This window comes from Scyliorhinus canicula, chromosome 23 (genome assembly GCF_902713615.1).
Source record: "Scyliorhinus canicula chromosome 23, sScyCan1.1, whole genome shotgun sequence".
NCBI classification, from domain to species: domain Eukaryota; kingdom Metazoa; phylum Chordata; class Chondrichthyes; order Carcharhiniformes; family Scyliorhinidae; genus Scyliorhinus; species Scyliorhinus canicula.
The window spans coordinates 10,841,327-11,087,940 of NC_052168.1; the positions used below are offsets into that span (position 1 = coordinate 10,841,327).

A 246,614-nucleotide genomic window follows, 5' to 3' on the forward strand; every position below is an offset into this window, starting at 1 on the left:
TGGCAAAAAGGAGGGAGGGAGAGAGGGAGGGAAGAATAAAGGAAAAAATAAGATTTGGAGATGGAGGGAGGCGGATGGTAAGTGGAGAGGAAAGCAGTAGTTTCCACACGGTAATAGTTTGTGTGGGGCGGGGCAGTGAGTAGCTGTGGGGGTTAAAGTTCCTGTGCTATTAGATATGATCAGGATTATTAATAGCTGCGGAGGATTAGTGTTGGGGTGTTGAGTAGCCAATGCTGATCTGAATCCTCTCGAGAACACAGAAAGTTGCAGCCACCGGCATTCAGACTTAAAATAGACTCGAGAACCCCCACCACCCCCCCCCCACCACCCCCCCCCCCCCCCCCCCCCCCGCGCCCCCCCCCCCCCCCCACACACACACACACCCCCCCCCCCCCACCCCCCGCCCCCTCAGGAAGATCACTCCGGTCCCCTAATGACCATCCCTCTGCTCTGTGGCTCAGCGATGGGGGTGGGACAGAGAGTAATGAAGCTGACCGTCTCCACGCCTCATCCCTACTTTTACACAGACAAACACACACACACACACAGACAGACACACACTCTCACAGACAGACTCACACACACACAGACATACAGACACACACACACACACACACTCTCACAGACAGACTCACACACACACAGACATACAGCCACACACAGACAGACAGACACACAGACACACACAGACACACACACTCACAGACAGACACACACACACAGACATACAGACACACACAGACATAGAGACACACAGACAGACACACACACACAGACACACACACACAGACACACACACACAGACACACACACAGGCACACACACACAGACACACACACACAGACAGACACAAACAGACACACACACAGACACACACACACACAGACTCACACACACACACACAGACTCACACACACACACACAGACACACACACACACACAGACACACACACACACACAGACTCACACACACACACACAGACTCACACACACACACACAGACTCACACACACACACACAGACACACACACACACACAGACACACACACACACACAGACTCACACACACACAGACACACACACAGACAAACAGACTCACAGACAGACAGACACACACACACACAGACTCACACACACACACACAGACTCACACACACACACAGACACACACACACACACAGACACACACACACACACAGACTCACACACACACAGACACACACACAGACAAACAGACTCACAGACAGACAGACACGCACACACAGACACACACACACACACACAGACAGACACACAGAAACAGGCACACACACGCAGACACACACTCACAGAGACACACACACAGACACACACACACAGACACACACACAGACACACACACAGACAGTCACACACACACACACACACAGACAGACAGTCACACACACAGACACACACACACAGACACACACACACACAGACAGACAGTCACACACACAGACACACACACACAGACACACACACACACACAGACAGACACACAGACACACACACACACACACAGACTCACACACACACAGACAGACAGACTCACACACACACAGACACACACACACAGACAGACACACATACACACACACAGACACACACACAGCCACACACAGACACACACACAGACAGACAGACACACCGACTCACACACACAGACAAACACACAGACAAACACACAGACAGACACACACACATACAGACAGACAGACACACACAGACACACACACGCAGACGCAGAGACACACACACACAGGCACACACAGACAGACACACACAGACACACGAGACAGACACACAGGCAGACAGACAGACACACACACAGACACACACAAACAGACACACACAGGCACAGACACACACACAGACAGACACACGCACAGACACACACAGACACACAGAGACAGACACACAGGCAGACAGACACACACACAGACACACACACAGACAGACACACACACACACAGACACAGACACACACACAGACACAGACACACACACAGACACACACACACACAGACAGACACACACACACACAGACACAGACACACACACAGACACACACACACAGACAGACACACACACACACACACTGCCAGCTCCACATCCTCCACATACGTACAGCCGGCTATCATTCATTGGTGGGACGTGGGCTTCGCAGGCTGTGCCAGCATTTATTGCCCATCTCAAATTGCCCTTGAGGGGGAGGTTAAGAGTCGACCCCGTTGCTGTGGGTCTGGAGTCACGTGTAGGTCAGACCGGGTAAGGACGGCAGATTCCCTTCTCGAGCGGCCATTACTGAACCAGGTGGGTTTTTACGACAATTGGCAAATGGTTTCATGGTTGTTATTTCGGGCAGCATTCTCTGGTCCTCCGGTCACGTGTTCTCTGGATTATTTAAATATGGATATTGGGATCTCGCCCAGCACGGGTGAGGTCCAGATCGTGACGCTTCGTGTGATCCATCGACCTCGTAACGCCAGCCAGATCTGAGGCAACCAAGCCGGTAAATCGTGCCTGTGTTTCACCACATGTGCTGCGAGAGCCCAAAAACCTCTCTCTTTCTCACTCAGCCCATCTAATTTTATCTCTCTGTCTCGATGTCTCTCTCTCCTTCTCTCCTCTCTGTGCCTCGTCCTCTGTTTCTCTCACTGTGTGTGTCTCTCTCCCCCCCCCCCCCCCCCTCGGTGTCTATCCCTCTGTCACTCTTTCCCCAGTCTCTCTCTGTCTCTCCCTCTCTTTGTCTCTGTGTCACTCCCTTTGTGTGTCCCTCTGTCTCTTTCTCTTCCTCTGTGTCTCTCTCCCTCTCTCTCCCTCTGTCTCTCTCTTCCTCTGCCCCTCTCACTCCCTCAGAGTCTCTCTCTGTATCTCTCCCTCTGTCTCGCTCTCTCTCCCTCTGTGACCCTCTCTCTCTTCATGTGTGTCTCTTCCACTGTGTGTGTCTCTCTTTCTCTCCCTCTGTCTTCTCTCTCTCCCCCTTTGTACCCCCCTCTCTCCCTGCCTCTCTCTACCTCTCCTCTCTTTCTTTTTCTTTATAAATTTAAAGCACTCAATTATTATTTTATTCCAATTAAGGGGCAATTTAGTGTGGTCAAACCACCTAGCCTGCACATCTTTGGGTTGTGGGGGTGAGACCCACGCAGACACGGGGAGAATTCCCTCCTCTCTTTCTCCCTGTTTCTCTCTCTCCCTCTGTTTCCCTCTCTCTCTCTCTCTCTTCCTGCGTCTCTCCCTCCGTGTCTCACCCTCTCTCTCATCCTGCTCCCCCCGGCTCAGATCCTCGCTCTCTGTCTTTCCCCCTGCCTCTCAATAGGTGCCCTGATCCCATCAGCGCTGCTCCATCTCGAGCCAGGAGGGGGCGGTGTTGTGCCACAGGCCCATGGTGGCTACACACCGATCAGCGAGGAAGTTCCTCAGAGTCGCAGGATACACTCGGAGAGTTCCTGAATGAAGGCAATAGTCTTTTTTTTAATTGGGGCACAAAGGTTTGATGGCCTTCCATAGCCATTGAGTCATTTAGATCACAGAAGGAGGCCACTCGACCCATCGAATCAATGCTGGCTCCCCGCCAGACAATCCAGGAAGTCATACTCCTCTACTTGATCTCTGTAACACTGGGTGGCTGCCCCTCGGAGTCTCCAGGACACTGAGACCCTGGAGAAAAACCAACGGGACTTAAAGAGATCGTTTTTTTTTAATGCCATCTTCACTTCAATATAAAAATATTGAAAACAGGGAGGGCGAAACGGCTGATAGACTGACAGTCAAGTATCATCCGATTGGATAATGCTTCCCAATTTGTGTGGGGACGCTGAGCATCACAAGACATGTTGGCCGACTAATCGGGCGGGGAAGGGGAGGGGAAGGTCATGTGACGAAACCTCCAGGTTTGTCAATTTAAACACAAATAATGTTTTATTACTGTATTAACACTAACTGCGGTGATGTGCATCACTGTAAATACACAAGGGGTTAATGTAAATACATGTAGACTAGCTGGACACTAGACGGAGCACCAGAGACATGACACACAGACAATCAACCAATAGACCAGTTAGATAGGACACAACCAATGGGCATTCACGATACACACAGAGGTGACACGACCACAGGAGGGCATTACACCAACCCATATAGAAAGGACGCCACACACATGATCTGCCTCTTTCCAGTGGAGACAGTCAGTGAGTACAGACACAGGGTTGATTCAATATCACTCCCACCACGTAGATTGTAGCAGACTGGTTAGTCAGTCTGAGTAGCTATAGAATAGGAGAAGTGTAAATAGTTTAATAAACGTGTTGACGTTATCTCCACGTCTGAACCTTCCTTTATCAAGTGCACCACAAGAGCATAACAAGACACTAACTATAATTAAAATAGGTAACAAATACAACTGGCTAACTGTTATTTAATCTCCAATCATCCCCCCTCTTTACCACGCCCCACCCTCTACACACACACAGAAAAACAAACACAGAGGGGGAAGAGAGGAGGGTAAAAAAAATGATGAAAGAAGGATAAACGTCTTTGTTCCAGATGCATCTCCTCCGGTGAGTCTCTCAACTCTAAGCTTTCAAGGGCAGCACGGTGGCCTAGTGGTTAGCACAACCGCCTCACGGCGCTGAGGTCCCAGGTTCGATCCCGGCTCTGGGTCACTGTCCGTGTGGAGTTTGCACATTCTCCCCGTGTCTGCGTGGGTTTCGCCCCCACAACCCAAAAAAATGTGCAGAGTAGGTGGATTGGCCACGCTAAATTGCCCCTTAATTGGAAAAAATAATTGGGTAATCTAAATTTATAAAAAAAAAAACTCTAAGCTTTCAAGTGGATGTTATCTTCCAGCTTGTAATGGTTTCCACTGTCGACTCACAGAAGTAGCAGACAGCCAGCATTCGAGAGAGAGAATGAGCTGCTTCCACCTTGAGGGCTAGTGGCTTCTTCCGGGTTCTCTCCGAAAAACCCCACCTGACAGGAACTAATTGCTGTCAGTTGCCAGGCAGAACACTGTCCCTGGACAATCCATTGGCCACCAGCCAACCAATCAAATACGGACCCCTCCAATCTCTTGGATGCCTTAAACTCTGCCCAAAGTATAATAATAATATTCTTTATTGGTGTCACAAGTCGGCTTACATTGATACTGCAATGAAGTTACTGTGAAAAGCCCCTAATCGCCTCACTCCGGCGCCTGTTCGGGTATACGGAGGGAGAATTCAGAACGTCCAATTCACCCAACAAGCACATCGTTTGGGACTTTGTGGGAGGAAACCGGAGCACCCGGGGGAAACCCACGCAGACACAGGGAGAACGTGCAGACTCCGCACAGACAGTGGCCCAAGCCGGGAATCGAACAAAACTTTATAACACAGTGAACCATTTTGGCAGTTTGAGTTCCTTACTTCTCCTGCTCGGCTGAAAGGTGTGTCTCCATTAACGTTCCCACAGACCAAAAACGCGGATAAAGACAACTAAGAGAATTACCGAGAAGGACCCCTGACAATCTCAGAAAGAGGGGTTTTGGCCACCCCCTCGGGGAAGGTGTAGGGGGTCAGGGTGGGGATAGGACTGGCCGCAGCCTGCAAGCGTGCACTGGACAACGCTCTGAGTCACAGGGTCGCCAGTTCAAATCCCACTCCCCTGCCTCAAGGCTGGCACACTGAGGGAGCGCCGTACGGTTGGAGCTGCCACCTTTCCAAGGTGTCACTGCTGAACCCTCTCAGGTGGGTGTAAAAGACCCCCCACCCGGGGGCTCCATCTCAAAGAAGAGCAGGGGACGGCTTTATCCCGGTCGCTCAGTCAACAACCCTGGAGGCAGATGAGCTAGTATGGCAACGCTGCCCGTGGGATCTTGCTGTGCCCAAAATGGCTGCCGTGTTTCCTCCATGTTTTCGGGTCGAAGGGTGGAGAGAGGGAGAGAAAGGGAGAGGGAGAGAGATGGAGCGAGTGGAAGAGGGAGAGAAAGAGAGGGGGTGGATAGAGAGGGAGAGAGAGATAATTAAAGAGAGAGGGAGAGGACAAGAGAGGGGGGGAGAGAGTGAGCGAGGGAGAGACAGAGGGAGAAGAGGAGAGAGAGGGAGATGGAGAAATGAAAGAAAGAGAGTGATGAGCCATCAATTGCATGAGAGACGAGTTGCTGTACAAAAGTTAGGCTTTAATAAGCTAGAACTTAACCCTGCGGTTGACCACAATAAAATGGACGACCGCCGGGCGTTCCGACTATACCTCAGTACGGAGGTGTGGTTAACTCAGCCTCTCGACCAATCGGAGAGCCGTCACATGACTGGTCTCAACCAATCGGTCGAGAGTCACATGACCGACCAGGGCCAATGGTAAGCCGGTGTTCTGCACCAATGGCAGACAGCTAGGCAAATCATATCACCACAGAGAGGGAAAGAGAGAGGCAGAGAAAGGGAGAGGGCGAGAGATGGTGCGAGTGGAAGAGGGAGCGAAAGAGAGGAAGGGGGATAGAGAGGGAGAGAGAGATAATTAATGAGACAGGGAGAGGACAAGAGAGGGGGAGAGAGAGTGAGCGAGAGAGAGACAGAGGGAGAAGGGGAGAGAGAGGGAGATGGAGAGGAAGAGAGTGAAAGAGAGAGGGAGAGAAAGGGTTAGATGGGGAGAGAGAGGCGGAGTGGGAGAGAGGGAGAGAGTGGGGAAGGAAGAAGGAGAGAGAGAGAGAAAGGAGAGAGAGAGGGGCGAGAAAGAGAGAGAGAAAGAGAGAACTGGAGAGGGAGGGAGAGAAAGAGGGAGGGGAGAAGGCGAGAGAGGTTTAAAAAGGGATTCTGGAGGGAAACTCAGAAGCCAGGGGTGAGGGTGATGAGGATAATTGAAGTCAGTTTATCTGAATGCACGGAACAGGCTCGATGGGCTGAATGGTCGCCTCACAGAATCTTTACGGTGCTGATCGAGGCCGTTCAGCCCATCGAGTCTCCTGCTCCTCTTATGTTCGAAGCCAGATTTGGATTAATGGATCAGAAAACTGGATCAGAAAAACCTACTTGAAGAACGATTTCAAAAGTCAGTGCAGTTGAATTGAGCCCTTGGAAAGCAGAAACGTGTGATTTTCAGATGTACCTGTCGCCATTCAGAACAAGAGGTGGGTGTAATGGTGCAAAGCGACCACACGAGGGTGACAGAGACAACAAAATGGCTCATGGTGCGAAACCCCAACCAGCGACAGTACCCCCGGCTGATTGGCTGGGAAAACCTGCCCGAGGAGAAATATCTGAGGCGGCGGTGAATTCCCGGCCCCAGAGCGCCGTGGCGGCGGCGTCAAATAATATTTTTTGCGACCTATTTCAATTGATTCCTGATTGACAAAGGAGTCAAAGGTTATCGGGGGGGGGGGGGTAGGTGGGAATGGCCACGATCAGATCGGTCATGATCTTAGCGAATAGCGGAGCAGGTTCGAGGGGCCGAATGGCCTCCTGCTGGATCTAAACTCTTTCAATCTGTCCCCTCTGGTGGTGGAAATAATTTCTTCATATTCCTCCTTCTCTGCACAAAACGTGGATTTCCTGCTCCTGCCTGAAGTCAACAGACCCTTTGTTGGTCCGTCAGGTTTTCCCCGGCCTGTCCGTAGGGATTCCTGCAGCCGGGCGGGATCGGGAAATCCCGTTTTAGGCATATTGGTCCCTTTCGAAATAACATAAGGAAACGGTTTGGATGTTTTTATACGTTAAGGTGCTCAACAAACAGGTGGACAGCCCGGTTTGGCACATCTTCCAAAAGCTGGTGCCTCTGACATTGCTGCACCCCCTCAGTGCCTCTGACATTGCTGCACCCCCTCAGTGCCTCTGACATTGCTGCACCCCCTCAGTGCCTCTGACATTGCTGCACCCCCTCAGTGCCTCTGACATTGCTGCACCCCCTCAGTGCCTCTGACAATGCTGCACCCCCTCAGTGCCTCTGACATTGCTGCACCCCTTCAGTGCCGCTGACGGTGCTGCACCCCCTCAGTGCCTCTGACATTGCTGCACCCCCTCAGTGCCTCTGACAATGCTGCACCCCCTCAGTGCCTCTGACAATGCTGCACCCCCTCAGTGCCTCTGACATTGCTGCACCCCCTCAGTGCCTCTGACATTGCTGCACCCCCTCAGTGCCTCTGACATTGCTGCACCCCCTCAGTGCCTCTGACATTGCTGCACCCCCTCAGTGCCACACTGCCAGGTGTCGGCCTGGTCCTCCGGCTCCAGTCGCTGCAATGGGATTCGAAGTCGCAACCTTCTGGCAGTCGGGAGGTCACCGTTGGCAGGAAGTGAGGGTCCAGTGCACTGAATCTTCACTCCAGTCCAGAGGGTTATGGGTACTCCACCTTTGAGGATATTTAGATAGAAATTACATAGAATAGTACAGCACAGAACAGGCCCTTCGGCCCTCGATGTTGTGCCGAGCAATGATCACCCTACTCAAACCCACGTATCCACCCGTAACCCAACAACCCCCCCCCTCCACCTTACTTTTTTTAGGACACTACGGGCAATTTAGCATGGCCAATCCACCTAACCCGCACATCTTTGGACTGTGGGAGGAAACCGGAGCACCCGGAGGAAACCCACGCACACACGGGGAGGACGTGCAGACTCCGCACAGGCAGTGAGCCAGCCGGGAATCGAACCTGGGACCCTGGAGCTGTGAAGCATTTATGCTAACCACCATGCTACCGTGCTGCCCCTATTTAAGGCTGGAATATACGGATTTGGGTCTTTCGGAGGAATGGAGGGATACTGGGGCATCTGGGGCATCCCCAGATCAGGCATGGTCATATTGAATGGCGCTGCAGGCTTGATGGGCCGAATGGTCCTCTCCCTACTCCTATTTGTAAACTGGACGTTCGTAGGAAGGTGCTGAGGCCAATTCCCGCCCCGTCCACCGCTTCCCTCCCTCCCCCCCCTTCCCTAATCCCCGTTGAGATCGACGGATCCTCTGTGACATCCGGCATCTTCCCCAAGCTGCAGTTCCCAGACCAGGCTGAGGGGGGTGCCTTTGTTGGAGTTCTGAGACAAGCCTAAGCTGGCCAGTGGGTCAGAGGTTGTTTTCTGGGCTGTGTGGGGGGTGAGAGGGGGAATGGGTGGTGAACTTTCAAATCCCCTTGTGCTTTTTCAGTTTACAAATAGGAACAGAGAGCGGACCATTCGGCCCATCAAGCCTGCAGCACCATTCAATAGGACCGTGCCTGATCTGCTGATTCCCCAGTATCCCTCCATTCTCCCCAAAGACCCAAATGCCCTCGTGTCCCCCCCCCCCCCCCCCACACACACACACACACACACACCCCCCCCCCCCCCCCCCCCCCCACCCCAGCGCTACCAAGAAGCGGTGCTGGGCCAGTGAAGGGGTTAGTGGACCCACCAACAAATATCACCCAGGTGCTGCACGGCGACGCAGTGGGTTAGCACTGCTGCCTCACGGCGCCGAGGTCCCAGGTTCGCACCCGGCTCTGGGTCACTGTCCGTGTGGAGTTTGCACATTCTCCCCGTGTCTGCGTGGGTTTCGCCCCCACAACCCAAAGATGTGCAGGCTAGGTGGATTGGCCACGCTAAATTGCCCCCTTAATTGGAAAAAAATGAATTGGGTACTCTAAATTTATTTTATTTTAAAAACAAATACCAACCAACGGTCGCTCAGTCTAGTCACGATCCTCTGCCAACCGTCTCTCTCTGTCTGGGTAATCCATCTGCCAAAAGACCGGCTTAAAACCACAAACATCCAGGCAATATTGTAATATTGGAATCTCTGCAGTGCAGAAGATGGCCACTCGGCCCATCGAGTCTGCACTGACCCTCTGAAAGAGCACCATACGTGGACCCACTCCCCCATCCTATCCCTGTAACCCCACCTCACCCGCACATCTTTGGACTGTGGGAGGAAACCGGAGCACCCGGAGGAAACCCACGCATACACGGGGAGGATGTGCAGACTCCGCACAGACAGTGACCCAAGCCAGGAATCGAACCTGGGACCCTGGGGCTGTGAAGCAACAGTGGTAACCACTGTGTTGCCCGGTAGTGAGTGAGTGTGTGTGTGTGTGTGTGTGATTACGCTGATTTGGAAGGGCATCGCGAATTGGCGTCAAACCGGTGTTTAGCACAGTTGCTTCACAGCTCCAGAATCCCAGGTTCGATTCCAGCATCGGAAGCCATTCTCCGCCCGATCGCCGATCCCGATTTCGGGGTCGGGCTGAGGAGAATCCCACCCAATGCCTCCCTCCTTGTCTCCGTTTCTGACCCTGTTCCTGTGAAGCCCGTGGAGAAGTTTTGCGACCGTAAGGGAGAGAGGGAGGAAATAGAGGGCACACTTGCATTTGTGTAGCACCTTGCACATCCTCAGGCCGCAGTCCTGTTGAGATGCGCCCGGGTTGGGAATCACAGAACTGTTACAGGGCGGAAGGAGGCCATTCGGCCCATGGTGTCTGCGCCGGCTCTCTCTCCGCAATGTGCCCAGTGCTGTTCTCCGTTTTCCCCGACGTAACCCCGCGCACTCCACAGTCGAATTCCTTTTCGGGAGATTGGAACCTGCCTCCACCAGACAGCTCAGACGGAACATTCCGGACCTTAACCACTCGCTGTGCGAAAACGTTTATCCCCGTATTGCTTTCGCTTCTTCTGCCAATTACTTTCGATCTCCCCCTCCTCCCCCCTCTCATTCTCAGTCCTTTCCCGAGCGGGGACACTTGCTGCCTATCTACCCCCGTCCAGGTCCCTCAGGACGTTGACCATCTCGATCAAATCGCCTCTCAGACTTCTCCTGCCCACGGGGAGCAGCCCCGGCTTCTACAATCTATTTTCACAGCTGAAGTTCCTCATTCCTGGAACCATTCTCGTCAATCTTCTCCCCACTCTCTCCAAAGTCTTCACATCCGTCCCGGAATGCGGCTCCCAGAACTGGACGCGATGCTCCGGAGTAAGGCCGCACGAGCTACTTATACACGTTCAACATGACCCCCGTGCTCTTCTACTCTACCCACCCGCTAATAAAGAGCAGGATACCGTGGGCAAGATTGTCCAGGCAACCCACCGTGGGAGGCAGTGCCCCCCATTGGCCAGAGACGGGATCTTCTGGTTCCAACTTTGGTCAGCACGGCAGCACAGTGGTTAGCACCGTTGCTTCACAGCGTCAGGGTCCCAGGTTCGATTCCCGGCTTGGGTCACTGTCTGTGCGGAGTCTGCCCCGTGTCTGCGTGTGTTTCCTCCGGGTGTTCCGGTTTCCTCCAGCAAGCCCCGAAAGACGTGCTTGTCGGGTGAATTGGACATTCAGAATTCTCCCTCCGTGTACCCGAACAGGTGCCGGAGTGTGGCGACTAGGGGCTTTTCACAGTAACTTCATTGCAGTGTTAAAGTAAGCCTGCTTGTGACAATAATAACGATGATTATTATTATTTTATTAATAGCTCTCTCAACCTTCGATGGCTTGCGTACCCAGGTTTCAGAGAGTCCTTCTGTGAAAACTGTCTGTGGAAGGGAGCATGCGCATAATTGAAAGCTCTAAGCTGTTGTCATTGAGCGCCCTCAATGTCTCTGCTCAGGATTTGATAAGCATTAGCACACAATGGGATCCCGGGCTGGTGGAATGATTCAGTGTAAATTCTGCTGGAACTGAGGTGTCGTCACTGACACGTCTGCATCGTCTGCGTCTCCTTGACCCGTCGGGTCTGGCTGTTCCAAAGGGTCTTTCGCATCCCAATTCCGTGCAACCACTCCCCCCGCCACCTCAGACAGGAGTCGGGCCTAGTTGGACAACGTGAGGTAAATCTCGCAGAATTTTTTTTTTTTCAATTTAGAGTACCCAATTATTTTTTCCAATTAAGGGGCAATTTAGAATGGCCAATCCACCTATACTGCACATCTTTTGGGTTGTGGGGGCGAAACCCACGCAGACACGGGGAGAATGTGCAAACTCCACACGGACAGTGACCCAGGGCCGGGATTCGAACCCGGGTCCTCAGCACCGTGAGGCAGCAATGCTAACCACTGTGCCATCGTGCTGCCCTAATCTCGCAGAATTTTAATCATCGGCACCATATCCATGGAGATCTTCCCGGACGGTCCTTCGGGATCGAGGGTGATTTGTTTCCACCCCGGATCGATGGCTTCACGGATGGCCGATAAATCCAACGAGCGATCTCCAGGTTCTGCCACCCGTGGGGCAGGTGGTGCTGGGAGAGGTCGGGTGGGTGGGTTTCGGGGTTCATGCGCCCCCCCCCCCCGCCCTTCGACGCCCTCACCTTCGCCTGTGCACGTTCCTAACAATGTCTCTCCCTGTGTTCCGTGCGTCATCCCGGATAAACCTTCTCCGTTTTGGTCGGTCACAATACCAGGGAATCCCATGAGGCAGTGGGAGATCTTTGACCTCGTCAAGGGGTGCCCGCCGAGGAATCTCCTGCCACAACCGAGCTCCGAGTGGAGCAGTTGCTTCGCGGGTCTGGTGTCAGGCATTCGGGACGACATGTCTGGCCCGGCGGAGCTGCGTGTGACGGGTTAGCGCCTCGATGCTGGGCCAGTCGGCCTGGGGACGTTGTCATTGGACCATCTTTCTTGCCACCGGGTTTGGAGGACATTGCAAAGGCCCCGCTGGCGGTACTCCCCCAGTGCAGAAAGAGCTATTAGAATAATAATATTAATCTTTATTGTCACAAGGAGGCTTACATTGATACGGCAATGAAGTTACTGTGAAAATCCCCTAGTCGCCACATTCCGGCGCCTGTTCAGGTACACAGAGGGAGAATTCAGAATGTCCAATTCACCCAACGTCTTTCGGGACTTGTGGGAGGAAACCGGAGCACCCGGAGGAAACCCTACACAGACACGGGGAGAACGCGCAGACTCCGCATACAGTGACCCGAGGCCGGGAATCGCACCCGGGTCCCTGGCGCTGTGAAACAACAGATCGGTTTTGATCGTCCGGGTCTCCAAAGGTTATAGGAGCGTGGGTGTGACTGCTCCCTGATAAACCGTGACCGTGGGGATATCGCCAGCCTGGCTTCCACTCCTTACTGTACGCCACCCCTCCTCACCAGTCTCCAATCTCCCACAACCCGCCAACTTCAAGCCTCTCTTGGCCATAATCCCAAATCACGACAAGGCCCGTTCGCCCGGCATTCCCCATGTGCTGACCGACCACCTCCTCATCCGCCCCCTCCATTTTAGAATTTCTCATTCTGGTTTTCAAATCCTCCCATGGCCTCGCCCTCTCCCTATCCCTGTCATCTCCTCCAGCCTCACAGTGGTGTCACCCATGAACAGAAGGACCAGGAGCAGGAGTAGGCCATTCAGCCCCTCGAGGTCTTTCCGCCATTCAACACCATCATGGCCGATCTCATCTCGGCCTCACCTTCCTGCCCGCTCCCAATAACCCTTCATCCCGTTGCTAATTCAAAACCTATCCATCTCCTCCATAAGTTGTTCTGGCGCACCATGCCCTCTGGGTAGAGAATTCCACAGATTCACCGCCCTTTGCAGAAGGTAATTCCTCCTCATTTGTTTTTTGGTTTTCCATCCGCCACCCCTTAGTTCAGCCGGTGTCGCCCTTCCCTCTCAATCCAGGTCCTGGGTTCGACCCCTCCGGGTCTTCGGGCAAAGAAACCGAGGCTGCCGTTCCGAGGCGGTGCTGAGGGGGGCGCTGTGCTGTCGACGGCCCTGACTGTTGGGGCGAGGTGTTAAACTGGGTCCCTGCTTGCCCGCCCGGGAGGGAGTAAATGATCCTATTTTGAAGATGGGGGGGGGGGAGGAAGGGGGGGGGGGTGCAGATCTCTTGGCTAAGCTTCATCCAGCAATCAATATCACCGAAAAGGGTCAGTATCACACAGCTGCTTGTGGGATCTCACTGTGCGCGAATTGGCGCCTACATTCCAACAGCGACTACACTTCATAAAGTAATTCATTGGACCCATTCTGGGCTGTCTGGTCGCTGTGAGGGGCATTAAATACAATTTTAAGTCGTTCTTTTATCCTCCAAGATATTCTAGAGTCCTCCGATTCTCATTGAGTCATTTTTACAGCAGAGAAAGAGGCCATTCGGCACATCGTGTCCGCACCGGTCATCGAGCACCTGTCCCAATCCCATTTTCCTGCACTTTGTCCGTTACCTTGTATGCATTTCAAGGCTAGACGCTTCTTAAATGTCCTGAGGGTTCCCGCCTCGCCCACCCTTTCAAGTAGTGAGTTCCAGATTCCCATCACCCTTTGGGTGAAAATGTTTTTCCTCACGTTCCCTTACCTTAAATCTATGCCCCCTGGTTATTGACCCTTCTACTGAGGGGGAAAGTTCCTTTCTATCTACCCCATCTGTGTCCCTCAGTATTATGTGCACCCCATTCAGGCCCCCCCTCAGCCTCCCCTGCTCCAAGGAAAACAACCCCGCCCTACCCAGCCTCTCTCTGTAGCTGAAACGTTCCAATTCTGGCCTCTCATTCATCCCAAATTTTTATTGCTCCACCATCGGATCTTCCTAGGTTCTGATCCCCGGGACCTCCACTCTAAAACCTCTTCTCTCTCTCTCTCTCTCTCTCATACTCTCTCCACTCCTTTTAAAGGCCCCTCAAGACCTACCTCACCTATAGGACGACACGGTAGCACAGTGGGTAGCACTGTTGTTTCACAGTGCCAGGGACCTGGGTGCGATTCTCGGCTTGGGTCACTGTCTGTGCGGAGTCGGCACGTTCTCCCCGTGTCCGCGTGGGTTTCCTCCGGGTGCTCCGGTTTCCTCCTACAAGTCCCGAAAGACGTGCTTGTTAGGTGAATTGGACATTCTGAATTCTCCCTCCGTGTACCCGAACAGGCGCCGGAATGTGGCGACTAGGGGCTTTTCACAGTAACGTCATTGCAGTATCAATGTAAGCCTACTTGTGACAATAAAGATTAATATTATTATGCTATTAGCTCTTCCTGTAGTTCTGTGTCCAGCTTCACCTAGTGACGAGTCTATGTGGCAGCTCACAGTGTTACAGGCATTAAATGAGCTCACCTCGCCACTCTGCGCCTACTCAACGAGCTGTCGGGATCTGCTACACGTCAGGCTGTAGGACCCAAGCACTACGCTGTGGTCGTCGACTCTGGTTGGATGGATTCCTGGAGATTTCGTCACATGCCCCCCCTTGCCCCTGATTGCACCGCCCCAACGCCCTCCCATCATTGGTTGGCCCACCTGTCCATCAACGCGGAGGCCGACCTTAGCCAATTGGAGAGCAAAAACATCTTCCCGCCATTGGATGGTTCTTGGCCACCAATGGGCCTCGCCCGCAACCCCCCCCCCCCCCCCCCCCCCCCCCACGCCACCCCCCCTCCTCATCAACCCCAATAGAGTTATGATGAATGAACATGATATCTCCACCCCGGGCGTTGTTTGGAGATTATTGCGTCGCTGGGGAAACAATTCCCAAGTGAACTCTTGGCATCAAGCAGAGATGATGGGCCGAATGGCCAGCTGAGCCTCGGCAGAAGAGCACTGGGTGACAGACTGCCAGGCCCTAACCTGAATCTCCAGGGCTTGGCTTCCAGAGTTAGGCCAGGGGGGGTTGGGGGGAGCCTTGTTTCATGATCAAACCGCGTCTTAACCAACACGGAGCAGCCTATTTTGTACCCGAGTGGTTACACATTGTGTGTGCGGGGGGGTTGGGGGGGTGGGAGGGGGGGGGGGGGGGTTTGAGGGGGAGGGGAATGTAGGAATGTCCACAGACATCAGCTCTTTCTCCCTCTCATTTTTCGTCTGGCTGCAAAAACAAGTTTGTTAACTTTAAGGGCCGGTATGTTGCTTCAAGCTGTTTGGGCCGTTGCCAATGTGCTCTCGGAATGTACTGTTCTGCAAAAATAAGAACATTCGTTCTCTCCGCCTGCCAACCATTCCCTCCCCCATTCCACTCCCCCCCCCCCTCCAACCAACCTCTCTCTCGCAACCCCCCCCCCCCCCAACAAGTCACCCTCCCCTCCCCCACCCCAACCAAACTAATCCTCAATCCCAAGCACAGCCCGTCGCACGGAAACGTATGCTCGATTTTGATAGTTAACCCAATCCTGGATCAGTCGGGGAACCACTCTCGTCACCTGGGATGTGAGGCTGTGTAAGGCTCTGGTCAGACCCCGTTTGGAGTATTGCGAGCAGTTCTGGGCCCCGTATCTAAGGAAGGATGTGCTGGGGCCTTGGAAAGGGTCCAGAGGAGGTTCACAAGAATGAACCCTGGAGGTGGAGAGGGCCTCGAGCAAACTTTAAACCCTTTAATTTCCACGCAGACATAAGACCATAAGACATAGGAGCTGAATTAGGCCACTCGGCCCATCGAGTCTGCTCCGCCATTCAATCATGGCTGATATTTTTCTCATTCCCATTCTCCCCATATCCCCTGATCCTCTTATTAATCAAGAACCTATCTATCTCTGTCTTTTTTGTTTAATTTAGAGTACCCAATTCATTTTTTCCAATTAAGTGGCAATTTAGCATGGCCAATCCACCTGCCCTGCACATCTTTGGGTTGTTGGGGCGAAACCCACGCAAACAGGGGGAGAATGTGCAAACTCCACACAGACAGGGACCCAGAGCCGGGATCAAACCTGGGACCTCAGCTCCGTGAGACTGCAGTGCTAACCACTGTGCCACCAGTGCTGCCCCTATCTCTGTCTTAAAGATACTCAATGATTTGGCCTCCACAGCCTTCTGCGGCAAAGAGTTCCACAGATTCACCACCCCCTGGTTGAAGAAATTCCTCTGGGCTGGTTTAGCACACTGGGCTAAATCGCTGGCTTTGAAAGCAGACCAACGTAGGCCAGCAACACGGTTCAATTCCTGTACCAGCCTCCCCGAACAGGTGCCGGGATGTGGCGACTAGGGGCTTTTCACAGTAACTTGATTGAAGCCTACTCGTGACAATAAGCGATTTTCATTTCATTTCATCTCTGTATTAAAGGCTTCAGTGTGAGATGGTGTCCTCTGGTTCTAGCTTTTGCGACAAGTGGAAACATCCTCTCCACGTCCACTCCAGGCCTAAGTTTCAATTAGATCCCCCCTCATCCTTCTAAACTCCAACGAGTACAGACCCAGAGTCCTCAAATGGTCCTCATACGACAAGTTCTGCATTCCAAGGGTGAAAATGAAATGAAATGAAAATCGCTTATTGTCACGAGTAGGCTTCAAATGAAGTTACTGTGAAAAGCCCCTAGTCGCCACATTCCGGCGTCTATTCGGGGAGGCTGTTACGGGAATCGAACCGTGCTGCTGGCCTGCTTGGTCTGCTTTCACAGCCAGCGATTTAGCCCTGTGCTAAACAGCCCCTGTATCATTCTTGGTGAACCTCCTCTGGACCCTTTCCAAGGCCCTAGCACCTCCTTCCTTAGATACGGGGCCCAAAACTGCTCACAATACTCCAAATGGGGTCTGACCAGAGCCTTACACAGCCTCAGAAGTCTATTCTAGCCCTCTCGACATGAATGCTAACATTGCATTTGCCTACCTGACTGCCAACTGAACCTGCACGTTAACCGTAAGAGAATCTGAGGTGAGGGATTTGACGTTCGACCTTATCCACTAATGAGATGACAGTGCCAGAACCCACACTGCTAGCCTGGAAAAGAGCAAGGCACCAAGAAACACAATCGTCAGTAGAATTCAGTGGCCTCGGTTTGAAGAGTCAAAGGGCTCAAGAGATCTTGTGCGTGTTGGTGTGTGTGGGTATGTGTGTGTGTTTGAGGCTCTGTGTGCGTGTTGGCGTGTGTGGGTATGTGTGTGTGTTTGAGGCTCTGTGTGCGTGTTGGTGTGCCTGTGTGTATCTTTGTATATGTGTGTGGGTGCATCCACGTTTGTGTGTGAACATGTGTGTGTGTGGGAGTGGTGGGGTAAAGCGGGGGGAACAGCCAGCATCCCTAACCACTGGAAACATGCTGCGGGGTTAACATTGCCGGGCCAGGATGGGGTCAGGCTAAGCTGTGATGCCCCCCAAGGGCGAATAGGTGGCTAATTCCCGCTGCTGTGAAGAATGAGCCAATGGATGTGGTAGTGGGTGACAACCGGCATCTGCACCATTGTGCTGTCTGGACGGCGGAGAGAAGATCAAGAAAGAAAGAAATTGAAAGAGTGTATTGCCCCTGACTCCCCGATTAACTCCAGCACCATCTGACCCGTACTCCTATTGTTAGCAGAACGTACCCGACCCTTAACACAAAACTGCTGTGAGGAGAGGGACTTCTTTGACAGGCAAGCCATGGAGTATGACAATCAAGCCACTATGGACCGGCTTGCTTCGCCCGTCCCTGCCTATCGTTGTGGGCACCTCTTATGGTCACTTTTTGCAGCAGAACGTCTTGGTGTACGTAACCCGGCCACAGAGGAGCCCCTTCTGTGACATACAAAGGCGAAGAGAATGGGCCAGAGGTGTTGAGGCCTAGCGATGAATAAGCCCAATGCTGCTCCTTTCTGTTGTCACCACGGTTACCAGGCTTCCCAACCCGCTCAACCCCCCTCATGGTAAGTGCCTCTAATGGATGGGTGTTTGATTGACGCGCTCGGTGTCATGCACCAGATGGTTGTGTGGTGCATTGAGAGATTTACATTTGGTTTCATTGACATCACCCCCCACCCCACTCCCCCCCCCCCCCCCCCCCCCCACAGCACCACCCCCTCCACCTACATACATAATACTTCGTCCGAACCCTTTCAACAAGGCAATCATCGATGATTCCACTTAGGGGGTAGATTCTGGAAGCATAAAACAGTTCTTCCCCCCCCCAAAAAGTGAACATTGTTTTCTACCGATGAGAATGGGACAGTTTGCAACTCAAGCCACCAGCCGATACTTTAATTCCTTTTCTGCAGAGCCCAGATTGTAGCTTCAGCCGGAGGCAATTCACCTTTCGAAGTAGAAGCCAATTTACCCGACACTTATTTTTTTTGAAAGTATTTTTATTGAAGGTGTTAATTTGTAAAAAAACAAATAAAATATATCAAAATGCACAATAGCAACATGGAGAACAAAACAGGTCAAGCACGGCGGAGTCCTGGCACCGTTGGTGCCACCTGGGTACCCTGGCAGTGCCACCATGGCGCCTTGGCAGTGCGCGCGATCGGGTTGCCCAGCGTGGGTGTTGGGGCAGGTGGCACCAACAGTGTCAGGACCCCGCCCTGCCTAAAGGTCATGCAGTTCGTGGGGCCTCTGATCCCCACGAGTGCCGTTCCATCTGGTCCATGTTTCCGTGAGAACGCGTCCATTATCTCGAATGCCGTGCTTGACCCGTTTTGATAATCCCCCTGTATCTGGGAGTGACAATAATCCCCCTGTATCTGGGAGTGATGATAATCCCCCTGTATCTGGGAGTGACGATAATCCCCCTGTATCTGGGAGTGACAATAATCCCCCTGTATCTGGGAGTGACGATAATCCCCCTGTATCTGGGAGTGACGATAATCCCCCTGTATCTGGGAGTGACAATAATCCCCCTGTATCTGGGAGTGACGATAATCCCCCTGTATCTGGGAGTGACGATAATCCCCCTGTATCTGGGAGTGACGATAATCCCCCTGTATCTAGGAGTGACGATAATCCCCCTGTATCTGGGAGTGACGATAATACCCCTGTATCTGGGAGTGATTGATAATCCCCCTGTATCTGGGAGAGACGCTAATCCCCCTGTATCTGGGAGTGACGATAATCCCCCTGTATCTGGGAGTGACGATAATCCCCTGTATCTGGGAGTGATGATAATCCCCTTGTATCTGGGAGTGATTGATAATCCCCCTGTATCTGGGAGTGACGATAATCCCCCTGTATCTGAGAGTGACAATAATCCCCCTGTATCTGGGAGTGACGATAATCCCCCTGTATCTAAGAGTGACGATAATCCCCCTGTTTCTGGGAGTGACGATAATACCCCTGTATTTGGGAGTGACGATAATACCACTGTATCTGGGAGTGACGATAATCCCCCTGTATCCGGGAGTGACGATAATCCCCCTGTATCTGGGAGTGATGATAATCCCCCTGTATCTGAGAGTGACGATAATCCCCCTGTATCCGGGAGTGACGATAATCCCCCTGTATCTGGGAGTGACGATAATCCCCCTGTATCTGAGAGTGACAATAATCCCCCTGTATCTGGGAGTGACGATAATCCCCCTGTATCTGGGAGTGATTGATAATCCCCTTGTATCTGGGAGTGACGATAATCCCCCTGTATCTGGGAGTGATGATAATCCCCTTGTATCTGAGAGTGACGATAATCCCCCTGTATCTGGGAGTGACGATAATCCCCCTGTATCTGGGAGTGACGATAATCCCCCTGTATCTGAGAGTGACAATAATCCCCCTGTATCCGGGAGTGACGATAATCCCCCTGTATCTGGGAGTGACGATAATACCCTGTATCTGGGAGTGACGATAATCCCCCTGTATCTGAGAGTGACAATAATACCCCTGTATCTGGGAGTGATATGAGGTTTGAGTTGGACACAAGCATTGGGAATTATAGACACCATTAAACTCTCTCCAGATTTCGGAAATACTTGAATATCCCACTTGATAGGCACCCTATCCGCCACCTTCAACATCCACCCGCTCCCATCTGCAGCCGTGTGTACCATCGACAAGATGCATTGTAGTAACTCACTTCGACAGCACCTTCCAAACCCGCTACCTCTACCACCATAAGGACAAGGGCAGCAGATACAGGGGAACCCCACCTGGGAGTTCCACTCCAGGGCGCACGCCACCCGTACTTGGAAAGAATTGTAGGAAGTCTCACAACACCAGGTTAAACTGCTCCGTCAGCAGCAGCTTGCGATTACAAATAAACCTGTTGGGGTTTAACCTGGTGTTGTGAGACTTCCTTCTGTGCTCACCCCAGTCCAGCGCCGGCATCTCCGCATCATGGAAATATATCGGCCATTCAAGGAAAATAGGGAAATAAGGATACCGGTCCGGACTGTTTGTCCGTCCAGGGCTTCAAGTCGCTTGGTCAAAATCCTGGAACTCCCTCCCTAACAGCACTGTGGGTGTACCTACACCTGAAGGACTGCCGCGGTTCAAGAAGGCGGCTCACCACCACCTTCTCAAGGAGCAATTAGGGGAAGGGCAATAAGCACTGACAAAGCTAGCGACATCCTGCGAAAGATTCTTTTTTAAAAAGGTTCGATTAGCTCCTTGAATGTGTCAACGATAATCGTCCCAAGTCAAACCCATACTATTGGGTCTGATTGGGCCTAGCGATCGGCAGCAGATGCCCCGTGGAATTCTTTCAATCACGGCCCATCTGCTCGCTTAAATTAGATTGAGGGAAGGTGGGGCTGGGGCGGGGGGCAGGCCGGGAGCATCCAGCGAGGCTTCTTGCCTGTGGCCTGGTATTGACTGAGGCCTGATTGGAATTGGCGGGGCAGTAACTCGACTCCCGCCACTGTGTACACATTCAGCCGAGGCCCCCATGGAACAATTCCGAATGTGCACATGCATTTTAATGAGGGGACTGGGAGAATGCAGTGGTCCCTTCCTTTGTGCCTGACATTGTGAGGTGGCTGAGGTCTCGAATTTACATTTAAAACCTTTATTTCTCCACCACTCGCTCTCTCTCTCTCTCTCTCTCTCCATTGAGATTGCCTCAGTCCTCCACTCCCAGGATCTCAGGTAACAGCTTGTGGCCATTCCCCTCCCCCGGCGGTCCGACTTGTCCGGAGGGGGAAAGGAAGATCCGGTTGTACTTCGCAGCCTTGAGACGTTCCCCCCCCCCCCCCCCCCCCCCCCCCCGTGTTTACTAGCCAGTGAGGTACTTCTGAAGTGTAGTAACACAGGGAACGTGGCAACCAAAGCCATGAGTCAGCGCCTCAAGCTCAAAACCTAGGCCGACATTCCAACGCCACCCCGAGCGAGTGCTGCCCCTTCCCTGAACCGAGGCCCACCTGCCCTCTGAGGTGTACGGACAGGATTCTATGGCATGACACTTTGAAGAGGAGTGGGCATCCTGGCCAACACGAATTCCTCAGTTGGCATCACTAAAACATTATCGCATTGCCGTTTGTGGGATCTTGCTGTGCCCAGATTGGCTGCCACGTTTCCGACGTTACAACGGCGGCTACACTGCGAAGCAAAGTCCTGCGGTTGGGGAATGCACTCTATCAATGGCAGCCTTCTTTTAATTGTCCAGACCATAATCCGATTGGCAATATTAATTTTGAACAGTCGGGCAGCGCAGTGGCGCAGTGGTTAGCCCTGCTGCCTCACGGCGCCGAGGTCCCAGGTTCGATCCCGGCTCTGGGTCACTGTCCGTGTGGAGTTTGCACATTCTCCCCGTGTTTGCGTGGGTTTCGCCCCCACAACCCAAAGATGTGCAGGGTAGGTCGAATGGCCACGCTAAATTTGCCCCTTAATTGGAAAAAATTAATTGGGCACTCTAAATGTAATAAATAAATAAATATTGAACAGTCAGTATTAATACTGTCAGCTCACCCGCCCACTGAGTGGATGGGGAGGAACCGTTCCCGCTCGTTAAAAAAGGACAGGAAACGAGAGGGGGCGGGCTTAAAGAGATTGGCAAAAGAAGCAAATGTGATGTGAGGTAAAAGCTTTTTCACCCAGCAAGCGGCAGGGGTCCGGAATGCACGGCCTGGAGGTGTGGGAGGGGCAGGTTCAATCGAGGCCTTCAGGAGGGCTTTGATTTGATTTATTGTCACATGTACCGAAGTACAGTGAAAAGTATTTTTCTGTGGCCGAGGGAACGTACACAGTACGTACATAGCAGACAAAAAGAATAATCAATAGAGAACATTGACAAATGGTACTTCGACAAACAGTGATTGGTTACAGTGCGGAACAAGGGGCCAAACAAAGCAAATACATGAGCAAGAGCAGCATAGGGCGTCATGAATAGTGTTCTTACAGGGAACAGATCAGCTGAGGGGGAGTCGTTGAGGAGTCTTGTAGCCGTAGGGAAGAAGCTGTTCCTATGTCTGGATGTGCGAGTCTTCAGACTTCTGTACCTTCTGCCTGATGGAAGGGTCTGCAAGACCTGGGTGGGAGGGGGTCTCTGATAATGCTGCCTGCCTTCCTGAGGCAGCGGGAGGTGTAGACAGAATCAATGTGGGGGTGGCGGGCTTGTGTGATGCGTTGGGCTGAGATCACCACACTCTGCAGTTTCTTGCGATCTTGGGCCGAGCAGTTACCATACCAGGCTGTGATGCAGCCGGATAGGATGCTCCCTAAGGCACATCTGTAGAAGGAAAGTATTCAAATAATCATTGGGTGATTATTTTAATAGAAACAATGTGTAGGGGGTACGGGGAACAGGCAGGGGAATGGCACTAAGCCACGATGCTCGCTTGGCAAGCAGGTGCAGACGCGATGGGCGGAAAGGCCTCCTTCTACACCGTGACGATTCTGTGCTTCTGGGATGCACCACACTGCGGAGTAGCGAGCCAACAACAAATTGCTCACATTTAACTCATTTAACAAAGCCAAACAGACTTTACAGCAATGTTATCGAATCCACGTGACACAAAGCTACCAATAGGACTTTTGGGTGAGGTAGATTGTAAAGATTAACCTAAAGGAGGAGATAGAGTTAGAGAGGCAGAGAGATTCAGAGAGGGTTTTCCAGAGCTTAGGGCCCACCTCACTGGGGCAACCAACACCCGGACAAATGTTTATGGCAGTGGTGGGTGGGCAACCCGGGGACCACATGTGGCCCACCTGGGTTCCGAGTGCGGCCCCACGAGATGTGTTGTTGACCGTTGCCCGCGTGCGGGGTCGCCACATTCCGCTGATTTACGTCCGTGTCGTTTTTTTTCGCCTGCCGGTATGGCTGAAGCGATTCGCACGTAAAGCGAGGGCGAGTGAAGCGAGGAGCGAGCTGATTGCTCACAACAAGGGGCAGCACAGTGGCACAGTGGTTAGCATTGCTGCCTACGGCGCTGAGGACCCGGGTTCGAATCCCGGCTCTGGGTCACTGTCCGTGTGGAGTTCGCACGTTCTCCCCGTGTCTGCGTGGGTTTCACCCCCACAACCCAAAGATGTGCAGGGTAGGTGGATTGGCCGCGCTAAATTGCCCCTTAATTGGAAAAAATGAATTGGGTACTCTAAATTTAAAAAAGTAAAATAAAATTTCTCACAACATATTCTGTGAGAGCCGTGCTGTGTCCAAAGTGTCAATATTTATTTTGTTTTTACCGTCTGAAGTTGCTGACAAATCTATTAATTTATAAATGATGAAGCATTTTCTATAACTCGTTATCAAATATTTGGCGTGTATTAAATGTGTTTAGTCTTATTCATGGGGGCCAGGGTTAGTGAGCGAGCCCCGATTTCAAACCTGCGGCCCCCTGAGATGAAGGAGGGCCCATCTTGCGGCTCACTCACCAGCCTCCGGATGCCCATCGCTGGCTTAAGGGGCACTTTGGCATCAGCCTGAGCCTGTAAGTGTGGGGTGGAGGGGGGGTGTGGGGGGGAAGGGGGGGGGGGTGTACCAGTCGCTCGTGCCTCTCTGAGAATGGGGCAGAAAATCACTGGGACGAGATTGTGTGGAGGTGCGCCCTGCACAACATTCACTGATGCAGGCTAAACAGTAACCTCCCCCTCCCCACCCCCCAGCCCCGCGCACTGCTGGAGGCACGGCCAACAATGGCAGAGCAATGCCGACCAAAACCCAAGACCACTACCATCTAGGACAAGGGCAGCAGGCACATGGGAACACCACCGCCTGGAGTCACGTGGGAACGCCACCACCCCTTCATGTCACTCATCACCCCGATTTTGAAAGATGTGGCCGTTCCTTCACTGTCGCTGGGTCAAAATCCTGGAACTACCTCTAACAGCACAGTGGGTGCACCTACACCTCATGGACTGCAGCGGCTCAAGAAGGCAGCTCACCACCACCTCTTAATTTTAATAATCTTTATTGTCACAAGTAGGCTTACATTAACACTGCAATGAAGTTACTGTGAAAAGCCCCCAGTCGCCACATTCCGGCGCCTGTTTGGGTACACAGAGGGAGAATTCAGAATGTCCAATTCACCGAAGCACGTCTTTCGGGCCTTGTGGGAGGAAACCGGAGCACCCGGAGGAAACCCACGCAGACACGGGGAGAACGTGCAGACTCGGCACAGGCAGGGACCCCCAAGCCTGGAATCGAACCTGGGACCCTGATGCTGTGAAGCAACAGTGCTAACCACTGTGCTACCGTGCCGTCCTTCTCAAAGGCAACACGGGATGGGCAACAAATGGTGGCCTGGCCGGCGAGGCCCACGATCTCTCAATTAATAAAATCGGGGACGTGTCAGAGGAGTGCCGAGACCGCAGAGGGTTATGGGGTCAGAGGAAGTGACAGAGATCAGTGCACACGCGATGGGGTGAATGGCCTCCTTCTGCACTGTCGGAGTTCTATGGCGTCAGAGAAGGTGGGTAGTGCGAGACCTTGAAAGGAGGTTTGAAAACAAGGATCGGTTTTAAAACTTTTTTTCCCCGTAAAGTTAGTGTACCCAATTCATTTTTGTTCCAATTAAGGGGGCAATTTAACGTGGCCAATCCTGCTAGCCTGCACAAGTTTGGGTTGTGGGGGGGGGGGCGAAACCCACGCAAACACGGGGCGAAGGTGGAAACTCCACACGGACAGTGACCCAGAGCCGGGATCGAACCCGGGACCTCGGCGCCGTGAGGGAGCAGGGAGAGTTTTAAAACTTGAGGTGTTTTCCAGGCAAATTAGTGAGGACAGCGGGCAGCGGGTGAACATGACCAGGGTGCGAGTCAGTGTCCGGAAGCATGAGTTCTGGGTGCCGGTAGGGCTGGAAGTCAGTCCCCTCAGAAACAAAGCAGAGGATGAATGTTGGAGGGAAACATGTTTTTTTTTGCGAGTAGCAGAAAGACAGGGAAAATGTGCGAGGTTACCTAGTCATCTGTGCAACAAAGAGCGAATGCTAACACGCAGCGCTGAACATCTTTTGGTGTCTAAAGGAATGACAGTGGAAATGTTTGAAGGGAGGAGAACGTGGCACTTTGTTCGTCCCAGTCCCCTTCTGCTTGAGCAGAGCCCATTCTGTGACCCCCATTGTCGATCTTGTGCGCTTGGCCACTCGAAGGAATCCGTGCGAAATAGATACAGCTCCGAAATCATTATTGCTGAACCGTGTGCCTTTGTCCTGAGTGAGTTTGCCGTGCTGTATAAATTGTCTCCGTCTCCCTTTCTTCATCTCGGCTCCGAGGGCAGGCTTTCAAGTGATTGACGGACACTTTCCTGAGGGACAGGTCTGTCTGGGTGGGGTGAGTGACAACGGTGCTGTTTGGCAGACAGATTGCTTCGGAGTATTCTGGTCACCTGGAAATGTACGTGAGCAGGCGGCGTTGTGCGTTGTGTCCCTCTTCCCCTTTATTTGGATGCTGGCCCCCAGAAGGAAAAAGGCGTTTAAAATGTTCAGATCCCATGAAAGAGATCGGCAATGCCGACACCAGTAACACTGGAGTTATATTTTATGGTTATACAGGACAATCTTACTATCATTCTTCCTACAATCCCTACAAAGCAGAAGGAGGCCATTCGGCCCATCGCGTCTGTCACGACCCTCCGAAAGAGCACCCTGCCTAGGCCCACTCCCCCCGCCCTAGCCCCGTAACCTAACCTGTACGTCCCTGGACACGAAGGGGCAATTTTTATCACGGCCAATCCACCTAACATCCTGCACAACTTTGGACTGCCAGAGGAAACCCACGCAGACACGGGGAGACATGGCGCAAACTCCACACAGGCAGTCACCCATATCAGCCTCCCCGAACAGGCGCCGGAATGTGGCGACTAGGGGCTTTTCACAGTAACTTCATTTGAAGCCTACTCGCGGCAATAAGCGATTTTCATTTCATTTCATTTCACCCGAGGCCGGAATCGAACCCGGGTCCCAAGCGCTGTGAGGCAGCAGTGCTAACCACTGTGCCACCCAAAGCCCAGTCCAAAGATGTGCGGGTTAGGGTGGATTGGCCATGATAAAATTGCCCTTAGTGTCCAAAATTGCCCTTAGTGTTGGGTGTGGTTACTGAGTTATGGGGATAGGGTGGAGGTGTTGACCTTGGGTAGGGGGTCGGGTGCTCTTTCCAAAAGCCGGTGCAGACTCGATGGGCCGAATGGCCTCCTTCTGCACTGTAAATTCTATGATTCTATGATACCCACGTTCTTCCAGGTTTTACTGGTTCATGTTTATTTGCAACACGGAAAAGCAAGTGATTCCCCTCCGTCATCTCTTTGATATATTTTTTAAAACCGGCAGGCACCCCTACATTTCTTTCTCACACTTGTTCCTGTTCATGTTCTTTTCCTGCTTTTCTTTTCGCCCTCTCTTGCTTTCACTGCCTCCCTCACTCTATGCCCTAGGAGGCGATGTGTTGGGTAAGCTGGGTCTGCGAGGACTGCGTGTACTGCAGCGGTGAGAGAGACAGGCTTCCAACACTTGGAGAAATGCAACTCGATTTTATTGATCTCTTAACTATCGTAGATGCTTTAACTGTGGGTTGACACTATGCTGACTTGACTGGAGACCTGAGACTAACCTGCCCAGATTAACTGATCACCACATGGTGCTTGTCCTAGCTGCTGGTCACAATCTCTGACTGTCTCAGAGGCTGGATCCCGAGAGGGCGGGAAAACTAGTGCCCACTGGCTTTATAGTGGCCGTGTCCTGTCTGGTGATTGGCTGCTGTGTTCTGTGTGCTTACTGGTCATCCTGTGTGTCAATCACTGCCTGTCTGTGCACCATCATATACTTGCATGTATATTATGACAAGGGACAGCACAGTAGCATTGTGGTGAGCACAATTGCTTCACAGCTCCAGGGTCCCAGGTTCGATTCCCGGCTTGGGTCACTGTCTGTGCGGAGTCTGCACGTCCTCCCCGCGTCTGCGTGGGTTTCCTCCGGGTGCTCCGGTTTCCTCCCACAGTCCAAAGATGTGCAGGTTAGGTGGATTGGCCATGATAAATTGCCCTTAGTGTCCAAAATTGCCCTTAGTGTTGGGTGGGGTTATTGGGTTATGGGGATAGGGTGGAAGTGTGGACCTTGAGTAAGGTGCTCTTTCCAAGAGCTGGTGCAGACTCAATGGGCCGAATGGCCTCCTTCTGCACTGTAAATTCTATGATTCTCCCATATCCACTGTTCTCTCGTTCACGCTATCTTTTCTCTCTCTCCCTTTTGCTTCCTGTTTTTTCCTGTCACACTTATTCTCCCTTCTTTTTGCCCTGCGTTTTTCTCTCTATCCTTTTCCTTGCTCCTTCCTCGTGTCTTTTCGTTCTGTTTGCTTATATTTGCTCTGGCTCTCAAACTTTCCCTCTCTTTTTCTCATTCTCTCTCTCGCTCTCTGAGATTTTAGGGGCTGACTTAGCTCACTGGGCTAAATCACTGGCTTTTAAAGCAGACCAAGCAGGCCAGCAGCACGGTTCGATTCCTGTATCAGCCTCCCTGGACAGGTGCCGGAATGTGGTGACTAGGGGCTTTTCACAGTAACTTCATTGAAGCCTACTCGTGACAATAAGCGATTTTCATTTGCTTTCTGTCTCTCTCTCTCTCTCTCTCTCTCACTCTCTCCTGCTGAGCCCTTGGTGGGGGGTGGGGCAGGGGGGAGGGTGTCATGTCTGATTGATCACCATCTCAAGTGGAACACTCCTGAATCTCTTTGCCTTTCTTTCGGGATATCTGGCAAAGACAGGCTGGGAGTTGCTTTGTGATGGGGCCTTTCCGACTGACCGAGTTGGTCAGAGAGACATGAAAACACACAAAGAGGATGCGGGAGGTGAGGCAGCATCTGTCCCAACCACACGCACAAGGTAGACTGCCTCGTGTCAAAGAGCATCACTCCAATGGAACACGCTCCGTCAGGATTTTCAGTTGATAGAGGAAACTAAATTAAGGATAGTTCAGAAAGGGAGTCAAAAGTTTACTGAGCAGAAAGATTCACAAATCGTCATCCAGGGAAGGTATCTAATAATAATAATCTTTATTCTCACATGTAGGCTTATCTAATAATAATAATCGCTTATTGTCACAAGTAGGCTTCAATGAAGTTACAGTGAAAAGCCCCTAGTCGCCACATTCCGGCACCTGTTCGGGGAGGCCGGTACGGGAATTGAACCCGCGCTGCTGGCATTGTTCTGCATTACAAGCCAGCTGTTTAGCCCATTGTGCTAAACCAGCCCCTGGTTTAACACTGCAATGAAGTTACTGTGAAAAGCCCCTAGTCGCCACATTCTGGCGCCTGTTCGGGTACACTGAGGGAGAATTCAGAATGTCCAATTCACCTAACAAGCACGTCTTTTGGGACTTGTGGGAGGAAACCGGAGCGCCCGGAGGAAACCCACGCAGACACAGGGAGAACGTGCAGACTCCGCACAGACAGTGACCCAAGCCGGGAATCGAACCTGGGACCCTGGCGCTGTGAAGCCACAGTGCTATCCACTTGTGCTACTGTGCCGCCCTAGGGCAGTAAGGGTTGAGAGTTAGTCATCACTGGACTATTTAGTGAAGCCACAGTGCTAACCACTGTGCTACCGTGCCACCCCATCTATCCTCCTATCTGACAGGAGGGATAGAGATTAACAGGGAGGGAATGAAGTGTGGAGGAAGGTAGGGAGGACAATTGACATAGAGAGAGAGACAGACAGACAGGCAGGCAGAGGGACTGACAGAGAGATAGATAGACGGACAGACAGATAGAAGGATGGGGCAGCATGGTAGTGCAGTGGTTAGCACTGCTGCCTCGCGGTGCCGAGGACTCGGGTTCGATCCTGGCCCCGGGTCACTGTCCGTGTGGAGTTTGCACATTCTCCCCGTGTCTGCTTGGGTCTCACCCCCACAACCCAAAGATGTGCCGGGTAGGTGCATTGGCCATGCTAAATTGCCCCTTAATTGGGGAAAAATTGGGTGCTTTAATTTCTTTTAAAAATTCCACCAAAAAAGAGAGGAGGGTTGATAGACAGACAGACAATATGATCAGATGGATAAACCGACAGAGAGATGGAGATTAATGTCTAGATATTTAGCTGATTATTGATAAAGGCTTTTGGATAATGGAAGATTTAAAAAAAAGATTGATTCAAACTTCCAGAAAAAAATTGCGATTTAGGGATTGTGATGATATATAAATAAACGAATCCATAGTGATTAGAGCATCAGTGGCAAATGATTGCTTCTCTCGTTCTCCCATCCCCGACAAGCAGTGAGTCGACCATTATCCTTTGCTTCCTTTATTGCCCTTCTCTCCTCTCCTGTTGCTTTGTGTTCTCTCGAACCCTCCCCCCCCCCCCCCCCCCGACCACCCCCTCCCCCTCCCCTCCCCTCATTTCCAAATGAAAGGAGCCGGCACACTCTCTGCCACTAACCCTCGCTCGGCCCATTGTCCCGCCTGAAAAGAATGAGTCCGCCTCAGAAAGGGAAACCTCTCCAGCCAGCTGCGGCCTCTCGGAATTGCTAAACCCCCCCCCCCCCCCTCCTCTCTCCGGGACGCCCCCCCCCCCCCCCCCCCCCCCCCCACCTCCAGGACAGCCAGATTCCCGCTCTTTTTTTCTGGGAGCAGCAGGTGGAGGGAGATTGTCCCTACCCCCCCCCCCCCCCCCCCCCTCACTCCCCAATTCACCTCCCACATCAACAATTTCTTCACGGTGGTTAATGGGATGGAAATAAAGCATCCAGCTGTGCGCATTCTTCAGACACACTTCTCCTTTTCACTCGTATTCTGAAGCGGTAAAAAAGGGGCTGGAATCCGAATCATCTTTCAGCTGGCTTCAGGCGTCTGAAGGGGCGACATGCCTTTCGAAACCGTCGTTGCAATTGTCTCCTCTCTTCAGGCCTCGGGCACGGATTCTGGGCCGGCACATGGGGCGCGTACCGAGGGAGGAAAGGTGACCGTGAAGTCACCTTAGCCTTGGGTGACCATAGGCTGTTTTCCCCTTTATGTCGGCGGGGAGGGGTGGGGGGGGGGGGGGGGGGGGGGGGGGTGACTGGTGGTGATTAAATCCGAGCATCACCGCACACCTCGGGCGAGAGGCGAGGTTGAGAAGGCGGGGCCTTCGTGAATAACCATCAGCCGGTGCGGGGATCGAACCCGTGCTGCTGGCCTTGCTCTGCATCACGAACCAGTCGTCCGGCCAATTGAGTTAAACCGGCCCCCATGTGCTGCACAGTCAGAGATACTGAATCAGAGAGTGATTCCATATGACGGTCTAGAACAAGGACGGGGTTGGGGGGGGCAGCACGGTGGCATAGTGGTTAGCACTGCTGCCTCACGCCGCCGAGGTCCCAGGTTCGATCCCGGCTCTGGGTAACTGTCCGTGTGGAGTTTGCACATTCTCCCCGTGTTTGCCGGCTAGGTGGATTGGCCACGCTAAATTGCCCCTTAATTGGAAAAAATGAATTGGGTGCTCTAAATTTATTTTTTTAAAGGACAAGGGAGGGGGGTTTGCAATTCTGCCCCAGCTCCCAGTTGACTCTGAAAATGCCCTCTGAACTGTTCCCAGCAAGTTGCACTTAGGAATGAACAATCCGGTGTTCCTATAAGGATTGTGTGTCCGTGGCATTCCCTCTCCAGAATAGTAGTGTCTGGGTGAGTGAATATATTTAAGGCAGGGTTAGGCAGAGTTTTTCCCAATTAAGGGGCTATTTAGCGCGGCCAATCCACCTGACCTGCATATCTTTGGGTTGTGGGGGCGAAACCCACGCAGACACGGGGTGAATGTGCAAACTCCACATGGACGGTGACCCAGAGCCGGGATCGAACCCGGGACCTCAGCGCCGTGAGGCAGCAGTGCTAACCACCGTTCTGGGGTTAGGCAGAGATTTGATCGACAAGGGAGTCGAGGGCTATGAGGGGGCAGGCCTGAAAGTGGGGTTGAGACCACACCCGGGATCAGCCATGATCTTATTGGATGGTGTGGCAGGCTTGAAGGGTCGAATGGTCTATTCCTGTCCTGGTGGACAAATCCACCCCGAAGGTTTAACATCGGGGGCGGGATTCCCGGGGCCCCTCCGGGCGTGTTTCCCGGCGGCGCGCCATTCGACTGTGTGTGTGTGTGTGTTACTCAGTCACTGCTCGGGAGGATGCAGGAGGAGGGGGAGGTGAATAACATGGGAAGCGAGCTTAGGTGCAGGAAGATTCATGGACGTGTAAACGGACAAAACCCCCGAAAGCAGCAGCTTGCTTTTTGAGCCCCGCGCTGACCTCACGTATTGAATGTTTGTCAACAAGTATTTCATGCTTGCAAGCAGACTAATATCCGACAACACAAGAGGTATTAAAGGTATTATGCATTGGGTGCCCCCCCCCCGCTCTTTCAGGCGTGGAGCTGGAGTAGCACAATCACGGCTGACTCTAAGCCATCTGTCCATTTGCTTTTCTAAATTAGCTCTATAGATTGAGGCACACTTGAGCGATCCCTTTCTCAGTCTAAAAGGTTTCTATGCCATTCAGGAGATGACAAGCCGGCAACAGTTGATAATGAAAGACTTTACCCATCTGCCCTGGCTTCCCGGGGTTGGCGAGGGGGTTGGGGGTGGGGGAAGGGGGGTAATGAAGGTCAGGGTGGTGTGGGGGAGGGGGGGGGGGGTGGTGGAGCAGGAGCGCAGCCGTCACCTGACTTGGCTTTTCTCAAATTTGTATAGCCGTTGAAACCCACTGCCCCCACCATGCCCCGTTGCCAGGGTTACCGTGAATCCTGGGTCGGAGTGAGCACTCAAAGGCCTTCGGAGACCCTTAAATTTCGAAAACAGGCCAGCTGCGAATCTTCCAAGATGGGGCTTTTTTTTGCAGAGCCCCCGTTGCATGTTTCAGGCACCTCAAAGTGCACCGCGAGCAGTGTGGAGTGGGGCCGAGTGAGTGCCCTTATGTGGGGCAAGGGGGCAGCACGGCGGCGCAGTGGTTAGCACTGCTGCCTCACGGCGCCGAGGTCCCGGGTTCGATCCCGGCTCTGGGTCACTGTCCGTGTGGAGTTTGCACATTCTCCCCGTGTCTGCGTTGGTTTCGCCCCCACAACCCAAAGATGTGCTGGCCAGGTGGATTGGCCACGCTAAATTGCCCCTTAATTGGAAAAAAAATGAATTGGGTACTCTAAATTGAAAAGAAATGTGGGGAAAGAAGGCAAACATTTTGAGCACAGCAAGCTCCTGCTTGCAGCAACACTCTTGTCCGTATTTGTGCTCAACCATGATAACCTCATCAGTTACCCTCCCTCCGTTATTAGGTCAGAGTGGGGAATGTTAATTGCAGAGTGTTCAGCACCATTCACAACGCTTCAGACACTGAATGAATCTCTGTCTGCAAAACACGGACAACATTCAGTTGATAAGTGGCAAGTAACATTCACATCATACAAGCACCAGGCAATGACCGTCTCCAACAAGGTTGACCTTCAATGGTATTGCCATTCTGGATTCCCCTCCCCACCATCAAAACCCTAGCTGGATAAATACTGTGGCTACAACAGCAGGTCAGAGGCAGCGAGAGACTTGCCTCCTGACTCCCCTAAGCATGTACGTCATCTACAAGGCACAAGTCAGGAGTGTAATGGAATATTCCCCACTTGCCTGGATGAGTGCGGCTCCACTGACATTCAAGCTCGCCGCCATCCAAGGCATTACACCAACTTAAACATCCACTCCCTCCACCACCGACGCACAGTGGCAGCCGTGTGCACCATCTACAAGATGCACTACAGCAACTAAAGGGCAGCACGGTAGCATTGTGGATAGCACAATCGCTTCGCAGCTCCAGGGTCCCGGGTTCGATTCCAGCTTGGGTCTGTGTGGACTCTGCACATCCTCCCCGTGTGTGCGTGGGTTTCCTCCGGGTGCTCCGGTTTCCTCCCACAGTCCAAAGATGTGCAGGTTAGGTGGATTGGCCATGATAAATTGCCCTTAGTGTCCAAAATTGCCCTTAGTGTTGGGTGGGGTTACTGGGTAATGGGGATAGGGTGGAGGTGTTAACCTTGGGTAGGGTGCTCTTTCCAGGAGCCGGTGCAGACTCGATGGGCCGAATGGCCTCCTTCCGCACTGTAAATTCTATAACTCACCATGACTCCTTACACAGCATCTTCCAAACCCACAACCTCTATCATCTAGAAGGACAAGAGCAGCAGATACACGTGAACACCACCGGCTCGAAGTTCCTCTCCAATTCATGCACATCCTGATTTGGAAATATATCGGCCCTTGCTTCATCATCACTGGGTCAAAATCCAGTAACTTGGGCAGCACGGTGGCACAGTGGTTAGCACTGCTGCCTCATGGCGCCGAGGACCTGGGTTCGATCCCGGCCCCTGTCCGTGTGGAGTTTGCACATTCTCTCCATGTCTGCGTGGGTCTCACCCTCACAACCCAAAGCTGTGCAGGGTAGGTGGATTGGCCACGCTAAATTGCCCCTTAATTGGGAAACAAATAATTGGGAGCTCGAAGAATGCACTAGCACAGCAGAGGGCGTGCCGGACTGTTGCCGATGGTTTTCAGATGAGGCATTGAAACAAGGCCCCGTTTTCCCTCTAAGCTGGACATGAAAGATCCCATGAAGGAAAGCAGCAGAGTTTGTCCTGGTCAATATTCATCCCTCAGCCACCCAAATCAACTTGGTCATGTACTTTTTTAAAAATAAATTTAAAGTGCCCAATTTTCCCCCCCTCCCATTAAGTGTCTTAATGCCCCGTGGGCTATATAGTGGTCGTATCCTGTCTGGTGATTGGTTGTTCTGTGTCGTGTGTGTTCATTGGTTATCCTGTGTGTCAATCACTGCCTGTCTGCATCTCATGATATACATGAGTGGATATTATGAGAGTGACAATTTTGTATGTCTCAATAAGATCACTCTCGTTCTTGAAAGCTACAGACCCTGACTCCCCAGTCTGTCCACAGGACAATCCCGCCACCCCAGGAATGGCTTCTTCACCTATGCTGAGCTGGACTCGATATTAAGCAAAGTACCTCCCAGTCTGGTCCTTGACTGATCTCTGGGGTGATTAGGGATGGGAAACAAATGCTTTTCTTGTCTGTGACAGTCACATCTCATGAAAGGAAAACATTAAAATACACCACCCAGTGTGGTTCTGCGTCATGCAGGCCAAGACGCCCAGTTCGATCCAGAGTGGAAACCAGGAGATGGGACGGTGGTTAGCACTGCTGCCTCACAGCACCAGGGACCGGGTTCAATTCCAGCCTTGGGCGACTGTGTGGAGTCTGCACGTTCTCCCAGTATCTGCTTGGATTTCCTCCGGGTGCTCCCGTTGCCTCCCGCAGTCCAAAGATGTGCTTGTTAGGTGGATTGGCCGCGCCAAATTGCCCCTTAGTGTCCAGGGATGTGCAGGTTGGGTTAATAAACTTTATCAGTGTCACATGTAGGCTTATATCAACACTGCAGTGAAGTTACTGTGAAAATCTCCCAGTCGCCACATTCCAGCGCCGACATGGAGAATTCAGAATGTCCAATTCACCCAACAAGCACGTCTTTCGGGGCTTGTGGGAGGAAACCGGAGCACCCGGAGGAAACCCACGCAGACACGGGGAGAATGTGCAGACTCTGCACAGACAGTGACCCAAGCCGGGAGTTGAACCCGGGCCCTGGCGTTGTGAAGAAACAGTGCTAACCACTGTGCTACCGTGGTTTCTCCATAATCAATGTGTGGTTTTATGGATAGAGTGCTCTTTCGGAGGGTTGGTGCAGACCAGATTAGGACGAATGGCCTCTTTCTGCTCTGTAGGGATTCTTTCAATATCAACCATTGTGGCCTACTTGGTGCAGAGCCACTGAGCTGAGGAAGGATTGGGTGAATAGGCGGATAACAGAAATAGACAGCGGAATACTCAACTCAGCCAGACCGCCCGGCTTCGTACCCACGCCCGCGGGTTTCCCGACTGCACGGGGGTGGCCACGATGGTAAACCCAATTGCCCGGCTGCTGGGACAGAGATTCCCGCTGCCAGTGGGGGCGCACCACGCCGGAAAATGCAGCTGGTGGAACGGGGAATCCCGCCCAGAGACTTTCTGTAAAAAAGGGAATATGCTGTTTCTCTGCAGTTCACTGAGTTCTCCATCTTTTTTAAAAAATAAATTCAGAGTGCCCAATTCATTTTTCCAATTAAGGGGCAATTTAGAGTGGCCAATCCACCTACTCTGCACATCTTTGGGTTGTGGGGGCGAAACCCACGCAGACACAGGGAGAATGTGCAAATTCCACACGGACTGTGACCCAGAGCCGGGATCGAACCTGGGACCTCAGCGCCGTGAGGCAGCAGGGCTAACCCACTGCGCCACCCGTGCTGCCCGAGTTCTCCAACTTTGCCCCATCAAATGTTTTCCCACCAGATAATCATCCCATTCCCTTTTAAAAGCCACAATTGAATCTCACCGCACACGGGCAGAGTGGTCCCAACTCTTAACAACTCGTGAGGCAGGACGATTTCTCCTCATGTCGTCGTCGATCCTTAATGCCATTCATTTTAAACCGCCGCCCTCTGGTTCTCAAACCTTCCATCATTGAGCCGATCTCCCCATCTAACGGTTCAGAGCACCTCAGCTAAACAGCCTCTCAACCTTTTCCTCTTCAAGGACAACAGCCTTATTTTCTCCAGCCTATCCACCTAATCCTATCCCTGGAACCAATCTTCTCTCCAATGTCTACGGAATTTATTATTGCAGGAAAATTGGACAGGAGGGGTAGATTTTACAGAATGAAGAGGGTTACAGTCACAGACATCTTGCACCAAGTTTTAAAAAAAAAGAATTTGTTTTATTTATTTATTTATTTTTAAATTTAGTGTACCCAATTATTTTTTTCCAATTAAGGGGCAATTTAGCGTGGCCATTTAGCGTGGCCAATCCACCTACCCTGCACATCTTTGGGTTGTGGGGGTGAAACCCACGCAAACACGGGGAGAACGTGCAAACTCCACACAGACAGTGACCCAGGGCCGGGATTTGAACCCAGGTCCTCAGCGCCATAGGCAGCAATGCTAACCACTGTGCCACCGTGCTGCCCCAGAATTTGTTTTATTCAATTGCAATCCCAGAGATAACTGCTGAAACGATGGCGCACAGTGATCAGTGTTATCCTATAAACTCACATGCAAACAAAAAATAATCTAAATCACACACAACCTCATCAAGCATTCGGCATCTTCAGGCACAATAATTTTTTTAATGAAACGAATGCAACTTTACACACAATAATAACTTATAACATTTATATCCCTATTTTACAGAGGTTTGTACAAAGATCCCTGTCGCAGGAGTTGCCTTTTGTTCAATTCTGGCAACCTGGGGGGCTCCCGAAGGGTCCTTCGGGAATGAGCGGGTTGTCTTATGAGGAAAGGTTGGACAGGTTGGGTTGTATCTGCTGGATGAGGCGATTTGATTGAACCGTATAAGACCCTGAGGGGTATTGACAGGGTGGATGTGGAGAGGATGTTTCCTCTTGTCGGAGAATCTAGTCACTTTTTAAAAATAAAGGGTCGCTCATTGAGCTGAGGAGAATTTTTTCTCTCGGCGAGGTCTGGATAGAGTGGAAGTGGAGAGGATGTTTCCACTTGCAGTAAAAACTAGAACCAGAGGACACCATCTCAGACTAAAGGGACGATCCTTTAAAACAGAGATGAGGAAGAATTTCTTCGGCCAGAGGGTGGTGAATCTGTGGAACTGTTTGCCGCAGAAGGCTGTGGAGGCCAAATCACTGAGTGTCTTGAAGATAGAGATAGATAGGTTCTTGATTAATAAGGGGATTAGGGGTTATGAGGAGAAGGCAGGAGAATGGGGATGAGAAAATATCAGCCATGATTGAATGGCGGAGCAGGCTCAAGGGGCCTGCCTCCTGTTGCGGCTACTTCATATGTTCATATGCCATAGGGTTTATTATTTTTGGACACACACAGTTTACAAGATCGTTTTCCCTGGTTATTTACAAGCCATGCCCCGCGTGGAACCTTAATTTTTTTTTTTTTATTTTAAATTTAGAGTACCCAATTATTTTTTCCAATTAAGGGGCAATTTAACGTGGCCAATCAACCTAACCTGCACATCTTTGGGATGTGGGGCTGAAACCCACGCAGACACGGGGAGAATGTGCAAACTCCACACGGACAGTGACCCAGGGCCGGGATTCGAACCGAGGCGTGGAACCTTAATGGGCTTTTTTTTTAAACATTGGTTTCAGTCCGCGAGGTACTCCGCCTGATTCTGGGACCCACTAAAATCTTAGGACTGTCCCAACGTTGGACCTCAAAACTTTATTCTGTTGGTGAATCTTCACACCAAGATGGCGGCCGCCAGTGCCCATATCGGGCACCCAGTTACCAAAGGCTCAAAGGCTGATGAGATGTAGCTTTTACTCGAGTGTGGAGGACCAATTTGTTTAACCAATGTTGTCAGACAGTTTGGAAGGTCGAATTTGAATGCTGAATACAGGGTTAAAGGCAGGATACTTGGAAGTGTGGAGGTACAGAGGGATCTTGGGGTCCACGTACATAGATCTCTCAAAGTTGCCACCCAGGTTGATAGGGTTGTTAAGGCGGCGTATGGTGTGTTGGATTTCATTAACAGGGGGATTGAGTTTAAGAGCCGTGAGGTTTTGCCGCAGCTTTATCAAACTCTAGTTAGACCACACTTGGAATATTGTGTCCAGTTCTGGTCGCCTCATTATAGGAAGGATGTGGAGGCTTTGGAGAGGGTACAGAGGAGATTTACCAGGATGCTGCCTGGACTGGAGGGCATGTCTTATGATGAAAGGTTGAGGGAGCTAGGGCTTTTCTCACTGGAGCGAAGAAGGCAGAGAGGTGACTTGATAGAGGTGTACAAGGTGATGAGAGGCATGGATAGAGTGGATAGCCAGAGACTTTTCCCTAGGGCGGAAATGGCTGTCACAAGGGGACATAATTTTAAGGTGATTGGAGGAAGGTATAGGGGAGATGTCAGAGGTCGGTTCTTTACACAGAGAGTGGTGGGTGTGTGGAATGCACTGCCAGCAGAGGTGGTGCAGTCAGAGTCATTAGGGACATTTAAGCGACTCTTAGACAGGCACATGGACAGCAGTAAATTGAAGGGGTGTAGGTTAGGTTGATCTTAGATTAGGATAAATGGTCGGCACAACATTGTGGGCTGAAGGGCCTGTACTGTTCTATATCGGAGTGGACTAAGGGGTTGTTGAGCAAGGAATGCTAGACAACTCCTCATCGTCCCCCCCCCCCCCCCCCCCCCCCCCCAGCACTTGAAGCTCATCATAGCTGCAGTATAACTCCAGCCCGATAAAAGGCTTCACCTCTCATGTACTCCCAGTGAGTATTTATCCACTGTGCCATAGATCCTCTCTAAAGCTCAGTTACAGCCTGGAGAGTGGTTAGAGTGTTTGAGAGGATGTGCCCATCCACAGTGTTGCAATTGCACACTCAGGTTGGCCGGCCTGCTGATACATAGCGTGAAGATCACAAACTGCTGTACAACCTCAGCTCAGGACTCCCAGGTCAGGTCCAGCACCAGGTTAGATACAGAGTGGTGCTGCCTCGATGATAGCTCTGTGGGGTGTATACCGTGCTCTGGTACCTGCCCCCCCCTCCCCACAACCCTGGCCCCAAGACATCAGCCACCTCGGGGCATAAATATTCACGATAGTGTCGCCCTGACTCAAGAACCAACCCATTTCCTTAAATTCCCGAATGAGTCAGTCGCAAAGACAGCAGATTCAGTCATCAATGGCCCAGAGAGTGTTCACTGAGAGTGGGGTGAGGGGGGTCTCTCTTGTGCCCACTCCTCTAGAATGCCCAGAGTATGTTCTGGAAGGTCCTGCATACGTGGAAGGTACAGACGGAATGACAGTGCTTCAGCGTTCCAGAATCCAGGAGCCATATCGACTCCCGAGGCCCCGTGCGCGGGTTCGAAGCTTCCCGTTGCTCTTGGGAGACTCCATTCGTGCTTCAGAACGTTCAGGATCTGATTAACTTTGATCTGGGTAGAAAAAGTGACTCAAGGCCTCGAGTTTGCTGCAATGCTGAATGTGCAAAGCACCTGAAATAGAGAAAATGGAGCAACGTTATTTACGAACCTGAGCATCGAATGTCCTCGGGTCTAGTGAGCTACGGGAAAATCGTGTGAGCCAACGTTCTGACGTTCTGGGAGAGACTTCTTATGTGAATGTTCATCCTCATATTCGAACCTCAATTCACCCGTGACCTCCTCCAGGCCTGACAACCCTCTGACACCACTTTGCTCCACTACTTCTGATCACCAGCTCATCTCCAATTCCACCCTCCACCGCTCCCCCTCAGTAACGACACCGGCAGCCTTCTCGGCCCTGGGATTCCCTCCCTAAACCTTTCCCCCGCCTCCTTTAAGACGCTGATTAAAACCCGGCTCTTTGACCACCGTTTTCAGTCACCTGCCCTATTGTTTCCTTCACTGGTGTCGCTGGGGCTGGATGACATTCCCATGAAGCGCCTTGAGATAGTTTATTACTGAAGTATCACCCGGAATGGATCTCGCAGCCGCCAGTGCTCTGCAACCAGAGGTTACACAGCCCTCTCCCAGCATGGCCCACCTTCAGAGGGACACGGCGTAATTACAATGTTGGGCCTAGAGCAAATATTCGCACAAGCTGCCACGCGCGCCATCTCCTGGTTAGCACCAGAGGCGGCAACGGAATAAAAAACAAAAATTCATGTCGCTATCTTCAAGTTGCAGTTTGGAGGCCCTCGGCCCAAATCTTCTATACCCTGGGAGGAGATCTGGTCGCTCGACCATGGTCAGTTCTGGAGGTGTATGGGAGGCCTTACTACAGAACGTCAATGTTTTGTTTAAAATTTAGAGGACCCAATTATTTTTTTCCAATTAAGGGACAATTTAGCGTGGCTAATCCATCGCACCTGCATATCTTTGGGTTGTGGGGGTGAAACCCACGCAAACACGGGGAGAACGCAAACTCCACACAGACAGTGAGCTGGGGCCGGGATCAAACCCAGGTCCTCAGCAACGTAGGCAACCACTGTGCCACCGTGTTGCCTGTCAATATTATCCCCTCCAGAACAGAGAGTTGCTGATCACAATTGCATTAGTGACTGGTCACAATTAGTGACTGATCACAATTAGTGACTGCCTCACCAATGAGCAGGAGGGTAACAAACAATGATCTGGGCAGAAAACAGTGAGGGACATACATATTATATATATATGTTATACACACCCCTGCAAAATCAATTCTTCCTCACCAATATCTGCTTTGAATTTAAGAAGCTCGGTTTATCGCCAATTTCTAGACGAAGGGGAGACAGCAGTGCCATTAAAAGATGCTCTTTTATTTTACAGCTGTTTTTGTAAATGTACCCCCTCCCCCCCCTTGCTTTTGTGCAGACCCCACCCCCCCCCCCACCTTTGCCTCACTCCAGCAGGGGTGCGGTGCGTATGCTTTGAGGGTTGATGGCTGACACGCTATTTAACCACAGGGGGTAGAACATTGCCACTTTGATCATCTCTCCAAAGAGTTGGGATGTCCCGCCGGGTTAAATCAGGGAACGAGTACGGGATACGGAGTAGTGTGTGGGGGAGGTGGGGCGGGGTGCGAATCACACCCCACTTTAAAAGTATACAGGCGTCTGTGGAAAAATTCTATTCTCGTTTCCCCTCGGCGCGAGTGGTTTACAGGGGGAGATGGAGGGGGTCGGGATTGGCTGATGGGGGGCCCCACTGGATTGGAGCAGGAACGTCAGCTGATTCCGACTGATGGTGGCCCACCCTCCCTCGCGCCAGGAACTATTGGCGGATCGATCGCAGCAATCGAAAGGTTCGCTCCCAGACACCCGGGAGTCCTCACGGAAACCTCTCGACTCAAGAACAGCTCTTGGGGCGCTTTTGAACAAATTTGCCGAGGCAAGATTGAGTTACCAATCACTTTAAAACAGGCAGACGAGAGCCAATAGGAAATATTGGACCCCCACCCTGAAGGAGCTATAAAATTCCACCCATTGTATTTGACAAATCTTTACTCCATAATGGGACGTGACAAAACCAACACTTGTTATCCATCCCTAATTGCCCTTTAAGGTTAGCACTGCTGCCTCAAGATTCCGAGTTTGGTCCCGGCCTGTGTGGCGTTTGCACATTCTCCCTGTGTCTGTGTGGGTCTCACCCCCACAACCCAACCCCCCCTCCCCCCAATACATAAATTAGTGCACGATAGCACAGTGGTTAGCACTGCTGCCTCACAGCGCCAGGGACCCGGGTTCAAATCGAGCCTCGGGTCACTGTCTGTGCGGAGTCTGCACGTTCTCCCCGTGTGTGCGTGGGTTCCCTCCGGGTGCTCCGGTTTCCTCCCACAGGCCAAAGATGTGCAGGTTAGGTGGGGTTACGGGGATAGGGTGGGGGCGTGGGCCGAGTTAGGCTGCTCTTTCAAAGTGTTGGTACAGACTCGATGGGCCGAATGGCCTCCTTCTGCACTGTAGGGGTTCTATTAAACAGCCGGAAATTAACCTAACTGCAGAGGGAGAAGAAATAATTTACAACACAGGCCAAAAAACACACTTAACAGAAAGAGACATTTCTGGCGAGACAGGAAGAATTTAGTGAGTTACTCTTATCCAGGAAACGATCTGTGCTGTAAAATTATTATTCATGGAGATAACTGAACTTTGCAAAAAGTGCTTATTTTAGTGAATAAAGTCAAATTAAAACAGTTTACCCCCTGAGGAATTGTATGTTGTAAGAAAAAGGGACGTAAGATTGAGTAATTTACTGCAGAACTTTCGTCTGAAATATTTCACTGCTAACGGTGGCCTGTGCAACCTGATCATTAATCGACAGGGTTCAGCTCACATACCCCAATCCAAACCCGTTTTGCATTTCCAGATTTTTGTTTTTAAATTTCAGACCAACCTCTTCTCTCCCTCTCCTCACTTCCCAGCTCATCCCTTGGTTTTTTTCACCGAATCCTTTTCCTCGGGGTCCTCATCCTGGGAATCAAAGGCTTAGAATCGACTGTCCTCTTGCGCTTTGGGAAGAAATCTGCAGCAGAGAACAGGGAGAGAGATTAAAGACATGTCTGTGAGCCCCCATGTACACCGCCAGACACACACACACCCCAACCCCACACACACACACCCTCCCCCTACACACACACCCTCCCCTACACGCACACACCCCACATACACGCACACACCCCACATACACGCACACCCCTACACACACCCTCCCCACCCCCCACATACACGCACACCCCACATACACGCACACCCCACCCCTACACACACACACCCCCCACACACACACACCCCCACACACACACACCCCCCCACACACACACACCCCCCCACACACACACACACCCCCCACACACACACCCCCCACACATACACACCCCCCCCACACACACACACCCCCCACACACACACACACCCCCACACACACACCCCCCACACATACACACACCCCCCCACACACACACACCCCCCCACACACACACACCCCCCCACACACACACACACACCCCCCCACACACACACACACCCCCCCACACACACACACCCCCCCACACACACACACACCCCCCACACACACACACACCCCCACCACACACACCCCCCACACACACACACCCCCTACACACACACACACCCCACCCACACACACACCCCACCCACACACACACCCCACCCACACACATGTGCACCCCACACACGCACCCTACACCCCCCACACACACACCCCACCCTCCCCCACACACAAACACCCCATACAAGCAGTCCCAAACACACACCCACAAACGCCCCCCCACACACATACTTACATACACCCCCCCACACACACACAAACAGCCCCCCCACACACACAAACAGCTCCCCCCACACACACACAAACAGCTCCCCCCCACACACACAAACAGCTCCCCCCCCACACACACAGCCCCCCCACACACACACAAACAGCCCCCACACACAAACAACCCCCCCAACACACACACACAAACAGCCCCCCCCACACACAATTATCCCCCCCTACACGAACAAACAGCCCCCCACACATACAGACCCCAAACACACATACAGACCCCAAACACACTGTCCCCTACACAAACATCCCCCCCCCCTCCCACAGACTCCCATGCACTCACCCCCCCACATACATACCCACACAAACCCCGCCCTCAAACACTCACACCCCACACAAAACAACCCCACTTGGCCATACAGACACACACCAACCAACCAACCCACCCACATGCCCCCCCCCCCCCCCCAATAGCAGCAGTTGTCAGTTTTAAGGGGAGTTTGGGGGGTAAATCTTTAAGGAGCAGAACGAGGAGGTGTTTGTTTGGAAGTTGAGATTTGAAAGGCAGCGTCAGCCCAGCCCAGCGGCAGGAGCCCCACCCACAGCCCAGACACCAAAACAAAACTCCTGCCTCTTACAAATCTTGGCGCAAAAACAGAACTTTCGAACACTTTACAGCCCCGGGGGGGGGGGGGGGGGGGGAAAGAGAGCAAAAACACAACAAAAATGAGAAAAAGTTTCCCCACAACCTCCACATCCATTGGACCAAATAAAAAAAAGTTAAAAATGAAAGTTTGAAAAGCAAAACAAAACTTTGCTGAGAGCACCCCCCCCCCCTCAAACTAACCAGGACAACAAACACTTTTAGAGACCCAAACTAATTTGAGAGTGTTTTGGAAACTTTTTTAAAATTGTAATCAAACTCCAGTCCTGTTGAATAAACTTCTGCATTTAAACAACAAATAATAAAGAGGATTTCACAATCTACCTGTTATGGGGGTTGGGATTTCTCGCTTCCTGCTTCCTTGGGCTCCCTTTTTCCTGCTCTTTTTGCTTTTCCCCTCTGGCTTGCTCTCCCTGGGTGCCTCCTGGCTGCACCTGGTGTCGGTGGCTGGGAGGGGGGCAGAGGGGTCCCTGTAGAAACTAGGGACGTCCCGAGTGTCGAAGGCTTCCCAGATGTAGTTGCCAGCCAGGGGGCTGTGGTTCTGGAAGTCGAAGTTCCACCTCAGGCAGTGGGAGCTCTTCATCTCCTTGAGCTGGTCTTTGAGATCCCTCCTGAGCTCCTCGTGATCCACTGTCCCAAACAGGCTCCTGCACACCGCCTTGCTCAGGTACCTGGGCTGCATTCTGCATGCACACCCTTCCCCAGGCAAACTGGGCAAGTGAGACATTGCAACAGGGACCAGCAAAGACCACAGCACCAAAGATAAACAAATTCCACCCCTTTCCCCCCCAAAAAAGAAAAAATCTTCCCCCAATATTAGCCAAAACAAGAGTGGAAACTAATCCCACACAGACTCCAGAGGATTGGAAATTCCTTCACTCTCCCATTGCAGGAATCTGTCCCGCATCTGACACAGCCCGGAGTTAAAGGAGTCACTCTCTCACTCTCCCCCCCCCCCTACCCTGTGCACTTGTGCAAATTGAGCGCTGTCTTATTTATTCAGCAGTCAGTGAAAAACACAGCGGGGTTCCAGTCACACAGAACAGACTGACGTTAGCACTGACGAGTGAGGGCTGTGTTTGTGTGTGAATGCTGCAGGGCGGGAGAGCCAGAGAGACACACAGGGAGAGAGAAAGAGAGAGAGACACAGAGGGAGAGAGAAAGAGGGAGACACACAGATTGAGAGAGAGGGAGAGAGAAAGAGGGAGAGATAGAGAGAGACACAGAGGGAGAGACAGAGAGAGACACAGAGGGAGAGAGAAAGAGGGAGAGACAGAGAGAGACACAGAGGGAGAGAGGGAGAGAGAGACACAGAGGGAGAGAGAAAGAAAGAGGGAGAGACAGAGAGAGAGACAGAGGGAGAGAGGAAGAGGGAGACACACAGATTGAGAGAGGGGGAGAGAGAAAGAGGGAGACACACAGATTGAGAGAGAGGGAGAGAGAAAGAGGGAGACACACAGATTGAGAGAGAGGGAGAGAGAAAGAGGGAGAGATAGAGAGAGACACAGAGGGAGAGACAGAGAGAGACACAGAGGGAGAGAGAAAGAGGGAGAGACAGAGAGAGACACAGAGGGAGAGAGGGAGAGAGAGACACAGAGGGAGAGAGAAAGAGGGAGAGACAGAGAGAGAGACACACACAGAGACAGAAAGAGGGAGACACACAGATTGAGAGAGGGGGAGAGAGAAAGAGGGAGACACACAGATTGAGAGAGGGGGAGAGAGAAAGAGGGAGACACACAGATTGAGAGAGGGGGAGAGAGAAAGAGGGAGACACACAGATTGAGAAAGAGGGAGATAGAAAGAGGAAGAGAGACAGAGAGAGAGAAAGAGGGAGACAGAGAGAGTCACAGAGGGAGAGAAACACAGACAGGGAGAAAGATAGAGAGACAAAGAGAGACGGAGGGAAAGGGAGAGACAGAGACGGAGTGACACAGGAAGAGAGGGAGAGAGACAGAGACACACAGAGGGAGAGACAGACAGAGGGAGAGACAGAGACACAGAGGGAGACACAGAGAGACGCACAGAGAGAGACATAAAGGAAGAGAAAAACACAAAGGGAGTGATAGAGACACACACAGAGGGAGACAGAAAGAGAGAGAGACACACACAGAGACAGAGGGAGACACACAGAGAATCACACAGACAGACACAGAGGGAGAGATTGAGAGACACAGAGGGAGACACACACTCACAGACAGAGAGACACAGAGGGAGAGACACAGGGACACACAGGTGGAAAGAGACACACAGAGGGAGAGATACAGAGACATGGAGCGGGATTCTCCAATCCCGCGGCAGAGTGTCCACGCCGTTGTAAACGCCGTTGTGTTTTACCATGGTGTGAATGGGCCGCTCCAATATCTAATTCTGGCCCCTACAGGGGGCCAGCACGGCGCTGGAGCGGTTCCAGCCAATGTGGACATGCGCAGTGGCGCCGGTGCTAACGTGCGCATGCGCAGTGGCCTCCTACAACGGGCCGGCCCCGACGCAACATGGCGCAGGGCTACAGGGGCCGGCGCATAGGAAAGGAGGCCCCCAGCCAGAGAGGCCGTCCTGCCAAACGGTGGGACCCCCGCCTGACCCTTACACGCCAAAGTCCCGTCGGCCCAGAGCAGGTTAGGGCGGCGCCGGCTGGACTCCGCTCGGCCCATCCGGGACGGAGAATTGGCGGGCCGGCTGCGTACAGTGGGCCGCGGCCGGCGGCGCGCCAAACACGCCGGCGCCGATTCTCCGCACTGCGGAGAATTTCGTGCTGGCGTCCGGGCGGCGTGGCCCGTTTGCGGGGATTCTCCGGCGCGGGGCTGGGAGAATCCCACCCAGAAAGAGGGCAAGATGCAGAGTGAGAGACACAGACACAGAGGGAGGGACACAGAGCAGGGCCGGCTCAAGGCACCGGCAACTCGGGCAGTCGCCCGGGGCGCCATGTGCTAGGGGGCGCCAGAGACTCGGGTCCCGCTCATGCGCAGTTGGGCAGGTGCCAACCAGCGCATGTGTGGTGGCCGCCCTCCCCCAGGGCGGCCCCCCCCCCTCGGTCCGCCCCCCCCGCTCGGTCCGCTCCCCCCCGCCTCCCCCTCGGTCCGCCCACCCCGCTCGGTCCGCTTCCCCCCCGCCCCCCCCCCCCTCGGTCCGCCCCCCCCCCCTCGGTCCGCCCCCCCCCCCCCCCCCGGGTCCGCCCCCCCCTCGGGTCCGCCTCCCCGTCCCCCCCCCCTCGGGTCCCCCCGCCCCGCCCCCCCCTCTCTCCCCCCCCCCCCCCAAAGGGCGCCGAAGTTCAGCTTGCCCGGGGCGCCAGCAACCCTAGGGCCGGAGCTGACACAGAGACACACAATAGGCATGACGCAGAGGGAGACGCACACACAGAAGGGTGAGACAGAGAGAGAGAGACAAACACACAGAGAGAAACAGAGGGAGAGACGCAGAGAGGCACAGAGAGAGACACAGAGAGAGACACACAGAGGGAGAGAGGGAGACAAACACACAGAGGGAGGGACACAGAGACATACAAAAGGCAAGACGCAGAGGGAGACGCACAAACAGAGAAGGGAGAGACAGAGAGAGACAAACACACAGAGAGAAACAGAGGGAGAGACAGACACACACAGAGAGGGGGTGACAGACATAGTGACGCAGAGAGCGGGAGACCACTGATACAGAGAACAGAGTCACAGAGTATCAAAGAGATGGGGAGACAGACACATTGACACAGAGAAGGGGAGACACACACAGACTGACACAGATAACGGGCGCAGAAAGAGGGAGACGCACACAGTGACGCACATATCGAAGGAGGGACGCACACATACACAGACAGAGACTCCTACAGACACACAGGCAAAGAGAGACACAAAGAGAAACACAGGATCGACAGAGAGATACAGACAGATATAGATGAAGAGAGGGGGACAGAAACAGAGGGAGTGAGACAGTGATAACAGACTAAGGCACAGAGGGTGACACATAGAAACACAGATAGAGAGAGACATAAAGAGAAACACAGAGACTGGAAGAACACACACAAGAAACAGGAGCAGGAGGAGGACTCCCATAAACCTGCCCCGCCATTCAATACGATCTTCGTCTTCAACTCCATTTCCCTGTTCACTCCTCATATCCCTAAATTCCCTGAGAAATCAAAAATCTGTCTTTCCCAGATTGAATATAATCAACGAGGGAGCACCCATAACCCTCTGGGGCTGGGAATTGCAAAGATTCACAACCCTTTGAGTGAAGAAATTTCTCCTCATCTCAGTCCCAAATAATCAGCCTGTGGAGGCTCCTCCCCAAGGAGCAGAAACAAAGTCCCAATGTCCACCCTGCTGAACTCCTTCACAAAGTCGTATGTTGCAATAAAATCACCTCCCATTCTCCCAAACACCAGGCAATATGGGCCCAATTCGCACAGCCTCTCATCATAGTATAATCCCCAATCCCAAAGACTTTTAACCTGAGGATCACCACACCTCAGGCAAGGGGCAAGTTTGAGAAGGTGGGGCCTGCGTGAATAATCTAAGGCGATGCGGGAATTAAACCCACGCTGTGGGCCTCACTCTGCATTCACGGATCAGCCAACTGAGCTAAACCGTCCCCCTTTCCTCATACACACAGTCCAAAACTACACACCGTACTCTAGGTGTGGTCTCACCATAGCCCTGCACAATTACAGCAAGGATTCTTTATTTCTTATAGGGTCCCAAATTCGATTTCGACTTGGGTCACTGTCTGTGCAGAGGCTGCACATCCTCCCCGTGTCTGCGTGGGTTTCCTCCGGGTGCTCCGGTTTCCTCCCACAGTCCAAAGATGTGCAGGTTGGGTGGATTGGCCATGATAAATTGCCCTTAGTGTCCAAAATTCTATGTTTAACATAGGACAAAAGTTCGGCACAACATCGTGGGCCGAAGGGCCTGTTCTGTGCTGTATTTCTCCATATATATATATATCCCCTTCCTTGCATTGCCTTCCTTATTTTTTTAATTTTTAGAGTGCCCAATTCATTTTTTTCCAATTAAGGGGCAATTTAGCGTGGCCAATCTACCTACCCCGCACACCTTTGGGTTGTGGGGGCGAAACGCACGCAGACACAGGGAGAATGTGCAAACTCCACACGGACAGTGACCCAGAGCCGGGATCGAACCTGGGACCCTCGGCGCCGTGAGGCAAGCAGTGCTAATCCACTGCACCACCCGTGCTGCCCTTGCATTGCCTTCCTAACTGCTTGCTGTACCTGCCTGCTGACCTTCTGAACTCCTTGCGTGACCACACACAAGCCTCTGGCAGAGTGACAGAGGGGGAAACAGAGATTGAAAGAGAGAGCCACAGAGACCCACACCCAGCAACAGAGAGGGTACACACACACACAGGGAGAGTGTGAGAGACACACACAGACGGAGAGTGACATTGTGCGGCATATTCTCACCCCCCCCCCCCCCCCCCCCCCCCCCCAACATGCTGTGTTTTGAGATGACGGAGGAGGCCCACAATTGACTGGCAGTGGGATATTCAGGTTCCGCACATTGTTCGCACCCTCCGGGGAACCCCCATTAGCGGGACCAAAATATCTTGTCGGAGGGACCGGAATATCCCGCTGACCCTTCTCCCAAAGGGTCGTGAATCTGTGGAATTCACTACCCAGAGTGCGCTGGATAGTGGAAAAGTGAGTAAATTTCAGGAGGAGTTGGACAAATTTTTAATTGGTAATGAAGGGTTATGGAGGACGGGCAGGACGATGGAGTTTTTTTAATATAAATTTTGAGTACCGAATTCATTTTGTCCAATTCAGGGGCAATTTAGCAAGACCAATATACCTAGCCTGCACATCTTTGGGTTATAGAATTTTTTACAGTGCAGAAGGAGGCCATTCAGCCCATTGAGTCTGCACCGGCTCTTGGAAAGAGCACCCTACCCAAGGTCAACAACTCCACCCTATCCCCATAACCCAGTAACCCCACCCAACACTAAGGGCAATTTTGGACACTAAGGGCAATTTATCATGGCCAATCCACCTAACCCGCACATCTTTGTGACTGTGGGAGGAAACCGGAGCACCCGGAGGAAACCCACGCACACACGGGGAGGATGTGCAGACTCTGCACAGACAGTGACCCAAGCCGGAATCGAACCTGGGACCCTGGAGCTGTGAAGCGATTGTGCTATCCACAATGCTACCATGCTGCCCCTGGGTTGTGGGGGCGAAACCCACGCAAACACGGGGAGAATGTGCAAACACGGACTGTGACCCAGAGCCGGGATCGAACCTGGAACCTCAGCGCCGTGAGGCAACAGGGCTAAGCCATAGAATTAGCCATAGAATTTACAGTGCAGAAAGAGGCCATTCAGCCCATTGTGTCTGCACCGGCTCTTGCAAAGAGCACCCTACCCAAGCCCACACCTCCACCCTATCCCCATAACCCAGTAGCCCCTCCCAACACTAAGGGCAATTTTGGACACAGGGCAATTTTTTTAGCATGGCCAATCCACCTAACCTGCACATTTTTGGACATTAAGGGGCAATTGATCATGGTCAATCCACTTAACTTCCACTACTTTGGACTGTGGAAGCAAACAGGAGCACCTGGAGGAAACGCACGCACACACGGGGAGAACGTGCAGACTCCGCACAGACAGTGACCCAAGCCGGGAATCGAACCTGGGACCCTGGAGCTGTGAAGCAAGTGTGCTAACCACTGTGCTACCGTGCTAACCATTGCACCACCTTGCTGGCCCTATAATTTCTTTCCTTAACCGACTGTGTTGTTACAGCAAGCTCACCATCCGCTTTCCTTCTCTCATTCTGTGCTGATTCTCCTGATCAAATTTATAATCCCTGTGAGTCCCATCCACGCCCTCTCAGTCTTTCAGCCTGGAGCTCAGGTGTTCATACCTGCCCGCTGTGCGTTGTCCATGCTCAGAGTTTTTAAAACAAAAATTCCAATTAAGGGGCAATTTGGCGTGGCCAATCCACCTCCCCTGCACATCTTTGGGTGGTGGGGGGTGTGAGACCCACGCAGACATGGGAAGTCCAGGCTCAGAGTTGTGTGCAAAGGCAGCTCTGGACTGACTACTCTTAACTCCTCGCCAGGCTATTGAACCATGGGATGATTCACTGAAGTAACTTCCATTTGACTTCCAGACAAATTAGCTTTCACATTTCAGCACGAGTCTGGATTAGATAAGGTTAACCGAAACAGTGGTTATCTAATCAAGCATTGACACAATTCTGCTTCCTCTCCTGGGCTGGTGTCAGCTCAGAATAACGATTCCACTGGTTTGTTTGTTGAGAAAGAAAACTTCAGCAGTTTCCAATAAAACAAAGTTGACAGCACGGACCTGATCCTCTACCCATTCCATTTATACTATTATATGATTATAAATACACTCGGCATATTGTTAAATTAGATATGACACACACACATAGACACATACACATACACAAACGCATACGCACACACACAGAGAGACACACACACAGGCACACACACATACACACAAACAGACACAGCCCCACACACACAGGTTTGTTCATTTTCCAAATGCCACCAAATATTCCCCCCCCCACACACACACATAGACACACACACAGACACAGACGCATATGCACACACACAAAGAGAGACACAGAGGGAGATGCACACACACACAGGCACACACACATACACACAGGCACACAAACAGACACAGCCCCACACACACACAGGTTTGTTCATTTTCCAAATGCCACCAAATATCCCCCCCCCCCCCCCCCCCCCCACACACACACACACACACAGACACACATTGACGCACAGACAAATGCAGGCAAATGCACACGTGGACACAAACACATACACACAGCTGACACAGCCACTCGCACACACAGACACATGTACTTAGACATGCACACACACACACACTCGCACACACAGACACATGTACTTAGACATGCACACACACACACACTCGCACACACATACAGATACGCGCACACACACACAGGCACGTGCACACATATAACACACACACAGACCCCCGCACACACAGTTTTGGTTATTTTCCAAATGCCACAGGGGGTGGCACGGCGGCGCAGTGGTTAGCACTGCTGCTTCACGGTGCTGAAGACCCGGGTTCGATCCCGGCCCCGGGTCACTGTCTGTGTGGAGTTTGCTCATTCTCCCCGTGCCTGCGTGGGTCTCACCCCCACAGCCCAAAGATGTGCAGGGTAGGTGGATTGGCCACGCTACATCGCCCCTTAATTGGAAAAAAATGAATTGGGTACTCTAAATTTATTTTTTAAAAGTACATTTAAAGAGAAGAGGTGAGAGATCTAGGGAGGGAATTCTCAAGTTTAGAGCAGGCATCTGAAGGTGCGGCTGTCACCAACAGGGTGATTAAAATCAGGGATTCACAGGAAACCAGAATAGGAGCAGCGCAGTATTTCAGTGGGTTGCGGAGAGGATTACAGAGATAGCGAAGGGCTAGGCCATGGGGAGATTTGAAAATAAAGATGAGAGTTTTAAAATCGAGGCGTTGTTCAACCAGAAGCCAATGGGCTGGTTTAGCTCACTGGGCTAAATCGCTGGCTTTGAAAGCAGACCAAGGCAGGCCAGCAGCACGGTTCGATTCCCGTACCAGCCTCCCCGGACAGGCGCCGGAATGTGGCGACTAGGGGCTTTTCACAGTAACTTGATTGAAGCCTACTCGTGACAATAAGCGATTTTCATTTTATTTCATGTATTTCAGTGAGCGTAAGAGCAACGGGTGAACGGTAAGCGAGCGATACAGGCAGCAGAGGTTTGGGCGAGCTCAGGTTTACCAGCTTGGAAGATGGGACAACCTGCCAGGAATGCATTGGAATAGCCAAGTCTAGAAGCAACACAGAGAGGACGATGAGGGGAACTAACGTCCTGTGAGACAGGAGGCTGCCACCAGAGGTAACAAAGTCATGGACCATCTCTAAGTACAAGGGCAGCAAATACATGGGGAACGTCACCAACTGCAAGTTCCCCATCAAGGATGGCACGGTAGCACAGTGGTTAGCACTGTTGCTCCACAGCTCCAGGGTCCCAGGTTCGATTCCCTGCTGGGTCATTGTCTGCGTGGAGTTTGCACGTTCTCCCCGTGTCTGCGTGGGTTTCCTCCGGGTGCTCCGGTTTCCTCCCACAATCCAAAGTAGTGCAAGTTAAATGGGTTGACCATGATCAATTGCCCCTTAATGTCCAAAAAGGTTAGGTGGGGTTACTGGGTTACGGGGATAGGATGGAGGTGTGGGCTTAAGTAGGGTGCTCTTTCCAAGGGTCGGTGCAGACTTGATGGGCCAAATGGCCTCTTTCTGCTCTGTAAATTCTGTAAGTCGCTCATCATCCTGACCCGAGTATATCGGCCATTTATAGACATAGAATTTACAGTGCAGAAGGAGGCCATTCGGCCCATCGAGTCTCCTTCACTGTCGCTGGGTCAAAGTCCTGGAATTCCCTCCCTAACAGCACAGTGGGTGTACGTACGCCACACGGACTGCAGTGGTTCAAGAAGGCAGCTGACCACCACTTTCTGAAGCGCAATTATGGATGGGCAACAAATGCTGACCCAACCCAAGCGAAGCTGAAATCCCCCGAAAAGAAGAGGGTTTCAGCAACAGGTGGGCAGAGGCAGGGGCAGAGTTGGTGTTGTGAATGTAACATGATAATTCACACTATATCTTTGTAAGCACAGTAGCATTATCCAACCACTAGGGGGAGTAGCTCTGGGAATGCTCAGGAGCTTGTACAGGGCTCCACCCTTGGCTCCGCCCATGACTCCTCCCTCTAGTGCTGCTGTATAAATACCCTTGTCCAGAGTCAGCCTGCAGTTCACTGAGAGTTCATCAACGGGTAACAGGCTGGCTCTGTAGTAAGTAGATTAAAGCCTAAATTCATATTGGAAACACGTGTCTGGTGAATTGATGGATCCATCAGTTGGGTGATGCCATAGTGGAAATAGGGGGTCTGAGTGATGGCACAGGTGTGTGGTTGGAAGCCGAGGTTGCAAGCAGCCTGGTCCTGCCTCAGACAGTGACCAGGGAGAGGGATGGATGCGTTACTCTGTTAAAGGCACTATATAAATATCAAGTTATTGTTGTTAGAATATTACAGGGATAAGGGGACCTGAGGCCACAGAGAAAGATTTGAACAAAAGGCTGAGAATTTTAAAATGAAACCGTGACCAAAGTGGGAGTCAATGTCGGCCAGGGGATGAGAGGTGAATTTTAATGTCCATTAGAGTATGAAAGAGGGGCAGGCACAGTGGAACAGTGAGTTAGCACTGCTGCCTCACGGCGTTCGAACCTGGCTCTGGGTCACTGTCCGTGTGGAGTTTGCACATTCATAGAACATAGAACAGTACAGCACAGAACAGGCCCTTCGGCCCTCAATGTTGTGCCGAGCCATGATCACCCTACTCAAACCCACGTATCCACCCTGTACCCGTAACCCAACAACCCCCCCCCCCTTAACCTTACTTTTATTAGGACACTAAGGGCAATTTAGCATGGCCAATCCACCTAACCCGCACATCTTTGGACTGTGGGAGGAAACCGGAGCACCCGGAGGAAACCCACGCACACAGGGGGAGGACGTGCAGTCCACACAGACAGTGACCCAGCCGGGAATCGAACCTGGGACCCTGGAGCTGTGAAGCATTTATGCTAACCACCATGCCACCCTGCTGCCCCATGTTTCTTCCCGTGTTTGCGTGGATTTCACCCCCACAACCCAAAGATGTGCAGGGTGGGTGGATTGGCCACGCTAAATTGTCCCTTAATTAGAAAAAATGAATGGGGTACTTCTAAATTTATTAAAAAACAGAGTAGAAAAGAGGTTTGGGTGAGTTGAAATTTGTGTGAAGCAGGTCAGGAAAGCACTGGAATAGTCAAGTTGCTGAGGTAAGGATGCCTGTGGGTGTTTTCAGCAGTAGAAGAGTGTGGAAGGGCAATGTTATGGGGCTGGAAGTGGGTGGTCTTGGCGATGAGGAGGATGTATGGTTGGGAGCTCACCTCAAAATCAAACAGGGCACCAATGGCACGCGCGTAGTCTGGTTCAGCAATCGGACAACAATCATACCACAATTAGGCTACATTTAAATTCAGCTCAACCAGCAATTATGTCTATTATGCCGCATTTTATTAAGAGTGGCACTGCTGCCTCACAGCGTCAGGGGACTGGGTTTGATTCCGACCTCGGGTCACTGTCTGTGCGGAGTCTGCACGTTCTCCCCGTGCCTGTGTGGGTTTCCTCCGGTGCTCCGGTTTCCTCAACAGTCCAAAGATGCGCAGGTTAATAATAACAATACTAATAATAATCTTTATTGTCACAAGTAGGCTTCCATCAACACTGCAATGAAGCTACTGTAAAAAGCCCCTAGTCGCCACATTCCGGCACCTGTTCGGGAACACGGAGGGAGAATTCAGAATGTCCAATTCACCCAACAAGCACGTCTTTCGGGTCTTGTGGGAGGAAACCGGAGCACCCGGAGGAAACCCACGCAGACACGGGGAGAACGTGCAGACTCCGCACGGACAGTGACCCAAGCCGGGAATCGAACCCGTGGCGCTGTGAAGCAACAGTGCTAACCACTGTGGTAGAATTGGCCATGATAAAAGTGGCCCTTAGCGCCCAGGGATGGGCAGGTTAGGTGGATTGGCCATGATCAATGTGTGGGGTTGAGGGGCGAGGGAGTGGGCCTAGGCAGGATGCTGTTTTGGAGGGTCAGTGCAGACCCGATGGGATGAATGGCCTCCTTCTGTACTGTAGGGATTTTATGGATATTGTTAGCACGTGGGGATTTGGAACTGGGTCCTCTGATTTATGCAGAGTTATCCGATGATCTGGTAGGAAAGAGTCCTGGTGTAAACAATCACAAATGCTCCACACAAAGGGGATCTTTGGTCTCTCAAAATGAATCATGCGTCTGCGACCCAGCTTTCTCACCGATTTGCCCGAGCAATCGTTAACCTGGTTTCAGCTGTGAAACCCTGACATGGACAAAGAACACCTGTAACAATAGAAGGACCCTGTATTGTGTGGGACAGACAGGTGCTACTCAACACAAAGCTCTCCGTCACAAGCTCTCACCTTGTGTTATCAAACCAGTGGGGTGTCCCTGACTTGTCCCTTTGACTAAATACCTTTACAGACACTGCCTCAGGCAGCAGTCTGTGGACGGTGGTGTTGTTTTGGTAGCTGCTCAGAGTTTAGAACGTGGGCAGCGAACGAGGCAAAAAGGCAACGGCAATGTTCGTCAGGAGGACTAAATTAGAAGAAGCTAAGTGGTGGAGTCTGAAGTGGACGACGTCCACCGTCTGTGTGGAGTTTGCGCGTTCTCCCCGTGTCTGCGTGGGTTTCCTCCGGGTGCTCCGGTTTCCTCCCACAATCCAAAGACGTGCAGGTTAGGTGGATTGGCCGTGATAATTTTGCCCCTTAGTGTCCACAGATGTGGGACTGGGGCGGGGGTGGGGGTGGGTTTAAGCCTGGGTTGGATGGTCTTTCCAAGGGTCGGTGTAGACTTAATGGGCCGAATGGCCTCCTTCTGCACTGTAGTGATTCAATGATTCTGTGTCAAGCTGGAATAAGTAGATAGGTTTGTGTATTTAGGACGAATGAGAACAGAAAGGGGCAGATGTGATGCCCAAGTTGGATAGAGACAGCCAGATGTAATTTTGGTGAGGATGAAGGAGTTCACCACTAGGAAACTCAAGCTTGCCACCAGGGAAAACATCTTATAAGATTCTCCATTCCATCCACTATGCAGAATCGCAGAACTGTCATGGTGCAGGAAGAGGCCATTTGGCCCATCGAGTCCGCACCAACTCTCCGATTGGAACTCGCCTCGTTCCATTTCCTCGCCTCCCTCCCATCACCCTGCTCACTCTTCATCTTGAAATGAAATGAAATGAAAATCGCTTATTGTCACGAGTAGGCTTCAATGAAGTTACTGTGAAAAGCCCCTAGTCGCCACATTCCGGCGCCTGTCCGGGGAGGCTGGTATGGGAATCGAACCGTGCTGCTGGCCTGCTTGGTCTGCTTTAAAAGCCAGCGATTTAGCCTTAGAACATAGAACAGTACAGCACAGAACAGGCCCTTCGGCCCTCAATGTTGTGCCGAGCCATGATCACCCTACTCAAACCCACTTATCCACCCTATACCCATAACCCAACAACCCCCCCCCCCCTTAACCTTACTTTTATTAGGACACTACGGGCAATTTAGCACGGCCAATCCACCTAACCTGCACATCTTTGGACTGTGGGAGGAAACCGGAGCACCCGGAGGAAACCCACGCACACACGGGGAGGACGTGCAGACTCCACACAGACAGTGACCCAGCCGGGAATCGAACCTGGGACCCTGGAGCTGTGAAGCATTTATGCTAACCACCATGCTACCTTGTGAGCTAAACCAGCCCCTTTGGGTAACACAAACACTTCCTGCCTGCCTCAGAACCCTGGACAATAAATAAAGATCTGTGGAAGGGAATAGAGGCCTTGGTGATGTGTAATTTGTAAAAGAAAAAAAAAAAAATCACATTGCCAGGTCAGAAGACAAATGAAGAGGTGCCCGAAATTGCAAAAGGCAAAGTCATCTCCGAAGAGGGGCATCCAGAAAAGGAAATGTCAGTGTTTCGGCCCTTGGTCAGAGCAGAAAAGCTCCGGAGATCTCTCCTGGAGGGCCAAGTGGAGTGCACCAGAACGAGGGGCCGACCTAGGTGTAGTTGGAGGATGGAGGGGAGGGGTGGGGGTGGGGGTGGGGGGGGGGGGGGGGGGGTGGGGGGTTGCAAACGAGCTACAAGTGGGTGTGTGAGAATGGCGCAAGGTCGCTACGTGTGACGCACCATCACAGCAGATCTCCTAACTCCCTCCCTAACAGCACAGCGGGTGTATCTACACCTCAAGGACTGCAGCGGTTCAGGAAAGCAGCTCACCACCGTCATCTGAAGGGCATCTCGGGATGGGCAATAAATGCGGGCCGAACCAGCGACGCCCCACATCCCATGAATGAATCAACAAAAAAAATCCTCTAGACCCTCAAACCAGGGAAAAGAGCCTTTTGGCATCTAACCAGTCAAGCTAAGACTTTTATATCATTCAATGCAGCACGGTAGCATAGCAGTTAGCACAGTTGCTTCACAGCTCCAGGGTCCCAGGTTCGATTCCCGGCTTGGGTCACTGTCTGTGCGGAGCCTGCACGTTCTCCCCGTGTCTGCGTGGGTTTCCTCCGGGTGCTCCAGTTTCCTCCCACAGTCCAAAGATGTGCAGGTTAGTTGGATTGGCCGCGCTAAATTAGTTGGATTGGATTGGCCGCGCTAAATTGCCCTTCGTGTTCAACAAGGTTAGAACATAGAACATAGAACAGTACAGCACAGAACAGGCCCTCGATGTTGTGCCGAGCAATGATCACCCTACTGAACCCAACCCAACGTATCCACCCTACACCCGTAACCCAACAACCCCCCCCACCCCCTTAACTTTTCTTTTAAGGACACTACGGGCAATTTAGCACGGCCAATCCACCTAACCCGCACATCTTTGGACTGTGGGAGGAAACCGGAGCACCCGGAGGAAACCCACGCACACAGGGGGAGGACGTGTAAACTCCACACAGACAGTGACCCAGCCGGGAATCGAACCTGGGACCCTGGAGCTGTGAAGCATTTATGCTAACCACCATGCTACCGTGGGGTGACTGGGATAAAGGGGATAGGGTGGAAGCATGGGGCTTAAGTAGGGTGCTCTTTCCAAGGGCCGGTGCAGCCTTGATGGGCTGAATGGCCTCCTTCCGCACTGTAAGTTCTATGATTCTACAATGTTAGATCACCTCTAAACCACAGAGAGTAGATAGGCCCATACTCTTAGGGTGTCCCAATGTTCTGTGCAGCCAATGTCGCAGGCCCAGACCCCAATTCGGGCACAGGAAGCTCCCACAAACAGCAAACACGCTCGTGGGCAGATCATCTTTTTAGTGACAAAAGCAAATCACGGCGGATGCTGGAATCTGAAACAAGCTCAGAAAATGCTGGACAATCTCAGCGGGTCTGACAACCTTTACGGACAGAGAGAGAGAGAGAGAGAGAGCGGAGCTAACGTTTCGAGGCTGGATGACTCTTTGTCATCCAGTCTCGAAACGTGAGCTCCCTTCTCTCTCCCCAGCAGCTCTTGAGTGCCGTTTGCTGAGAAATTAAATTAAATATTGGTCCCAGGACGCTGGAGACAAATCCCTGCTCGCCTTCAAACATGACGTCATTTTGGATGTGTACTGGAACATTCTTCTGCACCCTCATGACAGGAGCAAGAGGGCACGTGAACCCGGTTCGGTGCCTTCAATTTGATACTGAACACAACAGCAATTGATAATCCAGCCTTGGGAAATGTACATTAAAAGGCATCTGGCAGCAGGGTAGCATGGTGGTTAGCATAAATGCTTCACAGCTCCAGGGTCCCAGGTTCGATTCCCGGCTGGGTCACTGTCTGTGTGGAGTCTGAACGTCCTCCCCGTGTGTGCGTGGGTTTCCTCCGGGTGCTCCGGTTTCCTCCCACAGTCCAAAGATGTGCGGGTTAGGTGGATTGGCCATGCTAAATTGCCCGTAGTGTCCTAATGAAAGTAAGGTTAAGGGGGGGGGGTTGTTGTGTTACGGGTATAGGGTGGATACGTGGGTTTGAGTAGGGTGATCATGGCTCGGCACAACATCGAGGGCCGAAGTACTGTGCTGTGCTGTACTGTTCTATGTTCTATGTTCTAGATAAATCATAGAGAGTCACAGCGTTTTACATGGAAAGATACCCTTTGGCCCATCCTGTCCATGCCGAACATCAAGCACTTAACTACTCCAATCCCATTTTCCAGGACTTGGTCCGCACCCTGGGACGCTGTGACATTACAATTGCGGATCTGAATATTTCTCGGAAGTTATGAGGGTTCCTGCCTCGGTCATCCTTTTAGGCAGCGAATTCCAGATTCCCACCACCCTCTGGGTGGAAAGATTGTTCCTCGCATCCCCTCAAGACCTCCTGCCCCTTGCCTTAAACTTATGTCCTCTGGTTAATGACCCCTCTACTAAGGGGAACAGTACCTTCCTGTCCACCCTATCTATGTCTCTCATATACACCTCAATCAGGTCCCCTCTCAGCCTTCTCTGCTCCATGAGAAACAGCCCCAGCCTATCCAGCCGCTCTCCATAGCTGAACCGCTCCAGCCCAGGCAACATCCCGGTGAATCTCCCCTGCACCCTCTCTAGTGTGTAAGGCCATTTAGCTACAGTACAACCGGGGGCTGCATGGAAGCCATATAAAACTCTTTGGGCTGTCTGTACTGGAGAGTGTTTGATATGAAATGTTAAAGTATATTTGTTTGAAAATTTTTTTAGAGTACTCAATCACTTTTTCTCCAATTAAGGGCAGCACGGTAGCATTGTGGATAGCACAATTGCTTCTCAGCTCCAGGGTCCCAGGTTCGATTCCGGCTTGGGTCACTGTCTGTGCGGAGTCTGCACATCCTCCCCGTGTGTGCGTGGGTTTCCTCCAGGTGCTCCGGTTTCCTCCCACAGTCCAAAGATGTGCAGGTTAGGTGGATTGGCCATGCTAAATTACCCTTAGTGTCCAAAATTGTCCTTAGTGTTGGGTGGGGTTACTGGGTTATGGGGATAGGGTGGAGGTGTTGACCTTGGGTAGGGTGCTCTTTCCAGGAGTCGGTGCAGACTCGATGGGCCGAATGGCTTCCTTCTGCACTGTAAATTCTATGATAAGGGGCAATTGAGCGTGGTCAATCCACCTAACCTGCACATCTTTGGATTGTGGGGATGAAACCCACGCAGACACGGGGAGAATGTGCAAACTCCACACGGACAGTGACCCAGAGCCGGGATCGAACCTGGGATCTCAGCGCCGCAGTCCCAGTGCTAACCACTGCACCAAACGCCGCTCTGTGTAGTTGTTTTTTTAGCGTATCTTCACACACACACACATATATTATTAAAAATAAATTTAGAGTATCCAATTATTTTTTTCCAATTAAGGGGCAATTTAACATGACCAATCCACCTAACCTGTACATCTTTGGGTTGTGGGGGCCAGACCCACGCAGACACGGGGAGAATGTGCAAACTCCACACGGACAGTGACCCAGAGCTGGGATTCAAACCCGGGTCCTCAGCGCCGCAGTCCCAGTGCTAACCACTGGGCCACATGCTGCCCCCCACACACAAGCACAGACACACACACACACACACACACACACACGTACACTTATTAGCCTTTGGGGAATAGTGGGGGGAGATGGTGGCAGAATTCTCGAGTTGATTGTCAGCCAGTTAAGCCGGTTATGAACAACCCCCCTTCCGTGACGAACAAGTCCTGGCGTGGACTCGAACCTGGACCTTCTGATGCAGTGGGAGGGGTACTACCCAATGAGCCACAAGGTCTCCTATAGCGTATACTGTAAATGCAAACTATAACTGGTTAGCACTGTTGCTTCACAGCGCCCCGGTTCGATTCCCGGCTTGGGTCACTGTCTGTGCGGAGTCTGCACGTCCTCCCCGTGTCTGCGTGGGTTTCCTCCGGGTGCTCCGGTTTCCTCCCACAAGTCCTGAAAGACGTGCTGTTAGGTGAATTGGACATTCAGAATTCTCCCTCCGTGTACCCAAACAGGCGCCGGAGTGTGGCGACTGGGGGTTTTTCACAGTAACTTCATTGCAGTGTTAATGAAATGAAATGAAAATGGCTTATTGTCACGAGTAGGCTTCAATGAAGTTACTGTGAAAAGCCCCTAGTCGCCACATTCCAGCACCTGTTCGGGGAGGCTGTTACGGGAATCAAACCGTGCTGCTGGCCTGCTTGGTCTGCTTTCAAAGCCAGCGATTTAGCCCTGTGCTAAACAGCCCCTAATGTAAGCCTACTTGTGACAATGAAGATTATTATTATTACTAAATGCAGTGAAAGGCCTCAGGATGCAGGGTACTGCGTTGAAGATACTAAACTTTATGTGACGTCAAAATTGAACTGCTTTGGAACGCACTTTGAGAAATCTTTTGAATAAAGTTTTCCGTGTGACAGGGAAGTGGAACCAGTTATTGAGAGGGCCGCACACCTGCTCCCTGACGCACTGCTTTAATATAAAAGCACATTTAATTGGGGTCTCTGTGTTGCAAGGCAATTTGTTTGCAATTAATGTTTGGAGGGCGATTAGTGTCTTTGAAAATGCACCAAACTCTTTTCTGAAGAGGAGCCAACAGTGATGGGATGGTGCCCTCTTCTGGTGAAGGGAGATTGCAACGCTGCGCCGTGCTGTAAGGGCGACACCTTCTGGCTGACCAGAGAGTTGCAGCAGGAGAGTTGCGAAAAGGGTTAAAAGAGCTCACAGGTTCGGCTTGAGTCTCACCCAGTCAAATAAATAAAGGCCCTTCCTGGATAAGTGAGAAATGGTTTGCAAGGATTTGCCTCAGAAATCCTAAGTCATGGAAAAATCGGCTGATGCTTTTAACTGTTGTCCAGAAATCCCTCCCAGTAATTCCCTGCATGTGGACAATGGACAGGGACAAATTCAGCATCGACCCTCTGAAAGAGCACGCTGTCTAGGCCCACTCGCCTGCCCTATCTCCGTAACTCCACCTAAGCTGCATATCTTTGGAGTGTGGGAGGAAACCGGAACACTCGGATGAAACCCTCACAGATACGGGGAAAATGTGCAAGCTCCACGCAAACAGTCACCAGAGGTGGGAATTGAACCCTCTCTCCTAAGGTGCTCCTTTTGGTGGTTGCCATGACAGTTCCCACCCCTCCAGGGCGGTGTTCCCCCTTCCCTGCTGGGATCCGATGGTATCTTTCTTAACCTAGGGCCTACTGGTTATTTTGGTGTTCCCCCGAGAGGAGGTGTCGTCGCCCAATAGTCCTGCGGCCTGTTCTTTACTTGGACCTCGGTCCCGGTGGATGGGGTTCAGGTAGCTCGCATCTTGGCTCCTCACTCTTTGCTCTCCTCCTAATCATCTGCGGGAGGCCCTGGCGTACAGGCCCGAGGCCTGAGATTTCCATGGATTTGTGGTACCCGGTCTCTCCTTGCAGCCCTGTAGTTACAGGATGGTTGTCTGCTCTGTCCTTGGCCTGGAGGGGAGTTTGATTACGCTGTGGACTTCCCCTTAAGTCTGGGATTTTCCAGATGTATTTTTATTCCTTAGTCATTTTTCTTTGAAGTTCTGGGTGTAGCTCTCTGCTGTTGGCTGCCTACTGCTTTGTTGAGGACGGACCTTGTATCCTTGGAGGGTACACGTTGGGGATATTGTCCATCTGGTCTTATTTGTTCCCTGTTTGCAATCACGTCTGTTATGGGCTGTATCTGTTTTGCATTGATACCTATAGCTCTTTCCTTTTTTTTCTTTTGTTTTACATAGAAGATACATAGAATTTACAGTGCAGAAGGAGGCCATTCGGCCCATCGAGTCTGCACCGGCACTTGGAAAGAGAACCCTACCCAAGTTCAACCCCCCCACCCTATCCCCATAACCCAGTAACCCCACCCAACACTAAGGGCAATTTTGGACACTAAGGGCAATTTATCATGGCCAATCCACCTATCCTGCACATCTTTGGACTGTGGGAGGAAACCGGAGCACCCGGAGGAAACCCACGAACACACGGGGAGGACGTGCAGACTCCGCACAGACAGTGACCCAAGCCGGAATCGAACCTGGGACCCTGGAGCTGTGAAGCGATTGTACTATCCACAATGCTACCGTGCTGCCCTTTGATGTGATAATTGTAAAAGAAACTTGAAAGCTTCAATAAAAATACATTTTTTTTACAAACCCATTTTTCATTTAAGGAACACTTGGATATTCACGAGAGGGGCCATGATCCACAGTGTCGGGGATCACACGCTGGAAAGTTGGATTCGGCTCGAAGATCTTTTCCAGCCAGCACAGAAAATTGGGCCGAATGGCCTCCGGTACCATAGATGTTGTAAGTTTCAGCAACATACCTAAATGACTGGGCTCCATTGGCTGTTTAACCATGTTTGGGATGGGGGTGCAGTGGTTAGCGCTGCTGCCTCACTGCACCGAGGACCCGGGTTCGATCCCGGCCCCGGGTCACTGTCCGTGTGGAATTTGTACTTTCTCCCCGTGTCTGCGTGGGTCTCACCCCCACAACCCAGGTGCGATACCGGCCTCGGGTGACTGTGTGAGGTTTGCGTGGCCAATCCACCTACATCCGTGAGTTCGGGGGTGAGACCCACGCAGACACGGGGAGAATATGCAAATTCCACACGGACAGTGACCCGGGCGGGTTTTGAACCCGGGGCCTCAGAGCAGTGAGGCAGCAGTGCTAACCAATGCGCCACCGTGCCGCCCTCCTTACTTTTCTTTTTAAAGAACTGTTTAACTGTCAACTGAAAAGCTGTTTTTGACCTTGACTGTTAATGGGGTTAATCCTGTGTTAACAATGAATAATTACAAAAAAAACCCCAGTTGTCAGTGGAATCGTTCCTGGGGGTGAAGTATTCTTTCATCACAGTTTACAAATTGAAACAGTGTTGGGGTTTTTCGTCTGGTTTCCTGATATAAACTGGGATCTGGTTTGGCACCCTAATGGGGCTTAGTGTAGTGTTGGACAGAGCTGTGTGTAGAAGCAAGCATGGAGCCAGCTACTAGCTTGGACCTTTACTGGACCTATGAACATAGAACATAGAACAGTACAGCACAGAACAGGCCCTTCAGCCCTCAATGTTGTGCCGAGCAATGATCACCCTACTCAAACCCACGTATCCACCCTATACCCGTAACCCAACAACCCCTCTTAACCTTACTTTATAGGACACTAACGGGCAATTTATCATGGCCAATCCACCTAACCCGCACATCTTTGGACTGTGGGAGGAAACCCACGCACACACGGGGAGGATGTGCAGACTCCGCACAGACAGTGACCCAGCCGGGAACCGAACCTGGGACCCTGGAGCTGTGAAGCATTTATGCTAACCACCATGCTACCGTGCTGCCCATGTATATAGCTTCTTCTTTAAAAATAAATTTAGAGTACCCAATTAATTTTTTTTTTCAATTAAGGGTTAATTCAGCATGGCCAGTCCACCTAGCCAGCACATCTTTGGGTTGTGTGTGTGTGTGTGAGTGTGTGTGTGTTTGGGGGGGGGGGGGGGGGGGGGGGGGGGGGGGCGGGTGGGGGGGGGGGGGGGGGGGGGGGGGGGGGGGGGGGGGGGGGGGGTTGAAACCCACGCAAACACGGGAAGAATGTACAAATTCCACACGGACAGTGACCCAGGGCTGGGATTGAACCTGGGAAGTCTGTGCCGTGAGGCTGTAGGGCAAACCCACTGCGCCACCGTGCTGCCCTTGTACATAGTTTCTAGTGGTTAATTAATACTTAGGTTGAGGGCAGCACGGTGGCGCAGTGGGTTAGCCCTGCAGCCTCACGGCGCCGAGGTCCCAGGTTCGATCCCGGCTCTGGGTCACTGTCCGTGTGGAGTTTGCACATTCTCCCCGTGTTTGCGTGGGATTCGCCCCCACGACCCAAAGATGTGCAGGGTAGGTGGATTAGCCATGTTAAATTGCCCCTTAATTGAGAAAAAATGAATCAGGTACTCTAAATTTAAATTTGAAATATCAATACTTATGAGGAAAGGCTGAGGGACTTGAGGCTGTTTTCGTTAGAGAGAAGAAGGTTAAGAGGTGACTTAATTGAGGCATACAAGATGATCAGAGGATTAGATAGGGTGGACAGTGAGAGCCTTTTTCCTCGGATGGTGATGTCCAGCACGAGGGGACATAGCTTCCGCCAATAGCACATTCCTGCTGCAGGTGGGATGGATCAGAGGGTAATCCCATTGGCAGCGGTGGGGCCAGTAGATCCGGCTAATGGTGGGCCACCTCTTGCCACCCAGAAACACACCCCGGGGAGGCCAGAGAATCTTGTCCTTACTGTTGAACTACCTAAGACTACCAATAATAAGACTTTCCGAGCTACACCCAATATGTTACAACAGTTTTCACAGATACGCTGATGACAGTAGGTTACCACGCCATCACCTGGCTCAACTGCTCCACTATTGCTAAATAATCCGACAGCCAGTACTGGATGAGCAGACGTTTCTTCCAAAGAAATATTGGGAAGACTGAAGTCATAATAACTTTGGTGTTTCTCCAACTCCACTCCCCCCCCCCTCTGGGGCTGAACAAATCTGTTTGCAACCTTGGTGTCGATCCAACCCTGAGATCAACTCCTGACCACAGCATACTCAACGTCACAAAGTCTGCCTTTACTTCTACCTCTGTAACAATGTCTGACTCCACCCCCCCCCCCCCCCCCCCCCCCCCCCCGCCTCACTGGAACCCTCACTCACGGCTTTGTGACCTCAAGGCTTGAGTGTTAAAACGTACTCCTGGCTGAAGTCCTACCCGCCGTAATCTGGAGATCATGCAAAGCTCTGTGTTCTTGCCCTGGTCCCAGAGGGAAAGTCTTGTTTCCCCGTCAGCCCTGTGCTCGCTGACCTACATTGACAGCAGTTTAAGCAATGCCTCGATTTGAAAATTCTCCACACTTATTTTCAAATTCTTCCCTGGCATCATCTCTCCTCATCGTTGTAAGTCCGTCTTTTGACTTTCCTCAATTGCTCCATCATCGGTGGCCATGTCTTCAGCTGCCGAGACCCTAAACTCTGGAACTCCCTCTCTACCTCTCTACTGCGCCTTAAAGGCCAGAATGGCCAGTTAAAGGTCAGGCAGCACGGTAGCACAGTGGTTAGCACTGTTGCTTCACAGCGCCAGGGTCCCAGGTTCCCGGCTTGGGTCACTGTCTGTGCGGAGTCTGCACGTTCTCCCCGTGTCTGTGTGGTTTTCCTCCGGGTGCTCCGGTTTCCTCCCACAGTCCAAAGATGTGCTGTGAGGTAATTTGGACATTTTGAATTCTCCCACGCGAACAGGCGCCGGGATTTGGCGACTAGGGGCACTTCACAGTAACTTCATTGGAGTGTTGATGTAAGCCTACTTGTGACAATAAAGATTATTATTATAATTTAAGATTTTGCTGCTAACCTACTTCTTTGACCAAGCTGTTGATCGTCTGCCCTTATATTGCTTCAGGTGGCTTGGTATTCAACTACGTTCTGTAAAGGGCAGCACGGTGGTGCAGTGGGTTCGCACTGCGGCCTCAAGGCGCCGAGGTCCCAGGTTCGATCCCGGCTCTGGGTCACTGTCCGTGTGGAGTTCGCACATTCTCCCCGTGTTTGCGTGGGTTTCGCCCCCACAACCCAAAGATGTGCAGGGTAGGTGGTTTTGGCCACGCTAAATTGCCCCTTAATTCGGAAAAAATGAATTGGGTACTCTAAATATAGATATAGATTTTAAAAATGTTGTTCTATAAAACTCCTGTGAAGCATCTTTCATCGTTAAGTACAAATGCAAGTTTTTGTTGTTGAATCAGAAGCCAGAGTCTGACCAGCTGAGGCCAAACTGGGATTAAGGTTAAGGAAAGATATTATGAAGCTCCTGCAGGTCGCGGAGTTGGAAGCTGAATCCCGGATCAGGAAAATGGAGGCCCGGGAATCTGCCGCTCGGAGAAGGCAGACAGATTGGAGCCGTGGATGGCAATCTGTCGGAAGCAAAGCTGAAGGAGTTTTAGTGTAAAGGCAGCGATTATAATAGGTCAATTGTCTCCCTCATCCAACACGACACAAAGACAACAGCACAGTCGGAAACTCTGGTGCAGCGATGGGCAACCCAGGCTGGTGAGTGGGCCGCATGAGGGGCCCTCCTTCATCACAGGGGGCCGCCAGATTGAAATCGGGTCTCGTTCACTAACCGTGACCCCGTGAATAAAATTAAACATTTTTAAAATTTAGAGTACCCAATTAATTTTTTCCAATTAAGGGGCAATTTAGCCTGGCCAATCCATCAACTTTGCACATCTTTGGGTTGTGGGGGCGAAACCCACGCAAACACGGGGAGAATGTGCAAACTCCACACGGACAGTGACCCAGAGCCGGGATCGAATCTCGCGCCGTGAGGCAGCAGTGCTAACCACTGCACCACCGTGCCACCCCAAATTAAATAGATTTAATGCACGCTGAAGATTTCATAACGAGTTCTAGAAAATGCTTAATAATTTATCAATATCGGGCAGCACGGTGGCCAAGTGGTTAGCATAACCGCCTCACGGCGCTGAGGTCCCAGGTTCGATCCCGGCTCTGGGTCACTGCCCGTGTGGAGTTTGCACATTCTCCCCGTGTCTGCGTAGGTTTCGCCCCCACAACCCAAAGATGTGCAGGGTAGGTGGATTGGCCACGCTAAATTGCCCCTTAATTGGAAAAAATAATTGGGTAATCTAAATTTATTTAAAAAAAATAATAATTTATCAATATCATTGGAACTGTCACCAACTTCAAATGGTAAAAACAAAATAAATATTTACACTTTGGACACCGAGGGAGCGCACGGCTCTCACGGTCAATGTTGTGAGCAATCAGCAGGCTCCTCGCTTCACTCGCCCTCGCTTTACGCGCGAATCACTTCAGCCATACCGGCAGGAAAAAAAACTACGACTGAAATCACCGGAATGTGTAACGGTCAACAAAATGTCTCGTGGGCTGTACTTAGGACCCTGATGGGCCGCATGTGGCCCCCGTAGGTGGGTCAATAATCCAATGTCATAAAATTACTGACAGGGCGGTACAGTGGTTAGCACCGCTGCCTCACAGCACCAAGGACCCCGGGTTCGATTCTGATCTTAACCATAGAATTTAACCATAGAATTTACAGTGCAGAAGGAGGCCATTTGGCCCATCGTCTGCACCAGCTCCTGGAAAGAGCACCCTACCCAAGGTTAACACCTCCACCCTATCCCCGTAACCCCACCCAACACTAAGGGCAATTTTGGACACTAAGGGCAATTTATCATGGCCAATCCACCTAACCTGCACATCTTTGGAATGTGGGAGGAAACCGGATCACCCGGAGGAAACCCACGCACACACGGGGAGGATGTGCAGACTCCACACAGGCAGTGACCCAAGCCGGAATCGAACCTGGGACCCTGGAGCTGTGAAGCGATTGTGCTACCCACAATGCTACCGTGCTGCCCTCTTGGATGACTCTCTGTGCGGAGCCTGCACGTTCTCCCCGTGTCTGCGTGGGTTTCCTCCGGGTGCTCTGGTTTCCTCCCACAGTCCAAGGATGTGCAGGCTGGGTGGATTGGCCATGCTAAAGTGTCCAAATGTTGGGTGGGGATACAGGGGTTGGGCCAGTGGGGCTAGGTGAAAAAAAAACATTGACAAAGGACCTTGAGGAGAAATGCTTTTCATTTAAAAGAGTTGGCGGAATCAGGGACATTCTACCCGAAAAGGTAATCATCTTAAAGAATTTTAATGGCATGTTGGCGGGTACTTAATTGGAGAACGAGGAATTTTTAGACTTACACTTGGAAAGCTGAAATGTGGAACTAAGCATCACGACTCTGTCAAAGGAACAGCATGGGCAGAATACTTCAATACTGTGTGTTTCTGTGATTCCAACCGGAAACTTCAAAATTGAACATGGGGAATGCTTTCTGAATGCTGTGTCAAAGACAGGACAATATGAACACAAGGACTGAGCAGGATATTAGCAAACAATCAGCTCGATAGTGGCATGGATGAAACATTAAACACGGTAAATAAATCTTAGGGGAAAATTAGACTTGAACGTGTTATAAAAACACTATTGACTCAACCATACCCTTGAGAGCTTTGAAAGTACCCAGGTTACCTGCTGCCCATTCAAATTGGTAATAAGATATTATTGATCATTTATTACACGTACAGAGTTTATGGACCCATTCAAAAACAAATTCAAAACATTGCAGATATTGCTTCCAGTTCTGTCAAAAGGTCATTGACCTGAAATGTTAACTCTGGTCCATGGATGCTGGCTTACCTACTCAGTATTTCAGGAATTTTGGCTTTTTATTCCGGGTAAGTTGACCTGGACTAACCGCCATGTTGAACTCACCTCCGGACACAAGGCACAAGTCAGGAGTGTGATGAAATACTGTCCTTTTGCCTGGGCAGGTGCAGCTCCAATAACACTCATGCACAGTGGTTAGCACTGCTGCCTCACAGCGCCAGGGACCCGGGTTCAATTCCGACCTTCGGTGACTGTCTGCGTGGAGTTTGCACTTTCACCCCCGTGTCTGCGTGGGTTTCCTCCGGGTGCTCCGGTTTCCCCCTACGGTCCAAAGACGTGCAGGTTAGGTGGATTGACCATGCCCCTTAGTATCCAATAGGTTAGGTGGGGTTTCAGGGATAGGGCGGGTGTTTGGACCAAGGTAGGGTGCTCTTTCGAAGGTTCTGGTAAACTCAACGGGCCAAATGGCCTCCTTCTGCACAGTCGGGATTTTTATGACTCTTCTATGACTCCATGACCACCTTGAACAAAGCAACCCGCTTGACTGATCCCTTCTACATTCACTCCCTCTACCACCGGCACACAGTGGCTGCTATGTGTACTATCTATAAGGTACACTGCAGCAATGTGCCAAAGCTCCTTCAACAGCACCTTCCAAACCTTGACCTCCATCACCTAAGAGGACAAGGGCAGCAGATATTTGGGAACACCACCATCTGGAGGTTCCCCTCCAAGCCTCACTCAATATCCTGACTTGATTTGATTTGATTTATTGTCACATGTACCGAAGTACAGTGAAAAGTATTTTTCTGCGGCCGAGGGAATGTACACAGTACGTGTACATAGTAGACAAAAAGAATAATCGACAGAGAACATTGACAAATGGTACATCGACAAACAGTGATTGGTTATAGTGCGGGACAAGGGGCCAAACAAAGCAAATACATGAGCAACAGCAGCATAGGGGGTCGTGAATAGTGTTCTTACAGGGAACAGATCAGTCCGAGGGGGAGTCGTTGAGGAGTCTAGGAGCTGTGGGGAAGAAGCTGTTCCTATGTCTGGATGTGCGAGTCTTCAGACTTCTGTACCTTCTGCCTGATGGAAGGGTCTGGAAGAGGGCAATGCCTGGGTGGGAGGGGTCTCTGATAATGCTGCCTGCCTTCCTGAGGCAGCAGGAGGTGTAGACAGAATCAATGGGAGGGTGGCAAGCTTGTGTGATGTGTTGGGCTGAGTTCACCACACTCTGCAGTTTCTTGCGGTCTTGGGCCACTTGGAAATGTATCGGCCGTTCCTTCACTGTCGCTGGGTCAAAACCTTGGCGCTCCCTCCCTAACAGCACCTTGGGTGTACCGACACAAAATGGACTGCAGCGGTTCAAGAAGGCGGCTCACCACCACCTTCTCAAGGGAAATTAGGGGTGGGCAATAAATACTTTAAAAAATTTTTTTAGATTACCCAATTATTTTTTCCAATTAAGGAGCAATTTAGTGTGGCCAATCCACCTACTCTGCACATTTTTGGATTGTGGGGGCGAAACCCACGCAGACACGGGGAGAACGTGCAAACTCCACACGGACAGTGACCCAGAGCCGGGATCGAACCTGGGACCTCAGCGCCGTGAGGCAGCTGCGCTAACCACTAGGCCACCGTGCTGCCCTGGGCAATAAATACTGACCCAGCCAGCGACGCCCACTTCCCACGAAAATAAATCCACCTAACCCGCACATCTTTGGACTGTGGGAGGAAACCGGAGCACCCGGAGGAAACCCATGCACACACGGGGAGGATGTGCAGACTCCACACAGACAGTGACCCAAGCCGGGAATCGAACCTGGGACCGTGGAGCTGTGAAGCATTTATGCTAACCACCATGCTACCGTGCTGCCTGACCTTTAACTGGCCATTCTGGCCTTTAACTAGGGTTTCCTCCACTCTCAAGAAGCTCACTGTGGAATTTCCTTCCAAACGATGCTCCCACTTGGGTATCTTCAACATGGATCCACCTCCAGGGTTTCGATCTCTCCTTCCGATGTTCCTGTGCCCTGGATCACCACGTGAATCCAAGCATCGCCTACCGCTCTCTCTCAGATACTCAGCCTTGCCAGCAGAACACCACTACTTCACAGGCTTGGAGCAAGCAGTCACTAACCTTTGGCTGTCTCCACGGATCTTAAACGGTTAGACCATAAGACTTGGGAGCAGAAGTAGGTAATTTGGCCCATCGAGTCTGCTCCACCAGTCAATGAGACTGTGACTGATCTGATGTGATAATCTCCAACTCAACTTTCCCATCTTACCCCCCCCCCCCCCCCCCATAATCCTTTATTCCCTTACTGATTAGAAATCTGTCTATCACAGTGCTATGTTCTTTGCTGCAGCTACAAAGAAGAAGAATCAAAGGTGGCACACAGCGAGTTAGAATCATAGAATTTACAGTGCAGAAGGAGGCCATTCGGCCCATCGAGTCTGCACCAGCCCTTACAAAGAGCACCCTACTGAAACCCACGTGTCTACCCTATCCCCGTAACCCGGTAACCCCCACTTAACATTTTTTTTCGACTCTAAGGGCAATTTAGCACGGCCAATCCACCTAACCTGCACATCTTTGGACTGTGGGAGGAAACCGGAGCACCCGGAGGAAACCCACGCAGACATGGGGAGAACGTGCCAACTCCACACAGACCCCTTCTTGACCGTGGGCCTTGTAATATGTGAGAAGTAAAAGAATGACCAGGGTGAGGTTAGGGCCGGTCAAGGACAGTAGTGGGAACTTGTGCATGGAGTCAGAAGAGATAGGAGAGGCGCTGAATGAATACTTTTCTTCAGTGTTCACCAAGGAGAGGGGCCATGTTTTTGAGGATGAGAGTGTGATACAGGCGGGTAGGCTGGAGGAGGTAGATGTTCTGAGGGAAGATGTATCAGCAATTTTGAAAAACCTGAGGGTCGACAAGTCCCCTGGGTCAGATGGGATATATCCAAGGATTCTTTGGGAGGCAAGGGATGAGATTGCAGAGCCTTTGGCTTTGATCTTTGGGTCCTCACTGTCCACGGGGATAGTGCCAGAGAACTGAGTGTGGCGAATGTTGTTTCTCTGTTCAAGAAAGGGAATAGGAATGACCCTGGTAATTATAGGCCGGTAAGTCTTACTTCTGTAGTCAAAGCATTGGAAAGGGTGCAAAGGAGATTTACCAGGATGCTGCCTGGATTGGAGTGTAGGATTAATGACCATTTGGAAACATGCCGCTTAATCCGGGATAGTCAACACAGATTCATGAAGGGTAAGTCTTTCCTCACAAATTTGATTGAATTCTTTGAGGAGGTAACTAAGTGTGTAGATGAAGGTAGAGCAGTTGATGTCGTATACATGGATTTTAGTAAGGCATTTGATAAGGTTCCCCATGGTCGGCTCATGAAGAAAGTAAGGAGCTGTGGGAGAGAGGGAAATTTGGCCAATTGGATAAGTAACTGGCTATCACATAGAAGACAGGGTGGTAGTGGATGGAAAATGTTCAGACTGGAGACCAGTTACCAGCGGTGTACCACAGGGATCAGTGCTGGGTCCTCTGCTATTTGTGATTTTTATAAATGACTTGGAGGAGGGGGCTGAAGGGTGGGTCAGTAAATTTGCTGATGCCACCAAGATTGGTGGAGTAGTGGATGAGGTGGAGGGCTGTTGTAGGCTGCAAAGAGATATTGATAGGATGCAGAGCTGGGACGAAAAATGGAGGTGGAGTTCAACCCTGATAAGTGCGAGGTGATTCATTTTGGTAGGACAAATTTGAAATGCGGATTACAGGGTCAACGGCAGGGTTCTGAGGAATGTGGAGGAACAGAGAGATCTTGGGATTCAAGTCCACAGATCTCTGAAGGTTGCCACTCAAGTGGATAGAGCCGTGAAGAAGGCCTATAGTGTGTTAGCGTTTATGAACAGGGGGCTTGAGTTTAAGAGCTGTGGAGTTATGCTGCAACTGTACAGGACCCTGGTGAAACCATATTTGGAGTATTGTGTGCAGTTCTGGTCACCTCATTATAGCAAGGATGTGGAAGCATTGGAAAGGGTGCAAAGGAGATTTACCAGGATGCTGCCTGGATTGGAGTGTAGGTCTTATGAGGAAAGGTTGAGGGAGCTAGGGCTTTTCTCATTGGAGCGAAGGAGGATGAGAAACCACTAAATAGAGGTTTATAAGATGATGAGGGGGATAGATAGAGTGGATATTTAGAGATTACTTCCTCGGGTGGATGTAGCTGTTACAAGGGGGCATAACTATAAAGATTCAGGGTGGGAGATGTAGGAGGGATGTCCGAGGTAGGTTCTTTACTCGGAGAGCGGTTAGGGTGTGGAATGGACTGCCTGCTGTGATAGTGGAGTCGGACACTTTAGGAACTTTCAAGCGGTTATTGGATAGGCACATGGAGCACACCAGAATGATGGAGTGGGACAGCTTGATCTTGGTATCGGACAAAGCTCGGCACAACATTGAGGGCCGAAGGGCCTGTTCTGTGCCCTTCTGTTCTATGTTCTAATATCCTGTTGTCTTCTTTAGGGACACATCACTGCTGATGACCTGGTGATCTGCTCCTTTAATCTGGGGTCCAGTGGAAGGGGGTTTGGTAGCAGGGGTCTTTGTTCTTTGCTCCTTGTTCTTCTTTGTTTTTTCTATGGCAGACTCTGGGATTGAGGTTTAAGGTCTGAGATGTTCTTGGACTTGTGACGCCCGGTCCCCTCCTTGTCGTCTCGCAGTTATGTAACAGCTGTCTGCTCTGCCTTGGCTCTGCGGGGCAGATTGCATTGTGGGTATCAGTATATGTCCCCCTTTAGCTCAGGGGGGTCTCGGGATGTTTATCGTCCCGCTATTATTTTTTAATGAAGCGATGGGCATGATGTGGGTCTGTGCTGCTGCCTGTATCCTGTTTTGGTACAAACGGGGCTTGTCCCTGAATCATTCACGGTAGCACAATGGTTATCACTGTTGCTTCACAACGCCAGGGTCCCAGGTTCGATTCCCGGCATGGGTCACTGTCTGAGAGGAGTCTGCACGTTCTCCCCGTGTCAGCGTGGGTTTCCTCCGGGTGCTCCCGTTTCCTCCCACATTCCCGAAAGGCGTGCTTGTTAGGCAAATTGGACATTCTGAATTCTTTTTCAGTGTACCCGAACAGGCGCCGGAGTGTGGCGACTGAGGGTGTTTCACAGTAACTTCATTGCAGTGTTAATGTGAGCCTACTTGTCTGGCAGCACGGTGGCGCAGTGATTATCCACGGTGCCGAAGGTCCCATGTTCAATCCCGGCTCTGGGTCACTGTCCGTGTGGAGTTTGCACATTCTCCCCGTGTTTGCGTGGGTTTCACCCCCACAACCCAAAGATGTGCAGGGTAGGTGGATTGGCCACGCTAAATTGCCCCTTAATTGGAAAAAATGAATTGGGTACTCTAAATTTAAAAAAAGCCTACTTGTGACAATAAAGATTATTATATTATTATTATTCGATCTTATCTGTTCCTAGTTTCCAATGATTTTGGTTTTGTGCTGCAGCTGTTAGGATTATTTTTTGCTTTGATGTGATATTTGTAAAAACTTGAACATATCAATAAAAATACATTAAGAAAAATAAATTCAGAGTACCCAATTCATTGTTGTCCAATTAAGCGGCAATTTAGTGTGGCCAATTGATCTACCCTGTGCATCTTTGGGTTGTTGGGGTCGAAACCCAAGCAGACTCAGGGACAATGTGCAAACTCCACACAGACAGTGGGCAGAATTCTCCACAACGGCCGATGCCGTTGTGAAACTCGGAGTGTTTCACGACGGCGTCGGAGGCCGCTCCTCGCCCCCTTATCTCCCCCCGGGGGGCTAGAAGCAGCGCTCCGTAAATCTCGGCCACCGGGATTGACGTGGCCGGCGCGCCTAATGACGTCAGCCGCGCATGCGCGGTTGCCGTCTTCCCCTCCGCCGCCCCGCAAGACGTGGCAGCTTGATCTTGCGGGGCGGCGGAGGGGAAAGAGTGCGTCCCTTGGAGAGCTGGCCCGACAATCGGTGGGCACCGATTGCGGGCCAGTCCCCTACCAAGCACGCCCGTGGTGCTCACTCCCCTCTCTGCCCCCCACAAGCCACAAACGAACCTTTGGCGCCGTGTTCATGCCGGCAGTGACCAGGTGTGGTTGCCACCGGCGTGAACAGGTCGGGAACGGCAGGCCGCTCGGCCCATCCGGGCCGGAGAATCGTGGGTCGCCGTGAAAAACGGCGAGCGGCGATTCTCCGAGCAGTGTGTCGTAAGACGCGACATGCTACTTTGGGGAGGGGTGGGAGAATCGCGGGGGTTGCCAGAGCGGCCCTCCCGTGATTCTCCCACCCGGCGTGGGAGCGGAGAATCGCACCCGATCCAGAGTCGGGATTGAACCTAGTACCGTGGCGCCGTGAGGCAGCAGGGCTAACCCACTACGCCACAATACATTTTTAAAATTACAGGTAGACATACGGCGCCATATTTTCTGTCTCCACCCAAAAATGAAACTAGACCCAGCTTTCACCTTTTCAACCCACAAATAGACATTAAGAATTCAACCTGAAGTTGAATCTTGTTCCTGACAAGCACAAGCTATCGCTATTTCCTAATAATACGGAGACCAGAATTGAGCAGCTGTTTTCCTGCTCCCTGCACAGCCGTTTCCCAATCCTTGCACGGCCTGTCATTCCTAATCCCCGCATTATCCCACCCATTCAGTTGTTGCAGCTTTACCATCCCAGCTGAGTGTCATGTAGCCGATCCTGCTGGTAGAGAGTCCACATATGCCCGGGATTATAATCTGCCTCGTGTAAACAGCCTGAGGGATCTGACATCATCCTACAGAATATTACTTGTGAAAGCAGACTGTTGATTGTGAGCTTGGCAATTTAGTCAATGACCTAGTTTTTTTTTTCTGTTTTCTTGACAACACCGCATGAGATAGGACCTCGGGGATATGACATACGCCAAGCATTACCAGGATACTTTTCATAGTAAATTACACAACAGCAACCAGAGGAATCACTCCCTAAACGCTGCCTTGAATGTTCACTGGGTAAAGGCACCATTCCCTGGCGTTAAATCATCCGGTCTATGGGCAGCGATTTCAAATTCCTGCCAGGCAGGAGTCCCATCGGATCAGACTCAATCCCAGTTTTACAGTAAAACAACAATAGAGAAATGCTGGAAAAATCCAGCAAGTCAAGCAGCGTCGGAGGAGAAAGAAACAGAGTTGGGGATCGAGTGGCCTCTCCTCAGAAAAACTGCAAAGTTAACTCTGTTTCTCTCTCAGGGCAGCACAGCGGCGCAGTGGGTTAGCACTGCTGCCTCACGGCTCCGAGGTCCCGGGTTCGAATCCCGGCCCTGGGTCACTGTCCGTGTGGAGTTTGCAGCTTCTCCCCGTGTCTGCGTGGGTCTCACCCCCACAACCCAAAGATGTGCAGGGTAGGTGGATTGGCCCTTAATTGGAAATCCTTTTAAAAAAGATTTGGTTATTGCTTCTTGGCCTTTTGGCTCAGATCTGATATGTCTCTTGTGGGGACCATGAATTGAATTTGAATTTGAATTGGGTTTTTTTGGAGCAGGCAAGGAGCTGGATTAGGGGTTCGCCCCTGACCACACTCTGAGCCCTGGCTTTGTAACTCAGAAAAAGTCATTTAAAAAAAGGTTTGGTTAAAATGGACCCCCCCCCCCCCCCCTCCCCCTCCCCTGACCGCCCTCTGCAATTCTCAACCTTGAGGTTCTCAGCCTTGTGCAGTTCCAATGGATTTGATCCTGGACGTCAGTCGGGGTGTGTCGGCATGTGGGAGGAAACCGGAGCACCCGGAAAAAAAAGGGGCTGGTTTAGCTCACTGGGCTAAATCGCTGGCTTTTCAAGCAAGCCAGCAGCACGGTTCGATTCCCATACCAGCCTCCTCGGACAGGCGCCGGAATGTGGCGACTAGGGGCTTTTCACAGTAACTTCATTGAAGCCGACTCGTGACAATGAGCGATTTTCATTTCCAAAAACCCCACACAGACACAGGGAGAACGTGCACACTCCGCACAGACAAAGGGTTGGTGCAGGCTCGATGGGTCGAATGGCCTCCTCGTGCACTGTAAGGATCCTATGATTCTCAACCTGCCCATCTTTGGACGGTGGGAGGAAACCGGAGCACCCGGAGGAAACCCACGCAGGCACGGGGCCGGGGGGGGGGGGGGGGGGGGGGGGGGCGTGCAGACTCCACACAGTCACCCGAGGTCGGAATCGAAACCGGGTCCCTGGTGCTGCAAGGCAACAGTGCCAAGCATCGAGCCACCGTGCCTCCCTGCTAAAGGATACTGAGGGGGGGGGGGGGGGGGGGGGACGCCTCGCAGATAGAGACAATGAGAGAGGCTGGGAGCAATGTTTTATCATCCACGGAAGCCTATGAAACAATAGAGCAGCCAGCAATGCAACCAGCCAGCTGATTAATGTGGGATAAATTGGGGCAGGGAAATGTGTGCAAGCTCTTCATTATTTTTTTAAATGCAAAAATTTTTTGGGTCTGACTGTCAGCTTGGTGGATTAAGCTTTAATAAAACCTCTTGTGCATGTCCCAGAGAGAGAGAGAGAGAAAGAGGGCTCGACATATATAAAAACCCCTGACATCAGTTAAGAAAAAAAAAACAACACAAGGGGAAAGGCTGCTATTGGTCAGAGATGACATATTTGCTGTACCTGAACTATTTTTAACCGCATTACCTCATCGTGTTCAGGGAAGGAGGGGAATTGAGGCAATTTCACTGGGTTACAGAGAGAGACACACAGTGTGTGTGTGTGCATCCTGCATATGCGAGAGGGGAAGGGACTCGCTTTACACCTGGTATCACCATCAAAGCAGCTGCCGCCGACAACGAGAATTTAAAAGAAAGATATATAATCCTGCAACAGCAAAAAGGGGGTTTCTTTTGCAAAAAAAATAAAGGTGAGTTGCTATTTGCAAGAGGAATTAAATGCCTCACCATTGTAATGACAGGTGTGAAAATGCATCAAAAACAAAATCCCGAGGAAGATTATTTTAATCTGCATGGTGACATTAACCTAATAATTAATTGTAGGCTTGCATTGATATGTGAAATAACCCTAATATTGAGATGGGGGCATGTTTGTTGGACTGTGTCTGCATCTGCTGATTTTTAAAACAAACAATATTATCTGTCATCATTGCAACTTTTCTTTTCCAAAAGTCAGCAATCTTCAAACTTATTCGTTCTGCTTTATTTCTGTGTGATCAGTTCTGCAGTCCGGTTTCCATGTTGCTAAACGTTCAATCGATTTTGGTGCAATTTACCTGGGGGCGAGAGGTGAGGGTGGGATTTTGCTTGCTGGGAGGTGTCGCCCCTTCACTGGTGTGGATGAAGGTTGCGGCTGCAGGCAGTAGCTTGAAAGAGCGAATGAGCAGCAAATGCTGGACAATATCAGCAGGTCTGTCAGCGTCTGTGGGGAAGAGAAAGGGAGTGTGGGTGACTGGCAAAGCTGAAGAGATCTGGAAATGGGATCAGTTTTGGTCGAGGGGGGGTTAATACATTTCCCTCCACCTGTCATTCAAAAGATGCAATGCAAATGGGGTGGATACAGCTTAGTTATGGGGTGGCATCGGATACAAAAGCAGAGGAGATGATGGTGAATCTGTACAAGATATTTGATGAGACCATTGTTGCGTTGCTGCTGGTAGGATTGAGGACCCCAACTGTCTTCAAGGATGAGCACGAGCTAAATGGCAGATTGTCGGAAACTATGCCAGAAGGTTGTTTTGCGATGCCAGATTTCAAATACAGGGGCTGTATACTCTTTTTTTATAATTTTTTAAATGAATTTAGAGTACCCAATTCATTTTTTTTGCAATTAAGGGGCCATTTAGCGTGGCCAATCCACCTAGCCTGCTCATCTTTGGGTTGTGGGGGGGGCGAAACCCACGCAGACACGGGGAGAATGTGCAAACTCCACACGGACAGTGACCCAGGGCCGGGATCGAACCTGGGCCCTCAGCACCGTGAGGCAGCAGTGCTAACCACGGTGCCACCGTGCTGCCCCGCAGGGGCTGTGTACTCACTGGAGATGGGGAGGGGGGGGGGGGGGGGAATTCGACAGCGCTGCTCGACAAAAAAAAAATCAGGTTTGAGAAGGGACGAATGAGCAAAGGGGCACATTCCATTTAGGAGATTAGGATTGCTCTTTTTGCAAGGATTATTGCCTGACTCGAGCATGTAATCCAGGCTGACACTTCAGCGCGGTTCAGCGTGGTGCTGAAGGAGGTAACTTACCTTTGGGTGAGATGTTAAGCTGAGATAGGGGCAGCACGGTGGCACAGTGGTTAGCATTGCTGCCCACGGCGCTGAGGACCCAGGTTCGAATCCCGGCCCTGGGTCACTGTCCGTGTGGAGTTTGCACATTCTCCCCGTGTCTGCGTGGGTTTCACCCCCACAACCCAAAGATGTGCAGGTTAGGTGAATTGGCCATGCTAAATTGCCCCTTAATTGGAAAAAATAATTGGGTACTCTAAATTTATTTTTAAAAAAATTTAAAAAAATGTTAAGCTGAGATCCAAATGGTGAACGTAAATGAATGCCTGGCCACCATTTTGAAGAAGAGCATGGTGGGGGTACGGTGGGGTGGAGGTATGGTGGGGGGGGGGGGGGGGGGGGGGGAGAAGGGGGGGTGGGGGAGATCCCTCCAGTGTCCTGGCCAATAGTTTTCCTTCAAGATGTCACTAATACAGATCATCTGGGCATTATGACAGTGCTGCTTCGTGGGAGCTTGCTGTGCACAGATTGCTTGCCAAGTTTCCTTCAGAAGCACTTCCACCGGGATGCCTTTGGCTGTGAACAAAGAAAAAAGACGAGTACAGCACAGGAACAGGCCCTTCGGCCCTCCAAGCCTGTTGAACGCTGTTGAATAGATGATTTCTGTTTGTAAATATAGAACAGGTGACCACAAGGGGCTGGTGAAGTCATTGATCATACAACATTTTTGGGGGGGGGGGGGGGGGGGGAGAAAAGAAAGAAACATTTGGTGAGGAAAGATGTTAGGGGTGCGAGGAAAAGGAAAGGGAACAAGATTAAGTAGCCTCGATGGAGTTGCACAGATCTGGTGGGGCAAATCCTGCGATTAATTTTCAGATGTATCAAAATCCAAGCCTGTCTCCCTGAAGGTTTTTTTTTTGACGAATCCAGTGATTTTGAGTCATAGAGGTTTACGGCGCCGAGGAGGACATTCAGCCCATCGTGAGGCATGCTAGCCCATTTTCAGCCAGCACAGGCACGATTCACTCTATGATTCAAAATCACTAGATTCATGAAAAAAACATTTTGTTTATTTAGAATGTCTGTTTTGGGCCGAGCTAAGCGACAGGAGAATCGTGACCTCTGAGGAGATTCTCGTGGAGAAAAATGGGAGGCGGACAACAGAGAGAGGGAGACATGGAAGCCTCTGGAGTATAACACACTTCAACCCAGGCATAATCATTCCGCTCAGAATAATACACAGCGACGAGTATAATGTATACATATTTTTAAAAATAATAAATCTAGAGAACCCAATTCATTTTTTCCAATTAAGGGGCAATTTAGCCTGGCCAATCCACCTACCCTGCACATCGTTGGGTTGTGGGGGCGAAGCCCACGCAAACACGGGCAGCACAGTAGCACAATGGTTAGCATTGTTGCCTCACAGCTGCAGGGTCCCAGGTTTGATTCCCGGCTTGGGTCACTGCCTGTGCGGAGTCTGCACGTTCTCCCCGTGTCTGCGTGGGTTTTTTCCGGGTGCTCCGGTTTCCTCCCGCCGTCCTAAGATGCGTAGGTTGGGTGGCCAATGCTAAATTGCCCTTCGTGTCCAAAAAAGGTTGGGTGGGGTTACTGGGTTACAAGGGATAGGTTGGAAGTGTGGGGCTTAAATGGGGTGCTCTTTCCAAGGGCCGGTGCAGACTCGATGGGCCGAATGGCCTCCTTCTGCACTGTAAATTCTATGATTCTATGAATGTGCAAACTCCACACGGTCAGTGACCCAGAGCCGGGATTGAACCCGAGACCTCGGTGTCGTGAGGCAGCAGTGCTAACCACTATGCCACCGTGCTGCCCCTATTGTGTACATATTGACGTCATAACAGCCCCTGCACACTGGATGGTTTGTTCAACAGACACGGGGGGGGAGAATCCTCCAACTCGCCTCCGAAATAGTGTCTTGGGATCTTTTACTCCCACCTGAGAGGGCGCTGTGATTTAACATCTCATCTGTAAAGATGGCACCTCCAACAGGGCAGTGCTCCCTCAGCACCGCACTGGGGGCCCCCTCAGCTCACGACAGAGCGGGTCGTGAGCACGCGAGCTTGTGACTCACAAGAGCTGAGAGGGTTGCCCATTGAGTGCAAGTTCAGGAAAGCCGTGGGAGATTGGAAAAAAGCAATCTTTGCCATTGCTGGAGTGTTGAGCTCGTCTCTCTCTCCGTCTTTGTTTTAGCTTTCGCTTAACCTTCCGTCAAACGCCGCAGACAACGGCGACATTAGCTGTCCACCTGGAGTGACGGAGCCTGCGCTCTCGCGGTTGCCCAGTGTTGTCGGCACTCCTGATTCTCAAGGGGGGGGGTTCCGATATAAAACAAGGGATTCCCCTGGGAGTGCTTCCCATCGCTCCACTTTGACATCACCTTGCGATTTCCACAGGGGAGTTCTTGTGGTGGATCTCCCTGTGTCGGTGTCCCAGGGCGCCTGCCAATCAAAGGCTGGCGGTGTTCCCATGTCGGCTGGGAGCGTTCCCCAGCCAGCGGCGTCAAACCCTGACTGAGGGTTTGCTCAGCATGGTCGCAGAACCTTCAACAGCAACAAAACCCTGCATTTAGATAGCACCTTTGATGCGGTGAGCCATCCCGCGGCGCTTCATGGGGGTGAAATTCGATACCGAGCCAAATAGGGAGATATTGGGTCAGATGATCATGGGTTTCGTCAAAGGGGGAATCCCCCCCCCTCCGGAACCCCACCTCATAAGGCTAGTGCACCCCCTGGGCCTGATGCCAGGCTGGCAGTGCCAAGGTGGCATCAGCAGTGCCAGGGTGCCATCTTGTGGAAGCCAATGCTAATTTAGAACGTGGCTGGGGTCTCCTTGGCGAGGCTGGTAGATCCTGGTCAGCTCTGGTGGAGGCATATTGAAGTGTGCCCAACTGCACACTTAAATATGCAAATTTAGCTCGCCCGTTGTGGGCGGGATCCCGATCGCGGCGCCCCGCGAGGTTCCGTCAGACCTCGCGAGGGGTGGCGAGCCAAATGAATCTCGCGACGCGGCCGTTAGATCTCGGCCGAGGTAGAGAGACGGCGAGGTCGAGGGAGCGACACCCAGAGCTGAAGGCAGTTAGCGGCGCGAAGATTAAGGAGGCTGGAGTGCTCCGAGGGGCCTGGGCTGAGGGGAATTTACTTCAAATTCAAAGGAATGATTAATTTGTCCACTGACACCCCACCCCAAAATGAGACAGGACACAGGAGGCGACCGCACATGCACTGCCCCACCCACTTAGCTGCAGCAGACGTGTATGCAGGGGTCGGGGTCGGGGGTCACCGGCTGATGTTGGCAGGCTGGACTCCGGCTCCATCATCCTGCAGCAGAGCGGACCGGACAGTGATGCCCCTCGCAGTCAAATAGCCTACCAATGGCATGGGGGCCTAGACACACATGTGACAAATAGAGTGGTAGCCCAGGATGGATCAAGGTCTTCAGGAGAGGTTGAGGGAACTATTGGGCGGGGTGGGGGGGGGGGGGGGGGGGGGGAAGAGCGGGAGTGTTGTGGGAGATTAAATAATGAATAAAACAGCGATTTAAAACAAAAACAAAAATCATTCTTCTCCAGAATCCAATGGCAGGAGACAAGAAGCCAGTGAGAGCCATCAGGGCCAATCGGCTGGCAGCCATGTTGCAGAGCCAGAGGGAGAAGACGTTGGTGGTTGACTGTCGTCCTGTTGCTGACTATCATGTTCTCCACGTGCTAAACGCAGTTAACATCTGCGCCTCAAAGATCACAACTGAGAGAGAGTCATTCGCCGAAATCCTGCAGTCCAGTCCAGCAATAATGGTTTGTTCTGGTCAATTTCCTCCCTTTCTTCTTTTTCTCTCGATTGTTTCCATTTTTCTTCTCTATCCGTTTTCCTGGTGCATGGAGCTGGGTGTTCACATTTGTTGGGTATTCACAGTTAGGGTTATCAATCCTGCAGCATTACCAGGAGTCAGAGATTAATCTCCTTCAGCAACCCCGGAGAGACAGTCCCAAAGCGCAATAGAGAAATGGGGCGGAATTCTCCGACCCCCCCCGCAGGGTCGGGGAATCGCCTGGGGCCAGCGTAAACCCCGCCCCCGCCGTGGCTGGAATTCTCCGCTACCCGGGAATCGGCGGGAGCGGGAATCGTGCCCCGCCGATCGGCGGGCCCCCCCACGGCGATTCTCCGGCCCGCGATGGGCCGAAGTCCCGCCGCTGTCAGGCCTCTCCCGCCGACATGGTTTAAACCACCTCTGTTCCGGCGGGATTGGCGGTGCAAGCGGGCTCCTGGGGGGGGGGGGGGCGCGGGGCGATCTGACCCTGGGGGGTGCCCCCACGGTGGCCTGGCCCGCGATCGGGGCCCACCGATCGGCGGGTGGGGCAGTGCCGTGGGGGCACTCCTTTTCTTCCGCCGCCGCCATGGCCTCCATCGTGGCGGAGGAGGAAGAGACGCCCTCCACCGCGCATGCGCCGGTGGTGACGTCAGCGGCCGCTGACGCTCCGGCGCATGCGCGGACTCACACCGACCGGCGAAGTCCTTTCGGCCAGCCCCGCGCTGATCGGACTGGCGTTGGCGCCAGTCGGCGGAGCGGGAGCCACTCCGGCACGGGCCTAGCCCCTAAAGGTGCAGAGAATTCCGCACCTTTGGGGAGGTGCGATACCGGAGTGGTTGGCGCCACTCCGCTATGCTGGGACCCCCCGCCCCGCCGGTTCATTGCCCATGATTCTTTTTCACGCTGAACACTTTCATCTGTCAGTTGTGAAAGGTAATGCACGTGGGGCAGGGGAAGAGGGAGAAACAGACTTTGACAAATCCTCAAAGTGTGCAGTGACAGAATGGTCACAGCATAGAGGGAGGCCATTGTGTCTGTCGAGACCATGCTGGCTCTCTGTAAGAGCAGCCTAGCTCGTCACACTCCCCCGCCACTTACCTGCAAACGTTTTCTCCTCAGCTACTTGCCTCATTCCATTCTGAAAGCTACGATTGACTCTGTGTACACCGTGCACGCTCGGGCATTCCAGATTCTGACCACTTGCTGGTGTACAAAAATAGATTGTTCCTCACGCCACTGCCGTTCCTTTTGCCAATCACCTTAAATTGTCCTGGGCTTGATCCATTCCGCCAATGGGAACGGCTTCCCCCTATCACCTCTGCCCAGACCCCCCTGGTTGCCTGGAGTCCATTTGCTTTTTGATTGGCTGTGGGAAGGCTCGACAATGTGATGCCGAATGTACTAAGTGACTGGTGGTGGGGTGTGGGGGGCAGGGTGGTGGGCGGCAAGAGGTCCATAGAACCGTGGAATCCCCACAATGCAGAAGGAGGCCATTTGGCCCGTCAGGTCTGCAGTGACCCTCCGAGAGAAGATTCCGCCCAGGCCCCCTCCCCCCGCCGTCATCAAGTAACCTAACATTCACATCTTTTGACGCCAAGGGGCAATCTTTAGCACGGCCAATCCACCTCACCCGCACATCTTTGGACTGTGGGAGGAAACCGGAGCACCGGGAGGAAACCCACGCAGACACGGGGAGGATGTGCAAAGTGCACACTGACAGTTGTCCAAGATCGGAGTCACTGTGCCCCCCTGCCACCCAAACCATGCGATGATACCGTCAGGAATATGTCTGAGGAATCTTAATGGGAGCGGGCTGGAGCTGGGGAGGAGGGAATCAGGGTACGTTAACAGAGGGAGGAAACAAAAACGCTAATCTTCAGCTTGAGCCCTATTGTCTCTCGCACCTCCTCAGATAAAGGACCTGGAAGCAAAGGAGCTGGTGCTGTACGACCAAGAAACAGAAGAGGCAAAGGGTCCTCCGGCCAGTGACATCATTGCCATCCTCCTGCGAAAACTGGAGAAACAGTTCAACAATGTATATTTTCTTAAAGGTACAGCGGATGATTTAAATGTCTCAATGTTAGTATCTGCCAAGTGGGTCTGGTACCAATGTGGTTATTATGGTGATATACATCACTGTAAATACACAAGAGGTTAATGCAAATAAGTAAACACTAGAGGGAGCACCAGAGACTTCATGACATGCAGACAGACAGCTAATGAACACATAGAATAGGACATGGCCAATGGGCAGTCAAGACACCCAGAGGTGACACTACCACAAGGGGGCATTACACAACCTATATATAAGGACAGGACACACATGCTCTGTCTCTTTCCACAGACGACATTTAGTGAGTAGGACAGGGGCAGATCAGAAGCATCACACCTACCACGTGGCTTAGAGCAGACTGGTTAGTTAGACTGAGTTATTATAGCAAGATTAGCAGGAGAGTCTAATTCATAGAGAACTGAGCTAATGGTTCAATAAATCTTTTCGTCAAAGTGGCATCGAGTTGCAGCCTGTGTTATCCCAGAGTACATAACACAACAGTTATGTTGCTGTGTTAGTCACCCAGAGAGGTCAATTAACCATCCAGAGTTCGAATCTCACCACGGCTGGTGGGGAATTTAAATTCAGTTGTTTGAATAGACCTGGATGAAAAGTTAGTGTCAGTAATTTCTTTATTTTTTAGCATATCTTCACACACACTCCCCGCCCCGCCCCCACCCCACCCCCGTGCGGAGCTGGTGGGAAGGTTTCCAGCCTACGTGAAGTCGCCATAGTCTCACATGACCATTGGCTACTTTCCCCTTTGAGGGGAGAGAGCTGACTGGTGGGGCTGGTCTAGCACAGGGCTAAATAGCTGGCATTTAAAGCAGACCAAGGCAGGCCAGCAGCGGGGGTTCAATTCCCGTCCCAGCCTCCCCGAACAGGCGCTGGAATGTGGCGACTAAGGGCTTTTCACAGTAACTTCATTTGAAGCCTACTTGCGACAGTAAGCGATTTTCATTTCATTAAAAAAAAATTTAGAGTACTCAATTATTTTTTTTCCAATTAAGGGGCAATTTAGCCTGGCCAATTCACCTACCCTGCACATCTTTGGGTTGTGGGGCTGAGACCCACGCAGACACGGGGAGAATGTGCAAACTCCACACGGACAGTGAATGAATAAAAAAAATATGTATAAAACAATCTTGAGGACTATTTCCCCCCCCCCCCCCAACCTCTTCTGTTGTTCTCTTTTCCCCTCCCTGTCCGAATGTGGAAGGTATGTCCACAATATCTTAGCTATTCTCCGAGTGTGAGCTCAGGCAGTGAGGAGGGGCAAACTGCTTTAGCGTGGAGCGCCTCACAGCCAGGTAGCCATATTCACCCAACATCCAAATTCACATGTTCTCCAGCAGGTTCACCTGGAATGGTGATCAGGAGATTAAATTCCCCTTCACTAAATAGTCCAGTGATGACTAACTCTCAACCCTTACTGCCCTAGGGCGGCACAGTAGCACAAGTGGATAGCACTGTGGCTTCACAGCGCCAGGGTCCCAGGTTCGATTCCCGGCTTGGGTCACTGTCTGTGCGGAGTCTGCACGTTCTCCCCGTGTGTGTGTGTGGGTTTCCTCCGGGTGCTCCGGTTTCCTCCCACAGTCCAAAGACGTGCAGGTTAGGTGGATTGGCCATGATAAATTGCCCTTAGTGACCAAAAAGTTTAGGAGGGGTTATTGGGTTACGGGGATAGTGAGGGCTTAAGTGGGTCGGTGCAGACTCGATGGGCCAAATAGCCTCCTTCTGCACTGTATATTCTATGCCAACCCAGCCTGATACCAATATTAACACTTTTTTTTATTTTTTTTTATAAATTTAGATTACCCAATTATTTTTTCCAATTAAGGGGCGATTTAGCGTGGCCAATCCACCTACTCTGCACATTTTTGGGTTGTGGGGGCGAAACCCACGCAGACACGGGGAGAATGTGAAAACTCCACACGGACAGTGACCCAGAGCCGGGATCGAACCTGGGACCTCAGCGCCGTGAGGCGGTTGTGCTAACCACTAGGCCACCGTGCTGCCCTAATATTAACACTTATAATAAGATTCTCTCACTGATCTTGGGTGAGGGAAGAACATCCTCTCTCCTGACCTTTGTCCCGTGATGGAGATTGCTTGTGCATGGACACCAACGACAGGGTGGGGTCCAGCTGTGATGCCTGCAATGGTGGAATAGCTTTGCCATCTCGGCTCAAAAAAGAATGACCATCTTTTAGGGAATGTGGCCAGAGAGCTTAGCCCCCATTGAACTGTACCCTGGGAAGGAGCCAATATTTCCGGTGACAAATTTGGGATGATAATTGTAAAATAACAGGAAGGTGGTGGCGGAGTGGTAATGTCACTCAGGGTATTAACCCAGAGGTCCAAGGTCCTGCTCTGGGGACATGGGTTCAAAACCCACCTCGGCAACACATGGAATTTAAATTCAAACTATGAGTGCTATGACAACGATTGTTGCAAAAACCCATCTGGTTCACTAATGACTCCTTTAGGGAAGGAAATCTGCCGTCCTTGCTTGGTCTGGCCTACATGTCACATGTAGTCACAGTAAAGTGGTCAACTCTTAACCGTTCCCCGAAATGGCCGAGCGAGATAGTTCAGGGGCAATTAGGAATGGGCAACAAATGCTGGACACATAGAATAGATAGAACAGTACAGCACAGAACAGGCCCTTCGGCCCTCGATGTTGTGCCGAGCCATGATCACCATACTCAAACCCACGTATCCACCCTATACCCGTAACCCAACAACCCCCCCCCCTTAACCTTACTTTTTAGGACACTATGGGCAATTTAGCATGGCCAATCCACCTAAACCGCACATCTTTGGACTGTGGGAGGAAACCGGAGCACCCGGAGGAAACCCACGCACACACGGGGAGGACGTGTAGGCTCCGCACAGACAGTGACCCAGCCGGGAATCGAACCTGGGACCCTGGAGCTGTGAAGCATTTATGCTAACCACCATGCTAACCACCATGCTACCGTGCTGCCCAGAAAAGAATAGACAATGAAATTGGGGGCATAGTGAGGCAGCAGGGCACCCACTGATCTATACCCCAGCAGGAGGCCACTATCTTCAGCGTTGAATTTGGGAAGGTAATTGTAATACTTTGCTCCGGGGTGGAAGGTTATGAAGGAGTCTTGGTTGTAAGTTTAGGGGGCATTGAGTTATTCGGGAGAGAGCTTTGGGAATGGAAAATGTCCTTTCCCTACTCTCCGCCTTACTTTCCCTCTAACCCGATGATCCTCTTCTCTTTCCAGGGGGCTTTGTGGAATTTTCCTCTTGCTTTCCCAGCTTGTGTGAGGGGAGGTCAAGTGGCTCCCTGCCCAGCAGCCTCTCCCAGCCGTGTCTCTCCGTGTGCGACGTGGGACCCACTCAGATCCTCCCTTATTTCTACTTGGGCTCCCAGAATGATGTTCTGAATAAGGTTAGTGTGGCGGAAAGTTAGGGGAAAGTTCCAACGGTCAGCCTCGCGTGAAACCAGAAACCCCCATTTTCAAAACCACAAAATCTGGCAATGGAACCTCCGTGGGTATGGGGGGGGGGGGGGGGGGGGCGGGGGGGGGGGGGGGGGGGGGGGGGCGGGGGGCGGCGTTACCCCGAGAACTGCTTCAGATGATTGGTGGAACTCGCGGAGAAACGGCGAAACAAAATCTCTCGGGATTCTCCCAATTGTCTGCTGCCGGGCCTCGAATGGAGATCACCATTCGGGAATGGGATTGAAGCTGGATTATGGAGTTTTGCTTAATCGCTTCCGGGGATTATTAGAGGAGCAGTTGCCGTGAATCTTACCCGAGGAGAGTAAGCTGCTGCAATAGAGTCCACGTTAGGTTCGATGGTGCAGGGTCTGTGGGAGGGATCAGATTTTGAGGGGGGCTTTGAAAGATGGGGGCGGTGGAGAGAGTGGCAGGGAAGATTGCAAAGGCATCTTTGGTTGTGACCGTGAGACTGGAGGACATCCATGTTTGTCACGTCTCATTCATTATTACAACGGAGCCACTGACCCGGGAGTGGGATTTCCTTCAAAGTTATTGGGTTTTAAGAAAGGGATGATATGATTATCTGCCAATCAATGGGGCCGAAAATTATAAAGGTAGACATAGGCAGACTGAGTGAATAACTCACGGCGCACTTACTGTACATTATCCAGTGAATGTTGTTAAGATCCCGGGACCAGACCCCAACATTTGCTAGCATACCAGACAAGAACCTCAAACCCTTGTATGACTGTGAGGCAAGGATACTTTGCTCCATGAGTGATTCCACTGTCAAATAGGGATATGTTACATTAAAATAAAGTTTATTATTAACAAAGGAATAAACTACTTTGACATCACAGAAAACAGCTTACAATTAACAATTGAACAATTCTTAACAATAAAAGAAAATACTTTAATTTCTAATTGATACCATCTCTATCTCCAATCAAGCAAAACCCATCACAGGTCAAAAGCCATTGTTATGGGCCAGGGTTTAGAGAACCCCAGAGTGTATCATGGAGTTCACCTGACCCACAACTTTTAATAGATTGTGGTATGGGGAGCACACGACCCACTCTACAGGTGTGGTACAGCAGAAATCGAAAAGTATTTTTTAAAGCAAAACAATATTTATTCTATGAACTCAAGTTAATCTTTTTAACACATACAGTGAACATCTTGCAACCATCAATTCAAATACAACCCCCAAAGAATACAACACTAAGTAATCCTTAATAACTTCCCAAACAATATCTAGAAGACAAAAGAAACACCTTTTAACAGAAGCACATTAGGTTTACATTTACTACTGAGAACATTTATAATTCTGAATTCACCAAATGATCAAGAGATAGTCTTTTCATGGCAGAGAGAACAGCAGTACACCTGCTTTGTCTGGCTTTAGCCCCAACACTGAAAACGATACTAAAACACACCCTGCAGCAAACAGCCTAAAACGAAAGTAAAAAGCTGATAGACAGCCCAGCTCCACCCGCACTGACATCACTGATAAACACCTATTTCTTAAAGGTACATTTCTTAAACACCCATTTCTTAAAGGTATTTTCACATGACACCATTTCTAAATTAAGTTAGCAAACAAGGGCTACTTGCTCTCCTCCAGGTAGAGATTTCTTGGAAAAGACTGCTTGGAAAGAGAGAGAGAGAAAACCCCTTTCAGACATCAGCTGTGAGTCCTTCTGCATTTTGGGAGACAACTGCAAAGTAACCTGACAGCCTTTGGCAAAAGCCCCTGCTCAGCTTTAAGTCCCTAGCAAAACTAAAATTAAACTGCCTGCCACAGACCTGGCTCCTCCCTTCACCTTCATCCAAGTCTGATCCCCTGACCTGCTCACCTAAGTCTGAAATCATAATAACATTCCATTAGGCCATATATAGGCAAACACACATTTGGTTGGAAGGAATGATGGTCACACTTTTACAACCTCTTAATTGCAACTTTTGCAGCCACAAAGTTTGGATGCATGTTAACCTAGATTCTTAAATAATATTACTGCAACAGATATATACCTCAACTCACGTTTTTAAAAACATTAATGCAACAGATATAATATATAAAAATTTCTTAAATTATCCACAATTGCAAGACTCGGTGATGGGAAATTATTGGTTTAAGTTTGGTTTAAATTGCTTCCCCTGGAATATTTCAATTGACCAGTGCACTGGGACTCTGAAAGAAATGAGCTCAAAGGACTGGAAGATAAGTTTGAGGGAGTGGGGTAGTTGCGCAGATCGGAGCGCTCGGATAGAATGTGTTTGAGCAGGAGACAAATCTTCATTTCAACACGGTGATAGGAGGAAGAAGGCAACACAGAGTGGTGACTGGCCTTTGATTGCTTGTGCGACTTTCTCTCGCAGGAACTAATGGTTCAGAATGGGATCACGCACATCTTGAACGTGAGCAGTAACTGCCCAAAGCCTGCCTTCATCGCCGACAGCCATTTCCTGCGAATCCCGGTCAACGACAGCTACTGTGAGAGTCTCTTACCTTGGCTGAACAAGTCTGTGGAATTCATAGGTACGGTGCTGATATGTGAAACATAGACTAAGACACAGAGGACAATCATACAGTTAGTAATCTACCCTGGGATCACTTGACTATCAGAAAGCAGTTTCCTCCTCTCACTGGCACAAGTTTAGTCCACCCATTACCCCTAGTGAACGTTGGCCCACATTGGCTCTTGTCCTAGCACGTGGCTCAAACTTAATGATCCACCAAAAGACATAATTTTGGTGTCCCGGGAAATCAATCATTTTTACAACAATGGAAGATGTCCTCCCCCTCCCTTAATAGCGATGTGGCCAATACTAGCACCCTCAAGGAATTGTCTGTCTGCAGCGAGTCTTTCTAACCAACGGGATCAGCAGAAGAACCACAAACACCCTGAGAGTCAACGTTTTTAAAAAAGTATATTTTTATTAAAGGCATTTTACGTATATACTTGAAAATATCAGAAGATCAAACAACAGCATCAACAGAAACCACGGACCCCCAAATCCCCGAACCCCCCAACACCCCAAACCCCTCCCGCTCCCAATGCCCCAAACCCCCCCTGCCACCAACACCCCAAACCCACCCCGCCTCCCAACACCCCAAACTCAGCCCAACGCCCCCAACACCCCAAACCCCCTGCCCCAGCGCCCCAAACCCCCCCCCGCCACCAATGCCCCAAACCCCCCTGCCCCAGCGCCCCAAACCCCCCCCCGCCACCAATGCCCCAAACCCCCCTGCCCCAGCGCCCCAAACCCCCCCGCCCCAGCGCCCCAAACCCAACCCAACACCCCAAACCCCCACAACACCCCCAATCCCCCCAAACCCACCCCAACACCCCAAATCCACCCCAGCGCCCCAAACCAACCCAACACCCCAAACCCACCCCACCCCAATGCCCCAAACCCACCCCCAACACCCCAACCCCACCCCAATGCCCCAAACCCACGCCAATGTCCCAAACCTGCCCCAAACTCACCCCACCCCCAACGCCCCAAACCCACCCCAATCCCACCCCAAACCCACCCCAACGCCCCAAACCCACCCCAACGCCCCAAACCCACCCCAACGCCCCAAACCCACCCCACACCCAACACCCCAACCCCACCCCAACGCCCCAAACCCACCCCAACGCCCCAAACCCACCCCAACACCCAAAATCCACCCCACCCCCAACACCCCAAACCCACCCCACCCACAACACCCCAATCCCACCCCAATGCCCCAAACCCACGCCAACGTCCCAAACCCGCCCCAAACTCACCCCACCCCCAACGCCCCAAACACACCCCACCCCCAACGCCCCAAACACACCCCAATCCCACCCCAAATCCACCCCAACGCCCCAAATCCACCCCACCCCCAAACCCACCCCACCCCAACACCCGAACCCCACCCCAATGCCCCAAACCCACCCCACCCCAACACCCGAACCCCACCCCAATGCCCCAAACCCATGCCAACGTCCCAAACCCGCCCCAAACTCACCCCACCCCCAATACCCCAAACTCACCCCACCCCCAACACCCCAACCCCACCCCAATGCCCCAAACCCACGCCAACGTCCCAAACCCGCCCCAAACTCACCCCACCCCCAACGCTCCAAACCCACTCCAACGCTCCAAACCCACTCCAACGCTCCAAACCCACTCCAACGCTCCAAACCCACTCCAACGCTCCAAACCCACTCCAACGCTCCAAACCCACTCCAACGCTCCAAACCCACCCCATGCCCCAACACCAATGCCCCAAACCCACCCCAACACCCCAAACCTGCCCCCAACACCCCAAACCTACCCTAACATCCCAGACCCCCCACCCCAAACCCACCCCGCCTCCCAATGCCCCAAACCCACCCCAATGGCTCAAACCCACCCCGCCTCCCAACGCCCCAAACCCACCCCGCCTCCCAACGCCCCAAACCCACCCCGCCTCCCAACACCCTAAACCCACCCCGCCTCCCAACGCCCCAAACCCACCCCGCCTCCCAACGCCACAAACCCACCCCGCCTCCCAACACCCCAAACCCACCCCAACGCCCCAAACCCACCCCGCCTTAGAGACAAAGGTTTTACAGGTCCACCCAGTGGTTTGAAGAATAGGGAAGATCCCACAGCATTTTCCAAAGATGAGTAGAGAAGTACACCCAATGTGCCAACCAACCTGGCTCCCTCTTGACCAACAGTACTAAAAAAGGTTGTTGTATCTGTGCAAGTTGGTGCTCCTTCAATTATAGTCTTGTTACTTTCTGTTTCACACAGACACGGTGAGGTCAATGAAGTCCAGGGTTTTGGTTCATTGCCTGGCTGGGATCTCACGATCTGCGGCGATCGCTATAGCTTACGTCATGAGGACGATGGATTTCTCTTTGGACGATGCATACAGGTACAGGAACACACTCTGGGGGATTTGATATGGAGAGGCATCAGATAAAGGTGTGGGCTCTGAGAGACAAGGACAAGGTTTTGGGATCGGGAGTGTGTGAAGCTAATCCAGTCTGCATCAGATCTGGGACAAAATTCTCCGATCCCCAGCAGGGTCGGAGAATCGCCTGGGGCCATCGAAAATCCCGCCCCCGCCGTGGCAGAGATTCTCCGCCACCCGGGAAGTGGCGGCGGCGGGAATCTCGCCACTCCGATCGGCGAGGCCCCTGCGGTGATTCTCCGGCCCGGATGGGCCGAAGTCCCGCCGCTGGGAGGCCTCTCCCGCCACCGAGGTTTGAACCACCTTTGGAACAGCGGGAGCAGCGGCGCAAGCGGGTCCTGGGGGGGCGGGGGGCGATCGAACCCCGGGGGGTGCCCCCATCGGGGCCCCCCGCTCAGACTCCGGGCCAGTGCCCTGGGTGCACTATTTCTCTTCCGCGGCCGCCACGGCCTCCGCCATGGCGGAAGCGGAAGAGAAACCCACATCGCGCATGCGCCGGCGGTGAGGTCAGCGGCAGCTGGCCGCTGACGTCACCACCGGCGCATGCGCCGACCGGCAAAAGCCTTTCGGCCAGCCCCGCTGCCGGGGGCACCGGTTTTTTGCGCCAGTCTTCTGGTGCCAACCGCTCTGGCGCGGGGCTGGCCCCCAAAGGTAGGGAGAATTCCCCACCTTTGGGGAGGCCCGACCCCTGAGTGGTTGGCGCCACTCCCCTACGCCGGGACCCTCCGTCACGCCGGGTAGGGGAGAGTCCCGCCCCTGATTTCCAAAAGTTAACTGAAAATCACTTGAAAGGCAACGCGGCACGCTAGCACAGTGGTTAGCAGTGGTCCCGGGTTCGATTCCCGGCTTGGGTCACTGTCTGTGCGGAGTCTGCACGTTCTCCCCATGTCTGCGTGGGTTTCCTCCGGGTACTCCGGTTTCCTCCCACAAGTCCCGAAAGACGCGTTTGTTAGGTGAATTGGACGTTCTGAATTCTCCCTCCGTGTACCCGAACAGGCGCCGGAATGTGGCGAATAGGGGATTCTCACAGTAACTTCATTGCAATGTTACTGTAAGCCTACGTGTGACATGAATAAAGATTATTATTATTATTTCAGAGGGGAGGAGATGGAGAGAGAGGGAGAGTGGCCAATAGAGAAGGAGAGAGAGAAGTGTAAGGGCAAGAAAGAGAGAGCGAGAGAGACAGGAACACAATTTTTTAAAAAGAAATTCCAATTAAGGTGCAGTTTAGTGTACATCTACGCTGCTCATCTTTGGGTTGTGGGGGGTGAGACCCACACAGACACGGGGAGAATGTGCAAACTCCACACAGACAGTAACCCGGGGCCGGGATCGAACCTGGATCCTCAGCGCCGTGAGGCAGCAGTGCTAACCACTGGGCTGCCGAGGGACATAGATTTGACAGGAAAATAAAATAGAGAAAAGGAACACTGGTGAAATGGAGAGCAACAGAGAGGCACAGAGTGTAAGGAATGAGAGATAGAGGGAAAATAGTTGAGAGACATGGGAGAACTTTCATGACTGAATTTGTCTTGTTAAGTAGGGGTATCAATGGTTGAATAAAAATTGAACGTTGGGACAGTCTGAACAGCATTCCCTTGTTTTTACTGTTCCTAAGGAGCAGGCTTGATGGGCTGAATGGCATCTCTCCAAACTGTACCTGGTCCCCAATCCCCCACCCTCAGACATTCAGCAGTCTGTCCTCGATTGTAGTCATTTCCTCACCCATGTAGCAATGAGGAGGCTCCAGCTGATTGATAGGGAAGGGTGTCAGAACCAAGCGGATTGCTGTGCCAGCTGGCGGGGTCCCTGTTAAAGATCAAGAGTGGGTGGGGGCCCTGGCTGCCTTTGGGCCTCGCCTCCCAGTTTTCAAGGCCTGAATGCTGAAGGCAATTGCTTGTGTGTTTTTTTTTTAAATGCTTTTTGTTTGTAGCTGTCTTACGTGGAATAATATAGTTTTTTGCCTCTACCAGGTTTGTAAAAGATAGAAGACCGTCGATATCTCCGAACTTCAACTTTCTGGGTCAGTTAGTGGAATATGAAAAGAGCATCCAACATATCCAGGCTTCGGCCTACTCAAAGCAAAGCCTCCTTCACCCCGAGAACAACTCAATTCAAGTGGAAAACTCCCAACCGGAGGTTTTTGAAGAGTCTGATGAAGAGGTAGAAACATTTTCCCCTCATTTTTCCACCAAGGTCAAGGCGGGGCAACATCTGGATCCTCTGGATAAAGAAACTGGCAATGACGCGAGCAGCAATCCCGGAGATTTTGAGAAGGCAGGGATGGCAGACTTGCAGCACGGGTTTACCGACCTCCGCCTCTCAGCGGAGCGAACATCGCGCACCAGCCACTTGAAACGCTCTTTCTCACTGGACGTGAAGTCCGCCTACTCTTCCGCCCCGCGGTTCGGCTGCTACCCGGCCGCACAGCCAGCGGAGACAGGCCCCGTCCCAAAGCTGCTGGGCTTCCAGAGCAAGTTAGTCGCCAGCACCTTCAACCCGTTCGCCCCTCTTGTTCGGGAATGCCAGGAAAGGCCGCGGGAACGACGGAACCGCGTCCTGTGGGGCCACGTGGACGCCGAAACCCCAGCAGAAGTGCAGCTGCCTTGACACTGCTTCCCCTCTCCGCGGTCCAGTGACTCACCAGAAAGACGGTGTTCCGGGCAAGCCCACCACCGGGCTGACGCTGAGCCTGCCCATTCCCAGGCAGTCGTCATCGCCGCTGCTCGATTACAGCGCCTGCCTCATAACGGTGCACGGAAAGAGGACAGAATTGTCTTTGTTTGAACACCCTTACGGTGGCCCCGCAGATTGCAAGTCCATCAAACCCAGTCACATCACGAGGAACGTGGGCCTCTACACTGACAACGTGGTGAAATCGTAATTCCCGTGGGGAAAATGAACACCCCACAATCTGCTCAAATTGGATTGGCTGCTTTCAAGAGGAAAGGTGGACAGGCCAAAGAACTGCCCTTTGAACTTTTAACCTTTCATGAGGCGCAGACAGGCCACTTATCGTTGCAGTTGACGCCAGACCATTCTTTAAACTATGAAACCGTGCTAATACCAGAGCACAGTTACACTCTGTGAAAATAGTGCACTCACGAACAAAGCGAACGTGTGTTTAAGAATTCAGAAACGAATCTCACCGACTGGATTTACTTTTGTTCCTAATATTAAAAACGTCAAAGTTGGGAGCAAAAGAGTGGACTGGAATTAAGACTGAATTTCTTAGAAAAACTTTTCAAATTTGAGATTATTTTTAGGACCGAGTTGACTCCCGACTAATGTATGTTGTGCTGAGGATCGTTGTGCCAGGGGCTTATTAACAATGAAGGTTTTGCAGTCGCTTAGGGGAATGTGTGTGGATGAAAATGATATTAAATGAAATATAATGCTTTCTTTGCTGCTAAGGTCATGTGTTCAACTGAAAATGGCCATAAGGGAACATTGGAAATGGATGGGTTGTTCCTGTAAGATTTATATGATTGTATATATGTGTGTGTGTTCATTTTTGTGGAGGGGGAGATTGAAAAGAAAGCTTCACAGCATGTTCCCTCCTGATATAAGTAAAGTGATTGGTGTCCGCAGTAGGTTAGATTGTACGTGTTCCTTGGACGGGACCGGCTTGATGGGCCGCATGGTTTTTTTTCTTTCACGCTCCCTTACGTTTTTACATGAGGTGGGGTTGGGGATGGGGTGGGGGTGGATTATCTAGCTGGTATGTCCACGAATGAAGGAGCCAGGGAGAATGAGTGTGAGTTCCGAGTGGCTGAATGAATTGTATTAGGTTAGGTTTGAGACTCCAGTCTGACTAATTTCTCCTGCAGTAGTTGCTCTGACTTTGTGAATCGCGGCTGAAGAGGAAAATTGACCTGGACTAACTTCCCGACCAGGAGACAACAGGTGAGGGTTGACCGGCCAGATTCTAGCACTGCACCTCTGAAAGAGTGGAGGCAGAGAAAGAACTACCCCAATACAATGAAGCCCAGAACTCATTGGGGGAATTCTTGACAGACTAATTATGATGATCTACTCGGTCTAAGTATGAACTATTCATTTAGGTGGTGTGTTTAAAAATGGCCTCCCCATACAGTCTTTAATGCAGACGTGGGACACTGTCTGCATTAGTTTGCTCTAGTTTACAAGACCCAGCCGTTTCAACGGAAAGATATTGGACTCCCAAACAGAGCTCCTGGCTCGCATCAAGCATAATAAGGCCAGATTTTTATAACAAGGAGTTTTTTTTTTATTCATGGTTTAAAGGGGTCGGCCCGTGCAATGTTTCTCAAATGCCAATTGTTTCAGATGATGCACTCTTCGAGACTTACATCGAGTGTTCAGTCCCCAGTCCTAGGTAGCACCATCAGTTGTGTGTTGCAGGCTCTTGCTAAGGGGGAGTCTACCAGCTTCCCATTCAGGGGGACCTCAAAGTAGGAGTGCCAAATTAATTCTTTGAGGTCGGGGTTGACAGCAGGCGGGGGAGGTGGGGAGGCAGTGGGGCGGGGGCGGGGGCGGGGGGGGGGGGGGGGGGACGACATATCTGACACATTTCCTTCTTAGCCCACAGCATTTTGTGTTACTTGCCCACCCCGACTTAATATAAACATTACCTGACAGAACTAATGGGGTCAAACAGCTCATCTCAAAACTGGCACCTCTGACAGCGTAGCACTCCCTCAGTGCGGTACTGGAGGCTCAACCAAGATTTTGTGCTCAAGTCTCTGGAGTGGGATTTGAACCCACAAACATCTGACTCAAGGGGCAAGCAGCTACCAGCCGAGCCACAGCTGATACCATGGCTATCGTGGTGTCTCACAAAGTACTTGAGCTGTAACATCACATGAGACCATGGCACCAGACCATGCCCTGATCCAGACACATCGGAAACAGGAACGTCAATACTGTTGGCATTTAAATTAAGTCTGGTTATTGTCCGTAATTGCTTGGAAACCTCTACTGTCATTTCTCGAATCTGGAGTTAAATCCAACTTGGACCAAACGGCAGGAAGATCTCTTACTGACTGGAACGAGAGTAGTAGTTGTCGGAGGTAAAAATGCCCTCAAGTAAATACAGTCCAGCTTGCTCAGGAAACTAAGGCGGCCTAGAAAGGAAGTGGAAAGGTCACCTGAATGTACTTTATCGGGACAGTGCAGCGGAATCTTTATTCTGCATCTAACCCTCGCAGTCCTGGCCTGAGAATGCTTGATGGCCCAGTGTAGATTGAGCTTTACCCTGTCTTTAAACAATGGCAGGATGTTTTGGTGCTGCATGTTAGCAGGCCTGTACGTTTTGCTTTTTGCATGAAAATTGTCAAGGTTTCTTACCTCAGTGTTGATGGAAGATATCCTTGTTTCGTATTAATATGTTCCCTTTGAGTTTTAGATTTACATGTTGATGAATGGGGAATCAGAAGGGTGAATCTCCTCCCTCTTTAAAACGTGTAGCTGTTTCCTTGATATGTTTTCTCCACCTTCACAGATATTGTCGCTGACGTCTTCATCGCCAACCATTCTCCTCTTAACATTTCCTCCTTCTTCGTAGTCTCCAAAGCTCATTTGCCCTTCCTTCTTCCCTCCTCCTCCTTCAAATCTAAGACTCCTCCGGCACGGCTGCTGTTCCAACTTAACCCTTTCCCAAAACCCCGAATCTGTGGAAATTTTCACCTCTACAAACTTCTTCCCCTTGCGTCTATGGTTTTTTTTTCAAAAAACCTCATGTCACCCAACTGTTATTTCTTCAAATTTGCCATTTTGACTCCAGGTTGTTTTGTAGCTGGCTGGGGACTTGATGCCATAGACAGAGAAGGAGGCCATTTTAGCCCATTGCAGCCACCATTTTGTTTCTTACTTATAAAGAGCTGGTTCATGGCACTAGACGAGTGTATCACATTTAGTGTTTAATTCAAACAGAGTAAAATAACTGTCGGGAATGTGTTTTTTGTTGATAATTTGTGTTTGACATTGAAGGTCTCCAATAACTTTTTTTGACTTATATTTAAGGATTATTCAAATAAAGTGGAATTGTTCAAAATTGTGTTGGTATCTTCATAATACTACCCACTCCAGATGACGCATGGGCCACACGGTGAAATATACCCAATAATGTGGAGAATTATCCAGATCTTTGAAGCCCACAAAAACATTAGCGGGCAAATCCAGTTACTACCCCGATCAGCAGTGAAATGCTGGAATTCATCAATGATTCCACAAAGCGGCGCTCACTCAACGATAACCTGCTCGCTGCTGCTCAATTTGGGTTCCTCCAATTCCATTTGTCTCCAGATGGTGAAGCTGCAGCACCTCTGCTGGCAGGAGAGCGGAGTTACAGTGGGACATTTACACAGGCAGTTTCCATTGTAAGCGTGGCCATGGTGGGAAAAGTTGGCAAGAAGTACGCAAAGAAGCAAGATTTTTAAATATTCAGCCAGGTTACCTCTGCAGTTCAAAATATGCCCAATTGTCGACTGGAGGTTCGCCTTCCTCTCAGTTACCCTGCGCCCGCCCGAAGCTGACCCTCCAATGCAGTATTATTCAGGTACTGTTCAGGTGCACACTCCCAGGTGAGGAATTGAATCTGTGCCCCCTCAGATGTGTGTGAAATATCCTGTGGCACTATTTGAAGAATAGGCTTCATATACTCCCTAAAGAATGTAGCTGTTATGCGCAGCCTGCTTATTCACAGCACGATTAGGCTGTGCAAACTATTTGCGTGATCTTGTACCCGCGCAGCACAGCATGCGCATTGCAAGGCAGCTCTCTCCAGTTTCCTCTTTCATTCTTTTTTTAATTCCGGGGCAATTTAGCGTGGCGAATCCACCTACAGTGCTCATTTAGGTTGTGGGAGTGAGACCCATGCAGACATGGGGAGAATGTACAAACTGCACATGGACAGTAACCCGGGGCTGGGATGGGACCCGGGTCCTCGGCACCATGAGGCAGTAGTGCTAAGCCCCATACCGCCACCCAATATTCATTCCTTAACGCCGGTGGAAAAAAAACAGGTTTTCTGGGTGAGTTTCAAAGTTACCTTGCTGTGTGCAAATTAGCTGCTATATTTCCTACATTTCGCCATTACATGGTGGCACGGTGGCTGTAGGAATCTTATTTTACCTTCTATGAAGAAACGGTAATCCAGGGGCAGCACGCTGGCAGAGTGGTCAGCATTGCTGCCTCCGGCACTGGGGACCCGGGTTCGAATCCTGGCTCTGGGTCACTGTCCGTGAGGAGTTTGCACATTCTCCCCGTGTCTGCATGAGTTTCGCCTCCACAACCCAAAGATATGCAAGGTAGGTGGATTGGCCACGCTAAATTGCCCCTTAATTGGGAAAAGAAATAATTGGGTACTCTAAAAAAAATTTTTTTTTAAAGAATCAGTAATCCGATTGGTGGGAGGTGTCAAAATACGACTTTATTGATAATACTGGTGTACACTTGAATAAGAACTGAATAAAAACTTAGAAACAAAATATCAAACAATATATAAAAAGATCAAGCACATGGCAAAAGTATTAAGGACCAAAATAGAACATAGAACAGTACAGCACAAAACAGGCCCTTCGGCCCTCAATGTTGTGTCGAGCCATGATCACCCTACTCAAACCCACGTATCCACCCTATACCCGTAACCCAACAACCCCCCCCCCCCCAACCTTACTTTTATTAGGACACTACGGGCAATTTAGCATGGCCAATCCACCTAACCCGCACATCTTTGGACTGTGGAAGGAAACCGGAGCACCCGGAGGAAACCCACGCACACAGGGGGAGGACGTGCAGACTCCACACAGACAGTGACCCAGCCAGGAATCGAACCTGGGACCCTGGAGCTGTGAAGCATTGATGCTAACCACCATGCTACCCTGCTGCCCCAAAAATAAATCACTTTCAACTCAAACAAACAGATAGATGATTCAAGAATTCAGGAACAAAGACCTCGACTATGAGGTCTTAATTTTTAAGGGAATTTTTATGTCTGGTTTAACCCCTCATTTACGTTCACTGGCTTCCAATTCCCAGCTGAGACCTTCTGGTTTGTTCAAATGAATGTCTGTTACTTAAGAGGATGATTTGTTCATCAAACATTGGACATTACTTAAGATTGACTGGTGTCTATCAAAACTAGTCTGCATTGCAGTCTTAGGAAAAGTACTGTATATGTTTTCCCACATTTTGCTATGTCTCATAGCTTGGCAGAGACCTTACAAATTGATCTGTTGATTAGACAGAGAACAATACGTTCTCAGTGCTAAATATACTTGAATACAATGGTTAATTCATTATATGAGACACTGACTGGATTCCCACAGTCAAGACACTTTTCATATTTTTGCTTCTTAGTTATATGCATTCAACTAGCCCGAATATGAATACAACTATGAATAAAAATAGACTCTATCAGTCCCCCCCTTTGATTCTTCTAAACCTAATGGAATTAGGTTTAGAAGAATCACAATTAAAGTAAAGCAAAAAGGAAAATAAAACAATTAAAAGCTAAAAGGAACACATTCACAGTTGCCTTTGACGGTCCCTTTGTTTAGGAACAGCCTTCAACACTGGAATGGGAAATCCTTGAAAGAGTTACAAGCACTGGGCTAATAGTTTTTTAAAATAAATTTAGACTACCCAATTCATTTTTTTCCAATTAAGGGGCAATTTGAAGTGGCCAGTCCACCTAGCCTACACATCTTTTGGGTTGTGGGGGCGAAACGCATGCAAACACGGGGAGAATGTGCAAACTCCACACGGGCACTGATCCAGAACCAGGATCAAACCTGGGACCTCGGCGCCATGAGGCAGCAGGGCTAACCCACTGCGCCACCATGCTGCCCCTCTTTGGGATAATAGTAAGAACCACATATACCCTGTGGAGGTATTTAAGTCAATACAGAAGCACTATTTTAGGGGTAATTGACATTCTCTTGCAGATTCCATTGATCATCAGAAACAAAACATACATAGCAAAAATGACTATAAAATCATGACCAAGCCTTGCATCAGTGAGGCTTCCAAGGAGCCTAGCCACCCAGTAGCCCAACCCCAAAGAGTGCTGGACTTGGGTTGCTTGAGTTTGCCAACCTCCTTCTGGATGTGTTTTGCCAAATCAGTGATCTCTTCGGAGCTATCTGGAATGTAAGTGCAAGATTCTGACTCAATCAAGGCACTTGTCCCACCTCTCGCGATGAGACTGTATTCAGGAGCTGTTTGATTTTGCAAGGCTTCAGTACGGATAGCTAGCATTTTGGCGGAAATCTTGAACAGGTCTGCAGAGGTGTCATTAGCTACCTTTTCTATGATGACTGCCATTTTATTAAATTTTTTGGCTACCTTGGCACCACCATAAAAAGGAACAAAGTGAACAACCTGCCATGGGCAGTAATATCACATTTACTTCTTCCCCTGACTACCTTTAATAGTAAGAAGTCTTTGCTAAATTGCCCGTAGTGTAAGGTTAATGGGGGGGATTGTTGGATTACGGGTATACGGGTTACGTGGGTTTAAGTAGGGTGATCATTGCTCGGCACAACATTGAGGGCCGAAGGGCCTGTTCTGTGCTGTACTGTTCTATGTTCTATGTTCTAACACCAGTTAAAGTCCCAACAGGTTTGTTTCAAATCACTAGCTTTCGGAGCACTGCTCCTTTCTCAAGGTGATTCACCTTGAGGAAAGAGCAGTGCTCCGAAAGCTAGTTGGGACTTTAACCTGGTGTTGTAAGACTTCTTACTGTGCTCACCCTAGTCCAACGCCAGCATCTCCTCATCATGGCTACCTTTAATAGAGAAGGGGAATGACAAATAGCGGGTAATTCAATTCCAGATAACATGATCATGACCATAAATGTAGAAGCCAAGTATAGGCTCTTGATGCACTATCAATTACGATGAGACGAGAGTAGAATGTAATCGAGGCTTTATTACACAGAGATGTGTGGCCTCCTACAGCAGCTGGCAAAATGGCTGCTGTTCGGCGAGCACACATATTTATACTCCGCCTACTGGGTGGAGCCAGCAGGCAAGGATCTACCCCCGTACCTGTAGTACAGGGGCCTTACCGTAATGCTAGTATATACAATATAATACAACAGTGGTGACTACCACAGCTCTGTGGTCACAAACAAAATAAGCACCATTATACAAAGTTATGTGAGCAACTTATTCTGGGTACCAGCGGTCTGGGAAATTCCCACCGCTGGTAGAATTGCGCAGACCTGTCAGTGGGGGTGAACTGAGAACGGCCTCTATTAATGTTGGAGTAATGTTGCCCTGCTTACATAAAGTAATAAATGGAATTACTATAATCCCATTTTAGGGTGATGACTTGTTAAACATACGGATCCCTTCTGCATGAAGGTGGTTGGGAGGTTTATCTAGGGAGGGTCCTGGTCCTTGTAGTAGGTGGGGGCTGGTACCACCCTGAAAAGGTAGTCAAAGGGTAACCCACAGACCTCCACAACTGAGCCCTCTCACTCAGGAAGACCCAGGATTTGGTCCCCCTACATGTGACGGCTCCCTCACGAGCTTGGGAAGAACGGGAGGTGCTTTGGAAAATGCTCCATTCTGCTGTTTCGGAAATATTAAAAGGAAAAGACAAAAAGGAACTAGCCTCCTCTGAGGGTGGGAGGAGTAATGCATACCCAACAATTGGAGGCATTGAAATCTTTGGCATACACCTTGGCCATATAAAGGAAAGTGGTATCATTTAACTCCTTGCGAGCCTTTGTGGGTTGCCCATGGTCTGTTGAACTGAAAAGACAACCAAAAATCCAAATGGTGGCAAACATTTTACAGGAATTAGCGTCAATCAAAATGAGCTCCTTTAACACGTGAGGCATGGATCCAGGATTTCTTTCCTTGGACCTTCACAGCATCTGGGGTTGTGAGCAGCACCTGATAGGATCCCTCCCACCTGGACCCCAATGGCTCCTTCTGCAGTTTCTTCACGTAGATTTTAACTCCTGGCACGAGGTTGTGCCTGCCTTCAGGAGGGTCACCCAACATTGCCGAACCCGTAAGGAAGCCGAACTGTCGGCATTTATTAGATTCTGACGATATTTGTCTCATGCATCACTCATCAAATGACAATCAGCTTCTTGTAAGTCAATAGTCCCTGGCAAGGACATGGGCCTGCCAATAATTACTGTTTTCTGTTGCTCTGATGCTGCACCGACCTGGTGGTAATACCTGAGGCCATGGCATTCCCTCTTGGTGATACTTTGATAATTGCTCCATCAGAGTCCGGTTCATACATTCCACTTATCCTGACGATTGTGGGTGATCAGGGCTCCCACTTAGCGTTCAATAGCTTATAAGCCTCTTTGCAAACAGTACCTGTAAAGTGGGTTCCGTTGTCTGAGTCTATGCTGGTTGGTACTCCCGATCTGGGAATATAGGGCGGGGTTCCTCTGATCCTGAGGCTAAGTGTTGACGCCGTCGCGTTTATACGACGGCATCAACAGGCCCCCAGGAACAGCGATCCTGACTCCTACAGGGGGCCAGCACAGCGCTGGAGTGATTCACGCAGCTCCAGCTGCCGACACCGGCGTCAAACGGGCGCCGTGGGTCCGCGCATGCGCGCTGCGACCGTAACCGCGCCGGCCCCGACGCAACATGGCATAGAGCTACAGGGGCCCGGCGCAACATGGCATAGAGCTACAGGGGCCCGGCGCAACATGGCATAGAGCTACACGGGCCCGGCGCAACATGGCATAGAGCTACACGGGCCCGGCGCAACATGGCATAGAGCTACACGGCCCCGACGCAACATGGCATAGAGCTACACGGCCCCGACGCAACATGGCATAGAGCTACACGGCCCCGACGCAACATGGCATAGAGCTACACGGCCCCGACGCAACATGGCATAGAGCTACAGGGGCCCGGCGCGGAGGAACATACTCCCCCTCCAGGAGAAGCCAGCCGCGGGGTCGCGGGGCAGGCCACGGTGGAGGCCCCCCCTCTCACCAGGCCGCCCCCCGCCCCCCCTCCCCCCCCCTCCCACCAGGCCGCCCCCCGCCCCCCCCCCCCCCCCCCCTCCCACCAGGCCACCCCCCGCCCCCCCCCCCGCCCCCCCCCCCCCCCGGCAGGATGGACGCCAAGGTCCCGCTGGGTAAGACCACATGTGAACTGCCCCGGTGGGACTTGAGCTATCTCGCTATCTCGGCGGGCATCGGCCCAGCCCGCATGGTTAATCTCCAGGGGGGGCCGCGCGGCCCCCGACCAGCGCCGCGCTGGCACCAATGGCACCGATTCTCCGGCCTCTACCAGCTTGTCCACTATTACCAGGGCGTCAGTGTACCTTTGACATGGCAGAAGGGTGATGTAATCGAACTGTATATGCTGGAATGGCCCTGCAGGGGCAGGAGCTCTTAATTGAGGCATTGTTCTTCTGACAGGTGACGCAGCGGTCTGCCACCACCTAGGCATGTTTCTTGAATCCTCGACCCCACCAGCTTTTCTGTAACACTCACTTTGCATTTTCCGTAGGTCTTGTTGCAGGCTGCGAGCTTCCAGTCTGTTGATTGGTTTTGATCTCTCTGGAGGATTGCATTGTGAGGCGTCTTCTTTCGCTGCCTTGTCTGCAAGGGCATTTCCTTGCGTCCTCTTTACTGTGGGCCTTACATTTCAGAATGGCCACTTCTTTTGGCAGTTTTAAGGCTTCTAGTAGGTCCTGTACCTCATTCCCATTTGGAATTGGTGTTCCTGCGGTGGTGAGGAATCCTCGTTTCTTCCATAATTGGCTGAAGTCATGAGCTACTCCAAAACCGTACCTTGAGTCGGTATAGATATTAGCTGTCTGGTCTTTTGCCACATGACATGCTTGGGCTAAGGCCCCTAACTCAGCTTGTTGGGCTGATGTTCCTGGGGGCAAACTTCCCTTTGCCATACAGGCTTGTGACTGCCCGTCCTGCTTTCCAAATGCCATTTTTACCAAAGGAGGACCCATCTGTAAATCAAACAAAGTCTGGGTTTTGTAATAGATCCTCTTCTTTAATGGAGGCCATCAGAACGTCATCTTCTTCTATCAGGCGTGCCTCCTCCACTTCCTCTGTGATTTCCTCACAGTCATGCTCTTTTCCTCCCCCCCCCTCCCCCACCCCCCCCCCTCCCCCTCCCCCACCCCCTTGCTCCTCGGGAAGTGGGAGCGTTGATGATGGGTTTACCGGGCTCTGTCCATTGGAAATGGAGGTTAGCGGCTTCCAAAACTGCTCTCTACCTGGCTGTGGTGATTTGTGCGGCTCTATTCATTGAGAGTAACGCATGAACTGTATGAGGGCATTTAATAGTCAGTTGACCTAACCTGCTCCTCTTTGGACTGTGGGAGGAAACCGGAGCACCCGGAGGAAACCCACGCAGACACGGGGAGAACTCCGCACAGACAGCGACCCAAGCCGGGAATCGAACCAGGGTCTCTGGCGCTGTGAAACAACAGTGCTAACCACTGTGCTACCGTGCCGCCCACAACATTGGCGATCATGCAACGACCGGATTGTTGCAAAAACCCATCAGACTCACGAATGTCCTTGAGGGAAGGAAATCTGGCTTCTTTACCGAGTCTGGCCTACAGGCTCACAGCTATCTGGTTAACTCTTAGCTATCCTCTGAGTGAAGCACACATCCCATAAACAAATTCTAAACAAAAACACTGTGTTTATATGAACAACTGAAGGGAAACAGATTGGTCAAATGGGAAGTAAGAAAAAGTGGGAGTCTGGCTGAAGAAAAAAAATAAGGTTGGCGCTAAGGTAGCAAACCGTCCCACTGATAATTCCAACAATGGATCCCCATCACATTCTCTAATTCCATCCCTGTCCTCCATCCCATCCTATTTTAGCAACACCAACTGCTAGACCAGGGGTGGGCAAACTACGGCCCGCGGGCCGCATGCGGCCCGCCAAAGGTATTTCTGCGGCCCACCAAGTCATTAAAAAAAAAAAAAATTTTTTTTAAAACATTTTTTTTAAAAAAATTTTTTTTAAGGTTAATGGGGGGGGGGGGCTGTTGGGTTACTTACTGGTATAGGGTGGATACGTTGACTTGAGTAGGGTGATCATTGCTCGGCACAACGTCGAGGGCCGAAGGGCCTGTTCTGTGCTGTACTGTTCTATGTTCTATATGAGGCGCCCAGAATCATAACCGGGTGAAGTAATTATTTGACTTAATATACTATGCGGCCCTTTGTGAATTGTGAATTTCTGAATGTGGCCCTTGCACGGAAAAGTTTGCCCACTCCTGTGCTAGACAGACAATGGGGACTGTGGTTAAGGTCTCCAGTTGTCCAAGTTAACAGTAAAGCAAGGGGATTTTTCGAGGTTCCGAGCTACAAAAGGAGGTTCTGTTCCTTTGACGTTAAGATAAGCTTCAGTCGAGCAGCATACAAGGCTGAGATCAGGTGGGAATAGGAGAATAAATTGGCATTCGAACATATGAATTAGGAGCGGGGGTAGCCCACTCAGCCCCTTCAGCCTGCTCCACCATTCAATAAGACAAATTTCAGTTTTTAAACTGAAATTTATACAAAGTAATAAATTAATTAACTAATCAGAGATGGCTGGGCAGGTGATGTGCTGTGGCTGTATGATGTGGGAGCTGGCTGTTCCCCTTGTGAATGGCAATGACCACATCTGCAGCAAGTGTTGGTTGCTGGAAGAACTCCGGCTCAGAGTTGATGATCTGGAATCTGAGCTTCAAACACTGCGGCACATCCGGGAGGGGGAGAGTTACCTGGACACTTTGTTTCAGGAGGCAGTCACACCTGGGAGATTAAGTAATTCACATTCAGTAACTGATCAGGGACATCAGAGTGTGACTGTAAGTGAGGCAGGCAGAGGGAACCTGAGTTCAGGAGTGCAGGAGCCTCAGCCCTTGACCTTGTCCAACAGGTATGAGACTCTTGCTCCCTGTATGGATGAGGAAAAGGGCTCTGGACAGGATGAGCCAGCTGACCACGGTACCATGGTGCAGAAGGCCATTCAAGAGGGGGGAGTAAAAAGACAAGTAGTTGTTATAGGGGATTCTATAATTAGGGGGACAGATAGTATCCTATGCAAGCCGGATCGGGAGTCTCGCATGGTGTGTTGCCTGCCCGGTGCCAGGGTGCGGGACATCTCTGACCGGCTTGAAAGGATATTGGAGCGGGAGGGGGAGGATCCAGCTGTTGTGGTCCACGTTGGGACTAACAACATAGGTAAAGCTAGGGTGGAGGACCTGTTCGGGGACTATCAAGCACTAGGAAGAAAATTGAAATACAGGTCCTCAAGGGTCATAATCTCCGGATTACTGCCCGAGCCACGTGCCAATTGGCATAGGGACAAGAAAATTAGGGAATTAAACACGTGGCTAAGGGATTGGTGTGGGAAAGAGGGATTCCACTTCATGGGACATTGGCATCAGTTTTGGAACCGGGGGGATCTGTACCGTTGGGACGGTCTCCACCTGAACCGATCTGGAACCAGTGTTCTAGCGAAGAGGATAAATAGGGTGGTCAGTAGGACTTTAAACTTCTGAGTTGGGGGGAAGGGAAAGTGAAAGCATGGAGTTAAATGGCAAGATACGCAGGAGGATAACATGTAGGCAGGTGGATTTAAGCTTGAGGCAGACTAGGAATTCAACAAAAAGGAAGGATAACTTTGGACATCTTAGGACTTCCGATATCTGTAATGATAAGAAAGTTAGCATTAAGGCACTTTACCTGAATGCTCGTAGCATTTGTAACAAAGTAGACGAACTAATGGCACAGATCATCGTGAATGATTATGATGTGGTAGGCATCACAGAGACATGGCTGCAGGGGGTTCAGGACTGGCAGTTAAACATCCAAGGATATACAACCTATCGAAAAGACAGGGAGGTGGGCCGAGGGGATGGGGTTGCCTTGTTAGTTAAGAACAAAATTAAATCTATGGCACTAAACGACATAGGGTCGGATGATGTGGAGTCTGTGTGGGTAGAATTGAGGAACCACAAAGGCAAAAAAAACCATAATGGGAGTTATGTACAGACCTCCTAACAGTGGTCAGGACCAGGGGCGCAACATGTACCGGGAAATAGAAAAGGCATGTCAGAAAGGGAAGGTCACGGTGATCATGGGGGACTTCAATATGCAGGTGGATTGGGTAAATAACGTAGCCAGTGGATCCAAAGAAAAGGAATTCATGGAATGCTTACAAGATGGCTTTTTGGAACAGCTTGTCATGGAGCCCACAAGGGAGCAGGCTATTCTGGACCTAGTGCTATGTAATGAACCAGACTTTATAAAAGATCTTAAAGTAAGGGAACACTTAGGAAGCAGCGATCATAATATGGTTGAGTTCAGTCTGCAGTTTGAAAGAGAGAAGGCAAAATCGGATGTAATGGTGTTACAGTTAAATAAAGGTAATTACGAGGGCATGAGAGAGGAACTGGCGAAAATCGACTGGAAGCAGACCCTAGTGGGGAAGACAGTAGAGCAAAAATGGCAGGAGTTTGTATGCATAATTGAGGACACTGTACAGAGGTTCATCCCCAAGAAAAGAAAGATTATCCGGGGAGGGATTAGACAGCCATGGCTGACAAAGGAGGTCAGGAAATGTATCAAAGAAAAAGAGAGATCCTATAAAGTGGCCAAAAGCACTGGGAAATCAGAAGATTGGGAAGGCTACAAAAACAAACAGAGGTTAACAAAGAGACAAAACGGGCAGCACGGTGGCCTAGTGGTTAGCACAACCGCCTCACGGCGCTGAGGTCCCAGGTTCGATCCAGGCTCTGGTTCACTGTCCGTGTGGAGTTTGCACATTCTCCCCGTGTCTGCGTGGGTTTCGCCCCCACAACCCAAAAATGTGCAGAGTAGGTGGATTGGCCATGCTAAATTGCCCCTTAATTGGAAAAAATAATTGGGTAATCTAAATTTATTAAAAAAAAAAACCAAAAAAAAAAACAAAGAGACAAATAAGGAAGGAGAGGATCAAATATGAAGGCAGGCTAGCCAGTAATATAAGAAATGATAGTAAAAGTTTCTTTCAATACATAAGAAACAAACGACAGGCCAAAGTAGACATTGGGCCAATTCAAACTGATTCCAGAAGGCTAGTGATGGGAGACGAGGAAATGGCTGGAGAACTTAATAAGTACTTTGCGTCTGTCTTCACAGTGGAAGACATGAGTAATATCCCAAAAATTATAGAGGGTCAGGGGGCTGAGTTCAGTATGGTTGCCATTACAAAAGAGATGGTGCTAAAAAAGCTAAAAGGTCTTAAAATTGACAAATCTCCTGGCCCCGATGGGCTACATCCTAGAGTTCTGAGGGAGGTGGCTGAAGAAATAGCGGAAGCGTTGATTGAGATCTTTCAAAAATCACTGGAGTCAGGGAAAGTCCCGGACGATTGGAAGATCGCTGTTGTAACCCCCTTGTTCAAGAAAGGATCAAGACAAAAGATGGAAATTTATAGGCCAATTAGCCTAACCTCGGTTGTTGGTAAAATTCTAGAATCGATCGTTAAGGATGAGATTTCTAAATTCTTGGAAGAGCAGGGTCGGATTAGAACAAGTCAACATGGATTTAGTAAGGGGAGGTCGTGCCCGACGAACCTGTTAGAATTCTTTGAGGAGGTGACAAGTAGGTTAGACCAGGGAAACCCAGTGGATGTGGTCTATCTGGATTTCCAAAAGGCCTTTGATAAGGTGCCACACAGGAGGCTGCTGAGTAAGGTGAGGACCCATGGTGTTCGAGGTGAACTACTGGCATGGGTTGAGGATTGGCTGTCCGACAGAAGGCAGAGAGTTGGGATAAAAGGTTCTTTTTCGGAATGGCAGCCGGTGACCAGCGGTGTCCCACAGGGTTCAGTGTTGGGGACGCAGCTGTTCACCATATATATTAATGATCTGGATGAAGGGACTGGGGGCATTCTAGCCAAGTTTGCCGATGATACGAAGTTAGGTGGTCAGGCAGGTAGTGCTGAGGAAGTGGGGAGGCTGCAGAAGGATCTAGACAGTTTGGGAGAGTGGTGCAGGAAATGGCTGATGCAATTCAACGTGAGAAAATGTGAGGTCTTGCACTTTGGAAAAAAGAATCCAAGCATAGACTACTTTCTAAACGGTGAGAAAATTCATAATGCCAAAGTACAAAGGGATCTGGGAGTGCTAATCGAGGATTCCCTAAAGGTAAACATGCAGGTTGAATCTGTGATTAAGAAAGCGAATGCAATGTTGTCATTTATCTCAAGAGAGTTGGAATATAAAAGCAGCGATGTGCTACTGAGCCTTTATAAGGCTCTGGTTAGGCCCCATTTGGAGTACTGTGTCCAGTTTTGGTCCCCACATCTCAGGAAGGACATACTGGCACTGGAGCGTGTCCAGCGGAGATTCACACGGATGATCCCTGGAATGGCGGGTCTAACATATGATGAACGGCTGAGGATCCTGGGATTGTATTCATTGGAGTTTAGAAGGTTAAGGGGAGATCTAATAGAAACTTACAAGATAATACATGGCTTAGAAAGGGTGGACGCAAAGAAACTGTTTCCGTTAGGCAAGGAGACGAGGACCCGTGGGCACAGCCTTAGAATTAGAGGGGGTAAATTCAGAACAGAAATGCGGAGACATTTCTTCAGCCAGAGAGTGGTGGGCCTGTGGAATTCATTGCCGCGGAGTGCAGTGGAGGCCGGGACGCTAAATGGCTTCAAGGCAGAGATAGATAAATTCTTGATGTCGCGAGGAATTAAGGGCTACGGGGAGAATGCTGGTAGGTGGAGTTGAAATGCCCATCAGCCATGATTGAATGGCGGAGTGGACTCGATGGGCCGAATGGCCTTACTTCCACTCCTATGTCTTATGGTCTTATGGTCTTAAGACCATGTTTAATCTGAGCTCCACATTCCTGCCTACCCCTGTTGTGTTATGTACTCTGGGATAACACAGGTTGCCACTCGATGCAGCTTTGACCAAAAGATACTCCAGACTTTGAAGTAAGTTCAATGTGATTTATTGAACCATTAGCACAGTTCTCTGTGAGTTCGACTCTCCAGCTAATCTTGCAATAGTAAGATTCAGTCTAACTAACCAGTCTGCTCTAAGCCACGTGGTGGGTGTGATGCTTCTGATCTGCCCCTGTCCTACTCACTAAGTGTCGTCTGTGGAAAGAGACAGACCATGTGTGCCCTGTCCTTATATAAGGGTTGTGTAATGCCCCCTTGTGGTAGTGTCACCTCTGGGTGTCTTGACTGCCCATTGGTTGTGTCCTATTCTATGTGTTCATTAGCTGTATGTCTGCATGTCACAATGTCTCCGGTGCTCCCTCTGGTGTTTACTTAGTCGTAGTGTATTTACATTAACCCCTTGTGCATTTGCAGTTATGCATATCACCACAACCCTGATAACCTTTCACCCCCATGTTACTCAAGAATCTATTTCGTTCTGCCTTAAAAATATTCAAAGATTCTCCCCCCATTACCTTTTAAGGACGAGAGTTCCAGAGACTTCCTACCCTCTGAGAGAAAATAAATTCTCATCTCCGTATCAAATGACTGAAGTCTTATTTTTAAACTGTGACCCCTACTTCTCGACTCTCCCACAAGAGGTATCAACCTTCCACATCCACCTTGTAAATTCCACTTAGGATCGTAAAGTTTTCGATTAATTGTAATGTCCTTTCTGTTTTTTCCTTTGCTCTCATTTCTTTTATTATTTTGGCATAATCGGGATGTGCCTTTATGCAGAAGACTCAAAGTTGAAACAGCCTGCTTGTTAGCACACTGTGTTCCCAGCTTTTGTTTGGAAAGGAGAAGCCAGACTCCTCGGCACCGAGTGGATCTTAGGAACCAGGTTTGGAGGGAATTGTATCGATTGGTTTACTGGCAACCGGTGTGTGGGCCAGGGATGTGTTCTGCCTGACAATAGTCAGTGATTGATTCCTGCGAGGTGCTTTTCTGAAAGAACTTGGCAGAAGTGTTTAGACCTTGGAAGTGAAAGGAACACACACTCTCTCCTGCTTGGTGAAGTGAAAGAACTGCTCTATTGTTCTGAAAGCAGTGAGCGCCTGGCACATCCCTTGCTGTAAACCTGAAATGGTGCTGAGTTTGCAGAGAAAGTAGACAACCTTGGCAGAGAAAACCATCTCAAAAGGAAGAAGTACCAAAACAAAAGCCTGAACATGAGAAAGACATTAACTGGAGGTCAGTCCAGAGCGTCAAAGATCCTTGTATTTTTACTAATATTTTCTTTCCCTTCCCACCACCTTTTCCAACAAGGGAAGGAGATTTTACTATTTTTCACCAGGGAATTCCCAAACGAATCTACAGGGTTTGGCCGTTTGAATGGTCATGAAGTACAAAGTCCATTAAAATTGATTAAAGAGACGTTTTTGAAACAAAAAGATGAATCCTTAACGTTGGATTATGTTTATGGAAAGACTTGTCAGATCGCCCAAAAGCATTTAAAGGTTTCGGGAGAAAGAATGAAAATGTGGGCAGACAAACATGCCTGGTCCAGAATATTCCAAGCTGCAAATGAGGTACTGGCATTGTTGCCTTGGCAGGTGGAACCTCTGAAAGCAAAATTCAGCGGCCCCTATAAGGTAGACAGCGGTGTAAGGTGACTTACCTAATAGAAACTCCAGACCGTAGGAAGAAGGACCAATTTTGCCACATAAACATGTTGAAAATAATATCATTGCAGGGAGGAAGATAGGATGGAACCAAGGCGTCAGGTGGTAGAGTGGTGGATGAGGACAGAGATAGTAAGGGTGAGGTAGGGGAAGAGGTCAACAGTTCAAAGACTGACCCTCCTGTGGTGCGACTAGCATATACGGTAATACTAGAACATTTAGATACTGAGTTTGCAAATTTAGAAGAAGAGAAACAAAAAGATCTCGTAAAGTTACTGTATAAGCATAAGTAGATTTGTAGGGCCATACTGGGTGGGCTACATTAACTGAACATGATGAAGACGTAGGTCACTCCCACCCGAACAGCATCCATTAAAAAAAAAATTAGAATACATAATTCATTTTTTCGAATTGAGGAGCAATTCACCTACCCTGCACATCTTTGGGTTGTGGGGGCGAAACCCACGCAAACACGGGGAGAATGCGCAAACTCCACACGGACAGTGACCCAGAGCCGGGATCGAACCTGGGACCTCGGCGCCATGAGGCAGCAAGGCTAACCCACTGCACCACCATGCTGACCTTAAAACAGCATCCATAATCGACTGATTGGCGGCCCGTAGCACAGTGGTTAGCACCGTTGTTTCACAGCACCAGGGTCCCAGGTTCGATTCCCGGCTTGGGTCACTGTCTTTGGGGAGTCTGCACGTTCTCGCCGTGTCTGCGCGGGTTTCCTCCGGGCGCTCCGGTTTCCTCCCACAAGTCCTGAAAGACGTGCTTGTTAGTTGAATTGGACATTCTGAATTCTCCCTCCGTGTACCCGAACAGGGTCTATAGAGTGTGGCGACTAGGGGATTTTCACAGTAACTTCATTGCAGTGTTAATGTAAGCCCACATGTGACAATAATAAAGATTATTATGATTATTATGAACCCACAGAAAATATTTCAGAAAGAAGTGGAAATCATGGGCAGCACGGTGGCGCAGTGGATTAGCCCTGCTGCCTCACGGTGCTGAGGTCCCAGGTTCGATCCCGACCTTGGGTCACTGTCCGTGTGAAGTTTGCACATTCTCCCCGTGTCTGCGTGGGTTTCACCCCCACAACCCAAAGATGTGCAGGCTAGGTGGATTGGCCACGCTAAATTGCCCCTTAATTGGAAAAAAGTGAATTGGGTACTCTAAATTTTAAAAAAAGAAGTGGAAATCATTGGGGAATCATTGAATTGTGCTGAGTAAGAATAACTGGTGTTCGCCAGTCATGTTCGTACTAAGTAAGATGGGACTACCTGGCTCTTTATTGACTGCTGGAAGGTCGATGCCATCACTAAAACAGATTTGTATCTGAATCCCAGGTTGGAGGACTGTATTGCTGGGATAGGCAGTACCTCGTGCCTTTTGAAAATTGATTTGTTTAAAATTTTTCATAAAAAATAAAATCATACAAAACAACCAACCAGAGTTATACAATAAACACAAAACATCAACAAGAAAACGCACCTATTAACTTAACCGCATAAAACCTAAACTTAATAACTGACGGTAACTCGTTCTTTAAAAAAAGAAATGAATGGCTGTCATCAAAATTGATTTATCGAAGGGTGGCACGATGGTATAGTGGTTAGCACTGCTGCTTTACAGCACCAGACCCGGGTTCAATTCCCGGCTTGGGTCACTGTCTGTGTGGAGTCTGCACCTTCTCCCCGTGTCTGCGTGGGTTTCCTCCGGGTGCTCCGGTTTAGAACTTAGAACATAGAACAGTACAGCACAGTACAGGCACTTCAGCCCACGATGTTGTGCCGACCATTTATCCTAACCTGAGATCAACCTAACCTACACCCCTTCAATTTACTGCTGTCCATGTGCCTGTCTAAGAGTCTCTTAAATGTCCCTAATGATTCTGACTCCACCACCTCTGCTGGCAGGGCATTCCACACACCCACCACTCTCTGTGTAAAGAACCTACCTCTGACATCTCCCCTATACCTTCCTCCAATCACCTTAAAATTATGTCCCCTCGTGACAGCCATTTCCACCCTGGGGAAAAGTCTCTGGCTATCCACTCGATCCATGCCTCTCATCACCTTGTACACCTCTATCAAGTCACCTCTCTGCCTTCTTCGCTCCAGTGAGAAAAGCCCTAGCTCCCTCAACCTTTCATCATAAGACGCCCTCCAGTCCAGGCAGCATCCTGGTAAATCTCCTCTGCACCCTCTCCAAAGCATCCACATCCTTCCTATAATGAGGTGACCAGAACTGGACACAATATTCCAAGTGTGGTTTTATAAAGCTGCAGCAAAACCTCACCGCTCTTAAACTCGATCCCCCTGTTAATGAAAGCCAACACACCATACAACCCTATCAACCTGGGTGGCAACTTTGAGGGATCTATGTACGTGGACCCCAAGATCCCTCTGTTCCTCCAAACTTCCAAGAATCCTGCCTGTCACCCTCTATTCAGCATTCAAATTTGACTTTCCAAAATGAATCACTTCACATTTATCAAGGTTGAACTCCATCTGCCACTTCTCAGCCCAGCTCTGCATCCTGATAGAGCTGTGAAGAAGGCCTATGGTGTGCTAGCGTTCATTAGCAGAGGGGTTGAATTTAAGAGCCGTGAGGTGATGATGCAGCTGTACAAAACCTTGGTCAGGCCACATTTGGAATACTGTGTGCAGTTCTGGTCGCCTCATTTTAGGAAGGATGTGGAAGCTTTGGAAAAGGTGCAAAGGAGATTTACCAGGATGTTGCCTGGAATGGAGAGTAGGTCTTACGAGGAAAGGTTGAGGGTTCTAGGCCTTTTCTCATTAGAACGGAGAAGGATGAGGGGCGACTTGATAGAGGTTTATAAGATGATCAGGGGAATAGATAGAGTAGACAGTCAGAGACTTTTTCCCCGGGTGGAACAAATCATTACAAGGGGACATAAATTTAAGGTGAATGGTGGAAGATATAGGGGGGATGTCAGAGGTAGGTTCTTTACCCAGAGAGTAGTGGGGGCATGGAATGCACTGCCTGTGGAAGTAGTTGAGTCGGAAACATTTGGGACCTTCAAGCGGCTATTGGATAGGTACATGGATTAGGGTAGAATAATGGAGTGTAGATTAATTTCTTCTTAAGGGCAGCACAGTAGCATTGTGGATAGCACAATTGCTTCACAGCTCCAGGGACCCGAGTTCGATTTTGACTTGGGTCACTGTCTGTGTGGAGTCTGCACATCCTCCCTGTGTGTGCGTGGGTTTCCTCCGGGTGCTCCGGTTTCCTCCCACAGTCCAAAGATGTGCGGGTTGGGTGGATTGGTCATGATAAATTGCCCTTAGTGTCCAAAATTCTATGATTAACCTAGGACAGAAGTTCGGCATAACATCGTCGGCCGATGGGCCTGTTCTGTGCTGTATTTCTCTATCTATCTATCTGTCTGTCAATGTCCTGTTGTAACCTGAGACAACCTTCAACACTATCTACAACTCCACCAACCTTTGTGTCATCGGCAAACTTACTCACCCACCCTTCCACTTCCTCATCCAAGTAATTTATAAAAACTACAAAGAGCAGAGGTCCCAGAACAGATCCTTGCGGGACACCACTGGTCACCGACCTCCAGGCGGAATACTTTCCATCCACTACCACTCGGTCTTATTTCGGCAAGCCAATTCTGTATCCAGACAGCCAAATTTCCCTGTATTCCATGTCCCCTAACTTTCTGAATGAGCCTACCATGGGGAACCTTATCAAATGCTTTACTGAAATCCATATACACCACATCCACTGCCTGACCTTCATCAAGGTGTTTCGTCACATCCTCAAAGAATTCAATGAGGCTTGTGAGGCATGACCTGCCCCTCACAAAGCCATGCCGACTATCTTTAATCAAACTATGTTTTTCCAAAAAATCACAAACCTATCTCTTAGAATCCTTTCCAATATTTTGCTCACCACAGACGTAAGACTGATGGGTCTGTAATTCCCCAGGGATTTCCCTATTCCCTTTCTTGAATAGGGGAACAACATTCGCCTCCCTCCAATCATCTTGTACTACTCCAGTGGAGAGTGAGGACGCAAAGATCATTGCAGCAATCTCCTCTCTCGCTTCCCGTAGTAACCTTGGGTATATCTCGTCAGGCCCAGGGTCTTATCTAGCCTGATGCTTTTCAAAATTTCCAGCACATCCCCCTTCTTAATATCAACCTGTTTGAGTCTATTAACCTGGTTCACGCTGTTCTCATGGGCAACAAGGTCCCTCTCTCTAGTGAATTCTAGTGAAGCAAAGTATTAATTTAGGGCCTCCCCCATCTCTTCAGACTCTATGCACAAGTTCCCTCGACTATCCCTCATCGGCCCTAGTCTCACTCTGATCCTCTTATTTCTCACATAAGTGTAGAACGGAGTTTGTATGTTCTCCCCATGTCTGTGTGGATTTCCTCCGGGTGCTCTGATTTCTTCCCACAAGTCCCGAAAGACGTGCTGATAGGTACTTTGGACATTCTGAATTCTTCCTCAGTGTTCCTGAACAGGCGCCGGAATGTAGCGACGAGGGGATTTTCACGATAGCTTCATTGCAGTGTGAATGTAAGTCTACTTGTGACAATAAAGATTATAATTAAAACTTGATGGGTCAAATGAACCCTTTTTGCACTGCAGGATTTCTAATGCTCCGAAACAAACCCAGCCTGTACTGGGCTGGGCCACAGGCAAGATCATGGTGCCCCTCCTCCACACTCTTTCTAGCAGAGTTCCAGAAATCCATATGCTTGAAGCATACGTGGGGCAGCACGGTAGCACAGTGCTTAGCACAGCTGCTTCACAGCTCCAGGGTCCCAGGTTTCAGTCCCAGCTTGGGTCACTGTCTGTGCGGAGTCTGCATGTTCACCCCGTGTCTGCGTGGGTTTCCTCCGGGTGCTCCGGTTTCCTCCCACAGTCCAAAGATGTTCAGGCTAGGTGAATTTTTTTTTTACAGTGCTGAAGGAGGCCATTCGGCCCATTGAGTCTGCACCGGCCCTTGGAAAGAGCACCCTACCCAAGCCTACCTCCACCCTATCCCCATAATCCAGTCATCCCACTTAACCTTTTTGGTCACTAAGGGCAATTAGCATGGCCAATCCACCTAACCTGCACATCTGTGGGAGGATACTGGAGCACCCGGAGAAAACCCACGCAGACACGGGGAGAACGTGCAGACTCGGCACTGATGTGCGGGTTAGGTGGATTGGTCATGCTAAATTGCCCTTAGTGTCCAAAAAGGTAAAGTGGATTACGGGGATAGGGTGGAGGCGTGGGGTTGAGTAGGGTGCTCTTTCCAAGGGCCGGTGCAGACTCGATGGGCCGAATGGCCTCCTTCTGCACTGTAAATTCTATGAAATCTGTCTATTGGGTCACGCCACGGTATTGAACCAAACTTTCCCAAAGGTATGATTTGGTCCATGTTGAATTCCCAGTGTTTGTGCACAAAGAGTGGGTGATGCACATTGATGTGGGAAGTGGGGAGCTGCAGACGGGGAGGGGAGTGGGGTTGGAAGGGACTGTCCCAATGAGCAGCAAGGCATTGAGAGGCAGGAGGCTGAGCCTGGGACGCAAGGTCGGTGTCGGCCGGCGTCATGACGTCACCGCGCGCCACGCACGCCCACACCTATAAAAGCCACGCCCCGTGACGTCAAACGGCAGTGTTTACTTCCGGTCAGTGAGGGCGAAAAAAAAAACTCCGGTTAAATGACAGATTTGAGCCTCCCCCTCGGCCCCGTGATCCGGATCAATTGAAAGAAGTACAGCGGTGACACTTTTGAAACGACTGAGCCGCACTGAAATATCCATCGGAGGCCACGAGGAGGTGCGGCGCCTATGGATTGGTTAATGGGGTAAGTCAAGGGTTTGCTGGCTGATTTGTACCTTGATTGAATTTCGGAAGGAATTCTAAACGCCACAGAATTAGATGTCCGATGAGGGAGGACGTTCTCCTCGATTTTCTGCCCCCCAGTGCGCATGTTTCTGCGCCGCGGCGTGTACTGGGGACTGGAGTTCCCGGACCGCACCGATGGCTGGCAGCCGGAGGAGGAGGAACTACAGCTCCCAGGGTGCAGCGCGGCGGCCCCGTGCGGGAACCGTTAGCAGCCTGGCCAAGCGCGAGGCCTCTGTCCCCGCGCGAGCCCCGCCCCCCTCCCACTGCAGCCCCGCCCCCCTCCCACTGCAGCCCCGCCCCCCTCCCACTGCAGCCCCGCCCCTTCCCACTGCAGCCCCGCCCCCCTCCCACTGCAGCCCCGCCCCCCTCCCACTGCAGCCCCGCCCCCCTCCCACTGCAGCCCCGCCCCCCTCCCACTGCAGCCCCGCCCCCCCCCCACTGCAGCCCCGCCCCTTCCCACTGCAGCCCCGCCCCCCTCCCACTGCAGCCCCGCCCCCCTCCCACTGCAGCCCCGCCCCCCTCCCACTGCAGCCCCTCCCACTGCAGCCCCTCCCACTGCAGCCCCTCCCACTGCAGCCCCTCCCACTGCAGCCCCTCCCACTGCAGCCCCTCCCACTGCAGCCCCTCCCACTGCAGCCCCTCCCACTGCAGCCCCTCCCACTGCAGCCCCGCCCCCTCCCACTGCAACCCCGCCCCCTCCCGCTGCAACCCTGCCCCCTCCCGCTGCAACCCCGCCCCCTCCCGCTGCAACCCCTCCTGCTGCAGCCCCTCCCGCTGCAGCCCCTCCCGCTGCAGCCCCACCTCCTCTCGCTGCACCCCCTCCCGCTGCACCCCCGCCCCCTCCTGCTGCACCCCCGCCCCATCCGCTGCAGCCCCGCCCCCTCCTGCTGCAGCCCCGTCCCCTCCCGCCCCCTCCTGCTGCAGCCCCGTCCCCTCCCGCCCCCTCCCGCTGCAGCCCCGCCCCCTCCCGCTGCAGCCCCGCCCCCTCCCGCTGCAGCCCCGCCCCCTCCCGCTGCAGCCCCCGCCCCCTCCCGCTGCAGCCCCGCCCCCTCCCGCTGCAGCCCCGCCCCCTCCCGCTGCAGCCCCGCCCCCTCTCGCTGCAGCCCCGCCCCCTCCCGCTGCAGCCCCGCCCCCTCCCGCTGCAGCCCCGCCCCCTCCCGCTGCAGCCCCGCCCCCTCCCGCTGCAGCCCCGCCCCCTCCCGCTGCAGCCCCTCCCCCTCCCGCTGCAGCCCCTCCCCCTCCCGCTGCAGCCCCGCCCCCTCCCGCTGCAGCCCCGCCCCCTCCCGCTGCAGCCCCGCCCCCTCCCGCTGCAGCCCCGCCCCCACCCGCTGCAGCCCCGCCCCCTCCCGCTGCAGCCCCGCCCCCTCCCGCTGCAGCCCCGCCCACTCCCGCTTCAGCCCCGCCCCCTCCCGCTTCAGCCCCGCCCCCTCCCGCTTCAGCCCCGCCCCCTCCCGCTTCAGCCCCGCCCCTCCTTCCCCTGCAGCCCCGCCCCTCCTTCCCCTGCAGCCCCGTCCCTCCTACCCCTGCAGCCCCGCCCCTCCTACCCCTGCAGCCCCGCCCCTCCTACCCCTGCAGCCCCGCCCCCTCCTACCCCTGCAGCCCCGCCCCCTCCTTCCCCTGCAGCCCCGCCCCCTCCTTCCCCTGCAGCCCCGCCCCTCCTTCCCCTGCAGCCCCGCCCCCTTTTGCCCCACTCCCTTTCGCCCCTCTTCCCGGCCCTCTCCACGGCCCTGTCGTCCTGCCCCTTTCCCCACCCCTGTCGTCCCGCCCCACTCCCCGCCCCTGTCGTCCCGCCCCTCTCCCCGCCCCTGTCGTCCCGCCCCTCTCCCCACCCCGTCGTCCCGCCCCCTCTCCCCGCCCCTGTCGTCCCGGCCCCTCCCCGCCCCTGTCGTCCCGTCCCTCTCCCCGCCCCTCTCCCCGCCCCTGTCGTCCCTGCCCCTCTCCCCGCCCCTGTCGTCCCGCCCCACTCCCCGCCCCTGTCGTCCCGCCCCTGTCGTCCCGCCCCTGTCGTCCCGCCCCTCTCCCCGCCCCTCTCCCCGCCCCTGTCATCTCACTGTCTCATTCTCTTCCCCGGTCCCCACATTGCCAAATCCTGTCCCATTCTTTCCTTCCCTCTGGCGCCCCCGCTTCGCCTCCCACAACCCCGCCTATGACGCCATGAATAAGATTTAATGCACACCATATACAGTGCTTGTTGCTCACTGCGCTTGTCCTTGCCTTATGTTTGAATCAAACCTGTTGGACTTTAACCTGGTGTTGTAAGACTTCTTACTGTGCTCACCCCAGTCCAACGCCGGCATCTCCACATCTTGCCTTATGTATGCAGCACTTCAGTCATACCGGGAGGAAAAAGTTTCACCAGGGAATGTGGCAATCCTATATGTGAACGATGGTCAACAAATTGTCTTATTGGCTATACATAGAACACAGATGGGCCGCAAGTTGCCCACCACTGGTGCACATACATATTTGAAGAAGGATGTAAATGCGTTGGAAGCAGTTAGGAGGAGGTTTACTAGATTAATACCTGGATAGGGCGGCTTGTCTTATTTAAAAAAAAAAAAAATCGGAGTACCCAATTACTTTTTTCCAATTAAGGGGCAATTTAGCGTGGCCGATCCACCTAACCTGCACATCTTTGGGTTGTGGGGGTGAAACCCACGCAGATGCGGGGAGAATGTGCAAACTCTACACGGACAGTGACCCAAGGTCGGGATCGAACCCGGGACCTCAGTGCCGTGAGGCAGCAGTGCTAACCCACTGCGCCACCGTGCTGCCCATGATTTCCACTTCTTTCTGAAATATTTTCTGTGGGTTCATAATAATCATAATAATCTTTATTATTGTCACATGTGGGCTTACATTAACACTGCAATGAAGTCACTGTGAAAATCCCCTAGTCGCCACACTCCGGCGCCTGTTCGGGTACACAGAGGGAGAATTCAGAATGTCCAATTCAACTAATAAGCATGTCTTTCAGGACTTGTGGGAGGAAACCGGAGCGCCCGGAGGAAACCCACACAGACACGGGGAGGACGTGCAAACTCCTCACAGACAGTGACCCCCGGATCCTCAGCACCGCATTCCCAGTGCTATCCACTGCGCCACATGGGGCGGGTTGTCTTATGAGGAAAGGCTGGGCTTGCATACGTTTAGAAGCGTAAGAGGCGACTTTACTGAAACAAAAGATCCTGAGGGGTTTTGACAGGGTGGATGTGGAGAGGCTGTTTCCTGTTGAGGGAGAATCTAGAACTAGGGTGGGTCACTGTTTGAAATAAGGGATTCCCCATTCAGGACATAGATGAGGAGAAATCTTTTCTGAGGGTTGTGCGTCTCTGGGACTCTCTTCCTCAAAAGGCAGTGGAAGGAGAGTCTTTGATTATTATTAGGGAACAGCAGGATAGATTCTTGATTAACAAGGAGGTGAAAGGTTCTCGGGGGTTAGGCAGAGTGTGGGTTTGAGGTTACAATCAGATCAGCCATGATCTTATTGAATGGTGGAGCAGGCTCGAGGGGCCGAGTGGCCTCCTTCTGCTCCTAATTCGTATGTTTGTGTGTAACCCAGGGGTGGGCAAACTACGGCCCGCGGGCCGCATGCGGCCCGCCAAAGGTATTTCTGCGGCCCACCAAGTCATTACAAAAAAAAAAAAAAAAAATTTTAAAAAAAAATTTTTTTTTTTTTTTTTTTTTTTAAAAGGTTAATGGGTGGGGGGGCTGTTGGGTTACTTACTGGTATAGGGTGGATACGTTGACTTGAGTAGGGTGATCATTGCTTGGCACAACATCGAGGGCCGAAGGGCCTGTTCTGTGCTGTACTGTTCTATGTTCTATATGAGGCGCCCAGAATCATAACCGGGTGAAGTAATTATTTTACTTAATATACTATGCGGCCCTTTGTGAATTGTGAATTTCTGAATGCGGCCCTTGCACGGAAAAGTTTGCCCACCCCTGGTGTAACCCAACCCAACAGCAGATCAACCAAATCAGGGTATGTAGGACAAAGGGGGGATTCCCACTCGAGTTGGATTGGAAATGTCCAAGATGAGGAACCCAAACCCAACTTGTTTGGGAGTTTCAAACCAAACAGGGTAAAGGGCATATCCCAAATCCTATGGAGTTGGACGCAAGAACGGTACTGTTCAAGGCATAAAACTGAGGCGGCAGGGTGGCGCAGGGGTTAGCACTGCTGCCTCCGGTGCCGAGGACCCAGGTTTGATCCCAGCTCCGGGTCACTGTCCGTGTGGAGTTTGTACATTTTCTCCGTGTCTGCATGGGTCTCACCCCACAACCCAAAGATGTGCAGGTAGGTGGATTGGCCATGCTAAATTGTTCCTTAGTTGGGAATTTAAAAAGAAATTAAGGCAGAAAACTGAGCTGGGCATACAATGAAGGATATAACTCAACCCGTTGTTCAGGTTGTTCATTGCTAATAGGGTTTGGAGGGAAATAATTCAGACGTGGTCAATGGAAGTGCCCAGTTCCAGCTTATCACAGGAGAGCTACTCTTAACCCATTCTTCCTTCTGTATGACCTCACTGGCTCATTTCTGTTGCATGTAAATCTTTTCAACCTTGTTGTCCTGCATTTCTGGCCTTGATCTTTCACCTAGGTTTTCAACTTAAGGAATAAAAATGTCAGATCCACGTGCTGTGTAACGGGAGAGGGTCTCGGCAAACATGGGCATGAGGGATTGTGTAAAACGAATTCAGTGAGTGCCTGCGAGGTTTGTCAGAAAGCAAATGTTTGGTGCTGAAATTCAATCAGGCAGAGAATCGTGTAGACTTGGTCATTTGTAAGGCGAGTCAGATAGTTGGAAAGTTGAAGAGTGGAGGTTAGTTGGAAATGTTTGCTTGTATCTTTAAACCATTGACTGCTAAAACTCAGCGTCTGAATCAGGCTTGATATACATAGGTGGATTGATGGAGCTGTCCTAGTTTTTAATAGATATACTTGATAAGGCAGCTTACATGGAACTGTTCTTTTTTTACCTGATCCAAGTTGCTGCATCCACCTTGATTAAAATTAGATTGTGGGTAAGGTTAAGAGACGGTTGCACGAGTGGCTTCACAGCGCCAGGGTCCCGAGTACGACTCCCCGCTGGGTCATTGTCTGTGCGGAGTCTGCACGTTCTCCCCGTGTCTGTGTGGGTTTCCTCCGGGTGCACCGGTTTCCTCCCACAGTCCAAAGATCCAGGTTAGGTGGATTGGCCATGAGAAAGTGCCCTTAGTGACCAAAAAAGGTTAGGAGGGGTTTATTGGGTTATGGGGATAGGGTGGAAGTGAGGGCTTAAGTGGGTCGATGCAGACTTGATGGGCCGAATGGCCTCCTTCTGCACTGTATGTTCTATGTAAGTCAAATCTCACGTGGGAAAATCATCAAGGAGTTTGACAATATGACATGGGTACACGTTCGTATCACCGCAGGCAAGAAACCAAGCCCTGAAGCGGATATGGTCCAAGCCACCAAATGTTCAGCATCTGTGTATCAGACGGATTATAAATAATGTTGGAAGGGTGGCACGATGGTGCAGTGGTTAGCACTGCTGCCTCACGGCGCTGAGGATCCGGCTTGGATCCCAGCTCCGGATCACTGCCTGTGTGGAGTTTGCACATTCTCCCCGTGTCTGATTGGATCTCACCCTCACAGCCCAAAGATGTGTAGGGTAGGTGGATTGGCCATGCCAAATTGCCCTTTAATTGGAAAACAAATTGGGCGCTCTAAATTAATTTTAAAATAATAATGTTGGAAGGCTGACCATGGGGATTTCAAAATGCAATCGGAGTAACAAAGTCACCTGTGCTTGAATGATTCTGAAATAATTGTTTCTGTATTTAAACACTAGAATAGTAGGTGAAGAGTAAAACATTTCCCAAAATTCACCATTTGTGTTATGTGTAATTGTCAGACACTACCATTCTCTGGAACTTTGACTCCTTGTCTGCAGAAGATCCAAGCTTATCTCTCAGCGTCGGTGCCTCCTGCTTGTTACACTCTGTCATGTATTCCAGACTTGACATTTCAAAGGTTTCTCTGTATCGGGAGGGACTTGACAGACTGTTTTCTGTGGAAAGTTTTGTGTTGCTTACCTCCTACCTGCAAGTGGTTCTCATCTGAATTGTTGAGGACTTCATGTGTTTATAGGTGCCAGAATTAAACAAAAATGTACTGGGGATGCATCGTTGGCACCTGATAGGGGAAAAAAAGGGTTAACATTTAGAGACCTTCATCAGAACCTCTTGTGGATTTCCTACTGAACAATATGGGTAGAAAGAAAACTGGATGTTTTTAGGATCATGTCGGAGATGGAAGTTTTTTGTTGCAATTGAACTGTCATGTTTCGAATGGTACTGTACAATCGGCAATTTCTTAGTTACATTTTTGTCCCATAATGCTAATCTTTTATACCCTGCTCTAAGGTCCAGGCTCCCATTGAGATCTTTTCCATGTGCAGTCATCCAGTACATTATAATAATCTTTATTAGTGTCACACATAGGCTCACATTATCACCGCAGTGAAGTTACTGTGAAAATCCTCAAGTCGTCACCCTACGGGTACACTGAGGAAGAATTCAGAATGTCCATTTCACCAGCAACATTCAAACAAACTCAACCAAATCAACTTTGATGGACTGGACACTCTGTCCCGATGCTGAAAAACGAGTTCCCCCACTAGGTCCTGGTTACTCGACTCTCAAATGGCCAGTATTCCAGAGGAGGACAAATAAAGACACTTGGTCATTGTCTGTGAGGAGTCTGCACGTTCTCCCCTTGGAGCGTGGCAAAATTGATAATATCAACTGGGAGGAGCTTTCTGCCAATTGCTCAGAATGGTGACAATTTGTCCATCAAGCTACATCACGTTTTTGAGTCGCAACGTCTTTATGAATAGTCAAAGTCACGCTAGAAAAGAAAGTAAACCCTGCACTCCTGATCCCACTGCCTCCTGGGACATTCTGCTCCATGTGCTCAAAGATCTGTACATTGAGATTCGGCCAGTTTCAGTCACATGAAGACCCTTGACAGAAACTCACGATCCTGATTAGACATCATCCTCTAATCAAGGGACAGGCGACAATATATACGGAATCCTGGTGGCATCAGAAACAATAAGGGCAACAATTTGGTGAATCCAGTTAATAACTAGACTCAAAGAGGAGAAGATTTGAATTGTTCGTGGTTATCATCGAAACATCAATGGAGCTATTTGATGCTGTCAATGAGTATGCTCTTTCTACTGTGGCAGCTTGGAATGAGCTTTACTTTACATCAAACTAATTATGCTGACAACTTAATTGTTCAGTATAGAAATGGTTTGACTTCACACCAAGCCGGTCTTCACTCTTGCCTGCGAGGGCTTGATATTGATATTTATTTCTTGAGGTGGGTGATTATATTTCTTAGCACTGTTCCACAATGAGTACATCACACAATAAAGATAGCCCATGGCAAAACTAAGAAATTGAAAGTTGGATCTTAAGCTGGTATTTTCATTCTCCATACTTGTTGGAAATCTCTTGGCTGATCAATTCAGTATTGTCTACAAGCACTGCCTTTAGAATGGAGACCCTAATTGTCCCCTCTGGCACTATTTCAAGAGGTGCAGGGGACTTCTCCCAGTTTCCTGGCGAATGTTAAATCCCCATAGTAACACAGTGGTTAGCTCAGTTGCTTGACAGCTCCAGGGTCCCAGGTCCGATTCCCGACTTGAGTCACTGTCTGTGCGGAGTCCGCATGTTCTCCCCGTGTCTGTGTGGGTTTCCTCCGGGTGCTCCGGTTTCCTCCCACAGTCCAAAGATGTGCAGGTTAGGTGGATTAGCCGTGCTAAATTGCCCTTAGTGTCCAAAAAAAAGGTTAGATGGGGTTACTTGGTTATGGGGATAGGTTAGAAATGTGGGTTCAAATGGGGTGCTCTTCAAAAGGCTGGTGCAAACTCGATGGGCTGAATGGCCTCCTGCACTGTAAATTCTATGATTCTATTTGAAATGGTTCAGTGCAGCATGTCCATGGAATGAAGTAACTAGCATTTTCATTTTTAAGGTAGCAGTTTAATAACGTTATGTAGCAACTGGAAGAAAACAATTTGTAGGTCAAATCAGCATTGTTTCATGATTTGGCAGAGATTAAAAATGTTCCCAACTCCCCATATTCTTTTGGATCTCCACGTAATGATTTCTGGTTGAGATCTCACAGAAGAGTGCATTATTTCAGTATTTGCCAGTAGTACTGTACTCTGGCTGCTTTTAGTTGTGGCATGTGATTCCAGCGTGACCTTTCATCCCTTTCCTTAATTTCATGCTTCTCATCCCTCCACACTCTGGAATTTATCACATGGGAAATTGTAGGGGCTATCATTACACTGTTCAGTACCCAAGTTTGATCAAAAGTAACACAAGAATAAAAGTGAAGACGAGCACAGTTAGCTATTCCTCCCCCTCCAAAAAAAACCTTGTCTATCCGCTTTATCCTGACTTACAAAGCTGTCTTGCATTGAGCAGTTTAGTCATAAAACCTCCAAACCAAGATGCAAAGCCTGCTGGTAAGCAAATAACGTACACGAGTGTCGGTGTGGCCAAGTGATACAACACTCTAGGTTGGAGATGGAGCGCACTATGGAGACTTGAGGATCTAATTTAGACTATAGAAGTTCCTTTGCTGGAAGATACTGACACTTGGATGCAATGAGGCCTTTACCTGTCTGTTCGGCTGGATGTAAAAGATCCCAAAATGTACTGGTGTAATGGGTAGCGTTTGCCACAGTTCCAGATGACTATAGGCTACTTTCCCATTTGAGGGGGAGAGCAGGCTGGTGATGGTTTACTGAGGGTCACCACACCTCCAGTGAGGGGCAAGGTTGAGAAGGCAGAGTTCGGGTTATCCCTTAATTTACCCCTTAATCAACACCATTGAAAATGGATTAAGCTGGTCACTTATTTCTGTTTTCGGAACCCTGCTGTGCACATGATGGCTGCCAAATGTGCAAAATTACGGTTCCAAGATAATTCATGTTAGTGTTTTGGGATGTCCTGAGGGTGTGAAGGCACAATGTTTTAAAAAAAGAATTACCTGTTTCTGTACACGTTCTATGTAAATACCAACACCAGCCAATGTTCTCACCTTTCTGAATAAGACTGCTAGATTCTTAGAACAGTACAGCACAGATCAGGCCCTTCGGCCCTCGATGTTGTGCCGAGCAATGATCACCCTACTCAAACCCACGTATCCACCCAACAAACCCCCCCCCCCCCCCCCCCCCCCCAACCTTACTTTTTAGGACACTACGGGCAATTTATCATGGCCAATCCACCTAACCCTCACATCTTTGGACTGTGGGAGGAAACCGGAGCACCCGGAGGAAACCCACGCACACACGGGGAGGACGTGCAGACTCCGCACAGACTCTGCTAGCTGTGTGAAATTGCAGAGACAGTTTAGTGCTGTGGGCCCACACCTGTTAGGGGTTGATCAGAGTGGCCAAACTCATTTTCCCCTGGAAAAGACTTGCTCTATATTATATTGATATCTCTTGTAAAAATTCCAAGCTCTTTACAGGTAGCAAGTTACTTTGAGATAGCGTGCACAAAATGCAAGCAGCCACTCTGCACACAGCAAAACGCCATAAACAGCAGTTAAATTAAATGGCCAATTATTTGACAATCAGGAATGTTGGCCAGGACCTGTATAAGGCACTATTAAAGTGGGCTGTGTTCGAATCCTGGTCTCGGATTTGTAAGGGCAGAGTGCTTTGAAAATAAAACTAGTGGTTCAGCTCAGTTGGCTGGACAGCAGGTTTGTGATGCAGAGTGAGGTCAACAGCACGAGTTCAAACTCCTGTACCGCTGGTGTTGGTATTTACATAGAACATGCACAGAAACAGGTAATTCTTTTTTAAAAAACATTGTGCCTTCACACCCTCAGGACATCCCAAAACACTAAACATGAAGGCTCTCTCAACCTTGCCCCTCGTCTGGGGTGTGGTGATCCTCGAGTTAAATCATCATCAGTCAGCTCTCCCTCTCCAAAGGGGAAAGCAGTGTATTATCATCTCGGGTTATGGTGACTTTACTTACCACATATCATGCTGAAACATACCATGCTATTGATTTGGACTGAAGTTATGACCAGTTGTAAGGTGGCTCTGAGCTGTGGTTTTTTACACACCCCTCTTTTTTTTTTTTCTTTTCCCTCTCTTTCAAGTTGCTTCATTTGTAATTGAATCCTAGCCAATTCAAATAAAAACAAAATGCTGAAAGAACTCAGTATGTCTAGCAGCAAGTCCAAAGAAGAGAAATATGTTAAATCCTGTTTCTCGCTCCACAATGCAGCACTTTCTGTTTTTATTTCACATTTCCAGCATCTGCAGTATTTTGCTTTCATCTTCGCCAACTCAAGCTGCGTTTTATCTCGATTACCTTTTCTTTCCTCAAGGTTCAGATGTTGAGCCAATACCGAACTATTTCTGCTTCCATGGAGCCTACTTTTAACATTTCCAACTTTTCTGCCACTGCTTTTAAATTTACCTTTGTTAACTGTCGCAAGGCACACAGAAAAATGCTCTTTTGAGGAAAGCTTTTGAAATAGTTGTTTTTTAATTTTGCAATGAATACAGCAAACTTTACTGTGAAATATTGTTTGTTTAAAGCTTAGCAAATCACAATATACTCGCCTCCCTGTGCTTTTGAAATCTTGCAAAGAACACCTAATTTTGTTACAATCCTCGATTTAAAAAAAAAATATTTTTGATACATATTTTTCCAATTAAGGGGCAATTTAGCGTGGCCAATCCACCTCCCCTGCACGTCTTTGGGTTATGGGGGGTGAGACCCACGCAGGCATGGGGAGAATATGGATCCCCGATAGCTTTCAAAGAAAAATCCGAACTTCCAGTTGATAGCTGAAAGAATGATGTGTCAAGATTTCACTTTTTAAAACATTTACTGTAGTAAGTAATTCACTAAGATATCATTGACAAAACTGTCCTTTCTCTTTGCAGGCAACTACCTCATTTAACTTTTGATATGTTATGGCTTCACGTTACACGGTCCTTTAAGTGGACCCTTCATCATCCAGAAACCAGTCTAAAATTCTCAGCTCCCAACAACTTGCTTTGTTTTTACTTGCTCAGCTGGGTATCTCTAACCCCAGAACTACCTTTCTCTAATTCCAAGCTAGGCAAATCTTCCAGCCTCCTCTAAATCCACACAAACTCGGTCTTCAATCTGAGTGCGAGCCCTCACGTGTGGTCTATGTGATGACCGATAGGGTCAGCACTTTCTTTGCTCAAAAGTGCAGGCTTGGCTGTTTCTATCTCGTGCTTGCTCCCTCTCAAGATGTCTGCAGACTACACAAACCAAAACTGCTGTCTGTGATGGGTTTATAGGGAAGCCTGTAACCTCAACTCAAAAATGGCTTCCTCTACCCTCTCTTCCATGGCAATGTGAACCATTGAATCTAAAAATGCTACCTGGTTATCTTTGATCATAATTCCCTTTCATTATAAAAGATAATGGATTGTTTACAGTACCAATTTTTACATCTCAATAATTATAACACCTTTTTAGAATTTGGGAGCCTCTGGGTCTACTCATGGTATTCCCAGAGGCTGGTCATTGTGTCTCAGTCTCTCACCTTCCTCTCAGTAAAACAATCTGTCTTCTCTTGATCTCTACCAGTCAAAGCACCCAGACTTACTGCCAGGCAGACTGCAGGTTGTATAAAGCCACAGTGCCAGAATATCATTATCTTTCAACTAAAATATACCGTTCTAAAACATAATTATCTTGGAAACCTAAGATTAACAATTGTCACAAAGTTTTGACATTTGGATTAAAAAGAAAGATTTTTCTTCGTGATGAATCCTGGATAACATTTGACACTAGCAGAATTTTAACACGATACATAGCTTGTGCCTTTTGTTGTAAATGCGGATTCTCTGTAGACCTATGAGTTGAATTTGGAATGACCCATAAATTATCTTCCTTTGTATTTTGAATAAAATGGTGGCTTTCTTTGTTAATTCAGCACTGACGGGGTTAATGCCTCGGGATTTTTTGTACATTACAGAGCCTGCTGAGGCTTGTTGCGTTGCAGTTTGAATTAGATCATTTTCCTTTTTAGTTTGCAGCACAGTTTCATCTGCACGTTTCATTGTGTCTCCACCTTTTTTTACCCCTCCTTGCCGACATCGTCCAAAGAATATTCCCATCTTGTTCTTTAAACTGCTGACCTATCTGCCCAGAAATTATTTGAATTGTAGCATCTCAGCTGCCGTGCAGGTTGGCTCAGCTGAAGAAGGCGAGAAGACTGCACCTGATGGAAATGAGTTGCTCTCTTACCATTGGCTGCACTGGAAATAAATATGGCTTTATTGTTCCCATAGCAGCGGTGACCTGGTTTTCTGTGTGTTGCAAACTTTTGTTGGACTGCTGTTTAAAAGCATAACAGTGGAACTAGATCGCTCACTTTTAATGTTAGAAATTGGGAATCTGGGCGGCAGAGTGGCACAGTGGTTAGCACTGCTGCCCCACAGCGCTGCAGTCCTGGGTTCGATCCTAGCCCCGGGTCACCGTCGGTGTGGAGTTTGCACAACCCAAAGATGTGCAGGTTAGGTGGATTGGCCATGCTAATTGTTCCTTAGTGCCAAAAGTTTTAAGTGGGGTTACAGGGATAGGGCGAGGGAATGGGCCGAGATAGGGTGCTCTTTCAGAGGGTTGGTGCAGATGTATAGGCTGAATGGCTTCCCTTTGCACTGTAGGGATTCTATGGATTCTAGAAGTAGCAGTGCAAAACAAATGACAGGTCTCTGACAGGAGTATTGCTCTACCGAAGATCCTTAGCGAACATGAAAGGAACCTTAAAACAGCACAGAACGGAATCAAAGCTGGCACCTTCTGTCCTGTGAGACTCAATGCTACGTGGGGCAGCGTCTTTACCCACTAGGCCTAGGGGAAACTACCAAATCCTCCTATCTTTCTTATAATATGATCTCGTCATGCAGCAATCTCCTTATCGTGTAAGTGTTTGCTTTGACATGCCCTGTCGCAAAAGTGTTCTGTCAAATAAGTGATGCGGAAAAAATAGGATCATAATGATTCTGTTTGTATCCATTTCACAATGTTAGATTGTTTTTTATAATTACAGTTCATTACGTATTCAGCTCTGGTTGTAGATAGATGGATAATTTACAACTTAAGTTGAAATCTGGTTTAAGTATCTACTCTAAACAGCCCTTACCCGGGGATTCATTAAAAAAAAAATTAATTTAGAGTACCCAATTCTTTTTTTTCATTAAAGGGACAGTGTAGCGTGGCCAATCCACCTACCCTGCACATCTTTGGGTTGTGGGGGTGAGACCCATGCAGACACAGGGTGAATGTGCAAACCCCACACAGACCGTGACCCCCCGGACGTGATTGAACCCGGACCCTCAGCACTGCTAACCACTGCGCCACCGTGCCGCTCCCAATCTACCCGGGTATTCAATGGCTGGAATCCAGCGGGGTGGGACATTGATAAAATAAAATTCAGAAATTCTGAACTTCGGGGTGGCACGGTGGCGCAGTGGTTAGCACTCATAAAGAAACCATGCTGCAAATGTACAGTGGTTCTGTCATTGACAGAAGAGATAAAAGGCATGTTTATGTTCCAGGTAGTTTACCTTGTCAGAATGGCATGCGCGCTGAACATAGAACAGTACAGCACAGAACAGGCCCTTCGGCCCTCAATGTTGGGCCGAGCTCTGTCCGAAACCAAGATAAAGCTATCCCACTCCATCATTCTGGTGTGCTCCCTGTGGCTATCCAATAACCGCTTGAAAGTTCCTAAAGTGTCCGACTCCACTATCACAGCAGGCAGTCCATTCCACACTCTAACCACTCTCTGAGTAAAGAACCTACCTCGGACATCCCTCCGATACCTCCCACCCCGAACATTGTAGTTATGCCTCCTTGTAACAGCTACATCCACCCGAGGAAATAGTCTCTAAACGTCCACTCTATCTATCCCCCTCATCATCTTATAAACCTCTATTAAGTCACCACTCATCCTCCTTCGCTCCAATGAGAAAAGCCCGAGCTCCCTCAACCTTTCCTCATAAGACCTACCCTGCAATCCAGGCAGCATCCTGGTAAATCTCCTTTGCACCCTTTCCAATGCTTTCACATCCTTCCTATTGCTGGGAAAGGATCTATGTCAAAAAAGTTAATCTTGCACCTGCTCTGAATTGGTAACAATTCTTTCTTTTGATCATAGAATCACAGAATCCCTACAGAGCAGAAGGAGGCCATTTGGCCCTTCGAGTCTGCACCAACCCTCTGAAAGAACATTACCCAGGTCCACTCCCCATCCTGCCCTATCCCTATAACTTAACCTGCACATCCCTGGGCATGAAGGGCAATTTAGCATGTCCAATCCATCTAACCTCCACACCTTTGGACTGTGGGAGGAAACCGGAGGGAACCCACGCAGACACAGGGAGGACGATGCAGTAGTGCTAACCACTATGCCACCGTCCCGCCCATTTAAATTCCGATTTCCAAATTTCAGACGTTCATTTAAGTCTATTGGACCATTTTTCTTGCACTTGACTCACTTCTTGTTATGCTGTTGCTCTTAATGTTGGCTGTCAACAGCATGATTGACTCTTTTCTGATTAAGCGTTCTTTTATAGCACTGTTCCTATATCTTGTAACCGGCCTGCACCACATCAAACTTTAGAGTTAGATGAGCAATGAGTGGCTTAGGCCTAGTCAGCACTGTGATTTGTTGTCATGACGGCCTAGGTCACATTTGCCTCCATTAGTCATGTAATTATGCATGACATTGCCACCACATTTTGTATATGGCTGTAAAATATAGTCACTCGACAGGCTATACTGCAGGACACATTAGCTGTGTAACCCATTAAGGGACTGTTTTCCGCTAAGATTAACCTGTAGCTTTTGGAAAAGTGTTGAGGCATATTTGATATATATGGCTTCCGTAGGATTGAACACCGTGGTTTGGCTGGGAAACTTTCATGTCATATCTTCTTTTCTCTCTTTAGGTCCGTATCGAGCCACATGTCAGTTTCCAGTTGAGTGGCAAGTAGCCTCTGCCAATCTTTTATGTGGCGAACCATTATGAAATAATGGATGTGGCTCAAAGTCATTCCCCAGCACTGTGGGTATACCTAGACCGCCTGGAGGCAATAGAGGATGAGCAATAAATGCTGGCCTAGTCAGTGACCCCCACATCCCGTGAAATAGTTTTTAAAATCCTGCTTTCCCTTTGCAAAAACCATATCCTGCACTCAATGAGTTTGTGTTGCTGATTGAAACCAGCATCTGCCAGTTCGCCTAGTGACACAGCTGAGGTAATTCACCTGGGAAGATTGGGGAAAGGGTGTGTGCTAATACCAGTCTGAGCTGCACTCTTTCAAGTTCCACCACAATGCCCATAGGAAATGCTTTATGAAGGCTCCAGTGGGTTTCTAGACATAGGAGGAGTTAACTGAGAAGAGCAAGGGCAGCACGGTGGCCTAGTGGTTAGCACAACCGCCTCACGGCGCTGAGGTCCCAGGTTCGATCCCGGCTCTGGGTCACTGTCCGTGTGGAGTTTGCACATTCTCCCCGTGTCTGCGTGGGTTTCGCCCCCACAACCCAAAAATGTGCATAGTAGGTGGATTGGCCACGCTAAATTGCCCCTTAATTGGAAAAAATAATTGGGTAATCTAAATTTAAAAAAACAAAAAAAAAAAAAAACTGAGAAGAGCAAAATTTCATTTGTTGCGAATTTTAGCACATGGATACCAGCATTCGTTATTTTTCACCGCCTTCGTTACCTCCTCCGACCCCTCTCTTATTACCCTTGGTTTCCACTGAAGTTCTGTTCTTCCCTCCCCCTCTGTCAGGCCTCTAGGGAGGTGCGCCGCAGCCTCCTCCTTCACTGTATTCCCATACACCAGCCTACACGCTAGTGTAGCGGTTCCCCTACCAGTCAGATTCCCCTATTTAACCTCCATCTACCCCGCTTTATCCCCCCCCCCTGCTTTTTCCGCACCTTTGCCTGAGTTCACTCCGCCTTTGTCATCATTTTGCAGTCCATGTTCTGGCCATTACCTTCTAACATTGTTTGCCCAGACCATTCTTCTGGACAAAACTGTTGGCTTCCTCCAGGGTGTCAAAGTATTGTTCCTTGACCTAGTATGTCACCCATAGCTTGGCAGGGTAGAGCATGCCAAACCACTCCCCATTTTTGTACAGGGCGGATTTGGCACTATTGAATTCAGCCCGGCGCTTGGCCAGGTCAGCATCAATGTCTTGGTACAAGCGAATGGAATGTCCTTCCCACTTGCACTCTCTTGCGCTCTTCGCCCACCACAGAAGCCTCCCTTTGTTCTGATATCTGTGCAGCATCCCGATTGTCGCCCGGGTTGGCTCCCCCGCCTTGCGCCGCTGCCAAAGCGTCCTATTGGTGCGGTCTGTCACTGGGGGCTTGGCATAGCCCTCCTCGCCGACCAGCTTCCCGAGCATTGCTGCTACGTACTCGGCGTGGTTCGCTCCCCTCCGTTCCTTCCGGCAGCCCAACACTTCTCAGATTCTGCCAACGTGTACTCCAGGTCGTCGACTTAGTCTTTGAGCCCCTTCTGGGTTCTGACCAGGCTCGCCACCTTGACCTTGAGCGCCGTGATCTGGTCCACGCGGTCCATGGCGGCCTTCTCGAGGTCCCTTGTCGTCTTCTCATGGGGGCTGTCGCAGCATCTGCTGCCATTTCAACAGCTGCTAGGAGGTCTCTCCTCACTTCCTCTCTATGTCCCTGGAATTCTGAGGTGATGAAGCCCATCAGCCTGTCCATGAATGCCTGGGTCTGCGCTGGGAGTTCTGCGGGATCGGTTATCCCTGGTTCCGTGCCTCCATATGTGGCTGAGGTTTCACTCCCCTCGTCTCTGCTGGCTTTTCGACATAGTGGTTGACTTTTTCCCATCTTGCTTGGCAGTGTGGTTGATTGGCGGGTTGGGGTGCGGGATTGTGGGTACTTTTAGTGCCCATTTGCTGGGGTTAAAAGGCACCGGAAGTCAGGGTAGCAGAATTCTGTCCGTATCTGAAATGAACCACTCCAGCAAGGGTTGGCACTTTCAGCAGACGAAAGGGTGAAAATGCTGCTAGTGTCGGCTGTTGGTAACTGGAGACATTCCTGAAAGTGCTGAGTTAATTTCTCAGAAACATATTCACAAGAAAGTTGGAATTCAAAAGGTGCAACTTCAACAGGATACTGTTTAAAATGTTGGAAAAATAATGGTGAATTGTAGAATCCTTTAACTTTGTACCTTTCCTTGATATAATTTTTTAAATCACTAATTTCCTCATTGAGGAAATGTTGTTAACAGAATGGGTCAGACATTATAGTTTGATGGAATAGTTTGGTCAGAGCATTGGACCATTGAGTGCTGAAACGTCAGTTCTATGCTTTTTGAGATGTGGATCAAGGAGAACATGAAAATGGGTGATTTGAAAAGCAGGGTCAAGTAAATAAAAATAATATTTATAAAGATTTTCGCTCTCCCCACTGTTGTTCGCGCTGGCTATAGAGCCGTTGGCAACTGCTCTGAGAGCCTCAAGGGGCCAGAGGGGACTTGTCCGGGGGGAGGGGGAGAGGGAGAGGAGAGGCGGGGAGAGCACAGGGTTTTGCTCTATGCGGATGATCTGCTTCTGTATGTTTCGGACCCAGTAGAGGGGATGGAAGAAATCATGAAGATTTTAGGGGAATTTGGCCGGTTTTAGTGGTATAAGCTAAATATGGAAAAGAGTGAGATGTTTGTGGTTCAGGCGAAGGGACAGGAGGGGTGATTGGGAGAGCTGCCCTTTAGGTCAGTAGGGGGTAGTTTCAGTTACCTGGGCATCCAAGTGGAGTGGGAATGGGACCGGCTGTATAAATTGAATCTGGCCTGGCTAGTGGACCAAATGAAGGACGATTTTTGGCGATGGGACACGCTTCCGTTGTCTCTGGCCGGGAGGGTGCAAACGGTGAAAATGACGGTCCTCCCGAGATTCCTATTTGTATTTCAGTGTCTCCCCATCTTTATTCCACAGTCCTTTTTTAAGTGGGTCAACAGAGTGAACACGGGCTTCGTCTGGGCGGGCATGACCCTGCGGGTAAGGAAGGTAATGCTTGAGCGGAGTAGGGGAGAGGGTGGCTGGCACTGCCAAATTTTTAGTAACTATTACTGGGCGGCGAATATAGCCATGATCAGGAAGTGGGTGGTGGGGAGGGGTCGGCATGGGAGCGTATGGAGGCGGCTTCATGCAAGGTTACCAGTCTGGGGGCGTTGGTAACTGCACCTCTGCTGTTCCCGCCGACGTGGTACTCCACCAGCCCCGTGGTGATGGCGGCCCTGAGAGTTTGCGGCCAGTGGAAGCGGCATGTGGTAGCAGTGGGAGCATCGGTTTGGGCCCCAATCTGTGATACTCACCGGTTTGCTCTGGGGAGTATGGATGGAGGGTTCCGGTTATGGCGGAGAGCGGGGATTGAAAGGATGGGGGGATATGTTCATAGAGGGGAGCGTTCCGAGTATGAGGGCGTTGGAGGAAAAGTTTGGGTTGGCGGGGGGAAACGAATACAGGTATCTGCAGGTGCGGGACTTCCTTCGTAAACACGTGTCAACCTTCCCGCTCCTACCGCTAATGGGAATTCAGGACAGGGTAGTTTCCAGAGGGTGGGTGGGAGAGGGGAGGGTCTCGGACATTTATAAGGACCTTATGGGGTCTGAGGAGACGCAGACCGAGGAGCTGAAGCGCAAGTGGGAGGAGGAGCTGGGAGGAGAGATAGAGGATGGTCTATGGGCGGATGCATTGAGTAGAGTCAATGCGTCCCCAACTTTGCCAGGCTCAGCCTGATACAGTTTAAGGTTGTGCATCGGGCTCACATGACAGTGGCCCGGATGAGCAAATTCTTTGGGGTGGAAGACGGGTGCATAAAATGCGCGGGAGGACCAGCGAACCATGTCCACATGTTTTGGACATGTCCAAAGCTTAGGGGATTTTGGCAGGGGTTTGCGGATGTCATGTCCAAGATTTTAAAAACAAGGGTGGCGCTGAGTCTAGAGGTGGCGATATTCGGGGTATCGGAAGACCCGGGAATCCAGGAAGCGAAAGGCAGATGTTCTGGCCTTTGCTTCCCTGGTAGCCTGGAGACAGATACTATTGACGTGGAGGGACTCAAAGCCCCCGAAGTCGGAGGTCTGGCTATCGGACATGGCTAGCTTTCTCTGTTTGGAGAAAATTAAGTTTGCCTTGAGAGGGTCACTGTTAGGGTTCACCCGGAGGTGGCAACCGTTCGTCGACTTCTTTGCGGAAAATTAATCGTCAGCAGATTGGGGGGGTGGGGAGTAGTTTAGATTAGAGTTTAGGGGGTAATAAGGGTTTTGCATTATGTTTATTGTTTCATGTGTAGTGTTTACATTTTGTTTTTGTTACTATACCAAAAATACCTCAATAAAATGTTTATATATAAAAAAAGATTTCAATCACAACCTTGTGCATCTTGTATCCAGCGATTGGAAGGAAGTCAACTTGGATTGTGCCCACCTGCTTGCTCTCTGGTTTCCCTCATCTGATCTCCCCGCACAAGGTGCAGTGAGGTTGCTGTTTGCCGAATCGCCCCAGACCCCATCAACATCAGAAATGTACACTTATCTGGAATACTCTTATAACCAGATGAGAGAAAAGCTGTATGCTGGGGCCAGGGGTGATCTGGGATGAGAATTAATTGAAATTCTTTAACTGTTGGCTTGTATCAGATTTTGAATCACTTTCATGGCAGATTTTATGATTTCTAAATCTGTTTTGTTAAACTTGCTGTCTTGCAAGCAATGGATGCCCTTTAGAAATATGTGAAGCACTTTAGGGCTGCCAATTTTTATTTGGTCTGGTGCATGTTTTTGTGAAGCCTTGACATGCCCAAAGTTTGCGCAATCGTGGTGGAGTTTAAAGTTTTCAGTCTGTAATCGAGGATCTAGTCTCGTGCAAAATTGTTTGTTTTGGCTGGATGTCAAACATTTAACTATCTAATAAAGACCAGGGCATTCTGGTTTTATTTTTTTGCAAAATTCTCAGCTGTTAGCTGGGAAATAGTATGTTAACAGTCTCTTCAAAAAAAAAAGATACTGGTGCAAACAGCTCTGCATTTTCTATTTGAACAGATGGAAGCTGTTTCATTCCTGTGAGTGCCAAAGCAAACTGAATCTACTGTATTGGATTGACGGATGAATCAGTCTGGAACACCAGATAGGTCTCAAGACCTCACAGTTCTGTGGACCTCTTTGCAAGTTTCCTCAGCTGTTTACCTGTTCTAATTTACCTGATCTAATTCTATGATCTATGACTCCTTACATTGAGATTTTGCTGTCTATAATCTCACCATTCTGGCTTTAGCTTCCCATACCGTCTTATCAGTCAAAGAAAATCCATATTTGGCTTATGCTGAAATTAAGCAATGTATACAAAAGACTTGCTGGTTTCTCACCCTCATATTATCTATACGCAGACTATTTTGACATTTTGGAATTTACGGTGCAGAAGGAGGCCTTTCGGCCCTCGAGTCTGCATCAGCCCTTGGAAAGAGCACCCTACCAAAGCCCACGCCTCCACCCTATCCCCATAACCCAGTAACCTGACCTAACCTTTTTTTAGACACTAAGGGGCAATTTAGCACGGCCAATCCATTTAACCTGCACATCTTTGGACTGCGGAAGGAAACAGGAGCACCCGGATGAAACCCACGCAGACACGGGGAGAAAGTGCAAACTCTGCACAAATATTCCACACAGATAGTCGCCCAAGGCTGGAATTGAACCCGGGTCCCTGGCGTTGTGAGGCAGCAGTGCTAACCACTGTTTGACTGTGCCACCTTGTCCTTCCAGTATCCTGTTGCTTAATACATTCCAAAAGGCACTGGCCCCATTTCACACAGAAGTGGTGGATGAATATCAGCCTTGTACACTTCCACATATTGCATTCTGCCTATCTCCTATAGTTGTTCCCACACTTCTAACTGGACCAATGTTTTGTTTCACCTCTTTCTCATATCTACCTTCATCAGTATACAAGCCCAGATTTAGAGACTTATCTGTCACTTCCAGCTCCTAAACATCAATTCTGCTCTTTAGCCATTTATCCTCCCATGAGTAAATTGTTTTAATCACCCTGTTTCCAGATCCTTTCAACTCTTATTCCTTCATTCACATATGCAACCTGATCTTCGATGTTGACAGTTTCAGTATCCATGGGTTACTAAAAATGTTTCTCCTGTCCTATTCTAAATTTCTTGTATTTATTTTTCAACTCCTGGAATTGCTTTGGGCTGGATTCTCCAATCAGCAACACCGAAACCGCTTTGGCCGATCGGCCGGAGAGTCCCTGTTTACGCCAGGGTCGGATCCGTGCGCGGCCGACGGACCCGGCCATTCTCCGGCCATATCCGCAAGTAAAGCTGGGGGCTTTACGCTACGTGGCTGCTAGCCCCTCACTGGACGGGGGATCGATGCGGGGGCGCCGCCGACTTTCTGGTCGTAAGACCAGACGGATCCTGCGGACATAGCCGCAGGATGAGAGAATCCAGCCCTCTGTCTCTATCTACACATTTTTCATTTGAAACACTTATCAAATCATCCATTATTCTAGACATAATAAGCCCCAACATTTCCAGCCGCTCTTTGTATTTGTATTTCTTCATACAGTTGGAAATCCAAGAGAACCTTCAATATCCTTACTGTAAGTGTGGAGTCCAACATTGCATGCAGTACTTTAACTGGGGTCTTGTTAAGGTTTTATGTGAGCTGATCATTACCTTTTGGCTTTTATTTTCTATCCCTCTTGTGATGAAGTCCAGCATTCCATTAGCTTTTATCAGGCTTTGCTGCTTTTACTGTTTTGTAAAGTTGTATCCCCCCCACATCCCTCTGCTCTTCCACATCACCAAGCATAATTACTGCTCTTCTCTTCACAAAATGCATCATCTCACATTTACAGGCATTGAATTCCAGCTGTTTCTTGTTTCGCCCATTTCCCATCTTAGTATTTGATTCCCTTTCCTCTAATCACCTAGTCTAAAGAATTAACTATACCTCTTTATTTTGGCATTCTTTGCAAATTTCAGTTGTAACCTCTCTGGGCTGATATCAAAATCATTGATAAACAGGTTGTGCTCTTTCTCCCTGTCCTTTTCTTCGTAATCAGATGGCCGCAACTAAGGACATAGCAAATGACTAAACAATTACCTGAGTGTTTTATCTCTTTGTGCTGGAGTTACTCACAAGAGCTACAATTAGCAGTGACCTCCTTGAGGTGACTTCAGCAACTCCTCGATATGTACACTGAAGTTTTAACTTTAATATTGTCACAATGAAGCTGTACTTTTCATTTGTTTGTGAATATTTGGAAATCCCTGCCTCTTTCTAGCATTCCTGGTGTCACTAGAGCAGAGTGAATGTAATGAATTGCCAGCATATTTGCAAAGGATGTGCATTTTTTCGCTTGAAGGTGCGTTGAGCACCATCTGGGAAAATATAGACATGGAAACCTTACCGATCCATACAGTTGAGATGCCGACTGCGTGGATCCCCCCCCCCCCCCCCCCCCCCCCCCCCCCCAGAACAATATTATCATCTGGGAGACCGAGGAGAAAAACAGGTTTAAAAACCCCGGCCAATTAGTGGGGGAGAAAGCAGAACAATTCTTTCAACCCCTTTTTAATTAATCTAGTACCCTGGTGCTGATTGACATTACAAGATGGAAATGGTGATCTCTGTTCATATCAGAAGCAGGTCCGGGTTTTTTGCTTGGAAGGAGTTTGGCGAGTCAGCAACCTGTTTGACAGGCACACTCTTCTCTGGGTAAAGAACTTCCCACCTACCATGGTTCTGCCCTTGTGCAACTTGTAAGTGTGGGAATTGGTTACCTCACTTTGGAGAATCAAAGATTTCTTGTTGATTCACAGTAGATCGTTATTTGAGGTATGTAAAATTGGTTTTAAAATCTAGTTTTAGGGGCAGCACGGTGGCGCAGCGGTTAGTACTGGGACTACGGCGCTTGGGACCCGGTTTCGAATCCTGGCCCTGGACCATTGTCCGTGTGGAGTTTGCACATTCTCCCCGTGTCTGTGTGGGTTTCACCTCCACAACCCAAAGATGTGCAGGATAGGTAGATTGGCCACGCTAAATTGCCCCTTAATTGGAAAAAAATATATAATTGGGTACTCTAAATTTATTTTTAAAATCTAGTTGTAGCCTTGTTATTAGAGCTTCAGTAAATCATAGGGCGGCACAGTGGTTAGCACTGTTGCTTCACCTCGTCAGGGACCCGGGTTCGATTCCTAGCTTTGGTCACTGTGTGGAGTTTGCATGCTCTCTCCATTCTGAGGGGGTTTCCTCCGGGTGGTCCGGTTTCCTCCCACAAGTCCCGAAAGATGTACTTGTTAGGTGAATTGGACATTCTGAATTCTCCCTCTGTGTACCCGAACAGGCGCTGGAGTGTGGTGACCAGGGGATTTTCACAGTAACTTCATTGCAGTGTTAATGTAAGCCCACTTGTGACACGAATAAAGACTTATGATGAATAGTTAGCATGTTAGATTTTCCCACAGCCATGGTCTTGGCAACCAACCGTGCAATCGTAGAGTCTGCCCTTTGAATTGTATGGAATGAACTCCTGGGGGGAGAAATCCATTGCCCCTTGCCGCGGTGGCAGAAATTTGAGGAAATTAATTAATAATAGTGTGTGAAGTGCAACATTAAAATATAGTGACTCAGTTGAATTTTTTGTTCTCATCCTGTTTTGGAACCAAATATGTCAAGTGGACAACGCTGTATTTTATAACCAGCGAGAGGAGTGTTTCTGGGACACAATTAATATTGGCTCACTTTCTTTGCATAGAATCCCTAAAGAGACTAGGTCGACTCCTTTGTGTTGGGTTCAATTTAGAGACGCTCCCTAAGGTCTTTGCTTTGTGTTGTCGTGGCAGCAGCCGTAGCCTGCCTTCCGATTGGTCTTCTTAGGAGTCGGTGCTATAAGCACATCAAATGCAGTCAAACTAGTTTGCAGAGTGCTTTGAGCTTGCTGTGTTACAGAGGGGGGACACTTTGCACATGCTATTGTGCCGGGTGGGGGGGGGGGTTGTTTTGTTTGTGTTGGTTTCCTCCAATCTGGCGGTGTAGTGAAATAACAGGGGGGCCCTGGAGCAGTGCAGGATGGTCCTACAGGCTGTAGGGAAGGCACTGGGCTACAAGAAAAGGTAAGAAAGTAAGAGGGAAAGGGAAAAATTGTTTCGGGGAGCGTGCCGCTGAATTGGAGAGTTAGCCCTTGCGAACTTTGAATCAGACCGCAGATCCTTGGGGTCCCAAATGTCTTCCCTACCCGCACTGATCTGAGTAGTGCAGCATTAGCCCAGCCTCTTGATCTGAGATCTTTCAACTGAAGTGTAAAATTGTTTTGTCTTCTCTGCTTTTTTCATTTATTTTAAAGTACCGCAGCGAAAGGGAACAGGTTGAACGAAGTCAGTTTCTGCCCCTCTAACCATAACATGCTCGGCAAAACTTGTAACTTGGGGAGAATCTGTTGACCACGCTGTTTGTTAAATTGTATACTGTTGGACGGCCGGTTAGATGGTCCGCGCTGTGTTTGCTGGTAGGTATTTTGAAACGGGTTACTATCAGAACAGCCCAAACAAGAGGCGCACACATTGTAGAAATGCTGGGTGATGCAGCAGTGCTGACACCAGGTGAGTGCACCGTCTCATGAAGCATTGCACAGTTGTTCAGCCATCTGAGTAGTTTAAAAAACACACACATTTTACCCAGGTGGGAGAAATCGACTGGGGTTCTTGTTCCTGATGAATGCCAAAGATGTATTACAAGGTGGTGTCAGATGAACTAAAAACAGAACATGCTGGGAAAACTGCAAGTCTAGCAGCATCTGTGGAGGGAGTTAATAAGATATGACTTCTTCTGTTTGTATTTCAGATCTCCAGCATTACAGTATTTAGCATTTATTATTATGATAGCTGAATAGTCTTCTGACACTTTCAAAGATCATGCGAATAGAGTGGGCACGGGCAAATATTGAAAGGTAGCAATCATTAGGAGTAGACAGGATGAGGACAAAGAAGTTCAACCTTATAACCTGTCTTGAGGTTTCACACCTTAAGTTAGTGACCGGATTTATGGCCGTTTAAAATTTTTTTTACCAATCCAGTTTCCCTCGTCTCCTGAAAGCAGAAATTCTTGCAAGATTACAGTTCCCATGGGCATCGAGCCTTTCTTAATATCCGAGCCTAGACAGCAAGTGCAGTCATGCTTTTTAACGAGACATGGCGTTACAGACGAGCCTTCTCCGGTCCTACTGCCCAATTACCAGGGCCAAGAATGGAAGCCCCCAGCCAGATGACCTGTTCTTAATCCAGAAATGCTGAGGCCAGCTATAGAATCCACACTGTGACCCTGGCTGGGATGAGCGAGCTCAGCTCAAACTGGCAGTGGAACCTGAGAGCTTCGTGGTTTGTACGGCTCCGGTGCACTCCATTTTTACTTGCTGCGTTGCCAAGACAGTTGGCACTATTAACTGCCACTTTTAGAAGCGTGCCAAATAGTATTTATGGGGTACTTGTATACTGTTTCATATTGTACACAGTGCTTCCTTTCTGCTGCCAGTAGCCCATTGTGTGTTGAGGGATATTCAATATTAGTTTGCAAGGGGAGAGAAGCTGACCAGAATCTGGGTTTCCATAGAATACTATCCTTTGTTTTGTTGCTGTGTTCAAAGACCTGGACTTTTAGTAAAATTACAGGCCTAGATAGTGAATAACTTTAGTAAATCTAATGGTGTGTTGCTATGCGTAAGTCACATTTTAGCAAGATTTTTCTGAAACCATACTTATGAAGTTTATATTTTATTTTAATGCCATATAGCTGAAAGTAATTTGATACATCAAGGCAATATAGACATGTCTCTCAATCTAAAATTGGAGTATTATTATGTTACAAAACCCTCCTCCCCTCTTGGATAACTCAAACTGGCCAAATAGGTTCGTACATATGAAGCCATTGGACCAATTAAGCCCCTCATTTTTTTTTCAGACAATCCCATCTACCTGTCACCTCACCTTATTTAGCAGTCCCTTTTCTCCCCAGACTTACCTAGCTGTCTCTGTTATCTACTGCAATGGCCTCCCCTGGTAACTTATTCAAAAATGTAATTATCCGTTAGGTGAAAATTTCCATGTGATGTCCTTCCTTGTTCTCGTGTGTTGCCTGGTGTTTGCGTCCTTCGCTCTAATTTGCTGGGATCAATTTCCTCATCATTCATTAGTTAAAGCAGCTCAGAAATGCAGACTTTGTTCCTCTTAAGATGATAATGGTAGTGGGAAAGAAAAGTTGGTAATATCAGTTTGACTAGTTGTTCAATGTTTTCAAAGAGGTTGGGGGATTGGGTTTGAGGTTGTGATACATTCACCAGCTTTGCAACAGACTAATCTTCTCAACTATGTTACACCTGTATTTTTTTTAAATAAATTTAGATTACCCTATTATTTTTTCCAAGTAAGGGGCAATTTAGCATGGCCAATCCACCTACTCTGCACATTTTTGGGTTGTGGGGGCGAAACCCACGCAGACACGGGGAGAATGTGCAAACTCCACACAGACAGTGACCCAGAGCCGGGATCGAACCTGGGACCTCAGCGCCGTGAGGCGGTTGCGCTAACCACTAGGCCACCGTGCTGCCCTTGTTACCACTAGGCCACCGTGCTGCCCTTGTTACACCTGTATAATGTATTTCATATGAGCTGTTAACCCAAAGAATGTGGAGGAATGCTGGTTTAGCTCACTGGGCTAAATCGCTGGCTTTTAAAGCAGACCAAGCAGGCCAGCAACACGGTTCGATTCCCGTACCAGCCTCCCCGGACAGGCGCCGGAATGTGGCGACTAGGGGCTTTTCACAGTAACTTCATTGAAGTCTACTCGTGACAATAAGCAATTTTCATTTCATTTTCAATTCAAATTTGGGTGCAGTAATAGCTTTATTTCAAGTTATAGGAACTTGTCCCCTTTGACATCTGCCAAAGGCAAAGAACAAACTTCCAAAACAGCCGATAAAACCACCCTCCATTCCCAAATTGTGATCAGTGTTGCTGAACCTATTTGGCATATAGGAAAAATGCAATATACATTGTGTAGTGTGCTGCTTCTGTGATATTCTCATTTTCAATTGTCCCCACCATCCATAATCACCGGAATGTGACCCTCTCAAGGCGAACTTTATTCGCTCTAGGCTGAGGAACCCAGCCATATCACTAACCCAGGTCTCCACGCTCGGGGTTTCGAGTCCCTCCACATTAACAAGATCCCCGGGCTACCAGGGAGGCAAAGGCCAACAACTCGGCCTCTTTCGCTTCCTGCACTCCTGGATTCTCTGACACCCCAAAGATCGCTATTGTTGGACTCGGCTTCACCTGCGTGTCCAAAATCCTGGATATAGCCCTCGCAAAGCCCTGCCAGAATTCTTTAAGCGCCAGGCATGTCCAAAACATATGGACATGGTCCGTCGGACTCCCTGCACATCTCGTGCACCTGTCCTCCACCCCAAAGAACTTACTCATTCTCGCCGTCGAGGGGCAGCACGGTGGCACAGTGGGTTAGCCCTGCAGCCTCACAGCGCCGAGGTCCCAGGTTCGATCCCGGCTCTGGGTCACTGTCCGTGTGGAGTTTGCACATTCTCCCCGTGTCTGCGTGGGTTTCGCCCCCACAACCCAAAGATGTGCAGGCTAGGTGGATTGGCCACGCTAAATTGCCCCTTAAATGGAAAAAAATAATTGGGTACTCTAAATTTATTTTATTTTTTTAATTCTTGCCGTCGTCATGTGAGCCCGGTGCACCACCTTAAACTGAATTAAACTGAGCATGGCACATGATGCGGACAAATTCAACCTTCCCCGGGCATCAGCCCACAAGCCCTCATCTAGCACCTCGCCCAGCTCCTCCTCCCACTTGCCCTTCAGCTCCTCCACTGAGGCTTCCTCCGCCTCCTGCAGCTCCTGGTATATGTCCGACAACTTCATACAACTCCAACTCCAAGTGCTCTCTACACCCACATTCGGAGTGACAGAATCTATAATTGGTTCCTTTTCCGCCATCTGAGAAGGAATATTGTGAAGATTTCACACACCCACCAAATGTTATCCTTTAATGAAATCCTAGTGACGACAGGCCATAATTTACCTATATTTAACTCAGACAGAATAACCCATGCTGGAATATATAAATATATATATATCCTCTTACATTCCAGATATTTTGAGAAGCTACTTTATACCAGCCTCCCTCCTCCAAAGTTGCCTTGTAAAATGCTCTTGCCTTGCCAAGCTTATGCACCATTTTAGATTGGGTGGATTGGCCACGCTAAATTGCCCCTAAGTGTCCAAAAGGTAAGGTGGCGTTACTGGGTTACAGGGTTACAGGGATAGGGTGGAGGCATGGGCTTGGGTGCGCTTTCCAAGGACCGGTGCAGACTCGATGGGCCGAATGGCCTCCTTTTGCACTGTAAATTCTATGAACTCATTTTTAAAAAAAATGGTTACAAAAAATCATATTCACTTTTTTTGCCAGATTATCTGTGACTTTTAAGCTGGGATCTTTTGATCTGGCTAATTGCGCACCCTGATCACTGGTTTCCCGGCGGCATGGGGTGGATTCAATGGGAAATCCCTTTGACAACGGCGGGACCAGGAGATCCCACTGCCGACCAACGGCATAACCGCCTCCCTCTGCCGAGAAACACGTCACAGGGAGGCCAAAGAATCTCGTCCACTATTTCTCCACCAATTTCCTTTTCCCTGTTTTCCCCTCCTGAAAGATTTAGAAGGTTCAGATGTTTGGAATAGAAAATAACTCCTGTAGCACCACTTTTCAGGCATAAAACAAGTAGAAAGCGAAAGTATCTCTAGGCATTGATTCCGCTGCTGGATTTGTGTGTCCGTTTTTAGCTGCCGACGAATGGTAAATTTTAACTTTAGAAAGAATTAATATAAAAGCATTTTCTATGGAGCCGGAAATCTCAGGCGTGCTTCCCCCATCATCATTTGAATTGAATTAAGTGGATGTATATTCTTTGAAGTATAGATGAATGAGAGGTGATCTCATTGAAGTATATGAAATTCTTTGTCTTTAACAGTTGGGCGTTGAGAGTCTGTTTCCACTGGCTGCAGATCTAGGGGTCATAGAGACAGGATAAGCGGTGAGCCATTTACTGCTGAAATAAGGAAACATTTCTTCACTTTGAGGGTTGTGAATGTTATTGGATACTAAGGGAATCAAGGGGATAGGGCATGAACGTGGAGTTGATCTAGAAGATCGGCCACGATCATATTGAACAGTGAACCAGGCTTGAGGGACCGCATGACCTATTCTGCAGCTATTAGTCCTTGCGATCACCAACTGACCCCAGCTGTTGTTGTGCCAACACCCATTTGGAATATATCTACACAATACTGACGGTCGAGGGCCTAAAATTGAATTTCCCCCTGGTCAAGCTACCTGTAGAGATGTGGCAGCTTGCACTGAACATGTAGATGAGGCCTAAGGGCCAATTCAGCAGTCCTAGACCAAAATAGTGGCCATTATCCTTATGTGGTTCTTGGCAGCACGTGTCCACAAAGTACTTGGGGATGGATGATGGTAGATCATCCTGCCCATAAAGGCACACATATATATGCACAGAGTTACTGGCTAGCAGAGTTACCTTTTCTAGCAGAGAAGCACGGTGGCTAATTGTAATGTTTCTACCATATCCGTAATGAATGAACTCAGTGGAGACTGTAGACTGTGCATGTCTGGCCTGCAAAGCCAGTCTACCCTTCGGGCAAGCTCGATGTTTTGATCCCTAGTTTTTTCAGCTGATCTCACCCGTGTTGTTGGTAGGGATACAATTGGCTGCCTTGATATTCTGAGTTGGAGGAAAATCTTCCAGGTTTCTTACTGCTTATTGCTGATAAGACAAGGGTATTGGCGTGGAGACCACTATTTGGCCGCCACATCGCATCCTGCATCCCCAACCCTCGCCCCCAACCCCAGTTAGCTAGCTTACTGATTCAGACTGTTTAGGTTCATATGAAGAATGGTCACCAGTGTTAAGGAATGGAGACATTCCAATTAAATGTCTCATTTATGTTAAGTATCCAGTAATTGACACTGATATGTAAAGAAACTTCAGGTGGCCTTTGGGGCAGATGATAGAATTTTGTACAGAGTTGTTTTAAAGGAAAATAAAAGTGTTTGTGAGAAGGAGCAGAACTTTTGACTCTTCATACAACAGCAGCTAAACGTCTAACAACCAGATTAGGTACAAGAGGGTGAGCAAAGCTCATGGAACCATAATCCATTGCAAGCCACCACCCTCAAATGAGAAGAGGCAAAGATGGTTGATTAAACGAAAATTTATTTAAAAATCTCTGTTCTGCCCATTTACTTGTTCTAACAAGCTACTGAGAGTGTTTACTGCCCCATCTCTGGAACAGTGCCTGACAAAATGCTTTGAAATGTGAACTTGTAAAAACATAAAAGGATTAATTCCTTTTGTATTAAAACAACCAAATTCCCTCAAGGTGCAGACTTTTGTAAGATGCAAAAGGCAAAGGCAGGCTCTCTAGCCCTTCATGTGATTCCTGCAAAATTCCCGAACCCTCTAGGTAGTTAGTAAATCCTTTTGGCCAAGGCAGTTTTTGGTCCACGAGTTGGGTCTGGCCCAGGTGCTGTCTGGTAACTGACAGTAAGCAAGAAGTGGAGTAGACAAAAGAGGGGCTGAGAGTCAAAAAGCGATGATTAATCGTGGAATGCAGCAAGCCTGAACTCGTATAGCTGCAACAGCCCCGGGGAAATCTGCACACTTGTGTTAGCTAGCTGAAAACAATCTGCTCAAAAATATGTCTCTCTTAATTCACTTTTGATCGTGCTTCCATATATTCACTCTGTTTTCCGTTTATTTTTCTCTTTCAACCTTGTTTAAAATCTCCCCTTGTTTGTTTTCCTCTCTTTTTAACCTTTAATCAATTTAACTATCCTTAAAAAGTCTGTTTTTTTCCCCCCTTGAAATTACATCAGTGTGTTTCTAGAGAAGATGACAATGTAAGAAATAGCAATAGCTAACAATTAAAGAGACTTGTCATTTGGGAGTGGAGAGATAATAGGAATGGCTTTGGACAGTCCAAGTTGTTGAACCTAGTCATCAAATTTTAATTGCTGCCTTGCTTTAAAACAAAATGCCCTTACGATGTTGCTCATGGGGCGTCAGGGAGCATTACAGTTGCATGGCAAATGGAACAAAGGGAACTGAGCAGCCAGATGAGAAGTGTAACAGAGCTAGGAATCGCAAGTGTCAGAGTTGAGATGGAATGGATGGAACAATGCATGAGGCTGGAGTTAAACAAAATTGGTTCCCTGTTTTCTTGGGAACTGAGAGCAATAAGGCAAATAAAGATGCTGGAGGTCAGGCTGAAAGAAAAGATATCAGTTCTGTGTAGCATGATGTCTGTTTCTATTATTATCTATTTCAGGCCATTGTGTAAAGCTAGTTATCAAAGTTTTAAAAAAAAAGAAATGCCAGCATTTATTGCCCATCGCTAGTTTCCCTTGAGAAGATGGTGAATTGCCTTCTCGAACCTTCGCAGTCTGAGTGGCGAAAGCACTCCTGCTGCTGTTAGGTAGGGAACCCAAATGGTCAAATTCAGGCTGATGTGCGACTGGGAGGAAACTCCAGGTTCTGGAATCCCATGCACTTGCAGCCCATGTCCCTCCAGATAGTGGGGGTCTGGGTGGTTCCACTATCAAAACAGCCTTGATCCAAGTACACACTGGAGCCATGGTGCACCTGGTGGTCAATCAAACAATTTGTAGAGCAGGCTTGAGGGGAGAGATGGTCAACTGCTCCTTTTTATTCCTGTTTTTATGCTCTTATGTTCTTTGTCCTGAATGATGTTGATCTTAATTTCAAACGAACAATGTTTCTCTGAGTTTAATTCTGTCAGACTTCCTTTAACTCAGAATTGGCAATGGGGTGAAAGCAGGATTTGCAAACAGCAACTCCCAGTACATTCTGTGATGGTGCAGTACGACTAGATTCGAAAACTTTTTTAGTATGTTCTGCCATATGCCCACCCCATACCTCTGCAGACCTGTACCCTGCCCCAAATTCCACAATGTATTGATGGATAGGAGCAGTCTTGACTGCGCTCTGGAGGTGACGTTCGCTGAGGAGCTTTTTCATTCAAGGTAGCTGGGAACAGATACATTGATACAATAATATTAATTGGGGCAATCTCAAATCGGGTTTGTACCTTAAGGAATTTTAAGAAAACGTGGGGCGGGATTCTCCATTTTGCCGGCAGTCCGGGGGTTTCCCGACGGAGTGGGGTTTCCCATTGTGAGGTAGCCCCACTCCGGCTGGCGTAATGGAGCATCCCACCGGCGGGGTGAAGCAGAAATATGGGGTGGCGAATCCTGCCCATGTTCTTTAAAAAAAAAAGATTTCATTGTTCCGGGTTTTAAAAATTAATTTTTGACAGGATGTGGGCTTTGCTGGCTAGGGCAGTATTTGTTATCCATCCTAATTGCCCTTAAGAAGGTGATGGTGAGCTGCCTTCTTGAACCGTTGCAGTCCATATGGTGTAAGTACACCCACAGTGCTATTGTGGAAGGGTTTCCAAGGTTTTGACCCAGCGACAGTGAAGGAATGGCAATAGATTTCCAAGTCAGGATGGTGAGTGACTTGGAGGGGAACTTGCTCTTGTCCTTCTAGATCAGGGGTGGGCAAACTGCGGGCCGCATGCGGCCCGCCAAAGGTCTTTATGCGGCCCACCAAGATCAAGTCATTAAAAAATTTTTTTTTTTTAATTTTAAGGTTAATGGGGGGGGGGCTGTTGGGTTACTGGTATAGGGTGGATACATTGACTTGAGTAGGGTGATCATTGCTCGGCACAACATGTGTTTCATGTGAAGTTTCTACTTTAAAATATTAATTAATAAAAATTAATTGCTTTTTTTTCTTTAAAAACCTTTATTTTGGCTATTTTAAATATTAATTATTTTACTTAATATACTATGCGGCCCTTTAAAATTACGAATTTCTGAATGTGGCCCTTGCACGGAAAAGTTTGGCCACCCCTGTTCTAGATGGTAGTGGTCATGGGTTTGGAAGGTGTTGTCTAAAGAGCCTTGGTGAGTTGCTGCAGTGCATCTTGTAGATGGTACACTTAGCTGCTACTGTGTGTCGATTGTGGAGGGCGTGAATGCTCGTGGAAAGGGTGGCAATCAAGTGGGGGCTGCCTTGTCCTGAGTGTTGTTGGAGCTGCACCAGGCAAGGGGAGAGTACTCCATCACGCTCCTGACTTGTGCTTTGTAGATGGTGGACAGGCTTTGGGTAGTCGGGAGGTGAATTACTCACCACAGGGTTCCTAGCCTCTGACCTTCTCTTGTAGCCACAGTATTTATATGGCCGGTCCAGTTCAGTTTGTAATCAATGGTTCTCCTTGCTAAATGCTTTATTGCCTTGCATAACTACTTGCCGCGCGTTCATTGATGATATTCCTTCCTGATGACTGTTCTTTGTTACTGTTTTAAGAAAATTGCATTTGGTCCTGTTGGGTGGAAGTGTGTTGGATTCTTTGCCCCTGTGCATTGTGGCATTTTTTGCTGTGTTGAACAAGCACTCCTCACAATAAGATTTTAATTTGATAAAACATTGTTAAGTTTGCTTTGGATTTCCCTTTCTTTCTCCCTACCTCACCATGAACTCGTGTATCACAGGTAAATTTGTTAGTGGTACTGTAGTGGAAAAAACTGCTTACGATGCTGTTGGGGCAACACGGTAGCACATGTGGCGAGCACTGTGGCTTCACTGCGCCAAAGTCCCAGGTTCGATTCCCCGCTGGGTCATTGTCTGTGTGGAGTCAGCACGTTCTCCCCGTGTCTGCGTGGGTTTCCTCCGTGTGCTCCGGTTTCCTTCCAAAGACGCAAGGTTAGGTGGATTGTCCATGCTAAATTGCCCTTAGTGTCCAAAAAGGTTAGGAGGGGTTAGTGGGTTATGGGGATAGGGTGGAAGTGAGAGCTTAAATGGGTCGGTGCAGACTCGATGGGCCGAATGGCCTCCTTCTGCACTGTATTTCTATATGTAGTGTAATGAAGTGAGCAGAACAGCCAGAGTTTGTTTTTCTTTAAATGCATTTTTGTGCTACTGCATGGGGGCACGCTAATGCACTGCACCGCAAAAAAGATTTGGCTCGGATACTGAACTCTCAATTTCAACCACATTGTTTTCAGATGATCCCTCGTTTCTTTTGAAAAACAGTTGCATAATTTTCAAAATGTACTTCTGTGTTTATTTTTTAAGAGTTGGAATGCTGTAACATGTCTGATATGGGTCATTTAGGTTGCTTGGGAAAATTGCTTCTGTTTATGTGTAACCTCTTCACACCAGGGCTGCATTATTGTAAAGGAGAGATGGGCGAGGAGGCACGCACCAATGATGGAGGGAATTGTAAGAATCATCGGGGAAAATGCCTACAAAAATGTGGGAAAATCGCCAACTCTAGTGGTCGTGTACTTGCCGGTATCTTCAGCATTAACATTATAGTTTGTCGTGGTATAAATTGGTAATTAATTGGATCATGTAATCTAACCAGCGAACTCTCATTCTTATGGACACTATCAGTGAGCTCTGTGCTGCTTATGACTAATGACAACCGGGTGGCACAGTGGTTAGCACTGCTGCCTACGGAGCTACGGTCCCAGGTTTGATCCCGGCTCTGGGTCACTGTCCGTGTGGAGTTTGCACATTCTCCCTGTGTCTACGTGGGTTTCACCCCCACAACCCAAAGATGTGCAGGGTAGGTGGATTGGCCACGCTAAATTGCCCCTTAATTGGAAAAAAATAAATGGGTACTTTTTAAAAACTGACTAATGCGGTAGACTGGACTAACAGATAACATCACTGACTTGTACCTAGAACATGTTTTATGATGTAGTGCTGGAAACCTATTTCTGAATTTATTTATAGTTTATCATTTTCTCCCCCAGGAAGACTGCAAAATCAAAGTCAGATGAAAAACTTCCTTCGACTGAAGAGAAAAAGTTGTATCTGGAGGCAGAGTACACCTCGGCCCGAGTGTCTGATGCAGATTTGCCCATGCTCGTGAGCTTGCCCAGAGAAATCGACCAGAATGAATGGTTGGCCAATAACAGTGAGTAAACCTCACAATAAAGGTTCCTAGCCAGGGATTGGTATGGTGACATTGGTCCTTCAGGGCTAGTGTTTGATGGGAATGGAGTTTATTCTCTACCAATTCTCCTTATAGTGATTTCCTAGATATGTTCAGGCAAAGGCTAGCAGCGAGGGGAGATTGAGGTGAAATTGGGTGAGCCAGTCATCTTGTAGATGTTATGGGCCAGGGTTTAGAGAACCCCTAAGTGTATCATGGAGTTAACCTGACCCACAACTTTTACTAGATTGTGGTATGGGGAGCACATGGCCCACTCTACAGGTGTGGTACAGCAGAAATGGAATAGTATTTTTTAAAAAGCAAAACAATGTTTATTCTATGAACTCCAGTTAACCTTTTTAAAACATAGTGAAAATCTTATCGACCATTAATTCAAATACAACCCACAAAGACTACAGCACTAAGTAAACCTTTAAGCCTTCCTTTTTAACATCCATACGACTTAAAAACAAAACCTTTATCAGACAACATCAGGTTAAAGTCACTACTGAAAACATTTATAATTCTGAATTCACCAAATGATCAAGAGATAGTCTTTTGATGGCAGAGAGAACAGCAGTACACCTGCTTGGTCTGGCTTCAGCTCCAACACTGAAAACAAAACTAAAACACACCCTGCAGACTGTTCAAAAACGAAAGTAAAAAGCTGACAGACAGCCCAGCTCCACCCATTCTCTGACATCACTGCAGTAATAAACACCTATTTCTTAAAGGTACTCTCACTAGAGATATTTATATGCACACCCATTTATAAACACCCATTTCTTAAAGGTACTCTCATGTGAATTAGATGCTCTTGCAAATGCTTTTTAAAATAAATTTTGTGCATCCAATCCATTTTCTCCAATTAAGGGGCAATTTAGAGTGGCAAATCCATCTACCCTGCACATCTTTTGGGTTGTGGGGGCGAAACCCACACCAACAAAGGGAGAATGTGCAACTCCACACAGACAGTGACCCAGAGCCCAGAGTGTGGTGAACTCGGCCCAAGGCATTACACAGGCTTGCCACCCCCATATTGATTCTGTATATACCTCCTGCTGCCTCAGGAAGGCAGACAGCATTATCAGAGACCCCTCCCACCCAGGCATTGCCTTCTTCCAGACCCTTCCATCAGTCTGAAGACTTGCACATCCAGACATAGGAACAGCTTCTTCCCCACAGGACCTTGAGACAGCAGTGCTAACCACTGTGCCACCGTGATGCCCCGTTCTTGCAAATGTTCCAGTGACCTTCTAAGGAAGGTATTTGCAAAGGCCTGAGAGAAGATCGGTTGATTCTCTCTCTTTCTTTTGTCCAGGATGTGGTGCTTAGTATAGAAAGCTCAAAAGGAGTGAGTGTAAATAGCTATAGATTAAATGCTGCCTTTAGTACTAGTTTTCCTTAAAAAATATATTTATCATGGGATGCAGATGTCGCTGGCTAAATCAACATTTTACTGCTGATCCCTAATTGCCCTTGGGAAGGTGGTGATAAGGAGCTGCCTTCTTAAACCACTGCAGTCCATGTGGTGTAGGTACTCCTACATTGCTGTTAGGTGGAGCAGTTCCAGGATTTTGACCCAGCAACAGTGAAGGAATGGTCATCTAGTTACAAGTCAGGACAGTGTGTGGTTTTGAGGAGAAATTACAGGTCGTGATGTTCCCATATGTCTGCTGCCCATATCCTTTGAGGTGGAACTACCTTCAGCCCCTCTGTTACTGCCTTCAGCCACTCTGTTAGGAGATCTGCGTTTTCAGCGTCACATTCTCCCGTGATACCTTTTTCTTCCATAAACCACAAGTCTTGACTGTGAGTCACTGGAGGGGGGTCAGTAAAAGTATAACCAGTTTCTTGAGCAGTCTGCTCTAGTAATGCATTCTTTCCTCAATGACCAGTCAAGAAGAACTGGAAACTCTCCGGCTCCTTCCTTCAGGCAGTGAAGCCATTAAAGTGGAGTATTGATTTCCCATTCTTTTACTTTGTACCATTGCGAACACTCCCATTAAAGACTTGTTGTGCTTCATTCTTGACTTCAACATAATTCCAATAGGTTCTAAGACTGCATCCACTGAGTTGTCAGTTACATTGTAAATCGCTCTGCAGCCTCCGAGCACATTTACACAGACCGGAAAAATACTCATGCAGCCCTATTGACCTTGTGCTCATTGGCCGGCTTCTTGGGTATAAATACTCTGCATGGTGTGGTACTGAGCCATTCAGACCATTAGGTGCCAGGACTGATTCTCGGGGTGTGCAAGGTTAGCTGGTGTCCGCCTGGCCAGTAGTAGATCTGTTGTTCTCAAGACCGTTTGCATTAAAAAGAGGAAATTCAGCAAGTCAGTGATCCCTTTTAATAATAATCTTTGTTATTGTCACAATTAAGCTTACATTAACACTGCATTGAAGTTACTGTGAAAAGCCCCTAGTCGACACACTCCAGCGCCTGTTCAGGTAGACGGAGGGAGAATTCAGAATGTCCAATTCGCCTAACAAGCACGTCTTTTGGGATTTGTGGGAGGAAACCGGAGCACCCGGAGGAAACCCACACAGACACTGGGAGAACGTGCAGACTCCGCACAGACAGTGACCCAACCGGGAATTGAACCCGGGACCTGAAGCAACATTGCTAACCACTGTGCTACCGTGCCGCCTGGGAGAGGACGATATCCGGATCTGCTTTGATTCCTTCCACAGCTGAACAGCTTTCTGGTGCTCCAGACTCTTGTGTGGGAGAAGGCAATAAGAAATGCTAGTGCCCAAACCAAAGATGTGCAGGTTGGGTGGATTGGCCAAGCTAAATTGCCCCTTAATCGGAAAAAATAAAGAATTGGGTACTCTAAATTTATAAAAAACGCAGGAAAGGAAAAGAAAAGAAATGCTGGTGCCCATGAAACCATGGTTTTCGGGGGTGGGTGGGGAGCAAGGGCAACAGGGAAACAAAGGTGAGGCATTGATTGCTGGTGTGTCATACGTTGAAAGTTCCTGGACAGAGACATTGGAGAGGATTACCCTCTAACATGGCGTGTGGAGAAATAAAAGAGATATAAAAACCATCAGAATCTCGAGCTCAAGATTCTAGTGTCAGTAATGCCCAGATATCCATTGTTAGTAGTGCTACTTTTTATATATAGGACCAGCCATTGCCAATAAAGCAGGGCATTGTTATTACAATAATTAATTTAGATTGTACCATTGTCTCATATATGTGTTCCTAATTATTTTTGTTTTGATAGCAATGACATTCTTCAATCACATAAATCTGCAGTACAGTGCAATCTCTGAGTTCTGCACAGCAGAGACCTGTCCAGTGATGAATGCATGTAGCATGTAAGTACTTTTTACTTGTTACCGTTATGTACTGCGTATTTTATGTACTTGAGTCTTTTTTAACTAGAAAAAATCCCTACAGTGATCAACTAAAAAAAAATTATCAACTTAAAAAGCAAAAATATGCTATTTCACGGGATATGTGTGTCATCAGCTGGGCCAGAATTTATTGCCCATCATTAATTTCCCTTGAGCAGGTCATGATGAGCTGCCTTCTTGAACTGCTTCAGTCCATGTGGTAGTATAGGCACGCTTACATGCTAGGGTGAGATATCCAGGACTTTGACCTGGTAGCAATGAAGGAACGGCGGTATACTTCCATGGGTGTGGAGGGGAAGTTGCAGGTGGTGGTGTTCCCATGTGCTTGCTGCCCTTGCGCTTCTGGGCGATAGAGGTCGCGGGTTTGGAAGGTGCTGTCGAATGAGAATTGCTGCAGTGCATCTGGTAGATCAGGGTCTTTCAAAGTGCAGGTCCGACCGTGGGCGGGTTTTGGAAAGGTCACTATGCGATCGGTCGCGGCATTCCCACAGTAGCCCTCATCGCGGGAGAAGTGTCTAATCACCTCTGCCGGCACTTTTATTGACAGCAGCCGCCGCTACCACCTTTTAAATTAGAAGAAATTAGACTGTGTGCAGTCTTCCAGGCAGAAGCGGCAGCAGTGAGTGGGTCATGCACCCTGCACACTGGGTGTCAAGCGCCCCCTGTTTATGTGCTTTTAACGCCAAATCATGGGGTTGAGCCTCTTCCATTTTCTAGCTGTTGGAAAGCAAGGCAAGAGGACCGTGAAGATGAATCATTTTTTTTCAAGTAAGGGATGGCGAGAGACACAAATAGGCAGAGTGCCTACTGGACAGGATCTTGCATCTGAATCTGCTGGAGAGAGCTGCTCAGGACAGGACAGAGCAATGCTAGTCTTAGTTCTGTACAGAGCCTCTGGTTAACAGCCTTCAAATTAGAAACTTAACTTAGGAACAAAGCAGTGTAAAGATGATTTCTTGAGGTACGGTTTTGTCAATTGTGTCAATGCAAATAAGGATGCAAAGCCCATGTGTGTTACATGCAGGCAAGTACTGACAAGTAAGAGAAGTTTCAGATTTTGAAAGAGAAGTAGTGGGTGAAAAAATTCCTTTTGAGGTTGAGACCCCAGAGTCAGTTATTAACTTACAGCTGACTCCAAAATAAAAGACTACATTGCTGTACCTGACCTGTGATAGCACATCAAAACACGTCTAAAGCCCATGAAGCTGTCAGCATTCAGGATTAGCTTCTCCCAGGAGTGTCCAGTGCTGATAAAACAAGCATTTTATTCCCATTGTTCGTCATGACAACCTACATATAGGTGGTACAGTGGTTAGCACTGGGACTACGGCGCTGAGGACCGAGGTTCAAATCCCAGCCCTATGATACTGTCTGTGTGGAGTTTGCACATTCTCCCCATGCCTGCGTGGGTTCCACCCCCACAACCCAAAGACGTGCAGGTTGGGTGGATTGGCTAAATGTTATGCTAACTTGCCCCTCAATTGGAAAAAATAATAATTGGGCATTCTTAAAGTTTTTAAAAAAATGACAACCTACATGTGCGAGTTTGGATTTTCCGTCCTCCGAAAGATGAAGACTACACAAAGGAACTGGCTAAACACCTGAACACATTGCCATCTCCTCTTCTCAACCTGATTGGAGTGAGATCGTAAGGACCAAGCAGGCAGCCCTTTTGCATAAAGGTTAAAGTGGTGACGTGTGTTGCGAAGGTCAGCTGGTGTTGTCCGCGAAGGTCATCCAGCGTGGGTCATGAAGGTCAGCTGGTTAGCAAAAATGAATCCCCGGGGGAAAAAAGTTTGAAAAACACTGTAGATGTGTCATGGTGGTGCAGGCGCGATCGTTCAAGGTGGCACAACAAACAGCTGCTTTATCCAGGATGATATTGTCACAGAATTCCCAGCCTCTGGCTTGCTCTTGTAGCCACAGTATTTATAGGGTCAGTGGTAATCCCCAGGATGTTAATAACGGAGAATTTAGTTACGGTAATGCCAATGAATGTCAAAGGTAATTGTCTGGCACTTATGTAGCACAAATTTTATTTCCCATTTATCAACTGAAGCCTGACTGTTGTCCAGGTCTTGCTGTGTGTAGACCTGGATTTCTTTTGTATCTGAGGAGTCATAAACATTCTGCAATCATCAGTGAACATCCCCACTTCCGACCTTATGATGGAGGACAGGTCATTGATAAAGCAGCTGAAGGTGGTTGGGCCTCGGGCCATACCCTCTGGAACTCCTGCAAAGATTTAAAAAAAAATTTTTTTGAGTACCCAATTCATTTTTTTCCAATTAAGGGGCAATTTATCGTGGCCAATCCACCTATCCTGCACATCTTTGGGTGGTGGGGGCGAAACCCACGCAAACATGGAGAGAATGTGCAAAATCCACATGGACAGTGACCCAGAGCCGGGATCGAACCAGGGTCCTCAATGCCGTGAGGCAGCAGTGCTAACCTCTGCCACCATGCTGCCCCACTCCTGCAAAGATGGCCTGGGACTGAGATAATTGACAACCATAACCATATTGTGCTACGTATAGCACTCGGCAGCACAGTGGTTAGCACTGTTGCTTCACAGCTCCAGGGTCCCAGGTTCGATTGCCGACTTGGGTCACTGTCAGTGCGGAGTCTACACGTTCTCCCCGTGTCTGCGCGGGTTTCCTCCGGGTGCCCCGGTTTCCTCCCACAGTCCAAAGACGTGCAGGTTAGGTGGATTGGCCATGATATATTGCCCTTACTGTCCAAAAAATGGTTGGGTGGTGTTACTGGGTTACGGGGATAGAGTGGAGGTGGGCTTAAGCGGGCTGCTCTTTCCAAGGGCCAGTACAGACTCAATGTGCCGAATGGCCTCCTGCACTGTACATTCTATGACTCCAACCTGTGCAAGTGTTTTTTCGCCCTGATTCCCATTGTCTCCAATTTTGTGAGGGCTTCCTGATGCCATACTCGGTCAAATGCTTCCTGGATATCAAGGGCAGTGAGTCTTCTCTCACCCCTTGAGTTTAGCTCTTTCTCCATTTTTGGACAAAGACTGTAATGTTAAGAGCTGAGTGGTACTCATGGAACTCAAACTGAGCAGGTTATTACTGAATAAGTGCCATTGGAGAGGACACACCTTCCGTTATTTTGCTGATGATGGAGAGTAGACTGATGGGGCAGTAATTGGCTAGTTTGGATTTGTCTTGCTTTTCTGCACAGATAGATGCCAATGTTGCACTGGACCAGCTTGGTGAGGGGTGTGGCTAGTTCTGGAACACTAGTTAGTCTTCAGTACTATTGCCAGAATGTAATCAGAGTCTATAACCTTTGCGGTATCCAGTGCCTTCAGCCATTTCTTGATATCACATGAAGTGAATTGAATTGGGTGAAGACTGACATGTGATGCTGTGGACCCCAGGGGAAGGTCATGATGGATCATCCAGTCAGCACTTCTGGCTGAAGATGGCTTCAGTCTTGTCTTTTGTGCTGATGTGCTTGCCTCCCTCATCATTGAGGATGGGGATATTTGTGGAGCTTCCTCTGCCTCCACTTAGTTGTTTAATTGTCCACCACCATTCATGACTGGATGTGGTAGGACTGTAGAGTTTAGGTCTGATCCGGTGGTTGTGGGATTACTTGCTTACGCTGTTTGGCATTCAAATAGCTTTACTAGGTTGACACCTCATTAGCACTATGCCACCACCTCCCTTTGCTAATGTGATGCATTTAACAACTGAAATCGCAGATGAGGCCATTGCCAATGTGCTCAAAGGAAACAACACCGGCTCCATGGAGTACACAAAGAAGAAATGTGGAGGTCAGACATATTCACATACAGCTTATCGAGAGCAAAGCTTAGGGTGGCGCAGTGGCTAGCACTGCTGTCTCACGGCACTGAGGACCTGGGTTCGATCCCGGCCCCCTCACTGTTTGTGTGGAGTTTGTACGTTCTCCCCTTGTCTGCATGGGTCTCGCCCCCACAACCCAAAAGAAGCGAATTGGCCATGCTAAATTGCCCCTTAATTGGGGAAAAAAACGAATTGAGTACTCTAAATTTATTAAAAAAGAGAGGAGACCTTTGTGTCATTGGTCAAAGCTGGATGAAGAGTCAGAAAATGCTCTTAAGACCAGCATCCAGGATTCTGCTGTTGGGGCTGATGCTGCCATTATAGAGCAGCCTGGGGGAACCAATCCAGCTGCCTCTTTTGGCTCATGGCGAAGCAGAGAGAGCCATGGAAGGGGGAGAAAATACCTCCAATCGAATGAGCATCATTTTCAATAACAACATAATAACATTTTGCGACCCCAGTGATGCAGCAAGCGCTCAGTCCCCATCTCGGGCAGCGTTGCTGTGCAACGAGCAAATCAAAGTGGCCCCCAAAATACAATCCCAAAGCTGATTTTTTAAAAATCATTGACGTATGAAAGTATACTCGGAAAATACTTCCAGGGCAGCAACCTATGTTCTGCAGTTATTGCCTGATAACGATGCAGCACCATTGTCATTTGACTGAGCTGAAGTGTTCAAACACTGCTGCAAGTATAAACGAGTATTGTGTTATGTTAGTAATATGGCCGGTGTGTAGCACATGTTGGTGCTTTTACATCTGTTCAATTGTTAATGACAGTTTAAATTTTAATGGCTGCGCCTGTATCCTTGTCACCCCACCTGTCTGATAGAATACCATGTGGAGCTCCCCCTGTGGCTTAGCAACTCCAAGTGCCATGCAACACCAGCCACAATAAGTCCCTTTTGAGGCACGGTCTGTTGATCTTTGCTGTGTAGTGGCTTGGGCACTTCATTTGGTCCCCATACTTTTAAAAGTGATTTGTAAAAGAAGCAAATGCGATGCGAGGAAAAACTTTTCACACGAGTGGTTCAGGTCTAGCATGCACTGCCTAGGAGTGAGGTAGAGGCAGATTCAATCGAGGCACTCGAGAGGGCATTAGATGAGGGTACGAATCGAATGACAGTACAGGCTTGAGGGGCCAAATTTCTCTGTTTTACAAAATGCTTTTTGTTGATGTGAGGATAGCCTTGGAATCACCTTGGAACAGTATACAATGTACTCACTGATCGTGGCCATGCAGATGTGTTGTTGATCTCCATGTTACTCACCCTGTCTCTTATCATTTGTTTCATTGTAACAGTCAGTACTTCTGGACAGATGAGCGAGGGAAGAAAATAAAGTGTACTGCACCTCAGTATATTGACCTAGTGATGACGCATATTCAAAAACTACTGACCGATGAGGAAATTTTCCCCACCAAGTATGGTGAGTTTTTCAAAAATTAATTTAACAAATGTATGTCCATGTGTGTGATGTGCTTCCCACCTGTTACCTGTCCCAAATCAAAAAGAGCATTTGTGTGCAAACAGGAAACTGATCGGCTCGCACTTAACTCTCAATCTAAGAATTTACTGTAAACTTGACTTTTACAGGGCAGCACGGTGGCACAGTGGTTAGCCCTGCAGCCTCACGGCGCTGAGGTCCCAGGTTCAATCCCGGCTCTGGGTCACTGTCCGTGTGGAGTTTGCACATTCTCCCCGTGTTTGCGTGGGTTTCACCCCCACGACCCAAAGATGTGCAGGGTAGGTGGATTGGCCACGCTAAATTGCCCCTGAATTGGAAAAGAAATCAATTGGGTACTCTAAATTTTATTTATTTTTTAAATAAAAAATAAACTTGACTTTTACTCCCTGGTTTTCATTCCCAAAATGATTACATGGCAAACAAATATTGTAGTGATCTGTGTTGTTGAGCCGCGATGGTAACTCTATAATAAGAACTGACATGTCAATCTTGACATCTTTGCCGCCCATAAATCACTTCTCCAACAACACCACAGTGCCACCTGTATCCCCTTTATATTTGGTTCAGTCCAGTAAACAATTGAATCCCCAATTCCAACTTTTTTTTGTTTAAATTTAGAGTACCCAATAATTTTTTCCAATTAAGGGGCAATTTAGCGTGGCCAATTCACCTAACCTGCATTTGGGTTGTGGGGGCGAAACCCACGTAGACACTGGGAGAATGTGCAAACTCCACACGGACAGTGACCCAGGGCTGGGATAATTCCAACTTAAGTACTAGGGAACATTAACCTTTTCCTAACATGGCACAGTGGTTATCACTGCTACCTCCAAGGACCCGGGTTCAATTCTGGCCTTGGGTGACTGTGTGGTGATTGCACTTTCTCCCCGTGTCTGTGTGGGTTGCCTCTAGGTGCTCCAGTTTCCACCCACAGTCCAAAGAGGTGCAGGTTAGGTGGATTGGCCGTGCTAAACATTGCTCCTTGGTGTCCAGGGATGTTCAGGTTAGGTGGGATTAGGGGGTTGTGGAGATAAGGTGGCATATGGGGTCTTGGTAGTGTGTTCTTTCAGAGGGGCAGTGCAGTCCTGATGGTCATAATGGCCTCCTTCGACACTGTCGGGATTCTATGGTTCTCCCCGTGTGTGCGTGGGTTTCCTCCGGGTGCTCCGGTTTCCTCCCACAGTCCAAAGATTTGCAGGTTAGGTGGATTGGCCATGCTAAATTGCCCTTGGTGTCCAAAAGGTTAAGTTGAGTTACGGGGATAGGGTGGAGGTGAGGGCTTCCCGTACCAGCCTCCCCGAACTGGCGCCGGAATGTGGCGACTAGGGGCTTTTCACAGTAACTTAATTGAAGCCTACTTATGACAATAAGCGATTTTCATTTCATTTCATTTTTTCATTTAAGTAGGGTGCGATTCCAAGGAACAGTGCAGAGTCAATGGGCTGAATGGCCTCCTTCTGCACTGTAGGTTCTATGAACTCTATAAGAATCTATATGCATGTCGTGTATTGGTGCCTTTTGTAATGCATCTCACTTAGTACATCACCACTTCATATTGCAGACTGTGGATCAGTGACTGACTGTAAAGTCCAAAATTTACCATGTTAATAAGCTCAAAATGATTACTTTGTGCACGTCTAATAAAAAGAGTATAAATTGTATATTTGTCCTCTTTCACATACAACATCTGGACATGGGACATGATGTACCTGCACCAAATGTGTTTTGTGTCAACTTGTGCATGCTTGACTTTGCTCCTGACTGTCCAAGCGTATGCAGGACCATTGCTCTTGTGAATTAACTGAACTCTCATTTTGCCAACAGGTAAAGACTTCCCGAGTTCCTTTGAATCCCTCGTTCAGAAGATCAGCCGCTACCTCTTCCACGTTCTTGCTCATATCTACTATGCTCACTTCAAGGAAGTCGTGGCCCTTGAACTGTACCCACACCTCAACACAGTGTACACACACTTTCTGATCTTTGTCAGGGAGTTCAATCTCATCGACCCCAAGGAAACGGCCGTGATGAGGGACTTAACGGATGTTCTGCTCTGTGGTGCACCGCTGCCCCAGAACCATGTTAACCACAGATGAGTCGGGTGGCCAGTGCACATTATGGATATTAGAATTATTTTCTTTAGTGGAAAGAATAATAACTTGAGTGATCATGTTGCCCATGGCAATGTTGAAGTAACATGTGACCAACAAATCAGTGATTCCAAGTGGTCCAAAATGGTGACTACGTTGAACCCCCAGTACTACTATCCTTTATGACAGCCTCACTGAGTATCACCTTTTTTGATAGTAAACTGTATATGGTGTCGTTTAGCCCCCTCCCACTTCAGCACCCTAGTGACGGCAAGTAATGTGTTCTTTCACCTATGCAGAAGATTCTCATAACTCGCTTGCTGCCAGTTATGGTTGGATCGGTCGGCGTTCATGAAATAACTGATGTCACTCGCTGTCATGCGCGAATTATCCAGCCGTTCACCAGGTCCTCCAATGCCATTCTCCGGTTTGGCACGGAACGTGGCCTGGATGCCACAAATCTGCAGGCAGAGTAAATGGGAGTAGAAAGATCCTTCGAGACACATTGTATGGCTTGTGGTTTTGAACCAATAAAGGCTTCCGCGGCGTTGACAATTCCTGGGGTATATTTGTAACCAAGGTGGAGATGGTTTTTGCTTTAACGTACATGCTGCTATTCCTGCTGCCTTCTCCTTTCCCCGCCACTCCCCTTTTTCTAGTTGTATTGTTAGTGGATGCCATCAAGTGAACTCTATTGAAGATAGCCTACATCTAACGATCCTAATGGGTCAGACCTACCTTCGTGACCTGCAACTTGTTTTGTATCCTGCATGCAATCTTTGAGTTATGTGTAAGTTTAAGTGCCACTTGTGTCACATAACCTGAAAACACTATATACACATGGCTATGAACCTTCCGTCAAACTGGCATATATCTGAGACTTCTTGACATCAATTGTTGTGCTGATTGGAATGAAAAGAGCCTGTGCTGGGGAACGGAGCACTCTCCGTTGTCAGCTCAGGCACACGATTCCAGCGTGTGTCGGTTGCAGAGTAAAGGTATCCTTTGCTCCATCTCAACAACATGCCTCACACACGACCTTGGGAAGCTGCAGCAGTGTGGCATTTTTCCCACCCTTGCCACTTTTACGTGCGATTACCAGGCGGTGTCGGAGTTAAGGCTGATGTGCGCTGTAGTGCATGTTCGTGGGGCAGTTTTGAGACTGCTGTGAGTTATAGTTCTTTTGTTTTGGCATCGGCGTATTACACTACTGACTTGGAAGTGGTGGGACAGGTCAAAATAGTTCAACTGATGACTTCAAAATTGTGGGTACCAATCTCCTCATTGTGCCAGTGGCTTTCCATCACCTTGCTGTTTAAATGACCTTTACTGCACTTTGTCCCTTTGGAACCAAATTAACTTGTAGCGTTTTGGAATGAAAATAGCATTGCAGGTAAAGTTTCTAGCTATCCCTTCTCCAGGTTAAAACTAGATGGGAGGTGGTGGGAAACAATGGGGTAATTCCGGGAACCATTTAGATTGTGCCTCATGCCCTTTCTTTCTGTTTACTAATATTTAAAATTTGGAATATTGGGATAGGAGCACAAAACACACCCACTGGCTTGCCAGCACTTTCTCCTGTGCTGAGGTAATAGCAGAAATGAGTCACGTGAGGTATCCTCAAGATCCTGACACTTATCTTGAATTTTGCCTCGATTCTGTAGCAGATTTAAACTTCTCATAGTAGAAAGGTTTGCGTGACCCAAGAATGAGACCTCCCTTTTTCTTCTCCGCCTTCCCCCGTCGGAGCTGAAGCTTTAACACACTGCAATTTGTAAATTCCTTTCTCAGTTCTCTGTAACACATTCTGTGTACGAACTGGAGGCTAAACCCACGGTTGCAGAGTTGCAGAGGAGCTGCTGTGACGCCAGAATCGTTAAGAACATCATGGAGTCATTTTGGTTCTCTGTCAAATGCGAATTGGGTAAACTATGGAACACAAAGAGCCAGTAGAACACCGATCTTGTGTGTTAGCAATAACTCGAGCCCAGTAATTCTAAGGTCTGTTCCTGTAAAGTTTTCTTTTTATTGGCTATAATTAGTGTTTGTTCATTTTCCTCTCCAAAATCAGTAGAACCATTTGACAGTAAGAGCCAGACCCTCCAGGAAAGAAAGGTGAGGTTAGAAATTGGCAGCTTTGATCATCGGTAAATCAGTTTTAATTTCAATTATCTCTGTTTGGGGTTGCAAAGCACTCCAACAACTAGACTGTAAAAGGGTAATTTTGCCACTATTTGGAATGAGGGATAGGAGGGGTATAGCCGCCTTGTTAAACTGGTTTGGTCAAAATGGGCAGCCAGAACTGGCTGAGAGTGACATCTGACGTGGACTAGGTTTACGAGGTAACAGATTTATGTTTCCAGGTTTCATTTTTAAAGACCATAACAATGCAATGTACTTCAATACATTTATTAATCTGTAAATTTTATTATACCGTATCCTGATTTGCTCCGTGGTAAGGTCGTATTTGCAAAGGGTATTATAAAATATTTTAAAATGTCAGTGGTGGCTGGAGGACCTGATTTTTTTTTTTGTTCGTTTTTGTTCTGTCAGGTGCAACTACTATTCATTTTGGCAGGTTGTGTTTCTTTGGTGACTGGAGCAGAATACAGGCTGCATCGACACGTTGCTTGGAATGACTGGCTGATGCTAGGAGTGCCTGGTTGCACCATTAAACCTTTCCATACAGTATAAGTGGGTATTATGATGGTTTTAATCCAGGATTTGTGGGTTTAAATTTGGCATGTTTACCCTACAAAAACACAGTTGCCAGTAAATGTGTGGATTTATGGATTTACTCTCTCTGCTTCATTCTACGGTGTAAGCAAACCCAAGTTCCAGGATCTGATAGCATTGCAGGTTCAGGAAGATGTGGGTTTGAAGTTCAGTGAGCAGCGCACACTCGAACCCTTGCCTGATACACGCGACAGCTGTAAGCTCGAAGAAGGAGAAGAGGATCCGCACGCTTTTGTGTCGAAAATGATTTGTAGATAGGGCAGCTATGATGGCAAATGTGGTTTAACTGTTTTTGTGTGGTGGAGGGATTGGGGAATTAGAAAATTTAACAGCCTTGTCATTTGTACCAGTAGCTCCGTGATTGGGAGTGAGGGGTTTCCAAACTAGGGAGGCGGCTCTGGACTGAATTCATGAGAGGTGACTCCACTGAAAAACATTTAAAACAAAAAAATTAACAGCCAGAATGATCACTCCCTGTTGTACCCATTGTACATTGCATTAGCGAGTGCAGGACATCCATTTTACTGTTTTTGATTTTTATTTTGTATCTAGAGCAAAGATTTTAAACGAGTCCATGTAGAAATGACTGTTTGGTGACAGACCACTGGGTACATTGGCCGAGTATCAGGAGCGGTCACATGCATTTATTTAAATGTACATATCAGGGTTGGACTGTGCTGATGCACTTGAGTGGCAATGAAGCCAGTCTCTGTCATTCTGAAGCCATGACCTTTTTGGGTGGCTTGGTGTTTTATTTTGTTTTTTTTTGTTGTTTAAATCAATCTATTAAGCAGATGTATGTGTTCTCTGGGTGGTTCATTCCCAGGCTAGTGGACTGTAACGCAACAGTTTATCTTGGGGTATGAGCTCAGTGACTTAGTGGAATTACAAGGTGGAACTTGGCTCATTCTGCAGAAAGCAGAGTGGGCGATTTAACTCCCAAGAGGATTTTTTTCTCGGATCTCGGTGGCTGGAGGAGTGTTGGCAATGATTTCTGCTTGCATCGTCCCATCTTCGAACTTGAATAATCTTTGATGCTGACTACTTTGAAGCTTGCGATGGAGATGCCTGAAACATTGTCAGGTGCATGGTGTATTGTAATGAGATGCCAAGACAAATTGCACCCCAGTTATCTTTCATATGATTTGATTGCTTGTAGACTTTTGGTTTTATTTCTCCCTCATTAGGAAGCATTAGGCTTAGGGTGAGCGTGAAAGGATAGTGCGGGGTTCTCCGTTGTTCACTGTTAGTGCACTCTATGACTGGCCAACAGGAAGAGACTGCACACTGACCGTACCAGATCAAAAAGGCAATGCTTTGGCTTCAACCCACAACTGCACTGATGGTGCTAGCTTGTTGCTACAATGAGTTGTTAATTTACAGAAAGCCTAAGGTAGTCTATTAATACTGGATGTGAAAAATAAAAAGAATAACTTTAACATTCACCGTGTATGATTGCTGACGTTCTTTTAACTTTCATTTTTCTCAATGTGTTTGTTGCACTTCAGTGTTGCCCTTGTTATTGACTTCATCCTGTGTTTACTGAACAATTTAACATGGTGACCTCATCCGCACCGTAGTGGCAGACGATGTCACATATCTGACTTATGGTTGCAATGTCACAGGAAATCCACTTGTCAATCTTGACTTCTCTCCAGTTTCTTTCCATATGACATTCCACCTCAGCTAGAACTTATTTAGTGGTTGACACCTTGAGCAAACAACGAAAAGTAAAACACTTGCTCAGGTTTCCTTCCCCAATTATGTCCTTGTGTTACAGGTGCCCCAGTCCCGCTCCTCTCCCATTTATTCAGTGAGACTATTTTAAAATTTAAATCTGACAGTGGGAATGGGCTTTGAGCTCTTCCAAAACCAACTCTGTCCTCATTTCGCACAGGCGCGGGTGACTCCAGATCTCTTCTTGAAGCCCATTCCTGCCTCAAGCAGTGCTAATTGCCGCATTGTTGCCCTGGCTGAAACCACTTAGCTTCTACACCAGACTTTTCCACCTTTTCGCTCGGGGTGGGAAGGTTTACAAATTTGCATAATTTTCTTACTCCAGCGGCCGATGAGCAAATTTTGGAAAGATTAAAATTTGGTGCAACAATAAATTGAGTTTTTAAAAACCAGTTTAGATTTTAAGGAAAGACACAAATGCTGAAAATTCATGGCAATAAATTGTTAAGTTTAAAAATTAATAAGTAATCATTTGACCAGAGTGTGTGACAGTGTACGCGGGTGGTGAGTGTGAGTGGGTGTGTGTAGGCGGTGGTGAGATTGGGTGAGAAATCTGAGACTGGGTGCAAGGCAGACACTAATACACACCCCCATACACACATTCAGTCAGTCAGTCTCGCACTCCCATACACATGTAACCATCCCTCTGACTCCTATAACACCCACACAGACACACACTCTTGCACAGACACACTATCACTCCCTCACACAGAGAAGTTTTACAACACCAGTTGAAGTCCCAACAGGTTTATTTGGAATCACTAGTTTTTGGAGCACAGCTCCTTCCATCAGGTGAGTGATGCACATTCACTCTCTCACTCCCACACACATACACCATTTTCTCTCATTCCCACACAGTCACTTCCTTACGCCCACACAAACAGTCGCTCTCACTCACACACACAACTCTGTCACTCCCGCACATACAGTCACTCCGCACGCGCGCACAGTCATTCTCTCGCTCACACACACTCTCGCACCCACAGTCACTCACATAGTCATTCTCCCACCCCCACACACACAGTCGCTCTCACTCGCTCGCTCTCACTCACGCACACACAGTCATTCCCTCATTACCACACACTATCGTTCTCTCACACCCCCACACACAATCACACAGTCAGACTCTCAATCCCACACACTCAGATGCACAGTCACTCTCACGCCCACATGCACATTCACTCTCTTCTACACATTAGTCATCCTTTCATACAGTCGCTCTCTCACTCCCAGGCTCTCGCACAGTCACACACTCTGGCACAGTCACTCTCGCACAATAGCTCTCTCTCGCAGACACTTCCAGACGCACACAGTCACACTCCCACAAACATTCCGTTGCACACAGACGCACACAGTCACTCTCCCACAGACATTCCCTCGCACACAGTCTCTCTCCCACAGACATGCACATTGTTATTCTCTCACTCTGGGGCAGCACGGTTTTGCAGTGGTTCGCACTGCTGCCTCACTGCGCTGAGGACCTGGGTTCGATCCCAGCTCCAGGTCTCTGTCCAGGTGGAGTTTGCACATTCTCCCTATATCTGCATGGGTCTCACTCCCACAACCCAAAGATGTGCAGGGTCGGTGGATTGGCTACGCTAAATTGCCCCTTAATTGTAATAAAATGAATTGGGCACTCCAAATTTTAAAAAAAGTTATTCCCTCACACACACACACAAAGCCATTCTCTCACTCCCACACACAGCCATTCTCTCTGTCACACACACAGCCATTCTCTCACTCCCACACAAAGCCATTCTCTCACTCCCACACAGGCCGGGATTCACCCTTCTGGGGACTAAGTTCCCACGCTGGCGGGAAAACCGGCACCAACGACTCAGGCATCAACGGGCCCACAAGGTGAGGAATTCTTACCTGTCTCGGGGGCTAGGTGGATTTGCACCCCCCCCCCCCCCCCCCCAGGGATTATCTGACTCGGCGGGGGTCGGAGAATCCCACCCACAGCCATTCTCTCTCTCACACACACACACACACACACACAGCCATTCTCTCTCTCACACACACAGCCATTCTCTCACACACACAGCCATTCTCTCACACACACAGCCATTCTCACACACACACAGCCATTCTCTCTCACACACACAGCCATTCTCACGCGCACACACACACACACAGCCATTCTCTCTCTCACACACACAGCCATTCTCACACACACACACACACACAGCCATTCTCTCTCTCACACACAGCCATTCTCACACACACACACAGCCATTCTCACACACACAGCCATTCTCTCTCACACACACACATATATATATATACACACACAGCCATTCTCACACACACACACATATATATATATATATACACACAACCATTCTCTCTCACACAGCCATTCTCTCACACACACAGCCATTCTCACACACACACAGCCATTCTCACACACACACAGCCATTCTCACACACACACAGCCATTCTCACACACACACACAGCCATTCTCACACACACACACAGCCATTCTCACACACACACAGCCATTCTGACACACACACACAGCCATTCTCAGACATAAACCGCCATTCTCTCACACACACACAGCCATTCTCTCACACACACAGCCATTCTCTCACACACACACACACACACACAGCCATTCTCACACATACACAGCCATTCATTCTCACACACATTCACTCCCTCATTCCCATACTTGTCACCCTTTCTCACACAGTTGCTCTCTCACTCCCATGCACAAGCAGTCACCCAGTCACTGTCACTCCCACACAGTCACTCACTCAGACACTCGCACAAACAGTCGCTCTCACTCCCCTGCACAAGCAGTCTCTCACTCCCCCACAGTCGCTCCCACACACTCCCACCCTTTCATACAGTCACTCTCTCCCATGCACAAGCACAGTCCCTCTCTCACTCCCATACACGCAGTCACTCCCTCCCTCACACACATACCCAGTCACTCCCTCTCACATACTGTTCAGTCTCTCGCACACACCGTTCAAGTCTAAACACTGTTCAGTCTCTTTCTCACACACACACTGTTCACAGTCTCACACACACTGTTCAATCTTTAACACACTGTTCAGTCTCGTACACACTGTTCAGTCTCGTACACACTGTTCAGTTTCTCGCACACACTGTTCAGTTTCTCGCACACACTGTTCAGTTTCTCGCACACACTGTTCAGTTTCTCGCACACACTGTTCACAGTCACACTATTCAAGCCTTTCACACACTCTTCACAGTCACTTTCACACACTGTTCACAGTCTCACACACACTTCTCAGTCACACACATACACACACTGAACACAGTCACACATATACACACACTGAACACAGTCACACATATACACACACTGAACACAGTCACACACAGTTCAGTCTCACGCACACACTGTTCACAGTCTCTCGCACACACTGTTCACAGTCTCTCTCGCACACACTGTTCACAGTCTCTCTCGCACACACTGTTCACAGTCTCTCTCGCACACACTGTTCACAGTCTCTCTCGCACACACTGTTCACAGTCTCTCGCACACACTGTTCACAGTCTCTCTCGCACACACTGTTCACAGTCTCTCTCGCACACACTTCACAGTCTCTCTCGCACACACTGTTCACAGTCTCTCTCGCACACACTGTTCACAGTCTCTCTCGCACACACTGTTCACAGTCTCTCTCGCACACACTGTTCACAGTCTCTCTCGCACACACTGTTCACAGTCTCACACACACACTGTTCACAGTCTCTCTCGCACACACTGTTCACAGTCTCTCTCGCACACACTGTTCACAGTCTCTCTCACACACACTGTTCACAGTCTCTCTCGCACACACTGTTCACAGTCTCTCTCGCACACACTGTTCACAGTCTCTCTCGCACACACTGTTCACAGTCTCTCTCGCACACACTGTTCACAGTCTCTCTCTCGCACACACTGTTCACAGTCTCTCTCGCACACACTGTTCACAGTCTCTCTCGCACACACTGTTCACAGTCTCTCTCACACACACTGTTCACAGTCTCTCACACACACACTGTTCACAGTCTCTCTCGCACACACTGTTCACAGTCTCTCTCGCACACACTGTTCACAGTCTCTCGCACACACTGTTCACAGTCTCTCGCACACACTGTTCACAGTCTCTCGCACACACTGTTCACAGTCTCTCGCACACACTGTTCACAGTCTCTCGCACACACTGTTCACAGTCTCTCGCACACACTGTTCACAGTCTCTCTCGCACACACTGTTCACAGTCTCTCTCGCACACACTGTTCACAGTCTCTCTCGCACACACTGTTCACAGTCTCTCTCTTGCACACACTGTTCACAGTCTCTCTCGCACACACTGTTCACAGTCTCTCTCGCACACACTGTTCACAGTCTCGCACACACTGTTCACAGTCTCTCTCGCACACACTGTTCACAGTCTCTCTCGCACACACTGTTCACAGTCTCTCTCACACACACTGTTCACAGTCTCTCTCGCACACACTGTTCACAGTCTCTCTCGCACACACTGTTCACAGTCTCTCTCTCGCACACACTGTTCACAGTCTCTCTCACACACACTGTTCACAGTCTCTCGCACACACTGTTCACAGTCTCTCTCGCACACACTGTTCACAGTCTCTCTCTCGCACACACTGTTCACAGTCTCTCTCACACACACTGTTCACAGTCTCTCTCACACACACTGTTCACAGTCTCTCACACACACACTGTTCACAGTCTCTCACACACACACTGTTCACAGTCTCTCTCGCACACACTGTTCACAGTCTCTCTCGCACACACTGTTCACAGTCTCGCACACACTGTTCACAGTCTCTCTCGCACACACTGTTCACAGTCTCGCACACACTGTTCACAGTCTCTCTCGCACACACTGTTCACAGTCTCTCTCGCACACACTGTTCACAGTCTCTCTCGCACACACTGTTCACAGTCTCTCTCGCACACACTGTTCACAGTCTCTCTCTCGCACACACTGTTCACAGTCTCTCTCTCACACACACTGTTCACAGTCTCTCGCACACACTGTTCACAGTCTCTCTCGCACACACTGTTCACAGTCTCTCGCACACACTGTTCACAGTCTCTCTCACACACACTGTTCACAGTCTCTCACACACACTGTTCACAGTCTCTCTCTCGCACACACTGTTCACAGTCTCTCGCACACACTGTTCACAGTCTCTCGCACACACTGTTCACAGTCTCTCGCACACACTGTTCACAGTCTCTCTCGCACACACTGTTCACAGTCTCTCTCGCACACACTGTTCACAGTCTCTCTCGCACACACTGTTCACAGTCTCTCTCGCACACACTGTTCACAGTCTCTCTCTTGCACACACTGTTCACAGTCTCTCTCGCACACACTGTTCACAGTCTCTCTCGCACACACTGTTCACAGTCTCTCTCACACACACTGTTCAGTCTCTCTCACACACTGTTCACAGTCTCTCTCACACACTGTTCACAGTCTCTCACACACATACTGTTCACAGTCTCTCACACACACTGTTCACAGTCTCTCTCACACACACTGTTCACAGTCTCTCTCACACACACTGTTCACAGTCTCTCTCACACACACTGTTCACAGTCTCTCTCACACACTGTTCACAGTCTCTCTCACACACTGTTCACAGTCTCTCACACATACACTGTTCACAGTCTCTCACACACACACTGTTCACAGTCTCTCACACACTGTTCACAGTCTCTCTCACACACACACTGTTCACAGTCTCACATTGTTCAGTCTCACACTGCTCAGTCTCTCTCACACAAACTGCTCGCCGTCTCGCTCTCTCACACACACACACTGTTCACAGTCTCACACACAATGTTCATAGTCTCTCTCACACACATTGTTCACAGTCACACACTGTTCACAATCTCACACACACACTGTTCACAGTCTCTCACACAGACCAGTCTCTCACACACACACTGTTCACAGTCTCTCTCACACACACTATTCACAGTCTCTCTCACACACACACTGTTCACAGTCTCTCTCACACACACTGTTCACAGTCTCTCTCACACACACTGTTCACAGTCTCTCTCTCTCACACACTGTTCACAGTCTCTCACACATACACTGTTCACAGTCTCTCACACACACACTGTTCACAGTCTCTCACACACTGTTCACAGTCTCTCTCACACACACACTGTTCACAGTCTCACATTGTTCAGTCTCACACTGCTCAGTCTCTCTCACACAAACTGCTCGCCGTCTCGCTCTCTCTCACACACACACACAATGTTCACAGTCTCTCACACACACTGTTCACAGTCTCACACACAATGTTCATAGTCTCTCTCACACACATTCACAGTCACACGCTGTTCACAATCTCACACACACACTGTTCACAGTCTCTCACACAGACTTCAGTCTCTCACACACACACTATTCACAGTCTCTCTCTCACACACACACTGTTCACAGTCTCTCTCACACACACTGTTCACAGTCTCTCTCTCTCACACACTGTTCACAGTCTCTCTCACACACACTGATCACAGTCTCTCTCACACACTGTTCACAGTCACACACACAATGTTCACAGACTCGCACACTGTTCACAGTCTCTCTCACACATTGTTCACAGTCACACACTGTTCACAATCTCACACACACTGTTCACAATCACACACAGTTCACAGTCTCTCACATACACTGTTCACAGTCTCTCTCACAGACACTGTTCACAGTCACACGTTATTCATAATCTCACACACTGTTCACAGTCTCTTTCACAGACACTTCACAATCTCTCACACACATTGTTCACAGTCACACACCCATACACACTGTTCACAGTCTCTCTCTCTCACACACATTGTTGACAGACACACTGTTCACAATCTCTCACACACACTGTTCACAGTCTCTTTCTCACACACACACACTGTTCACAGTTTCTCTCTCTCACAGACTCTGTTCACAGTCTCTCACACACTGTTCACAGTCTCTTACACACTGTTCAGACTGTCACACACTGGTCACAGTCTCTCACACACTGTTCACGGTCTCTCACACACTGTTCACGGTCTCTCACACACTGTTCACGGTCTCTCACACACACAATGTTCACAGTCTCTCACACACAATGTTCAGTCTCGCTCTCACACACTGTTCAGTCTCACACACTGTTCATAGTCTTTCTCTCACATTGTTGTCTCTCACACTGTTCACACTCACATACACAGTCTCACACACATTCACAGTCTCTCGCATACACTGTCCACAGTCTCACACACTTTGTTCACAGTCACACACTGTTCACAATCTCACACACATACTGTTCACAGTCTCTCTCTCACACACACTGTTCAGTTTCTCTCGCACACACTGTTCACAGTATCACACACACTGTTCACAGTATCTCTCTCACACACACTGTTCACAGTCTCTCTCACACAAACATTGTTCACAGTCACACACTGTTCACAGTCTCTCTCACACACACTGTTCACAGTCTCTCTCATACACTGTTCACAATCTCTCACACACATTGTTCACATTCACACACTGTTCACAGTCTCTCACACACACACTGTTCACAGTCTCTCGCACACTGTTCAGTCTCTCTCTCACACTGTTCAGTCTCTCTCACACACAGTTCACAATCACACACAAACTGTTCACAGTCTCTCTCACACACACTGTTCACAGTCTCCCTCACACACACTTCACAATCTCTCACACACACTGTTCAGTCTCTCTCACACACACACTGTTCACAGTCTCTCACTCGCGCACTGTTCACACACACTGTTCACAGTCTTCACACAAACACTGTTCAGTCTCTCTCACACACACTGTTCAGTCTCTCTCACACACACTGTTCACAGTCTCTCACACACACACTATTCAGTCTCTCTCTCACACACACACACACACTGTTCACTGTCTTCACACAAACACTGTTCACAGTCTCTCACACACACACTGTTCACAGTCTCTCTCTCACACACACTGTTCAGTCTCTCACAAACACTGTTCACAGTCTCTCTCACACACAAACTGTTCAGTCTCTCACACACACACTGTTCACAGTCTCTTTCTCACACACACTGTTCACAGTCTCTCTCTCACACAAACTGTTCAGTCTCACACACACTGTTCACAGTATCTCTCTCTCACACACTTCACAGTCTCTCTCACACACAATCACAGTCTCACACACATTCACAGTCTCTCGCATACACTGTTCACAGTCTCACACACTTTGTTCACAGTCACACACTGTTCACAATCTCACACACATACTGTTCACAGTCTCTCTCTCACACACACTGTTTAGTTTCTCTCGCACACACTGTTCACAGTATCACACACACTGTTACAGTATCTCTCTCACACACACTGTTCACAGTCTCTCTGTCACACAATTGTTCACAGTCACACACTGTTCACAGTCTCTCTCACACACACTGTTCACAGTCTCTCTCATACACTGTTCACAATCTCTCACACACATTGTTCACATTCACACACTGTTCACAATCTCTCACACACACTGTTCGCAGTCTCTCACACACACACTGTTCACAGTCTCTCGCACTGTTCAGTCTCTCTCTCACACTGTTCACAGTCTCTCTCACACTGTTCAGTCTCTCTCACACACACTGTTCACAGTCTCTCTCACACACACTTCACAATCTCTCACACACACTGTTCTGTCTCTCTCACACACACACTGTTCACAGTCTCTCACTCGCGCACTGTTCACACACACTTCACAGTCTTCACACAAACACTGTTCAGTCTCTCTCACACACACTGTTCAGTCTCTCTCACACACACTGTTCACAGTCTCTCACACACACACTATTCAGTCTCTCTCTCACACACATACTGTTCACTGTCTTCACACAAACACTGTTCACAGTCTCTCTCTCACACACTGTTCACAGTCTCTCACAAACACTGTTCACAGTCTCTCTCTCTCACACACACTGTTCACAGTCTCTCACAAACACTGTTCACAGTCTCTCTCTCTCACACAAACTGTTCAGTCTCTCACACACACACTGTTCACAGTCTCTTTCTCACACACACTGTTCACAGTCTCTCTCACACAAACTGTTCACAGTCTCACACACACATTGTTCACAGTATCTCTCTCTCACACACTGTTCACAGTCTCTCTCACACACTGTTCACAGTCTCTCTCTCTCTCTCTCTCTCTCTCACACAGTTCACAGTTTCTCTCTTACACTGTTCACAATCTCTCACACATTGTTTACATTCACACACTGTTCACAATCTCTCACACACACTGTTCACAGTCTCTCTCACACACTGTTCAGTTCCTCTCTCTCACTCACACACTGTTCACAGTCTCACACACTGTTCAGTCTCTCACACACACACTGTTCAGTCTCTCACACACTTTTCAGTCACACACACACTTCACAATCTCTCTCTCTCGCACACTGTTCAGTCTCTCTCTCACACTGTTCAGTCTCACACACACACACTTCACAATCTCGCTCTCTCACACACACTTCACAACCTCGCTCTCTCTCACACACTGTTCAGTCTCTCTCACACATACTGTTGAGTCTCTCTCTCACACTGTTCAGTCTCTCACACACACACTGTTCACAGTCTCTCTCTCTCACACACTGTTCAGTCTCTCACACACTGTTCACATTCTCACACACACACTGTTCACAGTATCTCTCTCTCTCACACTGTTCACAGTCTCTCTCACACATACTGTTCAGTCTCTCTCTCACACAGTTCAGTTTCTCTCTTACACTGTTCACAATCTCACACACAATGTTCACAGTCTCTCTCATACACTGTTCACCATCTCTCACACACATTGTTCACATTCACACACTGTTCACAATCTCACACACGCTGTTCACAGTCTCTCTCACACTGTTCACAGTCTCTCACACACACTGTTCAGTCTCTCTCTCTCACACACTGTTCACAGTCTCGCTCTCACACACATTGTTCAGTCTCTCTCACTGTTCACAGTCTCACACACTGTTCACAGTCTCACACACTGTTCACAGTCTCTCACACACTGTTCAGTCTCTCACACTGTTCAGTCTCTCACACACACACTTCACAATCTCGCTCTCTCACACACACTGTTCACAACCTCGCTCTCTCTCACACGTACTGTTGAGTCTCGCACTGTTCAGTCTCTCTCACACACACTGTTCAGTCTCTCACACGTACTGTTGAGTCTCTCTCGCACTGTCAGTCTCTCTCGCACTGTCAGTCTCTCTCGCACTGTCAGTCTCTCTCGCACTGTCAGTCTCTCTCGCACTGTCAGTCTCTCTCACACACACACTGTTCACAGTCTCTCTTTCTCACACTGTTCACAGTCTCTCACACACACTGTTCACAGTCTCTCTCTCTCTCACACACACTGTTCACAGTCTCTCTCTCTCTCACACACACTGTTCACAGTCTCTCTCTCTCTCTCTCTCTCACACACACTGTTCAGTCTCTCACACACACTGTTCACAGTCTCTCACACACCGTTCAGTCACACTGTTCAGCCTCTCTCTCACAGACACACACACACACTCACACTGTTCACAGTCTCACACACAAATTCAGAACTGAGTTATTTCTCGTATATGACTTTATTTGTTAATTTAAACTAGCCCACTAAATTCATATACAAATTTACAGATTTGTTCGGTTGATGCGGAAGTACTATATTCATGGCGTCAAATAAAACAGTGGGGCAGAAGGGGAGGGAAACCCCAGCTTGTGTGAAGAGCATCCTGCTGCTTCCCGAATCGTCCATTGCAAATTCTGAATTCTCTTTCTGTGTAATAATCCGTGGACTGGGTATCCAGCACGTTCAGTTTTACTGCATATTATCAACTTTAAAAAAAAATGACACACACACATTGTGGAGTTCAACAAGACAGGAACTTTGATCTGGAATGGGATGGGGATGGGGGGGGGGGGGGGGGGGGGTGTGTGAGTGAGAAAGAGTTTAGAAAGAAGTTTCTATGGAGGAAACACAGGGATGTCCAGCCGAGAGTCTGCAATGTACAACCAATCCCCTGAGCACCTCATTCAAAGGAAACTAATGTATTCAAAAGGGGGAAAGGGGGGAGGGAGGAGAGAGAATCAGTCTTTATTACTCCATAAGCCAACTCTGATGATGTTCAATTTTGTCATGCCATTGGCCTAGCAGTATCGATGCAAAGTTTGTATCCGTTCCTTCAATTTCCCCAGCCACTTCCCACAGGATCTGTCGATGGAGGCCAAACAACAGAGGCCGACATTTGTGCTACTGAGGTAACCGAGGTCCAAGCCCCAATGTCTTGCCCTCCCTAGACCATTCTCTTTGCTGGGTGGGTGGAGTGTCTGTGTGCGTATAAACTGAGGCACACACCAAGAGTTGGTAACCAGGCCTCTGTGGACAGAAATTAGCTTAAATTGACCTCTCTCATTTGAAGAATATTTTTTTCCTCTTAAACCCCCCCCCCCCCAAAAAAAACTGCACATCTTTGGACACTGAAGGGCAATTTAGCACGGCCAATCCACCTAACCTGCACATCTTTGGACTGTGGGAGGAAACCGGAGCGCCCGGAGGAAACCCACGCAGACACGGGGAGACCGTGCAGACTCCGCACAGTCACCAGAGGTTGGAATCGAACCCGGGTCCCTGGCGCTGTGAGGCAGCAGTGCTGACCACTGTGCCATCCCATCGCACTGGATCATTGATCAATCTTAGCGTTTCTGGATGTAGCGATTGACGACAAACGGTTTATTTTTTTCCATTCAGCAAACACGACCGGGTGGTGAGAATGTGGTGGAGGCGGCTTCAGTTTAAGAATTGAAACAGCAATTAATCGGAGTGCCGTCTGAAAAGGAAGAATGTTTGGGGTTAAGGGGAGAAGGCGGGGGGGGGAGGGGGGGGGGAATGGCACAAAGTGAATTGCTTGTTCGGAGGGCTGGGGCAGCCAGGATGGGCCGAATGGCGGCCGCCTGCACTGTAACAATTCTGTGATTCTGTTTGTGAACGGAGGGGTTAATACCAGGTTATTTATTTTTACATAGATGGGTGGACCGTTGACTTTGCGAGAGTTTTTTTCTTTATTCTGCCTTGCGGAACGCTGGCTTATTCTAATTCTGGTTGAATGGAGGTGACAAAGCCTTTACGCCTTGTAATGAAGGACTCAAATGATCCCCAGCTATTGACGTGGGTGGAGAAGGGTGGGGAACTCGTACCTCACCCACAAACCCATGCATGTTTAAAAACCCTTCCTGCTCAAGCAACCGGAATATTTCTGAGGCCGTTTTGATGACTCCTGACTCTCTAATTGCTCCCAGGCTATTTCTGGTCCTGTGGGCCACCTTCACCTTGCTTGAGCCCTGTTGGTTTCTAATTTCCTTTGTCGCAGCTTCTCCTCAACTCTTGACGATGGGGTAGATTTGAAGAGTTCCCACCTCGAAGCCAATGGGAGGAGTCAGTCAGGCCTCTCGTTTCCCATCCCCTGCCCAGCAGGAAGAATTAAAATCGTCCCCTCCATCTCCGTCTCCTCTCTCAGTCTTGGTATCTACCACACCACACTCTCTACCACCCCACACCCACATCACACCCCTCTCTCTCTCTCTGTCCATCTCTAACCCTATTGTGTGTTGAAGGGCCAAACATGTCAAATCAAAAACCTCTTGGTACGCCCCCATTATAAGAGATGGGGTGGTGTGATCTAGCTAAATAGCAGAACAGTCTGGGACGGTCTGCTCCTGTCCCTAAGAGATGGGCCAGAGCAAAACTCTCCATTCCAACCCCAGTTTCCCCTAGTTCATCATCACATTCCTACATTCTGTTCGAGAGGTCGGAGATGAGGCTCGCCGTTCCAGTCCACAGTCGAACGACCTCGCACCGCAGAATGTCGAGCGGCATAAAAACACCCCCGGCCATCACTACCATAAATAGCAGAGACCCCCCCCCCCCTCCCCCCCCAACGGGTTCACCCTTGTCCCCCAACGGTGTCAGGAGCAGAGTGGAAAGTAAAGTATTCCGTACAATGACATTAAACGATACATTCTGGGAATGGGCTCCTCCAAACTCCGTGGCCCAGATGAGGGGGCGGCGGAAGGCGGTTAACCAGTTGAGATGCCTCGCGGTCTTTCGAAACGAGGATTTGATTTGACCTTTCAACGCCGTCGAACATCGAGGTGATGGTTTGTGCTTCGGCCGCACCCGGTCTCCACTGTCGAAGCCTCCTTCGTGGGCAAGGTGGGCAACATTTGCATAAAGCACGACTGGTTCTACCAGCCTGCAGTGTGAGCAAGAAAGTGGGAAGGAACTTCTATCTGTACCAATCTTGTCCACACGGATACAAAGTGCTGGATGCAAGCAGGATAGGGATTCCACTAAATTTCCTGGCGAAAGTCACCTTGGATAACTCCGCGGATCTGGGTTGTTAAGCAGTTTTCACGCCCTCCTTCTCTCTCCCCCACCCCAACCGCGCTCCCTTGTTTTCCTGTTCGAGGGTGCGCGGGGGAAAGGTTTGAAGGTGCGTCGAGCCTCAAGACCCTCGGTCCAACGGTATACTGAGTTGAAGGTGGTTACTGTGGAAACAAGCTCCATAATTTCCTGAAGCAGGCACGAGCGTCGTGGAGATGTGCCAATTCAGAAGGCAGAGGCCCTGACCTCAGGTGGCGGCCCGTACAGTCCTTAAATAATAAAAAATGAGATGGGACTACAGAGGTCGTGTTCAGTTCCATTTTTCTTCATGTTTAAAGATATTTACATCCTCACAAAGACAGCGTCAGGTGCCTCATTTTCCAGCAGTTCTTTTGCTTTATTTCTATGGTTGACTTTGTGTGCCATTCGAAGATAAAAGCTTGGGTTTCTCTTTCAAAGAGGACGAGTGTTTGGAATCTCCGCGTCTGAAGTGCTCCACGGACTCAGAGTCGTTCCACGCCCTGGGCATGCTCTGCGCCCCTCGGATTGAACTCCCTGAAGGATGACTAAACTGGCCGTTTTTTTCATCTGGAAAGAAGCCGAGAGAGTTACACAAGGGATGGCGAAACAAAATTGCCCGTCTTTACGGTTCAACACTTTTATCCCGCTCTGACCTCTCTGCCCGTGGCCTGCCAAGTTTTATTAGACCAGGGGTTGTGGGCATTTTTTGTTCCCCTTGAGCTGAGCGTCTCGCTCGGCCATTTCAGAGGGGCGGTTCAGAGTCAACCTGATTGCTGTGGGTCACATGTAGGCCAGACTGGGTAAGGACGGCAGATTTCCTTCCCTGAAGGGGCAGTAGTGACCATGATGGGCTTTTACAACAGGTGACAATGGTCATTTAGACCGTTAATTCCAGATTTCTATTGGATTCAAATATTACCATCTGCCTGGGGGGGGGGATTTGAACTTGGATCACTAGAGCATCACCCTGGGTCTCTGGATTACTACTCCAGTGAGAATGCCACTGCCTCCACTCTCTCAGTGAAGTTCTATACAAGCTTGAGGAACAGCACCTCAGCTTTCAACTCCGGACTCTACAGGCCTCTACGCTCAACATTGAGTGTGATATCAAAGAATACCTGCAGAACGAGGCCACTTGGCCCATCACATTTGCACTGACCCTCTGATAGAGCACCCTACCCAAACCCACTCCCCCACCACTTCCCCGTATCGCCACCAAACCCTTTGGACACGAAGGGGCAATTTATCACGGACAATCCACCTAACCTGCACATCTTTGGACTGTGGGAGGAAACCGGAGCACCCGGAGGAAACCCACGCACACACGGGGAGAAAGTGCGAACTCTACATAGAGAGTCACCCGAGGTCGGGATCGAATCGGAGTCCCTGGCAGGGTGAGGCAGCAGTGCTAACTGCTGTGTCACCGTGCCGTTCCGAGCATTTCAATCATAGCTATTATAACCATGGTAATCATTGACCAGCAGGAACACGATGGGTCGAATGGCCTCCCTCTGCGCTGTAAATGTCTATAACCCCCCCCCCCCTCCCCTCCCCCCACCCCTCCCGGCACACCTCCCCATTTGGTTTTGTGTTTTATTTTTGCTGGTTCCGTTTAGTTTTCTCCTCTCTTTGTTCCTTCACTTTGCATTCGGATGGCTACTATCCTGCCATTCACACCTCATCTGGACTTACCTTTGTATCCTCAGTGGTTACCGCTCCCTTTACCTTTTGCACTGTGTAACCTTTCGTCCTTTAATCTCTCCTGCCCTCCACCCTACCACATTCCCTCTGCCTATCTGCTGCCTCCCCACTGCCACAGGCTTCCACTGGCTCAAAACTGATCACGTCTTTTCTCAGTTCTTCTTTTCCTATTGAGGGGCAATTTAGCGTGGCCAATCCACCTCGTCTGCACATCTTTAGGGTTGTGGGGGGGGGGGGGGGGGGGCCCACGCAGACGCGGGGAGACTGTGCAAACTCCACACGGACAGTGACCCGGGGCCGGGATCGAACTCGGGTCCTCAGCTCTGTGAGGCAGCAGTGCTAACCCCTGCGCCACCGTGCCGCCCCTATATCACTTTGGCTTGGTGTCAAAATTTGATAAGGGTCCTCACGAGCCTTGGGATGTTTTATTACAATAAAGGGGCTACATAAAGGCAGGTTAACGTTGTCCGAATGACAGGGCGAGTGCAGCTCTGTCAGGACATTTAGCAACTCCAGTTGGGGGAAGAGATTATGTACCCATCCGAGTACACAGCTTTGGAATGCTATCTTCTGAAGCATCGAACAATGCTTGTAATCTATTCCAAACCCCGTCCAGATCATTAGCGTTTTGGGCCACAGGTTAAAAATGGATTCAACAGGATGGCGTCATCAGGCTCTGTCAGCTCTCCTGGTAGTCAACATTTCCATTCCATAATGATAGTTTCTATCTCATTGGGTCTTTATCCATCTGGGACACAGCAGTTCATCCTCTGGGGGTGTAAGTCTCCAACCCATGCAGCATATACGCCTAACATACTGCACCATAACATGCTGTGTTACTAGAAGACTCCTTCACATTCCCCACCGCCCCCAAGCGTTGGTAACTCTTGTCTTTTCAACTGAGTTCCAACGGTTCTCCTCTGCCAAGATCTCGGTGGCAAAGCAACGGGTTGTGCGCACAGCGGTCCGCGGTCATACAAACACGCTCGCCCATCACGTACACACACGGTACAATGGAATAAGATTACCATACCTGCAAGTGCTTGAACCAAGGGCTGATCGTGTGCACTTAACAACTGTGCTTGGATTGTTTCTACAACTCTCTTAAACCTGCGGCTGGGTCCTGTCAATAGAGACAAAACGCCTGTTAACGTGGAATATCGTATGTGCAGTGATTATGGTGCTGGCCTAGCAACTGGCTGGGAGTTTAGCTCACAAGCTGCTTTATAAGTTCCCTCCTAAATGGTCGAGCTCCAGTTGCGCACCTCTTTCTTCAAATTTCCCCCACCAGGTGTAATCGCTTCTCTGCGTCTAATCCATCCAAACCGGTTTGACCGTTTTAAGATGTTGAGATCAGCTCACCCCTTCAATCTCCCAACACTCGAGGGAATTCAAGCCGAATCTGTCCTCAGAATTTAATTCTCAAAGGATTGGTAAATCTGTGCTTTGCCCTCTCCAAGGCCAACATATCTTTCCTCGAAGTTTTGACATTCCCACAGGACTACACTTTCCTCAGGCCAACATGGGCGGAATTCTCCGACCCCCCCCCCCCCCCCCCCCCCCCCCCCCCCCCCCCGCCGGGGAAATCGCCCGGGACCGGCGTAAATCCCGCCCCCGCCGTGGCCGGAATTCTCCGCCACCTGGGAATCGGCGGGGGCGGGAATCACACCCCGCCGATCGGCGTACCGCCCGCGGCGATTCTCCGGCCTGAAGTCCCGCCGCTGAAAGGCCAATCCTGCCGACGTGGTTTAAACCACCTCTGGTGCCGGCGGGATTGGCGGCGCGAGCGGGCCCCCGGGGTCCTGGGGGGAGGGGGGGGGGGTGCATGGGGCGATCTGACACCGGGGTGGCGCCCCCACGGTGGCCTGGCCCGCGATCGGGGCCCACCGATCGGCGGGCGGGCCTGTGCTGTGGGGGCACTCTTTTTCTTCCACCACCGCCACGGACTCCACCATGGCGGAGGCGGAAGAGACCCCCTCCACCGCGCATGCGCCGGTGGTGACGTCAGCGGCCGCTGAAGCACCGGCGAAGGCCTTTCGGCCAGCCTTGCCGCCCGGCAGCATAGCGCCAAAGGTTGTTGGCGCCAGTTTTGGCGCCAGTCGGCGTAGCGGAAACCACTCTGGCGTGGGTGGGCCTAGCCCCTAAAGGTGCAGAGAATTCCACACCTTTGGGGAGGCCCGACGCCGGAGTGGTTGGCGCCACTCCGCTACGCCAGGACCCCCCCCCCCCGTCCCCGCCGGGTAGGGGGGAATCCTCGAAGTTTTGACAGTCTCACAGGACTATACTGTCCCCAGGCCAACATATCTTTCATTCGTGCAATTTTAAATAAATCTAAAGTGCCCCCAATTATTTTTTTTCCCCAATTAAGGGACAATTTAGTGTGGCCAATCCTCCTACCCTGCACATCTTTGGGTTGTGGGGGTGAGACCCACGCAGACACGGGGAGAATGTGCAAACTCCACACGGACAGTGACCCAGAGCCGGGATCGAAAGCGGGTCCTCGGCACCGTGAGGCAGCAGTGCTAACCACTGCGCCACGCCCCCTCCGTAGCATTTTCACGGGACTATACTGTCACACACACAACACAAAAAACCTTAACCAGAATTATTGAGTAAATTACATAATTACGCCCCCTTCCAGTCCTCTCCGAATAGTCTCTCACCTGACATTAATGTGAATGTGACAGAATAAATCCCATTCTCTTTCTGCGCCTCGCTGCCTTCCGCGTATGTGATGTCAACCTGGAACTTCACAGGCTTCTGGAAGACTGTTGGGCCTCCTACCGATTTGTACTCTGCACGGAAACTCGTTTGTGAGATGACGCTGTGACTCAAGCTGGGAATCTGGAGAAAAGCAAAGGTTATTGGAGCCTTAATTCCCAATGTTCCCTTCCCTTATTCCCCTCCTCCTCCCTCTACCCCACTCCCAAGGACCTGTTGACTCTGACTGGGGCAAGGTTCCCTGACTGGGGCAAGGTTTCCTGACTGGGCCAAGGATCCTTGGGCACCAAGATACCCCTCCCCAGAGACTGTAGAGTGGCCATTCTTTAAATCAGAGCCTAACAGGTAGGCCGAGATTTTTCTGCCCTAACTTGTCTTCCACCATCGGCCCTGAGAAAATTGCCTTCGGTCACCGGTTCACAGCTCAGGCCATATTCCCAACATCGCAGTAATTCACATTCAGATTTCCTGACCTACATCAATAGTGGACCCATTTTAGGCTTGGAAACTTGGCTGAAGGTATTCTTGAAGGTTTCATCACATAGTTTATAAGTTCATACGATATAAGAGCAGAATTAGGCCATTTGGCCCATCGAGTCTGCTCTGCCATTCGATTATGGCTACCTCACCCTGGCCTTAACTCCACCGTCCATAACCCCTCAACCCATTGCCAATTAAAAGTCTGTCTAACTCCTCCTTAAATCGACTCACTGTCCCAGCATGCACCGCACTCTGGGGCAGCGAGTTCCACAGATTCACAACCCTTGGAACCCAGAGAACCTTGGGAGTAGTTTTTCCTCATCTCGGTTTTAAATTTGCCACCTCTTATCCTCAGACCAGTTAATCGTCTCCAACAAGAGAGAACCTAACCATCTCCCCCTCCCCCCACCATCAACATCCTGGAGAATATCATTGACCAGAAACTGAATTGGACCCACAATATAAATACTGTGGCTACAAGAGTGGGTCAGAGGCTGAGAATTCAGTGTAGAGTAACACCCCTCCTGACTCCCCAACGTCTGTCCCCATCTACAAGGCACAAGTCGGGAGTGTGATGGACTACTCTCCACTTGGTGCACGAGTGCAGCTCCAACAACTCCCTGCTTGAACTGCATCCCGTCCACTGTCTTAAACATCCACTCCATCTGTGGTGAATGTGATTCACACTATATATAGTTGCCAATATCACTCCATGTATATATGTTCGTTATCTACCCATTGTAAGTGCAGTTGCACTATCCGACCACCAGGGGAAGTCGCTCTGGGAGTACACGAGAGTTTGTACTGGGCTCCTCCCTTGGCTCTGCCCAGGACTTCTCCCCCTGGGACCGATGTATAAAGCTCAGTGCCTTAGAGCCAGCCTGCCATTTCACCTGAAGTTCAACGACGAATAGGCTGGCTCTGTTGTAAGTGTATTAAAGCCTCTGTTCAGATCCAACTACACGTGTTCGCTGAATTGATGGCTCCATCACCGTCCACCACTGACGCATGGTGACAGCCGTGTGCACCATCTACAAGATTCACTGCAGGAACTCATCGAGGCTCATTCGACAGCACCTGCCAAACCCAATTTAAGGAGGAGTTGGACAGATTTTTAATTGGTTTTCCACCTGGAAGGACAGGGGTACAGAAGCAGCGGACCACCACCCCCTGCAAGTTCCCCTCCCAAGTCACTCAACAATCCTGCTTTGGAAATATATCGGCCGTTCCTTCACTGCCGCCGGTTAAAAATCCTGGAACTCCCTCCCTAACAGCACTGTGGGTGTACCTACACCACATGGGCTGCGGCGGGGTCAAGAAGGCGGCTGACCATCACCTTCTTAAGGGGCAATTAGGGATGGGCAACAGATGCTGTCCAGCCACCGATGCCCACATTCTGTGAGACAACAGACAGAGCTCCAGCCCAACATCCACACCAACATGTCCATCCTAAAGGTGCACACCTTAAGCAAAAGTACTCTTCGTCACCCAATTCGATCAATCTTCTGGCCCAATCGCCAATACTTTCAAAACTGATTTTTACAAAAGCGTGTTGAAAGCAAATAAAAAAGAAAGCTATTTTTATTTTAGGGCCCCCAATGATTTTTCTCCTGGGTTTTCTCACAGCAATAGTTCACGGAACATGCAAAAATGGGAGCTGGTCGAGTCCATTCGGCCCTTCGAACCAGCTCCAGCATACAATGAGGCCCTGGCTGCTCTTCTACCTCCAACGCCATTTTCCGGAACTATCTTCACATCACTTGATGCTTTTTGAAATCTTTTCGATCTCACTCTTTTAAAAAAAATTTAGAGTACCCAATTCATTTTTTCCAATTAAGGGGCAATTTAGCGTGGCCAATCCACCTACCCTGCACATCTTTGGGTTGTGGGGGCGAAACCCACCCATACACGGGGAGAATGTGAAAACTCCACACGGACAGTGACCCAGAGCCGGGATCGAACCTGGGACCTCGGTGCCGTGAGGCAGCAGGGCTAACCCACTGCGCCACCCCGCTGTCCATGTCGATCTCACTCTAGAACGTACTCGGCCATGGAGCCTCCACAGCGCCTCCCCCCCAGCTTCCAAAGAGTGAATAAATACCTCTTCATCTCAGTCCCTACAAGGCTTACCCCTCATTCTGAGACTGTGTCCCAATGGTTTTTGACCCCCCCCATCCCCCCAGCCAAGGGAAACCTCCCTCCTGCACCTGCTCTGCCGTGCTCTGTTAAGAATTAAGTATGTTTGAATGAGGTCACCTCTCATTATATGCAAACCCCAGAGAATAAAAAGCCCAGTCTATTGAACCTTTCCTCGTGGGACAATCCCTCCATCGCAGGAATGAATGTATTAATTTGTTGAACTCCCTCACGGCAATTATATCTCACCTCAGGTAAGGAGAACAAAGCTTCACACAGTACGCCAGATAAGGTCCGACCAAGATTCTATATAATTGCCGTAACTCATGCACTCAAATCCTCTTGCCTTCAAGGCCAACGTACCATTTGCTGCCTTAATTGCTAACTGAAAGTGAAGCATTGGTTGTTCAATGGCAGACTTCTCGCCTGCCACGCAGGAGGCCCGGGTTCGATTCCCAGCCAATGCAAGGCCAGTCTTTATCTTTTTTTAAAATAAATTTAGAGTACCCAATTCATTTTTCCTAATTAAGGGGCAGTTTAGCGTGGCCAATCCACCTACCCTGCATATCTTTGGGTTGAAGGGGCGAAACCCACGCAAACACGGGGAGAATGTGCAAACTCCACACGGACAGTGACCCAGGGCCGGGATTCGAACCTGGGACCTCGGCGCCGTGAGGCAGCGGGGCTGACCCACTGCGCCACCGTGCTGCCACCCCCAGTCTTTATCAATGGCTTGCTGTGCCTGCACGTTAGTACCCAGCGACTCGAGAATAAGGGCACACGGGCCCCTTTGAAGATTTGGCAATCGGTTTGCCATGTCTGGTCAATTGGTAATGGAACCTTGTCTGAACCGTCCCATGGGGACGAAGAGATGGTCAACGAGCCTCCTCGAAGACAATTCATTTGGCGGACGGTTGGGGGGGGGGGGGGGGGCTCCGTGCGCGGCACCTCGCAGATAGAGAGGGGCCATGTGCACACAAACTCTGCAAGTGCCACAAGACGTTACGGAGCCCATAATCCCCTCGGCTGCATTAATGTAACACGTGTCGAGTAAAAGGCAGGACAGGTTGAGAGTGCAATTAATAAAGCATATGGCATTGCAGACTTTATTAATAGAGGCGTGGAGCACAAGACCAAGGAACTCAAGTTAAACTTGTGTAAAACACGAATTTGACCGCAGCGGGAGTAATGCGTTCAGTCCTGGGCCTCCCCTTGTCCCACTCCCTCGCCCTCTCCCCATCATAACCCTGCACATTCTTCCTTTTCAGATACCGATCCCACTCCCTCTTGAAAGCCTGGATTCACTCTGCCTCCCCCACACTCTCGGGCAGCGCATTCCAGACCCGAAACCCTCGCTGGCTGAAAGTGTTCCTCCCCCCCCCGTGTCTCTGCCGCTTCTTTCGCCGATGACCCCGTGTCCCTCCCGTTCCTGATCCTTCTGCCTTTGGGGACGATTTCGCGTTTCTCCGTCTGCTCTGTCCAGATCCCTCGTGGGTTTGACTATCTCGATCAAATCGCCTCGCACCTTTCTTCAAGGCAAACAGTCCCAACGTTGTTCTGCCCGCGCACCCATCCTGATTGAGATCGGCTAACACAGCACAGGCTGTGTGAGTGACCCTGGGGACCCCCCCCCCTCTTCCCCGTCTCTAATACACTGCGGGACAATACAAACTGATGTTGGAGGGAGGAATGGTTAGGATCTCACTGAGAGGAAGGCGTGCACAATGTCAGCTTTGATGGAGCTCAGAGGCTTATCTCTGATGACAACAAATATCTGTTCTTCTTTGTCCAGATTAATGAAGTTTCCAAACCACGACTTCTTAGCAAGTCTGCAAGATAGAGAGAAAACAGGCGTTACTACAGAAACTGAAACCCAACAGGTTTGTTTCGAATCACTGGCTTTCGTAGCGCAGCTCCTTCCTCAGGTGAATGAAGAGGTGGGTTCCACAAACACATATATATACACCCACCTGTGGAACGCGCCTCTTCATTCACCTGAGGAAGGAGCTGCGCTCCGAAAGCCAGTGATTCAAAACAAACCTGTTGGGATTTTAACCTGGTGTTCATAGAATTTACAGTGCAGAAGGAGGCCATTCGGCCCATCGAGTCTGCACCGGCTCTTGGAAAGAGCGCCCTGCCCAAGTTCAACACATCCACCCTATCCCCATAACCCAGTAACCCCACCCAACACTAAGGGCAATTTTGGATACTAAGGGCAATTTATCATGGCCAATCCACCTAACCTGCACATCTTTGGACTGTGGGAGGAAACCGGAGCACCCGGAGGAAACCCACGCACACACGGGGAGGATGTGCAGACTCCGCACAGACAGTGACCCAAGCCGGAATCAAACCTGGGACCCCGGAGCTGTGAAGCCATTGTGCTATCCACAATGCTACAGTGCTGCCCTCAGACTTCTTACTGTGCCCAGCCCAGTCCAACGTCGGCATCTCCACATCACAGAGATTGAGCGTCGGGACTGCAGAGCGGGGAGAGAGGTGTGGAGTCCACACTCAGAATCAAGTCAGGTACAGCCTTCGTAAACATTCTCCCGGCGTGACCCCATTTTAATGCCTCAGACTGTGTGTGATGCCCCCCCCCCCCCCCTCCCGAGTGAAGATCTGGGAGATACGCCGAGCTGTGGAGGCGTGGGGGAGGGGTTGGGGCATGGGGAAGCTTCAGCGGCTGAAGGGGGGCAAGTTGCTGGGTTCACAAAGACTGGCGACCAAGGACTGGCGACAAACGATACTTTATTTACCAGCTGGGCAGTGGTGGTGCTCTGCCCGTGCTCCGCGGAGAGGTCCCGCGCTCCTGTCACGTGACCCTTTGAGTGGCCGCGTCATCACATGACCACTCGGTCTACAGAAGGGTACGATGGCTTCAGGAGCTGATGTGCGGGGGGGGGGGGGGGGGGGGGGGGGGGGGGGGGGGCGGCTGCGATGTCAACGGGAGGGGATATTTAGTTCCTGACCGGGTGTTGAGGTATAGCAGGAGTTGTGCGTTGTGGGGAGCTGATGAAAACACTCCCAGCAACAGATTTTTGTTAAAAATGCACAGACGTAAATGGGGCCTGGCGGTGGGCAGAATCAGGGTAACGGGGATAGGGTGGGGGGAGTGGGCCTAGGTAAGTTGCTCTTTCAAAGGGTCGGTGCAGACTCAACGGGGCCAAATGGCCTTCTTCTGCACTGTCGGCATTCTATGGATTCTCAAACACATCCAACAAGGGTCGGAAGCAGTATAAAGCCTCCCCCCCCAACACGGATTTAGGCTCCGACAGAGCACAGCTCTGTCCGCAGAGTATTAACCTGGGCCTCTGGATTACTCAGTCCAGTAACATGAAATGAAAATGAAAATCGCTTATTGTCACGAGTAGGCTTCAATGAAGTTACTGTGAAAAGCCCCTAGTCGCCACATTCCAGCGCCTGTCCGGGGAGGCTGGTACGGGAATCGAACCGTGCTGCTGGCCTGCTTGGGTCTGCTTTAAAAGCCAGCGATTTAGCTCAGTGAGCTAAACCAGCTAGGCCACCTCCTTACACGGGTAACCCCCGGCGAGCCACCGCCAGGCTCCTGCCCAGCTTGGCCCTGAAAGGGGAGGCTCCATCCTCTCCTGGGAAGATCCTGTAACACCCCATTGCTCACTACCCATGCTGACTGCGCCCCTCCCCCCACCAATCCACCCACCCCCCCCCCCTCCTGCCTCCCCCCCTCTCACGGAGTGCCCGCCCATTGCAGCCGTGGTTCCGCAATCCTGACCTTCCCCCTTTGGCATCACCTTCAGTTCATTGGAAAGAATTGCATTTGTGTAGCGCACCGGATGTCTCTTACAGACAGTGATTTCCTCTTTGAAGAGCGGTCACCGTCGTAATGTCGGAAAAGGGGCAGCCAATCTGTGCACAGCGAGCTCCCACGAACAGCAAAGTGATAGCAACACAGATAACCTGTGACGTTGACTGAATGGTCAATATCGGCCGGAACGGCAGGAACAATCCCCCTGCACGCCTACAAAACAGTGACTGTGAGATCTCTTATATCCACCCGAGCGGGCTGGGGGGGGGGGTCTTGACTTAACAATTCACCCCAAAAAACGTCAGCTCCAGCATTGCAGCGCTCCCAACAGAACAGAAAGAGAGAGGGAAGGAGATAGTGAAGGAAAGTGGGTGGTGGGCGGGAATGAGGGGTAGGAACCTTGGTACGGCCGCACTTGGAATATTGCGCACAATTCTGGTCGCCACACTACCAGAAGCATGTGGAGGCTTTGGAGAGGGTGCAGAGGAGGTTTACCAGGACGTTACCTGTATGGAGGGTGTTAGCCTTACGGAGAGGCTGAATAGACTCGGATTGTTTTCGTTAGAAAGTCGGAGGTTGAGGGGCGACCTGATAGAGGTCGACAAGATTATGAGGGGCATGGGTAGAGTGAATGGGCAGGCACTCTTTCCCAGGGTGGCGGGGTCAGTCACCAGGGGGACTAGGTTTAAGGTCCGTGGGGCAAAGTTTAGAGATGTATGAGGCAGGTTTTTTTACACAGAGGGTGATGAGTGCCTGCAACCCGTTGCCGGGAGAGGTTGAGGAAGCAGATATATTAATGGTGTTCAAACTGGACCTTGACAAACACTGGATAGGATGGGTATAGAGGAATACGGCACAAGGAAGTGCTTTGGCCAAGGCTGGTATCATGACCAGTACAGGCTTGGAGGGCCGAAGGGCCTTTTCTTGTGCTGTATTGTTCTTTGTTGAAAGAGTAAGAATGAGATGGAGCGAGAGAAGAGAAGGGGGTAGATAGAAAAGGAGGGGGGGCGGGGAGGGGAATGAGGGGGAGGAAAGAGAAGGAATGTGATAGAGAGAAAAGAGAGAGAAGGAGGTAGATAGGAAAGTGGGGGGGGGGGGGGGGAGTTGGGGGGCGAAGTAAGGAAAAGAGAGAAGAGATGGATAAGAAAGGAAAACTGAATAGAAAGTGAAACTAAAAGAAGGAGAAATGGGAAAACCAAGATAAACAGAAGTCAGAACAAGATGAAGAAAAAGGTTAAGATGAGAACGGAAGAGCAAAGTGTGAGAAAATGGAGTCCAGAGGGACAGGGGGATAGGAATAAAGTCAGAAGTGACAGATAAACAGAGAGTGTGTGACCCAAGGCAGGGTTATTCTCCGCACCCTACCATTACCCTCGAGATTAGCCCAAAAGTTGAACTTACTCCGGTGATGATTCTGGCGTCAAACTTGACATTTCCTCAGTCGGTACTGTACGGGGTGGGGAGGTGGGAGGAAGGAGAGGACATTGTATTAGTGCCATCTGCAAGGTGGGGGGAGGGGCTTCCTCAGCAACAGTCTTCATTCTGAATCACTATTCCTGGCTCTTTACGTTGCACTGAGCCTCGTCACATGACAACGCCCACCGTCACATGACAACGCCCACCGTCACATGACAACGCCCACCGTCACATGACAACGCCCACCGTCACATGACAACGCCCACCGTCACATGACAACGCCCACCGTCACATGACAACGCCCACCGTCACATGACAATGCCCACCGTCACATGACAATACCCACCGTCACATGACAATGCCCACCGTCACATGACAATGCCCACCGTCACATGACAATGCCCACCGTCACATGACAATGCCCACCATCACGTGACAATGCCCACCGTCACATGACAATGCCCACCGTCACATGACAATGCCCACCATCACGTGACAATGCCCACCGTCACATGACAATTCCCACCGTCACATGACAATGCCCACCGTCACATGACAATCCCCACCGTCAAATGACAATGCCCACCGTCACATGACAATGCCCACCCGAGAGATGCCGACTTGCCCCAGTAACACCAAAAAGGGCCATTCCTCACCTGAGGGTCAGTCACATCGTGGTGAACGTATTGCTACTGCGTTTCACCACGGTATTGTACCGTATTATGTTGATGCCCCTGTGGGCTGCGCCTGTGGCTCCGCCCCCTCGGGGGTGGTATATAAACCTGCAGCCTGTAGGCGGCACTCAGTACAGAGCAGTCACAGGCAGGCACAGATCTAGTTGATTAAAACCACTGTTCATTTCTACTAATCGTCTCTTGTGAATTGATGGTCGCGTCACACATTGGAGGGGGTCAAAGTAAACCCTGATCCTCCCCTCACCTAACCACAAAGACACCGCCTTTCTGGCGGAGCTCGCTAGGCGGTGGCTGGGCACCGGACGCCTCGGCTGATTTTGAACCCTCTTTGAACCCTGGGCGGATACTGGCGGAGGCCAAATATGGCACCGCACGACTGTAGCGGCCAACCCGCCCAGCGCAGACCAGCGAGGCTGCGGGTCTCAGTATCCACACTCAATAACCCAATGGCAACGTCCTCCCATTCACCAGCCGGGTGGCATTGACAGCGGCAACCTCCTCCCATTCACCAGCCGGGTGGCATCGACAGCGGCATCGCGGATGTTAGAATCGTTGAGTGATGGAGCGCAGGAGGGAAAGGGAGGCCATGCTGACCATTGGGCCTGTGCTGGCTGTTTAGAAGAGCTATCCAATTGTCCCTTTAGCCCTGCACATTCTGCCCCTTGTTTACACTGCTATCCCTGCTGTAAGTTCCGCAGTTGTTCTCATCGGCGGGGAGGGACTTCTCATTGGGTTCAGATTTTAGTAACGGAAGGATTGGATAGGCTGGGGACATTACCCACGGAACGGAGCAGGCCGAGGGGAACTTAATTGAGGCATCGAAAATTACCAGGGGCATAGATCCGTTGACTTTCGTACAAGGCGAAACAACGCGGGGGGGCATAGATTTACAGCAATTGGCAGGACGGTGAGGAAACATTTCATTCCACCCAGAGAGGGTGGTGAGGGGGTCTGGAACCCATTGCCCGAAAGGGTGGTGGAGGCAGAAACCCTCACATTTAGAAAGGTGCCTACTTGAAGTGCCGTGACCTGCGGGGTTACAGGGTTGGTCTGGGCAGCTCTTTGTCAACCAGCAGGGACGGGATGGGCCGAATGGCCTCCTCCTTCACGTTGCAAAAGTTCTACGAATAATGGATTTGTGCGGCGGGACCCAAGTGCCGACGGAGTTAGGGGGGTGGCCACCTCGTCCAGAGTTGTGTCGGCCTGGTCCTTTCCTTATTCGTCCCTGTGGGAAATATCCTAACTTCAGGAATGCTTTACCTTCAGATCGATGGGAGTTATTTATATTTGCCTAGGACAAGAGGTCTACGGGGGGGCGGGGATCACAGCAAACGGTGGGAATGGAAACCTCTTGCTCTTCCCGCGCCCACCCCTCGACCCCTCAGTATTTAACCTAAATCCAGGGCCGTGGATGTCTGCAGGATGTTTGAAACTATTCTTCCTATTAAAAGAAGGCGACTCTCTGAAACATCGGTGTCAAACCCCACCCCCCACCGTGAGGACCACGGGGAAGCCATCATTAATCTCCCCGTGGGACCCGTCGAGTACGATCTCCTCAGGTAAGGGGGCAGAGGTCACTCACCTGGAGGCCCAAAACAGGGGTGGTGTGGTTAATCCTCCCAGCTAGGGTTGTACTGTGAGCGATAGGCTTTGTAACTAGTGGAAATAAATCTATGCTCGTTTACTGCCAACCTCCTCGAAGTTCATTAAAATCCCCAATTTATATAAACTGATTATCTGTAGGGCTGGGATTGGGCGCTGCACACAATGTGATCTTAACCCATTCACGTTAATGGATTTATCCCTAAATTTTGTCAGTCAGTAGATCTACAATGATTCACCCCTCTTCTCAATCTGTTCACCTCCATTACGCTCTCTGCCCACTGCTCTCTCTAAGGCCATCGTTTTAGCCACCTCTACCTTCTGCCCACTCGCCTTTATTGATGTATCCCCCCCGTCCGTCCATCTATCACGGTCTGTCCATCTCTTCTCGGTCCATCCACCCATCTCTACTGAGCCAACTCAATCAATCTACAACCTCAATTTATCCGTGTCTCAGCCCGTCCATTTCTATCAGCCTCGTTCTTATCAATTGACCAACCACACCGGTCGATCCCACACTATCAATTCATCCATTTTCACCCTTCAATTTGTTAATGCAGCTCCATCCAGCCACTGTCTCCATCAGTCAATCCAACTCTATTGGACCTGCCATTTTGGTCTCTATCTTCTGTAGAGATGCTCCTGGTGGACCGACAGACAGGAAGGAGCTGATGGAGACCACGAGCGATTCGCTTCACTTTAGCGCAGGCTGCGACTGTGGGTAATCCCAAACTTGGGAAAGCACCACTCCCCCCCCCCTTCCCCCCCGGTCCTGCTGCCCCCACCACTGCCTCCCTTCCCTCCTTGCCCAATCCTGGCTCCCTACCCTCGCACCCTCACCACCCCCAATCCCCGACCCTACCGCCCCCTTGAACAAAATGGACCAGCCGTGAGAATCAGGCGACTGCTCCGGGCAGTGATGTCATCAAAGTGAGCCAAGAACAACACAGCACAGGAACAGGCCCTTCGGCCCTCCAAGGCTGTCCCCTTCAAGTGGCTCCACTGGCCCCAAAGACTTGCCCAGAAATTGGTGGAAGACGGCAATCGTTTCATAACCACGGGGGGGGGGGGGGGGTTAACATCGACATTGGGGGTGGGGACAGTTTCGACATTGAAGGATTGGCCCGATTTGCCTTTCCCGTTGACTAGCTCCGAGGGTCCGGCCTGTACCCACCTTGCAGCTTCCTCCGATGGAAGCGTGGCGATCCGAGGAAGCTGTTCTTGATCGAGTTGAGTCGGGTCCTCCAGGGCACTCCTCCGACCCCTGGGCTGGACGGCGGTGTCGCGTTGGGCGTGCTGGTGGGGCTCTCCTTTGGCGTGTGGACGGGGGTTCCCAGCGGGGTGGGGAGGGGGCTGCCTCTAGGGGAGGGGTGAGGGGTCACCTGTGTGGCAGGGATAGATTTGGCGCTGGTTTTAGTACCTGGGAAAAATCGAGCGGGGGGAGACGGAATGAAGGAGGGTGAAGGGATGGAGTGGTGGGGTGGTGATGGCACAGAAGGATGCTGGCACGAGGGGTTGGGGGAGGGTGAGGTAGCTGCGAGGTTGATGGGGAGAGGGTTGGATTTAATGGGTTGCAATGGCTTCTCGCTCAGGCTAGCCTTGGCTGGCAGCGTTTGCGTCTTGGGGTCTGGCTGGCGGTGGTGGTGGTGTGCTAGTTTCGATTGCCACACGGTGCCGGGCTGGTGCGAGAAATCCTTACATGCGTCGCGCTCAGTTGAGGCGGGCGAGAAGCTAAAGACGGGACTCTGAGGAGGGACAGAGAACTTACGAATGGGCTGAATGTCATGAGAGGAACAATCACGTGAAGTGAACAAGAACAAGAACAACAAGAACAGCAGCATTCAGCAGCATGAGGAGAAAGGATTGCAAATTAAAGAGAAAACTATCATAACATAACACCAACATCTGGACAAAGGATGTCCCGCTGTTTCCTGGTGCCAAGCAGCCTCCCCCTCCTCTCCCAAAGGTTACCGGTTCCCACCCTGCAGCCAAGTAGTCACTCTTCACGAGCGACAGACTATTCCGACCGCAGACAGAATCGCAGCTCGTTCCCCCTGTCCGCAATCGATATTCTCTTCCCTGTCAGTGGAGTGGAAACCCTGGACGATTTGCTCTTTCGCATCTCCCTCCCCCTACACCCCCCTCTGCCACACTCCCCTCACACCCACGGCTGGGGGCAACTGTGAAATGAAATGAAAATCGCTTATTGTCACAAGTAGGCTTCAAATGAAGTTACTGTGAAAAGCCCCTAGTCGCCACATTCCGGCGCCTGTTCGGGGAGGCCGGTACGGGAATCGAACCCGCGCTGCTGGCCTTCTTCTGCATTACAAGCCAGCTGTTTAGCCCACTGTGCTAAACCAGCCCCTTGAGCCTCCCTACCGCTGATCTGAGTAGCCCACACACAAAGGACACACACACACAAAGGACGCGCACACATGCACACAAACACACACATGTACACACAAACGCACATTACACATGGACATACATAGACACAAACGCACACACATGTACATATTAACAAAAACGCACGCATAGAAATATACACACACACAGAAATACACGCACAAACGTACACACACAGACAAAAAACACAAGAAACGGGGCAGCACGGTGGCGCAGTGGGTTAGCACTGCTGCCTCACGGCGCTGAGGTCCCAGGTTCGAATCCCGGCCCTGGGTCACTGTCCGTGTGGAGTTTGCACATTCTCCCCGTGTCTGCGTGGGTTTCGCCCCCACAACCCAAAGGTATGCAGGGATTGGCCACGCTAAATTGCCCCTTAATTGGAAAAAATGAATTGGGTATTCTAAATTTTAATTTTTTTTTTTTAAACACAAGGAACAGAGACAGACACACCACACGCAGAAAAAGTACACACACACTCAAACAGAACATACACACAGGGACCACATATACATAAACACGCACACCACAAAGGCACAAAAGATGGGCACAACATACACGCAACACCACACACAAGCAAAGTCACCCCACACGCCCACCTACACAGCTCATGGACACCAAAGGCACTGCCCAATGCAGCAACAGTTCAGACAGGTCAGAGCTCCTCAAATCCAGAGGTTGCCCAAGAATATGGAGTGGCCCCTCATTCCGTCACTAAAACCATCCCCCCAGCCCCCACTGGCCAACCATCAAATCCAGGCTGATGGTGGTCACACCGGGTCGGTGGGAGAAGGGATATGACCCTCCCCCACACAGGGACTATAAGGCAGCAGCGCACCCCCCCCCCCCCCCCAAAACAGCGAGACATCCCAGCGTCAGAATGCACCCAAAAAAAGCACAACAACCAAAACAGGCGCGGAGACTAGTGGCATGTTCTTGTCGTATGTGCATTTGAAGAGCTGGGGAATCTCTGGAATACTTAGGAAGCGCAGTCCATTGAGGAACAGGGACAATTTTCATTCCTGTCCCTTGTTTCGACACCCCCGCACCTCACAAACCAGAAGCAAAGATTCTAAATGGAGGCGGGGGGGCCCCAACATCGAGACATTAGGAGAAGGGAGCAAACGTTTGTTCAGAAGGTAGGTTTTCAGGAATCTCTTCATGGGAAGAGGAGAGAGAGGGAAAAATGGCGAGGTTTCAGGAAGGAATTCCAGAACTTGGGCCCAGGCACGCAGCTGATGGATTATTCACGGGAAGGTAGGAGTCGCTGGCTAGGTCAGCCTTTGTTACCCATCCCTAATTGCTTAGGGATTGGTTTGCTGGGCTATTTCAAAGGGCAGTTAAGAGTCAACCACATTGTCCTGGGTCTGATCATAGCTTCCTTACGGAGGAGAAGGGGGGGCATTCGGCCCATCGAGTCTGCACCGAGCATCCGAAAGAGCTCCCACCCAGGCCCACCCCACCACCCACCCTGCCCTTACCCCCGTAACCTAACCTGCATATCCCTGGACACTAAAGGACAATTTAGCGTGGCTAATTCACCTAACCTGCACATCTTTGGACAGTGGGAGGAAACCAGCGCACTAGGAGGAAACCCACGCAGACACGGGGCAAACTCCACACGGACAGTGACCCAAGGCTGGAATCGAACCCGGGTCCCTGGCGCTGAGAGGCAGCAGTGCCTATCACTGTGTCACCTTGCCACCCACATCATGTAGGCCCGACGCAGTAAGGCTGGCAGAGTCCCTTCCCTGAAGGGCAGAAGTTGAACGGAGGGAATAAAATCAGGGACTTGTCCATGGCCTTGAGGCAGCCTTCCGCCTCTCCCAAGACGATGGTTTGTCCCATCGTGGTCTGCTCTGCATTGAAGGCCAGATGTGGAGGGGGTGTGGAGATCTCGGCAGAGCTTAACCCTCAACACATTTCCTTTCTCATAGGGGCAGCACGGTTAGCACTGTGGCTTCACAGCGCCAGGGTCCCAGGTTCGATTCCCTGCTGAGTCACTGTCTGTGCGGAGTCTGCACGTTCTCCCCGTGTCTGCGTGGGTTTCCTCCGGGTGCTCCGGTTTCCTCCCACAGTCCAAAGATGTGCAGGTTAGGTGGATTGGCCGTGATAAATTGCCCTTAGTGTCCAAAAAGGTTCGGAGGAGTTATTGGGTTAGGGGGATAGGTTGGGAGTGAGTGCTTAAGCGGGTCGGTGCAGACTCGATGGGCCGAATGGCCTCCTTCTGCACTGTATGTTCTATATCATAAAGATGAGATTGGCAACCTTGATCCTGAAACACCTTCTGGGTTATCCCAGAGGCTTTGGGACATCAGGGGATGATTCAAAGTAACAAGCCTTTTTTGCATAATGCCTCTGTATGAATTATTTCCCCAAATGATGCATTGCTGCTGGCAATCGCCGGAGGAAGGGAGACAAAAATAAATGGCAAACATGGTTAAAACAAAAGATGGGCGAATTTGCAAAACCACCAGGGCTAAATCCTCCAAGGCAGTGTCAGTGCTGCAGTGACACCCATCGCCTCCTGGTGTCGCTGTTGGCAACGCTAGCGCCACATAGCTCTGCAGCGTATCCCAGTGGGCAAAGCGAGTCACTGCAACCACTGGCAAATGGGTCGATTGGCCTCGAGATATAGAACATAGAACAGTACAGCACAGAACAGGCCCTTCGGCCCTCGATGTTGTGCCGAACAATGATCACCCTACTTAAACCCACGTATCCACCCTATACCCGTAACCCAACAACCTCCCATTAACCTTACTTTTTTTTTAGGACACTACGGGCAATTTAGCATGGCCAATCCACCTAACCTGCACATCTTTGGACGGTGGGAGGAAACCGGAGCACCCGGAGGAAACCCACGCACACAGGGGGAGGACGTGCAGACTCCACACAGACAGTGACCCAGCCGGGAATCGAACCTGGGACCCTGGAGCTGTGAAGCATTGATGCTAACCACCATGCTACCGTGAGGCAAGCCTTCAGCACGGCGGGGAATATTAATCCCTTCTGTGCGGTTTCGGTCCCCCTTTCTTCAGGAGGGGCACACTTGCGTTGGAGGCAGTTTACCAGGTTCACCAGGCTGATTTATCTTACGAGGAACTGTTGAGCAAGTTGGGCCCACACTCAATGGAGTTTAGAAGAATGAGAGGTGATCTCTCGATGGGGAATCTGGAACTAGGGGGGGCACAATTTGAAAATAAGGGGTCTCCAATTTAAGGCGGAGATGAGGAGGAACTTCTTCCTTCAGAGGGCCGATGGTTTGTAGAATTCCCCTCCCCAGGGAAGAGTGGGAGTCTGGGTCATTGAATATACCCAATCGCTGAGTTGGACAGATTCTTGCTTGACAAGGGAGTCAAGTGTTACCCTATTTTATGGCCAATCAGTAAAACTAAATGAACGAATTACGGGATCAAGGGTCATGAGGGCAAAAGTGGAGTTAACGATCAGATCAGCCATGACCTTACTGACCGGCGGAGCAGAATCGAAGGGCTGAATGGCCTCCTCTTGCTCCTATTTGTTATGTTCTCAGACAGGTCCGGCTGCGCATTTGCAGCAATTTGAACTTCCGCCTCCCAGTTTTATGTTCCCCGCTCCACGGGGAATTCTGGACGTGAAATGGGATGGGCTGTTATTGATGTGCAGAGGTGAGGGCGGGGGTGAGGGAGGGAGCGCAGAAATCCCCATAGCAACCCATCTATCTGACCCCCCCCCCCCCCCCCCCCACCGCCCCCTGCCAGTACCGCCTGCCCCGCACGTGGCAGAGTCTGCAGATCGCGGACTGGACTGATCACCCACCCCAGAACCCATCAAACCGGAGTAGAAACAAGTCACCCTCAATTCCAAGGAGGAGGAATATGTATGGCATTGTCGGTATGTCCAGGTGTGTGTGTGTGTGTGTGTGTGTGTGTCTCTGAGTATACGCAGACCCAAGCTGGGAAGCTCACGTATACATTAGCACAGCCATCACCGAGCAGAGCTACACAAAGGTACACAAGGCTAGAACATGCCCGGCATACACTTACCCTGGGGCTGCTGAGGGGGCTGGAGGAGAGGCCACACGAGGCTCCACTCACCGATCGAGACCTGCCACAAGAGAAAACCAATATGTCACTCAGATACACTCAGGACACAGGTCGATTGAGAGAGGGATTGAGAGAGAGGGATTGAGACAGAGAGATTGAGAGAGAGATTGAGAGAGGGATTGAGAGAGGGATTGAGAGAGGGATTGAGAGAGGGATTGAGAGAGGGTTTGAAGGAGAGAGATTGAAGGAGAGAAATTGAGAGAGGGATTGAGACGGAGAGATTGAAGGAGAGAGATTGAAGGAGAGAGATTGAGAGAGAGATTGAGAAAGAGATTGAGAGAGAGAGATTGAGACAGAGATTGAGAGAGAGATTGAGACAGAGAAATTGAGACAGAGAAATTGAGACAGAGAGATTGAAGGAGAGAGATTGAGAGAGAGAGATTGAGACAGAGATTGAGACAGACATTAAGACAGAGAGATTGAGACAGAGAGATTGAGACAGAGAGATTGAGACAGAGAGATTGAGACAGAGAGATGGAGACAGAGATTGAGACAGAGAGATTGAGACAGAGAGATTGAGACAGAGAGATTGAGACAGAGAGATGGAGACAGAGATTGAGACAGAGAGATGGAGACAGAGATTGAGACAGAGAGATTGAGACAGAGAGATTGAGACAGAGATTGAGACAGAGATTGAGACAGAGAGATGGAGACAGAGATTGAGACAGAGATCGAGACAGAGAGATGGAGACAGAGATTGAGACAGAGAGATTGAGACAGAGATTAAGACAGAGAGATTGAGACAGAGATTGAGACAGAGAGATGGAGACAGAGATTGAAAGAGAGAGATTGAGACAGAGAGATTGAGACAGAGAGATTGAGACAGAGATTGAGACAGAGAGATTGAGACAGAGAGATGGAGACAGAGATTGAAAGAGAGAGATTGAGACAGAGAGATGGAGACAGAGAGATTGAGACAGACATTAAGACAGAGAGATTGAGACAGAGATTGAGACAGAGATTGAGACAGAGATTGAGACAGATTGAGACAGAGAGATTGAGACAGAGAGATTGAGACAGAGAGATTGAGACAGAGAGATTGAGACAGAGATTGAGACAGAGATTGAGACAGAGATTGAGAGAGAGATATTGAGACAGAGAGATTGAGACAGAGAGATTGAGACAGAGAGATTGAGAGAGAGAGATTGCGACAGAGAGATTGCGACAGAGAGATTGCGACAGAGAGATTGCGACAGAGAGATTGCGACAGAGAGATTGAGAGAGAGATTGAGACAGAAATTGACAGAGAGAGATTGAGTGAGAGATTGAGTGAGAGATTGAGTGAGAGCGAGAATTGGGAAGGGAGGGAAAATGTTGCATTCAGATAGCGCCTTTCACAACCACTGGACATCGCAAAGCACTTGCAGCCAGTGAAGTACTTTCTGAAGCAGTTACTGCTGTTATGTTGGAAACGAGGTGGCCAATTTATGCACAGCAAGCTCCCAGAAACAGTAACACGAGGATGACCAGTTCTTTTTAACGCTGTTGATTGAGGGATAAATGTTTGCCCCGGAGGACTCTCCTGCTCCTCTTCAAAATGGTGGGCCTGGGATCGTTTACATCCACCCGGGAGGGCAGTTGGGATTAATCGTTAGTTTAATGCCTCGTCCTGAAGATGGCAACTCCAGCAGTGCAGACCTCCAACCGGAGTGTCGGCCTGGATTCTATTCTCATGGGGCCCATGCTCAGACTATGAAGCAACGGTTCAGTGGGTCAGACGGAGGTGACTGACCCAAGGCTGGTGACCCAAGCCAACCTGGAACAGGGCTCTGGAATTAACGCAACCTTCGGATCTGCAGAGATTCCAGAAAAGATATTCCCAACGAGCCCACCAACATCTTTGATTTAAGCATCTTTGGTCGTGATAATATTGCTGGGGGGAGAAAAAAAGGGACATGCCGTCAAAAAGTTCAATTTTGCGCACCATTAGGACAAACGCAAGAATGCCAAACTTCAAAGGAAGCAACGATAGACGTCCTGCCCACCACACACATGAATAAGTGTGACATATGGATTTCAACGCCATGTACGTGAGCCGTACGTCCTAATGATCGGCGAATCGTATCAAATTTCGGCTGTCCATGTCAGCAGCGTGCTGATCATATCCAACTTAAGAATATAATGTCTAACGTTAAGTTCCGCTATTGGACAGCACCTGCTGAACAAACCTGAGCGTGTTAAGAGCTACAATGACAACCGATTTAAGATTATCAATCGGGCTCGCAATGGTTTGCTCGTAACAGCATATATTTATACACAGGAGCCTGTCCTCCACGGGCAAAAAGAACAAGTCCTGACATAGCGCCATTTTTTGATAAAAAAGGATGGGGGGACAATAGTTCTCTTGCGTATTCGCCATGGCAACACCTCAACCATTCAGAGTTGACCTGCCAACCACACAGCACCGTTTTCTCGTGCGGTACAAATGGTTGCTCCCTTTGAAATTTGACATCCTTGCATCTGTCCTGATGAGTCCAAGATGAAAAGATTCGACAGCCTATCCTTTTTTATCAGGGATACACAACTTCTATACTTGCAGGTTGTTCCAATAAAGCAGCATCAAATTCGGTGGCCAGAACATGTTGACGAAGGCAACAGGCCCCAGACCAGCTAGTCCGTCCCCGGTTTAACCAGAAGGTGCCAATCGTGGCTCTGCTGGTGACAGTCCTCTCGCCGAGCCACAAGGTCGTGTCTTCAAGCCCCACCCTAACCACCTGAGCTAAATCAAACTAGCCGACACGGCAAGTGCAGCACCGAGGGAGTTCCGCACTGCTGTTACCTGCCATCTTTGGGATGAGCCCCCTCTCAGGTGGATGGGTGGAGATTCCACACGGCACCGTTTGAAGAAACGCAGTGGGGGGTTTTCCTAGTTTCCTGCCAATGTTAATTCAGTCAATGTCCCTAAAACAGGAAATGGAGTCATGGAGACAGCGTGGTAATGGCAACACCAAACCTTCCAGGCTGTAGCACCATGGGTTATCACAATGTTAGTGGGTTACCGCACTGCCGGTGGATTACCACACTGCCGGTGGGTTACCACAATGCCGGTGGATTACCACAATGCCGGTGGATTACCACAATGCCGGTGGATTACCACACTGCCAGTGGATTACCACAATGCCGGTGGATTACCACAATGCTGGTGGATTACCACAATGCTGGTGGATTACCGCACTGCCGGTGGATTACCGCAATGCCGGTGGATTACCACAATGCCGGTGGATTACCGTACTCCCGGTGGGTTACCGCACTCCCGGTGGGTTACCGCAATGCCGGTGAGTTACCACAATGACGGTGGATTACCACAATGCTGGTGGATTACTGCACTGCTGGTGGATTACCACAATGCCAGTGGATTACCACAATGCCTGTGGATTACCACAGTACCAGTGAATTACCACACTACTAGTGGATTACCACAATACCAGTGGATTACCACAATACCAGTGGATTACCACAATGCCTGTGGATTACCACAATGCCAGTGGATTACCACAGTACCAGTGGATTACCACACTACTAGTGGATTACCACAATACCAGTGGATTACCACAATGCCTGTGGATTACCACAATGCCAGTGGATTACCACAGTACCAGTGGATTACCACACTACTAGTGGATTACCACAATACCAGTGGATTACCACAATACCAGTGGATTACCACAATGCCTGTGGATTACCACAATACCAGTGTATTACCACAGTACCAGTGGATTACCGCTATACCAATGGATGATCATAATCCCAGTGGATTACCGCTATACCAATGGATGATCATAATCCCAGTGGATTACCGCTATACCAGGCCCAGTTTCATGCGAGCTGGGGAAATCTCGGGCAATCTGGCTGCTCAGAATCAGCTGTTAGCCGTTTCATGCTGCAGGCACTGTGGTGAATTACAGACGGGCCAACATTCAGGCTAGGCAGGCTGCAGATAAAGGCCCAGTGAGTGTGAAGAATGAGTAGGCCGCAGGGAAGCATGTCATCAACAGAAAAGAGTTGTGTGTCACCCCATGACCTCCTGTCTTCGCATCAGGAACTTATCAACCAGCGAGCGTCGGACCCGCACATCGGCCCTGACACTAAAGATGCATCCACAGTCTAACTGGAAAGGTAGACGGGGCTGGAAGGGCTAAATGGCCGACTCCTGCTCCGATGTAACACAGAATGTGAGGGCATACTCACAGTGGAACCTCCTCATTCCATCCCTTACAATTCTCCACCACCCCCACCTCCGCACCCTCGTTACTTCAGGGCGAGGGAATATTCCTCCATTGAAGAGTTCAACAGATTCCCCACTGAAAGTTCCGGAAGCTTTTTTGGGCACAAGGCGGTGAGTTTGAACTGGAAACATCTCCGTGACCCATCCGGGACTGGAACGTTTGGTATATAAGTCGCGCCTTCGGAGGCACTGGGAGTGCGAATCGTAAGGATCTCTTCCAGGTGGAAACATTTTTCTTCGTTCTTTCGTGGGATGCGGGAGTCGCCGGCTGGGCCAGCATTTCTTGTCCATCCCTAATTGCCCCTTGAACTGAGCGTCTCGCTCGGCCATTTCAGACGGGCAGATAAGAGTCAACCACGTTGGCGTGGGTCAGGAGTCACATGTAGGCCAGGCCGGATAAGGGCGGCAGATTTCCCTTCCCTAAAGACACTCGAGCGAACAATTGGCCTCAGGATTACTATTCCAGTGACAATTCCATTCAGAGTGCCCATGGTGGGTGGGCGGGGCGGAAGGGAGGCTCCTGCGTAAGGGCCCCCCCGAGGACAGCTCATCACACTCGTCCCTCTACCCCCCCCCCCCCCCCCCCCCCACCACCCGGCTGACCCGGACAGCTCTGTACCTGACAGGCAGACCTACCGCTGGCTGTGCTGGGCCACGTCAATGGCGCGGCGGGCGAGCACCGGAGATCCCCCGTCTGTCACGCTCAGCACCTCCATCGACTTCCTCTCGGGCCGGCGCTTGCCGTGACGATTCAGCATGGGCGAGTCGACCCGTTTGCGAGGGGGGTCTGAGGAGAGAGAAGAGGAGACGGAACACGACGGCTTTCAGGACGACAGTCAATCCCAATCGAGCCTGCAGGCTAGGCCCCGTTTTCCACACACCCCCTCAACGCGGGATGGCGGGGGTAGGGGGGGGGGGGGGGTAATGGAGGAGGGACGGGATTGGGGGGGCCGGGAGAGGGGATGGGGGGGCAGGATGAGGGGCAGGATGGGGGGGGGGGGCGTGATGTGGAGACCCCCATCCCCCCATCTCGCCCCCCCCCCAATCGGGAGGGGGGATGGGGGGCGCGGCGGGGACCAACAACAACGATCGCTATCAGGTGATTTCTGTACGGGGGCGCGAAGGGGTGATAATTGGGCGGCAGCAATGTGAAGCCTGCCATAGTAGAATAGCCATATTGTTAGAACATAGAACATAGAACAGTACAGCACAGAACAGGCCCTTCGGCCCTCAATGTTGTGCCGAGCCATGATCACCCTACTCAAACCCACGTATCCACCCTATACCCGTAACCCAACAACCCCCCCCTTAACCGTACTTTTTTTTATTAGGACACTACGGGCAATTTAGCACGGCCAATCCACCTAACCCGCACATCTTTGGACTGTGGGAGGAAACCGGAGCACCCGGAGGAAACCCACGCACGCAGGGGGAGGACGTGCAGACTCCACACAGACAGTGACCCAGCCGGGAATCGAACCTGGGACCCTGGAGCTGTGAAGCATTTATGCTAACCACCGTGCTACCCTGCTGCCCCAGGTTGAAGGTCACGGACGAAGAACAATCCACCAGGGTGGGTTGAACCGCCTTATTCCCCCCCTCTCGGAGGGTGAGCAATGCTCATGGTGGTGGTGGGGTGGGGGGGGTCATCTCTCTCAGCATCATAAGAGGCGCAGATCCTGGGACTTACCAATTTCGTTCCGCGGGGGTAAGTCCTCATCCTCACAGCTCGGATACCGCTCTTTCCTGTCTAGCAGCAGGAAGTAGATCATTTTCTCCTGATTCTCTCTGTGTAGCAAGAAATATTGAAAAAAAAAACAAAGACTTGCATTTAAATGGCGCCTTCCAGGTCCACAAGCGCTGTGCAGCCACTGAGGTACTTTTTAAAGCATTGCCACTGGGTGTTGGAGACACTGCAGCCCATTTGTGCACAGCAAGCTCCCACAGACAACAATGTGAAGTTGACCAGATCATCTGGTTTTGGCCATTTCTTATTTTTCCAATTAAGGGGCAATTTAGCGCGGCCAATCCACCTACCCTGCACATCTTTGGGTTGTGGGTGCGAGACCCACGCAAACACGGGAAGAATGAGCAAACTCCACGCGGACAGTGACCCAGAGCCGTGATCGAACCCGGGTCCTTCGGCGCCGTGAGGCAGCAGTGCTAACCACTGCGCCGACCTGCTGCCTTGTTTTTGCCAATGTTGATTGAGGGATAAATCTTGGCCCAAAGCACCGTGGAGAACTCATCTGTCCTTCAAAATAGCGCTGTGGGATTGGATTCTTTGACTACCTGAGGGGTCAGGTGGGGCCTGGGTTTAATGTCTTATGCGGAATAAAGAAACTGTGCCCCTGACAGTGCAACACAGCCCCAGGTCTCCACTGGAACACTGCGGCCCCGGTAGGAGGATAAATAAATATTTGGTGCCAAGTTTGAGATATGTGTGGTGGCACAGTGGTTAGCACTGCTGCCTCACGGCGCCGAGGACCCGGATTCAATCCCGGCCCCGGGTCACTGACCGCGTGGAGTTTGTACATTCTCCCCGTGTCTGGGTGGGTCTCACCCCCACAATCCAAAGATGTGCAGGGTAGGTGGATTGGCCGTGCTAAATTGCCCCTTAATTGGAAAATAAAATTTGGTACTTAAAATTTTTTTTTTTAAAGTTTGTGATTTGAATTGTTGGAGAAAGGAGACTAGGGTGATATATTTTTCTCTCTGCCTTGCCACTTTAAATTATTTTGATCAAGTTATACGGAGACTATATAACCAGTTTCAGCATCCTGGCCCGGTAATGTAGACATTGCCCAAATCTTCCAAGGGGTGGCATCACCCTCGGATTGCCACTCCCTTCCTACTTTTCTCTGGGATTCCAGGGCTCCACATTTCTGGCAGGACATTCAATCCTGGCTTCTCCAGCAATCCGGGGCGTTTCTGAAATGGAACCGTTTCTTTGGAGCGCTGGATCAATGGGGGAAAGATAAGTCATTTCCAGGGTAACTATCCTGGTAAATCAATCAGAATTGTCCAACGTCTCTGGAGGGTCCCGGGGAGTTTGCCTATTGGAAGGTCACACTTCCTGCGCAAGTCCCACACAGTCCGTGCACTGTTTGGAGGATTGAGAGATGGAGAGAGAGAGAGAGAAATGGAGAGAGATAGAGATGCCAAGATACTGAGATAGAGACACCGAGATAGAGATAGAACTATAGAGATAGAAATATAGAGATAGAAGGAGAGAGCAAAGGACAGAGATAGAGAGATAAAGAGAGAGATAGATAAAGAGAGAGAGGGATAGATAAAGAGAAAGATAAACAGGGAAAAGGTCAAAGAGGGGGGAGACAGAGAGATAGATAGAGAGCGAGATTGAGACAGGAGATAGAAAGATTGAGATAGAGATAGAGAATAGAAAGAGATATAGATATAGAAAGAGAGAGAGATAGAGGGAGAGATAAAAAGAGGATATAGAGATTGAGATAGAGAGTGATAGTGATAGAGATAGAAAGAGAGAGAGATAAATATAAAAAGAGGGAGATAGAGGGAGAGATAGAAATAGATGGTAGCGAGAGACATATAAAGAGAAAGAAGAATAGCAAGAGAGAGAGATAGAGATAGAAGGAGATATATAAAGAGAGGTAGAGAATGAGAGATAAAGAGGAAGAAAGTCAAAGGGGGGAGACAGAGAGATATATAGAGAGTGAGATAGAGAGAGGAGAGAGAGAGATCGAGATTGAGAGAGATAGCGGGAGAGATAGAAAGAGAGAGAGATAAATATAGAAAGAGAGATAGAGAGAGAGAGAGAGAGATGGATAGCAAGAGAGAGAGAGAGAGAGAAATGGAAAGAGAGCTAGTGGGAGACAAGAAGAGATAAAGATGGAGAGAATGAGATGGAGAGAGTGAGACGGACGGAGTGAGATGGAGATTATATATATATTTTGGAGAGAGAGAGAGATATTGTGGCTTGTTTTAACTTTTGATCCAAGCAGGTTTTTGACAGAATTTCATATTTTTGGGACAAACATTTCATAAATTCCATCTGGTATCTGTTAAAATATCCGTCGCCAAGGATATTTTTAGATATCTTATTGATTGACCGAGCTCGCCGGGAGCCTCACGCGGGACTGAATGAGCTACATGAGACTCCAGAGCCATGGGTAGCCAAGCCCTGGTCTAATTAGTTAACAAGAGAAAACAGACTTTGACTGAAGTAGCAGGAGGACTCGTGGCGGAGTGGGTTAGCATCCCTGGCTCTGAGCTGGAAGCTCCAGGTTCAAGTCCCACCCCAGGACACGATGGCCAAGCAAGGTACGTTCATAAAACAATTTGATTATCAACCTGTAAATCCTTCTAACGCACATCAGTAGGAGCAATTCCTGGTCAGACATAAGATGGAAGGAGCTTTGGAGCCTCTGCCATCACGATCCATAGCTCCAGGCGACAATACACATGTTGCCGCATCAACCTGGCCTCCCCGAGTGACCTGTTAACACCATCACTCACTTACACACCACCTTGCATTCTTTCCACAGGATGTGGGCTGCGCTGGCTGGGTCAACAGCTGTTGCCCATCCCAAATTACCGCTGAGAAGGAGGTGGGGAGCCACCTTCTTGAATATACACAGTCCCTGACATGTAGGTACACCCATTGGCAGCACAGGGGTTAGCACCATTGCTTTACCGCACCAGGGTCCCAGGTTCGATTCCCGGCTTGGGTCACTGTCTGTGCGGAGTCTGCACGTTCTCCCCGTGCCTGCGTGGGTTTCCTCCGGCAGCTCCGGTTTCCTCCCACGAGTCCCGAAAGACGTGCTTGTTAGGTGAATCAGACAATCTGAATTCTCCCTCCGTCTACCCGAACAGGGGCCGGAATGTGGCGACTAGGGGCTTTTCACAGTAACTTCAGTGCAGTGTTAATTGTGAGCCGACTTGTGACACTAATAAAGATTATTATTGTGCTGTTAGGGAGGGAGTTACAGGACGTTACCCCAGCAACAGTGAAGGAACAGCGGCACATTTGCAAGTCGGGATGGTGAGTGACTTGGAGGGGAACCTCCAGGTGGTGGGGTTCCCAGGTATCTGCTGCCCTTGTCCTTCTAGACGGTAGAAGTCACAGGTTTGGAAGGTGACCTCTGGCGATGCTAAAATGTGTTACAGCCAATGAAATACACTGTTGCAACATGGGTAAGGTGGGACCCAATTTGCACAAAGGAAGCTCCCAGAAAAATCAATGCGATGATGACCAGATAGTGTGTTGAGGGATAGATATTAATCAGGTCACAGGGAAGAACTCTCTCTGCTCCTCTCCGAAATACTGGGTGTGGGATTATTTTCACTCCCCTGAGAGAGCAGGCAAGGTCTCGGTTTGACAACTCGCTCTGAAAGACGCCCCTCTGACAGTTCAGCGCTCCCTCAGTACGGCACTGCAAAGGGACAGCCTGGATCTCAGTGCCCGAATCCCCAGAGAGGAGAGTGAGGAACTCGTGACCTTCTGTCTCGGAGGCAGGGCCGCTCCCGACGGAGCCGCTCATCCCTCGCTCCCGCGCAAGATCTTCACCAACAATAAAGAGCAGCCAAAGGAGGTTACTTACTCCTCAAACAGGAGGTCGTGCTTCAGTTTGTTCTTGTCTCGAAAACAGCCGAGCGAGTTCATACTGTCCAGCACGTCTGGGTCGATGTCGCTCACAGACTGTAGCCTCCGAATCATCACTTTCCGTGCTATCGGCTGTTCGGGCTCCGGCTCATTCTTGCCACCTCTGAAACGACACACCGACACCCTCAGGCACGTCCGGACAGGCCTGGTCAGAACGTCTTATTGCCAGTCAACCATCTGCCATGCCAGACCCAAACAACCCGCCACTCATAACGCCCGTCTGGCCCACACGTGGCACTTGCTGCCCGCTGACCCCCCCATCTCTGTGGGGCTGGTGACTCCTGGCTTTGCAAAGGTGTCCCTCAAACCCGCCCCCCCCCCCCCCCCCCCCGCCCTCTCCTAGCTTACCTGATCCCGCTGGGCTCTAGCTTCCGTTAATATTGAGCTGGGGCGGTGGGTGGTAGAGGGCAAGGACACAATGGGGATTAGCTGTGATGCCTACTGCAGTTGAATAGCTTACCTGACAGACCGCCTGAGTTCAAGAGTGGCGGTGACCAGATCACTGGATCTGTACTCCACCAAGGAGTCGGCACAGGTGAGGGGGAATCGGAACAGCAATTGCAGCAGGTTTAATTTCTCAGTTAGAGGAATGAATTAAAAAAAAAAAATGTTTATTCTTTCACTGGATATGTGCGCCGCCGGCTAGATCAACATTTATTGCCCATCCCTAATTGCCCCTTGAGAAGGTGGTGATTAGCTGCCTTCTTGAGCCGCTGCAGCCCATGTGGTGTAAGTACACCCACCGTGCTGTTAGGGAGGGAGTTCCTTGACCCAGCGACAGTTATAGAGGTTTACAGCATGGAAACAGGCCCTTCGGCCCAACTTGTCCACGCTGCCCACTTTTTAACCACAAAGTTAGTCTCAATTGCCGGCATTTGGTCCGTATCCCTCTTTACCCAGCTTTCCCATATAACTGTCTAAATGCTTTTTAAAAGACAAAATTGTACCCGCCTCTACTACTGCCTCTGGCAGCTCATTCCAGACACTCGCCTCCCTCTGTGTGAAACAATTGCCCCTCTGGACCCTTTTATATCTCTCCTCTCTCACCTTAAACCTACGCCCCTCCCTCCCTTTGGGAAAAGATGTTGACTGTCTACCTTATCTATGCCCCTCATTATTTGATAGACCTCTATAAGGTCGAAGAACAAAGATCATTACAGCACAGGAACAGGCCCTTCGGCCCTCCAGGCCTGTACCAGTCATGATACCACCCTTGGCCAAGACCCTCAGCACTTCCTTGTGCCGTATCCCTCTATACCCACCCTATCCACGTATTTGTCGAGCTGCCTTTTGAACGCCGTTAATGTATCTGCGTGAATGGAGATATAGTTCCAGGTCGGGATGGTGAGTGACTTGGAGGGGAACCTGCAGGTCGGGTGGGGTTCCCATGTGTCTGCTGCCCTTGTCCTTCGAGACAGTCGAGGTTGTGGGGTTGGAAGGTGCTGTCTCAGGGGGTCTTGGGGAGTTGCTGCAGTGCACCTTGTAGATGCTGCACAGGGCTGCCAGGGTGCGTCGGTGCTGGAGTGAGTGGATGATGACGATGGTGGATGGGGTGCCACTCAAGCGGGGCTGCTTTGTCCTGGATGGTGTTGAGCTTCTTGAGTGTCCTTGGGCCTTCAATGATCCAGGCAAGTGGAGAGTATTCCATTATATTCCTGACCTGTGCCTTGGAGGAGGTGGACAGGTTTTGGGTCGGGTCGAAGGCGAGTTACTCACCGCAGAATTCCCAGCCTCTGAAGCTAACTTTTCAATTCCAGATTGTATTCATTAAATTTAAATCCCACCAATTGGGGGATTTGAACCCCTGACACCCCCCCCCCCCCCCCCCCCACCAGAGCATTAGCCTCAATCTCTGGATTACTAGTCCAGTGACGTCACCATGACACCACCCTGATGTCTAGTTGCATAATCGGGACGGAGAGCTGTATAGAGTCCAGAGGCCTCACCTCAAAAGAGGGTGGGGAAGCAATGAGTAAATTAACCCACCAACCTCTCCCCCCCCAAATCTCCTCAATATGGAAGCACCCACTATTCCCACAGCTAACAAGAACATTCCCAGTAACAGAATTGAGACAGAGGAAAGACACTGCAAAGGAAGGCAGAGAAGTGAATTAGGCGCTGGCATATCCTGCCAGGGTCGATGGGATTGAGGTTCGGTGTCCGTTCAGCCCACACTGCAGCCTGAGGCCTACTCCAACACTTATCATCAGTCTCAGTCAGAGAGAGGACAGCGAGAGGGGGAACGCTGGTGAAGGCCGAGGCTTGGGCCAACACACATAGCTGGGTCTGCGACCTGTTTGTGTAGGGTGTACTTACTGATACCAGGTGTGCTTCTGAATCTGTTCCAGCTAATGGGCAGCAGGTGGGTTGTGGAGGAGAGAGAGAAAGGAAAGGTGTTTAATGAGAGAATTCAGAACAGACATTTCCAGTTATCGAGAAAACCGAGATGGTGAATGCACCAAACATCAGAGAGAAAACCAGAAGATAAAGGAATCCCTCCGCCAACAGAGTAACACTGATATCACCCCCCCGTCCCAATGGGGTCACACTGATATCACCCCCCGTCCCAATGGGGGTCACACTGATATCTCTCCCCCACCCAATGGGGTCACACTGATATCTTCCCACCCCCCCCCCCCCTCCCAATGGGGTCACACTGATATCTTCCCACCCCCCCTTCCAATGGGGTCACACTGATATCTCTCCCCCTCCCAACCAATGGGGTCACACTGATATCACCCCCCGTCCCAATGGGGTCACACTGATATCTCTCCCCCGTCCCAATGGGGTCACACTGATATCACCCCCTCCCAACCAATGGGGTCACACTGATATCTCTCCCCCACCCAATGGAGTAACACTGATATCTCCCCCCACCCCACCCAACCAATGCAGTAACACTGATATCACCCCCCACCCAATGGGGGTCACACTGATATCACCCCCTCCCAACCAATGGGGTCACACTGATATCTCTCCCCCACCCAACGGAGCAACACTGATATCTCCCCCCACCCAACGGAGCAGCACTGATATCTACCCCCCACCCAATGGGGTCACACTGATATCCCCCCACCCCCCCTCCCAATGGGGTCACACTGATATCTTCCCACCTCCCCCCCTCCCAATGGGGTCACACTGATATCTTCCCACCCCCACCTCCCTACCAATGGGGGTCAAACTGATATCTTCCCACCCCCCCCTCCCAATGGGGGTCACACTGATATCTTCCCACCCCCCCTCCCAATGGGGGTCACACTGATATCTCTCCCCCCCCCCCCCAACGGGGTCACACCGATATCTCTGCCCTCCCCCAATGGGGTCACACTGATATCTCTCCCCCTCCCAATGGGGCAACACTGGTATCTCTCCCCCTCCCAATGGGATCACACGGATATCCCCCCCCCCATGGGGTCACACTGATATCCCCCCACCCCCCCTCCCAATGGGGTCACTCTGATATCTCCCCACCACCCCTCCCAATGGGGTCACACTGATATCTTCCCACCCCCCCTTCCAATGGGGGTCACACTGATATCTTCCCACCCCCACCCCCCCCCGCCCCTCCCACTCCCAATGGGGTCACACTGATATATTCCCACCCCCCTCCCAATGGGGTCACACTGATATCCCCCCACCCCCCCTCCCAATGGGGTCACACTGATATCTTCCCACCTCCCCCCCTCCCAATGGGGTCACACTGATATCCCCCCACCCCCCCTCCCAATGGGGTCACACTGATATCTTAGAATCTTAGAACAGTACAGCACAGAACAGGCCCTTCGGCCCTCGATGTTGTGCCGAGCCATGATCACCCTACTCAAACCCACGTATCCACCCTGTACCCATAACCCAACAACCCCCCCTTAACCTTACTTTTTAGGACACTACGGGCAATTTAGCATGGCCAATCCACCTAACCCGCACATCTTTGGACTGTGGGAGGAAACCGGAGCACCCGGAGGAAACCCACGCACACAGGGGGAGGCTGTGCAGACTCCGCACAGACAGTGACCCAGCCGGGAATCGAACCTGGGACCCTGGAGCTGTGAAGCATTGATGCTAACCACCATGCTACCCTGCTGCCCCTCCCAATGGGGTCACACTGATATCTTCCCACCCCCCCCCCCTCCCAATGGGGGTCACACTGATATCTTCCCACCCCCCCCTCCCAATGGGGTCACACTGATATCTTCCCACCCCCCCCCCTCCCAATGGGGTCACACTGATATCTTCCCACCTCCCCCCCTCCCAATGGGGTCACACTGATATCTTCCCACCCCCCCCCCCCCTCCCAATGGGGGTCACACTGATATCTTCCCACCCACCCCCCCTCCCAATGGGGTCACACTGATATCTTCCCACCTCCCCCCCTCCCAATGGGGTCACACTGATATCTTCCCACCCCCCCCCCCTCCCAATGGGGGTCACACTGATATCTTCCCACCCCCCCTCCCAATGGGGTCACACTGATATCTTCCCACCCCCCCCCCCTCCCAATGGGGTCACACTGATATCTTCCCACCTCCCCCCCTCCCAATGGGGTCACACTGATATCTTCCCACCCCCCCCCCCTCCCAATGGGGGTCACACTGATATCTTCCCACCCCCCCTCCTCCCAATGGGGTCACACTGATATCTTCCCACCTCCCCCCCTCCCAATGGGGTCACACTGATATCTTCCCACCCCCCCCCTCCCAATGGGGGTCACACTGATATCTTCCCACCCCCCCCTCCCAATGGGGGTCACACTGATATCTTCCCACCCCCCCTCCCAATGGGGGTCACACTGATATCTTCCCACCCCCCCTCCCAATGGGGGTCACACTGATATCTTCCCACCCCCCTCCCAATGGGGGTCACACTGATATCTCCCCCCCCCCTCCCAATGGGGTCACACTGATATCTTCCCCCCCCCTTCCCAATGGGGTCACACTGATATCTCCCCCCCCCCCCCCTCCCAATGGGGTCACACTGATATCTTCCCACCCCCCCCTCCCAATGGGGTCACACTGATATCTTCCCCTGCCCCCCCCCCCCCCAACGGGGTCACACTGATATCTTCCCACCCCCCCACCTCCCAATGGGGTCACACTGATATCTTCCCATCCCCCCTCCCCTCCCAATGGGGTCACACTGATATCTTCCCACCCCCCCTCCCAATGGGGTCACACTGATATCTTCCCACCCCCCTCCCAATGGGGTCACACTGATATCTTCCCACCCCCCCTCCCAATGGGGTCACACTGATATCTTCCCTCCCCCCCCCCCCTCCCAATGGGGTCACATTGATATCTTCCCACCCCCACCCCTCCCAATGGGGTCACACTGATATGTCTCCCCCTCCCAATGGGGTCACACTGATATGTCTCCCCCTCCCAATGGGGTCACACTGATATCTCTCCCCCTCCCAATGGGGTCACACTGATATCTCCCCCCCCCCTCCCAATGGGGTATCACTGATATCCCCCCCCCCAATGGGGTCACACTGATATCTCCCCCCCCTCCCAATGGGGTCACACTGATATTCCCCCCCCCCCCCCAATGGGGTCACACTGATATTCCCCACCCCCCCAATGGGGTCACACTTATATATCTCTCCCCCTCCCAATGGGGTCACACTGATATCTCTCCCCCTTCCAATGGGGTCACACTGATATCTCTCCCCCTCCAAATGGGGTCACACTGATATGTCTCCCCCTCCCAATGGGGTCACACTGATATCTCCCCCCCCCCCCCAATGGGATCACACTGATATCTCCCCCCCTCCAATGGGGTCACATTGATATCTCCCCTCCTCCCTCCCAATGGGGTCACACTGATATCTCTCCCCCTCCCAGTGGGGTCACACTGATATCTCTCCCCCTCCTGATGGGGTCACACTGATATCTCTCCCCCTCCCAATGGGGTATCACTGATATCCCCCCTAATGGGGTCACACTGATATCTCCCCCCCCTCAATGGGGTCGCACTGATATCTCCCCCGCCTCCCAATGGGGTCACACTGATATCTCCCCTCCCCCCCTCTCAATAGGGTCACACTGATATCTCTCCCCCTCCCAATGGGGTATCACTGATATCCCCCCTAATGGGGTCACACTGATATCTCCCCCCCCCTCAATGGGGTCGCACTGATATCTCCCCCGCCTCCCAATGGGGTCACACTGATATCTCCCCTCCCCCCCTCTCAATAGGGTCACACTGATATCTCCCCCCCCCCCCAACGGGGTCACAGTGATATCTTCCCACCCCCCCCACCTCCCAATGGGGTCACACTGATATCTTCCCATCCCCCCTCCCCTCCCAATGGGGTCACACTGATATCTTCCCCCCCCCCCCTCCCAATGGGGTCACACTGATATTCCCCCCCCCCCAATGGGGTCACACTGATATTCCCCCCCCCCCCCCCCCCCCCCCCCAATGGGGTCACACTTATATATCTCACCCCTCCCAATGGGGTCAAACTGATATCTCTCCCCCTTCCAATGGGGTCACACTGATATCTCTCCCCCTCCAAATGGGGTCACACTGATATGTCTCCCCCTCCCAATGGGGTCACACTGATATCTCCCCCCCCCCCCCCAATGGGATCACACTGATATCTCCCCCCCTCCAATGGGGTCACATTGATATCTCCCCTCCTCCCTCCCAATGGGGTCACACTGATATCTCTCCCCCTCCCAGTGGTGTCACACTGATATCTCTCCCCCTCCTGATGGGGTCACACTGATATCTCTCCCCCTCCCAATGGGGTATCACTGATATCCCCCCTAATGGGGTCACACTGATATCTCCCCCCCCCTCAATGGGGTCGCACTGATATCTCCCCCGCCTCCCAATGGGGTCACACTGATATCTCCCCTCCCCCCCTCTCAATAGGGTCACACTGATATCTCCCCCCCCCCCCCCCCCCCCCCAATGGGGTCACACTGATATCTCCCCCGCCTCCCAATGGGGTCACACTGATATCTCTCCCCCTCCCAATGGGGTCACACTGATATCTCCCCCCCCCCCCCCCCCCAATGGGGTCACTGATATCTCCCCCCCCCCCCTCAATGGGGTCACACTGATATCTCCCATCCCCCCTCCCAATGGGGTAACACTGATATCTCTCCCCCCCCTCCCAATGCAGTAGCACTGATAACCCTGTTGTGGTGTTGATGGTGAGTCCATTTGCTGTAGAATCAGAGACAGGACATGGCAGGGTGTGTGCGAGGGACTGGGCTACTGACCGAGAGGCGTTTATCTGCATCCACCTCGATCATGCCCCGTAGTAAATTCTGGCAGTCGGGAGGAATAAAGTGCGGCATGTGGAAGACGCCTCGTTTGACCTTCTCTAACAGCTGTCGCAAGTTGTCATCATCGAACGGCAACGCTCCCTGTGGAGAAACAGAGGGAATGGTCACTGTGTCCCACTTCACAAAGCCCCCCACCACCACCCTCCCCATCACCGTGACCCCCCTCATCCCCCCCTCTCTGTGACCCACCCCACCCCCCCAATCTCTGTGACCCACCCCACGCCCCTGCTGTCTCTGTGACCCACCTCACCCCCCTCCCCATCTCTGTGACCCAAGTCACACCCCCCCCCCCCCGCCCGTCTGTGTGCCACTTCACACCTCCACCCGTCTCTGTGTGCCACCTCACACCCCCCCCCCCGCCCGTCTCTGGAACCCACCTCACACCCCCCCCCCCACCCTGCCCATCTCTGTGACCCACCCCAGCCCCCCTGCCCGTCTCTGTGACCCACCCCAGCCCCCCTGCCCATCTCTGTGACCCACCCCACCGCCCCTGCCCATCTCTGTGACCCACCCCACCGCCCCTGCCCATCTCTGTGACCCACCCCAGCCTCCCTGTCCATCTCTGTGACCCACCTCACCCCCCCTGCCCATCTCTGTGACCCACCCCACCGCCCCTGCCCATCTCTGTGACCCACCCCACCCCCCCTGCCCATCTCTGTGACCCACCCCACCCCCCCTGCCCGTCTCTGCGACCCTTTTCACAACCTCGTCCATCTTTCTGGTTGTGAATCTTCGGAACTCTCCAGCGAGAGCCTTGTGGATGTTGCACCATTCAATACATTTAAGGTCTCTCAGGGAATCCGGAGGGTGTACTAACTTCAGGAGTTGGCTCCAACAGATAACTTACGACAACCAACACTTTCTGCCAACTATACGCAATTGTTCACACAGTGCTTCAAAACGGTCTCTCCACACTCAGCACCAGGGTCCAACTGTTGGGACAAGTCCCAAAACATCCCAGTGAATTCCCAGCTCCCACCATTGATTGTCCCGGTGGGTCACATGACCTCTCCCTCAGAGAATGTTCATTAAAGGGGCTAGCTACTACATCCCTCCCCCCTTTTATGTCCTTTTTTAAAAAACATAATTAAATGACACAATTGCCAAAAGAGCAATGATCACGAAAACTTTTACACTAGTTCATAAATAACTGGGGCGGCACAGTGGTTAGCACTGTTGCTTCACAAATTCAGGGTCCCGGGCTCAATTCCGACCTCGGGTGACTGTCTGTGCGGAGTCTGCACGTTCTCCCCGTGTCTGCGTGGGTTTCCTCCGGGCGCTCCGGTTTCTTCCCACAGTCCAAAGATGTGCAGGTTAGGGTGGATTGGCCATGCTAAATTGCCCCTTAGTGTCCAAAAGGTTTGGTGGGGTTACGGGGATAGGGTGGAGGCGTGGGCTTAAGTAGGGTGCTCTTTCCAAGGGCCGGTGCAGATCCGATGGGCCGAATGGCCTCCTTTTGCACTGTAAACGCTATAACTCAGTCTATCCGGTGACTTCTTCTTCCTCGAGGAGCAGCACAGCGCCAGTGACTGAGGTTCTTCTATTGAGGCAGTTACTGTTGGCATCATTTCACCAGGACTCGCCCGGTGCACCGACGTTTCACCTGCCTCTGTTTCCAGTGTTCCCTGGGGGATGACACTCTGGCCTATTACGCGCTCCTCAGGCAACCCACTGCGCTTCCCGCTAACACAGTTGGACCAAGTCGTAGCCCTGGTTCTGGAGACGGCTCTCGCCCACCCAAGTGATCTATCTACTTTTGAAAAAATCTTGTCCTATACTTTAATCTCATTGGACACCAGCCCTGTTCTGTCCACAACAGCATTTGGAACCCAATTCGGTTCATTGCCGGAATTCTTCACATACACTGGATCCTCTGTCTTGCACTTTTAAACAAATCGTGTTTCGTCCTCTGTGTCCTCCTGCGTGCCTCCAGCCTTCCGCTAAATTTGGGAACACTAGTCTTAACCTGGACGACCCATCAACAGCTCAGTTGGATGGACTCCAGTAGTCGCATTTTATACGTCAGCGGGAACCTCACATACTGTTATGTTATTGAGCTACTAATCCGGAGCCAAGTTCAAGTCCCACTTGGGACATTTACATTTAATTCATTAATTAGTATGGAATAAGAGCTAGTCTCATTCATAAATATCAGAAAATTATTGGATGATCGTAAAGATCCCGGGCGGAATTCTCCACTCCCGGGAAAAATCGGGAGGGCCGTCATGAACTCGGCCGAGTTTCACGACGGCCTCGGAGGCCGCTCCTCGCCCCCTATTCTCCCCTCCCGGCGGGGCTAGGAGCGGCGCTCCGTGAATCTCGGCCGCGGGGGCGTCGCACCGAGAATGACGCGGCCGGCGTGCCTAATGACGTCAGCTGCGCATGCGCAGGTTGGCCGGCTCCAACCCGCGCATGCACGGCTGACGTCACGACGCTGACAGCTCGAACCCGCGCATGCGCGGTGGCCGTCTTTCCCCTCAGCCGCCCCGCAAGACGTGGCGGGTTTATCTTGCGGGGCGGCGGAGGGGAAATAGTGCGTCTGATTGAGACGCCGGCCCGACGATCGGTGGGCACCGATCGCGGGCCTGTCCCCTCCCGAGCACAGTCGTGGTGCTCTTTCCCCTGTACTCCCCCCACAAGCCCCAAACGGGCATATCTCACCCGTTTCATGACGGCAGCGACCAGGTGAGGTTGATGTCGTCATGAAACGGTCGCGAACGGCAGGACGCTCGGCCCATCCGGGTCGGAGATCCGCTGTTCGCCAGCGAGCGCCGTTCTTCCGAGCCGGGGGGGGGGGGGGAATCGCGGGGGTCGTGAATTTTGTCGGGGGGCCCTCCCGCGATTCTCCCACGCCGCGTGGGGAGAATCGCGCCCCCCATCTTTTTTTTTCTTTTATAAATTTTGAGTATCCAATTCATTTTTTCCGATTAAGGGTCAATTTAGCGTGGCCAATCCGCCCAGCCTGCCCATCTTTGGGTTGTGGGGGTGAAACCCACGCAGACACGGGGAGAATGTGCAAACTCCACACGGACAGTGACCCAGAGCCGGGATTCGAACCTGGGATCTCGGCGCTGTGAGGCAGCAGGGCTAACCCACTGTGCCACCGTGCTGCCTGTAAAGATCCCATCTTGTTCACCAATGTCCTGTAGGGAAGGAAATCTGCTGTCCTGACCTGGTCTGGCCGGATCAGAGAAGGTTCACTCCGATGATCCCCGGTTATGGAGGGATTGTCTTGTGAGCAAAGGTTAAACAGGTTGAGAGTCCACTGATTGGAATTTAGTAGAATGAGATGTCATCTCATTGCGACAAAGAGGAGTCTCAGAGGCTTGACAGGGTCAATGCAGAGAGGCTGATTTCCCTCATGGGAGAGTCCAGAACCAGAGGGTACAGTCTCTTGTGACGACTGGAAGACTTTTAGAAATATTGGATTTTAAGTGTTGGGCCATGTAAGGGTTAAAAGCCTGGGGTTAGAGTGTGTTTGACTGCAGTGGTCTTGTTTTGGTTTTTTTTTACGATTTCTGTTTTGCAGGGGCCTGGGTGCTTTTAGCAGCCAGAAGGTGAAATTGACAAAGGAATGTGTTTTTTCAGTCTGGACTAATTGTTTCATAGAATTTACAGTGCAGAAGAAGGCCATTCGGCCCATCGAGTCTGCGCCAGCCCATTGTAATATCACCCCAACAAAACCCACATGTCCACCTAACCCGTAACCCAGTAACCCCACCAAACCTTTTTGGACACTAAGGGCAATTTGGCATGGTCAACCCACCTAACCTGCACATCTTTGGACTGTCGGAGGAAACCGGAGCACCCGGAGGAAACCCACGCAGACACGGGGAGAACGTGCAGACTCCGCACACACAGTGACCCAAGCCGGGAATCGAACCTGGGACCCTGGTGCTGTGAAGCAACTGTGCTAACCGCTGTGCTACCGTGCCGCCCACGGGCTGTGGTTTGACTGGGGAAGTCCCCGGGGAGTTAATGTGCTTTGCAGCCTGCAGAGATCATTTGTTTTGCAACTTGGGGCGATGAGGTCATCGCAGGGCGGAGCCAAGAAGGCAGAGACACATTTTGGAAAGCTTCAGAGATGGAGTTGCGGAGAAACTGTGGAGAGAGGAGATGATCTCTAATCTGCCTGACGCCTGTTGTTTAATGGGGAATTGAGTAGTAGTGTTAAGGGCTAATTGTAAGCGTTTCATTTCGGGTGTGAAGTTAAAAAAGTTACTATTATATTCAGAATAAAGTTCTGTTTTAGATACACCAAATCCACATTTTTTTCATGCACTCACTCCTGGAGCGAATCATTCTTTCTGCAGTCTTCAAATATTGGCGTTTTGGTTCAGTATCCGAACTACTACAGGGATCTGGACTGGAATGGTAATACTCAGAATGAAGAGGTGATCATTTAAGACTGAGATGAGGCGGAATTTCTTCTCCCAGAGGGTTGTGAGGGGAGAGCGTGGAAGTGTGGACCTTGGGTAGGGTACTCTTTCCAAAGGCCGGTGCAGATTCGATGGGCCGAATGGCCTCCTTCTGCACTGTAAATTCTATGATTCTCCTCGCCACAGAGAGCTGTAGGGACAGAGGGAAAGGGCAAGAAAGTGGACATGAGGAATATCAGATCAGCCATGATCCTAATGAATGGCGGAGCAGGCTCGAGGGGCTGAATGGCCTACTCCTGTTCCTGTCTCTTATGGCCTCATGGAGTCATAACAATATTGGTGATGGAGGGAGAAAGGAAATAGAGGCTGTTTAACCAGGTGGGGGCTGGAGATCATGTGACCCACCAAACACCCAAAGAGAGTTGCTGCGATCAATGCCTTCTCCAATGGATGGCCCCACAGCCCAAAACTCATTCAGGGCCCAAAAGACACTTGAGTTCAGAGAATGGGTGTGTGGAGGATTAGAATAATCGCGTCCAAGGGGCTCAGAAATATCCCAGGGGGCTGAGAGATACCCCAGGGGCTGAGAGATACCCCAGGGGCTGAGAGATACCCCAGGGGCTCAGAGATACCCCAGGGGGCTGAGAGATACCCCAGGGGGCTGAGAGATACCCCAGGGGCTGAGAGCAACAGAGGAGAGCGCAGGACCGTGATGGTGGAAAGGTGAGCAGAGGGCCGTCCCTTGAGTGGATCACCCTACTTCCCACTCAACACCCAAACCAGGAGCACTCAATGGTGTCACTGAACGTCCCAGCGTTCCACCCCCATCATCTCAATAAATGGGCACTGTTCCCTCAATCAATGGCACCATCTCCTGGCTGACTTGTCGGGAGCAGGGAGGAGCCGAGCAGGGCCCGCGTTGGTAATCAAGACCTCGATTTCTTACCACCAAAAGTGCAAAGAGTATCACACCGCAGCTCCATACATCCGCCCGCCGGCCATCGTACTTCTCCCCCTACAAACAGAAAACAAACAGCAAGTGGTCAACATTGGTGTTTGTTGTGTTACGCTTCTTCATGTAGCATAAGCTGCTTCCTTGATGTACGCTCTGACAAAGGAAGGTTCAGACTTGGAGATAGGTTTAACACATTTATTGAATAGTTAACAATTCTCCGACTTGAGTTCGACTCTCCTCCTAATCTTGCTATAGTAACTCAGTCTAACTAACCAGTCTGCTCTAAGCCACGTGGTGGGTGTGATGCTTCTGATCTGCCCTTGTCCTACTCTCTAAGTGTCATCTGTGGAAAGAGACAGAGCATGTGTGCCCTGTCCTTATATATAATTCCCCCTTGTGGTAGTGTCACCTCTGGGTGTCTTGACTGCCCATTGGTCGTGTCCTATTCTATGTGTTAATTAGCTGTATGTCTGCATGCCATGATGTCTCCAGTGCTCCCTCTAGTGTTTACTTTTTTTTTTTTTATTTTTTTTTTTAAAAATTAGATTACCCAATTATTTTTTCCAATTAAGGGGCAATTTAGCATGGCCAATCCACCTACTCTGCACATTTTTGGGTTGTGGGGGCGAAACCCACGCAGACAAGGGGAGAATGTGCAAACTCCACACGGACAGTGACCCAGAGCCGGGATCGAACCTGGGACCTCAGCGCCGTGAGGCGGTTGTGCTAATCACTAGTCCACCATGCTGCCCCCTCTAGTGTTTACTTAGTCGCAGTGTATTTACATTAACCCCTTGTGTATTTACAGTGATGCATATTACCAAAGTGTTCAGGTTCAGCGGCCATTCACCAGAATGCCACTTGACTGAGTGACTCACTCCCTTGTTAAATTCAACCCCGCCCACAGTCTTAATCCTTCGTGCCCGAGTCACACAGTAGAGCGAGGGGGGGGGGTTCAAATCCTGACCCCTCCCAACATCCACAAAAGTGCAGTTAACCTGATGGAGCAGATTGGGCCTACACATTGGGCTTAAAAGAATGAGAGGTGATCTTATTGGAACATATAAGATTTGGGCGGGGCTTGAAAGAGTGGGTGCTGATGGTGGGGGGGGGGGGGGGGGGGGGGTTCTCCTTGTTGTGGGAATCTAGAACCAGGGGCACACAATTTCAAAATAAGGGGGTCTCCTATTTAAGACAGGGATGAGGAGAAATTTCTTCTCTCCGAAGGCCTTTTGAATTCTCATCCACAGGGGGCAGTGGAGCCTGGGTCATTGACCAAGCTAAGGCTGAGTTTTGGTCTACAAGGAGGTCAAGGGTAATACGGAAGACCGGAAAAGGTCCCATCAGATCAGCAATGATCTTACCGACTAGCAGAGCAGGCTCGAGAGGCCGGTTAGTCCACCCTTGCTTCTGTTTCTTATGTTTGCGTCTACTTTGGATTCCCCTTTCTCTAGCCCGGGAATTCTGAAGCCCCTTATCGAGTCATAGAATTTACAGTGCAGAAGGAGGCCATTCGGCCCATCAAGTCTGCACCGGCTCTTTGAAAGAGCACCCTACCCAAGCCCACACCTCCACCCTATCCCCATAACCCAGTAACCCCACCCAACACTAAGGGCAATTTTGAACACTCAGGGCAATTTAGCATGGCCAATCCACCTAACCTGCACATCTTTGGAAGGGAGTCCCTCCCTTCCCTCGCCCCTAACGTCCCATGTGTCCGAGGTTTCGTCAACTGCCAAGATGAATTAATAACAAGCTCATTGCCAGACAGTGGTTGAGCTGTTTCACTGGAGGGAGTAGTGCTTAACCTGGCCTGTCCCTTTAAGGGCGGAGCTCCCTTCGTTCCGATGAGGAGGAGATAAACTACTTTGGTATATTTTCGATGTTTGTCGGATTATTGGTCAGAAACAACAAGAAAAAGTGGGAGATGGGGCGTGGACAGGGTGGAGAGGGAGCAGCTGTTCCCCTTAGTTGAAAGGTCAGTTACGAGGGTTCACAAGTTCAAGGTGAAGGGCGGGAGGTTTAGGGGATGTGAGGAAAAACCTTTTACCCAGAGGGTCTGCAACGCACTGCCTGGGATGGGGGTGGAGGTGGGTTGCCTCACATCCTTTAAATAGTACCTGGATGAACACTTGGCACGTCAGAACGTTCAAGGCTCTGGGCCAATGGGATTAGGTCGGCAGGTCAGGTGTCTTTCATGTGTCGGTGCAGACTCGATGGGCCAAAGGGCCTCTGCCGCACTGTATTATTCTGTGATTCTGAGATAGAGGCGGGTATTCCTTTCAATGAGAGGCATCATTCTCTGGCTGATCTCCCATCTGCCCTCGTGCCCACTCCCAAGCTCATTCCGGTCTCTGCAGCCCACATCCGTCAGGCCATTCCCGTTAACCTGCTCACCCCTCTGCTCTTCCTGGGCTCCATTCGAACCGGCATCCTGCGATTGAACAGAATGGTAGAACAGGCCCGACGGGCTGAATGACCTCCACTCGTTCCGATGGTGAGCCAGCCAGAGGTCGCGCGTTCATATCTCACATGATGTGGAGATGCCGGCGTTGGACTGGGGTGAGCCCAGTAAGAAGTCTTACAACACCAGGTTAAAGTCCAACAGGTTTGTTTCAAACACGAGGGGCGCGATTCTCTGCCCCCCCATGCCGGGTGGGAGAATAGCGGGAGGGCCTCCCGACATTTTTCACGCCTTCCCGCTATTCTCCCCCCCCCAACGCCAGGAATCGGCGCTCGCGTTTTTTTACGGTGAGCGGCGATTCTCCGAGGCTGATGGGCCGAGCGGCCGGGCCTTCGTGCCCATTTCAACACGGCAGCAAACACACCTGCTCGCTGCCGTCGTGAAACGGGCGCAGATGCCCGTTTGGGGCATCTGGGGGCCCGATTGGCACGGCAGTACCACGGCCGTGCCAAGGGGGCATAGGCCCGTAATCGGTGCCCACCGATCAAGGGCTGTGCGTCCGTAACGGACGCACTCTTTTCCCTCCGCCGCCCCGCAAGATCAAGCCACCACATCTTGCAGGGCGGCTGAGGGAAAAGACTCCAACTGCGCATGCGCGGGTTGGCGTTGTCCAACCTGCGCGTGCGCGGCTGATGTCATCGGCCGCGTCAGCCGGCGTGACGCTTGACGTGCGGCCTTGACGACTGTCGTCAAGGCAGCGCCGCCGTGACGCACGGGGCCGCGCTCCTAGCTCCGCCCTGGTGGGGGAGAATCAGCCCCGGAAGTGGGCGTGAAGGCTGCCGTGGGTCATGGCCTGTCCCACGGCAGCCTTTACGATTCTCCGCATTTGCGGAGAATCTCGCCCGAGCTTTCGGAGCACTGCTCCTTCCTCAGCAGAATGAAGAGGTGGGTTCCAGAAACATATATGTAGACAAAGTCAAAGATGCCAGACTATGCTTGGAATGCAAGCATTTGCAGGTAATCAAATCTTTACAGATCCAGAGATAGGGGTAACCCCAGGTTAAAGAGGTGTGAATTGTCTCAAGCCAGGACAGTTGGTAGGATTTTGCAAGCCAGGCCAGATGGTGGGGGGTGAATGTAATGCGATATGAATCCCAGGTCCCGGTTGAGGCTGCAGTAAACTTATAGCCAAGTTCCGCACACATGAGTGCGGCCTCAACCGGGATTTTGGATTCATGTCGCATTACCTTCACCCCCCCACCATCTGGCCTGGACTTGCAAAATCCTACCAACTGTCCTGGCTTGAGACAATTCACGCCTCCTTAACCTGGGGTTACCCCTATCTCTGGATCTGTAAAGATTTGATTACCCGCAAATGCTCGCATTCCAAGCATTGTCTGGCATCTTTGACTTTGTCTATATAAATGTTTCTGGAACATACCTCTCCATTCACCTTGAGGAAGGAGCTGCGCTCCGAAAGCTCGTGTTTGAAACAAACCTGTTCGACTTTAACCTGGTGTTGTAAGACTTCTTACAAATCTCACATGGGAAGGTGACTGATGACCTCGTGGAGAACTGACAGTAAGAAATGTATCAAGTGAGGTTGGCCGCCAAGGATCCAAGAATAGAATCATAGCATCCCCACGGTGCGGAAGGAGGCCATTCGGCCCATCGAGTCTGCACCGATCCATGTCCTCTTCCTATCCCTGCAACCCCATAACCTAACCTTCACATCTCTGGACACTTAAGGGGCAATTTATCACGGCCAATCCACCCATCCTGCACATCTTTGGACTGTGGGAGGAAACCGGAGCACCCGGAGGAAACCCACGCACACACGGGGAGGATGTGCAGACTCCGCACAGACAGTGACCCAAGCCGGGAATCGAACCTGGGACCCTGGAGCTGTGAAGCAATTGTGCTATCCACAATGCTACCGTGCTGCCATAGCTACTGCGGGACTCCTGTGAAGGGGAAGAGGCAGTGGGATGGTGATATTGTCACTGGCCTTGTGTTCAGGAGATCCAGGATAATGTCAAAAGCAGAAACGGACGGAGCTGACGGTTCGAGCCTGGATGTCATCCGGACTAGGGCAGCGCAGTGGCGCAGTGAGTTAGCCCTGCTGCCTCACGGCGCAGCAGGTCCCAGGTTCGATCCCGGCTCTGGGTCACTGTCCGTGTGGAGTTTGCACATTCTCCCCGTGTCTGCGTGGGTTTCACCCCCACAACCCAAAGATGTGCAGGCTCGGTGGATTGGCCACATTAAATTGCCCCTTAATTGGAAAAAATGAATTGGGCATTCTAAATTTGAAAAAAAAGAGTCATCCAGACTTGAAACGTTAGCCCCGTTTTCTCTCTCTCTCTCTCTCCACAGATGACGTCAGACCTGCTGGGATTACCCAGCATTCCCTGCTTTCGGCCCAGCGTAATGCTCTGGGGAACCCAGGTCCAAGTCCCACCACGGGCAGATGGTGAAGGTTGAATTCCATCAATGAGAAAATCTGACATTAAAAATGAATGTCAGAAACATCCATCTGGTTCGCCAAGTACCCCTTTTAGAGAAGGAAGTCTGCCATCCTTACCTGGTCTGGCCTAAATGTGACTCCAGATCCACGACTGACGCTTAACTACTGTGGTGGTATGATTTGCAGAGCTGTCTGCCATTGGTGCAGAACACCGGCTTACCATTGGCCCTGGTCGGTCATGTGCCTCTCGACCGATTGGTTGAGACCAGTCATGTGACGGCTCTCCGATTGGTCGAGAGGCTGAGTTAACCACGCCTCCATACCGAGGTATAAATAGTCAGAACGCCCGGCGGTCGTCCATTTTATTGTAGTCGACCGCAGGGCTAACTTCTAGCTTATTAAAGCCGAACTTTTGTACAGCAACTCGTCTCTCGTTCAATTGATGGCTCATCAACTACCCTATCCAGAAGGTAAAAATGGGGAAATAACAATACTGCTCCGAACTGTTTTTTTTCCCGACTGGGCAGCAAGCAGCTCACTTCAAGGGCAATTAGGGATTGGACAATAAATTCCCACATAGAATTCATAGAATCACTACAGTGCAGAAGGAAGCCATTCGGCCCATCGAGTCTGCACCGACCCTCGTGAAGAGCACCGTACCTAGCCCCACAACCCACCCTAACCCAATAAACCCCCCCCCCCAACTAATCCTTTGAACAATAAGTGGTAATTTAGCGGTCAATCCACCTAACCTACACATCTTTGGACTGTGGGACGAAACCCACTGTCCGTATGGAGTTTGCACATTCTCCCCGTGTTTGCCAAAGATGTGCAGGCTAGGTAGATTGGCTAAATTGCTCCTTAATTGGAAAAAATGAATTGGGAGCACCCGGAGGAAACCCACGCAGGCACGGGGAGAACGTGCAGACTCCGCACAGACAGTGACCCAAGCCGGGAATCGAACCTGGGACCCTGGCCCTGTGAGGCAGCAGTGCTAACCATTGCGCCACCGTGCCACCCATGAATGAATCAAAAAAAAAACTGTTCACAGTGCACGCGGGGGCGAATGGCCAGGATAATCCGGATTGGGGGGGAGGGTCGGTTAGAATGAAAAAGAAGCGAGCCGATCTCAACCTCGGTCGTTTTACGATCTATTATAATGCAGACCAGGACGACAGATGCAGCGGCGAATTACCAGAATGAGTGCAAGGATCAGGGACTTCAATCACGTGACAAGATTAGAGAAACTGGGATTATCCTTTTTAGTACAGAGGAAAAATAGGGGGAGATTTAACAATTCCGAAGGTTTTCGGTAGAATAGGTAAGGTGGAACTGATGAGTTGGGCGTGTTTCCAATCTTCCCTGACTAAAGTTGTACTGCCTGAGTAATTACAGGTCAGTCAACCTAACCTCCACGGTGGGCAGGCTGATGGAAATAATTCCGAGAGACAGTATAAATTGTAATTTATGTGACAAATTAATCAAGAACAGTCAAGGACATGGATTTGTTGAGGGCAGGTTGTGTCTGACTAACTTGATGGAGGATTTTTTTCTTCTCTGAGGTAACGGGTTTGATGCGGCCTGCACAGAGTCCAGCCAGTTTTCCGACAAGGGCCAGATGGCAGACTGGGCAGGAAAGTAATAGTGGGATCCGAGGGAGAGTGGCAATTTGAGATCAGAGGTTTCAGCGGCAAGCAAGCAAAGGATTCTGGCCAACAGGTGTTTTTGCGACTGGAATGTTGTTTCCCGTGCGGAGCTCAATGCTGGGTCCTTTCCTGGTGCCTGGCACTTTTGGTAATGTGGAAGCATGATTAGGACGTTTACATTCAAAATTGGCTCCGAGGTTGGTACCGAGGAAGAAAGCTGGAAGCAGCAGGAGGCGATCAATGTGTTGGTCAGCTGGGTGGAATATTACAAATGGAATTCAACCTGGCAAAGGGAGGGAATGAATTGGGGCTAAAAAGGCAAGTGAATATAATAATCTTTATTGTCACAGGTAGGCTTACATTAACGCTGCAATTATGTTACAGTGAAAAGCCCCTAGTCGCCACACTCTGGCGCCTGTTCAGGTACACCGAGGGAGAATTCAGAATGTCCAATTCACCTAACAAGCACGTCTTTCGGGACTTGTGGGAGGAAACCGGAGCACCCGGAGGAAACCCACGCAGGCACGGGGGAGAACGTGCAGACTCCCCACAGACGGTGACCCAAGCCGGGAATCGAACCCGGGACCCTGGCGCTGTGAAGCAACAGTGCTAACCACAGGGGCTGTTTAGCACAGGGCGAAATCGCTGGCTTTGAAAGCAGACCAAGGCAGGCCAGCAGCACGGTTCGATTCCCGTAACAGCCTCCCCGAACAGGCGCTGGAATGCGGCGACTAGGGGCTTTTCACAGTAACTTCATTTGAAGCCTACTCGTGACAATAAGCTATTTTCATTTTTCATTTAACAGCTTCGGGGAGGCTGTTACAGGAATTGAACCGTGCTGCTGGCCTGCCTTGGTCTGCTTTTAAAGCCAGCGATTTAGCCCTGTGCTAAACAGCGCCAGGGTCCAGGGTTCAATTCCCAGCTTGGGTCACCGTCTGTGGGGAGTCTGCACGTTCTCCCCCGTGCCTGCGTGGGTTTTTTCATTTCATTCATTGTATAATAATGTATAATTTGTAATATTGTATAATGCCCCTCTGGGTAAAAATGGTTTTCCTCACGCCCCCCTCCCCCCCTAAACCTCCCGCCCTTCATCTTGAACTTGTGTCCCACATGATAAAGGGGAACAGCTGCTCCCTATCCACCCTGTCCATGCCCCATCTCGCACTTTTTCTCTGTTCCCGACCCCATAATCCAAAAAACATTTAAAATGTACCAAAGTAAAACATTGTAATATAGAATAAATGGTGGGATTGTTATAGAGGTAGAGGAACAGGAGCATGCTCGAGTCCCCGAAGGTGACGGGGCCGATGGACAAGATGGTCCAACGATTTAAGATTACAATAGGGAGGTGATGCTATAATTGTATAAAACACTAATTAGACCCCAGCAACCATCTTACATTCAATGGGATGGGGGTTTACCATTTCCCAGAAACGGAACCGGATCAACCGTGTTAATACCATGGCCACAAGAGTGGGTCAGGGACATTCTGCAGACAGTAACTCACCTCCTGACTTCCAGAAAGCCTGTCCACTAACTACAAGGCCCCCCCGAGTTGAGGCTCCGGCAGCATTAGTTCAAAATCCCACCAAGGCCGTTGGTAGAATTTAAGTTCGATTGACGAATCAATCTTGAGTGAAAAGCCAGCCTCGCTAATAATAATCATAACACTGGCCAGATTTCTGTTAAAATCCTCTCTGTTTCGCTAAGGTCCTTCAGGGGAGGAAATCTGTCGTCCTCACCAGGTCTGGCCTACACGTGACTCCAGGCCCGCAGCAATGTGGTTGACGCTTAGCCCTCCGAAATGGCCCAGCGAGACCCTCAGTTGTATGAAGCGGCTAAAGAAAACAGCGCACACCACGGGGGCCGCAGCGGTTCGGAGCCGCCGCCTTCTCGAGGGGTAATTAGAGATGGGCAACAAATGCTGGCTTAGCCAGCGAAGCTCACGTCCCGAGGATGAATAATTTAGGAAGAAAAAAAACGAGCATCCATCGGAAGGATATTTGAGGGGACCGGTTTGTGTACATTTTCCACGAGTCACTAGCCCAAGGTCAACAAAGAAAAATCTAATTTCAGAAATGAACTCACCCTGATGACTTCTGGACAGGCATAATGTGGAGAGCTGGAAAAAAAGGGAGAAAGGTGGAGAGAACTGTTAGGTACAAAGAGAGGCCGTCGCCCGCTTTTCTCCCACTCAGCCAGGGCCTTCCGAATAACCCCGGAAATTTGCCTTCGTGTCCGAGACGAGCGAGAATTGGTCACCAGACGCTCATAACTGTTCCGTGACAAAGACCATCTCCATCTACAGCATCTGAGACAACTGTACAAGGCCTGGGTGAGACTGTACCTGAAGCGGAGTTTTGGTCACCTTATTGTGCTTGCTATTGGAGGCAAATCAGGGAAGGTTCGATAGGCTGCTCCCTGGGATGAAGGGCTTTGTCGCCTGAGGAAATGCTAGGCCCGTGCTCGTTGGGGTTTAGGAAAACGAGGGGCGATCTTATCGAAACGCTTAAGGTCCTGAGGGGGCGGGATGCTGAGGATCTTCCCCTCCATCAGGATTCTGGAACGAGGGGGCACAGTTTCAGAATAAGAGGCCTCCCATTTAAAATAGGAGATGAGGAGAAAATTTCTTCCCTCAGAGGGTCCTTAATGTCTGGAATTCCCTTCCCCACAGAGCAGTGCAGGTAGGGCCATTAAATGTAGTCAAGGCTGAGGTAGGCAGGTTTTGGTGGGGGGGGGGGGGGGGGGGGGGGGCAAGGGTTATGGGTGGGCGGGCAGGAAGGTAGAGTTTTAGGCCTCAGTCAGATCAGCCATGGTATTTTGGAATGGCAGAGGTAGGTAGGCCGCCCTACCTTTGCTTCAACCGTTTGTGGTTTTTATCGACAGCTACCTCCTTTCCAGATAGAAAAACATCCCAAGGTGCTTTGCACCTGTAGTTCGGTGAGGGCACTCTTTTCTCGGGGACGGTGGCATCTTCTGGTCATGCCAAAGCCGACCCCTGCCATGGCTTTCCCCTTGGTGGTGGCAGGGGGCGAGCCATGCAAGACGCCATTTACTTCAGCGGGACAGGAAGATCCCGCCGGCAGCCAGCGAACGGCGACGCCCTACCGGCGGTGGGCTTTGTGGGTTCGAATCCCACCCCAGAGACTGGAGCGCCAGCTCTAGGCTGACACTCTAAGTGTGGCGTGTGGGGGGGGGGGGGGGGGGGGGGGGGGGGGGGGAATTCCCCTTCTGGAAGGGACATTAAACCGACATCCTGTCGTCTGGCCTTTCAGGCGAAAGATTCTGTGACGTGACCGTTCAAAAGAAGAGTAGAGGAATCAATCACGAGACCAGATCCATCAGATTGTTTTTCATCCGCTGTTTGTGGGAGCTTGCTGTGCCCAAAATGGCTGCCCAGTTTCCGACGCCAGAACAGTGACTCCGCTTCAGAGAGCACTTCATTGGCTGTGGAGCGCTTTGGGGCATTCTTGGAAAACGGAGCTATGTAAATGCAGCCTTATGTTTTCAGTGGTTAGGACGCCTGCTATGAAAACGTGAGGAGGTCCTTCTCACCTCAGCCATCGACCGCCCCCCCACCCCCCCCCCCCCCCCCCCCCCCAAGTCCCCTGGTGGTGTAAGGTTGAGGGGCACCAGTCTTTTGGTCTCTAAGCTTACCAGTGATGAATGGCCATATGGTGGGGAGGGGGAAGAGACGGAAAAGGGCATCCAGCAGCTCGGAATTGGGGGGGTGGGTGGAATGGGAAGGCTAAAAGCATCCACCAGCGCGTGAGAGAATTATGGGCTGTGCAGACGTCTTTTGGCGTGCCTTCGCATTGGCAGGAATGGCGGCAGCTGATCTGTGCACAGCAAGCTCCCACAAACGGCCATGAAAGTGACCATTTTAGTCACGTTGGCTGTGGTATGAACAATGGCCTCAGCCCAGAGCGACGGAGCAAAGTGACAGGTGTTTACTGACGGCCCCTTACCCACAGCTGGTCTCGAGTAGACTGTCGCCAACCTGCAGGGAAGCCATTCCGAAATCTGCAATCCGGATATTGTTCTTCTCATCCAGTAGTAGGTTCTCCGGTTTCAGGTCTCTGTGGCTGCGGAGCAACAGAGGGCGAGTTAAAATCACGTCAACTGGGCCCAGTGGGCTATCGGAGGTCGGGCCGCTCGAGGATCATTCCACAATCTTGTCTAAGGTGGAGCTGTGGGGGTGGGTGGGTGGTTGGGTGTGAAAGGTTTAAAGATGTCCAAAAAAGGGTGGGGGGGGGGAGCAGGCCTAGGTAGGGGAATCTCTCAGAGGATAGGTGCAGACCCGATGGGCTGAATGGCCTCTTTATTGCACTGTAGGGATTCTATGGTTCGAGGGATGTTGAGGACCTTGGAGAATCGGGCAGCGTTTGAATCATAGGAATGGTTCCAACAAGGGAGGAAGCCATTTTTGGCCCATCGTGACTCTGTTAGCTCTCCGCAGGGGCAGTTCCCCCTCCCCCCACCCCCCCCCCCCCCCCCCCCCCCCCCCCCTCCCAAAAGCGTTCTCTCTTTCAATCCAATCCTCTTCAAGTCGCCAGGGTTGAATCTGCTCCACTGCCACCCCGGGCAAGGCATTCCAGATCCTGACTATTTCATGTTTCCACATGCCGCCATTTGCTTCTTTTGCCAATCAAGGTGGGGGAGGGGAGGGGGGAGATTGCACACATTCGAGCTCTCATAACTCTTTGCCACGCAGCTCCAGAAGGACCCAATAGGAGGCGCACATGAGCATTTCTTTTTTTTTAAAAGGACAAGTTAAATTTAAAAGAACGAGAGGTGATCTCATTGAAATTTACAAAATATCTGGTTGGGGGGGGGGGGGGGGGCGGCGAGTGGATATAGGATGGATGGTTTCCCCTGGCTTGTGGGTGTCTGGAACCAGGGGACGCGGCCATTTAGGACTGAGATGAGGAGAGCTTTCCTCGCTCAGAGGGTGGCGCTTCTTTGGAATTGTCCACCCCCTGTGGGAGCTCAATCATCGAGTACGTTCAAGACAGAGATGAATGGATTTCCGAACACCAATGATATCAAGGGACATGGGGTTAGGGTTGGGAAAATGGCACAGAGGTGGGCGATCGGTCGCGATCTGGTTGAATGGCGGAGCAGGCTCAAGGGGCCAGATGGCCTACTCAAGTTCTGACTTTATTCCCCCTTCATCCTGTGGGAAGGTGATTCTCTCCAACCGGTGGTTCCCATCCGGGGGCAGAGGGAGAGGACTGTGGTAAACCACGTTATTGTATCATATTCACTGCTGTATTGTACATGCCTGGGCTTGTCCAGGCTGGCTTCGCTTGTGGCTCCTCTCCTCGGGGCTTCTGTATAAAGGTGTCAAGTCTCCGCCTCCGGACCCGGTTCGGGTCCAGAGGCAGGAGGCTTGCTGTTTAGTGTATTAAAGCCTCAGTTACGTTTATCACTCGTCGTCTATTATTGATGGTGTATCAAGGACAGAATCTCATCAAGTGGGGCAGTTTGGAGATCCAACATGTCTAAGCACCGTGCTGCTCCCCTTTAATCAGGCAGTGCAACTTCAGCACAATATTATAGGCAAATAATAATAGAATGGGGAAAGAGGCCCTTTGGCCCATTGCCTCAGTGCTGGCTCTTTGAGAAAGCTACACAATTAGTCCCCTTGCCGGCAAATGTTCCCTCTTAAGTATTTATCAAATTCCCTTTCGAACAACAACTTATGTTTATCTGGCACCTTTACCGGAATGGAACATCGGCAGTCACTTCACAGGAGCACGTGTTAAAACAAAATGTGTCACTGTGAAGGCCCAGGAGGCTGGGTAGTTGGGTAAACGCTAGTTTATTCACGGTCAAACGGCGCCGAAAATACACACAGTATCAGCCCCAGTCAGGACGAGCAACATGTCAGTCCCTGTCCGGGCCAGCTTTTATACAAGATAATTCTTTAAAAAAAATTTAGAGTACCCAATTATTTTTTTTCCAATTAAGGGGCAATTTAGCGTGGCCAATCCACCTAACCTGCACATCTTTGGGTTGCGGGAGCGAAACCCACGCAGACACGGGGAGATGTCACTGCGAAGGCCCAGGAGGCGAAACACACGCAAACATGGAGTAGCACGGCAGCACAAGTGGCTCGCACTGTGGCTTCACAGCGACAGGGTCCCAGGTTCAATTCCCCGCTGGGTCACTGTCTGTGTGGAGTCTGCACGTTCTCTCCGTGTCTGCGTGGGTTTCCTCCGGGTGCTCCAGCTTCCTCCCACAGTCCAAAGATGTGCAGGTTAGGTGGATTGGCCATGATAAATAGGTAGTGACTAAAAAATTTAGGAGGGGTTATTGAATTGCGGGGATAGGATAGAAGTGAGGGCTTAAGGGGTCGGTGCAGACTTGATGGGCCGAATGGCCTCCTTCTGCACTGTATGTTCTAGTGTGCAAACTCCACACGGACAGCGACCCAGGGCCAGGATTCGAACCCGGGTCCTCAGCGCCGCAGTCCCAGTGCTAACCACTGTGCCGCCCCTGTACAAAGATAATTATGAACCCCAGCTGGGCGGGCCTCCGCCCACTCGTGGGGAAGCTCGTATCCCACGGTCCCGCGGGGAGCTGGATCAGGGTGTCCCTGTGGGCCCCGTGGCGGGTTATTACAGTCACTGCGCCCACATAAGGAGACATCGGGTCAGGTGACTGGTTTCAATAGGTAGGTTATTAAGGAGCGTCTTGAAATGAGAGAGATTGAGGGAGGGGTTGCACAGCTTCAGGACCCAGGCTGCTGACGGCACTGCCGCCAATAGTGGGGCGATTTATAAGGGAGAATGCGGAAGAGGCTGGGATTGCAGGAGGGCGAATTCCTCCGGGTGTTGTGGGACTTACAGAGATAACGAGAGGGGCCAAGGAAATGGAGGGATTCGGAAACAAGGATGGGAATTTTTTTTTAAATCAAGATGATGCTCGACTGGGTGCCAATGTGGGCGTCATGGAGCACGGGGAGGGGGGGTGGGGGTGTTGGGGGACGCTTGGCACAAGTTTGGCAAAGTTTTTGGACGGCCTCAAGTGTTGCGGAGGGCAGTCTGTAGGGGGGGGCCAGTCGGTGGTGCGTTGGAATGGTCGCGACTGGAGATAACCATGGAAGAGGGTCCCCGCAGCAGACGGGCGCTTTGAGATTTATTATTGAATCTGCTTCCACCGCCCTTGCAGACAGCCCGCTCCATCCAGATCGCAGCCCACTCTGGTTTCCTTCCCCAAATCGTCCTAAATCTCCGCCTCCTGGTTGCTAAGCCTGCTGCCGGTATTTCTCTCTGTCCGTTTGATCAATTACGATGAGACGAGAGTAGAATGTAATTGAGGCTTTATTACACTGAGATCTGTGGCCTCCTACAGCAGCTGAGGAAATGGCTGCTGTACGGGGAGCACACACATTTATACTCCGCCTACTGGGCGGAGTCAGCAGGCAGGGATATACCCCCCCCTACATGTAGTACAGGGGCCTTACCGTAATGCCCATATATACAATATAATACGACAGTGGTGACTATCGCACTGTTCTCCCAGCATTATTTCGGTCGGCTCTCTGTTCCAATTGTAACCAGCACTGCTGGGGTTAACGCTGGCTGTTGCTGCCTCTCTGTTTGTGTCGGTGGTGGGAGACGAGATTGAATTAAAGTTGCTTGCGGGATTCCAAGCCTCCAACCAGCACAGGCCCGAAACAGATCCTCGATTAAAATGCAGCCCCATTCATCACCCAGTCCGGCCCAGGCACTTCCATTCCATCAGAAATGTTATTACATTGTCCCTGCGACATAATTACTACTGGCCTCTGTAGCCGTGATCTGAATAAAGGATTACTCCAAAGCTGCCTGCAGAGACTAATGCAACAGCCCGTGCATCACAGAGTGCTGTTTATAGCTACTGAGGATTCCAGGATACTGGGAGAATCCCACTAATCCCAGCGCGTAAGCTGGTATTTATAGGGACTCAGCAGCAGAGAATTCTAGCACAGGAGGCCATTCAGCCCATCGTGTCCCTGCTGCCTCTCTGTTAACCGGCTAAGCCCACTCCTCCGCGTGAACCTGCGCGTGGTTTCTCTGCAGGCAATGATCCGACTGCACTTTTGAAAGCCTCGATCGAACCTGCCTCACCCACACTCTCAGGCAGCGCATTCCAGATCCTAACCTTTCGCTGTCTCCCCTCGTGTCTGCACTGATTTTTTTGCCAATCACCTTAGAATTATAGAATCCCCGCAGTGTAGACGGAGGCCATTCGGCCCCTCGAGGCTGCACCAAACCACTGAAAGAGCACCCCACCTAGGCCCATTCCCCCGCCCTATCCCCGTAACCCCCAACCCAGCCTTTGGGCACTAAGGGGAAATTTAGCCTGGCCGGACCACCTAACCTGTACAACTTTGGACTTGTGGGAGGAAACAGGAGGAAACCCACGTAGGCACGGGGAGAAAATGCAAACCGCACATAGACAGTGACCTAAAGCTGGAATCGAAACGGGCTCGGATTCTCCCCTGCCCGACGGGGCGGGGGGTCCCGGCGGGACAGAGTGGCGTGAATCACTCCGGCGTCGGGCCTCCCCAAAGGTGCGGAATTCTCCGCACCTTTAGGGGCCAAGCCCTCACATTGAGGGGCTAGGCCCGCACCGGACTGGCTCCCGCTCCGCCGGCCGGCGCGAACGGCCTTTGGCGCCAAGCCAGCCGGGGCCGAAAGGCCTTCACCGGCCGGCGGAAGTCCGCGCATGCACCGGTGCGTCAGCGGCTGCTGACATCATACCGGCGCATGCGCGGTGGAGGGGGTCTCTTCCGCCCCCGGCATAGTGAAGGCCATGGCGGGGGCGGAAGAAAAAGAGTGCCCCCACGGCACAGGCCCGCCTGCCGATCGGTGGGCCCCGATCGCGGGCCAGGCCACCGTGGGGCACCCCCCCCCCCAGGGTCAGATCGCCCCGTGCCCCCCCCCCCCCCCCCCCCCCCCCCCCCAGGACCCCGGAGCCCGCCCGTGCTGCCAATCCCGCCGGCACCAGAGGTGGTTTAAACCACGCCGGTGGGAAAGGCCTGTCAGCGGCGGGACTTCGGCCCATCGCGGGCCGGAGAATCACCACGAGGGGGCCCGCCGACCGGCGCGATTCCCGGCCCCGCCGAATCTCGGTGGGTCGAAGAATTCCGCCCCAGGTCCCTGGCGCTGTGAGGCAGCAGTGCTAACCACTGTGCCACCCTGCCGCCCTTAAACCCTGCTCTCTCATTCTCAACTCTTCCACCAATGAGAACATTCGCCTCCTCATCTGCTCTCTCCAGGCTCCTCAAAGAACTTTATCCAATCTCTTCTCAACTTTCTCCTTCTCTGAAGGAGAACAGCCGCGGATTCTCTAATCTTTCCCTCGAACTGAAGACCCTCAGCCCTGAAAACATTCTCATGAATCTTTTCTGTAGCCTCAACCCAACACCTCCACAGCCTTCCTGAAGTGTGGTGCCTAGAATTGGGTACTCCAGCTCAGGCCGAGCCTGCCTTTTATAAAGGTCCATCAAGTCGTCTTTGCTTTTGTGCTGCATGAATCTCGATAGGGAGAACGGAATGGGAGAGTTTGCCATTAGGAGGAGGTTTGTGCGGAGTATTGACACTGATGGCAGCACGTGGCACAGTGGTTAGCATTGCTGCCCACGGCGCGGAGGACCCGGGTTCGAATCCCGGCCTTGGGTCACTGTCCGTGTGGAGTTTGCACATTCTCCCCGTGTCTGCGTGGGTTTCACCCCCACAACCCAAAGATGTGCCGGCTAGGTGAATTGGCCATGCTAAATTGCTCCTTAATTGGAAAAAAAAATTAATTGGGCACTCTAAATTTAGGGCAGCATGGTAGCATGGTGGTTAGCATAAATGCTTCACAGCTCCAGGGTCCCAGGTTCGATTCCCGGCTGGGTCGCTGTCTGTGCGGAGTCTGCACGTCCTCCCCGTGTGTGCGTGGGTTTCCTCCGGGTGCTCCGGGTTCCTCCCACAGTCCAAAGATGTGCGGGTTAGGTGGATTGGCCATGCTAAATTGCCTGTAGTGTCCTAAAAAGTAATGTTAAGGGGGGGTTGTTGGGTTAAGGGTATAGGGTGGATACGTGGGTTTGAGTGGGGTGATCATTGCTCGGCACAACATCGAGGGCCGAAGGGCCTGTTCTGCGCTGTACTGTTCTATGTTCTATGATGTCGACCAGTTTGGTCACATTCTGAGCTGTAGACTCAATGTAATTCGCTGGCCTCTCAACGTTGGACAATGCCCTGGCTTTATCTTCTGGATCTCGGGTCCGCCACGAGCTGGATGGGGCTCGAATGGTGAAATGGGTTAAAATCAATCCCGACTTCTATCATGAGCCTGGGCTCCAGCCCTGCGCCTGCACCGTCAGGATTGGGGAGTGAGGGGCGGCACTGCGGCGCAGTGGTTAGCACTGCCGCCTCACGGCGTTGAGGTCCCGGGTTCGATCCCAACCCTGAGTCGCTGTCCGTGTGGAGTTTGCGCATTCTCCCCGTGTCTGCGTGGGTTTCGCCGCCACAACCCAAAGATGTGTAGGGTCGGCCTCGCTAAAATTGCCCCTTAATTTAAGAAAATGATTGGGAAGTGAGGAGGTAGTGATAGGGCGGGGGGGGGGGGGGGGGGGGGGGGGGGGTGGGAGAGGGGGGTCGGGACTCCTTCCTGCTGGGGAGTGGGCGCTGGAATCGACCCTGTCCTGTCACATATGGGGCACAGTTTCCAATCTCGCCCCAGCCGGACCGTTTGCCAAATCCCACTGAGGGAGTTGTGAGGAGCTTGCCAACCTGGGGGGTGGGGGGGACAATTCCTCGGTGGCAAACATTAATTCCCGGCTTTGTTATTGTAAAGGCGGCCGAGGGAGGTGGTTAAAATCTGAGGCTGAATCGCCTCAGAACCACCGTGTGAATGGCCTTGAGGCCTAGGAGCAGGCTCTCCGTCGCCAAGGATTATCACACACCGTTGGGGGGGGGGGGGGGGGGGGGGGGGGGGCGTGGGCGTGAGAAAGAACCAGCAGCCGGAGAAAGAATAAATTAAAATGGATTTAAGAATGGCCCTTGACCCCACACAGAGATGTTTATTGTTGAAGGAATTGGCAGCAATTTTCTCCGGCCTGGGCCAGAAGGCCTCCTGGTGGAAGGAGGCTACGAGTCTCGAGCTATTCCAAGGTTGGCGCGAGCACCCAGGCATCAAGGGGTGGTGCACTTTCGGAGTATTACAAGGCAAAGCTCTGCTCTGATACCTCTGTTAGTTCTCCTTTGGTGTTTACAGGGGCAGGAATATTCTGACCACCTGATCCACATCAGTCTGCCCCTTTAATGACCAAATTCCGAGGTCGCTTTGAAGACAATTGCGGATCAAAACCGGATTCAGGAAGTG

At 50.3% G+C, this 246,614-nt stretch overlaps 4 protein-coding genes across 7 annotated transcripts; 2 read left to right on the top strand and 2 right to left on the bottom strand.

Annotated features, from left to right (window-relative positions):
• Positions 1-39,165: 39,165 nt before the first annotated feature.
• On the bottom strand, positions 39,166-45,367 carry LOC119956597 (cyclin-dependent kinase inhibitor 1B-like). The gene is made up of 3 exons (XM_038783930.1): positions 44,714-45,367; positions 42,835-42,963; positions 39,166-39,978 (listed from the first exon to the last, which is right to left on the bottom strand). Exons 1-2 carry the CDS (start codon positions 45,114-45,116, stop codon positions 42,881-42,883), a joined length of 486 nt encoding a protein of 161 aa, XP_038639858.1. The 5' UTR covers positions 45,117-45,367; the 3' UTR covers positions 39,166-39,978; positions 42,835-42,880.
• A 33,527-nt stretch (positions 45,368-78,894) lies between these two features.
• LOC119956542 (dual specificity protein phosphatase 8-like) lies at positions 78,895-99,299 on the top strand. Its single transcript, XM_038783836.1, is given in 8 exon segments — positions 78,895-79,207; positions 84,115-84,336; positions 86,263-86,401; positions 89,664-89,830; positions 92,262-92,421; positions 94,656-94,779; positions 96,792-97,326; positions 97,328-99,299. Coding segments are annotated over 7 exon segments (1,716 nt in total). The 5' UTR covers positions 78,895-79,207; positions 84,115-84,120; the 3' UTR covers positions 97,703-99,299.
• Positions 99,300-121,038: 21,739 nt separating this feature from the next.
• Positions 121,039-171,475, top strand: LOC119956332 (MOB kinase activator 2-like). Of its 2 annotated transcripts, none has more exons than XM_038783474.1 (5): positions 121,039-121,241; positions 156,366-156,529; positions 159,784-159,877; positions 165,044-165,168; positions 167,032-171,475. In XM_038783474.1, the coding sequence occupies exons 1-5, from the start codon at positions 121,225-121,227 to the stop codon at positions 167,298-167,300; spliced, it is 669 nt and encodes a 222-aa protein (XP_038639402.1). In that variant the 5' UTR covers positions 121,039-121,224; the 3' UTR covers positions 167,301-171,475. The 2 variants fall into 2 exon arrangements, with proteins under 2 accessions (XP_038639402.1, XP_038639401.1); XM_038783473.1 differs by lacking the exon at positions 121,039-121,241 and adding an exon at positions 145,349-145,540.
• Positions 171,476-182,380: 10,905 nt separating this feature from the next.
• LOC119956360 (serine/threonine-protein kinase BRSK2-like) lies at positions 182,381-243,096 on the bottom strand. Of its 3 annotated transcripts, none has more exons than XM_038783519.1 (16): positions 242,725-243,096; positions 239,222-239,338; positions 237,342-237,375; positions 228,731-228,799; positions 223,340-223,486; positions 218,424-218,455; positions 216,046-216,210; positions 212,157-212,254; positions 211,103-211,253; positions 206,182-206,242; positions 200,925-201,495; positions 197,439-197,484; positions 193,956-194,079; positions 189,577-189,757; positions 187,947-188,036; positions 182,381-185,779 (listed from the first exon to the last, which is right to left on the bottom strand). In XM_038783519.1, the coding sequence occupies exons 1-16, from the start codon at positions 242,964-242,966 to the stop codon at positions 185,595-185,597; spliced, it is 2,313 nt and encodes a 770-aa protein (XP_038639447.1). In that variant the 5' UTR covers positions 242,967-243,096; the 3' UTR covers positions 182,381-185,594. The 3 variants fall into 3 exon arrangements, with proteins under 3 accessions (XP_038639447.1, XP_038639446.1, XP_038639448.1); XM_038783518.1 differs by having other exon boundaries at positions 200,925-201,525; positions 242,725-243,094; XM_038783520.1 differs by having other exon boundaries at positions 200,925-201,132; positions 242,725-243,091.
• Positions 243,097-246,614: the final 3,518 nt, after the last annotated feature.

Bases quoted from the DNA above. Each gene is read 5' to 3' on its own strand.
- LOC119956597 (XM_038783930.1), bottom strand. From the start codon at position 45,116: ATGTCTCACTTGCCCAGTTTGCCTGGGGAAGGGTGTGCATGCAGAATG. The intron at 42,964-44,713 runs GTAGATTGTGAA...TCTCTGCTGCAG, and splicing joins AATCCCAACCCCCATAACAG to ATTTCTTCCCAAAGCGCAAG.
- LOC119956332 (XM_038783473.1), top strand. From the start codon at position 145,497: ATGGTCCTACAGGCTGTAGGGAAGGCACTGGGCTACAAGAAAAG. The intron at 156,530-159,783 runs GTGAGTAAACCT...TTGTTTTGATAG, and splicing joins TGAATGGTTGGCCAATAACA to CAATGACATTCTTCAATCAC. The intron at 165,169-167,031 runs GTGAGTTTTTCA...TTTTGCCAACAG, and splicing joins AATTTTCCCCACCAAGTATG to GTAAAGACTTCCCGAGTTCC.
- LOC119956360 (XM_038783518.1), bottom strand. From the start codon at position 242,966: ATGGGGCTGCATTTTAATCGAGGATCTGTTTCGGGCCTGTGCTGGTTG. The intron at 216,211-218,423 runs GTAAGTACACCC...GTGTCGTTTCAG, and splicing joins CAGAAGCACACCTGGTATCA to AGGTGGCAAGAATGAGCCGG. The intron at 188,037-189,576 runs GTGAGAGACTAT...CTCTATTGACAG, and splicing joins CACATTCACATTAATGTCAG to GACCCAGCCGCAGGTTTAAG.